Consider the following 288,358-nt stretch of genomic DNA (forward strand, 5'->3'; position numbering starts at 1 on the left):
GACGACTTATCAAGCCAGCTGAATAAGACAAATACAGGCTGTCTTGTTGGTGAATCTATTGTCAATCATCTGATGTACGCAGATTATCTGGTTCCACTCAGCCTGTTGCAACAGATGCTATGGGTGTGCTCTCAGTATGGCTTAGATCATGATATAAAATATAATGCAAAGAAAAGCCACATAATGATAGTCAGAAGTAATCAGGACAGGAAATTAACCTTCCCTACCTTTTATTTATCTGGCAGTCCCCTTGGTGTTTGTGAGGAAATAAAATATCTGCCATGTCATTTCTGATGATTGGACAGATGACAACGATATGTATCAACAGCGCTGTAAAATATATTCTCAGGCCAGTATGTTATTAAGGACGTTTTCTATGTGCTCAGATTCAGTTAAATGTTCCCTGTTTAGAACCTACATAACACCATTGTACACTGCTCATTTGTGGTCTATGTACAGGTAAAGGAGTATACAGATACTGAAAGTAGCCTACAATGATGCTTTTAGATTGCTACTTAATGTGCCAAGGTGGCATAGTGCTAGTCAGTTGTTTGTTTCTAAGCACGTACCAACCTGTAAGGCAATCCTGAGACAACTGATGTATGGTTTCAATGATGCTTTTAGATTGCTACTTAATGTGCCTAGGTGGCATAGTGCTGGTCAGTTGTTTCTGTCTAAGCACGTACCAACCTGTAAGGCACTCCTGAGACAACTGATGTATGGTTTCATGTGTCGACTGGACAAGTCTGAGAACTGAATAGTAGAGGCTCTGGTCAACCCTCTAAAGAGCTGCTATCGATTACTTGGAACTTAAGACTACATTGGCACAAAAGTCTTCATACTTTTTATGCACTGTATTATCTATGTTTTATGTTTTCGTTTTACTCTCTTTTTTAGAGCTCTATGTCTGTTATTTTATGTGGAACTTGGCGTCTGAAATAAAGATTTATATATATATAAATACATATATATATATATCAATGTTTCAGGATTTGTATAACTTTTTACCATTGGATACAAAATCGGAAATGCAATACTAAAAAGATCAGCTTTTGTTAAGAGATCCAAGATTACAAGATCCACAAGGCCTTTGCTAGAAACCAAGGAATGAGTGGGGGCTTGGTCAGCCCACACTCTCCTGAAATGTTGCGTGTGCGTCTTGCCAAGCCCGCGCGTGTGTAAGTTAAGGCTGAGTGTGTGAGGATGTGGAGCACGCGCGGGCAGGAGGAGGGGAGACATTCATTGGAAATTTGGCTTGAAATTAGCCAAGCAAGCATGTTTCAAATATTCACCAAAAATCAACCTTTGATCTTACAGTCAACTTTTTCACAGATTTGTGTTATAAACATTCTCAAGAGTCTTCATATGAACTTGTGATTGAATCAGAGTATCAGTTTTTGACTGGCTGATGTGTAAAGCATTATTTTAGCGTTAGCGATAAGTTCAATTTGCTTTATATCAATCATTTTTGGAGATATGAAGTTGCCTTTGCACACGGTAACATGTTGTAGTGTCTTCCATCGATATACCAAGTTTCGTGTTGATATCTCAAAGATTTGCTGAGACATGACTTCACATCCTGTTTGGCGGCTTTTCTGATGAATTTGATTGGCTGTACCGGACAAACGGTTGCGAGGATCAAAATTATTTTCGATAACTTTTGTGAGGCTTGGTCTGAAGATCATCTCTGGTAACTTTGAAGAAGATATGACAAAAATTGTAGGAGGAGTAGGCTTTCAAAGGTTTTTGATAAAACCGGAAATAGCGGAAAATCTATATAACCGGAAATTGACGCCATGGGGTGCGTTGAACTCGGCTTGATCCAGGGAATCCAATGGTACCTCATTTTTGAAAATGGGTCATACGGTTCAAAAGTTGCGTGTGTAAACACAAGTCCAACTTTGACCCGTTGGTGGCGCTGGAGTGGTCTAATGGGAGACATGAAACTTGGTGTAGGTATAGAATCAACTGTCTTTAATGAGTGTGCCAAATTTCACAAAAAGTTGTCGAAGGGTTCTAGGGGCTGCCATTGACTTCCATGGAACAAGAATAATAATAATAATAAAACTAACAATAACAATAGGTTTCCTCCTGACGGAGGAATCCTAATAATAATAAAACTAACAATAACAATAGGTTTCCTCCTGACGGAGGAATCCTAAATATAACTGCAAGCAGTAATGGCGGATTCCTCCAAACATTGCGAACCATTGAAAAATGTATATTCTTGACAAATTGGAACTGTATAGAAAAATCTATGCTGCAGAATTACCAATGGGATACCAAATCTGAAATATAATACCATCAAGATCCACAAGGGCCTATATTTTAACCCAAGGAGTGAAGGGAGGGGGCTTGGTTAGCCTATCCATTCCAGAAAGCCTTTGTGCTTTAGGGCGTGGAATGTAGCGCCACCTATGGGTAATGGTGGGACAGTTGTGGTGTGGTAATTACCCTTGGTCTATACTTTCAAAAAAGCTCGACCAGAGCATACCCCCCGTTTTCAGGGTACCGAGCTTCAGCTCAGTCATGATGCTGGGATGAATGTAGGCCTATATGTAGAGACCGGGGAGACAGACACACCGGCCAGCTGCCCTGATGGGTCCGTGGTAGATCATTAATGCGGGTTGTATCCTACAACGCTCGTGGCCTCCGAGTAGGACATACTGCTGCTGATAGATCAAGACGTTTGGTGGTGGACACATTATTGGACGAGAGTGACATTGTCTGCCTTCAAGAAACCTGGATGGCCAAGCAAGATCTGGACAAATTGAACTCCCTACACAATAACTTTCATGGTGCTGGAGAGTCCACTACCGATCTCAGCATGAGAATGGTTTGTGGGAGGATAGCTGGTGGTGTAGCTATACTGTGGAACATAAAATATGACCCAACGGTAAAGGTGGTTTGGCTTAACGTTGACTGGGCTATTGGGTTGGAGTTTAATCACAATGAAAATAAATGTACTATTGTAAATGTGTACACACCATATGAATCCTATCACCATGAGGATGAATTTCAGAACAGGTTAGCTTTTATTCAGTCCTTCATAGAGGACAATAGTTCATGTTGTGTCTATGTCATGGGTGATTTTAATGCTGACATGTCAGATAAGCGTTTATTCGCACAACATCTGCAGCAGTTCTGTAATGAAACTAAATTAATTATATCAAGCGTTATTGCCTGATACAAGTTTTACCTATATAAGTGAAACGTGGCACACAACTTCCTGGCTAGACCATATTGTAACCACAGCCGATGCTCATGACTCACTGGAAAGTATAGAGATGTGTTATGGGCTGGCCACCACTGATCACATACCAGTTGCTATGCTGCTAAATGTTGAGAGTGTACCCTTGTTGCTGGCCCCCCAAGAAAACTGGACTGGTCAAAATTGACCAAAGAGGTTATGCACAGATATTCTCTATTAACTGACAGCTTACATAGTGATGTTGCATTTTCTAGGGATGCCCTAATGTGCACGGATATGAACTGCAAGGATAAACATCATGCTGAAAAGCTCTGTGCCATGTATGATGATATTGTCAAATGTCTTTATGCTTCCAGTGAACCTTTTATTAATCACAAGAGTAAGGTCCCTAACGCACGGCCTGTCTGGAATGAGTTTGTGTCTGAGCAACATGCTGCTGCTAGAGAAGCCTTTAGAGTCTGGTCAGAGGCAGGCAGACCCAGACAGAGAGTGCTGCTTGATAACAAAAACCTCACAAATGCTAGATTTAAATATGCACTCGTTTCATTAAGAGAAATTAAAACACAATGAGAGCAGACTCGCTGGCCAGAAAGATGCAGAATAACAATCTTACTGACTTCTGGAAGGAGGTCAAGATCATAAATAATAACAGAACTCCCCTCCCTTCTGATATCAAAAGGGTTAGTTGTCCAGAGAAGATTGCTGATCTATGGCATGAGCACTACAGTAAACTATTTAATTGTGTTCAAAGTAACACAGTGAGAATTGATAATGAATATAAAGGTATCTCTGCAGACTTGATAGTTAGATCAGTGGATATTTATGATGCCATCCACATGCTAGACAACAACAAAGCTTGTGGTATGGATTGCATTTCTGCAGAGCATCTAAAAAATGCCAGTTATAGACTCAGTCCATTTCTAGCCATGTGTCTCACTGGAATTATGGTTCATGGTGTTCTACCGAACTCTATTATGTCAGTACTGTTAGTGCCTGTTGTTAAAGATAAGGCTGGTAAACTGAACAGCATAGACAACTATCAACCCATTGCATTGGCCAGTATCTTGTTTAAAGTGTTTGAGAGAATGATTTGATTGAAATTGGAAATGTATATTCTGACTGCAGAAAATCAGTTTGGTTTTAAAAGAAAACATGGTACTGATCTCTGTATCTATGCTCTGAAGGAGATTGTCTCAGGTACACAAGTCTTAATTTATCTGTATTTTTATGCTTTATTGATGCTTACGAAGCTTTCGATCGAATTTGTCATGAAAAACTGTTTATGAAGCTAATAGCGAGAGGTGTCCCTAAACCTAAACCTCTTGTGAGGATTTTGGTGTTCTGGTATGCCAATCAAACTTTTCATGTTAAATGGGACAATGTTGTATCAGCTCCTTTCCATGTTGGTAACGGAGTTCGACAAGGAGGAATTTGATTTCCCTTTTTGTTTAATATGGATATGGACGACTTATCAAGTCAGCTGAATAAGACAAATACAGGCTGTCTTGTTGGTGAATCTATTGTCAATCATCTGATGTACGCAGATGATCTGGTTCCACTCAGCCTGTTGCAACAGATGCTATGGGTGTGCTCTCAGTATGGCTTAGATCATGATATAAAATATAATGCAAAGAAAAGCCACATAATGATAGTCAGAAGTAATCAGGACAGGAAATTAACCTTCCCTACCTTTTATTTATCTGGCAGTCCCCTTGGTGTTTGTGAGGAAATAAAATATCTGCCATGTCATTTCTGATGATTGGACAGATGACAACGATATGTATCAACAGCGCTGTAAAATATATTCTCAGGCCAATATGTTATTAAGGACGTTTTCTATGTGCTCAGATTCAGTTTAATGTTCCCTGTTTAGAACCTACATAACACCATTGTACACTGCTCATTTGTGGTCTATGTACAGGTAAAGGAGTATACAGATACTGAAAGTAGCCTACAATGGTGCTTTTAGATTGCTACTTAATGTGCCAAGGTGGCATAGTGCTAGTCAGTTGTTTGTGTCTAAGCACGTACCAACCTGTAAGGCAATCCTGAGACAACTGATGTATGGTTTCAATGATGCTTTTAGATTGCTACTTAATGTGCCTAGGTGGCATAGTGCTGGTCAGTTGTTTCTGTCTAAGCACGTACCAACCTGTAAGGCACTCCTGAGACAACTGATGTATGGTTTCATGTGTCGACTGGACAAGTCTGAGAACTGAATAGTAGAGGCTCTGGTCAACCCTCTAAAGAGCTGCTATCGATTACTTGGAACTTAAGACTACATTGGCACAAAAGTCTTCATACTTTTTATGCACTGTATTATCTATGTTTTATGTTTTCGTTTTACTCTCTTTTTTACAGCTCTATGTCTGTTATTTTATGTGGAACTTGGCGTCTGAAATAAAGATTTATATATATATAAATACATATATATATATATCAATGTTTCAGGATTTGTATAACTTTTTACCATTGCATACAAAATCGGAAATGCAATACTAAAAAGATCAGCTTTTGTTAAGAGATCCAAGATTACAAGATCCACAAGGCCTTTGCTAGAAACCAAGGAATGAGTGGGGGCTTGGTCAGCCCACACTCTCCTGAAATGTTGCGTGTGCGTCTTGCCAAGCCCGCGCGTGTGTAAGTTAAGGCTGAGTGTGTGAGGATGTGGAGCACGCGCGGGCAGGAGGAGGGGAGACATTCATTGGAAATTTGGCTAGAAATTAGCCAAGCAAGCAGGTTTCAAATATTCACCAAAAATCGACCTTTGATCTTACAGTAACATTTTTCACAGATTTGTGTTATAAACATTCTCAAGAGTCTTCATATGAACTTGTGATTGAATCAGAGTATCAGTTTTTGACTGGCTGATGTGTAAAGCATTATTTTAGCGTTAGCGATAAGTTCAATTTGCTTTATATCAATCATTTTTGGAGATATGAAGTTGCCTTTGCACACGGTAACATGTTGTAGTGTCTTCCATCGATATACCAAGTTTCGTGTTGATATCTCAAAGATTTGCTGAGACATGACTTCACATCCTGTTTGGCGGCTTTTCTGATGAATTTGATTGGCTGTACCGGACAAACGGTTGCGAGGATCAAAATTCTTTTCGATAACTTTTGTGAGGCTTGGTCTGAAGATCATCTCTGGTAACTTTGAAGAAGATATGACAAAAATTGTAGGAGGAGTAGGCTTTCAAAGGTTTTAGATAAAACCGGAAATAGCGGAAAATCTATATAACCGGAAATTGACGCCATGGGGTGCGTTGAACTCGGCTTGATCAAGGGAATCCAATGGTACCTCCTTTTTGAAAATGGGTCATACGGTTCAAAAGTTGCGTGTGTAAACACAAGTCCAACTTTGACCCGTTGGTGGCGCTGGAGTGGTCTAATGGGAGACATGAAACTTGGTGTAGGTATAGAATCAACTGTCCTTAATGAGTGTGCCAAATTTCACAAAAAGTTGTCGAAGGGTTCTAGGGGCTGCCATTGACTCCCATGGAACAAGAATAATAATAAAACTAACAATAACAATAGGTTTCCTCCTGACGGAGGAATCCTAAATATAACTGCAAGCAGTAATGGCGGATTCCTCCAAACATTGCGAACCATTGAAAAATGTATATTCTTGACAAATTGGAACTGTATAGAAAAATCTATGCTGCAGAATTACCAATGGGATACCAAATCTGAAATATAATACCATCAAGATCCACAAGGGCCTATATTTTAACCAAAGGAGTGAAGGGAGGGGGCTTGGTTAGCCTATCCATTCCAGAAAGCCTTTGTGCTTTAGGGCGTGGAATGTAGCGCCACCTATGGGTAATGGTGGGACAGTTGTGGTGTGGTAATTACCCTTGGTCTATACTTTCAAAAAAGCTCGACCAGAGCATACCCCCCGTTCTCAGGGTACCGAGCTTCAGCTCAGTCATGATGCTGGGATGAATGTAGGCCTATATGTAGAGACCGGGGAGACAGACACACCGGCCAGCTGCCCTGATGGGTCCGTGGTAGATCATTAATGCGGGTTGTATCCTACAACGCTCGTGGCCTCCGAGTAGGACATACTGCTGCTGATAGATCAAGACGTTTGGTGGTGGACACATTATTGGACGAGAGTGACATTGTCTGCCTTCAAGAAACCTGGATGGCCAAGCAAGATCTGGACAAATTGAACTCCCTACACAAGAACTTTCATGGTGCTGGAGAGTCCACTACCGATCTCAGCATGAGAATGGTTTGTGGGAGGATAGCTGGTGGTGTAGCTATACTGTGGAACATAAAATATGACCCAACGGTAAAGGTGGTTTGGCTTAACGTTGACTGGGCTATTGGGTTGGAGTTTAATCACAATGAAAATAAATGTACTATTGTAAATGTGTACACACCATATGAATCCTATCACCATGAGGATGAATTTCAGAACAGGTTAGCTTTTATTCAGTCCTTCATAGAGGACAATAGTTCATGTTGTGTCTATGTCATGGGTGATTTTAATGCTGACATGTCAGATAAGCGTTTATTCGCACAACATCTGCAGCAGTTCTGTAATGAAACTAAATTAATTATATCAAGCGTTATTGCCTGATACAAGTTTTACCTATATAAGTGAAACGTGGCACACAACTTCCTGGCTAGACCATATTGTAACCACAGCCGATGCTCATGACTCACTGGAAAGTATAGAGATGTGTTATGGGCTGGCCACCACTGATCACATACCAGTTGCTATGCTGCTAAATGTTGAGAGTGTACCCTTGTTGCTGGCCCCCCAAGAAAACTGGACTGGTCAAAATTGACCAAAGAGGTTATGCACAGATATTCTCTATTAACTGACAGCTTACATAGTGATGTTGCATTTTCTAGGGATGCCCTAATGTGCACGGATATGAACTGCAAGGATAAACATCATGCTGAAAAGCTCTGTGCCATGTATGATGATATTGTCAAATGGCTTTATGCTTCCAGTGAACCTTTTATTAATCACAAGAGTAAGGTCCCTAACGCACGGCCTGTCTGGAATGAGTTTGTGTCTGAGCAACATGCTGCTGCTAGAGAAGCCTTTAGAGTCTGGTCAGAAGCAGGCAGACCCAGACAGGGAGTGCTGCTTGATAACAAAAACCTCACAAATGCTAGATTTGGTGTTTGGTGGTTAGGTGTTTGTGAGGAAATAAAATATCTGGGCAATGTCATTTCTGATGATTGGACAGATGACAACGATATGTATCAACAGCGCTGTAAAATATATTCTCAGGCCAGTATGTTATTAAGGACGTTTTCTATGTGCTCAGATTCAGTTAAATGTTCCCTGTTTAGAACCTACATAACACCATTGTACACTGCTCATTTGTGGTCTATGTACAGGAAAAGGAGTATACAGATACTGAAAGTAGCCTACAATGATGCTTTTAGATTGCTACTTAATGTGCCAAGGTGGCATAGTGCTAGTCAGTTGTTTGCGTCTAAGCACGTACCAACCTGTAAGGCAATCCTGAGACAACTGATGTATGGTTTCAATTATGCTTTTAGATTGCTACTTAATGTGCCTAGGTGGCATAGTGCTGGTCAGTTGTTTCTGTCTAAGCACGTACCAACCTGTAAGGCACTCCTGAGACAACTGATGTATGTTTTCATGTGTCGACTGGACAAGTCTGAGAACTGAATAGTAGAGGCTCTGGTCAACCCTCTAAAGAGCTGTTATCAACTACTTGGAACTTAAGACTACATTGGCACAAAAGTCTTCATACTTTTTATGCACTGTATTATCTATGTTTTATGTTTTTGTTTTACTCTCTTTTTTATAGCTCTATGTCTGTTATTTTATGTGGAACTTGGCGTCTGAAATAAAGATTTATATATATATATAAATACATATATATATATATATATCAATGTTTCAGGATTTGTATAACTTTTTACCATTGCATACAAAATCGGAAATGCAATACCAAAAAGATCAGCTTTTGTTAAGAGATCCAAGATTACAAGATCCACAAGGCCTTTGCTAGAGACTAAGGAATGAGTGGGGGCTTGGTCAGCCCACACTCTCCTGAAATGTTGCGTGTGCGTCTTGCCAAGCCCGCGCGTGTGTAAGTTAAGGCTGAGTGTGTGAGGATGTGGAGCACGCGCGGGCAGGAGGAGGGGAGACATTCATTGGAAATTTGGCTAGAAATTAGCCAAGCAAGCATGTTTCAAACATTCACCAAAAATTGACCTTTGATCTTACAGTCAACATTTTCACAGATTTGTGTTATAAACATTCTCAAGAGTCTTCATATGAACTTGTGATTGAATCAGAGTATCAGTTTTTGAGTGGCTGATGTGTAAAGCATTATTTTAGCGTTAGCGATAAGTTCAATTTGCTTTATATCAATCATTTTTGGAGATATGAAGTTACCTTTGCACATGGTAACATGTTGTAGTGTCTTCCATCGATATACCAAGTTTCGTGTTGATATCTCAAAGATTTGCTGAGACATGACTTCACATCCTGTTTGGCGGCTTTTCTGATGAATTTGATTGGCTGTACCGGACAAACGGTTGTGAGGATCAAAATTATTTTCAATAACTTTTGTGAGGCTTGGTCTGAAGATCATCTCTGGTAACTTTGAAGAAGATATGACAAAAATTGTAGGAGGAGTAGGCTTTCAAAGGTTTTTCATAAAACCGGAAATAGCGGAAAATCTACATAACCGGAAATTGACGCCATGGGGTGCGTTGAACTCGGCTTGATCCAGGGAATCCAATGGTACCTCATTTTTGAAAATGGGTCATACGGTTCAAAAGTTGCGTGTGTAAACACAAGTCCAACTTTGACCCGTTGGTGGCGCTGGAGTGGTCTAATTGGAGACATGAAACTTGGTGTAGGTATAGAATCAACTGTCCTTAATGAGTGTGCCAAATTTCACAAAAAGTTGTCGAAGGGTTCTAGGGGCTGCCATTGACTTCCATGGAACAAGAATAATAATAAATATAACTGCAAGCAGTAATGGCGGATTCCTCCAAACATTGCGAACCATTGAAAAATGTATATTCTTGACAAATTGGAACTGTATAGAAAAATCTATGCTGCAGAATTACCAATGGGATACCAAATCTGAAATATAATACCATCAAGATCCACAAGGGCCTTTATTTCAACCCAAGGAGTGAAGGGAGGGGGCTTGGTTAGCCTATCCATTCCAGAAAGCCTTTGTGCTTTAGGGCGTGGAATGTAGCGCCACCTATGGGTAATGGTGGGACAGTTGTGGTGTGGTAATTACCCTTGGTCTATACTTTCAAAAAAGCTCGACCAGAGCATACCCCCCGCTCTCAGGGTACCGAGCTTCAGCTCAGTCATGATGCTGGGATGAATGTAGGCCTTTATGTAGAGACCAGGGAGACAGACACACCGGCCAGCTGCCCTGATGGGTCCGTGGTAGATCATTAATGCGGGTTGTATCCTACAACGCTCGTGGCCTCCGAGTAGGACATACTGCTGCTGATAGATCAAGACGTTTGGTGGTGGACACATTGCTGGACGAGAGTGACATTGTCTGCCTTCAAGAAACCTGGATGGCCAAGCAAGATCTGGACAAATTGAACTCCCTACACAAGAACTTTCATGGTGCTGGAGAGTCCACTACCGATCTCAGCATGAGAATGGTTTGTGGGAGGATAGCTGGTGGTGTAGCTATACTGTGGAACATAAAATATGACCCAACGGTAAAGGTGGTGTGGCTTAATGTTGACTGGGCTATTGGGTTGGAGTTTAATCACAATGAAAATAAATGTACTATTGTAAATGTGTACACACCATATGAATCCTATGACCATGAGGATGAATTTCAGAACAGGTTAGCTTTTATTCAGTCCTTCATAGAGGACAATAGTTCATGTTGTGTCTATGTCATGGGTGATTTTAATGCTGACATGTCAGATAAGCGTTTATTCGCACAACATCTGCAGCAGTTCTGTAATGAAACTAAATTAATTATATCAAGCGTTATTGCCTGATACAAGTTTTACCTATATAAGTGAAACGTGGCACACAACTTCCTGGCTAGACCATATTGTAACCACAGCCGATGCTCATGACTCACTGGAAAGTATAGAGATGTGTTATGGGCTGGCCACCACTGATCACATACCAGTTGCTATGCTGCTAAATGTTGAGAGTGTACCCTTGTTGCTGGCCCCCCAAGAAAACTGGACTGGTCAAAATTGACCAAAGAGGTTATGCACAGATATTCTCTATTAACTGACAGCTTACATAGTGATGTTGCATTTTCTAGGGATGCCCTAATGTGCACGGATATGAACTGCAAGGATAAACATCATGCTGAAAAGCTCTGTGCCATGTATGATGATATTGTCAAATGTCTTTATGCTTTCAGTGAACCTTTTATTAATCACAAGAGTAAGGTCCCTAACGCACGGCCTGTCTGGAATGAGTTTGTGTCTGAGCAACATGCTGCTGCTAGAGAAGCCTTTAGAGTCTGGTCAGAGGCAGGCAGACCCAGACAGGGAGTGCTGCTTGATAACAAAAACCTCACAAATGCTAGATTTAAATATGCACTTGTTTCATTAAGAGAAATGAAAACACAATGAGAGCAGACTCGCTGGCCAGAAAGATGCAAAATAACAATCTGACTGACTTCTGGAAGGAGGTCAAGATCATAAGTAATAACAGAACTTCCCTCCCTTCTGATATCAAAGGGGTTAGTTGTCCAGAGAAGATTGCTGATCTATGGCATGAGCACTACAGTAAACTATTTAATTGTGTTCAAAGTAACACAGTGAGAATTGATAATGAATATAAAGGTATCTCTGCAGACTTGATAGTTAGATCAGTAGATATTTATGATGCCATCCACATGCTAGACAACAACAAAGCTTGTGGTATGGATTCCATTTCTGCAGAGCATCTAAAAAATGCCAGTTATAGACTCAGTCCATTTCTAGCCATGTGTCTCACTGGAATTATGGTTCATGGTGTTCTACCGAACTCTATTATGTCAGTACTGTTAGTGCCTGTTGTTAAAGATAAGGCTGGTAAACTGAACAGCATAGACAACTATCGACCCATTGCATTGGCCAGTATCTTGTCTAAAGTGTTTGAGAGAATTATTTGATTGAAATTGGAAATGTATATTCTGACTGCAGAAAATCAGTTTGGTTTTAAAAGAAAACATGGTACTGATCTCTGTATCTATGCTCTGAAGGAGATTGTCTCAGGTACACAAGTCTTAATTCATCTGTATTTTTATGCTTTATTGATGCTTACAAAGCTTTCGATCGAATTTGTCATGAAAAACTGTTTATGAAGCTAATAGCGAGAGGTGTCCCTAAACCTCTTGTGAGGATTTTGGTGTTCTGGTATGCCAATCAAACTTTTCATGTTAAATGGGACAATGTTGTATCAGCTCCTTTCCATGTTGGTAACGGAGTTCGACAAGGAGGAATTTGATTTCCCTTTTTGTTTAATATGGATTTGGACGACTTATCAAGCCAGCTGATTAACACAAATACAGGCTGTCTTGTTGGTGAATCTATTGTCAATCATCTGATGTACGCAAATGATCTGGTTCCACTCAGCCTGTTGCAACAGATGCTATGGGTGTGCTCTCAGTATGGCTTAGATCATGATATAAAATATAATGCAAAGAAAAGCCACATAATGATAGTCAGAAGTAATCAGGACAGGAAATTAACCTTCCCTACCTTTTATTTATCTGGCAGTCCCCTTGGTGTTTGTGAGGAAATAAAATATCTGGGCCATGTCATTTCTGATGATTGGACAGATGACAACGATATGTATCAACAGCGCTGTCAAATATATTCTCAGGCCAGTTTGTTATTAAGGACGTTTTCTATGTGCTCAGATTCAGTTAAATGTTCCCTGTTTAGAACCTACATAACACCATTGTACACTGCTCATTTGTGGTCTATGTACAGGAAAAGGAGTATACAGATACTGAAAGTAGCCTACAATGATGCTTTTAGATTGCTACTTAATGTGCCAAGGTGGCATAGTGCTAGTCAGTTGTTTGTGTCTAAGCACGTACCAACCTGTAAGGCAATCCTGAGACAACTGATGTATGGTTTCAATGATGCTTTTAGATTGCTACTTAATGTGCCTAGGTGGCATAGTGCTAGTCAGTTGTTTGTGTCTAAGCACAAACCAACCTGTAAGGCACTCCTGAGACAACTGATGTATGGTTTCATGTGTCGACTGGACAAGTCTGAGAACTGAATAGTAGAGGCTCTGGTCAACCCTCTAAAGAGCTGCTATCGATTACTTGGAACTTAAGACTACATTGGCACAAAAGTCTTCATACTTTTTATGCACTGTATTATCTACGTTTTACGTTTTTGTTTTACTCCCTTTTTCATAACTCTATGTCTGTTATTTTATGTGGAACTTGGCGTCTGAAATAAAGATTTATATATATATGAATACATATATATATATATATATATCAATGTTTCAGGATTTGTATAACTTTTTACCATTGCATACAAAATCGGAAATGCAAGGCCTTTGCTAGAGACTAAGGAATGAGTGGGGGCTTGGTCAGCCCACAATCTCCTGAAATGTTGCGTGTGCGTCTTGCCAAGCCCGCGCGTGTGTAAGTTAAGGCTGAGTGTGTGAGGATGTGGAGCACGCGCGGGCAGGAGGAGGGGAGACATTCATTGGAAATTTGGCTGGAAATTAGCCAAGCAAGCATGTTTCAAATATTCACCAAAAATCGACCTTTGATCTTACGGTCAACTTTTTCACAGATTTGTGTTATAAACATTCTCAAGAGTCGTCATATGAACTTGTGATTGAATCAGAGAATCAGTTTTTGACTGGCTGATGTGTAAAGCATTATTTTAGCGTTAGCGATAAGTTCAATTTGCTTTATATCAATCATTTTTGGAGATATGAAGTTGCCTTTGCACACGGTAACATGTTGTAGTGTCTTCCATCGATATACCAAGTTTCGTGTTGATATCTCAAAGATTTTCTGAGACATGACTTCACATCCTGTTTGGCGGCTTTTCTGATGAATTTGATTGGCTGTACCGGACAAACGGTTGTGAGGATCAAAATTATTTTCGATAACTTTTGTGATGCTTGGTCTGAAGATCATCTCTGGTAACTTTGAAGAAGATATGACAAAAATTGTAGGAGGAGTAGGCTTTCAAAGGTTTTTGATAAAACCGGAAATAGCGGAAAATCTATATAACCGGAAATTGACGCCATGGGGTGCGTTGAACTCGGCTTGATCCAGGGAATCCAATGGTACCTCATTTTTGAAAATGGGTCATACGGTTCAAAAGTTGCGTGTGTAAACACAAGTCCAACTTTGACCCGTTGGTGGCGCTGGAGTGGTCTAATGGGACACATGAAACTTGGTGTAGGTATAGAATCAACTGTCCTTAATGAGTGTGCCAAATTTCACAAAAAGTTGTCGAAGGGTTCTAGGGGCTGCCATTGACTTCCATGGAACAAGAATAATAATAAATATAACTGCAAGCAGTAATGGCGGATTCCTCCAAACATTGCGAACCATTGAAAAATGTATATTCTTGACAAATTGGAACTGTATAGAAAAATCTATGCTGCAGAATTACCAATGGGATACCAAATCTGAAATATAATACCACCAGGATCCACAAGGGCCTTTATTTCAACTCAAGGAGTGAAGGGAGGGGGCTTGGTTAGCCTATCCATTCCAGAAAGCCTTTGTGCTTTAGGGCGTGGAATGTAGCGCCACATATGTGTAATGGTGGGACAGTTGTGGTTTGGTAATTACCCTTGGTCTATACTTTCAAAAAAGCTCGACCAGAGAATACCCCCCGCTCTCAGGGTACCGAGCTTCAGCTCAGTCATGATGCTGGGATGAATGTAGGCCTATATGTAGAGACCAGGGAGACAGACACACCGGCCAGCTGCCCTGATGGGTCCGTGGTAGATCATTAATGCGGGTTGTATCCTACAACGCTCGTGGCCTCCGAGTAGGACATACTGCTGCTGATAGATCAAGACGTTTGGTGGTGGACACATTGCTGGACGAGAGTGACATTGTCTGCCTTCAAGAAACCTGGATGACCAAGCAAGATCTGGACAAATTGAACTCCCTACACAAGAACTTTCATGGTGCTGGAGAGTCCACTACCGATCTCAGCATGAGAATGGTTTGTGGGAGGATAGCTGGTGGTGTAGCTATACTGTGGAACATAAAATATGACCCAACGGTAAAGGTGGTGTGGCTTAACGTTGACTGGGCTATTGGGTTGGAGTTTAATCACAATGAAAATAAATGTACTATTGTAAATGTGTACACACCATATGAATCCTATGACCATGAGGATGAATTTCAGAACAGGTTAGCTTTTATTCAGTCCTTCATAGAGGACAATGGTTCATGTTGTGTCTATGTCATGGGTGATTTTAATGCTGACATGTCAGATAAGTGTTTATTCGCACAACATCTGCAGCAGTTCTGTAATGAAACTAAATTAATTATATCAAGCGTTATTGCCTGATACAAGTTTTACCTATATAAGTGAAACGTGGCACACAACTTCCTGGCTAGACCATATTGTAACCACAGCCGATGCTCATGACTCACTGGAAAGTATAGAGATGTGTTATGGGCTGGCCACCACTGATCACATACCAGTTGCTATGCTGCTAAATGTTGAGAGTGTACCCTTGTTGCTGGCCCCCCAAGAAAACTGGACTGGTCAAAATTGACCAAAGAGGTTATGCACAGATATTCTCTATTAACTGACAGCTTACATAGTGATGTTGCATTTTCTAGGGATGCCCTAATGTGCACGGATATGAACTGCAAGGATAAACATCATGCTGAAAAGCTCTGTGCCATGTATGATGATATTGTCAAATGTCTTTATGCTTTCAGTGAAGGTTTTATTAATCACAAGAGTAAGGTCCCTAACGCACGGCCTGTCTGGAATGAGTTTGTGTCTGAGCAACATGCTGCTGCTAGAGAAGCCTTTAGAGTCTGGTCAGAGGCAGGCAGACCCAGACAGAGAGTGCTGCTTGATAACAAAAACCTCACAAATGCTAGATTTAAATATGCACTCGTTTCATTAAGAGAAATGAAAACACAATGAGAGCAGACTCGCTGGCCAGAAAGATGCAGAATAACAATCTTACTGACTTCTGGAAGGAGGTCAAGATCATAAATAATAACAGAACTCCCCTCCCTTCTGATATCAAAGGGGTTAGTTGTCCAGAGAAGATTGCTGATCTATGGCATGAGCACTACAGTAAACTATTTAATTGTGTTCAAAGTAACACAGTGAGAATTGATAATCAATGTAAAGGTATCTCTGCAGACTTGATAGTTAGATCAGTAGATATTTATGATGCCATCCACATGCTAGACAACAACAAAGCTTGTGGTATGGATTCCATTTCTGCAGAGCATCTAAAAAATGCCAGTTATAGACTCAGTCCATTTCTAGCCATGTGTCTCACTGGAATTATGGTTCATGGTGTTCTACCGAACTCTATTATGTCAGTACTGTTAGTGCCTGTTGTTAAAGATAATGCTGGTAAACTGAACAGCATAGACAACTATCGACCCATTGCATTGGCCAGTATCTTGTCTAAAGTGTTTGAGAGAATTATTTGATTGAAATTGGAAATGTATATTCTGACTGCAGAAAATCAGTTTGGTTTTAAAAGAAAACATGGTACTGATCTCTGTATCTATGCTCTGAAGGAGATTGTCTCAGGTACACAAGTCTTAATTCATCTGTATTTTTATGCTTTATTGATGCTTACAAAGCTTTCGATCGAATTTGTCATGAAAAACTGTTTATGAAGCTAATAGCGAGAGGTGTCCCTAAACCTCTTGTGAGGATTTTGGTGTTCTGGTATGCCAATCAAACTTTTCATGTTAAATGGGACAATGTTGTATCAGCTGCTTTCCATGTTGGTAACGGAGTTCGACAAGGAGGAATTTGATTTCCCTTTTTGTTTAATATGGATATGGACGACTTATCAAGCCAGCTGAATAAGACAAATACAGGCTGTCTTGTTGGTGAATCTATTGTCAATCATCTGATGTACGCAGATTATCTGGTTCCACTCAGCCTGTTGCAACAGATGCTATGGGTGTGCTCTCAGTATGGCTTAGATCATGATATAAAATATAATGCAAAGAAAAGCCACATAATGATAGTCAGAAGTAATCAGGACAGGAAATTAACCTTCCCTACCTTTTATTTATCTGGCAGTCCCCTTGGTGTTTGTGAGGAAATAAAATATCTGCCATGTCATTTCTGATGATTGGACAGATGACAACGATATGTATCAACAGCGCTGTCAAATATATTCTCAGGCCAGTATGTTATTAAGGACGTTTTCTATGTGCTCAGATTCAGTTAAATGTTCCCTGTTTAGAACCTACATAACACCATTGTACACTGCTCATTTGTGGTCTATGTACAGGTAAAGGAGTATACAGATACTGAAAGTAGCCTACAATGATGCTTTTAGATTGCTACTTAATGTGCCAAGGTGGCATAGTGCTAGTCAGTTGTTTGTGTCTAAGCACGTACCAACCTGTAAGGCAATCCTGAGACAACTGATGTATGGTTTCAATGATGCTTTTAGATTGCTACTTAATGTGCCTAGGTGGCATAATGCTGGTCAGTTGTTTATGTCTAAGCACGTACCAACCTGTAACGCACTCCTGAGACAACTGATGTATGGTTTCATGTGTCGACTGGACAAGTCTGAGAACTGAATAGTAGAGGCCCTGGTCAACCCTCTAAAGAGCTGCTATTGATTACTTGGAACTTAAGACTACATTGGCACAAAAGTCTTCATACTTTTTATGCACTGTATTATCTATGTTTTATGTTTTCGTTTTACTCTCTTTTTTATAGCTCTATGTCTGTTATTTTATGTGGAACTTGGCGTCTGAAATAAAGATTTATATATATATAAATACATATATATATATCAATGTTTCAGGATTTGTATAACTTTTTACCATTGCATACAAAATCGGAAATGCAATACTAAAAAGATCAGCTTTTGTTAAGAGATCCAAGATTACAAGATCCACAAGGCCTTGGCTAGAAACCAAGGAATGAGTGGGGGCTTGGTCAGCCCACACTCTCCTGAAATGTTGCGTGTGCGTCTTGCCAAGCCCGCGCGTGTGTAAGTTAAGGCTGAGTGTGTGAGGATGTGGAGCACGCGCGGGCAGGAGGAGGGGAGACATTCATTGGAAATTTGGCTAGAAATTAGCCAAGCAAGCATGTTTCAAATATTCACCAAAAATCGACCTTTGATCTTACAGTCAACTTTTTCACAGATTTGTGTTATAAACATTCTCAAGAGTCTTCATATGAACTTGTGATTGAATCAGAGTATCAGTTTTTGACTGGCTGATGTGTAAAGCATTATTTTAGCGTTATCGATAAGTTCAATTTGCTTTATATCAATCATTTTTGGAGATATGAAGTTGCCTTTGCACACGGTAACATGTTGTAGTGTCTTCCATCGATATACCAAGTTTCGTGTTGATATCTCAAAGATTTGCTGAGACATGACTTCACATCCTGTTTGGCGGCTTTTCTGATGAATTTGATTGGTTGTAACGGACAAATGGTTGTGAGGATTAAAATTATTTTCGATAACTTTTGTGAGGCTTGGTCTGAAGATCATCTCTGGTAACTTTGAAGAAGATATGACAAAAATTGTAGGAGGAGTAGGCTTTCAAAGGTTTTTGATAAAACCGGAAGTAGCGGAAAATCCATATAACCGGAAATTGACGCCATGGGGTGCGTTGAACTCGGCTTGAACCAGGGAATCCAATGGTACCTCATTTTTGAAAATGGGTCATACGGTTCAAAAGTTGCGTGTGTAAACACAAGTCCAACTTTGACCCGTTGGTGGCGCTGGAGTGGTCTAATGGGAGACATGAAACTTGGTGTAGGTATAGAATCAACTGTCCTTAATGACTGTGCCAAATTTCACAAAAAGTTGTCGAAGGGTTCTAGGGGCTGCCATTGACTTCCATGGAACAAGAATAATAATAATAATAATAATAAAACTAACAATAACAATAGGTTTCCTCCTGACGGAGGAATCCTAAATATAACTGCAAGCAGTAATGGCGGATTCCTCCAAACATTGCGAACCATTGAAAAATGTATATTCTTGACAAATTGGAACTGTATAGAAAAATCTATGCTGCAGAATTACCAATGGGATACCAAATCTGAAATATAATACCACCAGGATCCACAAGGGCCTTTATTTCAACTCAAGGAGTGAAGGGAGGGGGCTTGGTTAGCCTATCCATTCCAGAAAGCCTTTGTGCTTTAGGGCGTGGAATGTAGCGCCACATATGGGTAATGGTGGGACAGTTGTGGTTTGGTAATTACCCTTGGTCTATACTTTCAAAAAAGCTCGACCAGAGAATACCCCCCGCTCTCAGGGTACCGAGCTTCAGCTCAGTCATGATGCTGGGATGAATGTAGGCCTATATGTAGAGACCAGGGAGACAGACACACCGGCCAGCTGCCCTGATGGGTCCGTGGTAGATCATTAATGCGGGTTGTATCCTACAACGCTCGTGGCCTCCGAGTAGGACATACTGCTGCTGATAGATCAAGACGTTTGGTGGTGGACACATTGCTGGACGAGAGTGACATTGTCTGCCTTCAAGAAACCTGGATGACCAAGCAAGATCTGGACAAATTGAACTCCCTACACAAGAACTTTCATGGTGCTGGAGAGTCCACTACCGATCTCAGCATGAGAATGGCTTACATAATGATGTTGCATTTTCTAGGGATGCCCTAATGTGCACGGATATGAACTGCAAGGATAAACATCATGCTGAAAAGCTCTGTGCCATGTATGATGATATTGTCAAATGTCTTTATGCTTTCAGTGAAGGTTTTATTAATCACAAGAGTAAGGTCCCTAACGCACGGCCTGTCTGGAATGAGTTTGTGTCTGAGCAACATGCTGCTGCTAGAGAAGCCTTTAGAGTCTGGTCAGAGGCAGGCAGACCCAGACAGAGAGTGCTGCTTGATAACAAAAACCTCACAAATGCTAGATTTAAATATGCACTCGTTTCATTAAGAGAAATGAAAACACAATGAGAGCAGACTCGCTGGCCAGAAAGATGCAGAATAACAATCTTACTGACTTCTGGAAGGAGGTCAAGATCATAAATAATAACAGAACTCCCCTCCCTTCTGATATCAAAGGGGTTAGTTGTCCAGAGAAGATTGCTGATCTATGGCATGAGCACTACAGTAAACTATTTAATTGTGTTCAAAGTAACACAGTGAGAATTGATAATGAATATAAAGGTATCTCTGCAGACTTGATAGTTAGATCAGTAGATATTTATGATGCCATCCACATGCTAGACAACAACAAAGCTTGTGGTATGGATTCCATTTCTGCAGAGCATCTAAAAAATGCCAGTTATAGACTCAGTCCATTTCTAGCCATGTGTCTCACTGGAATTATGGTTCATGGTGTTCTACCGAACTCTATTATGTCAGTACTGTTAGTGCCTGTTGTTAAAGATAAGGCTGGTAAACTGAACAGCATAGACAACTATCGACCCATTGCATTGGCCAGTATCTTGTCTAAAGTGTTTGAGAGAATTATTTGATTGAAATTGGAAATGTATATTCTGACTGCAGAAAATCAGTTTGGTTTTAAAAGAAAACATGGTACTGATCTCTGTATCTATGCTCTGAAGGAGATTGTCTCAGGTACACAAGTCTTAATTCATCTGTATTTTTATGCTTTATTGATGCTTACAAAGCTTTCGATCGAATTTGTCATGAAAAACTGTTTATGAAGCTAATAGCGAGAGGTGTCCCTAAACCTCTTGTGAGGATTTTGGTGTTCTGGTATGCCAATCAAACTTTTCATGTTAAATGGGACAATGTTGTATCAGCTCCTTTCCATGTTGGTAACGGAGTTCGACAAGGAGGAATTTGATTTCCCTTTTTGTTTAATATGGATATGGACGACTTATCAAGCCAGCTGAATAAGACAAATACAGGCTGTCTTGTTGGTGAATCTATTGTCAATCATCTGATGTACGCAGATGATCTGGTTCCTCTCAGCCTGTTGCAACAGATGCTATGGGTGTGCTCTCAGTATGGCTTAGATCATGATATAAAATATAATGCAAAGAAAAGCCACATAATGATAGTCAGAAGTAATCAGGACAGGAAATTAACCTTCCCTACCTTTTATTTATCTGGCAGTCCCCTTGGTGTTTGTGAGGAAATAAAATATCTGCCATGTCATTTCTGATGATTGGACAGATGACAACGATATGTATCAACAGCGCTGTCAAATATATTCTCAGGCCAGTATGTTATTAAGGACGTTTTCTATGTGCTCAGATTCAGTTAAATGTTCCCTGTTTAGAACCTACATAACACCATTGTACACTGCTCATTTGTGGTCTATGTACAGGAAAAGGAGTATACAGATACTGAAAGTAGCCTACAATGATGCTTTTAGATTGCTACTTAATGTGCCAAGGTGGCATAGTGCTAGTCAGTTGTTTGTGTCTAAGCACGTACCAACCTGTAAGGCAATCCTGAGACAACTGATGTAGGGTTTCAATGATGCTTTTAGATTGCTACTTAATGTGCCTAGGTGGCATAGTGCTGGTCAGTTGTTTCTGTCAAAGCACTTACCAACCTGTAAGGCACTCCTGACAAAACTGATGTACGGTTTCATGTGTCGACTGGACAAGTCTGAGAACTGAATAGTAGAGGCTCTGGTCAACCCTCTAAAGAGCTGCTATCGATTACTTGGAACTTAAGACTACATTGGCACAAAAGTCTTCATACTTTTTATGCACTGTATTATCTATGTTTTATGTTTTTGTTTTACTCTCTTTTTTATAGCTCTATGTCTGTTATTTTATGTGGAACTTGGCATCTGAAATAAAGATTTATATATATATATATAAATACATATATATATATATCAATGTTTCAGGATTTGTATAACTTTTTACCATTGCATACAAAATCGGAAATGCAATACCAAAAAGATCAGCTTTTGTTAAGAGATCCAAGATTACAAGATCCACAAGGCCTTTGCTAAAGACTAAGGAATGAGTGGGGGCTTGGTCAGCCCACACTCTCCTGAAATGTTGCGTGTGCGTCTTGCCAAGCCCGCGCGTGTGTAAGTTAAGGCTGAGTGTGTGAGGATGTGGAGCACGCGCGGGCAGGAGGAGGGGAGACATTCATTGGAAATTTGGCTAGAAATTAGCCAAGCAAGCATGTTTCAAATATTCACCAAAAATCGACCTTTGATCTTACAGTCAACTTTTTCACAGATTTGTGTTATAAACATTCTCAAGAGTCTTCATATGAACTTGTGATTGAATCAGAGTATCAGTTTTTGACTGGCTGATGTGTAAAGCATTATTTTAGCGTTAGCGATAAGTTCAATTTGCTTTATATCAATCATTTTTGGAGATATGAAGTTGCCTTTGCACACGGTAACATGTTGTAGTGTCTTCCATCGATATACCAAGTTTCGTGTTGATATCTCAAAGATTTGCTGAGACATGACTTCACATCCTGTTTGGCGGCTTTTCTGATGAATTTGATTGGCTGTAACGGACAAACGGTTGTGAGGATAAAAATTCTTTTCGATAACTTTTGTGAGGCTTGGTCTGAAGATCATCTCTGGTAACTTTGAAAAAGATATGACAAAAATTGTAGGAGGAGTAGGCTTTCAAAGGTTTTTGATAAAACCGGAAATAGCGGAAAATCTATATAACCGGAAATTGACGCCATGGTGTGCATTGAACTCGGCTTGATCCAGGGAATCCAAAGGTACCTCATTTTTGAAAATGGGTCATACGGTTCAAAAGTTGCGTGTGTAAACACAAGTCCAACTTTGACCCGTTGGTGGCGCTGGAGTGGTCTAATGGGAGACATGAAACTTGGTGTAGGTATAGAATCAACTGTCCTTAATGAGTGTGCCAAATTTCACAAAAAGTTGTCGAAGGGTTCTAGGGGCTGCCATTGACTTCCATGGAACAAGAATAATAATAATAAATATAACTGCAAGCAGTAATGGCGGATTCCTCCAAACATTGCGAACCATTGAAAAATGTAACAGTGATGTTAAGAATCCTCATTCAACCATTCACATTCATTTTTCTAACCTCGAAAGTGGACCCTTGGTCATCTGAACGAGCCCAGTTCTTCTTGGCCGCTGTAGAACGTTTGCTGGAACGTGGCATCTAAAAAATACAGAAAAAATCACAACTATAAAAAGCCACATACCACACTACTGAACAACTATTTCATAATCTTAAATAATTGTAACTTCATGCTCAACAGTTCTAGTATACAGACCTTTAAGAACATGATAAGATGGTTTGAATTCTCAAGACACCAACCTCTTTTTACTTTACACATCCAATATTTCCCTGTATTCTATTTCAACTGTGTACATTCGAATGTAAGTCTGTAGATATTAAGAAGCAGATAGATTGAAGACTATAAAAACAAATTTGTGTATATATAGATAAAATGTTACATTAGTACGAGCCCTTGACCTTTTAATAGCATTAAGGGGTATGTGTCTACATATTTGTTTAAAATTTCGCTATATAGTTTCGAGAACAAACAATGAAATAATTCCTGGAATTTCCGCTGATACTTCTTAACCACTTTCAGACCGACTTCAAACGTTCGCTTAAATGTTTTCTATTTTCCACAAAATCGAGAGTTATTTAACACTTTGTTAGCACTATCCTTGGTCACAATGTTTGAGTTAAATTATCCGGACACCTTCTAAAATGACTGTTTCTCAAACCAATTAGCACTAGGCTACGGCTAGCACTACAGCTATCTTACCAAACAAGTTACAAACGTACTGTAGAACGTAACCCGTTAATGAGCAGCGTCACAATATGTGATCGTTCGAATGTCGGTCCCACAGCGTAACATGACAATAATGTTAAAAGTTTTATAGCTTGCAAGCCTGCAATACATACTGTAAACAAAGAAATCCTTAGCTCACCTAGCCTAGCTCAAATTAGCTAATATCTTGTTAGCTAATAACACGCCTTAAAACTATATCAAATAGTCTTCCAATTATCATACATATAATAACGCTAAGATACATGTTTTGTAGGCTACTGTCGTTATATGTAATGATTACTCACGGTCAAATAGTGCAACAAGGAAAATGAAAAGGGCTGCAGTAGTAACGCTAGTTGTCTTCAGGTCTTCAGAGATGAAATAAGTCTTCTTGTTTGGGTCCTGAAGGTGGAGTGCTGAAGCTCAAAATCGTGCATTAGAACGATCCCTCGCGATAGAGGAGCAGGATTTTTCTGTGTCGCTTTAATACTTTCCTTCAACCCTTTTACAACGTGTTTGCATGTCCAGTTACTGCACATTTTTCAACGAACAAACATTTTGTTTCTTTATCGACACAGGCAAGTTTTCAGGACACCTATAGTCCGCATCCAATCAGAGCTCATATACGTGACACCTTCATAACATCCACCAATCGTGTACCCCAATATTCAACGTAGGACGTAAACATTCACATGCATTTTGGTGAGCCGGTAATACTGTCAGTGGGTGACAGACCTTCAAATGCATAAAAACAAGTCAAACAATTGTATTATTCAGGTATTCCGTAAAGAAGCATAGCAACATTACACTTGAACGAGCATATTTGTTAGGCTATATTATTAATTGGAAGTGCATTTTATGTGAATATTATTTATAATAACTAAATATATAGTTCAAGAAATGATCTGATTTAAAATAACTACTTTCTTTCCTTCACTTTTGTCTTGTAATACACAAAGATACAAGCCCTAAAGGGAACCTTTCCCTGAGGAAGCAACTACAATTCGAGCCCTATGCTCAAGCCTTACCAGAGTTGGTGTATCACAGTGAACTAGACATCCCATTCAACATTATATGCAAAAGGGAAAAATACACCAAACGAACATTTAGCAGAAAGAGACTAAGTAAAAATGTACATTTACATTACATTTATTCATTTAGCAGACGCTTTTATCCAAAGCGACTTCCAAGAGAGAGCTTTACAAAGTGCATAGGTCACTGATAATAACAAGATAGCCCCACAGCATTGCAAGTAGTCAAAAACAAGAAGTACATATTGTGAACAACCAAAAAATAGTGCTAAAGGGAAGAAACCATAAGAGCATGTAGTTAAACAAGTTAAAATTACATAACATTAATCTCTAAGTGCAAGTGTACCTGTAGGAAAGCATTACAAATAGGAATAACTCAAATAGAATACAACAGTTTAAATCAGCTACCACTAACCAACAAGAGCAACAGTCTAAGCAAGAGTCATTGTGATCCTTGAGGAAACTTGCGTTGGGTTCAGCAAACCATTCTTAAGTACCATTGTACTCCCGGAACAAGTTCGTCTTGAGCCTTCTCTTGAAGGTGGAGAGACAGTCCGTGTCTCAAATGTATAGTGTGTGATACACACATAGCTGGCAAGTTGCTAGTTTCTGCTGACAGGCAAATGGATGAAAACCTCTGACTGTATATCCGTGGTAGGGATTAGGTTGCTTCAGAGGCAAAGTACCATTTCAATAGCTTCAGGGACTAGTCAGCTAAATCTCCCATCCCAAATCAGTCTACCATCTCCAGTCAGATCGGGCTACCATCTCCAGCCAGCTCAGTCTCCCATCATCAGCCAGCTCATGGTCTCTTCACCAGCCAGTTCAGTCTACAGTACACTCAACAAGTATTAGAAACAACACAGCTTACACTCTCCAACTGCAACACATTATACAATCAGATGTTAAAAACAACCTCTCACTCAAATTTTATATGTTACTTTTGACAGGGTTTGACAATATTTATTTAAAGCTCAGCAGCCTTGTATTACTGTTATTTCGGAGCCGGAAGCTTGTAGTCTAGCTTCTTGACACATGATCCTGTTATGAACAATTTGATTTGCTAACAAGATGATATACCAGTTCTGGTTGCTTGGACAGTTTAGGTAGCTAAATTGGAAATGTATATTCTGACTGCAGACAATCAGTTTGGTTTTAAAAGAAAACATGGTACTGATCTCTGTATCTATGCTCTGAAGGAGATTGTCTCAGGTACACAAGTCTTAATTAATCTGTATTTTTATGCTTTATTGATGCTTACAAAGCTTTCGATCGAATTTGTCATGAAAAACTGTTTATGAAGCTAATAGCGAGAGGTGTCCCTAAACCTCTTGTGAGGATTTTGGTGTTCTGGTATGCCAATCAAACTTTTCATGTTAAATGGGACAATGTTGTATCAGCTCCTTAACGGAGTTCGACAAGGAGGAATTTGATTTCCCTTTTTGTTTAATATGGATATGGACGACTTATCAAGCCAGCTGAATAAGACAAATACAGGCTGTCTTGTTGGTGAATCTATTGTCAATCATCTGATGTACGCAGATGATCTGGTTCCACTCAGCCTGTTGCAACAGATGCTATGGGTGTGCTCTCAGTATGGCTTAGATCATGATATAAAATATAATGCAAAAAAAAGCCACATAATGATAGTCAGAAGTAATCAGGACAGGGAATTAACCTTCCCTACCTTTTATTTATCTGGCAGTCCCCTTGGTGTTTGTGAGGAAATAAAATATCTGCCATGTCATTTCTGATGATTGGACAGATGACAACGATATGCATCAACAGCGCTGTAAAATATATTCTCAGGCCAGTATGTTATTAAGGACGTTTTCTATGTGCTCAGATTCAGTTTAATGTTCCCTGTTTAGAACCTACATAACACCATTGTACACTGCTCATTTGTGGTCTATGTACAGGTAAAGGAGTATACAGATACTGAAAGTAGCCTACAATGGTGCTTTTAGATTGCTACTTAATGTGCCAAGGTGGCATAGTGCTAGTCAGTTGTTTGTGTCTAAGCACGTACCAACCTGTAAGGCAATCCTGAGACAACTGATGTATGGTTTCAATGATGCTTTTAGATTGCTACTTAATGTGCCTAGGTGGCATAGTGCTGGTCAGTTGTTTCTGTCTAAGCACGTACCAACCTGTAAGGCACTCCTGAGACAACTGATGTATGGTTTCATGTGTCGACTGGACAAGTCTGAGAACTGAATAGTAGAGGCTCTGGTCAACCCTCTAAAGAGCTGCCATCGATTACTTGGAACTACATTGGCACAAAAGTCTTCATACTTTTTATGCACTGTATTATCTATGTTTTATGTTTTCGTTTTACTCTCTTTTTTATAGCTCTGTCTGTTATTTTATGTGGAACTTGGCGTCTGAAATAAAGATTTATATATATATAAATACATATATATATATATCAATGTTTCAGGATTTGTATAACTTTTTACCATTGCATACAAAATCGGAAATGCAATACTAAAAAGATCAGCTTTTGTTAAGAGATCCAAGATTACAAGATCCACAAGGCCTTTGCTAGAAACCAAGGAATGAGTGGGGGCTTGGTCAGCCCACACTCTCCTGAAATGTTGCGTGTGCGTCTTGCCAAGCCCGCGCGTGTGTAAGTTAAGGCTGAGTGTGTGAGGATGTGGAGCACGCGCGGGCAGGAGGAGGGGAGACATTCATTGGAAATTTGGCTAGAAATTAGCCAAGCAAGCATGTTTCAAATATTCACCAAAAATCGACATTTGATCTTACAGTCAACTTTTTCACAGATTTGTGTTATAAACATTCTCAAGAGTCTTCATATGAACTTGTGATTGAATCAGAGTATCAGTTTTTGACTGGCTGATGTGTAAAGCATTATTTTAGCGTTAGCGATAAGTTCAATTTGCTTTATATCAATCATTTTTGGAGATATGAAGTTGCCTTTGCACACGGTAACATGTTGTAGTGTCTTCCATCGATATACCAAGTTTCGTGTTGATATCTCAAAGATTTGCTGAGACATGACTTCACATCCTGTTTGGCGGCTTTTCTGATGAATTTGATTGGCTGTACCGGACAAACGGTTGTGAGGATCAAAATTCTTTTCGATAACTTTTGTGAGGCTTGGTCTGAAGATCATCTCTGGTAACTTTGAAGAAGATATGACAAAAATTGTAGGAGGAGTAGGCTTTCAAAGGTTTTTGATAAAACCGGAAGTAGCGGAAAATCTATATAACCGGAAATTGACGCCATGGGGTGCGTTGAACTCGGCTTGAACCAGGGAATCCAATGGTACCTCATTTTTGAAAAGGGGTCATACGGTTCAAAAGTTGCGTGTGTAAACACAAGTCCAACTTTGACCCGTTGGTGGCGCTGGAGTGGTCTAATGGGAGACATGAAACTTGGTGTAGGTATAGAATCAACTGTCCTTAATGAGTGTGCCAAATTTCACAAAAAGTTGTCGAAGTGTTCTAGGTGCTGCCATTGACTTCCATGGAACAAGAATAATAATAATAATAATAATAAAACTAACAATAACAATAGGTTTCCTCCTGACGGAGGAATCCTAATAAATATAACTGCAAGCAGTAATGGCGGATTCCTCCAAACATTGCGAACCATTGAAAAATGTATATTCTTGACAAATTGGAACTGTATAGAAAAATCTATGCTGCAGAATTACCAATGGGATACCAAATCTGAAATATAATACCATCAAGATCCACAAGGGCCTTTATTTCAACCCAAGGAGTGAAGGGTGGGGGCTTGGTTAGCCTATCCATTCCAGAAAGCCTTTGTGCTTTAGGGCGTGGAATGTAGCGCCACCTATGGGTAATGGTGGGACAGTTGTGGTGTGGTAATTACCCTTGGTCTATACTTTCAAAAAAGCTCGACCAGAGCATACCCCCCGCTCTCAGGGTACCGAGCTTCAGCTCAGTCATGATGCTGGGATGAATGTAGGCCTATATGTAGAGACCAGGGGGACAGACACACCGGCCAGCTGCCCTGATGGGTCCGTGGTAGATCATTAATGCGGGTTGTATCCTACAACGCTCGTGGCCTCCGAGTAGGACATACTGCTGCTGATAGATCAAGACGTTTGGTGGTGGACACATTGCTGGACGAGAGTGACATTGTCTGCCTTCAAGAAACCTGGATGGCCAAGCAAGATCTGGACAAATTGAACTCCCTACACAAGATGTTTCATGGTGCTGGAGAGTCCACTACCGATCTCAGCATGAGAATGGTTTGTGGGAGGATAGCTGGTGGTGTAGCTATACTGTGGAACATAAAATATGACCCAACGGTAAAGGTGGTGTGGCTTAACGTTGACTGGGCTATTGGGTTGGAGTTTAATCACAATGAAAATAAATTTACTATTGCAAATGTGTACACACCATATGAATCCTATGACCATGAGGATGAATTTCAGAACAGGTTAGCTTTTATTCAGTCCTTCATAGAGGACAATAGTTCATGTTGTGTCTATGTCATGGGTGATTTTAATGCTGACATGTCAGATAAGTGTTTATTCGCACAACATCTGCAGCAGTTCTGTAATGAAACTAAATTAATTATATCAAGCGTTATTGCCTGATACAAGTTTTACCTATATAAGTGAAACGTGGCACACAACTTCCTGGATAGACCATATTGTAACCACAGCCGATGCTCATGACTCACTGGAAAGTATAGAGATGTGTTATGGGCTGGCCACCACTGATCACATACCAGTTGCTATGCTGCTAAATGTTGAGAGTGTACCCTTGTTGCTGGCCCCCCAAGAAAACTGGACTGGTCAAAATTGACCAAAGAGGTTATGCACAGATATTCTCTATTAACTGACAGCTTACATAGTGATGTTGCATTTTCTAGGGATGCCCTAATGTGCACGGATATGAACTGCAAGGATAAACATCATGCTGAAAACCTCTGTGCCATGTATGATGATATTGTCAAATGTCTTTATGCTTCCAGTGAACCTTTTATTAATCACAAGAGTAAGGTCCCTAACGCACGGCCTGTCTGGAATGAGTTTGTGTCTGAGCAACATGCTGCTGCTAGAGAAGCCTTTAGAGTCTGGTCAGAGGCAGGCAGACCCAGACAGGGAGTGCTGCTTGATAACAAAAACCTCACAAATGCTAGATTTAAATATGCACTTGTTTCATTAAGAGAAATGAAAACACAATGAGAGCAGACTCGCTGGCCAGAAAGATGCAGAATAACAATCTTACTGACTTCTGGAAGGAGGTCAAGATCATAAATAATAACAGAACTCCCCTCCCTTCTGATATCAAAGGGGTTAGTTGTCCAGAGAAGATTGCTGATCTATGGCATGAGCACTACAGTAAACTATTTAATTGTGTTAAAAGTAACACAGTGAGAATTGATAACAAATACAAAGGTATTTCTGCAGACTTGATAGTTAGATCAGTAGATATTTATGATGCCATCCACATGCTAGACAACAACAAAGCTTGTGGTATGGATTGCATTTCTGCAGAGCATCTAAAAAATGCCAGTTATAGACTCAGTCCATTTCTAGCCATGTGTCTCACTGGAATTATGGTTCATGGTGTTCTACCGAACTCTATGATGTCAGTACTGTTAGTGCCTGTTTTTAAAGATAAGGCTGGTAAACTGAACAGCATAGACAACTATCGACCCATTGCATTGGCCAGTATCTTGTCTAAAGTGTTTGAGAGAATTATTTGATTGAAATTGGAAATGTATATTCTGACTGCAGACAATCAGTTTGGTTTTAAAAGAAAACATGGTACTGATATCTGTATCTATGCTCTGAAGGAGATTGTTTCAGGTACACAAGTCTTAATTCATCTGTATTTTTATGCTTTATTGATGCTTACAAAGCTTTCGATTGAATTTGTCATGAAAAACTGTTTATGAAGCTAATAGCGAGAGGTGTCCCTAAACCTCTTGTGAGGATTTTGGTGTTCTGGTATGCCAATCAAACTCTTCATGTTAAATGGGACAATGTTGTATCAGCTCCTTTCCATGTTGGTAACGGAGTTCGACAAGGAGGAATTTGATTTCCCTTTTTGTTTAATATGGATATGGACGACTTATCAAGCCAGCTGAATAAGACAAATACAGGCTGTCTTGTTGGTGAATCTATTGTCAATCATCTGATGTACGCAGATGATCTGGTTCCACTCAGCCTGTTGCAACAGATGCTATGGGTGTGCTCTCAGTATGGCTTAAATCATGATATAAAATATAATGCAAAGAAAAGCCACATAATGATAGTCAGAAGTAATCAGGACAGGAAATTAACCTTCCCTACATTTTATTTATCTGGCAGTCCCCTTGGTGTTTGTGAGGAAATAAAATATCTGGGCCATGTAATTTCTGATGATTGGACAGATGACAACGATATGTATCAACAGCGCTGTAAAATATATTCTCAGGCCAGTATGTTATTAAGGACGTTTTCGTCCTTGTGCTCAGATTCAGTTAAATGTTCCCTGTTTAGAACCTACATAACACCATTGTACACTGCTCATTTGTGGTCTATGTACAGGAAAAGGAGTATACAGATACTGAAAGTAGCCTACAATGATGCTTTTAGATTGCTACTTAATGTGCCAAGGTGGCATAGTGCTAGTCAGTTGTTTGTGTCTAAGCACGTACCAACCTGTAAGGCAATCCTGAGACAACTGATGTATGGTTTCAATGATGCTTTTAGATTGCTACTTAATGTGCCTAGGTGGCATAGTGCTGGTCAGTTGTTTCTGTCTAAGCACGTACCAACCTGTAAGGCACTCCTGAGACAACTGATGTATGGTTTTGTAGCAGAGAGTCAACAGACAAAGCTTGGTACCATCCACACCTTTCCCCTACCCCCGAAAAGGGGGAAGGGTCCTTCCCCCTTTGTCCTTATCTCCCAGAAGATGCTTCAAAGCTCTGACCCAGCATGGGGTCAGGAACAGAGACCACATGGTCACACAGTATCAGACAATGGAGTATAAGGGAGAACTTTCTTTTGTGGATTTACGAACATATTTCTCAAGGACTACATGGCTCATGGACACTAATTCAATGACAGTAGTCGATGTGTTATAATGTGTGTTTTCTCATTTACCTAGAACGTGTTTAATTGATGTTTGATTATAACTCCCCTTCAGATATAGTTAAATCAGTCAATCTTGATATCAAAATAATTGTATCATACTAACAAAACCAGTTATGAACGTTGTATTGCTCTATTCTGAAGTTTAAGCATTTCATGGACATTTGAGATAATGGAATTTAAACTATCAGCCACTTCACACCTCTGGGCAGATCTCAAGACGACGCCCAGGTGGAAGTAACTGACCAATGAGAGAGGTCACCTTCACACGGATGACCCCCTGTTCTTTGGAGTATAAAATCGCCGAACTTACAATCACCCCCGCTTGTTCGTAGGATTAACTTGGGGTGAACGCGTCACTCCCTAACCTTTACCTCATAACCTGCATATTCACTTTGCGCCCGGAACTTTGACGAGAGATTCCGTTTCCTATTCGTTGGATATAACGAACCATTGACTCCGTTCTTCAAACCGACAAAAGTAACTGCGATTTGCAATATTTCTTACTTGTGACATATTGGCATGTTGTGATTGAATTGTCGATGTTTGATTGTATTTTACAAATGATTTAACTTGACCATCGTTAGGTCAGTTGCTATTGATCGTCCATTGTTACTATAGAAGCCTCTTCCTCTGTACCTCTTCCTCACTCTCTCTCTCCCCTCCCCCTCCACACGCGCTCTACGCAGCCATTGTGTAGTGCGCTCTCATTAGAATTTAGGCCTACTGTACTGCTTTAGCCCAACTAACCCATAACTTATCTGGTATGTGTTCACTATAATTTCATTATCTTAAATAAATCATTGTGTATAATACTCGCGTATCTCTCACGTTATATGATCTGCTCTACTTTCATAGAATTCCCTACTTAAGATTAGACTGATTATTACGAGTGCTATTATTCAATATTATTAAACAAGGTTTCCTCTGTCCCTTTCACGAATCAGAGGTGGTGCCCCCAAGAACGACTATACTTTATTATAAACTAAGTATTGCTAATCTTAACCGTGCAAACCACACTACATACTGGAGCCCCGTGCGAGGCTTTGAAACAGATTGAAATGAGCGATTTATAACTTGAGATACATCTTCCGTCTGAAACAGAACCCACCCTCCCACCCTTTTGGTTAAATTAACGTCCGTTGTATTTAACTATTCCCCAAATAGCTACAGTTTTAAACACTGTTTGAATACTGTGCTGTGTACTGATTGAATTGGTTTTTTTCGTAACAACTGAATGTTTGTGGTTGCTATCTAGCTTTGAGCTAAAAGTTGTGCGAAGGTACGCGCGTGCGCAGTGACACGGCGTCCCGTCTCATTTCATTTTGTAAATCTAAAGGCTGCGCTTCCAAGAGAAGGCATAAGAACCTTTTAACGGGTCATAACCACTACTTATATTGGTACCATACACGCTTCTAAAAGGTGTATCTTAGTAGTGTTTCCTATTTTGGGTTAAGCGAATTACCCTTGAAACTGATAAGTTGTTCCAGTAAACAAACATGCGGTTTTGTCCTACAGGACTTTTATTTTGAAAGAGACTTTGCAGTCCTTTACTAAGCTAAATGCTTCAATATTGTTAAGCAATTCGTCATTGATTAACCCAGCTTTTCGAAAAAGCTTCACTTTGTTTTGCATGTAATTCAACATTAATGTAAACACTCAACTTTTTAGAATCAATAAAGTACCAGTAAAATAATTATTGAGACAGTGGGTCGCTGTAATTTAAAGACTTTTATTGCTTGCTTAACCGGAAATAGTTACGCTTCGTCAGCAAGACTTGTAATTTGATTTCATTCCGCGCACTTAAAAGTGGATGTTGTCAGAATATCGGCGCTATTGACCATCTGAACTGTAATCCTATTTGCCCCTCATCAGTATCCAATTTTAACACAGTCACTAAACAATAATTTAACGTAAAGTGTATTATTTTTAGTTTGCCCACTTTATCTGCGATCAGTCCAAAAGGACTTTTGTTTGGAAGTAGCCGAACAACGCAGCTCTTACTGTCACAAATTGTTAAACTATTCTTAAATTGATAAACCTACGCCTTCGAAAAGAAGCTTCACTGTCTTACATTCAATTCGACATTAATGTAAAACCTTGCCCAATTTAAAGCTACATTATAGATGCAGCAGGAATTTGGTTTATTATCTGCAATTTGATCTGCGATTATAACCTTAATATTAATTTTTAATTTGAATATTAATTTCACTTTTGGATTGTTAATCTTTGAATATTAATTTCGGATTTAAAGTTAATATAAATCTAATTTCTATTAAAACCATTTTTTTTTTTTTTACAAAAAAAAACAACACTACAAAATGAGTGCCTAAGAACTTTACCACAATAGCATTGTGTTAATAACCTCCATTAGCCAAACCAATCCCTAGTTAACTAAACATGTCTCACCTCACGGAAGCTGAGAAATTGATGGTCTACCTGTCAGAAAAAGAAAACCCAAACTATGTAGAAACCCTAACCGATCTACCGTTTGAGGGGATCGCATTGAAAACCCTGGAAGTGGTCGCAGAAAATGTGGGCCAACCATTGAACAAGTCCCAAACCATCAAATGCATATCCAGCCTCGGTCTAAACTATGCTGCACAACTCAGGTTATCAATTGCGGATGTCAAAACACAATGGGCACAAGCTCTCCGAGATCAAGAAGAGGCTCTCAAAGTGACAGAAAGTGAACGACAGCGCCGGGAACAATTGGAACAAGAAGCAAGCGACCTGACTGGAGAACTGGAGAGGGCTAAAACAAACCTAATACAACAGGAAATATCCCTCAAACAGGCCCTCAAAGCAAAAGCGATGGAACAGGACCGACGAGAAGAAAGAGAACAGGAAGCCAGCAGTTTAGCCGAAGAACTAGAAGACGCTAAGACTCAGCTAACGCAACAAGAAAGATCCCTCAAAGATGCCCTCGAAGCAGAAGAAAGAGAACAGGAAGCCAGCAGTTTAGCCGAAGAACTAGAAGACGCTAAGACTCAGCTAACGCAACAAGAAAGATCCCTCAGAGATGCCCTCGAGGCGAAAGAAAGGGAACAAGACAGACGAAAACGACTGGAAGAGGACCAGGAAACCAGCGACCTAGTCGAAGAACTGGAAAAAGCTAAAACACAGCTAACGGAACAGGAAACACAGCTAATACGACAGGAATTGACCTTCAAAGATGCCCTCGAAGCGAAAGAAGGAGCTAACCGAAGCTATGCCTCCGTCACACTTGAAGATGAAGTGCCCGGTAAAGGATCGCTGGACACGGGTGCAGAACTCTGCCTAATTGCACCCACCTTGGCCGCCCAGCTAAAAGGAATAGCTAGCTCACACAGAAGATGGATTAACAGTGAAGATAGCGAATTCAACATCACAGGCTTCACCCAAAACAAAGCTCCATTCACAGAGACTCTGTACTTGAAGCAAACACTTGGGGAAATGCACCTAATCCACCCCATCCATGTCTCTTCGCTTGAGACCGAAAAACTGCTGATTGGACACAATCTACTCAACAGAAAGGAACCCCTCCTTGACTTCAACCAAAACCAGTTGTGGACCCACGTCAAGAAGCCTTATCCACTGCCTCACCCTGAAGTCCAGAACACAGTCTTCACAGTGGGAGGGGGGGGACATCCCACGTCTGATCCACATCTCTCAGAAGAGGACCCGATCCATGGGTTAGATGGCCACTCCAGACCGCCCCAGAGCTACGCCACTCAACCATCAAGAAAAAAGGGTCGAAAAGAATTAGCAAAACGCCATGACCGTCGGATGCCAGCAGAAACCCACCTGCGACGAGAAGCGTCACAGGTCTAAAAGAAGTCACATGATGCAAACTGGATGAGAGGGCAGAAAGTAGGAAGACCTACTTTGGTCGACAAGTATCCCAGAAGAAGCACCCCAGCTGTGACGAAGTGGCACAACCCCCGGAAGAGACCACCGCTACTCGCGGACAACAAGCCAGGCACAGAGCCCTACCCTGGCTTCGAAACAGAAGTGATACAACAGCTGGGAAAAGCTGATGCCTTGGAAGAGGACACACAGAGACAACAGCTGAGACAGCTGTTCTACAAGCACAGTGCAATCTTCTCCAAGGATTCCTTGAATTGTGGAGCAACAGACATCCACACTGTTCGCATCCCCACGGATCCAAACGCGGCCCCAACGTTTGTACGGCAGTACAAAATCCCACTGGCTGCTTACGACTCAGTACAAGAAATCATCGACTCACTGTTACAGAAACAGATCATTAGAGAATGCAATAGCACCTACAACGCCCCCCTGTGGCCGGTGCTCAAGCCTACTGGAAAATGGAGGCTCACCATTGACTATCGACAACTCAACAAGCAAGTCCCGTTGTCGCGATGGCCAATGATCCATCTTGACCAAGAATTGGCCAAGATCTCTCAAGCACAATACTTCTCAACAGTTGATGTTGCCAACGGGTTCTGGACAATGAAAGTGGACCCAGGAGACCAACACAAACTGGCCTTCTCGTTCGCAAACCGCCAATTCACTTTCAACAGATGCCCCTTCGGATACTCCAACTCACCCGCAGAGTTCAATATCTTCTTGCACAAGGCAATGCCTGACGCAGCCACCAGAGGCAACCTAATCTACGTGGATGACATTCTGATGCGAAGCCAGTCATGGTCAGACCACCTTCAGAAAATTGACCATGCCCTCTCACAACTCTCCCAAGCAGGAGCAAAGCTTGCCCTGTCGAAAGGACAATGGGGGAGGAAAAAGGTGAACTACGTTGGCCTCCTAGTAGGACCCAATGGGATTGAGCCCCAATCGACCAGAATTGAAGCGATACAGAACATAAAAACGCCGGCAGACATATTGGAACTACGAAGCTTCCTAGGAATCTGCAACTACTCAAGGCAATTCATTGAGAACTATGCAGACATCTCCAAACCCCTAAACTCACTCCTCCAAAAAGAAACAAACTTCCACTGGAGTGAACAACACAGCGCGGCGATGATTGAACTCAAACACCGGCTGTGCACTGCTCCATGTCTGGCCTACCCCAACAAAGACAAAGAGTACCACTTGGAGGCTGGATTTTCCAAACACTGCATGAGTGCAGGTTTATACCAAATCTATGATAAAGACAAACGTATTGTCGCCTACGCAAGAAAAAATCTCAGCATGGTGGAAGACAAGTTCTCAGACTGCGAGAAAGCGTTGCTGTCCACGGTGTGGGCAGTAGAACATTTCCGGAACTATGTCGGAGGGCAGAAGATTATCATCGAAACATGCCACCAACCGGTCACCTTCCTCAACAGCCAAAGACTACGTGAAGGAAGGGTTTCCAACAGCCGAATAGCCACCTGGATGATGGCCTTCCAAGGCTATGACGTCGAAGTCAAGTAGGGACAAAACAACAAAATGTCCCTAGGCCAAGGCCTGACTACGTGCCAACATTGTGTCAGGGAGGACACCTCCGTGGAATCGCCAACAATCACCGCTGCACCACCTCCACCACCGTCAAATCACCACTACTTCGATGAGAACACCTGCGATGGCTTACCAACAGCATTCGTTGATGGATGTTCCGTCCATCATGAAAAATATGTCCAAGCTGGAGTGGGAATAACCTGGGAAAACGATCCCAACCTCAAGACCCAACAGATCCAGCTTGGAACTAAAACCAGCCAATATGCAGAATTAGCTGGAATCCTCATCACGGTTCAGCAAGCCGCTGAAAATAACCTAAAAACCTTTGTGATCTGCAGTGACTACAACTTCACCAAACCGGTTGGGGTCTCAAAGAAGTTCCTCCCAAATTGTTCAGGCCCCTATGAGATAGTAGACAAACTCTCGCCAGTGGCCTACCGAATAAAAATTAAAAAGGGGCAACGCACCCCGCACCTCAAATGGGTCCACTGCAATCAAATAAAATTACACACCCCTCTAAAAAAAATAGCAGACCCAATTCTAATTACTAACTAATAAAATTGGATAAGCTAGAAGTTTCTAACGAGGAACGTCTTACAGCTAGACACCCCATAAACAAACTACCTAAGCCCTCACCCATGAAGTCCAAGACTCCAGGAAGTCACACACTTCCACTTCTTTTTTTTTTTGTTATTTCTTTTTTTAATTATTATTCTTTCCTCTATTAATTTTCTTCTTCCTTTCATTTTTAGCATAGAACCTTAACCTAGAGAAACTTATTAATAGGACCCAAGTTAGTCCCATTGATTCCTGCCTTGTTTAGAGTCCACTCATGCCAATGTGTCCAGTAGAAATGCTGTCGTACTGTCGTGTTTGTCTTTTCTCTGCTCTTCTTACGTGCCAACAGCCCAACGACGTCGAGTCATCGGACGTTGCCAGCAGGGGGATATGTAGCAGAGAGTCAACAGACAAAGCTTGGTACCATCCACACCTTTCCCCTACCCCCGAAAAGGGGGAAGGGTCCTTCCCCCTTTGTCCTTATCTCCCAGAAGATGCTTCAAAGCTCTGACCCAGCATGGGGTCAGGAACAGAGACCACATGGTCACACAGTATCAGACAATGGAGTATAAGGGAGAACTTTCTTTTGTGGATTTACGAACATATTTCTCAAGGACTACATGGCTCATGGACACTAATTCAATGACAGTAGTCGATGTGTTATAATGTGTGTTTTCTCATTTACCTAGACATGTTTAATTGATGTTTGATTATAACTCCCCTTCAGATATAGTTAAATCAGTCAATCTTGATATCAAAATAATTGTATCATACTAACAAAACCAGTTATGAACGTTGTATTGCTCTATTCTGAAGTTTAAGCATTTCATGGACATTTGAGATAATGGAATTTAAACTATCAGCCACTTCACACCTCTGGGCAGATCTCAAGACGATGCCCAGGTGGAAGTAACTGACCAATGAGAGAGGTCACCTTCACACGGATGACCCCCTGTTCTTTGGAGTATAAAATCGCCGAACTTACAATCACCCCCGCTTGTTCGTAGGATTAACTTGGGGTGAACGCGTCACTCCCTAACCTTTACCTCATAACATGCATATTCACTTTGCGCCCGGAACTTTGACGAGAGATTCCGTTTCCTATTCGTTGGATATAACGAACCATTGACTCCGTTCTTCAAACCGACAAAAGTAACTGCGATTTGCAATATTTCTTACTTGTGACATATTGGCATGTTGTGATTGAATTGTCGATGTTTGATTGTATTTTACAAATGATTTAACTTGACCATCGTTAGGTCAGTTGCTATTGATCGTCCATTGTTACTATAGAAGCCTCTTCCTCTGTACCTCTTCCTCACTCTCTCTCTCCCCTCCCCCTCCACACGCGCTCTACGCAGCCATTGTGTAGTGCGCTCTCATTAGAATTTAGGCCTACTGTACTGCTTTAGCCCAACTAACCCATAACTTATCTGGTATGTGTTCACTATAATTTCATTATCTTAAATAAATCATTGTGTATAATACTCGCGTATCTCTCACGTTATATGATCTGCTCTACTTTCATAGAATTCCCTACTTAAGATTAGACTGATTATTACGAGTGCTATTATTCAATATTATTAAACAAGGTTTCCTCTGTCCCTTTCACGAATCAGAGGTGGTGCCCCCAAGAACGACTATACTTTATTATAAACTAAGTATTGCTAATCTTAACCGTGCAAACCACACTACAGTTTCATGTGTTGACTGGACAAGTCTGAGAACTGAATAGTAGAGGCTCTGGTCAACCCTCTAAAGAGCTGCTATCGATTACTTGGAACTTAAGACTACATTGGCACAAAAGTCTTCATACTTTTTATGCACTGTATTATCTATGTTTTATGTTTTTGTTTTACTCTCTTTTTTATAGCTCTATGTCTGTTATTTTATGTGGAACTTGGCGTCTGAAATAAAGATTTATATATATATAAATACATATATATATATATCAATGTTTCAGGATTTGTATAACTTTTTACCATTGCATACAAAATCGGAAATGCAATACCAAAAAGATCAGCTTTTGTTAAGAGATCCAAGATTACAAGATCCACAAGGCCTTTGCTAGAGACTAAGGAATGAGTGGGGGCTTGGTCAGCCCACACTCTCCTGAAATGTTGCGTGTGCGTCTTGCCAAGCCCGCGCGTGTGTAAGTTAAGGCTGAGTGTGTGAGGATGTGGAGCACGCGCGGGCAGGAGGAGGGGAGACATTCATTGGAAATTTGGCTAGAAATTAGCCAAGCAAGCATGTTTCAAATATTCACCAAAAATCGACCTTTCCCGAACTGTTTCACAGATTTGTGTTATAAACATTCTCAAGAGTCTTCATATGAACTTGTGATTGAATCAGAGTATCAGTTTTTGACTGGCTGATGTGTAAAGCATTATTTTAGCGTTAGCGATAAGTTCAATTTGCTTTATATCAATCATTTTTGGAGATATGAAGTCGCCTTTGCACACGGTAACATGTTGTAGTGTCTTCCATCGATATACCAAGTTTCGTGTTGATATCTCAAAGATTTGCTGAGACATGACTTCACATCCTGTTTGGCGGCTTTTCTGATGAATTTCATTGGCTGTACTGGACAAACGGTTGTGAGGATCAAAATGCTCTACCATAACTTTTGTGCGGCTTGGTCTGAAGAGCATATCTGGTAATTTTGAAGAAGATTTGACAAAAATTGTAGGAGGAGTAGGCTTTCAGAGTTTTTTGATAAAACCGGAAATAGCGGAAAATCTATATAACCGGAAATTGACGCCATGGTGTGCAATGCACTCGGCTTGATCCAGGGAATCCAATGGTACCTCATTTTTGAAAATAGGACATACGGTTCAAAAGTTGCGTGTGTAAACACAACTCCAACTTTGACCCATTGGTGGCGCTAGAGTGCCATAGTATGGGACATGAAACTTTGTGAATTGGACCATGGGACTGTCCCCAATGAGTGTGCCAAATTTCACAACTTTCGACCAAGCGCTTATGGGGGCTGCCATAGACACCCAGTCCTAAGAAGAATAATAATAATAAATATAGCTGCAAGCAGCAATGGAGGGGCCAAGCAGTCCATAGCAGGACATGGCCTCCATAGCACTGGCGCAACAATTAAGTTACAACAACCTGTTGCACTCATGCGACACACCAAGTTTGGTTGAAATATCTGTTTGCGTTCCAAAGTAGTGAGTGTTCAAAGTGTTTTTTTTTCTGGTATAACACCACAGGCCTCTGCTCCTCGTGGGAACGATGAAACCCAAGTTTGGTGACAATCGCACAAATGGTTTGCTGAGTTACGCTCTCACGTGTCTTTTGCGGCTTCGTCGCCGCCTTTGATCGTCTCTACCGAACAAACGGTTTTGAAAATGGAAAATCCATCCCGACACCTTTGTGAAGCTTGGTCTGAAGATCATCTGTGCCAAATTTAGGAAACATTGGACACAATTTGGGGCGTGTAAAAAGTTTTTACACTTTTCCATTAAATCCAAAATGGCGGCCGCGTCAATTCGGTTGTTATGAAATATTATCAATGGTCAAGTTTGATATCTCACAAGACATCAACCGACAAAGAAATTACTTTATTATGGTAAACACTTCAACAGTTATTAGCCAAAACACGTTTATGCTTCCGGCCACGCCCCCTTTTAGTCACATGACACTATTTTTGGAGGACATACTCAGAATAAGGTTCCGAGTAGGCATATCAAATTTGGTGTCACTGCCTCAAAGAACTGCTGAGATAAGACTTCATTTCCTGTTTGGTGTCTATTCTGCTGATTTTGATTGGCTCTCACGGACAAACGGTTGTGGGGATCAAAATGCTCTACCATAACTTTTGTGCGGCTTGGTCTGAAGAGCATATCTGGTAATTTTGAAGAAGATTTGACAAAAGTTGTAGGAGGAGTATGCTTTCAGAGGTTTTTGATAAAACCGGAAATAGCGGAATATCTATATAACCGGAAATTGACGCCATGGTGTGCATTGCACTCGGCTTGATCCAGGGAATCCAATGGTACCTAATTTTTGAAAATAGGACATAAGCTTCGCTGCTTGGCCCCTAATAATACTAACATTAACAATAGGTGCCTCGCAGCTTCGCTGCTTGGCCCCTAATAATACTAACATTAACAATAGGTGCCTCGCAGCTTCGCTGCTTGGCCCCTAATAATACTAACAATAACAATAGGTGCCTCGCACCTTCGCTGCTTGGCCTCTAATAATAATAATAATAATAATACTAACAATAACAATAGGTGCCTCGCAGCTTCGCTGCTTGGCCCCTGATAACACCACCAATAACAATAGGGTTCCCTCCTACCGGAGGAACCCTAATAACAACACCGATAACAATAGGGTTCCCTCCCACCGGATGAACCCTAATAATAATACCACCAATAACAATAGGGTTCCCTCCTACCGGAGGAACCCTAATAATACCACCAATAACGATAGGGTTCCCTCCTACCGGAGGAACCCTAGATAAAACTAACAATAACTAGAGAGCATACAATTTCTGGGGAAATTGTGCTTGCGGCTGCCCCAGCTGCCCATAGTCTCCTGGTGTTTAAATATTTCAAAAAGCATTTAAATGTATGACTGCAGTTCTGACCATTGTGTTCCATTGATAATAATTTTGTAAAAATTACATGTATCACTCAGATGGAGGAGAGGTGATACTGGTAAGGAGGAGGCCAAATGTAGCTCATGAAGATGCAGCGCTAGGTAACTTATTAAATTGTAATCAGATATAAACAACTTGTTGGTTGCCCAACAAGAGGAAGGTTATGATGGTTATGATGTTGTAGGCTATGGGACATCTAATATTGCATTTGTCTAATTATGTGTAGGACCGTATTTCTCAAGTGGTAGGACGTTTTGATTCATAAGAGCATCTAAATGTAGCCTATCAATGTTAATGTTATTAATGTGTTCTGTTATTTTAAAGCAAGCTCAGAGACGTATGAATGTAGAGTTGCTCGCTATATGGAGTAGCCTACCGTATAGCCTACACCGTGAGCTGAGCTCGCAATGCCTAGCCTACGTGACGCCGCTTTTTATGACACACTTCAAAGATGTAAAGATGGTACCATTTAACCCTGTAAGACCCCTTGGTTGTAAAATTACAACGGCACTTTGAACGGTCTAATTGCTCTTTTTTTTACATTATGGGTGGCTCTTAAAAGAGCCGTTGTTGTGTGTGCTGTGGCTAGCACAGGAGTCGTCGGAGACCGTCTTGGATGTTTCCCAAGAACACATTGTTTCCAACGTGATCAAGGTGCACACCGTCGGGTCGGTACATCCCCACGAAACCGTGTCGTATTTGGGGGTGTTGAATGCTCTCCATCCCACGGTCGGCCAGGAAGCTAGACACCGCTGCGTTGACTCGACGTCTTGCCCTGTCGATACTAGAAGCGCTGGTGCTCCTCTGATACCTCCAGACGCAGCGTTCCAGGATATCCGAAAACACCAGCAGAGTGTTTGGGAACATCTCCATGATGGCGCCCAGGTCTCGCCTCATCCGCCTCGTCAGGTCCAGCCCGGTCACTTGGCTGAGGTCGTTTCCCCCGACGTGGAGCACCATTATGTCCGGGCTGGGAAGCATGCCACGCTTCTCACGGAGCTTAGGCACAAGGTCTGCCCACCTCATGCCCCTCACCCCTACCCATTCAATATGGCACTCCAGTGCAAGGTCGGGGTACAGTCCGACCTCCTCCGCGTGCCGCGCAAGCCAGTAGATCAACGAGCCGCCAACGATCCAGACATGGGGACGACTTTGGTTTTCCATGGTGTGATATGATCCAACATCCAACATCTGCCTATTATATACTAGCTGGCTTCCCGCTTCTTCTTTTTCAAACAATGCAAGGCATTGTTTAACATCTGTTTAACATAACATCTGCCTGTTTATTTGCTGCCTGTGTCTGTGTTGTTTTTATTCACAATATTCCCATTGGTTGGCCTTGAAGACAAATAGCTCTCTATTATTTCTGAGACACTTGCGTCCTATTTTGTAATTTACTGCCCTGAATGGCATCATTTGAATAATGATGGCAAGCGCAGGCTTATTGATTAGACTACTTAAAAACGTTATGTTTCATTATGCAAGATAGAGGAGTCTAGTTAGAAAAGGATTTAGGAGTTGTATTATTGCATTAGCCTAGCCTAGCTATTGTATTGATAATTTTCAGAGTAACCTCAAACCTTTCTTTTGTTTCTTTGACCTTACATTTTCTTAGAGGGCTTATGGTCTCGGTTTAACATCATTATTTATAGCGACATCATTATTTATAGCGAAGAAGCCTACCGGACACTGTTAGCTCGCAACGTAGACAAAGAATGCTCCTGCAACAAAGTTGTTACTTAACTTCATTGCCACAGCCTCAACTTTGTAAATGTCAAAACTTTGTCTGTTCATGAAAATACTTCATTTCAGCCTAAACCGCTAGCTAGGATATACATTTCACTGGGTCTTGCAGCGCTGCTTGATTTAATTAGCCGGTCTGTAGAGATCTTGAGACGAAGCCACTTTTTTGGTGTTTTACTGATGCAGAATTCGGTCAAATAAAATCGATAGACGTAGCCTAATGAGTGGCACACACAACGTGAAGTAGGCCTAACATTGCATTTCATTTTATTTGAGTTTTAATAACTTGTCCAGTGCAGTGGGGCAAGTAGCACTAGCCTAAATTTCTCTTCCAGACTTCGAAAAAATCCACTCTTCCCGGAGAAGGCTTAGCTAAATGGCTAGACTGTTGCTACAGATCAGAATCCTTCATATGTTGGACACCCAAAATCAGCGAATCTTGCAGCCAAATCAAGTAGCCTATATATATAGATAGGCCTTATATGGCTACAAACTGACGGAGGAATCCTAATAACTAGAAAAGTCTGTTCCTGCGAAACAGCAGTGAGAATGCTGAAAACCTGAATGGGGATAGCTGACCATGCTAAAAAAGCTGAACATTTTGTAGAAAGTTATAAGCTGAAGTTTCAAAGCGCCCAAAAGGTATTTTAAATAGGGGCTGGAGCTGGACGAAGGCTTAAAACTACAGAAAAGAGAAGAAAAATGCAAAACAAAAAGTGAAAAAAATCAGAAAGAAGAGGTACAATGCATAAAAATTTGAAAATTTTGCAGAAGATTTCAAAAGGCCTGAAATGTATGTTATAAAGGACCTGCAGCAAGATGAAGGCGGAAAAGTACAGAAAAGAGAAGAAAGATGCAAAAGTACTGGCAGTTGGAAGGTACTGTTGTGAAAGGTATTTTTGAAAGGACCTGGAGCAAGATGAAGGCAGAAAACAGAAGAAAAGAAGAAGAAAAATGCAAAACAAAAAGGGGAACATTTCAGAAAGATGAGCTGCAGGAAAATGTGAAAATTGGGCAGAAAACCTGAAGCCGAGTGCACCAGCTGGGCGTAAAAAAGTTGGTCTTAACTCTTACGTCGGTCTTAGCTACGTCCGATTTTGTGATTTGAATTTACACCAAGTGCACCAAGCTTGACAGACCAAGGTCATAGCTACGTCTGGTCTTAAGATGCGCGTCCTTGTGAAAATGCGAAAGCGTCGATCGTTGCCAAGCAACACATTTAAGAGCCTATCAGAGCCAGTCCACGGGCTTATTAGACATTCTCTGAGCCTATCCGAAGCGCACTTTATAGCTAGCCTATCTCCCTTCAAAACAAGCCATGGATAAAGAAAAACAAAAGAAAAGGAAAACACATTTTACTGATAGAGAAATTAGAAAACATATAGTTTGTATACTGAGAATAGAAGCGTGTTCACGGGGAAATGTATAATAATATCAACACAAACAAACAGAAACAATCAGCTGGAAATCGATCAACAACAAAATTAACAGTGGATTTCTGCTACCACGGACGACTTTCTCGCCTTAATGCCCTTTCCATGTTGCCTATTAACAAGAAGCGCTGCATGTGCGATCAAACTAGTGTTAGCCCTAATTAGGCTACCATGGATAGGATATTGGTCCGATTTTCCAACTTACGCCTGCTCCCCACTAGGCGTAAAATGTACACCAGGTGCAGCACATAAAGGGCTCAAGTCTAACTGGTGCACCTGTCGTAACTTTAAGTTAGTCGTAACTTTCAATTCTACGTCGGACGTAGCGTACGTACAGGCGTACGCCCAGCTGGTGCACTCGGCTCCAGTTGCTTAAGTCTGGGTTGAACGAATTTGAAAGTAAAAGGACAGCACTGGAATGACTTGAATTTGCTGGAAGAACGTAGCAACCGTTGGTCATTGGCAACTGACTGGCAACATTTCTAACCTAGAATCTAGGTTTCAGGTTCAAGACGGAGGAGAAACTAATCATGCGTGCCTGCACACCCAGTCCTGTTCAGACATTTAATTTAAGATGACATCAAAATAATAATTCATAGTGCAGGGTTGCCGATGTTGTCGTTGTCCCTGGTGAGTTTTTTTATACATAAATAACAAGATCATGCTACATCTAACCAGCGGATCATTTCTTGCAAGTGTGTCAAAGTGGTATGTATTAACACCGTAGGCTTGAATAAGAACCGAAGGCGTGAAGCTAGAGAGGATGCAATGGAAGATTTCCTACATAAGCTAGATGTACAACTTCAAATTGAAAACGGAGAAGATATTTAGAGTAAAGACAAGTTACTTTACATATGTGTTCAATATCGTCAATTAAAAGTAAAAGCTTTCCAGTTACGAAGCATTTGTTCATAGGATTAACGCCAGCTGCAGCAAACACTTAGCGTTACCCCAGCCCTGGTTTGGCTGTTTGTGACGGTCAGCTATGACAGTCGCGCCTCGATTTTTGCAGATTTCTGTAAAACTTGCTAAAATAAAAACGATCTAGCAAGATTATGTACACTTTAAGCTCAATGTACATATCTTGTTTGGTCGATTGTGGAAAAAAAGTCGAACCGTAGTTTTGGAGAGCCATCGCGCTAGCTCGATTATGAGAAATGTAGCTAGAATCCACACCTCAAACAAGTTAACCCAGACGCAAAACTGTACATCCAATCCCAAAAATAAGGATATTTTCCGAGACCCAAGACTCTGCCGAAACCATTGATATCCTTTATGTGTCTGTGCGGTCAGAAGTACAAGTCTTTTGGCAGTTTCCAAAACGTCACCCAATTCTGCTTTCATGGTGCATGTCTGTTTGGTTGCCACGGTGATGGCCCAGCTGTGATAGCTAACGAGCTGGGCAGAGAGAAAAAACACATTTAGCTGGAATCCACACCTCAAACAAGTTAACCTAGACGCAAAACTATACGTCCAATCCAAAAAATGAGGATATTTTCCGAGACCTAAGACTCTGCCGAAACCAGAGATGTCCTTTTATATGTCTGTGCGGTCAGAAATACGACTCTACCGGCAGTTTAAAAACACGTCTACTTTCGAAATTCTCTAACGAATTTTACCCACCTCTCCATTGAAGTTAGTGAGAGAATTTGAAAGGCTGCTCTCGCTTCAAGGCTCAAAACTGAAAATCTATTAATGTGAGCTCTTTAGTAGTTAAATTGGCTGAAAGAGGACGAAAGTTTTCCTACATTAAAGTAAAACTTGTTTCTGTATGTTAAACTATATGAACGTCAGAGGAATTTGTTTGACAATTTAGTTGAATATCAGAAAAAGAGCAGCCAGCAGAGTGTGCGCTCAATCATAAAAATCTAGAAGGAGCTACATTTTTCATGTATTTCAAACTGTCACAATTCAAAATTGGCTGAATATATTTGAAGGAGCTGAATCATTTGGGAATAGCTGAATGTCTTGTTAACATTTTAAAGGCTGAATGGTGTCTCTAGCTGAAAGTATGCTGAGGTAGTTAAGTTTGAAAGAGGAGGAAGCTTTTTATGATTTGAAAGGATTTACCATTACTTTCAATGGGAGAATAATTTGCACAAAAACCTTAATTCTTTAAAAAGTATAAAAGTGAGAAATACCAGAAGTAATAGCCATCATCTCCTGAAGGAGCTGAACGTTTTGATATAAAAAATTGTAGGAATCGGTGAAAGTATGCAGGACTAGTTAAAGGCCAAAAAACGGCGGAAGAACTGAGAAGTTGAAAAGCAATAGTGAGAATGCTTAACAGCATTCTCACAATAATATATATGTGAGATAACAATGGTTGTGCTTGCCAAAGGCAAAGCACACCTAATAATAATATATATGAGAGATAACAATGGTTGTTCTCTGCCGAAGACAAAGCACACCCAATGATGGTCTTGTGCGTAAAGTCAACATTCAAATAGGACAAAGTAATTTAGAAAAGAAAGGTGCGCGAAAGGTGAAAAAGATGGCGCCGGTGAGGGCTGCTGTGGTTGTGTAGCCGGTGTCTGGTGAAACTCACTCCTCAAGTATGTAATAGGCCACCCGCGTCGATGAATTGCTAGATTTTCGTTGGCGTAGTTGGTAGTGGTGGCGCTTGGGAAGTCAGAGGTGGTGAGTTCGACTCCCCATGGGAGCGGACGGAAGCCAGTATACCTCTGACGGAACTTGCAAGACCATGTTACACTGGTGCCGTGACCCGGATCACTAGGTTAGCATCAGCTAGCTGGCCGGAGTGAGTTTGAGGGGTGAATGTTGCGGGTGTGTGGTGAAATTCACTCCTCAAGTGTGTAATATGTTAGTATGTATAAGTAAGTAAGTATGTTATTGAGTGACTTGTTGCTTTTTTAGGTTAGATATAATTAAGTTAAGTCTTGTACTCGCTGTGAAATATTTTACTGTTGATTGTTCTTCTACAGGTACAGTCCTGCACTTTTTGTGGTTCATGTTGTTTTAATTTGTAACTTGTATAACTGCATGCTCTTATGGGTCCTCCCTTTGGCACTTGTCACAGCTTTTCACAATGTATGCTTCATGTTTTGGCTACTTGCAATGTTTGGAACTATCCCGTTGTTATGATCAGTGACCTATGCTCTTTTGTAAGCTCTCTCTTGGAAGTCGCTTTGGATAAAAGTGTCTGCTAAATGAATAACTGTAAATGTAATGTAATATGCCACCCGCATCAATGGATTGCTAGCTTTTCGTTGGCGTAGTTGGTAGTGGTGGCGCTTGGGAAGTCAGAGGTGGTGTGTTCAACTCCCCGTGGGAGTGGACAGATGCCCGTATATCTCTGACGGAACTTGCAATACCACGTCAGTTACAGTTGCTAGGTGCTCTGTTTTGTCTTGTTTTGTCTGTTAATTCAGAATCAGAATCAGAAGGGGATTTATTCGCCATGAAAGTTTGCACAGACAATGAATTTGCTTTGGCAGGAAGGTGCATACAATAAACATATAGGAATCTTAAATTTAGATATATGGTCTAACAATACTGAGGATACATAAACTAGCAATACTAAGTGGAATACAATTAGAATAAAATATAAAATAAAATATTAAGTATAAGTTGCCATAAAATAAAATATAAGTTGCCAATTTACAGTATAAAATACAAATAATACATGAATTGTGAAGTAGTGCAAATGCAATTGTTTTAAGACATGAAGTCTTTAAAGTCAGTGTGAACTGTTGGCTTTGTTGAGGAGGCCAACAGCGGAAGGGAAGAAACTGTTTGTGTGGCGTGAGGTTTTGGTCCTGATGGACCGCAGCTTTCTGCTGGAGGTGAGTGACTGAAACAGGGAGTGTCCAGGGTGGGAGGAGTCGGCCAAAATCTTCTTCGCTCGCCTCAGGGTCCTCGAGGTGTGCAGGTCCTCGAGGGAAGGCAGATTGCAGCCAATCACCTTCTCTGCAGAGCGGATGATACGCTGCAGCCTGCTCTTGTCCTTGGCAGTGGCAGCAGCGTACCATATGGTGATGGAGGAGGTGAGGATGGACTCAATGATGGCTGTGTAGAAGTGCACCATCATCAACTTTGGCAGGTTGAATTTCTTCAGCTGCCGCAGGAAGTACATCCTCTGTTGTGCTTTCTTGGTGAGGGAACTGATGTTCAGTTCCCACTTGAGGTCCTGGGAGAGGATAGTGCCCAGGAAGCGGAAGGACTCCACAGTGTTGACTGGGGAGTCACACAGGGTGATGGGGGTGAGTGTTCTTCCTGAAGTCCACAACCATCTCCACTGTCTTGAGAGCATTGAGCTCTAGGTTGTTCTGGCTGCACCAGGTCACCAGGTTGTCCGCTTCCCGCCTATAATCAGACTCGTCTCCACCAGAGATGAGCCCAATGAGGGTGGTGTCGTCCGCAAACTTCAGGAGTTTGACGGACGGATGGAGGTGCAGCTGTTGGTGTACAGGGAGAAGAGCAGAGGAGAAAGGACGCAGCCCTGGGCAGATCCAGTGCTGATGGACCAGGAATCAGAGACTTGTGTTCCCAGCTTAACGCACTGCTTCCTGTCAGACAGGAAGTCTGTGATTCACCTGCAGGTGGAGTCAGGCACGTTCAGCTGGGAGAGCTTGTCCTGAAGCAGAGCGGGGATGATGGTATTAAAGGCAGAGCTGAAGTCCACAAACAGGATCCTGGCGTAGGAGGAGTCCAGGTGCTGTAGGGTGAAGTGGAGGGCCATATTAACTGCATCGTCCACAGACCTGTTGGCTCTGTTCGCAAACTGCAGGGGGTCCAGTAGAGGGTCTGTGATGGATTTTAGGTGTGCCAGCACCAGGCGCTCAAAAGACTTCATTACCACAGAGGTCAGGGCGACGGGTCTGTAGTCATTATGTCCAGTTGGCCTGGGCTTTTTGGGCACAGGGATGATGGTGGAGGACTTGAGACAGGCTGGCACATGGCATGTCTCCAGGGAGGTGTTGAAGATGTAGGTAAACACCGGAGACAGCTGGTCAGCGCAGTTCTTGAGGGTGGCTGGAGAGACAGAGTCCGGCCCAGCTGCTTCGCGGGGGTTCTGTCTCTTGAACAGTTTGTTCACTTCTCTCTCCTGAATGGAGAGGGTCGTCACTGTACGGGGGGGGGGGGGGGGGGGCTCACAGGTGGAAAGGGGTTGTTCAGGACTGTCCAATTGTCTTTCAAATCTACTGTATAAAGGCTGATATATGCTTCTGCGTTTTTCGAAAAACTGACACATGGGAACGCCCTCGTCTCCGTGGAACGCCCTCTACAACCTCTCCGTCAGCCCTCGTAGAGCCTCGGACAGCTTGACGTGCACCTCCTTAATTTTGTAACTCTCCGTCGTAGCTACGGAGAGCTACGGAGACCCCCTTGGCTGTGATTGATCAGTATTAAGTACCGCTTGCGTCAGGGGTAGGGGCGGGGTTGCCGTGATAGCAGTACGAACAGAATCCTTTGACCGCCATTGCGTGTAAAGTTTTTACAATTCATATTTCAGCTAAACGGTACATGTAAATCAGAATCTTAATTAAAATGTGATGCGAAATGGGCAGTGTAGTTGCTGAAAATGTGCGTATTTTATTGATGGAACGGCTAATTTGTAAATTTGCTCCGACTTTTCGGTAACCTAGGTAAATAAACACTCAACGACGTCTAAACAAAAAACCGTTGCGCCACCTACACTTCTGGCAGTGAATTGTTTTCAGCACCCACAGCCTACGGAGAACCATTAACGCAGTCTATCCGTCCGTATCCGTGCGCCCGCCCATCCGTAAACGGAGACGCAGAAGCATATTTCGGCCTTAACTCATTCAGGTCGTTGGCCAGGCGGGAGTCGTTAGTGGAGTGGGGGGCTCTCGTTGGTGATCTGCCTGAGGCCTCTCCAGACAGAAGCAGAGTCGTTAGCAGAGAATTGATGTTCTAGTCCCTGCGAGTACAGTCGTTTAGCCTCTCTCACTGCTTTGCTAAACCTGTTCTTCGACTCCTTGAATCTGTCCCTGTCCCCACTCCTAAACGCGGCCTCTTTGTCCAGCCTCAGCCTTCTGAGTTTAGCTGTAAACCAGGGTTTGTCGTTGTTGTAGCTCACCCTGGTGCGTGTTGGTATACAGCAGTCCTCACAGAAGCTGATGTATGATGTCACAGCCTCCGTGAGCTCATCCAGACTATTGGTAGCAGTCATGAACATGTCCCAGTCAGTACAGTCCAAGCACGCCCGCAGTTCCTTCATAGCCTCACTAGTCCACTGTTTTGATGTCCTCACAGCAGGCTTACAGCGTTTAAGCTTCTGCCTGTATGCAGGAATCAGGTGGACCATGGCGTGGTCTGAGTGACCCAGTGCTGCTCGGGGAACCGTATGGTATGCTTTACTGATAGTAGAGTAGTAGTGATCCAAAGTGTTCTCTTCTCTGGTAGGGCATTTGATGAATTGTCTGTATTTGGGGAGTTCTTGAGTGAGATTGCCTTTGTTAAAGTCGCCTAGCACAATAACCAAGGAATCTGGATTTTCATGCTCCACGCACAATATCTGGTTGGCAAGTACACGTTGAGCCTCGTTGGCGCTAGCCTGAGGGGGCATGTAGACGCCGACCAGTATGAATGAAGCAAACTCACGTGGCGAGTAAAAAGGTTTACAGAATAAAAAAATTTTCCAGATCAGGAGAACAATGGTGCATAATCACTGTCACATCTTCACACCAGCCACTGTTAATAAAAAAACAAATACCACCGCCTTTCGTAAGCAGGGAGTCACGATCTGCTCTCAGCAGTTTGAAACCTGCTAGCTGTAGTGCAGAGTCTGGGATCACCCTGAGTGACTCCCCAGTCAGCACTGTGGAGTCCTTCCGCTTCCTGGGCACCATCCTCTCCCAGGACCTCAAGTGGGAACTGAACATCAGCTCCCTCACCAAAAAAGCACAACAGAGGATGTACTTCCTACGGCAGCTGAAGAAATTCAACCTGCCAAAGACAATGATGGTGCACTTCTACACAGCCATCATTGAGTCCATCCTCACTTCTTCTATCACCATCTGGTACGCTACTGCCAAGGACAAGAGCAGACTGCAGCGTATCATCCGCACTGCTAAGAAGGTGATCGGCTGCAATCTGCCTTCCCTTGAGGATCTGCACACCCCAAGGTCCCTGAGGCAAGCGAGGAAGATTGTGGCCGACCCCTCCCACCCTGGACACTCCCTGTTCCAGCTACTACCCTCTGGCAGAAGGCTGCGGTCCATCAAGACCAAAACCTCACGCCACAAGAACAGTTTCTTCCCATCTGCTGTTGGCCACTTTAACAAGGCCAAGGACTCACACTGACTTTAAATCACAATCTGCACAATGACACCCTGCACATTGCAATTTGCACTATTGTATCGTTCTCTTGCACTATCTGTATTTTTAGGTTAGATTGTAAATTATGGCTACTTATATTTTATATTTTATTCCCCTTTAGTATTCGCTAGACCCCCCTTAGTGTTAGCTATACTTTGCTCCTTTTGTATAGTTAGTCCACATATTTAAGTTTCAATATTCCTATATGTTTAATGTATGCACCTCCCTGCCAAAATCAATTCCTTGTTTGTGCAAACATTCATGCCGAATAAAATCCATTCTGTTTCTGTGTAGGTGTGGGTGTGTTTATGTTGGTGTGGAGCGGCTTGAGAGTCGCACAGTAGTCTACGAGACGAGCAAGGTGTTCTCCAGTCTGGACTCACGGACATGTTAGACGCCACGGATCTGCCCTGGTCCCCAGGAAGTTAGAACGGCAGGTTGGCGGTTCACGTTGACGACCATTTGGATCTCCGTGTGGGTGATCCGGCCTTTTCGATGCCGGGTGGTTCTCCGTGTCGCGTCTGGAGGACTTCACCGGACCACGGACTCCAGCACTTGGGGTCAGTAGGCAATCGTCGCTATGACTCGTGATTTAGTGATTAGCTGGTTAACTGGATAACTCCTTCAGGCTCCGTCTGTGTCTGTTTTTCCTCCCTTGCCATTCCTTCAGAGCACCCTAATATGCGCAGGGACACTCCCACATTGACGTGGGTGGAAGCTGCGTTCCTGACATGACCCGAAGAAAAACAGGGTAAAAACCCTCTGGTGTGCTGGATCCAGCCTTGAAAACACTCCACACCTATGTCACCACTGGCCAGTTCCCTTGACTGTAGGAGATTTACCCTGGGGGGTATTCCAAGTAGCGGGTTTAATGAAAACTTTTAGTTGTTTAACCCTGAAAAGAGGCATACTTCGAGTTCCGCGTTCCAGAAAGAGAGGTAACGAAACCTTTTGGTAAGTTTCCATGGTAACTTCTTGAACTCCTTGAAACTAACCTGCTCGATAGCAGGTTTTCCATGCCGAACTCTGCTTTCAACCGATCCGCCCCCACTTTCTTAGCCTGATAGCGTTGGCAGACACGGCATATCATTTCCTGGTTCAGCCGAGCAATCTCGAACAAAATTTAAGTCGCTTACTTATACGCCGGGAGACGATTTTAAGACTGCGGTTTGATGTACTTTAATTCCCTGATAAATACCTAAGTTAACGTCACCGTTTCCTGTCACAATCTGTAATTTATTTTAGCAACATTCTCAGCCCTTGGGTCTTCATCGATAGTGTTACTCGCCGTGGATTTGCACTCAGAATTGACCAAATACCTTTTGCCACTGAAATAAAGAAAAATAATTGAAATTATATTTGGTCTTCTTTATTGCCTACAAATGGAAATCCAACAATGAGTAGCCTATTTCTATCGGCTATTGTTCCTACAATTTACATGATTCATATGATTCCTACAATTTACATGATGTAGGCTACCGTCCTGTAACTGTTATTTCAGCAAATCTATTTCAACATTGTTGGGGGTCAATATATTGGCCAGACAACCAAAACTAATTCCCCTATGGTTTGAAGGAAGATGGGAAACTGAACAGTGTATTAACATTAACCAAATAATGCCAATACCAATGGAATTACAGTTATTTGACTCTTTGGGTTAAATCAGAGCAAGAATGGTCAAATTAAGGTTAAATAATATTATAATTTTATCATATTGCAAATGAATGCAATCAATTAAGTTAACTCTTATGCCTACTCTACCATGATTATTGTAAACCAGAGATAGAAAGCATGAGGTGAGGAAGAAGGAGTAGGCCTAGGCCAAGCCAGAGCTGAGGAGAAGGTCTCAGGAAATCACGAATCCACAGAACAATGCTTCACAATTCCTTTTATTCCCAAGAACAACTACAATCACACCAGAATCTTGACCCTTACTTATCAACATGTCTAGCAATGCTACAGTAAGTTACAAAGATGTGAGAGCCATCAAGTTGAGACTCCATCTAGTAACTCCATATTTTACCATATGAGAGGTGGGGGCAGGTGGATAGCCTTACAAGATCAGCCTTTATTCTTCTGCCCTATATACAACATTTCTTGGTCAAAATAGAAATTCAGCAAATTCAACAATTAATATGAATGTAGGTTATTGTTCCTACAATTAACATCACCTGTGACCATGCATCCTCCCGTAACTAGTGTTCCAGTAAATCTTTTTGGAGATTAGCCTTTATTCTTCTACTTTAAGTAGGCCTACACCATCTCTTGGTCAGTTTTTGGCACTTTCTTCACGAGGTGCAATTTGTACAACTCATTTACTTGTAACTGGGTAAACATGAGATTACATTAGCTACATTTCACAGTTCCACATGCAAAATTCACTTGCCATTAAATGAACATCTCACTGTATACAGCATCCATGCTCTGTTCAACAGGATCAGAATGTGCAAATCGCTTTTTAAATATTAATTATTCTCACAATGTCAGTGTAACTGACAATTCCGTACAAGCCTGTAAATAAAAGTAGATGTTGAGAGAACTACCAGTAGCTACATACATAATTCTTTTCATCCATTTCTGCGGCAGCAGTCAATGTCTCTTCGTCATTGTTATGATGATATTCTGTCGGAGGATGGGCCAAGGAACGCACCACAATGAAAAAGAGTTGACTTAGTTTATTAATCGAGCTGCTCGGATCACACCATCAGTCCACAACAGAGTGATAGGCATGAGTGAGAAACATGTCTCTCAGATAGACATTATATATGAGCTGGACCATACAAATATAGTAACCACCAAAACATGTCCTTAAATGGTAGACATTCCACAACTTAAGGCATAGGAAGAACAACGCACAGGTGGTGCAGCAATCACTCATCGTTTATACTATTTTCTGCATGTTGCTCTGTCCAAAGGTTAAAGTGCACATTCTCCTATCTATATGTGTATTGTCCGAGACCTGCTGCGTGACCTCTTGACCACAGCAAGAGACTCAAGCTTCTCTGTACACAGAAAATCTGCCTATCAGTCATCTTAATCATCATCATCATCAATCTTTTGATGAAAAACATTCTGTTGGGGGAAACTGCTACTACAAATTGAAATAGGCACAAATTGATATTTACTTAGTATCATGTCGAATATGATTAAAACTAAGGTGACGTCGAGGTTACAATCACAAGAGTATAGCCTAAGCAAAATATGCGTTACAGGTTCGTAGTGTCATCATGTTTTTACATTTAATAAAACATTGAACACTTTTTCTCCTGTAATATTAACAAACAGTGGGGTTAAATGTTCAATTTATGGACTGGCTATTGCCTTCAAATGTGTGCATTGACTCGGCAGCAATTGTCTCCCACGCCACTTGTATACGCTGCTACAGCCGTGTTGCTTTTTTACTGGAATATATGCTCGACCATAAACACGAAATAAAACTTGTATCTGAAGTTTGGTGGAGTATGCAACGTTTTTTCGCCGTGTGCCATGGTGGATCCTAGAATCGGAGCTCCATTGATGTTGGCTTTCAATAGTTTTCATGCCCGCGCTTAACTCTGAGTTGACGTACTCCGAGTTGAGTTAACAAATTCATATCAGCTTTTCTGGAACCGAATTTTCAGAGTTTCCCATGTTAGAGTAACTCAACTCAGAGTTCAGGGTTAATCTCAGAGTTTGTTAAACCCGCTACCTGGAATACCCCCCTGGTATATTGGTTTCGGTCATAGACCTTTCACCTCCACACAGAGAAAAACTCTTCAATTGGGTTGAGAAAAGGGCTGTATGGTGGAAAGTAAACATTTACAGTAAAAAATGCTGGTTGATGTTGAACTATTCTTGTATATAGAAAACACGGTGAAAGCTGACATTGTCCCAAACCACCATTAGTGTTTACTGTTTGCCCCCTGTGTTTACCATTTTGCAGCACAAGTGCATCACAGTGCAAAATGTGTTTAGTGAATGAGAATGTGTTTAGAGTTTTGCCAAAAGAGTGTTTGATTTGACAAATTGGTTTAGTTCACTGAACATTTGATTCAGAAAATGGGGTTTAGTGTTTTAGCAATTGTGAAAAAAGGTTAGGGTTAGAAAACTGTAAACTGCATGTTTAAATAAAAAAAATAGAGACGTTGCTTATTTTGGGACGGTGGAACGAAGACACGAAAGGTAGTGTGACAAAAGGTGTGGATGTGTGTGTGTGTGGATGTGCCTCAAGATAATTGTTCCTCTCCCAGTCAACATTTTGTTCACACACACACTACTCTGACCGGTGATGTCAGCTGCGGGGGAGGGGCTTGCTTTATGTGATTTGTTTGCACAATACCTCACTTCCTTAGTAGCTGCCATTGCTGCGAGAGAGGGAAATGCAGAGAAAATAAAATGGAGAGAGAGATTATGTCTGTAAAGACTGTGTGTGAGAAAGCTGGGAAGGAGGCAGGGAAATAAGAACATTTTGAGCAGCTAGGAGTGAAGTGAAGATATCTGTTATCGGGACTTCAACTAGAGAAGGCAGTGCCAATTCCAGCCATATGGCTCAGTCAGCTAACAGTGTGGACCAGGATACGGCCAGCAAGAGGCTCCACTCAAGGTAGGACCTGAGGGGGATGGTAGAGTGGGAGGCAGAGGCTTAGCCCAAATGGAAGTGGGGATAGGCATAGGGTTAGCAGAGGAGAGGGAGACAGGGAGTGGCTAAGGGAAATGTGGCTGCTGGCTACCTGCCTTAGTAGTCAGTTGGCTAAGGAAGCTAGCAAAGTCAGAACACACTGTCTGGGACATACAATATAACAGCCACAGCTTAAGACCCAGGTATTGCTCCAGCCATATTCCTGGTTTAAAGGCTCCTTTCTGGCCTTGGTCCCAGGGATTTCTGCCTTTCTGCCCGTGGCTGGGCTTCCCAAGTTAATGTGCAGACTGGTGGAAGCAACATAGAAGGTTAACATGGCTGGGATACTGAACAGAGTCTCTCAGCTGGCTGCAGTTTCATGAGAAGGCTTTTGAGATTTGATAAACATTCACATATTAACAGATGTACAAAGCATACATGGATACACACACTCATGGGTTCTTCACACATTGTTTGGAAACAGACACATAACCTCCCACTCCCCCACCCCCACACGCATATCCACACAGACTCAAAGTTCACAGAGTGAGAGGACCACAGCAACAGTGTGTGGATTGGAGGATTGTATAGGTTACACTCTGTGTCCTGCTTTTCGATCTGTCTTCAGACTTCTCAAATTTCTTATTGTGGACATTGCAAGTTAACACAAACCCAGAATACGCTAAAAGCTTTTGTTGTACTGCTGTAGTTAGGTTAATATCATATTGTCTAAATTGACATTTGACAAAACAATGTCCAGGTCCTAATGAATTACACTTTTATTGACATAATTAGACAAAGTCAGTGATGTTTATCTTTGGGTGCCATTTGAATACCAGTAATGACTTAAAAACAATCGTTATTTGACAAGTCACTCATACCATATTAACAATTCTCATGATTTAATAGCAGCAGCAGGAATGTTAATGACATTTTACAGTATATTTCAAGATTGTCAACATAAATGGTATAAGACATAGTTTACAGACTGACAATGATTACATCTTCAGCTATATCTCTTTTTGAGATGACACTAGGGGCCTGTTCCATAAAGCAAGTTTACCAAAAAAGCCAGGCTTATGTCAGTCAGTCTGACTCATTTCCAGTTGATTCTGTTCCATAAAGGCAGTTCAATTTAGTTCAAATTCAGTTACCATGGAAACTTATGCTGTGAAACTAGCCTGGTCCGGGGCAGGCTAACTGTCAGGCTTAGCCCGTGTTGGTGCTTAACCAGACCTTCCTGTAACACTGACCAAACGGGAAAACGATGATTCACTACAAACTTTCTGGATATTTTTCTTTTTTTTTTACCACTATCAATATAGAAAACCTACTTAAATAAATAAAACATTAAATACATTAAACAGTGATGAACAATAATTTCAAAATTATACAAACCTACATAGCCTACGTTAAACTTATGGCTGGTAGTTTGTGACAGTGTTGTAGTTATGACCACCTAAACTGAGACCAAGTGATGACCAAGACCAGAGTGTATCGAGACCGAGACAAGACCAAGACTTTGAGGGGTCGAGACCGAGTCAAGACCAAGGCAAGGTCTGGTCAAGACCAGACCACTCAAAATACACAAGCTGTAGGGTTTGTAGTGCCGTGTGCTTATGGCTAGGCTTATGCTTATGTTTTTTTTCTTATTTTTCTTAGAGGCGCATTAGTACTCGGTCTCTGCTTTCACATCTCTCTTTCACCCAGGTGAAGGAGCGCGGTACTGCGGCGTTTAACTTGGCATTATGAAATTGGGAGAGGTATGCAGCTGACATGAGTAAACGTTGATAACTTTATATTCATCAATAGCTACATTGCTTTATGTGGCCTGGCTCATTATGACAAACAAAGTCTGGCAAGCAAATGAAATTATCGCCCGTTGACCATGTGAAGTTGACGTCACACCCCGTTGATTTCTGGGTAAATGGCAAAACCATTTTGTTAGGGCGCCATCTTATGAGGTCAACGGACATACAACATATATCAGTGGGCATCTTGATCAGCACATTTAGAGGCATCAAACATTTCCACGGAGGGCCCCTCTGTACTGATCCGAATGAAGTCATCGTGGTGGATGGTTTCAAACCTTCTGTTTTTTTTACAGTCAATGGTTCAAACTAATCATTGACCAAGCATTGTTTAAGTTTCTATTGTTGAACTCTTGTATTTATTTTGATATGTGTAGTTTTGGATGTTGGTTTGCTTAGTTCGATTGTTCACAGTGAGGGTAAAGTTTAGCTAGCTAGATCGATAGCCAGGCTATTACAGCACAGGGCAGACACAGTAGGCCAGGGTTGTCCAAATCTGGTCCTCGAGGGCCTTAGTCCTGCATGTTTTAGATGTTTCCCTGATCCAGCTCATCTGATTCTAATGAATGGTCGTTATAACAACCCATTTAATTGAATCAGGTGTGTTAGAGCAGGGAAACATCTAAAACATGCAGGACAGCGGCCCTCAAGGACCGGATTTGGAGACCCCTGCAGTAGGCTATCGCTGGATGCAGCCTATGAGGTTTATTGCTAGTTGAAAGGAATAAAAGTTTCCCATTGCAAATAATGGTTCGAGTATTTTCAACTGACAGCTGCAATACGTAAAAAATAAATAAAACTTGCTTTATTTTACCGTGCTTGCACACATATTTTTGGGCGCACTGTAATAGAGCCAATATGTATGATTATTTAAGGGAAATCATAAGAAAAAATTTCACACACATTTCATGCATTAATGTTTACAATAATCTCTGTCCGTAGGCTACATCTTTATTTTCAACCACTTGTATTAGAAGATAGAGGACAACTTAGTGCATATGAAATATACATGATTGTGGGCAATGTAGAACAGCATCCAGATTATAAATATATTATTTGGTTAGAAAGATATGACCCTTCTAGTGATTAGTGGATAAACCGAAATTCTCCATAACTAAAAAGGTTTGACTTTCTTTGACAATCCAATTGTCCAACCAAGTTATAGATATTTAGCTTAATTGATAGCCTACATGTAGTGTAGCTAGCTAATATTTATTTAGCAAGTTTCACAGAAATCTGCAAACAACGAAGCATACAGGCTACTACGGTCAGTAGCTGCCTGGCACAAACGCAGAACCTGGATTGTGCAATTTTGTCCCGAAAAACTCATGTTACTCCAACAAATGCTTCGTAACAAAATAGTTTAGATTTTTAATTTAAGAAATTGACAACATATGTTAAGAAACGTGTCTTTACTCGAAATATTGCCTCAGTTTTCAATCTGAAGTAGTACATCTAACCCTGTTGGACATCTCCCATGCCATGGTATCCTCTATGACTCTGCTTAGGCAAAAGATGGATAACGATACATGTATTAACACCCATTAACACACCCATTAACCCCTTACCTAAACTAGATGTCCTTTTAGCTTATGTATCTGGCAGTTTTCAGAAATAAAAATTGGTGATTGGATGGTGAAGATATTGAGGCAGGAGCCATGGGAATGGGAGTTCCCATATTCGGACTGGCCGGCTGGAAGGGCGTGTAGCCTGCAAAGATGGCGGCGATCCCAAATATGCAACAAGGCGTGACGTACTGTTAACCTACAGTGACGTAATTTAGCATTTTCTATTGCCAGCCATCTCAGTGAGTGTCTCTTTGCAGAATTTACACCAACTGTGTGTTTTCTTTTGGACGTTATTGTAAACTCCTTGTGGTTCAGTAACCAAATCTAATTATAGCTAATTTGGCCAACATCTTCAGACAGCCACTGTTTTGCCAATCTTCCTCATTCACTTTTGGGGTGCGAGTAGAGGTGATGGGTAATTTCAAATTAGAAATGAGTTAAGTTATTGGTTGCATTTGAAGCGTGACGTTTTAGATCCATTAACAGTAATGTTATTAACAAATAAATTAAACATGGCACAGGCAATTTAGTGATATCCCTGCAGATGTGGTATTGACCGGTCTTGAAATAAATCCCGAGTCCTGTTTGTCCAAGACAACCCTTACAAAAAAGTATATTAAAGTATACTTTAAGTGTACTAAAATTGATAGTACACCTGTAGTTAACTTTTGATATACTTATAAGAAGTAGGTTATGCTTAGAAACAAAAAATGGTATTCATTTCTTCTTGAGTAGGATGTATGTTTTCTTTTATTATACAGTAAAAACAGTCAAAATAATTTTACTTTAAGTACATTACAAGTTAAGTTACAAGTCCATCTTGTAAATTCTAATTATTCATGTTTAGGAAAATCTATTATGCACTGCACATTGAATATTTTTTGTTACTGAAGCTGTAACCTTAATTACTGCCAAAACATTATGACAGTGGCAAAAATCTGCTGTACATTTTTGGGGGGGCAATTATATGACATTTTCTCAAGAGCAATTCCTGAGGGGGACACCAAAATTACTGCTGTGACACATAACCTAAATCGTAATAAGTTAAATGTATATTATTAATATTACTTAAATTTCCTTATGTTAACAGTGATATACTGGGGGGTGACAAGTCTTATTTTTCCCAGGATGGGGGGGGGGGGGTCCTGTCCCTCCGGGATTTCCGCCTATGCATTTTGAAGCCCTATACTCTTATATTATACTAATAATGATCAATTGGAGTATTAATAGAAAAAACGAAAAAGCTACTTGAGAAAGAAGCAGACAGAAGGGTTGCATTATGCATTTGAAGGTTATACTGATTGAAAGGAAAAAAATAACAACGTGAAAAAATGAAGATAGTCCGGGTCATTGGCTGGTCAATTCCCATGATTCAAGGCGGTAAATAGTGTTAAAATTTGCAGATAAGTTTGCCGTTTGTTCGAAATACAAATGAAACTTCATGAATTTCTTTTTTTTTATGTGTCTGCTCAGAATGTTTTGTTGCGTGGTAATTGTTGTGCTGGTTTACCATTGTAACCATGAGTTAAATTACTGTTATGTTTGATAAGAAGACCTGGATTATTTTAACGTGAGTGCGTACGTAGTAAATAGCTTCTTTCAGCTAATAACCTGCAGTGTCTCTTGGCGAGGGCCCCCGTTCTCATCAACTGACGTAAGATTGATGGTTGATTCCGAGACAATACCGAGACCTTCAAAATGTGGTCTCGAGACCAAGACCGGTCTTGAGTATCACAACATTGGTTTATGATATAAAATGTTTAAGCAGAAGCTACATATATCTAAATCTGAATGATCCTAGTGTAATTATCATAGCTACATAATAGTTAACAGTTGCCTACAATTGCAAAACAAACCTAAATCCATACATCTATCCTCCATTTTCCCCGACACTAAAACTATGTTCAAAAGTTAGACTACTGGATAATGTATTGGTTAATAGTAGGCTATTTATTTAAAACAAATGTTAAAAAAGTTAAAATGTATATGTGTTTAGAAGGTGTATGTTTTTTAATCAATGAATGAATCAATGGTTTGTAAAAAAGTAATCGGTAATGTCAATCATAGTGTGTCATTTTGTGGGTGGAGCTGTCATACTATGGGCTTAAAAAGAACATTCTTTTGGGAATGTGGCCGTGAACATTGCGTTTTGCCATGGTGGATCAATATGATCCATGTTCAACATCTCGGGTTGCAGATAGGGTGCACCGCAATTATCTTGACTTCTTGAATCTGACTTAAATTAGTTGCGGTGGCGACTGGTGAAAATTGTTCGAGGTGGGGCTGTGAAATATTCAGTCAATTCAGTAACCATCCTAATACAATTGAACACAAACTGCAGGATACACTGTGAAATAGTAATTATTTGATTAATGCACACAGCTATAGGCAAATGTCCACATTTGTGGACAAAGAATATTATCATTACACTCGGTTCAGAAATTTTAAAATCCACAGACATCTGGGCTAGGGTTGCCAACCGTCCCGAATTGTCCTGGACATCTCGAATTATGGGTGATTTTGATTTGTCCCGTCAGGGACAGCTCCAGTCCTGTATTCCAATCACAGCCTCGCCGGCCAAAAACAGGCTACTGTAAATGCGCCAAAACTCACGCAAATATTGCTATGGGATTTATACAGTTGTTGCTTATTGGTGACAGTGTGTGTGAACTGGCTGCTGGTGAGCATTGTCCATTTTTTTTATATATTAATGTTAATAATAATTAATGTTGTAATATTAGGAAACATAACACATTACTGTAAAACTAAATTTTAAGAATGTATACATTAATTTAACACAATCAATTATCTTCTATATAATTTTCGCTCGCCTGTTGAGTAATTTTGATGTCAGGTTGATCTGGGCCAAGATCTTTTAATTCAATTTTCTCCACTAAAGTTCTCCTCTCAAAAGGATTTCGGAGAAGATATCTGACAGAATTTGAGAATGGCTAACGTCCAGTGTCTTGAGTCATCATTTTCAATAACGTAACGTAGGCACTTGCACAATCACCGTAGACTCTACTTGGGGCGATTATTTCAGCGCCCTTTAGGCATCATTTTCGAGGACGCTGCTTGGCTAAATATGTGTTGCTATGGTATATCTTGTCAGCAACGGTCAGCAATTCACCTATCGCCAGCAGGTTGTTGGCGCTCGATAGGCGATTCTTCTATCGCCCAAGATGTTGAGCATAAAGAAAGTTTATCCCAGAACAGAATGTGTATATATATATATACAACACGTTATTGTGTATTTTTAACAGTCATGCTTAAAGATCCTGTAAAGTGGATTTGAAAATTAGTTCTAAGTTCATCACACCAAAGAAGAATGTGTTGTTACAGTTTTTCAATTGTTAACACACGTTTCTCAAAACAATAACGCCTTTCTCAAAACTGCACATACAAAAGCTGAAAACCTCACACACAAATGCTAAACCTGACACTCCCTTTGCAAGATGACTCTTTGCCAACAAATCTGTTCACAAAATGGAACTTGTGTTCTCATTTGGTACACACAGCCAAATTTTCAAATGACACACACATAGCATTCATAACAGTACACATAAGCATTTGCTGCACACTAACAAGCATTCACAGCACACAGTAGTACAAAATTTAAAACATAATTCTCGAAATGGAACACACCATATGAATTACAATGACTCTGGAGAATGAGCCATTTCAACTTGTAAAATGTGTAGGCCAAATTGTTTCATAGCCAAACACAAAACATATGGAGCAAAAAATGTTTTATTTTTTGAACAGTACAGTACTGTCAACGGGCCTGCTCAACCCATTAGAGCACACAAAGTGACGTTCCCACCACACTCGGCGGGGACCTCAACAATGGTGCGCTGGCCAATGATATTTCTGCCCTGGCGCCTCCTCTTCACCAGGTTGAATTCAACCTCATCAATGAATATGTATTCATATAGCTCATTAGCTGTGTCATGCTCCTGGATCTGCTGGAACAGACAGCATGATAATGCAAGTTACGTAGTGTATAGTATGGACACAGATGGGTCAACACAGTGGGGTACAGTGAGACACATTACAGGTGCAATACATGCATGTGTCAGTGCTGAATGTATGGGACTCACAAACTCTTGCCGTAATTCCTTGATGTGGTCTGTGTTCCGGTCGAATAGGACCCTGCACTTGTTTCATCCGCATGGCATTCCTGCGGACAACACGGTACAGTGTAGAGAGGCTGATGGTCTGGATGTTTCTGAATGTGGCATGGTCAGCCAGGATCCTGGTTTGTATCTGTCGGAGTGTGATGGTGTTGTTTTCACAAACCATTTTCATAATGTCAGTCTCCTGTTCGGCTGTGAAAGTGCATGTTCTTCCTACACGTCGTGGTTCTCTTTCAGTCCTGCAAAATACAAATACAGTGAGCACACTGTATTCTATTGATCACAGACGGATTATCATGACCATGGGCCCTGGACACAAACTCGCCACGGGCCCCTGTCTACACACGCAAACAGTGCGCGCGGAACGGCGGCTTCCCATTACGCACATATCACCGGGCAACACACAACCACACAAAAATAACTAATTTTAGGTCTGTTTTATTTGGCACGTGCCACGTACAGCACAATAAACATATTATGGGAGAGACTGCAAGCGCACAGCCAGTCCTCGCAGTATTATAGAGTAAAACACACCGTAATTGAAATATAGGCAACCATATGACACAAATCGTTAAAGTAATAAAGGCAACATGAAACAACATCAGTAAAGAGCCACAGCTAGGACCACACAAAACCACAGTGAGACTCACCTAAAACGTAGGCTTTTTCCGGGATTTCTTTGATGAGAAGTCCTTTATCAGATCATCAAAGTTAATGTCTCGAACGAGTTCGGACTCTATAGCCATGAGTGATAAACTGTTCAGGTGTCTCTGGGTCATTCTTGTCCTTAGTTCATTTTTTATTCTGGCCATTTGAGAGAATGACCGTTCTCCCTCGCAGTTTGTCACAGGAAGCGTCAGATACAGTCTTATGGCAATGTACACATTAGGAAATGTTGACTGTAATCTACAATCAAGTATTGTTTTCAGACATTTCGGTGGAGGCACATTCTGTCCGTCTGATCTGATGAAAGCTCTGAAGTGAATCAGTTCATTTCCAAGATTGCTGTCCAGGTGGCTCAAAAAACCAACCATGAAGAAATACAACAATGGTTCCCAGTTGCCCCTGCCCGGAAGCGGGTCACCGGGGCCCCCCCCTGGAGCCAGGCCCGGGGGTGGGGCTCGATGGCGAGCGCCTGGTGGCCGGGCCTTTTCCCATGGGGCCCGGTCGGGCACAGCCCGAAGAGACAACGTGGGACCCTCTTCCAGTGGGCTCACCATCCGCAGGAGGGGTCATGGGGGTCGGGTGCAGTGTGAGACGGGCGGCGGCCGAAGGCGGGGGCCTTGGCGGTCCGATCCTCGGCTGCAAAAGCTAGCTTTAGGGACGTGGAACGTCACCTCGCTGGCGGGAAAGGAGCCTGAGCTGGTGCGCGAGGTAGAGAGTTTCCGGCTAGATATAGTCGGCCTCGCCTCGACGCACAGCGTGGGCTCCGGAACCAGTCTCCTTGAGAGGGGCTGGACTCTCTTCCATTCTGGAGTTGCCCTTGGTGAGAGGCGTCGAGCTGGGGTGGGAATACTGGTTTCCCCTCGGTTCGGCGCCTGTACATTGGGGTTCACCCCGGTGGACGAGAGGGTAGCCTCCCTCCGCCTTCGGGTGGGGGGACGGGTCCTCACTGTCGTTTGTGCTTATGCACCAAACGGCAGCTCAGAGTACCCACCCTTTTTGGAGTCTCTGGGGGGGGTGCTGGAAAGCGCTCCTCCTGGGGATTCCCTCGTCCTCCTGGGGGACTTCAATGCTCATGTGGGCAATGACAGTGAGACCTGGAGGGGCGTGATTGGGAGGAACGGCCCCCCCGATCTGAACCCGAGTGGTGTTTTGTTGTTGGACTTCTGTGCTAGACACGGTTTGTCCATAACGAACACCATGTTCAAGCATAAGGGTGTCCATATGTGCACCTGGCACCAGGACACCCGAGGTCTCAGTTCGATGATCGACTTTGTAGTCGTGTCATCGGACTTGGGGCCGCATGTCTTGGACACTCGGGTGAGGAGAGGGGCGGAGCTGTCAACTGATCACCACCTGGTGGTGAGTTGGCTTCGATGGTGGGGGAGGACGCCGGTCAGGCCTGGCAGGCCCAAACGTAATGTGAGGGTCTGCTGGGAACGTCTGGCGGAACCCTCTGTCAGAAGGAGCTTCAACTCCCACCTCCGGGAGAGCTTCGATCATGTCTCGGGGGGGGCCGGGGACATTGAGTCCGAATGGGCCATGTTCCGGGCCTCCATTGTTGAAGCGGCTGACCGGAGCTGCGGCCGCAGGGCGGTCGGTGCATGTCGCGGCGGTAACCCTCGGACCCGGTGGTGGACTCCGGAGGTGAGGGATGCCGTCAAGCTGAAGAAGGAGGCCTATCGGACTTTATTGGCTGGTAGGACTCCAGAGGCAGCTGATGTGTACCGGCAGGCCAAGCGGAACGCGGCTTTGGCGGTCGCGGAGGCAAAAACCCGGGCATGGGAGGAGTTCGGCGAGGCCATGGAGAATGACTTCCGAACGGCTTCAAAAAGGTTCTGGACCACCATCCGGCGGCTCAGGAGGGGGAAGCAGTGCTCTGTCAACACTGTATACGGTGGGGATGGTGCGCTGCTGACCTCGACGGGGGACGTCCTGGATCGGTGGAAGGAATACTTCGAAGACCTCCTTAATTCCACCAACACGCTTTCCGACGTGGAGGCAGAGTCTGGGGACATCGGGGGGGGCCCTTCTATCTCTGGGGCTGAGGTCGCCGAGGTGGTTGAAAAGCTCCGCGGTGGCAGGGCCCCTGGGGTGGATGAGGTCCGCCCGGAGTTCCTTAAGGCTCTGGATGTTGTAGGGCTGTCTTGGTTGACACGACTCTGCAACATCGCGTGGACATCGGGGACAGTGCCTCTGGACTGGCAGACCGGGGTGGTGGTTCCCCTCTTTAAAAAGGGGGACCGGAGGGTGTGCTCCAACTTTAGGGGGATCACACTCCTCAGCCTCCCTGGGAAAGTCTATTCAGGGGTCCTGGAGAGGAGGGTCCGTCGGATTGTCGAACCTCGGATTCAGGAGGAGCAATGTGGTTTTCGTCCTGGCCGTGGAACAGTGGACCAGCTTTATACCCTCCGCGGAGTCCTGGAGGGTACATGGGAGTTCGCCCAACCAGTCTACACATGTTTTGTGGATTTGGAAAAGGCGTTCGACCGTGTCCCTCGGGGGCTCATGTGGGGGGTGCTCCGAGAGTACGGGGTACCGGATTTCCTGATCGGGGCTGTCCGGTCCCTGTACGACCGGTGCCAGAGTTTGGTCCGCATTGCCGGTAGTAAGTCGAACTTGTTTCCGGTGAGGGTTGGACTCCGCCAGGGCTGCCCTATGTCACCGATTCTGTTCATTACCTATATGGACAGAATTTCTAGGCGCAGCCAGGGTGTTGAGGGGGTCCGGTTTGGTGACCTCAGGATCGGGTCGCTGCTTTTTGCGGATGATGTGGTCCTGTTGGCTTCATCGGGCCGTGACCTTCAGCTCTCACTGGAGCGGTTCGCAACCGAATGTGAAGCGGCTGGGATGCGAATCAGCACCTCCAAATCTGAGGCCATGGTAATCGACCGGAAAAGGGTGGAGTGCCATCTCCGGGTCAGGGAGGAGATCCTGAACCAAGCGGAGGAGTTCAAGTATCTCGGGGTCTTGTTCACGAGTGAGGGAAGAATGGAGCGCGAGGTCGACAGGCGGATCGGTGCGGCGTCCGCAGTGATGCGGGCTCTGCATCGGTCCGTCGTGGTGAAGAAGGAGCTGAGTCGAAAGGCGAAGCTCTCTATTTACCAGTCGATCTACGTTCCTACCCTCACCTATGGTCACGAACTATGGGTAGTGACCGAAAGAACGAGATCGCGAATACAAGCGGCCGAAATGAGCTTTCTCCGTAGGGTGTCCGGGCTCTCCCTTAGAGATAGGGTGAGAAGCTCGGTCATCCGAGAGGGGCTCAGAGTAGAACCGCTGCTCCTCCGCGTCGAGAGGAGCCAGCTGAGGTGGCTCGGGCATCTGATTAGGATGCCTCCTGGACGCCTCCCTGGTGAGGTGTTCCGGGCACGTCCCACTGGGAAGAGGCCCCGGGGAAGACCCAGGACACGCTGGAGGGACTATGTCTCTCAGCTGGCCTGGGAACGCCTTGGGGTCCCCCAGGAAGAGCTGGCGGAAGTGGCCGGGGGGAGGGAAGTCTGGGCCTCCCTGCTTAGGTCGCTGCCCCCGCGACCCGATCCCCGGACAAGCGGCAGATGACGACGACGCTGTCCAGGTCAGCGGGATAGGCAGAGGCAAGTGAGTTCGCTTTGTTTATTAACTCACAGTCAGGTGTGTTTTCCAGCATGAAAAGAACACCAAACAGATCACACAGGTGCTTGTATGCATCAATTCTGTGACTGAGACAGCTGACTAACTTATCGATAGCCACATTGAATGTTTCTATTTGGAATTTGCTTTTCCCATCAAATACCGCATCTTTTTCTGCGCTGTCATCCTCAAACCGTTTGCGCTTTCTGGTGCGCTGGAGGTCATATTTGTACGTCTGGCACACGCCTGGCACAGCTAAGGCTTCCCTTTCAAAGTCTGTGAAAATACCTCTCTGTGCTAATACAAAATCACGCAGAGATTTAAGAAGGCGCACAGCTGTCATGAGGTCTATGTCGGCTTTTTGGAGCTGTAAACTTGTCAGTTGGAAACGAGCCAGAATTGTATTCCAGAAATTAGCCATGAACGCAGTTTCCAGTTTATTTAATTTTACAGCAAGTGTCCTGGCCTCACTTCGGGTGTCTCTTTTCTCAGTTTCATCTTCAGATATGCTCTTCAATGCCTCCCTTATTTTAACATAGTTTTGCCAAAGAGCTTTAGTCGAGTCAGCTCCGTAGCTCCACCGAGTGTTTGACAGTGATTTTAATGTTAAGTCTATGTGAATATCAGAGTTCCGAAAAACTCGCTCCCACCTGTGAGTGGATCCTGCGGAAAATGTGTACAAGGATTGTAATAAATCAAAATACTGTCCCACTTCTAGACTGCTTCCCTCTATGCTGTTCACACCCACTAAATTTAGAGAATGCGCAGCACAAGGCACATAGTGGATTAATGTTTTTTTTTGCTTCAAATGTGCCTGCAGTCCATTGTACCGGCCCGACATGTTGCTGGCATTATCGAATGATTGGCCTCTACAGTTAGATAAATCCAGCCCAAGATTCTCCACCATGGCAGTCACACAATCTGCTAGACTTTGGCCTGTATGGCTATGAATTGGCTCAAATGCCAGGAAACGCTCCACTATGTTACCTTGCTTGCTAACAAATCTGAAGATAAATGTTAACTGATCAACATGAGAGAGGTCGGGAGTGGAATCTACAATGACAGAGAAATACTTTGCATCACGTAGATCTTCTGCAATTACTTGCCTGGTTTTTTCTCCCATCATGTCAATAAACTCTTCACATATTGTTGACGACAAATATGAGACGCTCCCTCTGCCCTTCTGGCCATATGTTTTTATATGCTCTGCCAGAAATGGGTCAAATTGGGATATTAACTCTAATATTCCCAAATAGTTGCCGTTATTTGGCGATCCAATGAGCTCGTCATTCCCTCTGAATGCCAGTCCTCTTTCTCCTAAAAACTTGATCACTGCCACCACACGTCGGAGAACATCCTTTATCAGCGCTGAGTCGATTGCGCCAGATCCACTCATCCTCTGCATCAGTGTCAGCATGTTGGACATATGGACTGGGCTCCTCTCATGTTCTGAAATGCGATGTGGATGTTTCCAGTCGCAAAAACCGTCCACAAATGCATTTGTTGCCCCCAAAATTTTGCAGGCAAAGCAAAAGACATGTCCAGTTGATGGTGAATACACCAACCATTCACGTGGGGCTAGTTGACCATTTGGCAGGCGACTGCACATCATGTCATTAGTTAATGAACGAACTCGACCACCTAGTCCACAGTCTCTCGTCGATGCAGGATATTTCCTTTGTCTGTTGTGAAATGAAGAGGGCCCTCTTTCAATAAGAACACTCTTTACTTTGCCACTGAATATATTTCCCCACAGCGCAGGATCAGTAACAGTTTCACACCAGGAGTCTTCATCATCATCCCTCTGCTGCACCGCATTCTCAGGTTCGTTCCCGGCCGCCAATATCTCATCCACTGGCGATGTGACAGGACTTAGCTCGGTCTGACATGTCTCGGCCGCTACCGCCAGGCTGCAGCACGCCGTAGTAATGCTAGTGCTAGCATTGTTCGCTGCAGTTGTGGTACTGACACCGCTACTGACACCGTCAGTAGGCCTACCATCACCTTGCCTCACTTTTCTGGTGAAAAATGAGGAGATGGACGGAATTTGCTGCAACAAACAAACAATTGGCTCTGGGGCCCTGGGCACACGCCCATTTTGCCCATGCGGTAATCCGTCTATGCTATTGATATGCTATATTTCAGTACACAAGGCAAACATAATTCATACCTGTTCTCCATTCTAAAGTTTCTAATGATGGCAGCAACTGTGAAGTGGCTGAGATTCGGTTGGACCCTCTGGCCAGCATCCCTCATGCTCAAACCATGGTTGAGCACATGGTCAACCATGGTGGCCCGAATCTCATTAGAGATCACCATTCTCCTTCTTCTTTCTCCTCCACCTCCTTCTTCTTCTCCTCTTCCTCCTCCTCCTTGTCATCCTCTTCCTTTTCTTCTTCCTTGTCCTCTTCCTTTTCCTCTTCCCCCTCTCACTCTTACCCCTCTCCTTCTCTGGTTGTTGATATGTTCTAAGTTCTCCATTGTTCACCAAACAAAATAGAGGCTCAAGGTCCTTTTTATACTGCAGTCCTGATCGCAAATTGCTCCAGACCTGAGTGTTTAGAGATTTGAGTAGTTGTGTGTTGTAGGTTAATGCTTTGAGACTTTACTTGAGAAGTGTGTGTAACAACTGAACATTGTGTGTAGTGTTTTGACAACAAGGTGATGTGTAATTGACATCAATGTGTAAACGAGGAAAGTCAGAGTCTAATGCCGATAAGGGAGTGTAAAGTAGTGATAAATTGGGTCGAGCAATTGGTACATGACGTTAAGGTTGTGAAAATTGTGCCAAAGTTTTGCTTTTTGTGTGTTAACAATTGTGAAAAACTGTAACACCCATCCAAATAAAATAAAAACACAGACAAGTTTGTTAAATTAGGCTTTGTAATAGTGAGAAAATCAGCAGTCTTCCCTGCTTGAGTCAGGGGGGGCGTGTTGTCTGAAGGAGCTGAATCTCCCCCCTCTCGAATGTATTGAATTTAGCAAAAACAGCAACACTAGCTAAATAAATTGCAGATATCAGAACAGACCTACCTGCAGTCTCTGAGTGTTTTATGTATTACAGTTTTTGACAATTGTTATCACACGTTTCTCAAAACAATAACGTCTTTCTCAAAACTGCACACACAACTGAAAACCTCACACAACTTGACACTCCCTTCGCGAGATTCCTCTTTGCCATCAAATCTCTTACTTATTCACAAAATGCAACTCGTGTTCTGTAGGTTGATGCTTTGAGACTTTACTTGAGAAGTGTGTGTAACAACTGAACATTGTGTGTAGTGTTTTGAAAACAAGGTGATGTGTAATTGACATCAGTGTGTAAACAAGGAAAGTCAGAGTCTAAAGGCCGAAATATGCTTCTGCGTCTCCATTTACGGATGGGCGGGCGCACGGATACGGACGGATAGACTGCGTTTATGGTTCACCGTAGGCTGTGGGTGCTGAAAACAATTCACCGCCAGAAGAGTAGGTGGCGCAACTGTTTTTGTTTAGACGTCGTTGAGTGTTTATTTACCTTCAGAGGGCTGACGGAGAGCTTTTATAGGGCGTTCCACGGAGACGAGGGCGTTCCCATGTGTTCGTTTTTCGAAAAACGCAGAAGCAAATATCGGCCTTAATGCAGATAAGGGAGTGTGAAGTAGTGCCAAATTGGGTCGAGCAATTGGTACATGAAGTGAAGGTTGTGAAAACAGAATGCAACCGTCTGTGATCTGATGTAGAGAGGTCGCTGTGATGTAGATTGGTCAGGTTTTAGCTCCGCCTAGACAAAACCTGAGCTGAAAACGGAAGAGAAACTGTTCAATGGTCTCCACACTTGTGTGCGACAAAGTTTTCGTGCTTTGCACATGCTTTCAGGAACTCAATTCACACATGTATAATGTACTGAGAAGCCAATCATGGAATTTGCTTTACAGAATCTTTAAAATTAGTAGTTATTGTCTAGAAAAATATATTACATGAAAAACAAAAATGTAAAACACTTTTCACCAGGGAGGGCGGCGCCCTTGCGCCCTCTATTGACCAGCCGCACTGATTGGACTTTGTGAACTAAAATTTGCCTTTAAGGAACCCCTTTAGCCCCGACTGACTTATTAGGTTAATTCAAGTCAGCTTTGGGACTTTGTTCAGCTTTTTTTGAGCGGCCTTTATGGAACAGGCCTCAGGGATAACACCCCATTCCTTGAGCCTGTAAAATGATGACATAGAAGGGGCTTGCTGTTGTAAATTAACATTCACAGGGCCTACACGGTCATCAAGCTTTTGGGACTCACTCACCTTGAAGCAAACTAACTGAAGTTTGTTTCCAGCACATGGCCTTTTTGTGATATCCTTACTTACTGTGTGTTTGAGTGTGTTTGTGTGCAAGTGCAGGTCAGTCCTTCACAACATCAGCAAGATGAGTAAACATCAGGGTATTGTCTGAAGCAACTTTTTCGTGTCGATATTCAATCAATTCTGCATTTCTTTCATGTATGTTCTGTGAGACAAAACAATACCAGAGGACAGAGATACAACTCTAAAGAGCTGCTTCAACCATTTTCTGTCATTAAGACAATACTGCAGATCACTATGTATTAACCTAAGTAGTCTGGATGTATTTGTGATGGAGAATAACACATGATATCCATCTACAGTTAGTTATTCCATTTGAATACTGATGCAACTGAATTACAACATAAAATGTCCCATTGATGTTCAGTAATATTTACATTTATGCATTTAGCAGATGCTTTTATCCAAAGCGACTTCCAAGAGAGAGCTTTACAAATGAGCATAGGTCACTGATCATAACAACGAGGTAGTCCCAAACATTGCAAGAAGCCAAAACATGAAGCACACATTGTGGAAAACTAAACAAGTGCCAAAGGGAAGACCCATAAGAACATGCAGTTATATAAGTTACAAATTAAAACAACATAATTCCCCAAAAAGTGCAAGACTGTACCTGTAGAAGAACAATCAACATTAGAATATTTCACAGCGAGTACAAGAGTTAATTTTGTTATAACTAACCTACAAGAGCAACAAGTCTCTCAATAAGAGTCATTGTGATCCTGGAGGAAACTAACATCAGGTCCAATCAAGCATTCCTGAGTGCCGTTGTACTCCCGGAAGAAGTGCGTCTTGAGCCTTTTCTTGAAGGTGGGGAGACAGTCAGTGTCTTTGATGGAGGTGGGGAGTTGATTCCACCATTGGGGGGGCAGGCAGGAGAAGAGCTTGTGTTGGGACCGGGCGGTTTTGAGCGGTGGGACCACCAGGCGGTTGTCTGAAGAAGACCGTAGGTGATGGGTGGGGGTGTAAGGCTGCAGGAGAGACTTGATGTAGTCGGGTGCAGTCCCGTTCACTGCTCGGAAGGTCAGTACCAGGGTCTTGAATCTGATACGGGCTGTGATGGGTAGCCAGTGGAGAGAGATGAGAAGCAGGGTAACATGGGAGCGTCTGGGTAGATTGTAGACCAGGCGGGCCGCTGTGTTCTGAATCCTCTGAAGAGGGCGGGTTGCACATGCTGGGAGACCAGCGAGCAGCGAGTTGCAGTAGTCCAACTTGGAGAGGACCAGTGATTGGACTAGCAGCTAGGTGGAGTGCTCAGACAGGTATCTCCTGATCTTCCGGATGTTGTAGAGCAGTGGTCACCAACCTTTTTAGGCCAAAGATCACCGACCTTTGCCTTGGTGACCCGAAGATCTACCTATTGAGGCGTTGAGAGACAGAACAGACTCCAGACTGAACTTACAACTTAACTTTATATTTGGCCTTATTGTAATTGAATGAAATCAAACACTTTGTGAACAATATGAACAAGAAAAAACACTTTTGCAATGAGCAGGCTGGATATGAACGGTTTTATTTATAAACTGAAGTTACAACACAACACTGACAAATTTCTCATGTGACAAGTCAGTGTGATGGCTGTGAACACTGTCTGTGAGTGCCTTGTAGTTTGGCTCATAAGCAGAGACAGCCAGTCTGAGGCAGTCTGTGAGGTGTCTGTCAGTAAGCCGGCTCCTGTACTTGGATTTGGTGATTTTCATCTGTGAAAATGCCATTTCACAGAGGTAGGTCGATCCAAAGTAGGCACTCACTTTTAGTGCACATGCACTGAGGAGAGGAAACTTCTCTCGGCTGACAAGTCCCCAAAAGTCACTGTCCCTTGACCTGGCTTTCAGCTCAATGTCATTTTGCAAATCAAGCATCTCCATGTCCACTCCACTTGGCAAAGCAAATGCTTTCTCGAATTGGTCTGCAACCTCCTCTGTATTAATAGGCAGGAATGGGTTTGAAAGAAATGCAGCAATATCCTTCATGATTTCTAACTCACCAAAACGTCGACTGAACTCCGCTGCCAGTTTGTCCAGGTGCACACAGTACTGCTCAGGGTGAAAGTCAGAAGAGTCTTTGATGGACTGTGACATTTTTTCCAGGTTTGTAAAGTGTGTCAGCGTCCCTTTCCTCAGATTCGTGGTCCAGACACAGAGTTTGGCCTTGAACGCATTCACTGCGCTGATCATGTGGAGGAGGTGCCGGTCTTTTCCCTGGAGTTCGTGGTTGAGCGAGTTCAGTTTTCCGGTTAGGTCCGTCAGAAACCCCAGGTCCAGTAGCCACGCATCCGTTGAAAGTTCCTCGTGCTCCTCGTTCCTTTTCGACAGAAACGTCTTAATCTCAGGCAGCAAGTCAACAAATCGCTGCAGCACTTTTCCGCGACTCAACCACCTGACATCAGCATGCAGAAGCAGGTCTCCATACGCCGAATCGAGCTCATCCAATAACGCCTTGAATAAGCGATGCTGAAGCGCTTTTGCTCGAATCGAGTTTACCACTTTGACCACCAGTGACATGACATGAGAAAAGTCCACAACTTTCCCAGCCAAGGCTTGCTGATGAATCACACAGTGATACTTCATGAAGTCGGGGAAATCCGGATCATTACGGCACAGTGCTATAAAACCAGCGTGCACACCGCACATTGCCGGTGCCCCATCGGTAGTGATTGCCACCAGTTTCTGAATGGGGATGTTCTTTTCACGGACATAGCTTTTAAAAACGTTGTAAATATCCTCACCTCTCGTTCTCTCTTTTAATTGGAGAAGAGTGAGGAAGTCCTCCTTTGTTGTAAAGTCCTGGAAAGCCATTCTGACAAATACAACAAGCTGAGCCGTGTCCATTACATCCAGCGATTCATCAAACTGCAGTGAAAAATATTCACAGAGTGACAAGTCCTCCAACACCTGTTGACCAACGTTATCCGACAGTAACTCGATCCTTCGTGTCACTGTTGTAGGACCAAGAGGCACAGCACGGAATGCAGCTTTTATGTCCTCTTGTGTTTAGCCAAAATGTGGCTAATACGAAATGACGCCTCAGTTGCAGCCTTACTTTGAGACGTAGGTTGTGAGAAAAGCGACTGTTGAGCCTTCAACTCCACTTTCAGCTCCTGAACTTTTTTGGCGCGGATTGCGCTCTTTGGTGGATAGCAGTCTTTGAATTTCGGATGGTTAGTGTTGTGGTGCCGCTCCAAATTCCCTCGCTTAGACAGTGCCTGTGGCTGGTGGCACAACATACACACACTCTTGTCTTTTACCAAGGTAAAGATGAATTCCTCCTCCCATTCATGATGGAAACTGTAGTTTTTCGCCCTCTTTCGTGGTGCCTCTGCCATGCTTGCTAACACTATGTGGACAACACGGCCGGGTAAATAAACAAACCAACGGCAACCACGCCCACAGGTATCCTGGGATAGCAGGTCTCTCAAAGGTCGTCTTCGGGAAAAAACGCCCATTTATTCTGTCGGTGAATTGCTTTGCAACACGCACAGGCCAATATGCATATCCAGGTACAAGAGAACGCGCGTTCAGTTTAAGAATCCTCCGCGTTCATGAATTAGTCGGAGATCAGTATTTCTGAAATTATTTTGGAGATCGACAGGGAAAGTCTCCGAGATCGACACGTCGATCGCGATCGACAGGTTGGCGACCTCTGTTGTAGAGGGTGAATCTACAAGACCGGGAGACTGCGGCAATGTGGGCCGTGAGGGAGCGCTCGTCATCCATGGTAACCCCAAGGTTCCAAGCAGAGGATGAAGGGGTCACCTTTGCAGATCCCAGGGTGATTGAGAGATTGTGGGAGATGGAGGGTTTGGCCGGGATGATGAGAAGTTCTGTTTTGGCGAGGTTCAGCTGGAGGTGGTGCTCGGTCATCCAGGCGGAGATGTCTGTGAGGCAGGTCTCAATCCTAGCTGAGATCCCCGGATCAGTCGGGGGGAACGACAGGTACAGCTGCGTGTCGTCAGCGTAGCAGTGGTAGGAGAAGCCATGGGAGGTGATGATTAGTCCAAGTGAGGTGGTGTACAGAGAGAAGAGGAGGGGTCCAAGGACGGAGCCCTGTGGGACACCAGTGGAGAGCTGCCGAGGGCCTGACAGTTTGCCTCCCCAGGAGACCTGGTAGGATCTTCCCGACAGGTAGGATGAGATCCACTGGAGTGCAGTGCCAGTGATGCCCATCTCAGAAAGTCTGGAGAGCAGGATCTGGTGGTTAACCGTATCAAGACGCTGAAGAAAGGTCCAGCAGAATGATGACGGATGACCTGGAAGCCGCTCTGGCATACTGGAGGGCGGTGGTGAGTGAAAGGAGTGCAGTCTCTGTGGAGTGGCCAGTCTTGAAGCCCGATTGGTTGGGGTCAAGCAGGTTGTTCTGAGAGAGAAAGTTTGACAGTTCGTTAGATACAGTACGTTCAATTCTTTTTTAAATAAGGGTAACAATGATACCGGTCTGTAGTTCTGGAGGACGGCAGGGTTAAGGGAGGGTTTTTTGAGTAGAGGGGTAACTCTGGCCTGTTTGAAGGCAGAGGGAAAGGTGCCGGAGGTAAGAGAGGAGTTAAGGACATGGAGAAGAAAAGTTATGATGGAGGGGGAGATGGTTTGAAAGAGAGAGGAGGGGATAGGATCAAGGGGACAGGATGTGGGGCGATGAGAGAGAATGAGGTCAGAGATCTCTGCCTCGGAAAAGGTAGAGAGTCATGGAGGGTGAGAGGGTAGGAAAGGTGGGTTTAGGGAACCGACTGCTAATGTCAGCAACTTTTTTCTCAAAGAAGGAGGAGAATTCATCTGCTGTCAGGGTGGAGGGAGGGGGTGGGGGAGGTGGGTTAAGAAGGGTGGAGAAAATAGAGAAAAGTTTGTGGGGGTTTGAAGCAGAGTTAATTTTGTTCAGAAAGTAGAGGGTTTTAGCACCAGTTATGAGAGAAGAGAAGGATTTAAGGAGAGAGTGATACTTATCAAGGTCCAGACCGTCTTTGGACTTGCGCCATCTCCTCTCAGCTGCCCAAAAGGTGGACCTTTCTTCACAAATATCATCCGTAAGCCACGGGCAGGAGGGAGAAGATTGTGTAGGCCTGGTTGACAGGGGACAATATATTGAAATGGAATTGGCAGAAAATCATAAAATAATTAGATTGGGCTGGACTGGGACATGGCATTTTTGGCCCAGGCAGCCCACACCCACCATGATTGTTCAGACACATTCCCTGCAGACAGTCCTCTTAAAATATGCGTGCATTCTATGATACGAGTTGCCTAGTGTTCTGTGTTGATGTGATAGTTTTGGATCCTCCAAGAGGGGTCTCAAGACTTATCTGTCGATCTTACACTTAAATAATTTATTCCCTCATAACCTCCCAGCAGTGGTAATCTGTGTTTTTACTCAAGTGCGCTGTCTTTGTAAATACGGTGTTATGTCTTTACCCGCTATTTCACGCCTGAAATGGGCGCAATCCTGTTGGTAAATGAGGCCCTGAGAGCATTAGGCACGTGTGCACACGCACAGTGCAAGTGTGTATGTGGGCGTGTCCCATGTCCATGTGTGTTCGTGCTGATCTGGAGTCAGTTTGGTAGGATTTGGGTATAAATAAATTATTTCATTTAAAATATTGATTTTTATTTTAAAGATATTCATGTAATTTGCATGCAAAATAGGTCTACCCGAACCAGCGGACAAAAAATTCAACCCGCGGCAACGCTTCAAAAGTAGCCCAATTTCGTGGGAAAACCGCAGACCTGGCAACACTGCCAACAGCTTGTGTCTCAGGGCCAGCGGGAGGCGATATTATAAATCAGTGGAAGGGGGTTCCTGGATTTGATTGGGTCAGGCCTGTGCCAATAAAGAAAATAAAGCAATGGGCCGCTGTCAGTTCTCTATGGGCCGACCCGACCCCAAAAATATACCAATTGGCCGCTGTCAGTTCTTTATGGGCCGGCCCGACCAACAACAAAAAAATATTGGCGATTCGGCCCAAAAGTGCGTCGGCCCACCGGGCAAATGCCCTGTATGCCAGATGGCCAGTCCAGCCCTGCACATGTAACATGGCTGATCTTCTCCTTTTTCCCCTTGGAACAAAAGTTAGATAATGTTGTGCTGCAAGTAATCTGATAGAGATACAGAGCTGCCAACTCTCACGGTTTCGCCGTGTGACACACGCATTTCGCCCATTTCTCACGCTCTCACGCCACACCTTGTATATCTCACGCTGAAAAGGCAACGCCAAACAAGTAGCCAAGCTAACGTTGTAAACATTAACGGACGACGTGAAGCGCAGGTTAACCGAGTGAAGCAACATTGACGCGCAAACAGCCGTGCATGGCCGCGGGAACTAGGGGTGCTGAGGGTGCTGCAGCACCCCCTGACAGCACGAGAATTTAAAATGATATGACTTAAAAATCCACCACCGTGGCACAGCTCCGCAGTAGCGGACTGGCAATCGGGAGCACCGGGAGAAGAATAACTATGGAAAATCAGGATAAGAAACATAGGGTGGGGCTGAAAAATTAAGAGACAAAGAAATCACCTTCACTAGACAAGGTTTTACCAAATGAAAAACGGCTGTTTATTTTCCATGAAGCTCAACTATTTTGCGTTCAAATAAAGGCCAAAAAATTCTCAATCCCTAAAGTGCGCTCGCTTTAGGGATTGAACTCCCTAACTCGCATCACATTGAGCACAGACTATGCTTGCATTAGCAGGGCAGCTGTGGTGGCGTATATGGGGGCCAGTTCTGGTGGGCCGGTCTGGATCAAAGTCCAGGGCCAATTTTTACTACCAGTTCCTCCCTGCCGCCCCGCAACATTAAGCCCCCGCCAGCACCCCCCTGATAAAATATGTTCCCGCGGCTGTGCAGCCGTGTAAACTTGCCTTTGGGGGGAGTGAAGCTCGCAAAATCTTGCCCGGGGGGGGGCTACCAAATCTCACGCCAAGGTTTTTGGAAAAGTTGGCAGCCCTGGAGATATATTTTAAATCACTAAGAGATAATATAGAGTGAAGATCAAGAAGCAGACAGAAAAACAAAAATAAAAGGAGAGTAAAAGGGCGGGAGGGGTCAGGCCAAAGTGAAAGCAACAAAAGAAGAGAAAAACATTCCTGGAGAATCTGTCTTTTTTTGTCCTGACAACAGGCCTTTCCTCCCTGTAATTATGGCTAGATAAGTACCCTGGGCACAGAGCTGTCGAAAGCAAGAAAGCTCTCAGTCAGTAGAACCGTAGGCCAACAAATAACCACATTGAACTTACTGGCACTAGACAAATCTACACTTTGCTTTGTTGTACTGAGCTGTGGAGCGTTGCTTTAGCTCATCTAGGTGGTGAAGTTGTAACTTAATTTATGTTTACGTTTTGGGGTTGTTTTGGGGTTATGCTTCCTATATTGGTTTAGTAAAGTTAATCATTAAGGCTTCTGCTGTTGCATCAGTTTCTATGAGACTGTATTTTGTTTTGGTTCAGCTGTTGAAGTTATGTGACAGATAGATAGATGAGTAATCAGAGGGGAGAGTGGCAAACTATGCCACAGACAGACATCAGTCTATGGCTAATCACAGTGAACACTGTAAGAAGACAGGGTAGTACTGTAAAACTGTATGTATTGCTTTGTCCTTTGTTGTCCACTCATGTCTTATGTTGCACCATTTGAGTCTGCCTCTTGTCCATTTATCCCTGTCCTTTTCTTTCTTTTTCTCTATATTCCATGTTTAGTTTTTCTGACTTTCTCACTTGTCATTCCCATATTTCTTATGTTACTTTGACTCCCATCTTCAAAGAATCTAATTGATGCTTTCTTTCACAAATCTTCTACTCTTGTTCCCGAACTTATTCTGTCTTTTTCCACCAATTCCATTTTCTCTTCTCTTCCCAATTCAATTTTCTCTTCCCTTCTTGTCTGTCCAGGGGTCTCATTTATAAAGCTTGGGTACGCACAAAACGGGGCTGAAAATGTGCGTACCCCACTTTCCACGCAAAGGTTGTGATTTATAATTTAAAAAAACTTGACGGGAGAATGTGCGGTCCTCCACGCAAACTCTGCCCCTCCCGTAGGCCTACACACATTTTGAAAACAGTTGGAATTGGCGACGCAGATGACCGTATGTAGTCTCACCATCCATAGTCCACTACGTGAGTGGAGAAGGGGGAGATTCCCCGACTGCATGTAATACAGGATAACGTCACAAATCCTACCTTTAGATAACTGCAGGACACAGTGTAGGTATAACCAAATATATTTTTTTAAGACTGTGCATATATCATCATGTCAAAAACTGGAAATACAGTCGTTAGCTACTCCACGTCCTCGTTATCAGTCCAGACTTTAATAGAATGTTTATAAAACGCTTTTGTTTTCAAATTGTATCTTGACTTGCGGTATCTGGCACAGTTGACGCCACTCGCAGAGTTTTTTAAAATTGGTGATCTACCAGCCACCAAATTTTTGGGCTCCACCAATAGGCTAACAGTGTCTGAGAAGATTTCATGCCCTTCTGATTATTCGCCCGATCCCCTAACCGTTCAGCCATCTGACTACCCATTTCACCAACAGTTCACTAACAGTTAGCCTATTAGCAATGGTAACATCTCCTGTATCTAGCATAGGTGGAATGCTAAATACGTTTCTAAACACATCAACATAGCTTTACCTTGCTTAGCAAATGACTGTAGCTCAGTCATTCTCAAAGTGTGGTCCGCGGACCACTGGTGGTCCGCCACAGCCCCCGTAGTGGTCCGCGACGGCCACAAGTAAATTATTGCGACATTTCTAACATACAACTCAGAACGAAGAAAACAGTCAGTAGTAGCCTATTAAATTGGGCTACACACGTTCCGGATTCTGACATCGCAGCCTCTGTCTGGGTTGTACCTGAGCCTTTCTGGTTGTACCATGTGAGTTCTCCCCTCCAAAATAGAGTTGGTTGGGTCCATAGCCCGTCTTTTCTAAGTTTTCTCAGATAGGCTACCAATTGCTGGGCCAGGCGCCCCGACCGTAATGATACGCGTCAGGGAGGATGGATGGGAGCAGGCCCGGAGTGATGGCATTACTAGACAAGGTTTTACCAATTGAAAAACGGCTGTTTTTTTACATAAATCTCCAAAAACGATTTTTCGCTCATATAATGGCCAAACATTTTGTGTGGAAAACCCTATCTGCATCATATCAAACCCATATGTCCTAGGTTTGGGCTACAATATTTACAATGTCTGGCTCCGTGCCTGATTAACACTGGGATCGCTAAGCAGTCTCCTATAATTTTTTTCTTAGCGGAAATTATAATCAGCGGAATTGCCTACATTGTCCGTTAGTAAATCATTTAACACTAACATTTGTATGGAGGATTTATCAGGGGGCATAGAACAGCACCCGGGCCATTTTCAACCCAACCAATGTTACATACAGTATTCAGAGACCTTAAGGAACAGTGTGAAATACCCCCAAAAAACAGTTAATCGCCCCTTTAAACAGTCATGCGTTAACAGTAGACTAAAAAATAGAGACTAAATGTGTAACTGGATGTTGAAACTCAGTGCTCTGAGTTGGTGCATGTCAGTTCAGGAAAAGTTAGCCTTTTAAACCTCTAGGTTTGATTCTCTCTTTTATACATTTATAGTTGGATTTGACATTTAACAGACATTTGAACATTTAGCAAGTTGTTTGACTCAACAACCATAACAGAGTACATATGGCAAGGCCGTAGCCATGGAGTCAACATTGGGGGGGACTAATTATTTTTTTTTAATTATCATTTCGGACAGCGTGCGTGGTTGCCCACACATTAAACACACACGTAGCACATTTATATTTTTATATCAATATATTGGGGGGGACGTTTTGACCAGATTTGAATATTGGGGGGGGATGTGTCCCCTACCTATAGATGGGTTCTTGTGTTTACAAACAATTAGTATGCGCACTCAGCTTCAAGGCAGAACAATGCGTACCATTTCACCTTTACTGTATATGTTGCCACCACCCCCCCTTTCTGAATGAAGTTTGATTGATCTGATTTGTTGATATCTGTTGCTATGAAAACCATTTTTAGCCAAGCTAACTAACATTGGTTTTAGCTAGCTGACATTACCATTCAATCACTAACAAAACATGAATAGAAATACCTTGCTAACAGGGTTGTCACGTTTAATCAAAAGCTTGTAGTGAGATCACATGCATGACCCCCTGAGACAAGCTTTCATGTTAATAATACTGTTGGTCACCCTGATTGGGCATTTTGTGTAGTTTAATGGGATCAGAGAGTCTGACCATGATAATGTATTGTCAAGCTGCTGTACCATCACAAGGTACACTTGCAAACAGCTGGACATTAGCTCTATCTTGGTCCAGTTCCCTGCATGACTCTTGTCAGTTGTGTTTGACTGAGACTAGTCTAGAGAGAGGTCAATTCAGGGAGAGTTCCTATTGCCATGGTTTTCTAACCAGTTTCGGGGAAACACTGAAAACAGTGTCACTGTGTGTGGTATATTTTTTGCGCTACTTCTAAGCCTCCGCATTTATGCCTTGGTGTGACCTGCACTGGCAAAGAGGAAAACAGCATGGATGGGGAAAGTGTGTGGGCAGAGCAAGCAGTAGTAGTACATAACCTACACACACTTCCTTTAGTAAAGTGTATCCTCACTTTCATAAAGTTATTGTTATAATCAAAGCTTTTAAAGAATGGATCTCTGCATGATGGGCCTGACCAGAGCACAGGTGGCCTGACAGAACACGCTTCAAAGTTGTCACTTTCAAATGGGTGGCATTTTGACCCCATCAGGCCAAGATGTCTGAAAGTTGGTACGCATGCCTTATTGCCAATGGGGAGCAATGAGGTCATATCTTAGCAAATCTTTGACTCCAAACTTGGTGTATGGATTCATGACCCTGTTATTAAGAGGTCCAAAAAAGGTAGTGTCATTTGAGCTCTAGGGGGCGCTACAATAGGCAGAATTGTGTTTTGACCAATAACTGTTGATTTGTTTGTCGTATTTAAGTGATTCCTATGTCTCGTGATATCTTAGGAGATCCCGTGTCTGACGCATGTTAACTCTTGATACCAGACGAATTGATGAGGCCGCCATTTTGAATGAATGAATACAACTTTTTTTCCCTACTCCTACCAAATGGTATCAAATATTCAAAAGATTTGGGACAGATTATCTTCAGACCAAAATCAGCTTGCCATTTCAAAATAGGACTGAATTGCAGCTGTTTAAACTTGGGTCAAATCTGACAACCGCTTTCTACAGGAAAAACTTACATATTTTGCTTACTTATACTTGCTTATATTTTTAACCAGTTACTGGGCTCTGATTTCCAGGACTGAGAATAGCTCACTAGCAGAGCCGCCAAACAGAAAGTTGTGTCGTATCTCAGCAAATCTTTGATGGATTCACGCCAAACCTGCTGCGTGTACTCGGAACCCTCTTTTGAGGATGTTGAAAGTTTCTTCTGGGTCATTTGACCTGCTTGGCGACCCCATTGCTGCTTGCAGCTATATCCGAAAATTATTTCCTTCAAGATCTATAATATTCTTTGGCCTAGAACAGTTTTTGCAGTTTTTGGATTAAGTTACATTATAACTTTTTGTACAAAGTAATATTATTACTTATTATGTTACTTTTGTTATTACCTTTAGTAGCAAGTTGTGGAGATGGGTTGCCATCTCTCGTATGGTTTAAAGTGGATTTTTCGCTAGCTTCCAGCTTTGTTTCTCTGTGGACACTTGAGAAGTTTGAAGAGCTGTTTTTAGCACTAGATAGTATTTTGTTGGGGCCCAGTTTGCAGTTTACATTAATGTTTTTTCTTATCTCTTCAATGAAAGCGAAATAGTGTGAATATTTCCATCCCGAAACTGTTACACGCTCTGCTGCCAAAAACATTAGACGTTCCGCTGCTAACTGAATCTGCTGTTGTCTTTGTCTGCAGCGTGAATCAAACACTGCTCCCAGAAGGTGTCGTTTAGGCAACAATCTGTATTTATAAGGTTATTTCAGTCCTTTGTTGAATTTATGCAGTAACTTGGACAAGTAACGCAAGTTACGCAAGTAACTGTAATAACATTACTCAATGTCAAAAAGTAACGCGTTATATTACTTTGTTACTCACTTGAGTAATAATATTATGTAACGCGTTATATTACATAATGTGTTACCCCCAACACTGCTGTTAAGCTAGAATAAACTTTTGGCCTAAGACAGTATTATAAGTTTCCGCTTACTGACCAAGCAACAAATTTCACTGTTTGAACCTGATTGTTTTGCCCACACCCCAGGGATTCTTCAACACAAGTTCCTCTTTCTTGTCTTACGTTCTGCAGCCTGTTTCCTTTTTGCTTCCTTGCATATTGTGGAGTTCCTCTTTTGATAGACATGAACTATTGAACTGATCTGGAACTACTCTGGAACTACACTGGAGTGCTCAGATAATGTCATGTCAGAGATCCCTTCTATTGCAGACATCATTTTGGTACTGTTTTTGAACTGCTCCTTGCTGCAAGAATAAACAGATTAAGACAAATTATCCTGACCTCAGACTTTAAATGATGAAATTCCACCACAAGGGTCAAAATGCCATCCTTTTTAAAGTTACAACTTTGAGTTGTGGTCTGTAGGGCCACATATGCTCTGGTCAGGCCTATGCTTTCTCATAAGTGTAAGTCTTTAGTTTTATTGTGCCAAAAAAAATAACCAAGCTGTGTTTGGTTGATTCAACTTTATAGTTCTGGAGAGAAGACATTCTGTTTCTGTTAGCGGTAGCATTAGCTTTGGCCAAACTAGCCACAGAATGTATTTTTAACAGTCAGCCTACCCATCCCAGAAAGCCTTGGTTGAGTGTGCGTGTTCCCAAGCTTGCACGTGTGTAAAGACCCTCTGGAGTCCTTTGAAGCGGGCAAACTGTGAAGCAAGACAGTCATTGGAAGAGCCCCTAGCATTTATCCAAGCATGCATAGTTCAAATATTCAAAATAAATCTACTTTTCATCTTGCATTCAACTATTTCTCAGATTTGTGTACTAAACATTGTTAAAAGTCTTCATGTGACGTTGTGTTTTAATTGGAGTATCGCTTTATGACTAGAGGATGTGTAAAGCAATACCAAATATAGCTCCAGGCAGCAATGAGGGGACAAGCAGATCAAAATACCACAAAACTTTATTTTTAGAGTACATATAGCAAGTTGTGTGAATCCATCAAAGATTGCTGAGATATGACCCAACTTATTTTTTGGCGGCTCGCCAATTTCGATTGGCTGGACGTTTTTTCATTAATTCAAAATGGCGGCCGCATCAATTCGGATGATATCACAAGTTAACATGTCAAACATGGGATTTCCCAGGATATCAAGAGGCAAAGGAATCACTTTATTAAGGCAAACAAATCAACAGTTATTGGCCAGAAGGCATTTTTTCTTAGTGTAACCCCTCCCAGTGGTCACATGATACCACATTTTTGGGACATCCCTAGAAGAGGGTTCCGAGTCCAGGTTCCAAGTTTGGTGTTGATTTCTCATACTTTTGCTGAGACTTCCGGTTTAGTTGCTGATTTTGATTGATTTTAACGGTTTTGAAAATAAAAAATAATTTGATGATTTGTTTGAGGATTGCTCTGAAGATGATCTGTGCCGATTTTGGGGAATATTGGACAAAAATTGTAGGGGGAGTACTGAAAAATAGTTCAAAATGGAGGAAAATCTATACAACCGGAAATTGACACCACAGAAAGCGTTGAACTCATCTTGATCCAGGGACTCATCTTGATCCAGGGAATCCAACGGTAACTCCTGACGGAGGAATCCTAATAATACTAACAAAAAGGGTGTTAGACATAGACTGCGGCTGCATGAAACGACCGGCGAGAGTTGTCGCTTGCAGTCGGGGAGGAGTTAAAAACAGCTCCGTAAAGTCGGACATTCCAGCTTCTCGTGGTTTGCTACGTTGATGTCAGTCATGGCCGACCAAGCGCTGTTTGCTTACTTTATCATTGATGAACTGCATGGTTGCAATTGAATTGTTTTCACATTAGGACTTGCACAAACAGTGCACTGAAATGTGTCATTTTATGTATTGGGCTATGTTGAACTATTTCTCCAATCTGCAGATTGATAACACAACCAGAACCTAATTAAACTTCCGTTAGCGAAGAGGCTGACTAAAACCCTTTCTTTAACAATCGTAGGGTATTGCAGTCTGTCAATTAAGGTAAATGTTTAATTCAATTGTACCATTTGGTCTAGATTTGAGCATTGGCAAAACAAAGTGTTAGCAAGGTAAAAACTGATATATTAAGGTAGAGTAGACCCCGAAGCCATTTGTTTAGAGAATAATGGCTGGCTGATGAAGTTATTGGCTGGCTAGCCAGCTCAGCCAAAACCTTAATGGCTGCTGCAGCCGCCAAAATGTTAAAAGCTACAAATGGCTGAAGCTGCCACTTCCTGGTGGCAGAAAACCGGGAAAATATAGCCTTTATAACGGCTCGAGAATTACACAGATTATACAAATAGTTCGATTTAAAAAGACCAAAAAGGTCGAGGAGGACAGACTTTAAGAGAGAAAGCGATTCCCCATTGATCTGTCACATCAGAATTTTTTCTTGGGGCACGAAGGTCTTGAAATTTGAGTGAGAATGTCGCCCGGTAGACCGCATAGTATTAGGCGGCAGCAAATGTCTTCACGTCATGTCACAAAGTACATAATTTTAGAGTTTTACAGTTAAATCTACACCAAAAAAAGTCATGCAGTTAAGCTTTCGAGAGATATGGGAACCCTGCTTTTGTACCTAAAATACAAACGTGAGCAAAGGCACCAATCGCTATCGAATCAACAGACGTGCAATTTACTGTAGCTAGCAGGGGAAGAATACAAACATAAAAAATCACCAGTTAACTTAATTTTAATTAACAAGAACTATAGACTAATACAATAACAGGCTTAAATGAACTAACAACATAGGTTATACGATTTACAGTTCTCAAGGACGCACACACGCCCAAAATTTTGTACAGCCCTATTTCTGATACAGTGGCGGCAGAATTTAACAGTGGCGGGCCGCCACGGCAAAATCAACATAGAGAAAAGAGTACAAAAATATCGATAAAATACTACTAGTAGTCCTGACAAAACGGCATTCTTACTTCCATAAACCAAAGCTCTAACAAAAGTCTGAGTATCCAACGAAGAAATTTGGAAAGTAAGTGAAAACAACACAATTACCTTTTCTAGTTGTTTCCGCCATTTCAGCTCAGCGTGAGAGAAAAATGCATTGCTTCTTTTACTGTCAATGTCTATGATCATCACTATCAGAAAACGTGCAATTTTAATTGGTCATCAATTCACTGTAAGTCCTGTGTATCATGGTAACGAGCACGAGACTGTGGCGAATCCGATGTGGAAAATTGATTTAGTTTATCATTTATTTTTTGTGTGTGTGTATGTCTATGTGATAGATAGAATTATTGTTTGATGCAAATAATTTCAGCTGGCTCAGCCAAAAAATATCAGATGGCGGCTCAATTTGGCTGACAAAATTATTAGCTGGCTTTGGCTGAAACTCAAATGGCGCCGCTTGGCGGCGGCTTTGGGGTCTAAGGTAGAGCACCTCTCCCCTCATTACATTTTCTTATTTCAGTTATTAAAATGAATGTTCTCCCCCAAATCAACCTTTTCAGCTGTATGCTTCCTCTGGCACTAACCAGTGGATATTGGAATTAATTACATTTTGCGATCTCCAATTTTATGTGGGGGGAAAAGAAACACAGACTTAAACTTTCAACCATCCAGAGATCAAAATCTGATGTTGAACTGGGACTCCCCAACTTCCAATGGTACTATTAATAATTTGTGCTACGTCCTCTATCCAAATGGTTGGATCCCACTGCCTCTGCATGTTGGCACCCAATAGAGCAAAACATTGTTCTCCCTCATCAACTTACAAATACATTTGAACATAACTGTGGTCTCCAGTTAGGAGGACGTCTAATATCATTCCCCCAGTGGAGTAACAAGGGGTATACACTTTTTCTGAATTATTTGGGGCGGTGGGTCTCTGCTCATTCCAGGATATTCAAAAGCACTTTGAGGTACCCAGGGGTTGCAGACATCTGGAAGAACGTGTGTGGCATGTTGTCCACCATATTGTCAAAAACAATCCCATACTCACTTTCTGTCCTCTTACTTAATGACATCTCTAACCTAGATCTTTCTATCAGTCAGACACGCTTCGGGGTTGACCGGCCTCAAAGCTGCAAAAAGACTCAGTCTGCAAATGGAAGCCTCCCCACTCTCTGTCTGTACAGAAGTGGTTATTAGACTTTATTGATATAGCCAACATGGAACGCTGGGCGGCTGATATGCACTGTAGCTGGTCCTAAACTTTTCTCCTGGCTAAAGATGAACCACGCTCCAACTGATGGTTGATGAGTTATATTTGCCTTCATGCTCCAAACCACCGTGAAAAACTGAAATAAGATGTATCACATTCTAACATCAGCACATGTCACGTAAATGTGTATCTTGTGGCCAAACCAATTCTGGACAAATGATCTTTTAACACTATTAATCAAATACGACAAACAAAGACATACCGTGTGCGCCCTTCAACCAGAAAGTTATGGGTAGCTAAATTTTCTCGCAGCCTTCTTGCACATCGTAGCTACAAAAGAACGAAACTCACACTTTCCCTGTTGTTAATTAAGTGCATCACATGACTATGGTAGCCTAATTGGCTCAATTCACTTATTCACCAGTAGGTGTTCTTACCATTTAATACCAAAATTCCACATCAGCAAACAATAAATACAATTTGGTATGCACAAGCACAAAAACAAACAAACAAACATATTTAAATAAAGAACATTTGTATATTTCAGCAACAGCTACATGCACCATGCCAAAATCGACAATGTTATATGGGGCTGGGTGGGAGGGTGGGGGGCTGGGGGGTAGGTAAGAAGGAGAGGGATGGTGGGATTTAGGGAGATGTTATGTTATGGTTAGTAATTTTTTTTCCTATCTCTGTTGAAACTTCCCCCTCCCCCCCCCCCCCCCCCCCCATAATTTGTTCTTATTTATTTACTTTACTCTGTTTGTACTGACCCAGAGGCAGTCTATGTTTCTTTTTGTTGTTGTTGGTCTGTTATATCGCTTTGGACTACTGTAATGCAATATGAAAATGTACCCTTAGATTCTCTCCTGTGAAAATTGAGTTTATATCCACAACCATATATCATAACTCTAAATTCCAATAAAAGATTGATTAACATTTTTTTTTTTTTTTTAACTATTATCCAGGTAGTGTATAAACATGGGAGATCTCATAAAAATCCCACTTGGATTGCTCACAATGCTATTGAAGCAGTTCTTCACTGTAACCGTCAACAGAAACGGGGAAATCTGTTTCTCAATATATCTTATGTTTCACTTTTCTTTACTGTAATGCTGGTTTGTTTGGTTCACCTACCTACCTCTGCTGCACTCATGCATGATGTAAGAGCTAATTGAAGTTCTGCTGGTGTTAGCAGATAGATGAATTAGGCCAGGATGTGCCCTTCAGGTCATTGGATTAAGCAAGTCTTGGGAGATGCTGCTGTGAGATGATGATGCCAATCTGTCATCATCCGCATACCCGCTACTTCACCCAGCATCACATCCTTCATCCAGGATGTGATTTTCTCTCTCTCTCTCTCTCTCTCTCTCTCTCTCTCTCTCTCTCTCTCTCTCTCTCTCTTTCTCTGTCTCTCTGTGTCACTCTCTCTTTCTCTGTCTCTCTTTCTCTCTGTCTCTCTCTCTCTCTCTCTGCAAGCATGACTACATAGATGGCGAAAAGTAGATTTGTACCTGCTTAATCACAGCACTCAATGTAACTGTCTTCCAAGTTGTTAGGAGACTTGAAAAAATATTTTTTTTTGCCAGGACCAGAGGCCTTACTATATCAGATTCTTGGTGATTCCAGTCGTTGTTTCAGATCCTCAAGCGTTTCATCATTTAAATCTGGGGAGCTACTCTTGGCTTGAACAGATTGTACCCAAGTCAATTGCTGGATTGATGACTGCATATTTCGCAGTGTGTTTCGCAATCAGATGCATCTGACAATTGAGACTGCTGTGGATGCATTGACTTGGACACTGACAGATGTTCTACATCTTCTACAGACATTTGTAATAATGTTTAACATAAGCAAAGAGCTTATGGGACTTCAACATACTATTCCCACCACCATTGTCTGGAGTTGACATTGTTAAAATCAAGGGGTTTGTCCTTTGTTGAGCTTCGCTCAGATGGCATCTAAGTCATGTCCTCTTACGGGGGCTGAGCGAGCTGTTTGCAGGCTCGTCCACCACGGACCTCGACCCCAGGCTGCACTAAAACCCCTACAGTTGGAGCTTGGGGACTACGTGGAGAAAACTCTCACCAAGCAGAAACAAAGGTACTGTTAGGGGTTTGACAAGTGCAGTGCTGTTTTAGTTGTGAATAGGTCATGTATGAGCCCAAGCATATTCTTGATCAGCTTGTTCTTTCATTTGCGGAGTTTTTCTTACAAAAAATGTCATGTGCAAATTGTCAGTACTATGAAAATAGGACTATTTACACAATACTGCAATTCTTTCAATTAATGAAACAGAAGTATGCTGTTTATCAGTCATATTTGGTCATTTTAAGATTAGATAGCTAGTTTTAAGTCACGCATTATATAATTTATAAATTAAAGTCAGTAGTTTGATCCAAATTGGCCGGTTAAAAAATATCCAGTTTATTTTTCACGCCACGAATGTATGATTGTCTTAGGTTTTGGAAACCACTTAAGTATAGGGCTCACTGACTGTGTGATTATACCGGAAGCTGGTATAGGTAAAGCAAAAATCAGTTGGAACAAATACAATAAATCATACTGTGAGCCTAGCACACATTGTTTTTCTGCAAAGAAAGGCATTAAAATATGTAAGTTAAGACTTTGTCTGAAGTTGTGGGAGGGATTATTTTAAATGGCTCTGAATATATTCTGAGGTGAGATTTTGTTAACATGTTCTTTTTTTTAAATCATTTTTGTCAAGTAAATAACACAGCTGGGAAGGGCTATTAATGTATTATTGAGGCCTTTTATCATAAGAGTGTACAGGAGCTTGTGTTTTGTATGACAAATGTTTTGTGTAAAGATCATGTGCTTTGTTTAAAATGCTGTATGCTATCATCGTGATCCAAGCTATCCTATTTTGAAGAAGCTCCTACATACAGTACACACAAAAGGTTGATCTTTTGCTTTCCAGATAGACATATGGAAGTCATTTGAGGACATGGCAAACAACTTATCTAGTGACAAGGCAGTTGCCATGCAAGGCATTCCCCCCCCCCCCCAGACTGAGCACTTTGTATGTAAATCGGAGTTTATGCCACGCTATTACGTCAATAACGTCACCGTTGCGCCGGCTAACATTGAGCGGACCTACACTCACGATCAATTGCTTGACCAGACGCTCTGTCGTAGCGTACAGCATGGATACCGATCTAACTAGACAACATTACCAATTAAGGTGAACACTCAAACAACGCTTATTTATCTAAGGTAATGCCCTGACTTAGTAGCTTTTCAGCTTGCCACGGGGCATTCTGGGTACCAAGATTAATGCACATTGTGCAACACACTTCAGTTGTGGATAGCAACCCTTACGGAAAGAAAATATATTGCAGTATATTGGAAAATATCATGTGATATATTAGGCAATATATGTCCATATATGGGATGTAATATTTATATTGTACGGAAATACATGGGATAATATATTGATGATAAATATATAACTAATATATTATAAACTATAATATATATTCATGTAATACATTGCAATATATTGCAGAATACAGCAATGATTGCCGTTTTCCATATATTGCAACATATTCAACATGAATATATAATGTGTTTATATATCCCAAAATATATGCAATTTTATATCTATAAATACTACCATAATGTATTCCGATATATATGGGAAAATGTATTGGTAATATATGTAAAGATATAGTGTCACATGTATGTTTAATATATGGTAGAATATATTTGAATTATATGTAAAAAATATAGCTGCAAGCAGCAATGGCGAATTCCTCCTTCAAAATGGCAAAATATTAAAAATAAAATATAAAATTGACATAATAGATAGTTACACCGGGATTACCCAGAAAAACAAAAACTGTTCTGTAAAAAAAAAAAAAATGCCTTTGTCTGGAGTTGAACCTGGAACCCTTTGTTTACCAGCACAATCTCTCAGCCAATTGAGCCATTCCAAGATCTAGACTTTGCAGTGTTCAGTTACTGAATAATAAAATAAGACGTTTCTCCTACGGCAATCATAGTCACATTTGGTCCAAGCTCAAACAGCTCAAATTCAGTCATATTTTCACATATTAAGGTGAAACTTTGCAGGGTACTTCAGGCGGAAGTCACCTTAAAGCCTATTCCTGACGGGGGAATCCTAATTATATGGAAAGATATACATGAAATAAATGTACAGATATGTGTTCAATATATTGTGGAATATATTTTAAATATAGGTAAAATTATCGCTTCCAGCAAACCTCTTTTGAATTAGCCATATCCCCCTAAATAAATGTCAATCTTACGGTATTTACGTTTTTGGGGGCACATTTTCAGTTAGCAGGTGGTACTGTTTGAATCGGGATTCCATTAGCAATAATGCCGTTGACAACCTTCTTAGAATACCTTCTTAGATGGCCGAGCGGTTAGGGAATCAGGCAATTAATCAGAAGGTTGCCGGTTCGATTCCCGGAACCGCAAAAATGAAGCTGTTTCCTTGGGCAAGGCAATTCACCCTACTTGCCTCGGGGTATGTCCCTGTACTTACTATAACTTACCAGTAAGTCACTCTGGATAAGATCGTCTGCTAAAGGACTAAATGTAAATATCACCATATATGTCTGTACATTGTATGGGCATGTTCTCATTTATATACACATGCATTGTACAATATATCTTTCCATATAATTTTACATATATTTAAAATAAATTCTACCATATATGAAGCATACATGTGACACTATATCTTTACATATATTACCCATACATGTTCCCATATAAAGCAGGATATAAATTGCATATATTTTGGGATATATAACCATATATATTATATATTAATGTTCCATATATTGCAATATATGGAAAATGGCAATCATTGCTGTATTCTGCAATATATTGCAATATATAACATGAATATATATTATAGTTAATATAGTATAATATATTAGCAATATATTTATCATCAATATATTATCCCATGTATTTCCATTCATTATATATTGGTCAATGTAATGGAAAATAATATATTACAATATATTAAAATGCATTTCAAATCATATATTGGTATATATATTTTCTTTCCGTAAGGGAAGGCCGTAGCCATGGAGTCAACATTGGAGGGGACAAATTCATTTTTGTTATGATGATTTCGGACAGCGTGCGTGGTTGCCTGTTGAAGGGTAGCACATTTATATTTTTATATTAATATATTGGGGGGGACATTTTGACCAGATTTGAATATTGGGGGGATGTGTCCCCCCCACTATGTATTGTGATTACAGCCTTGGTCACATGGGTGTTGGACATGGGTGTTTTGTCCCTCACGAGTTGCCTCAGGCTTGATGCTGAAAGCATTACGTGAAACTAGTGAGGGCTGTTCGAATGGCGATGTCAACAAGAGCAGTGGTAAAATACAAGTTCTAAAACTGGTTGTTCCCATCTTTGATTGTGATTGGCTATATCGCGTTCCATGCCGTTGTAAAATCCAGCATAACCTTACAGGTTGTCCTCATAACATTCTTTAACATTCCATATGACAGCGCATCGAATATATTATTAAAAATCACGGCAAAAGTGTCCATCTGGCTGTTGCGTGGCAACGATTTATGTAGGAACTATACTTTGTATTGGCGGAAGAATGACGGTTTATTATTAAACAATTTTGTTTGTAATTGTTTTTATGTATGAAACCATATCAAATATTTGTAGTAACAGTTTTAGAAAAGCAATAAGCTCCGCTTCGTGTCGTGCCCAACAACTCCCCTTACCTGTTCTAAAATCAGCGCAAAACACGGCCTCTTGGGGCTTATTGCTTAATTCTAAACTGGTTGTTCCCATCCTTGATTGTGATTGGCTATATCGCGTTTCATGCCGTTGTAAAATCCAGCATAACCTTACAGGTTGTCCTCCTAACAATCTTAAAAATGTTACTGTCAGAAATCCCATTTCAATCCTAAACCATACAAATAGTACAAAGATGGAAATTCAACTCAAGAAATAGGAAACCTGAGGAAAGTGTAATTTAATATGTGGCGTAGCTGAGGAAGCTCGCGCAATACTGCAACTATGGGGACACGCTCACAGTGATGCTACGTGACAGATAAGTGTGTGGCAGAAATTACGACAGAATACAGCGGAAACTTTTGTCAGAGGATGTTCTGACACAGCGCTAAAGAAAGCGTAATTGACATAAGATAAGGCCTAAAGAAATGTTATGAGTTACCATACTTTTGATTTGGAAATCATGTACAGACACATTTTCTATCTTATGAGCGTCATTCGATATTAGATAGCAGGCTATTGCGCTGCTAAATTTTGGTTCTTGGGTCAGACAATTGGTAAAGGCCAGTTTTGGTCACAAAATCGATTTTCATTTTAAGAATTACAATCCAGGGTAATTTACATTTTTACAGAGTGAATCTGAGTTCAAATGGAAACGTCTGTTTATTTGGGATAATGACAATGTTTTTTATCATGTCTTTGACAAAAGAGGTGTGATTTGCAAAAATAGAGGAATCTGAAACAATATACTGCCATGCAAAGGCAAAAGACCGTAACTTCAATTTTGTCGATTTTTTTATTTTTTTATTTTCGGAACAGTTAAGGTCTGCTTAAATGCTATAAATGAAGTTGTCTGTTTTTCAGAGAAAATAAGGTTGTTGTCTTCACCGTAACTTCCAAAAGCCTGCTTTGGCTTTAGAAAGCCAATGCAGAATGCCGTAACATCAGTTACGGTTCTTTGCCTTTGTTTTGCGGCACTCAAAAACGTTCAAATTGAGTTACGGTTTCAATTTAACTAATATGTAACCTAGCAACAACAAACACATCTACCATTAGCCTAGCCTACTCGCTGGCATTCAACACCAAACATCCCAAACATGAGTCGTTTGTAAGTATCGTACCCTAGCAGTTAAATCAAAAACACTCTTGTCTTGTGAGTCTTGTGACAGGTATCCACGTGTATGTTACATTGGCTTATAAAATTTAGAGTTTATATAGTGATAAGCAACTAAGTGAGCGAAGAAACGGAAGTTACTGTATTTTGCCTTGGCATGACCACTTACGATAGACTATAGTATACTACTGTAACTTCAAAATAGGTGTCAAAAGTGCAATTTAAGATCAACAATTTCAAAGATTTCTAATTTAGATAATGTGTAATCACTAAAACATCAAACTGCTAGATTTCCAGTGTCCTACCTAAAATACATTTGGCAGGACAACTACTTTGAAAGTGCAAAAACTTTGAAGTCGTTTTTCTCCGTTCTACACTTCGGCGAGTTACGGTCTTTTGCCTTTGTAGGGCAGTATAGCCTAGGTCTTAAACTTTTAAAAGAAAGAAGTCAGAGGGACTGAAGTAAGGGAACTAGTTCGAGAGACTGAACTGCGATTGTTGTGAAGGGCAAAGGTACTGCATATATGCGTTTGATGCTGCTGAGGTTGTTTTGCTGAAATGTATGAGTTTAGTGGCATTAATTTTTACCGAATCAAATGGACTAGTTGAAGGCTTGTCCAACCAGAAACGTACACACAGTCCTACCATAAAGTCAAACTGCTTCAAGGGAAAAACTTACAATGACGTTCATAGAAATTAGGTCAATTTTTACACCGGTCTGCCAAATGTATTTGTTTTGATTCAACTATGAGGTTGCTGATCACCATTCCCTTTTGCAGGGGAAATGAGAAGACAACTATTTCATTCTACTCTTTACTTTTAGTATTTTGAGTTGTAAATGAGCAAAAGAAAAAATGCTTTTAAATACATGTTATCTTTATAGATAAATAGGCTATGCATTTTTATATAAAATATACAGAAATATCAGTTGTAAAATGTAATTTAAATACGGACCCCTGCAACCAATACAATTAAGCAAGCACACCCTACAATTTCCCCAGAAATTGTACCCTCTCTAGTTAAGTTTGTCATTTCAGCAGGGACAGCTGTTCATTGGCAGATTGAAAGTTCGATTCTGGGGCCCTAACCAATGACATGGATTCCTATAGTTCTTACGTCAACGCGATTGGACTGATTTGGTGTATCAGCGACCTTTAAAATTCCCTTAGTTACCAGAACAAGCATCTACGAGAGCAACATAGCTAGCAAAAACTTTGGTTTTGTGAATCAGTGGCGGTGCGTCAAAACAAATTGTCATTGATTTACAAAAAAACCTTTCACAAGACGTTTGCTGGAAGAAAAAAAGCAGATAAAGGATCTCGGACCAACACGATTTACAAGTCCAGCAGCAGGCTAGTGACCGAGGACGAGGCCACAACCAGTACTACTGTACAACCACCGGCTCTGTATGCGAAATGTAGTTAGCTGGCTGGATGTTAATGTAGCTAGCTAGGTACCATGCGATTTGGTAGTGCATGGGAGGATATAGTAAAAAAATAAAAGATATCCTCACTATCTTGTAATGTTTGTAACTTGTATTTTGTATCGTATTGTCTTGCTCTCTTAAATACATAGTTGTTTAAATAAAGTAGTGGTGGCAGGGTAGGACATTTTTTTTTGTTGGGGGGGGCAATTTTTGCCCCCACTGATGAAATCCAGGGGCATAAAAAAAAAATTGGGGGCACTTTTTGAAAATTGTGAAATAACATTTAACCTTCGTTCAAGATAATTAATATGCTTATTTAGGCTAACAGTATATGAGCAATTGTCACCAAATGGGAGAAATAAGACTATTAAGCAGTAGTCTACAGATTCAAAGTGTTTTCTTAGATTATTTTTACAAAGAAAAAATCTGTCAATCATATTTGTTTTGTTCTTCTTTTTTTTTTTTACAACTATTAAGTTATAATTATTTGTTATTTTTTTATAATTATAACTTATTATATTTATTATATTATATATGTATATTTTTTTTATGTATGTTTTTTAACTTTAATCATGTTGTTCCTACCTAGTACAGGAAATACAGATAGGACAGACTAAACAAAGAACAACAACAAAACACAATAAAAGGGCAATACATGGATTAATTAAATCTGAAAAACAAAACGCTCAGCAGTGCTGAGGGGAAAATGTCATTTCAGATCATTAAAAAGTACATATTAGGTTATATGTACAGGCGAGAAACATTATAAATATGTACTTATACATAAATGAGTGGCATATTTGTCAAATAGCACCAGTTCATCATCGTCGTCATCTGTGTCACTGTCAGCCATTGGAGAAGTTGCTGGTCTGACCTGCTGCCTTTTCCCATAGGGTTTTATATGGGGCCGCCTTGCTTTCTTCCCACTGCGGAACCATTTTTTCACAGCAGATTCGGCAGCAGCTGCATCTTCTTCTTCTGGTCCCTCCAGTGAGATCATCATTAGGTCTTCCACTGTGGCTGTGTTGAGATTGATCCGCCCATCAGTTTTGACTCGATTCAGAAGAGAAAACGCCCTCTCTCCCTTGGAGGTGGACATCGGCATGACTTGAATGATTTCAATTATGTGGAGTATGTTGGGGAACTCCTCAGACCACACCTTTAGAATCTGTGCCCATAGTTCCCCCCACTTTGGACCTCTGTAACTCCTGTTGATGACCTTCTTAAGATGGGTCCACTCTGCCATTATGTTTTCTACATCACAGCCGTTTTTTGTTAGTATTTCCTTGAAATGCTCTAGGAGCAGCAAGACCTCCTCATTACCATACTCAGTCAGATCTTCAGGCCAGTGCTTAGGGTCCAGTTTACACATGGCCATGAGGATTGTGTCTGTTTGATACCTTTCTTCCAGGCAGGCCACAATGTCATGGATGAGCGGCTCTCTGGAACTCTTCAATCTTTCCTCAGCATCTGCATAAGTGTCAGAAAGCGCTACACCTCTGTAACTACCACACCTACACTCCACCTTCACTGCTCTCAGCTTTGGGCATCATCTTTCGCCATGTCTTTCAGCACCTCTTTGGAAGTCTCAATAGCCTCCACAGCTGTGGGGAGAGAGATGCTGTCTTTCTGGAACTGGAGAGATAGATGGGACAACTCACCCAAAACATCCATGTAATGTCCTACATGGAAGAGGAATTCATTGGACTTGACCTTCTTGAGCCATCCTCTCACTCTTGCAGCATCTGCTTTCTTTATATCTTGCTGCTGATCACTTCCCACCTCAGTTAGATGAGCGATGACTGCAGGGATGTTCGTCTCGAGTGCTTTAAGGGCTCTTCTGCGGTGATCAACCCATCTGGTCCCATCTACCCTACTGGGTGTCAGGAGAGACTCGTCAAGCAGTTCAGCCAGCCAGTGCAGCTCCCGTCTTCTTTGCCCTGACCCTCGATAGAAGGATGTATAGAAAGATAGGAACTAGGGGTGGAACGGTACACTGAAGTCACGGTTCGGTTCGTACCGCGGTTCAGACATCACGGTTCGGTACGAGTTCGGTACAATGGGGGGAAAAGCAAAACAAAAATGCAGAAGCAGGGCTCCAGACTAACTACTGTACATGCAAGTCTTAGCTAAATGTATGATGCGCTTGTCGATCAGTCCTCCTACACCACGACAAGATAGGCTACTAGCTGAGAAACAGCGCAAACACAGGCAGGGATACAGTAGCAGCAACGCCGGCCCTGGTCCCTCACATATACAACAAAACACGGACGTTGATGGAGCGCGAGTTGTCAGCTGCACCCTCCGTTTCACTAACGACTGATGGTTGGACTTCTCGTGCTACCAAAATCTACCTCACGGTGACTGCTCATTTTATTGACTGAGTGGGAAATGAAAGCGTCAGTTCTACAGACACGGCCCCTGTATGAGCAGCACACAAGCACTCACCTAGCTGAGAAGCTATAGAAAGTCGTGGCAGAGTAGAAACTAGAGAGGCCTGGAAATTTGGAATTTATTGGGTGTGTACAACATCAGCACACATTAGCAACAACTCATAGATACTACGCTCTGGATAAAAGCGTCTGCTAGACTAAATGCACGTTCTAGTAAGACAGCAATATCAGCGAGCCCTCAGCATTAGTACCGCAGCTAAAAGTCTAGGAAAGTTTAGGCTATTTTTCGCTATACTAACACTACGAACATTCATATTTAGCACTAGCGTTGGTTGTATAGGCTACGTCTTTAGTGCTGCTGCTGCTAGCTATCTCTGACTCACTCAGGCACAGCTCGGCTACACAGGTGGCGGCGCCAATCAGTTTCAGAGCTAAGGCGGGGCTACAGATTGTCCCGAAACAACATGAATATCTTACAGTAGTTCCGCATTCCATTAATTAATTTGCACGCAAGTTTTATACATTTTTATACCGTGTATTCTCCGTGCAATTTCACGAGCCAAACCGTGACGCCCGTACCGTACGGTTCGGTACGAATACATGTACCGTTCCACCCCTAATAGGAACCCATCAATCTGAAAAAGGAAAAGAAAAACACAAACAAGGCATTGAGAATCAAAGTCCCACAATGTTTATACTGTTGGATTTAGAGTCCAGCAATGTTAATAAATACTAAGTTTTTTATAATGTGTTTTTTTATATAAAAAGTTAAAATATCACACAAACCTCTTGATTGAAATACGTTCCCTGGAAGGCACTCTTACAGGCTAGCTCTAAACGATGAGCTAAACAATGAATGCCTATCAGCCATGGCATGTCTGTTTTTAGCTTTGTGTAGATGCCCTGCCTGCATCCAAAGTTAATGCTGGCTCCATCTGCTCCGAAACCAACAAGATGATCGGTCCAGTTAGGGATGCCCTTGGAGATTAACAGTGACCGGATGCAATGCAGGATGCCGTCAGCTGTGGCACTCTCAGTGTCCTCAATTCTATTACAAGATAAAAACACACAATGTAATTTATTTTAACACACCAAACAGAAGTTAGCCACTTCAGAGAAATCATTGTACTGTATGTGTGTAAATAACCTTTAGATTAATTGATAAACAATACATTTGAGCAATAGATAATTGATACGAGATCATTGATCATAGTTATACCATGGTCTGGGTGAATACTCAATTCTGATTGGCTGCAGGGTGTACATTATAGGGTGATAACGGACACCTACTGCGTCATTGTAGAAAAACTGTCTTTTCACCGTTCTAAATTATTCCGCTGGCTACACAGGAGCCTGTACAAAATATCTTAAATAAGTAACCATAACAACAGTGACGTAGTCTAAGCATCCATTTACAATTGTGAAAGACTTTAACAAGCTAACTTGTATTACAACAATGAGTGACTTCAATATTTATTTTAACCTATTTGAAAAATGTTTCTTTTCTGAATGTAGTGTGTCAGTGTCACGTAACCGCTCATCTCACATCCCATTCGCTATTCACCTCGCTAGTCAATCTACTTCAGACAGGCTGCGGCCAACACGACAGTACAGTAGCAGCAACTCTACACATGGCCGATCATTTTTTTTCTTAAAAATATTGATTTTATTTGGGGACAATGACATGGCTCGATAGCTGGCTAGTCTTGTTGTTAAACATACTGTCAAATTATAATCACTGTTTGGAGAAAATGCCAACTTTGATGCGATCATCTCACATCCATTTGCTATTCAACTCGCTCCACAGGCTGCGGCCATACTTCAGCCTAGTACTTGTATATGGCCGATATTGTTCGTGAAAATCTTGATATTGATTTTGGGACAGTGACATGGCTGGTTAGCTAGCAAATCTTATTGTCAAACATACTGTAAAATTATATTTACTGTTTGTCAACCGTACACAATGTTATTGCCTTTGAATCCTGCTAGCATAACGTTAGCTTTTGGGCTAATAGCTCAGCCAAGGAAAAGCCGGTGTTGGTTCTATGAGCTGAGCGGACTAGAAATATCAGAGTTGGCTAAAGTTGAAAAACATTAGATTTCTATTGCAAAACGCCTTAAAACACATATTAATGTTTGTAAAACAAAAAATCGTTGGCAAGTGACCATGGTATAAGCGGGATAATGCCCTTCGAGGTGTCCAATATCATCTGATAATCGCCTCTGCATCGTCCATTATCAGATGATATTGGATGCCTCGTTGGGCATTATCCCTTACATAATTACCCTAGAAATGCCATGCGAGGGACACCATCTTTATGCAGGTATTTCACATAAAGGACCTCCTTCTCAGTTGTTGACCTGTCTGTGCTCCCATCAACAAGGACACTGATATAGCTGGAAGACAGTACTTGCTTGCTAACCTCAAGCTGTATTTGTTCTGCGAGGTACTGGGTAAAAACCCTTGCTTGTTTGGGGTTAATGTAGGCATCTTCCAAATCAACTCCATGCCGCTTCTCCAGTTTGACAAGAGATGGATAGTAAGCAAATGGTTTCTCGTGTTTAGCAATATGGTAAGCAATGTCAAACAACTTGACCATATTGCAGAACGCTGTCTCCTGCATCAGATTCACAGCTTCCACAATTGGCTCTCTGTCATTGAGCTGATTACTTCATGCTTCTGTAAAAACAAAAATAGTATGTTACATGTGATAAGGGACTTCATCTATACATTTAAACCTTGAAAATCCCTAGTCAACTGCAGTCTCAACTTTATCCAAATAGAGGATGTTATTCTGAAAATTGTTATATAAAACCCCCCACTATTAATTAAAAGTTTAAGTTGTTATCATTCACATTAATTCATTAAAATCAATAAATGCTAAATAAATTCTACAAATAAATCGTATTTTACAACTGTCCCCGCGTTTTCGGTCAGCCCTGTCACTTTCCATAAAAACGACATACAAAGAGTGCAATATGCCTTTAAGGTTATGACTCAGCGGATGTGACATCATGAGTTGATGCTGTCACTAATAAAGATTAGTTTTTCTCAATGATATATGATTTAAAGCTTGTTTTAGCATGTTTTTTGAGGAGGACAAGCTATGGGGTCAGTTGCTGTCACATTTAAATATCCTAGAAAATAATAAAAGTTTTGGAAAACCAAAGACTTTACTGAAATGCCTTGCTTACAAGCTATCAGTTTTGATGCTAGGAAGCTAGCATGCTGAGGCCGTGTTCACACTTGACTTCTTTTTTCAATTGCCAGCGCCTTTTTTTTACATGCAACCCTATGGGGAAAGGACGCCTTTTTAAAAACGTATAAAACAGCGCAGCACCCGACGCCTTTTTGAGTAAAATGTTCTCAACTTTTTAGAAAAGCTCTGGGTGACGTCAAGTGCCTTTCTGACGGCTGACCAATCAGGACGAGGAGAGTGGGTACGCTGTACCTTCCTTAGTAACCTTCTACCGTAGTTACCGGTACCCCCCAAAATAGACCAACATGAAAGTTGTAGACTGAGGTGAAAGCGCTGAAAGCGCTCTAAAGGCTCTGAAGGCAGCGCTTAAAAATAAAAAGTAAAGTGTGAAACACGGCCTAATGGCAGTTAAATTCATATATCTATTGTTAAACTGTCCGACTGTCCGGCCCTGTCACCTCAGGCCCTGTCACGGCTGGTCACAGTCCTGTGTGACAGGGCCTGACAGCCCTAGGCTATGACAGGGCCCGACAAATGAATGATGAAATGAATGATGAAAGTTATCACTCACCGTAGGCGATTGTGTTACTTGGTCGCCTGGTGACGAAAGGCCACGTATTTCTTGATATTTTCACTCCCCTTGATGAAATCAGCGGAAGAATTTGCCTGTGCTGGATTGATGACTTTGGCAGCAACTCGTTGAGCACAAGATCGACAGGCTTTACAAAAAATGTGTGTCTTCCTGTCATTTACCTCCACCCCGAGCCAATCTAGCTTCCATTTTTCTATGGTCGCTGGGTGAGTTAATTTAGTCTTTGGAACCAGAGATGGTAACGGAGACTGTGTTTGATTAACCTCAGGTGTCCTCACACTCGCAGGATTGATCAAGAAGCGCTCCATTTTTTCTTTCTTTTTTTAGAACGTTCGATAATATACGCACATGCAACATAGGTCAAGGCAGGAATCCAAAACATTCTATGGCAGGGGTGTCAAATTTATTTTAGGTAAGGGGCCACATACAGCGCACTTTGATCTCAAGTAGGCCAGAGCAGTAAAATCATAGCAAAATAACGCATACATAACGACAATATTTTACATTTAGTCATTTTTAGTAGACGCTCTTATCCAGACCGCCTTGATGTTTAAATAATTGGTGAAGGTTTTTGATGATAAACCCTATTTTAAGGTCTTTGTACAACTTTCCCCGTGAGCACACTTCTGAGTAAACAACTCTAGAAGTTTTCTAATTTCTCCATCAGAAATGTATTTTCTTCTTTTCTTTTTCTTTTTTTAATCTTGTTTTGAAGGGAGATAGGCCAGCTATAGAGTGCGCTTTGAATAGGCTCCTAAATGGGTTGCTTGGCAACGATCGACACTTTCGCATTTTCAACAAGGAAGTGCATCTTAAAACCAGGCGTAGCTATGACCGTGGTCTGTCAAGCTTGGTGCACTTGGTGTAATTTCAAATCACAAAGTCGGACGTAGCTAAGACCGATGTAGGAGTTAAGACCAACTTTTTTACGCCCAGCTGGTGCACTCGGCTTATCTGCCTGGGCTCTCCTCTGTTGAGTCCCTTGCTTTGTGACGCGTTTGACGTCAAATGCGTCACAAAGCGAGCAGTGAGTGCTGCTGCCTGTGGCAATGAGCGCTTCTGCCACCGGAGCAAACATCGCATTTAAGTTAGTTTTGAAGCAAATGCTGGATCATAAAAAAGATTAGGGGCAATTTTTGCCCCTCTCCTAGTGATATCAGGGGCAAAATGATATTTCTTAGGGGCATTTTTGCCCTTTGCCCTCGTGTAATTCCGACGCTGAGTGGTGGTTGTTTTGCCCAATTTCGAAGTGCTGTTTTTTGCCCCCCCCCCCCCCAAAATAAAATCACCAGCCGCTACTGCACTCAACGCTTCTAATGATTAAAACCTCTTAAGAATCCTGGCAAATTCGGCTAAAACGCCTAAACAAGGCATACCCAAATAAAATTGAAAGCTGTTCTTGAACTATTTGGAGTACAAGCATGGTTGAGGTCTCTTTTGAAAGGTGACACTGAAGTTCCTTCCCCTGTAGCCAGGATCCATGTGTTAGGATCCCTGTAAATCCTACTGGTTTTGAGTAATAGAAATTTGAACACAATGAGTGGGGGGTAGATTTTGGGAGCCACCTGGTTGGCTTTAGAAGGCTTTAGACATGGCATGGAAGCTGTTATTGGGTAAGACTGCAGTGGCCATTTTGACATCAAGATATTGTAAATATTCCGAAGCGAACCTGAGTTATGACCAATTTTACGTGAACCAATTGTTTCTTCAGTCGGCAAAGTTTGAATGAAGCAACAAGAGTTCATGGCTATTTATGGATGTAATACATGTTTTTTGACATAACACTTACATTTAGTAATTTAGCAGACGCCCTTATCCAGAGCGACTTACAGTAAGTACAGGGACATGAGGCAAGTAGGGTGAAGTGCCTTGTCCAAGGACACAACGTCATTTTGGCACGGCCGGGGAATCGATCCGGCAACCTTCTGATTACTAGCCCGACTCCCTCACCGCTCCCATTTTTACTTGGTTAGATAGTTTGGGCCTTTGGGACTGTAACCAGACCATTTCTGTTGGGATTTTTTGCATAACTGGACAACTCTGAGCCTTAACGTTGAGTGAACGTTAAGTGAATAGTCTGTGTTTACTTTCACGTTGTTGACAAGTTTGTGGTTGGACAAAGACGTTTATTGTACCTGCTGTTGCAAATCAATCTTGAAATGGCTTATGTCAATAGAATCACAAGACTCGTAGTTTTCCAATGATATATGGCATGTGTAGCAGTCTACAATCATTTTGTGTGTGTGTGTGTGTGTGTGGGGGGAGGGGGGGGCGGGGAGGCGTGATAAGGTCTAAAATCTTTGAAGCCGAATATCTGGGTTAGAAATTTCCTGGTTTATCAACATTCAGATACGTATATCTTGGTGTAAAGGAAGAATAGTTAGCCGACAACTGCCTCTTTTCAACAGAGTGTGTCTCAAATGTATGTTGTTTGCTTTTTAATCTATGCAAACTTCATAAATAATAAGTAACATAGGCCTACTTATTTAAAATAAACAAAAATATCAACTGTAAAATTCAAGTACACCTATGATATTTCTTTAAATGTTTGGATGTTTGATATTAGTTTAAACAATAGGTAATGCAGGTGATATAGTAACAAAAAATACATATTTATATATAAAACGGCCCCAGCTGAAACTGACGCAAACACAACTCACAATTTCCCCAGAAATGGTACCCTCTCTAGTTATGCATGGACTTTCTCTCTTTTATGTATGTACCTTCATACATTTGACCCCTGGTTTACTGTAGTTTGGCTATTAGTATTTCAACGGATAAGTAGTGAGTTTTTTTATTATTGTAAGATAAGATCATCCTTTATTTGTTTTATCTTATCTCACTATAATAAAAACAAATTATAGTGTGAGAGTGAAGACAGATATGACAGAAAAACCCCAAAGCTGAATATGGACATGATCAAATTGAGCTGTAGTAGAGGAACATTCTGTGCTAAAATAAGTAGGAACTCACAGTCACATCCTGGAGATGTTACCAGTGTTAGTGTTATGGTTTTCCTTACTCTGTTGCCAAAGTAAGAGCGCATTGTCTTCGTGACATTATTTCTGATATTGATACTACTGATATGTCACAGGGATGTTGTTGACATTATGCTTTGCATGTTGGTGTAATGTGTATCCATTTGTTCTCTCCCTTGTGTGTGTGTTTGTATATTTGTGTGTATGTGTGTGTTTAGGATGGAAGCGTCATGTCTGGAGTTGGCTTTGGAAGGCGAAAGGCTGTGTAAGACCGGGGACTTTAAAGGTGGGACAGCGTTCTTCGAGGCGGCCGTGCAGGTTGGCACGGAGGACCTGAAGACACTCAGTGCCATCTACAGCCAGCTGGGCAATGCCTATTTCTACCTCAAGGAGTATGGCAAAGCCTTAGAGTATCATAAGCACGACCTGACACTGGCAATGTGAGGACATGGGAATACCATTAACTATGCTAGTTTATACAGTTGGATAAAAATACATTTTTCAAATTTTACATGAAAGTATTTCGTTGTATATTAAATTTAACATGATGCATACATGTTATTCATTGAATAAAACTTGCCTTAAATGTACCATCAACTGTTTTGGGTTAATAACATTTAAAAAGTTAGATCTTCTTAGTTTACTTTGATGAACCAATAACTAGGCTTGCTAATCTAGTCTCCTGTTGTGAGGTGTGCAGTTGTCAAGCTGGCAGGGGAGCGTTTAAATCTCTGGCAAGGATATGGAGGGGCACTGTTACATTACAGAACCAGCAGGAACTCTGTTCAGACTTGTGTTTTGGCGTGGGGACAGGTCAAATCAAATAAAAAATATTTATATAGCCCTTTTTACAAGCAATGTCACAGAGGGTTTCACATCCACTCATAGAACTGCCCCTCAACCAACCTAAACCCTCAAGGAAGACAAGGAAAAACTCAGAGAAAAACTCACTAGTGGAGAAAAAATGGAAGAAACCTTGGGAGGAGCAATTCAGTGAGAGATCCCCCTCCAGAGACGGTTGGTGAAGGAGAGGCGCAGAACACAGGCTTAACATAGTCATACAGCAGGGAAGTGTCAATGGGTGTTGAAACACCAAAATCCAGTATTCAACTTGGATCAGTTGGTAAATGTCAGTATAAGCAGAGGTAGTCACAGGGTTGGGGACTGTGGTCAGTGCAGCATCACAGGCCGGGGGCTGAGGAAAGGGACCAGGAACTCGCTGTCGTCCGTCTCGGAGACTGGTTTCCGGTTGGCGACTATATCCAGGTGGAGCCAGATATGCAGCTACAGTGAGGGAAAAAATGTTTGATCCCTTGCTGATTTTGTGCATTTGCCCACTGACAAAGAAATCAGCAGTCTATAATTTTGGGGGTTTATTTGACAGAACAAAACAATCCAGAGAAACGCATGTCAAAATTGTTAAAATATGCATTTTAATTAGTGAAATTACTATTTGACCTCTACAAAACATTACGTAATACTTGGTGGCAAAACCCTTGTTGGCAATCACAGATGTCAGACGTTTCTTGTAGTTGGCCACCAGGTTTCCACACATCTCAGGAGGGATTTTGTCCCACTCCTCTTTGCAGATATTCAATTTATTAAGGTTTGAGGCTGACGTTTGGCAACTCGAACCTTCAGCTCCCTCCACAGATGTTCTATGGGATTAAGGTCTGGAGACTGGCTAGGCCACTCCAGGACCTTAATGTGCTTCTTCAACTCCTTTGTTGCCTTGGCCATGTGTTTCGGGTCATTGTCATGCTGGAATACCCACCCACGACCCATTTTCAATGCCCTGGTTGAGGGAAGGAATTTCTCACCCAAGATTTGACGGTACATGGCCCTGTCCATCGTCCCTTTGATGATGAACTTGTCCTGTCCCCTTAGCAGAAAAACACCCCAAAGCATAATGTTTCCGCCTTTGTGTTTGACGGTGGGTATGGTGTTCTTGGGGTCATAGGCAGCATTCCTCCCCCTCCAAACAAGGCGAGTTGAGTGGATGCCAAAGAGCTTGATTTAGGTCACATCTGACCACAGCACTTTCACCCAGTTCTCAGATGATCATTTACAAACTTAAGACTGGCCTGTACATGTGTTTTCTTGAGCAGGGGGACCTTGCGGGCCCTGCAGGATTTTAGTCCTTCGCGGCATATTGTGTTACCAATTGTTTTCTTGGTCCTAGCTGCCTTGAGATCATTGACAAGATCTTCCTGTGTAGTTCTGGGCTGATTCCTCACTGTTCTCATTATCATTGCAACTCCACGAGGTGAGATCTTGCATGGAGCCCCAGACCGAGGGAGATTGACAGTTCTTTTGTGTTTCTTCCATTTGCTAATAATCGCACCAACTGTTGTCAACTTCTCACCAAGCTGCTTGGCGATGGTCTTGTAGCCCATTCCAGCCTTGTGTAGGTCTACAATCTTCTCCCTGACATCCTTGGACAGCTCTTTGGTCTTGGCCATGGTGCAGAGTTTGGAATCTGATTGATCGATTGCTTCTGTGGACAGGTGCTTTTAAACTGGTAACAAACTGAGATTAAGAGCACTCCCTTTAAGACTGTACCTGTATAAAAGACACCTGGGAGCCAGAATTTTTTTTGATTGAGAAAGGGTCAAATACTTATTTCACTCATTAAAATGCAAAACAATTTATTACAATTTTGATCTTTTTGTTTTTCATTCTGTTTCTCACTGTTCAAATAAACCTACCATCAAAATTATAGACTGATAATTTCTTTGTCAGTGGGCAAACGTACAAAATCAGCAGGGAATAAAAAATGTTTTCCCTCACTATACATTGGCTGGTATATAAATTAATAAGTATGCTTTTCTTACTGTACCTTAAAGAATGCATGACTCAATATTTGACCTTGACCATATAAGTTAGTCCATTTAACCATCAGTGGCATATTATCAAACTGGGATAAATACAGCCCACCCGCACCATTAAAATGCACGTTTTGGTGGTGTAGGTTGCTGAAGTGGATTTCATGGGCATGGCCGTAGGTGTTTGTTATTGCTCACCCAGTTCCAGCTCAGGAAGGTGTAATAGTCACTGGATGAGGTCCACAAGGTTTTAGTAATTTTCCATAAAGTAGACATTTTTGGCATCAGTTTGGCCTTGAGTTTTTCTAGGTAAGATAACACAACAAATAGCATGGCAGCATTATTGCTACCTATTTATATAATTAAAGATAATCTAATATAAAATGAGCTCAATGATTTGTTATTTTACATTTTCAGGACAATAGGAGACCGAATAGGAGAGGGAAAAGCCAGCGGTAACCTTGGAAACACCCTAAAGGTGTTAGGCCGTTTCGATGAAGCAGCAGTGTGCTGTAAAAGACACCTGGACATCTCTCAAGAGCAAGGGGACAAGGTAACACACTCATCCACTTTCATTTTCCACCTCTTCTCTGGCATTTTGTTGCATTTGTCATTATGTGGTTTCTCTCTCCCTTCTCTTGTTCTCTTTCTTTTTGAACAGGTTGGGGAGACGAGGGCCCTGTATAACATAGGTAATGTGTTTCATGCGAAGGGGAAGCAGGAGCTCTGGGGCTGCACCCAGGAGCCTGGGGATCTGCTTCCAGATGTCAGAGACACACTACAGAAGGCTACTGGGTTCTATGAGTAGGTGTCATAGCTAACACTGTTAACTGCACATGCCCATGTACACATACAGTACACTACCGCACACAAACACACTGTACACTCAGACACCATACACACACTGAATAATTTGCACATTTTGTCTCCTCCTTTGTGAAGAGGGATAGTGTGACAGAGGGTTCGGAACAGATGTCATATGAAAGAGTGATTGCCTTTATAGTTAAAGCAATTACTGCAATATGCATACCCAGGGGACATTAAGAGCCTCTGTTTGAAATGACAACATTGTGACAGGCCATTCACAAAATCTGTTTAATAAATAAAGTAGTAAATGCAGTTTAAATACAAATTCAGCTCAAATAACCTGTGGTGTTCAACTGTATGGGCAGAGAAGAATAAAAAATGAAATAAGAGATTCCACGGTCGCATCTCTTAAACAAACTTTGAAGCTTTCCTACCATTTTAGGACATTTTTACTGGAGGTGGGAAATAGTTTGAATTTAATTTAAAAAAATGAATAACAGTCCTTCCATTCACAATACTCACTAAACCGTTAAAATTTACGTTTCGGGTCCTGTGTGATTTCAAAATCTATTCAAGCTAAAATATAGGGTACTGTGTTTTCGAGTAAGTATGGTGGTGAGGGTGTTCTTTCTTGCTTCCTTTCTTTCAAGGATGAACTTGTGTCTGGTCAAAGAACTGGGTGATCGAGCTGCCCAGGGAAGGGCCTTTGGTAACCTAGGCAACACTCACTATCTGCTGGGAAACTTTGTGGAGGCCATCAAGTTCCACAGACAGGTAAATAATCCAGTCAGTCAAGAGACAAAGTTTAGCATCAAAAGGACATCATAGGAGACATAGGATTCTGGACCTAGTAAATCATTTATCCAGAGTCTGTGTGATGTAGAGAAACAGCCATGGAAGCGTATGATACATTTGCCAGTTCTTATGTAAAGTAATTTAGCTTCAAAACAATGAACACAGACTGAAAGTAGTACCTGTGATATTCTCATGCAGAAAGAGGAAACAGGAACAGGTAGGTAAACACATCTTCAGAGTGCCAAAGTTTTTTTCTGTCATTCACAGCGTCTCTCCATCGCCAAAGAGTTTGGTGACAAAGCAGCTGAGAGAAGAGCTTATAGTAACCTTGGCAATGCTTTAATTTTCCTGGGCCAATTCAACACTGCTACAGATCACTACAGGTGGGAAGAGATCATATACTGCTATCTAGTAGTCAAGATAGGCATTGACCTATGTGTTTCAGTATGACAAAAGATGTTATCCATTGTACATTTTAGTCAGGTACCTCTGTTGTTAGTTTTTTTACCTATATCTGTCCGCTTATCTAACCCACTATTTGTCTTCATCTCTTCCGCTTTCACTTTCTTGACTCTATTTCGGTCCATGTAATCACCATCAGAAAAACTTTGCAGCTGTCTCATCAACTGAAGGACCAGGTGATGGAGGCCCAGGCTTGCTACAGTCTGGGAAACACCTACACTCTTCTACAGCAGTATGAAAGAGCCATTGACTACCACTTAAAACACCTTCTTATAGCCCAGGAGCTCACAGACAGGTGCAGGCACACCTACATACTTGTGAAACGCACACACTCACAAGTTAATTTACATACACTCATCATACTGTACACTCATGCATACACAGACACATAATATGCACTTAAATGAAATACATGTTCCTGTCTGTGTAATAGAGTGGGTGAGGGCCGTGCCTGCTGGAGCCTGGGGAATGCGTATGTGTCTTTAGGGAACCATCGTCAGGCACTGCATTATGCCCATAAACACCTGGACATCTCCAGCGAGGTAAACAAGTTAGTCTTTTTTTTACCATAAGGTAAATAAAGATTAAAACCCATAAAAATCAAATCAAGAAAAGTATTATGGTCCAGCGTTCACTCTACACAAAGAACATCTTGTTATAAGTCCAGACCCTTTTCTATTCAGCAATCTAATTGTCGAGGGGGATAAATTACTTTCTAGCTCTCTTACGTTTGAGCTTTGGTGTTCAGAAATGGTGCTTAGACGTCATCTGTTCACAGTAGCAAATGAGGGGGTGACCTGGACAGACATCAATGTCATCTGCCTTTCTCTGCGTGTGCAACACTGCAGCTGGTACTGCACTATACTGTACATGTAGTACTCTAACTCACATCAACTGCAGCTGGCCATAGTTTAGAATAGAGTAATATATATCAACTGTATTAGGGATAATGTGAATCCCTTGTTGACAGATATTTTAAAAAGGTACAGTACATCCCTCTCAAGGTCTGTCTTTCTTTATTCTATCACCTCCTATTCTCTCTGTCTCTCAGATTGGAGACAGGAATGGGGAGCTGACTGCCAGGATGAATGTGGAGCAGTTGATGGAGGCTCTGGGGGTCAGCGAGAGTGACCTTACATCCTGCGGGTCAGAGTTTGAGAAGCAAGGTGAAAGGGGAAGCAGTGTGTGTGTGTGTGGGGGGGGGGGTTAGTTTGTGTCTCTCCAACACTCTTGGTCTTTTACAGTTGCTTGTACTGCCCAGTACTCTCTCGTTCTCCCCATCCCGCCATCACACTCCTTAGAAAAACCCATACAAAGAAGGAAAACACCTCTCCTCCACAGTGAGCCAGCTAGACTGAGCATGTAATGGCATCTAATGAAACAACTACCAGTTATGTCTTATGTCTATGGGAGCAAAAATACTCCAATCCTCATTTTTAATAAAGACATATTTCTAACTTGCCAAGAATCACCATATCTATCTAATAATATTAGGAATCTCTTTTTGTTTGTGTGTGTTTGTGTGTCCCACTTTAGTTTCCCACGATTATCTGGAAAACCAAGCACTCTTCAAAGTTTGAAATGTCGCAGGTTTCCTCTTTATAATTCAACAGAATGCAGTGCCAGCACCCAGTGGCGGTCCTAGCACATTTGGCCCTCCGGGCAAAGTTTTCCCCTGGCAGCAGATGCGCCAAACACCCAAATTCCGGATAATGCTGCCCCGCTTTGCCTGTGCCTAGAACCGCTACTGTCAGCACCTTCACTCTAATTGGTCCTCTGGTCATCCCTTGCATCATATGCTTCTCTAGCAGGTGAACTAGGAGGCTGTATAATAACTTCAGTAAATTTAGTTTTGTTAATGAACCAATAGGATTAACAAAGACTTCCTCAATTAAATGAAAGCGGTTAATGCACCAGAGTTCGTAGAAAGGAATATAGGAAAATTCTGTTTTGTTATTTAGAAGCAAATTAGCTTTTAAAACCAGTATGGCCAGGTTATTGCTGACTGCTGGCATAGCGCTTAAAGGGGTTATTGACTGGGCTTTTGGGGTATTTCACACTGTTCCTTAAGGTCTCCGAATAGGGTATATGACATTGGTTGGGCTGAAAATGGCTCGGGTGCTGTTCTATGAGCCCTGATGCATCCTGTGAAATAGCCCCAGAATGAAATGCTACGTTTTACATTTACATTTATGCATTTAGCAGACGCTTTTATCCAAAGCGACTTCCAAGAGACAGCTTTACAAAAGAGCATAGGTCACTGATCATAACAACGAGGTAGTCCCAAACATTGCAAGCAGCCAAAACATGAAGCATACATTGTGGAAAACTAAACAAGTGCCAAAAGGGAAGACCCATGAGAGCATGCAGTTATACAAGTTTTCAAATTAAAACAACATGAACCACAAAAAGTGCAAATTAAAACAACATGAACCACAAAAAGTGCAGGACTGTACCTGTGGAAGAACAATCAATAGTAAAATATTTCACAGCGAGTACAAGACTTAACTTCGTTATAACTAACCTACAAGAGCAACAAGTCACTCAATAAGAGTCATTGTGATCCTGGAGGAAACTAGCAACAGGTCTAGCCAAGCATTCCTAAGTGCCGTTGTACTACCGGAACAAGTGTGTCTTGAGCCGTTTTCTCCTTTTATGGTATGCTCATGAATATATAGATGAGCTGTGCGCTTATTGGTTGGTTTACAACGAGTGAAGCTGCGGAGAAAAGACGCAACACGGCCAACAGCACTCACTGAAACATCAAAGGTGGAGACTTGAAAAAAAAATGTACAAATAAATCTATTGTATCACACAACACTGTTTTCAACAGATTGACTACATATCATTTGAAAGGATTACGTTAGTTATTTCCACTTCTGTTGTCGAAGCAAACAGGATCGACTTAGGTGGGTAACGTTGGCACTACAGCTTAGCAAACAGACTATCGTGATTCAACTCAGCTTCAGTTAGCTCTAGCTATCTTGCAAAAAAAATAGATCTGACAAACATGCATCTTGAATTGTAGATTTACACGACAACACAGGTTATTTATTTGAATGAAAGACAGTCAGGAACATGAAATAACGTTAGCCCCATTGCCAATAAACTAAATCATCACACATTCTACCGATGCTAGATACAGGCAGGATACTTTAGCATTGCAAATAACTGTAGTGACAACATCATACTACAGGTTGCGGTAGTGATGAACATAAGTTAGGAACAGCACCTCTTTTCAGCAACAGCTTCATAGCAAATCCTGCTTTACATTGTCCCAGGTTTTCAAAGATTTTCTTTGGTCGACCAAGACTCAACTAAAACGTCTGAAAATAGACCAATCAAACTTTGAAACGCTTAAAAAAAAAGCCATTGAGTCGCGATCTGACTTAATGGCTGCTGGACATTGCAGATTACGCCGCTAATCCCTTACGGAAGGAAAATATATTGCAGTATATTGGAAAATATCATGTGATATATTAGGTAATATATGTCCATGTATGGGATGTAATATTTATATTGTACGGAAATACATGGGATAATGTATTGATGATAAATATATTACTAATATATTAAAAACTATAAAATATATTCATGTAATACAGCAATGATTACCGTTTTCCATATATTGCAACATATTCAACATGAATATATAATATATGTTTATGTATTCCAAAATATATGCAATTATATATCTATAAAAACCAACATAATGTATTCCGATTTATATGGGAAAATGTATTGGTAATATATGTAAAGATATAGTGTCACATGTATGTTTAATATATGGTAGAATATATTTGAAGTATATGTAAAAAATATAGCTGCAAGCAGCAATGGCGAATTCCTCCTTCAAAATGGCAAAATATTGTAAAATTGACATAATAGATAGTTACACCGGGATTACCCAGAAAACCAAAAAAAGAATAGCCTGTGTCTGGAGTTGAACCTGGAACCCTTTGTTTACCAGCACAACCTCTCATCCAATTGAGCCATTCCAAGATCTAGACTTTGCAGTGTTCAGTTACTGAATAATAAAATAAGACGTTTCTCCTATGGCAATCATAGTCACATTTGGTCCAAGCTCAAACAGCTCAAATTCAGTCATATTTTCACATATTAAGGTGAAACTTTGCAGGGTACTTCAGGCGGAAGTCACCTTAAAGCCTATTCCTGACGGGGAAAACCTAATTATATGGAGAGATATACATGAAATAAATGTACAGATATGTGGTCAATATATTGTGGAATATATTTTAAATATTGGTAAAATTATATGGAAAAATATTTGAAATATATAATGACAATGATCGCTTCCAGCAAACTTCTTTTGAATTAGCCATATCCCCTAAATAAATGTCAATCTTACGGTATTTACGTTTTTGGGGGCACATTTTCAGTTAGCAGGTGGTACGTTTTGAATCGGGATTCCATTCGCAATAATGCCGTCGACAACCTTCTTAGAATACCTTCTTAGATGGCCGAGCGGTTAGGGAATCAGGCTTTTAATCAGAAGGTTGCCGGTTCGATTCCCGGAACCGCAAAAATGAAGCTGTTTCCTTGGGCAAGGCAATTCACCCTACTTGCCTCGGGGTATGTCCCTGTACTTACTGTAACTTACCTGTAAGTCACTCTGGATAAGATCGTCTGCTAAAGGTAAATATCACCATATCTGTCTGTACATTGTATGGGCATGTTCTCATTTATATACACATGCATTGTACAATATATCTTTCCATATAATTTTACATATATTTAAAATAGATTCTACCATATATGAAGCATACGTGTGACACTATATCTTTAGATATATTACCCATACATGTTCCCATATAAAGCGGGATATAAATTGCATATATTTTGGGATATATAACCACATATATTATATATTAATGTTCCATATATTGCAATATATGGAAAATGGCAATCATTGCTGTATTCTGCAATATATTGCAATATATTACATGAATATATATTATAGTTTATAATATATTTGTAATATATTTATCATCAATATATTATCCCATGTATTTACATTTATTATATATTGGTCAATGTAATGGAAAATAATATATTACTATATATTAAAATGTATTTCAAATCATGTATTGGTAAATATATTTTCTTTCCGTATGGGATAACCTACTAAAAATAAGACACCTGTGATACACCTGTCCTGTTGTAACCGAATGCCGATGTTATTTAGTATCTCTTACAATGTGCTACAAATAAAAAATATTGTTTGTTTAACATGCAAATCATCAGAGCGCGCTTATCACTGCCTGAAAACTTGCAGCATGCGAACTTACGTCGAAGCTGAGTGGGGAACGGTGCAACAGAGAAAGATTTTGTTGTCTTGGCCAGAGAAGATAATGTCATTCGATTTGGATGTGATTCTTATAAAGGCATATTTATTTTTCAACCCAGCGCGTTAGCATGAGCGAAGTAGGGCTAGACCAACTTACGTTTTTCAGGTGGTAGGCTACATCATATTCGACGTTGAACTATGAAAAATAAACCGTTGTTGGCATAGTTTGCGTTCAATGTTTTCACGTGGTACTTTGTAAATGTAAATGTACTTTAATGAAATGCTGCCACACCACAGATTTCTTTGCCATTTTGACTAATAACACCGTCAAAGTAGGCTATGCCAGAGTTTGTAGTTCTGCAGCCAATTGTGCTTGTGCCGTGTCCAAAATACCAAAACAAAGTGCAGATTAACAAAAGGGAAAACAGTAACACCTTTCGTTTTAAATTATATTACATTTACATTTATGCATTTAGCAGACGCTTTTATCCAAAGCGACTTCCAAGAGAGAGCGTTACAAAAGAGCATAGGTCACTGATCATAACAACGAGGTAGTCCCAAACATTGCAAGCAGCCAAAACATGAAGCATACATTGTGAGAAAACTAAACAAGTGCCAAAAGGGAAGACCCATAAGAGCATTCAGTTATACAAGTTACAAATTAAAAACAACATGAACCACAAAAAGTGCAGGACTTTACCTGTAGAAGAACAATCAGCAGTAAAATATTTCACAGCGAGTACAAGACTTAACTTCCTTATAACTAACCTACAAGAGCAACAAGTCACTCAATAAGAGTCATTGTGATCCTGGAGGAAACTAATATATATCAGAACATATATATTTTTTGAGTTGGTTTATTTGTGTTAAATAATGTAATCTGCTAATTCTGTTGAACATTTCTTTAATCCAGCAATGATGACACAAGAGGGAATCAGATCTCACACTGCCATATGGCAGCTTGACTAAAAAAATCGTAGTCGACCAAGAGCAAATCGACCAGAAAATTGACTAGTCAACTAAGTGGGGACAGCCCTACAAAACTGTCCTCTGTGAAATGGTTCGAGCAAATGTGTAATTGAGGGTCGAACAGGAATCTTCTCATAGACAAACATCACAGCCCGTCGAGTGTTTGGTTCCTTAGGAAGACTCTGAAAAGTTGCAGCATTGCCTGTGCAGCTGGAACACTGCATTTACGACGGTCCATATTCAATATCCTTTAAAACTTCCAAACTTTCTCCTTTGTAATTATCGTGGAAGTACACAGGGCTGGGCGCAGCTAAACTAGTGTCTGAGATCCTGGGCCAGAACACCAGAAGACTGGTCTGTATGTAAATGTTGGGCGAGACAAAAGGTGATGCTACATTTGTGACGTCACAAATTCAACTTTTTCGAAACCAATCTTTTTACAGCTGCAGTTTCAAGTTGTGAGATTTAGATAGGAAAGAGGTGTCAATGGACTTTCAGGTTCACTATGTCCATTTTACCCACCGAACTGTAGTTATTCAACTATGACAAGGTAAATTCGTTTCTGCAATCAATGACCCCTTTAACGTTCGTTTTGAGTTCGTAGTAAGGGAAATAGGAAAATTCATTATTTGTGACACGCTCTGATGAAAAGGGGCGGTTGTCGGCAGAGATCATTTCTAAATGTTAAAGCTTTCAAATGATGCGTTGAAATCTGAAAATAGTTGAAGAAAATATGCGTATCTGAATGTTGGTAAATCTGGAATGCTCTAGCAGAGAAATCCCCCTTGAAAGATTCAAGATTCTTTAAGCGCCGAGCGTCCTTCATTTTACCACAGTGAAGAGAAAAATATATCAAATTCCATGATCCTGCTATCTTGACTTATCTTAGATATGGGTCTATGAGTGTTTTCTCATCCAGTATATATATGTATATATATACTTTTTTATCACACAGGGAAAAGCTAGTTTAAAGCTCTTTTCCTCCTGTTTCTGTTCAATTGCTGCCGGCTGTGCATTCAACCATTTTTCCCTGCCTTAAAAAGGCTGTGGTTCACTTTTCTATCAGCAGATGTTGCAAGATTTCCTTGCACAAATATGTAGTTTAGACCTAATATGTAATTATAACCTAAATAAGATTCATATGAATAGCAAAATATGTAGGCCTATAACCTATGCAAAATTATGACAATTAAATTAAATTATATGAAATAGATTTGCTTCACTACATACTAGCCATTTGTGTGAAGTCAGGTAAGGGCAATTATAGTGTTATAACATTACCGGCAACAATAAATGTAATGGTAAAAGAAATCGCCCATAATTTGTAAAGCGGATACACGTAACAAATAAATGTATTTCTGAAATATTAAGAAGTATATGTGAGTCAAGCGAGTTACAGAGTAAATTTGTATTCTACAACATAAAAAGCTAAAAGAAATGTAGGCCTATTTTTGACGTGGTGAAAAGGCTGTGTAGGCATTGGAATGCTTGGAATGTTGACTGTGATTTACATTTAGTCATTTAGCTGTTACAGTAAGTACAGGGACACTCCCCCCGAGGCAAGTAGGGTGAAGTGCCTTGCCCAAGGACACAACATCATTTGACACTGCGGGGAATCAATCCAGCAACCTTCTGATTACTAGCCCAACTCCCTCACCGCTCAGCCATCTGACTCCCTACAGGAAAATGGACCTTCCAAACAGCCTGAAAGACGTTATTCACAGTTTACCAGGTCAAACAAAGATAAATTAATCCTGTGCACAATGCAATGCCCAAGATTAGCCTTTTCATTAGATTTAGCCCGTGGATGTAGCCAAAAACGAACGTATAACAACAATGTAAGCAGAATGCATGCATGAAAGTTGACAAAACTACTTGTGAAACATTATAGGAATGGGATATCGCACGTTGTACAGACTAGGGTTGCCAACTTCCTCAACCCCAAATGAGGGACACTTTCTATGCGCCTGCGCCAACAGCTGACCAACAATAAAGGAAATCACAATGTTTCATTAGCCATACCATAAACCTACTCATTTCAGTGTACATTTGGCAAACCACTACTGTACTTGCTTGGATGTATTGTTCATAGCAATAGTAAAGACAATTATTACAGGTTTCTTTCAAAATTCATGTTGTTTTCTTGAAATAGCATTAGAGTCTAACCATATGCCACAGACACTGAAAAGGTTTATGCCTAAACCAACTATTGTCACCAACAAGTAACGTGTCCTATAGCAACGTTTGCGTGAGTTTTGACGCATTTACAGTAGCCTATTATTGGCTGGCGAGGCTGTGATTGGAATACGGGACTGGAGCTGTCCCTGACCGGACAAATCAAAATTACCCATAATTCGGGATGTCCCGGACAATTCGGGACAGTTGGCAACCATAGTACAGACCAACACAGCCTACATATGAAACATTACAGCATTATAGGCTGATTGACTTCAATGGAAACTGTGCTAGAAAGATAGCCTATTGAATGGAGTTGGGAAATAGGGGTAGAGTTTGGCTGTTTATCAATTTGAAGAACGCTATGAACGCAAGTACATTCTTTTGAATAATGTTCTTCCAAGCATCTTTGCGAGAATGGTCTTGCAAGAGGACAGAATTGAGATGCAGGTTTTCTTGGCTATTGTGCAATACCCTGAACTCGCTAGCTAGGTTATCAAAAAGTCGGAGCAAATTTACAAATGAGCCGTTTCATCAATAAAATAAGCAAACTTTCTGCGACTACACTGCGCATTTTTCGTCACATTTGAAAACAGATGCCGATTTACACGTACCGTTTAGCTGAAATATGAATAGTAAAAACCAGAGGCGTTGTTAGACATAAAACTCTACTGGGGTACAGGCCCCTAAAAATGTTTTTCTTCCAAGCGTGCTCTGCACAATACACTACTCGGATTAAAACTCCACTTGCTTAACCCACTATACAACAGTTAAGGGACGCAGGTTTGATATCAGCTTTGGTGGCAGGGAGAGGTATAGACATTGTTGGAATATTCTGCTGTGCGTTTGAGTTTTTATATTCGTAAGGGATAATGTATAGAACGCCGGTCATTATCGTGAAAATAAGCCCCGACAGGGCGAACAGCACCCCGACGCAAAGCGGATAAATATTTAAGTTATTTTTTCGGCAATTAGCCGTGTAATAAGCGGGATAATGTATAGAACGCCGGTCATTATCGGGAAAATAAGCCCTGACAGGGTGAACAGCACCCCGACGCGAAGCGGAGGGGTGTAGCTTCGTTCTGAAGGGGCTTATTTTCACGACAATGACCGGCGTTCTATACATTATCCCTTACGTATCTTTCTACAATTTATTTGTTACCATTCGTAGTGTTGATCAGCAGATAAATAGTTAGTCAAAATGAACTTCATAGACGTTGAACATTCTTTAAACTTCAAATCAGCTGATGTCGCTAAGCAACGCAATGCTGGGGTTGAAAAGTTAGCGGACTACTTGCGGAGCAAATATGCATAGCAACGGTCAAATATCATCAAGATGCATCAAGATGGCGCCGACAAAGGCAGCCACGGTAGCTAGGTGCGCTCTGTTTTGTCTTGTTTTGTCTTTTAATCCAGTGTTCTGCCAAGATTTCCGGGGTTCTCTAACAAGAGAAGAACTTCTAAACATCAGGACTACAACTCCTGTGGATTTATTTCCCACTTTTCTGCTTCCAGCGGCAGAATTAGTGGGAATTATAGTCAAAGCCGCCCTCGGCTTTGTCCTAGCAGTGAAGCGCCGTAGAAGAGGCAAACGTGCCGGTGCACTGGTGCGACTCCGTCGGCGTGGGGCACGCACAGCGTTACCGGGGATATTTCTCTCCAACGTGCGTTCACTGAGCAACAAACTGGATGAACTTCAGCTACTGGTGTGGAAAAACAGAGACTTTCATTCATCTTCCGTTTTGTGCTTTACGGAGACATGGCTGAGTGAACTGATCCCAGACTCTACAGCTAGCGGGTTTCAAACTGCTGAGAGCGGATCGTGACCCTGTGCTCTCTGGCAAAACGAAAGGTGGTGGTATTTGTTTTTACATTAACAGTGGCTGGTGTGAAGATGTGACAGTGATCCTGCAGCACTGTTCTCCTGATCTGGAATCATTTTTTATTAACTGTAAACCTTTCTACTCGCCACGTGAGTTTGCTTCATTCATACTGGTCGGCGTCTACATGCCCCCTCAGGCTAGCGCCAACGAGGCTCAACGTGTGCTCGCTAACCAGATATTGTGCGTGGAGCATGAAAATCCGGATTCCTTGGTTATTGTGCTAGGCGACTTTAACAAAGGCAATCTCACTCAAGAACTCCCCAAATACAGACAACTCATCAAATGCCCTACCAGAGAAGGGAACACTTTGGATCACTGCTACTCCACAATCAGTAAAGCATACCATGCGGTTCCCCGAGCAGCACTGGGTCACTCAGACCACGCCATGGTTCACCTGATTCCTGCATACAGGCAGAAGCTTAAGCGCTGCAAGCCTGCTGTGAGGACATCGAAACAGTGGACCAGTGAGGCTATGGAGGAACTGCGGGCGTGCTTGGACTCTACTGACTGGGACATGTTCATGACTGCCTCCAATAGTCTGGATGAGCTCACAGAGGCTGTGACATCATACATCAGCTTCTGTGAGGACTGCTGTATACCAACACGCACCAGGGTGAGCTACAACAACGACAAACCCTGGTTTACAGCTAAACTCAGAAAGCTGGACAAAGAGGCCGCGTTTAGGAGTGGGGACAGGGACAGTTTCAAGGAGTCGAAGAACAGGTTTAGAAACGACTGTACTCAGAGAGGCTGAAGCGCCAGTTCTCTGCTAACGACTCTGCTTCTGTCTGGAGTGGGCTCAGGCAGCCCACTCCAAGCCCAGAGCCCCCCACTCCATTAACGACTCTCGTCTGGCCAACGACCTGAACGAGTTCTACTGTCGTTTTGAAAGACAATTGGACAGTCCTGTACAACTCCTTTTCCACCCGTGAGGCCTCCCCCCTCTACAGTGACGACCCTCTCCATTCAGGAGAGAGAAGTGAACAAACTGTTCAAGAGACAGAACCCCCGCAAAGCAGCTGGGCCGGACTCTGTCTCTCCAGCCACCCTCAAGAACTGCGCTGACCAGCTGTCTCTGGTGTTTACCTACATCTTCAACACCTCCCTGGAGACATGCCATGTGCCAGCCTGTCTCAAGTCCTCCACCATCATCCCTGTGCCCAAAAAGCCCAGGCCAACTGGACATAATGACTACAGACCCGTCGCCCTGACCTCTGTGGTAATGAAGTCTTTTGAGCGCCTGGTGCTGGCACACCTTAAATCCACCACTGACCCTCTACTGGACCCCCTGCAGTTTGCCTACAGAGCCAACAGGTCTGTGGACGATGCAGTTAATATGGCCCTCCACTTCACCCTACAGCACCTGGACTCCCCAGCATCCTACGCCAGGATCCTGTTTGTGGACTTCAGCTCTGCCTTTAATACCATCATCCCCGCTCTGCTTCAGGACAAGCTCTCCCAGCTGAACGTGCCTGATTCCACCTGCAGGTGGATCACAGACTTCCTGTCTGACAGGAAGCAGTGCGTTAAGCTGGGAACACAAGTCTCTGATTCCCGGTCCATCAGCACTGGATCTCCCCAGGGCTGCGTCCTTTCTCCTCTACTCTTCTCCCTGTACACCAACAGCTGCACCTCCAGTCATCCGTCCGTGAAACTCCTGAAGTTTGCAGACGACACCACCCTCATTGGGCTCATCTCTGGTGGAGACGAGTCTGATTATAGGTGGGAAGCAGACAACCTGGTGACCTGGTGCAGCCAGAACAACCTAGAGCTCAATGCTCTCAAAACAGTGGAGATGGTTGTGGACTTCAGGAAGAACACAGCCCCACTCACCCCCATCACCCTGTGTGACTCCCCAGTCAACACTGTGGAGTCCTTCCGCTTCCTGGGCACTATCCTCTCCCAGGACCTCAAGTGGGAACTGAACATTAGCTCCCTCACCAAGAAAGCACAACAGAGGATGTACTTCCTGCGGCAGCTGAAGAAATTCAACCTGCCAAAGACAATGATGGTGCACTTTTACACAGCCATCATTGAGTCCATCCTCACCTCCTCCATCACCACCTGGTACGCTGCTGCCACTGCCAAGGACAAGAGCAGGCTGCAGCGTATCATCCGCACTGCAGAGAAGGTGATTGGCTGCAATCTGCCTTCCCTCGAGGACCTGCACACCTCGAGGACCCTGAGACGGGCGAAGAAGATTGTGGCTGACTCCTCCCACCCTGGACATTCCCTGTTCCAGTCACTCCCCTCTGGCAGAAGGCTGCGGTCCATCAGGACCAAAACCTCACGCCATACAAACAGTTTCTTCCCTTCCGCTGTTGGCCTCCTCAACAAGGCCAAAGCTCACACTGACTGAATGTCTTTAAAAACTATTTACATTTTGCACTACACTCAATTCCTGTAATATTTGTATTTTATATTGTATTTTATATTGTAAATTGGCAACTTATATTTTACTTATTGTATATTTTATTTTAATTGTATTCCACTTAGTAAATTTAAGATTCCTATATGTTTACTGTATGCACCTTCCTGCCAAAGCAAATTCCTTGTCTGTGCAAACTTTCATGGCAAATAAATCCCATTCTGATTCTGATTCTGATATTAAACAATTGTTCACCGTAGAACGTTGGGAAGCCCCATTCAAGTGAATGGATCATTCTACAGCGTTAAGAACAGCCGTGTAATAAATAAAAATACTATAAAAGTCATCATTTTTCAAAATGGTATAGTTTTCACCCAGTCCCTAACACGACACTGCAAAGTAGCGTCTTCCGAATGTGAGACGAATGTCGAATATGAAACTAACTTCACTCGGTCTTTGGCAGGGACATCAATAGTTAATGCCAGCGAGCATTCATTTTCGTATTTATTTGAACTTAACTACTTTTTTATGAGCTTCATGTAATATTGTTTTTATGTTTTACTCAAAATAAGATGATCGGAAGGCATAGCCGCGGGAACATATTTTATCAGGGGGGTGCTGACGGGGGCTTAATGTTGCGGGGCGGCAGGGAGGAACTGGGAGTAAGATTTTTCCCTGGACTTTGTCCCAGACCGGCCCAGCAGAACTGGCCCCCATATACGCCACCAATATATATATATATATATCTATGACCTCAGCTGCCCTGCTAATGCAAGCATATTCTGTGTTCAATGTTGTGCGAGTTTGGGAGTTCTATCCTTAATGCGCGTAGGGCTTTTATTCAAGCGCTAAATAGTTCAGCTTCATGTAAAATAAACAGCCGTTTTTCAATTGGTAAAACCTTGTCTAGTGAAGGTGATTGTTTTGTCTCTTAATTTTTCAGCCCCACCCTACGTTTCTTAGCCTGGTTTTCCATCGTTATTCTTCTCCCGGTGCTCCCGATTGCCAGTCCGCTACTGCGGAGCTGTGCCACGGTGGTGGATTTTTAAGTCATATCATTTTAAATTCTCGAGCTGTCAGGGGGTGCTGCAGCCCCTCAGCACCCCTAGTTCCCGCGGCCATGTCGAAAGGCCTAACATTTTGAAACTTTCTTTAGTTTTGTAATGTTTACTTAGCCTACCTCAATTCTTGTGTCTGAGTCCGACATCTTGCCTTCTGTGTGAGTGCTGCAGTGGCTATTTGGCAAGCGCAGAAGAACGGGGTGACATGGAATTCTGCAGGCATCGGTTTGTGTTTTTGGTTAAACTGCTTTGATTTTACAAGCGTTGAGCAGTATCCTACTGCGTTTATTTTTTCCGGGATTATCAATCTAAATGAATGCACTGACTAATAAAGTAAATTGTTAAAACTCAAACTTGATTTTACTGGGGCACAGCAGATTTATACTGGGGCACGTGCCACAGTAAAAAGGGTTTAACAACGCCCCTGGTAAAAACTTACAGTTATGAAGTTTGTCTGCCTTTCCTGACATTTTGCAATGACTTCTGGGAAATCAGATGCGTTCTCGCTGGCCCAGTCACGATCCAATGCATCCCATAGACACAATAAAGAGTAGACGCAGCATTGGCTGCTGGGCACGAGAAATGCAGCCGCCATCTTGGAAAGGGCAAGTTCCTAGTTGCTTAGGGTGACTTCGTCGGGGGGGGGGGGGGTTATTGCATGCCGCACTATCTCACCAAAATGACAGTTCTCTCTACAATCACAGTTCGCGCAAGAAGGTGGAACGTAAGGGATATACCCTTTCCGAAACCTTTTGGAACGATTTTGGAATCTCTGCCGGACGCATTTTCTGGGTCTCGCAAAGAGGACATGTCCGGGTTAAAGAGGACGTCTGGTCACCCTATAAACAAGATGCCAGCACTGTGCAGCATATTCCTGCTCATATCGGCAGACAATCGCAAACAGGGCTTGGGGGATTACTTTTCACAAGATTTAACATTACCATACTATTGGCTGTATTTTGTGAAAATAATAACCATGTCCTGTATCATAGCTACATGTATGACCTTTGCAGCAAAGCAAACCGCGTTAAAATCAGTTCAGTATGATTAATTAAATGCGCTGATAGCTCATTGCCCTAGCCAAACAGATTACACTGAGTGGAGCGGTTGCCCCTTCCAAGATGGTGGTCCCATGGCTCGTCAGCGCCAGTACGCAGTAGCGGTCGATGCGGCGTCTACTCTTTATTATGTTTATGATGCATCCTCAACAGGGGTGAAAGTAAGCCGGTACTGTCCGGTACGCCGTACCGGTAAGAAATTACGAGACATGCACAGGCCCGTCACGCGAGGCAAGCAAAACAAGCAATTGCTTGGGGCGCCGAGCTGGCTTGGGGCCCCAAGACAACTAACCTACTGGTTAAGAATAAAATGCAACGACAAACTATGTGAGCGCCCCTTTGATAGTCAATGCAGTAAAGTGCAATGACACTGTTATCGGGATCCCCCTCAAGGGGCCCCTCTCATGATCTGTGCTGCTGGCAAAATACAAAACCTCGTCGGTCGGCCGTCATCATGAAGCAGAATTATCAAAAACAGGTGGGTTGAAGAGTGATACTAGAGTGATAAGAAGTCCTAGTGAATGCTTGATAAGTAAACTATAATACTGTAAATGAACAAATAAATAAACAAAAAAAAAATTAGGCTAAGTGAAATTTTCGGGGCGCACTATGCGTTGGGCGTTCTTGGTGACTTGTGTCCTTTGGATTGGAACCGTACTTGGGCAATGAAATTTGACGTCAAACGAGTTCGAAAGAACACAAGAACGGAGAAAAACGTGGATTGATAAACAGCCAATGTCTAATATGGGGAGAACAGCCACTCTCGGGAAACTTCCGGCTTCGGAACTGGTTGCAGTTCCACTCTGGTTCCATATGAGGGCGCTCACCAGTGAGTGCAGAATGAATGGAGGTCTATGGAGCCATACCCATCAAAATCCACTTTTCCCAGGATATAATTTTTTGTCCAGTAATTTGAATGTTGCATTCGAAAGAGGAGGCAAAGAAAATACACACTGCTGGGTGTTAGTGCTGGGTAAAAGTCGCTTTTTTGTTCTAGAAAGCCTTTTCACTAGCAGAATGCTAGCATATTATGGGCAACAACGACTCACCCTGTAAGAAATTGAAAGGACATGTTTTCGTTCATTCAACTTTAAGATATAATCCATGTTGAACTTGCAAAAACTACAATCAAATCTGCAATTGAATTTTTTGTTTAAAAGGGGTGTGTGTTCGTATATGTTGGGATATGTTATGTACCTTATCTAAATATTTTAAATAACGTTGGAGTTGATAGGTTAAACCTACAGTTTTGCACTTTAACTTGTAAGCCTTTGTTTGTTTATCAATGACATATACAGATTGTTGTTTTCAAAATAAAATTAACTGAAATGGTAAAAAAAAAAAAAAAAAAAATTGTTAACATAAAATTGAGGAAAATTAATCGTTTCGATTAATCGACTAATTGAAAAATAGTCTACAGATTAATCGATAGAAAAATAGTCGTTAGTGGCAGCCCTATATACAAGTAATCAATTAAAACATCATGAACCTCAAAAAGTGCAAGACTGTACCTGTAGAAGAACAATCAACAGTAAAATATTTCACAGTGAATACAAGAGTTAACCTCATTCTAACTAACCTACAAGAGCAACAAGTCTCTCAATAAGAGTCATCGTGACCCTGGAGGAAACTAACATCAGGTCCTGCCAAGCATTCCTAAGTGCCGTTGTACTCCCGGAACAAGTGCGTCTTGAGACTTTTCTTGAAGGTGGGGAGACAGTCAGTGTCCCTGATGGAGGTGGGGAGCTGGTTCCACCATTGGGGGGCCAGGCAGGAGAAGAGCTTGTGTTGGGATCGGGCGGTCTTGAGCGGTGGGACCACCAGGCGGTTGTCTGAAGAAGACCATAGGTGGCGGGTGGGGGTGTAAGGCTGTAGGAGAGACTTGATGTAGTCGGGTGCAGTCCCGTTGACTGCTCGGAAGGTCAGTACCAGGGTCTTGAATCTGATATGGGCTGTGATGGGTAGCCAGTGGAGAGAGATGAAGAGCGGGGTAACTTGGGAGTGTCTGGGAAGATTGTAGACCAGGCGGGCCGCTGCGTTCTGAATCCTCTGAAGAGGATGGGTTGCACATGCTGGGAGACCAGCGAGCAGCGAGTTGCAGTAGTCCAACTTGGAGAGGACAAGTGCTTGGACTAGCAGCTTGGTGGAGTACTCGGACAGGTATATCCTGATCTTCCGGATGTTGTAGCGGGTGAATCTACATGACCGGGAGACTGCAGCAATGTGGGCCGTGAAGGAGAGCTTGTCATCCATGGTAACCCCAAGGTTCTGACAGTTTGCCCCCCCAGGAGACCTGGTAGGATCTTCCCGACAGGTAGGATGAGAACCACTAGAGTGCAGTGCCAGTAATGCCCATCTCAGAAAGTCTGGAGAGCAGGATCTGGTGGTTAACCATATCAAACGCTGCAGAAAGGTCCAGCAGAATGATGACGGATGACCTGGAAGCCGCTCTGGCAGACTGGAGGGCAGTGGTGACTGACAGGAGGGCAGTTTATGTGGAGTGGCCGGTCTTGAAGCCGGATTGGTTGGGGTCAAGCAGGTTGTTCTGAGAGAGTAAGTTTGACAGTTGGTTAGATACAGCACGTTCTATTGTTTTTGAAAAGAATAGTAACAATGATACCGGTCTGTAGTTCTGGAGGACGGCATGGGTTAAGGGAGGGTTTTTTGAGTAGAGGGGTAACTCTGGCCTGTTTGAAGGCAGAGGGAAAGGTGCCGGAGGCAAGGGAGGAGTTTAGGACATGGAGAAGAAAAGTTATGATGGAGGGGGAGATGGTTTGAAAGAGAGGGGAGGGGACAGGATCAAGGGGACAGGAGGTGGGGCGATGAGAGAGAATGAGGTCAGAGATCTCTGCCTCGAACAGGGAAGAGAAAGAGTTTAGACATTTAGTTAGGTCAGCCATGTGCGGTGAGAGGGTAGGAAAGGGTTTAGGAAACCGACTGCTAATGTCAGCGATTTTTTCTCAAAGAAGTCGTCTGCTGTCAGGGTGGAGGGAGGGGGTGGGGGAGGTGGGTTAAGGAGGATGGAGAAGGTAGAAAAAAGTTTGTGGGGGTTTGAAGCGGAGTTAATTTTGTTCAGAAAGTATAGGGTTTTAGCACCAGTTATGTGAGAAGAGAAGGATTTAAGGAGGGAGTGATACTTATCAAGGTCCAGACCGTCTTTTGACTTGTCCAGACATTTTTGATAGGGGTGGCACAAGGGGTAGCCCGCCTCTGACTGGGCATATAGCCAATCATATTTTAAGATATTGGGGTGGCCAATCAGATTTCAGGGGTGGCCCGTGCCACCCTAGGCCACTCCCTGAACACGCCACTGCTTTGTAACGGCCTGGATAGCTGCTGTCTCTCAGCTCTACTCAGACACAAGATTTAGCAAAAACACAACACAAGCTACAAATGTAAAGTCACTTACTTACTCAGGAGACAGTCACGATGCACACTCAGTGAAACACTATTCGCTTTGAATCAGATTACAGAAGTCAGGGCTATATAGCTACTTTCTACAATGACCCTAACTATGTAAACAAAGGCCAGGGTCTCACGCAGCTGCGTTAATTCAAAGTTAAATGATACATATACAAACACACACCTCACTCAGCTTCGTGAATATATTTTAGGAGGAAATTCTTAGTTAAGAACTTCAACTGCTATTTAGCAGAACTCTAAATATGAGATGTTTTGTGAATACGGCCCTAGATCAATATTACAGTTCATTCCAAACCACCAACTTGGCAGTGATGAGAGGTGGAAAGGGTTGAGTCTGGTGGGAAAAGCCTAGTTGTGTGTTTGTGTGAGGAAGAGAGAGAGTATGTGTTTTGGAAGGAAGGAGAAAAGGATATTGAGAGGAAGTGAAAAGTGTCCACTCTTGTGTGCATTTAGTTGAAACAGGGAGCATCTGTTTGAAAAACATCCACTCGTACAACATGTGGTTAAGATGGAAAGACTTTAAAGGGTGTAACCTTTTTTAAGTGAAAAATGTCACCCTATAAATAAAATTCAACATTTAAAAGTTAAACTAGAAGGGGTACAATTTCTGGGGGAATTGTGAGGTGTGCTTGAGTCGGTTGCAGATAGGTCTGAAATGTTTTCACTGATATTTCAAGTATGCATACTTATTATTTAAAAAGATGGCATATATTAAAAAGCATACATTTTGTGCTGCTCATTTACACTTCAAAATACTAAGTGTGGAATGAAACAGGGTTCTGTTGCCATTTCCCTTAGTGCAAGGGAATGGTGATAGGCTATGTTGCAGCCTCACATAGTTAAAACAGTTGTGACATACGCAGGGCTCTCAGTCATTTCGGTCTTTAGTCACGCCCTCCCGCCCGCCACACATTGTATTTCTCACGCCGAAAACAAATATTTATAGTATATTTAATATGCCGCAGCACCCAACCAAAATTCCTTGGCCCGCCCCACTCTCACTATGGAACCGCCTGTCAGTCACCACTGCCCTCCAGTCTGTCAGAGCGGCTTCAAGGTCATCAGTCATCATTCTGCTGGACCTTTCTGCAGTGTTTGATACGGTTAACCATCAGATCCTGCTCTCCAGACTTTATGAGATGGGCATCACTGGCACTGCACTCCAGTGGATCTCATCCTACCTGTTGGAAAGATCTTACCAGGTCTCCTGGGGAGGCAAACTGTCAGTCCTTGGACCCCTCCTCTTCTCTCTGTACACCACCTCACTTGGACCAATCATCACCTCCCATGGCTTCTCCTACCACTGCTACGCTGACGACACGCAGCTGTACCTGTCGTTCCCCCCGACTGATCCAGCTAGGATTGAGGCCTGCCTCACAGACATCTCCGCCTGGATGACCAAGCACTACTTCCAACTGAACCTCGGCAATACAGAACTTCTCATCATCCCGGCCAAACCCTCCATCTCCCACGACCTCTAAATCACCCTGGGATCTGCGACGGTGACCCCTTCATCCTCTGCCAGGAACCTTGGGGTTACCATGGATGATGAGCTCTCCCTCACGGCCCACATTGCTGCGGTCTCCCGGTCGTGTAGATTCACCCTCTACAACATCCGGAAGATCAGGAGATACCTGTTTTAGCACTGCACTCCAATCGCTGTGAAATATTTTTTACTGTTGCTTGCTTTTCTACAGGTACACTTGCACTTATAGCGATTCATGTTGTTTAATTGTAACTTGTTTAACTACATGCTCTTATGGTTCTTCCCTTTGGCACTTATTTTGGTTGTTCAAAATATGTGCTTCATGTTTTGGCTACCCGCAATGTTTTTGGGGCATCTTATCAGTGACCTATGCACTTTGTAAAGCTCTCTCTTGGAAGTCGCTTTGGATAAAAGCGTCTGCTAAATGAATACGTTTAAATGTATTACTATTCGTAGTTAGCTGACTCTCTATCTACCTCTGACATAGAGCGGAGCACTATGATTCCATTCAGCCTCGTCCAAATTGAGGGAATTATACCTGCTAGGTTGTAGCATATAATCCAGTTCCCTAAAGCACAGGATGCTGTTGTGTTAGCCAGCGACAGTCCTAGCTTCCAAACACTTCTAAGCACTTAGTTAGCTTTGTTTTCCCTGTTTTTGCGCTGTTGAGCTAGTATTGTGGTGGGACTGATAGATTATTAAAGCAATTAAACACAACAGGGGGATCAAACGATGATCATAAGTCCTGTGGTGCAATCGATGCCATTCAAAATCCGATTGGAGTGGATAACCGCAAGGCGGTTTTCCCTAGTTACAGCGCGGACAGTCGGTCACATGACCCTTCTAGTCGTCAGACAAGAAAGTTGTTACATAAGGGATAGTGCCCGACGAGGTGTACAATCTCACACAATAATGGATGATGTGGGGGCTGGTGCAAGGCCATAATCATAATACATATTGGCGGGGACACATCCCCCCCCAATATTCAAATCTGGTCAAAATGTCCCCCCAATATGTTGATATAATAATATAAATGTGCTGCTACGCTACGACGCACACTATCCGAAATTATCATTTAAAAAAAAGTATTCGTCCCCCCCAATGTTGACTCCATGGCTACGGCCTTGGGCTGGTGTATTGACCAATAACCCATGGGTTGTGCTGATCAATGGCACTTCCCTTACGGAAAGAAAATATATATACCAATATATGATTTGAAATACATTTTAATATATTGTAATATATTATTTTCCATTACATTGACCAATATATAATGTATGGAAATACATGGGATAATATATTGATGATATATTGCTAATATATTATAAACTATAATATATATTCATGTAATATATTGCAATATATTGCAGAATACAGCAATGATTGCCATTTTCCATATATTGCAATATATGGAACATTAATATATAATATATGTGGTTATATATCCCAAAATATATGCAATTTATATCCCGCTTTATATGGGAACATGTATGGGTAATATATCTAAAGATATAGTGTCACACGTATGCTTCATATATGGTAGAATTTATTTTAAATATATGTAAAATTATATGGAAAGATATATTGTACAATGCATGTGTATATAAATGAGAACATGCCCATACAATGTACAGACAGATATGGTGATATTTACATTTAGTCCTTTAGCAGACGATCTTATCCAGAGTGACTTACAGGTAAGTTACAGTAAGTACAGGGACATACCCCAAGGCAAGTAGGGTGAATTGCCTTGCCCAAGGAAACAGCTTCATTTTTGCGGTTCCGGGAATCGAACCGGCAACCTTCTGATTAATAGCCTGATTCCCTAACCGCTCGGCCATCTAAGAAGGTATTCTAAGAAGGTTGTCGACGGCATTATTGCGAATGGAATCCCGATTCAAACAGTACCACCTGCTAACTGAAAATGTGCCCCCAAAAACGTAAATACCGTAAGATTGACATTTATTTAGGGGATATGGCTGAATTAGAAGTTTGCTGGAAGCGATCATTGTCATTATATATTTCAAATATTTTTCCATATAATTTTACCTATATTTAAAATATATTCCACAATATATTGAACACATATCTGTACATTTATTTCATGTATATCTTTCCATATAATTAGGATTCCCCCGTCAGGAATAGGCTTTAAGGTGACTTCCGCCTGAAGTACCCTGCAAAGTTTCACCTTAATATGTGAAAATATGACTGAATTTGAGCTGTTTGAGCTTGGACCAAATGTGACTTTGATTGCCATAGGAGAAACGTCTTATTTTATTATTCAGTAACTGAACACTGCAAAGTCTAGATCTTGGAATGGCTCAATTAGATGAGAGGTTGTGCTGGTAAACGAAGGGTTCCAGGTTAAACTCCAGACATAGGCATCTTTTTTTTTTTTAAACAGTTTTTGGTTTTCTGGGTAATCCCGGTGTAACTATCTATTATGTCAATTTTACAATATTTTGCCATTTTGAAGGAGGAATTCGCCATTGCTGTTTGCAGCTATATTTTTTACATATAATTCAAATATATTCTACCATATATTAAACATACATGTGACACTATATCTTTACATATATTACCAATGCATTATCCAATATAAATCGGAATACATTATGGTAGTATATATAGATATAAACTGCATATATTTTGGGATATATAAACACATATATTATATATTCATGTTGAATATGTTGCAATATATGGAAAACGGCAATCATTGCTGTATTCTGCAATATATTGCAATATATTACATGAATATATATATATATTATAGTTTATAATATATTAGTTATATATTTATCATCAATATATTATGCCATGTATTTCCGTACAATATAAATATTACATCCCATATATGGACATATATTACCTAATATATCACATGATATTTTCCAATATACTGCAATATATTTTCCTTCCGTAAGGGTTGGCATGACTGCAGCACACCCATGGGGGAATTGGGTGATGTACCACACCCTCTCATGCTTTAAAGCTTCAACAATAAACTCTTATGAGTGGAGTACTTCTCAACAAGTTTTTTTTGTCTTTTCCACCAGGAGCAAGACCTAAATTTGCCAAGAGAAACAGCATGGACAGTGTAGAGCTGTGGAAGTATTCCTCAGATAAGGTAATCATACAAAACACAACATACTAATTGTTAAAAATGTTATATCTATTTACCCTACAATAACATTCTACTGTTTTCGACTTTTTTATGTTCATAATGGACTTTCTTTTGTTGTACTTTTTAATCCTCCCATAAATGTATTTTGTGCAGCAATGAGGTTCACATTTTACGCGGGTCAGATACTTTAATGGGAATTATATAACATAATGTCACATCATATTTCACATGTAGTATCTGGATGCTGCTTTGTATTATCAATGATATGTACAACAATTCTACAAGTGTCATTAGTTAACAAAGCCATTACATTTACATTTATTCATATAGCTGACGCTTTTATCCAAAGCGACTTCCAAGAAAGAGCTTTAAAAGTGCATAGGTCACTGATAATAACAACAAGATATCCCCACATTCAATTTAACCATAAATATTGGAACAAAATATGTATTAATTACAAAAAGATTACAAATTATACAAAACATGTTGGACCATTTCAACATTGCTAATGGGATAGGTAGGCCTGTCTGCGTTTTTGTAGCGCGTTCCAGTCCGGGGTGCAGGAGGAAAGCGCAACACGCATATCAGGCGCAGCATTCAGTCTGTTTTTGTGCTTGGTCTTCATTTTGTGAGCACAGAAAATCCCAATTCGCACATGTACGTGGTAGTGAAAGGAATAAGCATTGAAATACTGGCCCTACTGAGGACAGGATATTTTGACGAATTTGACCATTAGTTTGTTTAAGAAATCGCCACTGGCAGAGATGCAGATCGTGACAAGGCGACCCCAAAAAAATCTCTTGCGACCCACCTGAGGGTCGCGACCCAGTCTTTGGGAAACACTGTTCTACTTGATTGAACATCAAGATGGTGCCGATCATGGCTGCCTCGGTTGCTGGGTGCGCCCTGTTTTGTACTGTTTTGTCTTTTAATTCAGTGTTCTGCCAAGATATCCGGGGTTCTCTAACAAGAGAAGCACTTGTAAACATCAGGACTACAACTCCTGTGGATCTATTTCCCACTTTTCTGCTTCCAGCGGCAGATTTAGTGGGAATTATAGTCAAAGCCACCCTCGGCTTTGTCCTAGCAGCGAAGCGTCGTAGGGGAGGTAAACGGGCCGGTGCGACTTGGTCGACGCGGAGTGTGCACAGCGTTACCGGGGATATTTCTCTCCAACAGGCGTTCGCTGAGCAACAAACTGGATGCTACTAGTGTGGAAAAACAGAGACTTTCGTTCATCTTAAATTTAAACATATTCATTTAGCAAACGCTTTTATCCAAAGCGACTTCCAAGAGAGAGCTTTACAAAGTGCACAGGTCACTGATAATAACAACAAGATAGCCCCAAAGCATTGCGGGTAGCCAAAAACAAGAAGCACACATTGTGAACAACCAAAAAATAAGTGCCAAAGGGAAGAACCATAAGAGCATGTATTTAAACAAGTTACAATTAAACAACATGAATCTCTAAGTGCAAGTGTACCTGTAGAAAAAGCAAGCAACAGAAAAAATTAAAATAAGATGAACTAAAATAGAATATTTCGCAGAGAATACAACAGTTTAAATCAGTTACCACTAACCAACAAGTCTCTAAGCAAGAGTCATTGTGATCCTTGAGGAAACTAGCATTGGGTTCAGCAAACCATTCCTACATTTACATTTAGTCATTTAGCAGACGCTCTTATCCAGAGCGACTTACAGTAAGTACAGGGACATTTCCCCGAGGCAAGTAGGGTGAAGTGCCTTGCCCAAGGACACAACATTTTGTGTGGCCGGGAATCGAACTGGCGACCTTCAGATTACTAGCCCGATTCCCTAACCGCTCAGCCACCTGACGTCCCTAAGTCCCGTTGTACTCCCGGAACAAGTGTTGGGCCTTCTCTTGAAGGTGGAGAGACAGTCTGTGTCTCTGATGGAGGTGGGGAGTTGATTCCACCACTGGGGGGCCAGGCAGGAGAAGAAGTTGTGTTGGGACCGGGCGGTCTTGAGCGGTGGGACCACCAGGCGGTTGTCTGAAGAAGACCGTAGGTGATGGGTGGGGGTGTAAGGCTGCAGGAGAGTTGATGTAGTCGGGTGCAGTCCCGTTCACTGCTCGGAAGGTCAGTACTAGGGTCTGGAATCTGATGCGGGCCGTGATGGGTAGCCAGTGGATGGAAATGAGGAGCGGAGTAACGTGGGAGCGTCTGGGTAGATTGTAGACCAGGCGTGCAGCTGCGTTCTGAATCCTCTGAAGAGGGCGGGTTGCGCATGCTGGGAGACCGGCGAGCAGCGAGTTGCAGTAGTCCAACTTGGAGAGGACAAGTGCTTGGACAAGCAGCTGGGTGGAGTGCTCAGACAAGTATCTCCTGATCTTCCGGATGTTGTAGAGGGTGAATCTACATGACCGGGAGACCGCAGCAATGTGGGCCGTGAGGGAGAGCTCATCATCCATGGTAACCCCAAGGTTCCTGGCAGAGGATGAAGGGGTCACCGTCGCAGATCCCAGGGTGATTGAGAGGTCGTGGGAGATGGAGGGTTTGGCCGGGATGATGAGAAGTTCTGTTTTGGCGAGGTTCAGCTGGAGGTGGTGCTCGGTCATCCAGGCGGAGATGTCTGCGAGGCAGGCCTCAATCCTAGCTGAGATCCCCGGATCGGTCGGGGGGAACGACAGGTACAGCTGCGTGTCGTCAGCGTAGCAGTGGTAAGAGAAGCCATGGGAGGTGATAATTGGTCCAAGTGAGGTGGTGTGCAGAGAAAAGAGGAGGGGTCCAAGGACGGAGCCCTGTGGGACCCCATTGGAGAGCTGGCGGGGGTCTGACAGTTTGCCTCCCCAGGAAACCTGGTAGGATCTTCCCGACAGGTAGGATGAGATCCACTCGAGTGCAGTGCCAGTGATGCCCACCTCAGAAAGTCTGGAGAGCAGGATCTGGTGGTTAATTTAATTGTATCAAACGCTGCAAAAAGGTCCAGCAGAATGATAAGAAGGGTGGAGAAGGTGGAGAAAAGTTTGTGGGGGTTTGAAGCTGAGTTAATTTTGTTCAGAAAGTAGAGGGTTTTAGCACCAGTTATGTGAGAAGAGAAGGATTTAAGGAGGGAGTGATACTTATCAAGGTCCAGACCGTCTTTGGACTTGTGCCATCTCCTCTCAGCTGCTCGAAGGGTGGACCGCTCTTCACGAATAACATCCATAAGCCACGGGCAGGAGGGAGAAGATCGTGCAGGCCTGGTTGACAGGGGACAGAGAGAGTCAAGTGATGCAGTTAAAGTGGTGTCGTGGCAGTGTTAGTGGGGTGGAACGAGAACTCGTCAATAGGAGGGAGGAAGGATGTTACAACAGAGGAGAAATGGGGTGGGGATAGGGAGCGGAGGTTGCGCCGGAAAGTTACGAGGGGAGGGGAGGTAGGAGGAGTTGGAGGGGAGGAGAGACAGAGAATTGGATAAAGTAGTGATCAGAAATGTGCAGTGGGGTTATAGAGGTTAAGTCAGTGATACAGTTACGTGTCAGGATGAGATCTAGCTGTTTGCCTGCCTTGTGGGTCGCCGGTGTGCTCAGCAGCGTCAGGTCAAAGGAGGTCAGGAGAGACAAGAAGTCGACAGCCTGCGTTCCTTTGAGGTGGATGTTGAAGTCCCCAAGGACTATCAGGGGGGTTCCATCATCTGGGAGGACGCTGAGGAGCATGTCCAGCTCCTCCACAAAGTCAGCTAGCGGTCCTGGTGGGCGATAAAGAACAATTAAGCATGCTTTGATAGGATCGGTTAGTATCACATAATGGTGTTCAAATGATTTGGCAGTAAAAGAGAGTGGTGTGGATGTGTATCTAATATGTGGGGAAAGAAGCAAACCTGTCCCGCAACTCGAGTGGTTGACGGAGAGAGCAGCTGGAGTTGCAGTGTTCTCTGGACGGATCCACGTCTCTGTCAGCGCAAAGGCATTTAGAGAAGCATGGAATGCAAACGCCGAGATGAAGTCTGCCTTGTTCACAGCGGACTGGCAGTTCCAGAGCCCTAAAGGAAGAGAGAGGGCAGGTGGAGAAGATCTGGATAGGTAGTGAAGGTTAGAAGTTGACCGTAGTAGTGTAATGAACAGGAATGCTAAGGAAACACATGCTAGCTATGAATACATTCTAGGTAGAATACAATTTAAATATGAATAGGTTGATACTTATCGGAAAAGGTGGTCCGGCCCCGTCGGCCTTCCTTGGTGGACTACCGCAAGTAGACTCCCTGTCTTTGTTTGACTGAGTCCCGCAAGTAGACTCCCTGTCTTTGTTCGACTGAGTCTTCGTGCGCCGAGGCTGCCAGACGAGGCTGTCTCTGTAGTGCTAGCTGCTTTAAATATGCTAATGCACAGATACGACGCCCCCAATTACTGTCAAACAAAAGAATACCCTGAAACCGAAAATGACTCACTGGCTAGCTACTCTTTGACCAGTTTAAACTGGTTATCTAACTGCTGACCCTCCAACTCTACCCAAGAGACTAAGTTTTAGCTAAACTCAATATAATACTACAGCCTTGATCACTCGCTGTCAATGCGGCAGTCTCGAAGTTCACTTCAGTAGGACGCTATACGCTCTCAGCTGATTCCAGGTGACTGCTGCTTTTAAACCTAGACCCTAGAATCTACAATGCCCCCAATTACTGTCAAACAAAAGAATACCCTGAGTACCCTGAAACCAAAAATGACTCACTGGCTAGCTACTCTTTGACCAGTTTAAACTGGTTATCTAACTGCTGACCCTCCAGCTCTACCCAAGAGACTAAGTTTTAGCTAAACTCAATATTAAACTACAGCCTTGATCACTTGCAGTCAATGCGGCGGTCTCGAAGTTCACTTCAGTTCGCTCTCGTATAGCCCCGTTTTGTGCTTTACGGAGACATGGCTGAGTGAACTGATCCCGGAGTCTGCGCTACAGCTAGCAGGTTTCAAACTGCTGAGAGCGGATCGTGACTCCCAGCTTTCTGGCAAAACGAAAGGCGGTGGTATTTGTTTTTTCATTTACAGTTAGCGCTAAGCTACAAGGCAAACTAGCTCATATCAGAGCCAGTCGAAGCCAGTTTGAGAGATTTGCTTAAAATGAGTGTGTGTGTGTGGGGGGAGGGGGGGGGCAGGGGGGGCATGGGGCACAGACCTAGTTGGCTTTAGAAGGCTGTCAACGGGGCATGGAAGCTCATATTGGGTCAATCTTGGTGTCATTCAAAAGGGGAGGGTTCAACTGACATTTTGATGCCTTTATATTGTGAATACTCAGTTGCTAACCGGAGACAAGACCACTTTTATGTAAACAAGTTGTTTCTTCCGTCGGCAAACTTGCATAATGAAACGAAGGTGTTCTTTGTGCGCCAATCCTGGGAATCAGATAAAGCACTCCAATGTGTTCATGCTTCAGTTTTTGTGTTTCAGTAATACTAATGAGGGATTTAGCTATTATATATGATAGGTCTAAGTACCACCTTTCATTAGAGATTACAATTATGAAAAATAATACCTTTTTACCCTAAGAATTTGACCTTGGTTACAAAGGGTCATTCTGGAGTCTCCAAAAGGCCCTTTTAGAAAATGCCTGGATGTACTCTTATAAAAACATGTGGCAAATATGAATATATTGCTGTATTATGTTTGACTTTTGATTTGAATTGGGTAAGGCTTCAAGTTGTGGTCCAATTCTGTCTTCCAGCTAATACCTACCACCTCTAGGCCTCTTCACGCCTCTGTTTTCAAAACAAAAATAGGCGGAAATAGAAACTCTCACCTTCTGTTCAAGCTTCTATTACTCAACACCAGTAGGACTGACAGGGGTCCTGACAACATGGGAAATAACTTCAGTGTCAGCTTTCAAAAAAGACAATTTTCATGCTTGTACTCCAAATGGTTCAAGAACAACTGTCAAGAGCTTAAAGACGGTTAACCACCAGATCCTGCTCTCCAGACTTTCTGAGATGGTCATCACTGGCACTGCACTCCAGTGGATTGCTCATCCTACCTGTCGGGAAGATCCTACCAGGTCTCCTGGGGAGGCAAACTGTCAGACCCTCGCCAGCTCTTCACCCTCTACAACAGGGGTCGGCAAGTAACTTGGGCCACGGGCCAGTATTTTTCCTCGCCACTAGACGGCGGGCCAGAGTCTGGGTTACTGCCTATTTAGACGCTGCGATAGGTGCCCTTGCGATACGTGCACTCGCAACAACTAGGCCTATATGGAGAATGGGTAGGTCTACTACAAATAGCTAACGATAATAAACCATGTGCATGAGCCCATTGGTGGTCTGTTAACGAACTGTATCAACATGGTCGTCACTGTCATCCCAACGTGGTGGGTCGTCATCGTTGGTGCACATAAATACTGTCATCAAGTGAGAATAGGATTACTAGGACCTAGTCAAGGTTTTAATGTGAGGTGAAATCGGAACTTCACATTAATGCGAGCAAAAATTTAATTTTTTACCTGGCTTTTTCAGTTCCTCCTGGGATCTTATCCCTTCCATTTTATTTTTTTCGCTTCAGCTTAATCTAGCTAACTCCCTCCACAACAATAAATTATGGTTTGTGTTTGAGAAACATGCGCGACAACTGAACTGCACTTTTTAATGCACGGTCTGATCATGCGCTTAATTAGATTAAAACATAATGTAGCCTATTAGCTTACTTTTCAGTCACACAGTAACTTAACAAACTTAAGGCATATCCTGTTATTCGGTGTGTGAAAAAAACAAAGAGAAAGCAGGCGATCTTCTGGCCCAATTTATAAGCGGGCAAAGCGGCCCACCGTGAATTCTCCCTATTCTCCCGATGGCCATTCCGGGCCTGAAACTATAAATTAATAAGCAATGTCGTGGGGGGTGCTATCGGGGTGCTTTGGTCTTTCTTGGGGGTGCTGAAGCACCTGCTAGCCCCTTCCTAGCGCTGCCATAGAGAGCGCTGCCCATGATTACTAACCATAACTGTGCTTTCACCTCAGGCGATCTGTCAGCCGTGAGGTGTAGCGATCATATGGTAGCGATGACATGGCGAAAAAATACTTCAGAAAAGTCAATAAGTGTATTCGACTTCATGCAGCGACGGCAGCGCCGACAGCCGGCTGCCTTGAAGCTGAGAATGCCATTGGTTACTTCAAGTCAACCGGGCTGCAGGCGACGCCGGCGCTGCATGAAGTCGACAACATCTAATGACACCATACCCAGTTTCCGGTTTCAAAATAAAAGTCGACGGGGAAAAAAACGTTATAAAAAATATATCATTGGAAATATTTTGACGGGCCAAATAAAATCGCTGGCGGGCCACAATTGGCCCGCGGGCCGCCTGTTGCCGACCCCTGCTCTACAACATCCGGAAGATCAGGAGATACTTGTCTGAGCACTCCACCCAGCTGCTTGTCCAAGCACTTGTCCTCTCCAAGTTGGACTACTGCAACTCGCTGCTCGCCGGTCTCCCAGCATGCGCAACCCGCCCTCTTCAGAGGATTCAGAACGCAGCGGCCCGCCTGGTCTACAATCTACCCAGATGCTCCCACGTTACCCCGCTCCTCATCTCCCTCCACTGGCTACCCATCAACGCCCGTATCAGATTCAAGACCCTGGTACTGACCTTCCGAGCAGTGAACGGGACTGCACCCGACTACATCAAGTCTTTCCTGCAGCCTTACACCCCCACCCGCCACCTACGGTCTTCTTCAGACAACCGCCTGGTGGTCCCACCGCTCAAGACTGCCCGGTCCCAACACAAGCTCTTCTCCTGCCTGGCCCCCCAGTGGTGGAATCAACTCCCCACCTCCATCAGAGACACAGACTGTCTCTCCACCTTCAAGAGAAGGCTCAAGACGCACTTGTTCAGGGAGTACAACGGTACTTAGGAATGGTTTGCTGAACCCAATGCTAGTTTCCTCGAGGATCACAATGACTTACTTAGAGACGTGTTGCTCTTGTTGCTTAGTGGTAGCTGATTTAAATTGTTGTATTCTATTTTTTGGTTAATCTTATATTTTTATTTTACTGTTGCTTGTTTTTTCTACAGGTACACTTGCACTTACAGATTCATGTTGTTCAAATTGTAACTTGCTAACTACATGCTCCTATGGTTTTTCCCTTTGGCACTTATTTTTTGGTTGTTCACAATGTGTGCTTGTTTTGGCTACATGCGAATGCTCTGGGGCTATCATGTTGTTATTATCAGTGACCTATGCACTTTGTAAAGCTCTCTCCTGGAAGTCGCTTTGGATAAAAGCGTCTGCTAAATGAATAAATGTAAATGTTATAGTAGGCTATTCATTTAACAATGTCAAAAAAGTCAATTTACATGTGTTTAGAGGGTGTCTGTTTTTTAATCAACGAAGTAAAGGTCTAAAAAGGACCTTGACCTACGTAGCCTATTGTTCACATCAATCATGGCGTGTCGTTTCATTTTGATGAAGCGCAGGATGTGGGACCTGTCATAGTACAAAGCTTAAAGGGAACATTCTTTCTGGAAGAAGTCACGTGGCCGTGTGCATTGCTTTTGCCGTTGTGGATTGTATGATCCATGTTTTACCTCTCGGCCTGCTTAAGAATAGGGTGCATGCGCGAAATTCGCTTGACTGCTTTAATCTGAAGTGAATTAGTAGGATTGCGTGAGCTGAAATTGGCCTTTATGGAACCGCTTTAGCCCCGCTTGACTTGCTAATTCAAGTCTGGTTTGGGACTTTAAGTCCAACTTATTTGAGCGGCCTTTATGGAACAGGCCCCTGATCTCTCACTTAAGAACCAACTGTAGTTAGTCTCTACTGAACTGAACAGTGCACAGCAATGGATGCACAAATGGAGATGGAGGGTAGGAGGACAGAGCTGGTCCTGACAAGAGAAAACAGGAAGTTATCGTTATAAACTAAAGTCTGAAACTAAACTTGCTAAAAGGTTTATAATTCACAATAATGAAATACCTTATTTTCTGCTGCAGGGCAGATCAACATGTATGTCCAGTACAACTGAATACGGCTGCATGATGTTCTGCTTCTTTTATGTGTTTAGCCCTCTGCAGTCCTGAGTGTCTTCACTGTGAAGTGGAGGGATCACAGAGGAGGAAGACCTGAAGGAACAAGTTAATATTACAATGTTATATTAGATGTACAATTAGTGTTATTAAAACAATTGCATTGATACAACATGAATACATGAATGAAAACAGAATTAAAACAAAACATTGGGAATCACATATGAAATTAAATAAGAAAACAATACCTTATTATCTGTTGTGAAGAAACCTCAACACTGGCAGGGAGAACATGTGTCTCTGTGGTCCTGCAGTGATGTGTCCACTGTTGATGAACAGTTAAGATGGTGCTCCAGGCCAAGACCGGCATGGGTCGTTACATATTACTCACAGGAGGACTGTGTCTTCTGTCCATCCGAAAGGAAATTTAACATTACAGAGGACACACAAGATCTGTCTCCTGTCCGTTACAAAGGAAACTTAACATTACAGAGGAGACAGGAAAATTCAAATGAAAATATAGCTGCAAGCAGCGATGCGGGTTCCTCCGCAAAATGGCAAAATATTATAAACATGTACACAGTAGAAGATCGAGACTTGGACAACAAGAGAGCAAAACGACTTAATGTTTGGCCAAAAACAATTCCAAACTCTCAGTCAATGCACAACTAACTAAAGTCATGTGGGCAACTGAGCTAGAACAGCGTTAATATTCAGCTCCTTGCAAGAATAGCCTGTAATAGTTTAGCAGCCGACTCTCTTGTCCGATTAAACAAAACAACATACACAATCAGGGTGACCAACAAGATTATATTAACTAACCAAAAATAACATTACAAACATTTAACTGAACGAACACAACAACTTAAATCCCTCCCAAGGCTGTTGTAACCAAACTATTTTCCACAAGTCTTTGCGTTTTTGGACGTGCCGCACTGCATGCTGGGTACCCAAGGGTGCTGACGCTGATTATCTAGCTGTGCTCCGACTGTGTGATATGAGTATTCGTTTTTTGTCAGCTTTGGGACAAAAGCTAAGAAACGGTTGACATTTCAAAGTATAATTGCATGACATTGCTTATGGTATTTCAGAATGATGTCTGCCTGTTTAACTAAACAAGTAATCCAAATTATGACAGGCCAAAAGACTGTGCCTGGATTCAAACCTGTGACCTTGCACTTTGCAGGACAATGTTTCAACCGATGGAGCTACCCGCAAGGCTGAGAAGTGCTGATCAGTTTCTGTCACAACAAAAAAAGCTGAATCCCCTGTAGCATGGCTTGTTCGATTCGGCCAAAGTTTAAACAGTTGTAATTCAATGATCTTTTGACATATCAAGGTGAAATTACGCATGGTACTTCAGAACGATGTCATCCCGTTTAACTAAACATATATTCAAATTTAAGACAGACTCAGTGTGGCTGGATTCAAACTTACAACCTTATACTTTGCAGGTCACCGTTCCAGCTCAATGAGCCATTCACAGTGTTGAGTATTGGCATGTTCAGTTACTGTACAAAAAAGTAAGCTGTTTCTCCTATGGTAAGCGTTGTTAGATTCAGCCAAGGTTGAAACAGCTCTAATTCAATCATATTAACATACCAATGTGAAATTGTTTATGGTACTTCAGAAGGATGTCATCTTGAACCCTATTAGGTTTGAAAAACCATCAGTCAAAATTATATTTGATTTATTGACACAAAGAAATTGAGGCAATGTGTACATTTACATAAATACACCTCTTTCAGCCATTTTGTATTTGATTCAATTGCCAATTGAGCCATTCCCAGGCATGGAATACACAAAGCTCAGTAACTGGATAAGAAAAAAAGCTGTTTCTCCAATGGTGAGCATTGTCAGATTTGGTCCAAGTTCAAACAGCTGTAATTCAGTCATATTTTGACATATCAAGGTGAAATTGTTTATGGTACTTCAGGGGCGTGTAACCTTAAAGCCTATTAGGTTTGAAAACCCATCATTCAAAATGAAATTTGATTTAGTGACACAAACATATTGAGGCAATGTGGACATTTACATAAATACACCCCTTTCAGCCATTTTGTATTTTATTCAATTGCTATAAGTAACATTTTTAAATACGTCAATGATACATATCTGTACAAAATGTCAAGTTAAATAGACCTTTGGTTCAAGAGAAGAGGAATTTTGAAGGTTTTCACAAATTATCACTGTACAGGAAAATCCATCAGGCGGACCTTATGGGTCCTTGAAGCTTTTTTGTTCGCCATGAGAAATAAGGCATGCACACCAAGTTTCTGAAGAATTTGAGCAATATGGTGGAAATGCAATCACTCTGAAAAGTGGACATTTGGGCGTGGCCTGTGGCGCCCCCTATGGTCTGATGTGGGCCAGTCTGCGTTTGGGCAGTTGTTGTGGCATATTGTATCAATATGCCAAATTTCAAAACTTTTTTACCAACGTGTTAATGAGATAAATTACAATAATAATAATAAATATAGCTGCAAGCAGCGATAGGGGTTCCTCCGCAAAATATTATAAACATGTACACTGTAGAAGATCGAGAGTTGGACAACAAGAGAGCAAAACTACTTCATGTTTGGCCAACAACAATAGGCTTAATGGGGATTTGAACTCATGAGCATAAGGTTACAAGTCAGTCTCTATCCTCTCTGCTACACACCAACTGTTGAGATTGTATGAATAGAAAGGGCAGAGTATTAGCTTTGGTCAGCTTTGCGACAAAGATTAGGAATTTCAAGGTGAAATTGCATGAATTTGTGTAGGGCATTTCAGAATGATGTCGTCCTGTTTAACTAAACAGATAATCAAAATTATGAAAGGCCATTAGATTATGGCTGGATTCCAACCTACAACCTTATACTTTACAGGTCACCATCCAAGCTCATTGAGCTATTCTCAGTGTTGAATATTGTCATGTTCAGTTACTGTATTAAAAAGTAAGTTGTTTCTCCTGTGGTGAGCGTTGTTAGATTCAGCCAACGTTGAAACTGATCCAATTCAATCATATTTTGACATACCAAGGTGAAATTGTTTGTGGGACTTCAGAATGATGTCATTCTATTGAATTAAACAGATAATCAAAATGATGACAGGCCAAAAGATAATGGCTGGATTCCAACCTACTACCTTATACTTTACAGGTCACCATCCCAGCCAAATGAGCTATTCTCAGTGTTGAATAGTGTCAAGTTCAGTAACTGTATTCAAAAGTAAGCTGTTTCTCCTGTGGTAAGCGTTGTTAGATTCAGCCAAAGTTGAAACTGCTTGTACATTTCCTATGAAAATGGGACAACGGGATGACTGGGTTGCTGCTGTAAAGAATAACTTACTTATATTTTTTTAAAAAGGTTGTTTGGAGTGCCATAACTTGTCATGGAAGGGAATTTCAAACCATGCCTAGAATCAGTGGGGATGTGTCCTGGCTTAGGTCACTGAAATGAATTTGTGCAACAGACAAGGAATCCACCTGAACAATCAATTTACTTCATTAGAGATAACCATTAGCGTTATCTCTACCATGCGTAGACTACAAGTAGCTAGCTACTGTGGTGAACCTGACTTGTTTTGCAGTGGTTTACACAGTCTCGCTAAACAGATGATTGGAGTGTTGTGATGGGCTCAAATAAACACGCATTGCTATGTTTTACAACCGGAGGATTTATCTGAAGACTAGAAACTGTTTTGTCAGAATAAAAAATTAAAAACCATGGAATACACAAAATTCAATAAAGATAATCAAAAAAGCTGTTTCTCCAATGGCGAGCATTGTCAGATTTGGTCCAATTTCAAACAGCTATGACAATATGACATTCAGTCATATTTTGACATATCAAGGTGAAACTTTGCATGGTACTTCAAAGGCATGTCACCTTAAAGCCTATTAGGTTTGAACCATCCTTCAAAAATACATTTGATTTAGTGACACAAACATATTGAGGCAATGTGGACATATACATAAATACACCCATTTCAGCCATTTTGTACTTGATTCAATTACCTTAAGTAACATTTTTAAACACGTCAATGATACATATATGTACCAAATATCAAGTCAATTAGATCTTTGGTTCAAGAGAAGAGGAATTTTGAATGTTTTCCCAAATTATCACCGTCCGTCCGTCCGTCATCTGCCGCTTGTCCGGGGATCGGGTCGCGGGGGCAGCGACCTAAGCAGGGAAGCCCAGACTTCCCTCCCCCCGGCCACTTCCGCCAGCTCCTCCTGGGGGACCCCGAGGCGTTCCCAGGCCAGCCGAGAGACATAGTCCCTCCAGCGTGTCCTGGGTCTTCCCCGGGGCCTCTTCCCAGTTATCACTGTACAGGAAAATCCATCATGGCGGACCTTATGGGTCCTGACGCTTTTTTGTTCCTCATGAAAAATGAGGCATGCACACCAAGTTTCAGAAGAATTGGAGCAATAAGGTGGAAATGCCATCACTTTGAAAATCGGACTTTTGGGCGTGGCCTGTGGCGCCCCCTATGGTCCGATGTGGCCCATATTTGGTGTGGGGGTACCCACTTGGATGTAGTATCAATGTGCCAAATTAGAAAATGTATGACAAGGGACCTTTTGAGATATTGGGGCGCAAGGAGAAGAAAAATTATAATAATAAGAATACCAACAATAACAATAGGTTCCCTCCTACCGCAGGAACCTAATAATACCAACAATTACAATAGGGTCCTCCTGACGGAGGAACCCTAATAATACCAACAATTACAATAGGGTCCTCCTGACGGAGGAACCCTAATGAAAGGGGATGGAGTGGGGTTTCAGCTGGTAGTAATATCCGTACATCAGAAAGTATGTCATCAAGAACACATACTTTCTGATGTATGTCTGCTACACTAAACGTTAGCAGCTGTGTACAGCAGCTGTGTACAATGCTGTTGACAGAGTTTTGGCCTGTGTATTTATCAACCCTGACCCAAACCCACCCTAATAAATGCACAGGCCAAAATATGTTAAAATATTGCTTAACAGAACATGGTTACCTTTACATTACATTTATGCATTTAGCAGACGCTTTTATCCAAAGCGACTTCCAAGAGAGAGCTTTACAAAAGAGCAAAGTTCACTGATCATAACAACGAGGTAGCCCCAAACATTGCAAGCAGCCAAAACATGAATTATACATTGTGAAAATCCAAATAAGTGCCAAAGGGAAGAACCATAAGAGCATGCAGTTAAACAAGTTACAATTAAACCACATGAAACTCAAGAAGTGCAAGTACAATTAAACAACGTGAAACCCAAAAGGTGCAAGAGTGTACCTGTAGAAGAACAATCAACAGTAAAATATTTCACAGCGAGTACAAAGTTTAAATCCGTTATAACTAACCAACAAGAGCAACAAGTCTCTCAATAAGAGTCGTTGTGAACCTGGAGGAAAATAACATCAGGTCCAGCCAAGCATTCCTAAGTGTCGTTGTACTCCCGTTACCGGTTACCTGGAAAACTATATTACCCATATTTTTATCCAATACTGTGAACACTTAAAATGCCCCTAAAAATGGATTGAAAATTAATATTGTGCAACAATATATAAATTGAATAATGGATACAGTGCAACAATATATTTTAACCAGATGATTAGGTTTTCTTTACATCAACAGTTACATGATCTCAGATTAACAACAATGTGGTATTGTTCAAAAATACATGATTCTCTGTGGATGTTGGTCTTACCTGACAATTCTAAGACCTGTTGGAGGAATGTAGACAGAAAACTTGATTGTGGCAAGTGATATTTTTTTTGTGTACCAGAATGAGACACATTGTAATTTGCACTACTTTACACAAGTGCAAGCAGTTGTGCAGTGTTTTCAAAGGATTGGTTAGGGTCTGTCAGCAAATCCCACACTGGTTTTACGTAACTTCATTTTGGCATTGACTGGGGTCATGACCGATTCAGCACTTGATTCAGCCTAGCCACTTGCTTCTCTAACATCCGCTGACAACGGTCGGGTGATCATGGTTTTCTTCACAGGAGGTTTAGGAAATCCGAACCTAGAGTGTTTATTACCTTTTTTAACAAGACTTTGAGTGATTTTTGCTGTGAGTCTGTACTTCCGTTACAATTTTGTAAAGATCAGGGTTGGGGTTTGGCAGCTGACATGTTATGTGCCTATTGACAAAATCACACACCTCCTGAACAGAGTTCTCCTCGAATACCGGTGCATTTTGAATCCATACCAACATATGAATATGAGGGCTCCGTCTTGCTTGGTACTCATTCCCACACTTTTTCTTTTTGTACAATCAATGTCAACCAACAGTATAAACCATAACCCAAAAAGAAACCATTAAGAAAAATAAGAAACAAACATCAGTACAAGCAAATCAGAAAACAATATAAACCATTACAAAACATCCACACTGAACACAGATGATGCAGATGAAAAATAAAGTCAACCCCTTTAATCAAAACAACCACCAAAAAATGTTAGACGTATAAATCGTCTACATCAACCTCTTCTCCCTGAAATGGCGGAACCCAGTAAAAATCGTCTAAAGGACTATAGTCCACCATCTGGACTGAAAAAGATTGAGCCATCATTCTTTCTACAATCTTCCTTACACAGGGGAATAGACAACAACCCAAAATTAACAATATCAATAAAACAACGCCTACCCCACACAGCACAGACAAAAGGACTGCCTTCCATTTACCAACCGTTTCCCAAGATCCGTCAATCCATGACCAGACTCCTTTTGAATCATCAAAGCCAGAATGTTCAGCCAATTCCAATGCCAAAGTACGCATACTTGATAATGCTTTGGTAACAGACCCAGCACTCGCTGTATTATTGGGAATGTACGTACAACATGTATCCTTGAAAAGTATACAAACACCTCCCTTTTCAGCCAACAACATGTCCAAAGCAATCCTGTTTTGCCATGCCATCTCTGAAGTCCTAGTCAACTGTTCTGATAACCCAGAAATCGCATCAACAGTGTAATTGATAAAACGTTGCTGATTATAATAGATATAATTAATCCAATCCACATTCTTGTTAACAGTACATTGTACACAAAAGATTGATTCTATTCCCGCAGCTATCTGATTTCTAGCTTTAAACTCAGTATGCACACCTCTCGGGACTCCAATATCATCTAAGTAAATTCCACTATCAAAAGATCCAACAGGAGCAGTACGTCTCCGTCTATCTGATCCAACCGTCACATTATCTAAAGGCCTAATCAATGTCTTACTAACTAACATCACCTTAGCACAAACTCCCACCCATCCTTTTGGTAACTGTGATCTAACTCTATCCCCACAATACCAAAATATATCTGCTATATCTCGTCCTGGATATACCAATGGGCTAGAAGGTGGTGGAGTATGATGTTTTCCCTCACTATCTTCAATAGCAGAGGCCCAAAAACTGTGACAAGGATGTAGAGTACCATTAATATCTCTAAACTGCATTGCCGCACAATCTGTGTTCACCACCCAAATATGTCCACAAATACCAGCCTTTACTTTCCCTTCACTAAAGTTCCCCACAAATACTGTTTTAATAATATCGGAACTTTTCTCAAAACATTCAAACTTCTGTCCAGGAACTGTAACAAAATCAATCAGAACATCTTCCGTCCTCTTGTTCTTAATTGGTCCAGTAAGCATAGGGCGCACCACTGCACACCCATATTTGGAAGCAAATGAATACCACTGACTAGAACTCTGGTAATGATAGCAGTTAGTAGGACAGATTGGACAATTCTTGTACAAGACAAATATGACCATTATCAACACACCTTGTTGGTATATCAATAATTCCTGAAATAAATCGATCGTAATTAAAATCATAACAACTAGTTGAATTAAATGGTGCTGGCATAATCAATGGAACATCCTTAAGTGGCTGGCAATACAAACGCTCTGGATGTTCTTTGCCTAAAATTTGTTTCACAGAATATGTTGCTAACTCATACCAAGAATTAAACTTCATCTCCGATGCCATTTCACCTGCAACTTCTCCCTCATCACCTTTCAACATCTGGAACGCAGCAGGTGAAACAGTTGAATTGATGGCATCTATTGTCATAGTATCATTGGAATTATTCATACTTTTTTCAAAATACAAAAGTGGAAACACAATAAGAAATGCCATTCCCAAGACAAAACCCAATGTACCCCGTATACCACAAAGTCCAGGTTGTCAGAACGGGTGCCATGGTCGTGCATTCGTAGTGACCATCTTCAGGTGGCTGCAGGCAAACTTCTTTCAGGCAGTGCAGTCCAATTGAACCAATTGCAAACGACGATCAATATTGCCAAAAGCAACTTTCAAAGAGCTGCACTATGCGCACAGACTCTGAGCTTCTCCTCGGTACTACACAGAACGCGTATCCTCTGCTTCCGCCTCCAGACAAGGTGCACGCTTACAATGGCTAGCGTGTATCCACGTTGCTCTTCCCTCGATCTTGACCGTTGAATTAGTCGTCAGAAGAATCTGGAATGGCCCCGTCCACCTTGGAGTTTTCCAGGACTTGCGTCTCAAATCCTTCACCACGATCCAGTCCCCTGGTTTCAGATTATGCAGCGGACCAGTCACTGGAGGAGGAATGGCCTCTTTCACCTGTCTGTGGATATCACATAAAGCAGACGACAAGGTTGCACAGTAATTAAGAATTACATCCTCACATTGGTCAGTTGTAGGTAACTGACCTCGTGTCGGCCCAATCCCTGTGTTCGGTGGCCTGCCGAACAGGATTTCAAAAGGGTTCAATCCAAACTTAGGTCTAACTCTAGCCCTCATCTGTAACAAGACGATCGGGAGAGCCTTTGTCCATGCCAATCCCGTGTGCTTACAACATTTCATCAACTTATTCTTCAAAGTTCTGTTTTCTCGCTCAACTGCACCCCCGCTTGCTGGGTGATAAGCACAATGTTGTCTCAAATCAATACAAAAATAACTTCCTAGCTTACGGATAGCATCATTAACAAAGTGTGAACCATTATCACTACTTATTCTCAAAGGATTACCCCATCTAGGTATTATCTCAGTTATCAAGGCCTTCACAACAGTACCTGAATCAGCCTTTGAACTTGGAAAAACTTCAACCCACTTGGAAAACATATCAACAATCACTAAGCAATATTTCTTCCCCTCACTAGGATTCAATTCAATAAAATCCATCTGCAAGTAATCAAATGGCTTGTCTGGACTTGGCTGTGAAGACTGTTGTGTTTGGATTCCTTTGCCTATGTTACTTGTAACACAAATGAGACACTTCTGACAAAATGACTGTGCATACATAGCAAATCCTTTTGTATGCCAAAATTGACGCAAGCTGGAAATCATACCACCTTTAGAGGCATGATCTTTCCCATGTGTCAACTGAGCAAAATATCGAAACAGATGTTTAGGTAAACATGGTTTGAGTATGCGACCCTCATCTGGACCATACCAAACTCCATCTCTATTCACACATCCTTCCTTTTTCCAAAGGGCTTTTTCCTGTGATTTGGCCCAAGTTTGAATTTCCTGCAAACTTAAAGTTGTCAAGTTAGGGTTATCTGGACATGGCAACACCATCTCCCCATCTCTCACATCCTGTAAACACAAACCAACATCAAAACGAATACAAGTCATCACATCGTGGCATACAGGTAATCTAGAAGCTGCTTTGGCCGCAGCATCCGCTCTAGCATTTCCCTGTGAAACGTAATCTGTATTGTTAGTGTGAGCTTCACATTTGCATACAGCAATCTGTTCTGGTAACTGCAAAGCATCTAACAAATCTGACACATATTGATAATGTGCCACTGGCTTTCCAGAGGAAGTGAGAAACTTCCTATGCTTCCATATCATGCCAAAGTCATGTGTAACTCCAAATGCATATCGACTGTCGGTAAATATGTTAACTACATTTCCCTTAGCTGACCGACAGGCTGCCGTGAGCGCAATTAATTCGGCTGCTTGAGCAGATAAATTCGCTGGCAATGAATTTGATTCCACAATGGCATGCGAAGTGACAACTGCATATCCAACTTGATTCTGTCCTGTATTCACGTTTCTGGACGCTGAACCATCAACAAAATATTCGCATTCAGCGTTTGGAATAGGTGTGTCCCGTAAATCCACTCTTGGTGAACAAACCTCATTAACTGTAGCCACACAGTCATGTGGTTCACCATCACTCTCAATCGGCAAGAGAGTAGCTGGATTAAGCACATTACAACGTTTAATCGTAATGTTCGGCATATCCAACAAACACTTATTATACCTCAGCCATCTTGCAGCTGACAAGTGGCAGGTCCTTTGTTCCAACAACAACATTGCCACCGCATGTGGAACCATCAAAGTCAAATCAGCATATCCAACATACTCGCGTGAGGCGTGCACATCTTTTCCCGCTGCTGCCACGGCCCTCAGACAAATAGGCAGTCCAGCCGCCACAGGATCTAACTTTGCTGAAAAGTATGCAACAGGCCTCAGCTTTCCACCATGGTTTTGCAACAAAACTGAAACCATAAAGCCATTCTTCACATCAACCATCTGTGTGAAAGGTTTCTCTTGATCAGGTAAACCCAAAGTAGGGCTTGTTTGGAATACTAATTTTAACTCCCTGAAGGCATTCTCCGCCTCAGGAGTCCACGTGATTTTGTCATGCGCGCTCAAACCCACAGCATGAGCCAAAGCACTCAAAGGGGCCTCAAGCACAGAATAGTTTATTATAAACGTTCTACAATAAGACGTCATTCCCAAAAAACTCTTCATCTGCTTAACAGTAACTGGTTTAGGAATTGATTGCACAGCAGTAATTCTATTTTGAGAGAGTCTTTCCCTCTTTTGTCAGCTTGTGACCCAAGAAAACCACTTTTTCTCGTACAAACTGCAATTTTGAAGCGCTCGCTTTATGGCCACATTTTGCCAAATGGCACAACAGTCGTACAGTGTCCTTTTCACATTGCTCTTTAGTTGGGCTCGTCAACAATATATCATCAACATATTGTAGTTTAACTGTACCTTCTGTAAGTATCAACAAATCAAGATAATTTTTCAACGCCTCGTGAAAATACGTAGGACTGTCCACAAAGCCTTGTGGCATTCGAGTCCACGTATAAGTTTTACCATTAAATGAAAACGCAAACCAAAATTGACTATCAGTATGAACAGGCACACTGAAAAATGCATCGCTTAAATCTACAACACTGAACCAACCACAATTATCTGGAACTTGATTTAAAATCGTATAAGGGTTCGCAACATTTGATGCTCTTGGAAAAACCGCGTTATTTACTGCTTTTAAATCTTGAACAAATCTCCATTCAATAGGCTGCCCCTCATCTCGAATTTTCTTTACAGGAAATATTGGCGTTTGAACTGGAGAACCTTTGCAAGGTACAATCACCCCTGCTTTCAAAAACGACTCAAAAACTGGTGTTATGCCATGGATTGCTTCCTGTTTCAACGGATATTGGTGTACTCGAGGCCTAAAATCTGCTTTAGGCATAATCACAATAGGTTCCATGCTTTTAATTAATCCAACATCATATTTACCCTGAGCCCAGAGCGTTTTTGGTATCCCCTGCAATGCAGGCATTGAAGTAACATCACATTCAGGTGTTTTCTCTTCTAACAAGACAGACCTCTCTGTCTGTACCACTGAACACAAAACCTTTTTGAACACATTTAACTCTGGGTTGTAGGTCACGCAAGAATCCTGTGTTTGTTGCCAAAATTGCTGTCCCTCACATTGCTTTACCCATAAACCCAAATTTGACCATGTCTCATGTATATCCTTGACAAGAGCTACATGAGGAAACGAATCAATCTGGCAATATGAGGAACCTGTCTGGTTATCTTTTCCAAAACGAGAGTAAGCCAACTTACAATCTTTTCTTACATTTGACAAAGAAACAGAAACAGCACATCTGTTTTTAGACCAAAACATATTTTTCAACGTCAATTTTTCGTTCAAATGATCTTGTCTAAACCATTTTTCCTCAAAAACATCATCTTTGCCCTCACTGGTATGAGCTACCACGTGCAAGTCTGTCACATCATAACAATCCACATCTGTCAAACTGACACGCATGCGCGCTTCATCAACCAGTTGAGAATTCATTGAACACACAGCCAACGAATTCAATCTCCAGTTATATACATACATCGGCATACCAATGCCGTATTTCACAAATGAATGGTTTAACGTAATCAATTCAACCCCATTTTTCCTCAACAACGTAATCCCTTCCGGTGTAGAAATCAAACAAATACCAAGTTTACACATTAAATCTCGACCCAACAAATTAATCGGACAGCAAGTTGAAAACAAAAAAGAATGTTTCACAATCCCTTCCACAGAATCTTTACAAGTCAACGGTACTGTATACCACTCTTTAGTTAAAGTACCAGAAGCTGCTATTGACTCAGTACTCCTTCCACTGAACTTAGGAGGAACTGGGAAACTATCCTCTGTAATAACGGACACAGTAGCTCCTGAATCAACTAAAAATTCAACAATTTTTCCTTGTATCAATAATGTCATAGTCGGCAAACATCTAAAAGGTTCTGAAGAAAATTTAACATAGGTTCCCTCCAATGGAATCTCACTCTCTTCAATTCGCCTAATAGTGTTTACAATTTGTGTGTGTAAATCAGGGTCTACGTCACCGGTTTGAAGTTCACCATCTCTCTCCGTCCGCGATTCGCTCTCCTCCTGGCGGCCCACACCTAGTCAATTCCCAACCTCCACATTCTCTCGACAATCTCGACTCCAGTGTCCCATCTGTCCACAAACAAAGCAGGCATCCCATCCTGCCATTGGTCAGCTTGTGGGGCTGGTCCTGCAGCTTGTGGGGCTGGTCCTGCAGCTTGTGGGGCTGGAGGTGGTGCGCGTAGTGGGCCAACCAGGAGATCTGAATCGCGAACTTTGAAACATTGAGAAATGGGTGAATCTGTCCCTACTCTACTCTGCTCTGCTCTCAATAAACTCTCTTCTTTCCATTCCCCGAAAGCTTTCCAGTCTGGCTGAAATCTATTTCGTTTCAACAAACAATCTTTGGTTTCTTGCTCTTTCAAAGTCAGATTGAATTTCAATCTCAAATTGTTTAATGGAAAACGACCCTTCTTCTGGAAAACCACATTCATCAATCCAAACAGAAATGTGCGCAATACTACTGTTGCCATTGTTACAAGTACAAGTAGAAGGACCAGGTCTCTAGGTTCCTGAGAGAACAGATATGATACGGTGGATGATTACAAAGATTTATTTTCTGTAGCAAACCAGATACTCTGAAAATTACCACAACTTAAACTTTACAGAATGTATGAAAAATAATAAATCCAATGGAATTTGCTTGAAATGTGGTTATTATTTTATATCCTGCTATATCTCTGTTTAGTTATGAATGTAAGTTGACTTGGAATTACTTTATTTGGATATCTATTTATTTACCATGGTTTTCCTAATTTAGAATTATATTTAACTGTATACTTTTAGTTCACTTATCAGTTTTTAATTAAAGAAATTAATTTTAAATGTAGATCTCCTATTTATCTTTTAAATCTTACTTCAGTTAAGATTGTTTGGTTTAACTTTGTTATACAGTAAACCCTTGAATATGTTTAAACCACACTACTGCCTTAAAAGCACACAATAGAATATATGCAATATTCAAAAAGAAAATAAGAAAAGATCAACTAACTGGTCCTCAAAACATTCAATGTCCATTCAATTACAAAAATTCGAATTGTAAACAAAATAAATGATAAATGACTTATTTCTGTATGATTTGTTCTGTTCAAGTTCACTTATCGTCGTCAAAAGAGTTTGCACTCCCGCTCCAGAAGATTTTACTCGCGTGGGTGGCTCGCCATCTCGGTTCATAGAAACCGTTGGTTTCCAGCAAGGTCTTGATTCGACGTTTTCACAAGGGTTTTCTTCTCTTTCGATCCCAGATCAAAAACCTGGCCTGTTATTTATTTAAACAACAGGATCATACAAATGTATTAAACTTTCCAATCGAAATAAGTTTCTGGTTACAGACATTCAGGTGCTAGCTTAGAACACATTGAATTAGCTGTGTAGCTAAACTCCACATGTTCACAGGTTTACATTTCACTAAACAATTGAAATGTTATTTCTAACGCTAATTACAATATTTTCAACCAAAACAAAGTACATTAATTTGACAAATAAAATACAAATGTATGTTGACTCACCAAGTTGGATAATTTAGGCTACAACACTAAAGTCCGCATGGCAACAATTTCTGTAATCCGCTTCCATCCACATCAATAAAAGTAACCAACATGGATTGTTACTCTACGATTGATATTCATTTAAAACTGAATAATTTTTTAATGTTCTTAAACAATTTAATAAGTATTTTTGTTAAGTTTTTCAGATGTTTCAGAGATCACCGTCTTGCGTGCTTCTCTTTGGTTCTCTCAATCAATCTCTGACAGATGTCCGCACGTCAATTCCGACACGCCACTAATCAGTCACATGACTTCCGGTGAACCTGTCAGTTTTCTATATTTTATTCAAATTTAATATTATTATTAATTTATCAGTTTTGGACAACTTATAATAGTTTTTTCCCCATTATATACCTATTTACTTTTATATAGTTTTGCTTTTAATTGGTCCATTATTTTACCTGGGTTACACCCTCCCCTATTCAATCTATGCAAGTCCTCTTGCATGCGGATTATTCATTTTTTAGTTATCTTGTGTACCTTAGCTGACTTGGCTTGTTCCACTAATGTATCAACAAAAGCAGTGTTCAAACCCTGCAGAAGAGACTGCATATAGTTATCATTGGGTTTCCCAGATCAGGATAAGTCAACCTTTTGGGTTTTTGTCTAACCCTTTTGGACTGTCTCAATCTGCTTTCTGTGTCACTTTCCTCTGATTCCGTTTCTTCATCAGAAACAGTACAGTCCACTGGATCCACCCGGGCCTTCCTCACTGGAACATCAGGTGAGTTTAAACTTTGCTGATCTCTCTGTTCCAGCACGTCCCTTTCAGATACCTCATCACTTCCCACTATATCTGATCCAGCAGAAGACTGGACTTCAGGTAAGTATCCTGGTTTGGGTAGGTTTCCCTCATAAGTACCTTCAATAACATTGCCACTAGCAGAAACTGAATCAGGTGAAGTCGGATTTCCAGCACATCTATGGGAGGCCTCTCTGGTTGTTGTTACAACTTCAAACTCCTTAACAAGACTAAATGGTGTAGTCTTAACAATAGGCTCACTAAGCTGCAACAAGTAATCATCGTCATCTTCATCATGATCCTGACATTGCTCGGGACTGTCTTGTTCTACCTCTGATACTTTTCTCCTAACTGTTTGTTCTCCTCGTGGTTTGTGTGTCGTTTGCTTCTCTATCACCCCTGGTGACAAAAAGCCACAAGGTAAAAGTAGATCTCTGTGAAGTGTTCTTAACGGTCCATCTCTACCTTCGGGTTTTACTGTATACACCGGTAGTTCACCAGCACGGTTTACTACAATATATACAACACTATCCCACTTATCAGCTAATTTGTGCTTTCCTCTCAGACGCACATTTCTGACAAGAACTCTATCACCTAGGTCAATGGGAGATTCAGTAACTCTTTTGTCATACCGTGTCTTGTTTCGTTCTGCAACCTTTGCTGCATTCTTCCTAGCAAGGTCATAATTCTCTTGCAGATTCGTTTTTAAAGTCTGCACATATTGTGAATGTGACTTCTTGTTACTGTTATTTACAGGGATTTTGAACACCAGGTCAATTGGCAATCTGGGCTGCCTACCGAACATCAACTCGTAAGGCGTAAATCCGGTGGTGTCATGCTTGGTGCAATTGTAAGCATGTACAATTGGCTTCACAAAGTCTTTCCAGTGAGTCTTGTCTTTATTATCTAGGGTTCCCAGCATGCCCAATAATGTACGATTAAAACGCTTGACTGGGTTTCCCCTGGGATGATACGGTGTAGTTCTGACTTTACGAATGCCTGCAATCTCACAAAGCTCTTTGATAGTTTTACTCTCAAAATCAGGTCCTTGATCACTATGGAGCTTTTCTGGAACACCATAATGTACAAAAAAGTTCTCCCAAAGGCATTTGCAACTGTTCTGGCTTTTTGGTTTGGAGTTGGGATTGCAACGGCATATTTTGTGAAATGATCCGTTATTACCAAGATATCTTTTACATTGCTACGATCTGGCTATGTTTGTCACTGATGGCTTGGACTACGTCAGTAGGGACCAAGATGGACTCAGCATTCTCAGGTAAGTGATGCAAAGTAAACTGATTTATGCGTTCCTGTTCCTTCTGCGACACTAAATCATTAGTAAGTGCTCCATGAGGACGTCTTGATAAACCATCTGCATCTAAGTTGCTCTTTCCTGGACGATACTGCAGAGTAAAAGAAAAAGTAGACAAAGCAGATAGCCATCTGTAACTTGTTGCGTCCAATTTTGCAGAGGTTAGCACATAAGTTAACGGATTGCTATCGGTAACTACTTTAAAGTTACTTCCGTAGAGATAATCAGAAAACTTTTCTGTGACTGCCCATTTTAAAGCTAAAAACTCGAGCTTATGAGCAGGGTACCGAGCCTCACTCTTTGAAAGGCCACGGCTAGCAAAAGCAATTGCACGTAGTTCTCCTCCCTGCTCTTGGTAAAGTGCAGCACCTAGCCCGGTGGTACTGGCATCGGTGTGCAGCACGTATGGCAGTTTAGGGTCAGCGAACCCTAACACAGGTGCTGATGTTAGTTTTTCTATTAGCATGTCAAAAGCCTGTTGACAACTCTCTTTCCATCTACCTCCAAAAGGCACTTTGGGACTTAGATATGACTCATTTTTAGTCTTTCCCTTACAAGACTTACGAAGAGGTGGATACCCTACAGTCAAATCGTTAAGTGGCCTTGCGATCTTTGCGTAATTTTTTATAAATCGGCGGTAGTAGCCTGAAAACCCTAAGAAAGAACGTAGTTCCTTGAGAGTCTTAGGACTTGGCCAGGTTTTGATAGTTTCTATTTTCTGTGGATCAGTTTCTACGCCATTCTGAGACACAATATGTCCCAAATATCTAACGGATGTCTGAAAAAATTTACATTTCTCTACTGAAAGCTTTAGTCCATACTCACTCAGGCGGTTTAGAACATGCATAAGACGAGTTTCATGCTCCTCCAGCGTGTCCGAAAAAACTATCAGATCGTCCAAAAAGACCAAAACTTCAGTAAGATTAATGTCGCCCATACACTTCTCCATTAAACGCTGGAATGTACTAGGAGCGTTCGTTATCCCCTGGGGCATCCGATTAAACTCCCAAAATCCCATAGGACATACAAACGCAGTTTTGGGCTTATCTCTTTCCTCAACTTCTATCTGGTAATATCCAGATTTTAGATCGAGCACCGAGAACCACTTAGAGCCACGGAGTGCTGAAAATGTTTCTTCTAGATTTGGTAGCGCGTACGCATCTTTTATGGTTTGTGTGTTTAATTTGCGGTAATCAATACACAAGCTCACGTCGCCGTTTTTCTTTTTAACAACCACAATGGGTGACGAAAAAGAAGACTCAGACTCTCGGATAATACCGGCCTCAAGCAATTCTTCTAGGTGTCGTCGGACCGCTTCAAAATCATCAGGGTGAATGGGTCTAGCCCTGTGCTTGAAAGGTGTTTCGTCATGTAGTTTGATATTATGCTTTACCTTGTCGGTTCGTCCAACATCAAAGTCATGGAAAGCAAAAACCTCTGGCATGTCACGTAGTTTGTTAGAAATTCTCTCCCTCCACTCTTCAGGTAATGGAGAATCACCAAACTCAAAGGAGAGTTCTTTGGTAGGATTCTCTTTTGTATTTGATAACCTTTCACTTTCAACTTCCTTCTGAGCACTTCTACATGAAAGTACCTTCCCTATAGCATGAAGATCTGCGATCACACTTTTACCAGGAATGGTGATATCGTGCTCTGTCTCATTTTTTAGCACGATTGGTACTTTTTGGAAAGGATGCTTAGGTAAGTTTAGTAAGCAGCTGGATACCAGCAGTCCCCCAGGGACAGAAGTATGCAAAGGGGCTTCCATTACTGCCCACTTGTCTGTCACTTGGCCATTAACACTCACAATCCCTTCAAGTACAAGATTATGCCCTGCAGGTACAACAGTAGCTGAAGCACTAGGAAGCCTGACAACCCCTATGTTACTGTTTACTCTCTGTTTCCGTCTGTACTCAATTGTTCTTATTACTGCTTTATAACCGAAGGGAACGGATTTGCAGCTCGAGTCATTGTCTTCTAGATGTTTTTCATATGCCAAGTCTAAAGTATTTGTTCCTATGAGCACTTTTGGTTGGATACTGCCTCTGGCATCTGGAATAACCAAAGCAAGGGTTGACACCTCCACAGTAGACCCTAAGAACTCTTTAGGAAACACGACCTTTGCTTCTACATAGCCCACATATGGTACAGCCTGACCATTTGCTGCTTCTATTTCCAGTAGATTCTCCAAGGGGATTATCTTAAGCTGAGGTAGATTTTGCTCATGATATGATTGGGAGATTGTTGTCACTTGCGACCCCGTGTCTAGCAGGCAGGAACAACGCTTGCCTTCTATGTACACCAGAGCTGTACACTTGGCCCCGATCAACCCTTTTGGAAGACCTTCGAAGCTACCTCTGCTATGGGTTAACTCTGAGCCATCACTTTTTCCCCATTGGCTGTTTGAGACTATTTCTACATATCCTAGCCCTTGTACGCCTCACTACAGGGGCCGGTTCTAGTTTAAAGACTCTGAAGACCCTGAACACTGCTGGCTATCCCAGAGAGACTGTCGTTCTTTTAACTGCTTCCGTTTTTTGTTCACTAAAGACGGATTTGGATCATTTTCGCAACCAGATGCGATATGTCCATCCTCACCACAACGGAAACAGTATCCTGGTTTTGGTCTAGTCTGACGCTGTTTGTCAACAGCTACAACATTTGGCTGAGTGGACTTCTGCTTTGTGTCAAGTGTATTACCCTTTGGTTTAGGATGCTTTTGAGATCCTAGCTTAGCAAACTGGCTCTGCAGCTGTACCAAATGTTCCTTTAATGCCAGCACATCTCCACTCTGTGGATGCACTGTTTTTTCAGATTGCTTGCTTTTTTGTTTACTAAGCTTTCTTTTAAGTTCTGTGACTTGGTTCTTTAAGTCCTCAACCTCATTACTTTCTACTGTCATATCTTGATCTGACTCAGAGATGTTTGCGGCCACGACATGGGAACTAACCCTCTGACGATGGACATTCAAATGCTGCCACTTACGACTCTCTTTAGCAAAGTGTTTATCTTCTTCACTACGCAACTTCAAAAGTAGTTCAGCAAACGAAGGCGGATTTTCTTTCTTTCCTTCTAAATGGAGATTAGCTATCAACACATCGTTCCAACAGCCTCGGCAGAACTGTTTCAACAGCTGCCTGTTAGCTTCTTGGGTAGCAACAGCACCCTTTTTAATTGCTTTCGTAAGAGCTGCCTGTACACGCTGTAAATACAAAGAGGGTTTCTCTTCTGCATTTTGCAATGTGTTAAGAAACTTTGCAAAGAGATCATCCCCATCTTCAACCATGTCAAAAGCAGAGTCTAAGATTTCAAGATATGCATTAGGTAAAGCCTTTGAACCCAATTGCCGCACTAGCTCCGAAGCAGGCGGTAACAAACTGTCTACTATCTTCCTAGACCGATGCATGTCAGAAACGGTAGGATCCTGAAGAACTAATTCAACACTACTTTTCCAGGTGTCATAATCAACTTCCGCGCTCGGGCGTGGACTTTTTCCTGAGAACATTCTAAGTCGGAAAGGCGCTTGCATATGGGAAACTCCCTCATTCCTCATAAAATGTTCAACTACTACTCGTTGGACTTCAGGGGGATTTGTATCAGAGGTGTTTAAACTGAAAGTTCTGCTTTCAGAAGGCACTGTGCGTACAACCTCTGGGCCCTGACAACCTTCCATATTTTTTGTTCCTTTCGGAGTGCTGAGGTTATCATGCACAAACAAGTCAGACTCGATAGAGGTTTGTGGTTCACTCTCAGCAGTTGATATGGCAACATCTGATGCACTGACTTGTGATAGCTGTTCCTTTAGAAGCTCCCCTAAGGTCTTTCCACTAAGCTGTGCTAATTTTTGCAGCTCTGCAAAATGACTAGCAGTGGCAGTCTCAGTTGTTACTGGTGAGTAGACACTTGACAAGAGTCTTATGACATAAGGAATATCATGGGCACCTTTAAAAGTCTACGGCAACAAAGATTTAAAAGCCGCTATTGCCTCTGAGTTTTCATATTCAACAATAACATCCCTATGAAAAGGTGAATTTGGGTCATCTATCCGTAAATTTCTCAAAAGACGACCGTGTTGATTTAAAAATTCTACTAGATCTTCGTCTAATTCAGTATCAGTCAGACCACGAACGATTACTGCATTTGAAAGTTTAACATTTTCAATTTCGATGATATCCATGTTTTTGTTTTTCTTAGTTCTTTTTTCTGTAATTGTTAATATTGTTTTACGACGGATTTACAAATCTTTACCACCACTGTTCTCCTGGCTGGCTCGCCAAAATTAGTTCTGTAACAAATACAAGTAGAAGGACCAGGTCTCTAGGTTCCTGAGAGAACAGATATGATACGGTGGATGATTACAAAGATTTATTTTCTGTAGCAAACCAGATACTCTGAAAATTACCACAACTTAAACTTTACAGAATGTATGAAAAATAATAAATCCAATGAAATTTGCTTGAAATGTGGTTATTCTTTTATATCCTGCTATATCTCTGTTTAGTTATGAATGTAAGTTGACTTGGAATTACTTTATTTGGATATTTATTTATTTACCATGGTTTTCCTAATTTAGAATTATATTTAACTGTATACTTTTAGTTCACTTATCAGTTTTTAATTAAAGAAATTAATTTTAAATGTAGATCTCCTATTTATCTTTTAAATCTTACTTCAGTTAAGATTGTTTGGTTTAACTTTGTTATACAGTAAACCCTTGAATATGTTTAAACCACACTACTGCCTTAAAAGCACACAATAGAATATATGCAATATTCAAAAAGAAAATAAGAAAAGATCAACTAACTGGTCCTCAAAACATTCAATGTCCATTCAATTACAAAAATTCGAATTGTAAACAAAATAAATGATAAATGACTTATTTCTGTATGATTTGTTCTGTTCAAGTTCACTTATCGTCGTCAAAAGAGTTTGCACTCTCGCTCCAGAAGATTTTACTCGCGTGGGTGGCTCGCCATCTCGGTTCATAGAAACCGTTGGTTTCCAGCAAGGTCTTGATTCGACGTTTTCACAAGGGTTTTCTTCTCTTTCGATCCCAGATCAAAAACCTGGCCTGTTATTTATTTAAACAACAGGATCATACAAATGTATGAAACTTTCCAATCGAAATAAGTTTCTGGTTACAGACATTCAGGTGCTAGCTTAGAACACATTGAATTAGCTGTGTAGCTAAACTCCACATGTTCACAGGTTTACATTTCACTAAACAATTGAAATGTTATTTCTAACGCTAATTACAATATTTTCAACCAAAACAAAGTACATTAATTTGACAAATAAAATACAAATGTATGTTGACTCACCAAGTTGGATAATTTAGGCTACAACACTAAAGTCCGCATGGCAACAATTTCTGTAATCCGCTTCCATCCACATCAATAAAAGTAACCAACATGGATTGTTACTCTACGATTGATATTCATTTAAAACTGAATAGTTTTTTAATGTTCTTAAACAATTTAATAAGTATTTTTGTTAAGTTTTCCAGATGTTTCAGAGATCACCGTCTTGCGTGCTTCTCTTTGGTTCTCTCAAGCAATCTCTGACAGATGTCCGCACGTCAATTCTGACACGCCACTAATCAGTCACATGACTTCCGGTGAACCTGTCAGTTTTCTATATTTTATTCAAATTTAATATTATTATTAATTTATCAGTTTTGGACAACTTATAATAGTTTTTTCCCCATTATATACCTATTTACTTTTATATAGTTTTGCTTTTAATTGGTCCATTATTTTACCTGGGTTACACCATAATTTCGTTTTATGTAACTGATATTTGGACTGGTTAAATCTGTCCCCAGACCATCATAATTCTTGCTTGAACTACAACCCATGTTTTCGTAATAAGAAAAAACAAGCACAAAAATAAAATCAAATAATTGTCCTTTCCTCTCTTTTTTCCTTTTTTTTTCTTCTTCTTCTCAACTCTTATATTTGGCAATATCACAACCTTTCAATTGCTCAATACAATCGTAAATCACAAATAATCAACCAGAAATAAAAAATAATGAAAATTTTGATTTTTTGTAATTTATATATATAGCTTTTAATCTGACACCATTAGTTACCCATACTGCTTTTAACCTCAAAAAACATATCTCGCAAATAAAACAAAACCATTGACACGCGCGTTTACAAATTCACTTTCATAGGACAATTCCTAAATTTTTATTTTTTTTTTTAACTCAGCTGGTTACCAATTCTTCAGGGACTCTAACCCACTACCGGAAAAGGACTTAAACCTTTTCTAGGGACTCAGAACTCAATACAATTCCTGACCCAGGGACTTTAAGACACATAACACGATATCACATGTGAATTATGACCCTTTGTGCGTTTGTCAACGCAATCCTGCATGCTTTCGTACGACTTTAACGCAACAGGACAAACGTTCCAAACGTTTCCTAATTTGTACGGACTTCAACAGTACAGGACAAAGTTTTCCTCCGGCCTCTGCCCTCCCAATTAACTTTTAACCGAATTATTGACAATAGAACCATATTTAGACAATTCAATATCACACAGTGACCAAAAAGAATATCTCACCAGTTCTTTTGAATCCCGCGTCAGCCACGACGCAATCAGCCAAGCACCCTCAAAACGGCCCCGCTGTCTCCTGTCAATTTGAGGACGGAGGTTTAGGCGGTTTTTATACCGGACTGATCAGATCACCGTCGGAGGGAGACTGTCCGAAGTACGCCGAGGATACCCGTACTGGCCACCAATTGCTAAGGAAGAATTCGAATGGCACTGTGTAGATCTGAATAGTCAAGAGATATGGTTTCAAATACAATTTATTTAGATTATACAATTACATATGATTTAAACAAAGTACTTTGTGATCAGTCTCAACGAAGGGTGTGCTAGCCACAAATCGTTCGCAAGAGTGATCCCGAATATCCAAAGATCACAACCTCATATACACTTCAGATCAAATGGCATTCTAAAAGGTCAATCAATCAATGAAGCAAACTCTGTGATTGGCCAACTCAACTTGGTGACAGTTTGAAACAATACATCTCCCTAGCAATTGTTTCACTGTTCTTTGATGGGGCATATCTCCCCAAACCAATAGATAGTAAAGCAGCAGAAGTTGACCAGCCAAATGGTCAACTGTCCTTTGTGTCACCATCTTCAAACAAGAATTTAATTAACACCCCATGAAGCAGGAAGGGTCAGAGCAGCTTGATCTATTTATCTACCTTTCCCCAGGTCACAAGAACAATACAGCTGAACCCTCATTGTCCTTAGACCAACTGTCTCTTTCCCCAGGTGTAAAAACTCTTTCAGGTCACCCAGACTTCATGTCTCCAAATGGTATCACTACCAAATGGAGTTAAATCAACAGTCATTGTACAAAGCTTCTTAAATCTATCTTAACACTTCTCTTACAGCACATTTATTGCACATATGACTACAATTTCCTCTACACACCCAAATGCTTACAGTTGGACACAGTGAATTGTTTCTTCAACCAACAATGATAATTCAGATGCTTCAAGTTCGGTAGTAATTCAGACCTTTCAAGTTGTTGTTATAATTCTGGTATTTCAAGTTGATTTATAATTCTCGTATTTCAAGAAAGGATTTTTCTGGCAAGGTGAGGTTTAAAGAAAACCCAAACCAAGAGAGATTTATTTCAGTTCAAGGTGAGGTTTTTTCAAACCAACACCGAGAATTTGGTGGGGGTGAGACCTACACACCCAAGGCACACAGCTTCCTCTCTCCCAGTACAGACCTACCAAAGAAATGAATTAATTTAGTTGACAGAACCATAAACAAAATAGTTGAACATCTAGTTCGTAAAAATGTACACAAATGAAATATTACAGCCCATTTAAAGTAATGTGTGTGCAACATTTTCAACACAATTTCAGAGCTGTATGTGTCTGCAAAATGTTTGTACATTAATCATAATAGGTCATTGTACATGATGTTAAGGAAAAAATAAATAAACCCCCAAAAAACTAACTTACCTGTTCTTGAGAAGAAATATCTGCCTGGAGAGCGAATGTCTACTGTTAAGAAAAGGAAATGTATTTCAATGTCATCGCCGTTAAAAGAAGGGAATTTATATAAAAGTAATTGTCTATTGTGAAAGTGTATGGATGTGACCCATTATCGATTATTCAAACTCTGACGTTGACGAGTCCGACATGTTAGGATTGGATTTACAAGCAGGGATGTTTAGATATGCTGTAGCTGTCTATTTACATATTAAAGTACAATGCTGTGATATAACGTTTTATATTTGGACCAGTGTTCATTTTGGCAGCTATTTTTGATTTAGTCTTAGTCTTAGCCTTTAGACGAAGATGCTTATTAGTTTTAGTCACATTTAGTCATTTTAATCATTCTTAGTTTTAGTGTAGTTTTCGTCGATGAAAACTCAAAACATTTTGGTCTAGTTTCAGTCGACGAAAACTAATTAAATTTTTAGTCTAGTTTTAGTCTAGTTTTAGTCACATTTAATAGCAATATTAGACTCCTTTTTTTCCCTTCTCAGTAGAGATGTGCATCTCCATCACTGAGGACGATGAAATACACATCTCGATGCACTGCCAACGATCCGATACATTAAAGATACATAAAAGCAACTACTAATGCGATACGATTCACTCTAATGCGATGCAGTGCGATTTGACAAGATGTGATTCAATCAGATGCGATGCAAAAGAATATGATGATGCTATGCAATTTAATATGGTAGCCTATATAATGATGTATTTCTCTGTCACACAGCAAATAATTAATTAACAAGTGAAAGTTTTACTTCACATATTAAACAAAGTCTCTGAAGACATAACATCAGGCCTGGACCTTGCCTTAAACTAGTCCTTTTTTCCTGTTGTAGGCTATGTGTTCTCTGAAAGTAAAAAATTGTAAACTATATTAGGCTACTGGCAGTCACAAGTTGTTGTAAACACTCATTTAACACCACACACTAAATTGAACTCATGTCCTACTTTAAAGTTTTTCTCAATGACTCAGCTAACTCTCGTCTTACTTTGTCGTACACAACAGGGATTTGTTTCTCGGAGAATATAGAATTCCTATTCTTGCTAGAGGTACCGGTGGAGCTAGCCACCGACTGTAGCCATAGCTGAATCCGAGGGGGAGGCAGACGTCTCCACACAAATACCATAGCCTCTTCAGATGACAACCTAAATTAGCCGTGCTGCCTGTGTACGTTATAGCAGCACCAGCACGACATATCTTGCCAATTGCATGGGTTGATAACACTTACCCGAACACGCCTCTAACTCGTGCGCAACTTGGCCTAGAGACTTGACGAGAATCGGCCACTTACAGCAGTAGAGATGAGAGCGCGCTTAGTAAACAGAGAGGAGGAATCTATCTAAATATAAAATTCTTGGGGAAAAAAAGTATTATGACTTCGTCAACCAACAACATTTTCGTGTTGTCTCATCTCGTTAACGAAAGTTATAATATATTTAGTCATAGTTTTTATTTTCAAAGTTTTCGTCACGTCTTAGTCTCGTTTTAGTCATGGGAAAAAGGTCGTTAACGAACATTTTTCGTCATAGTTTTCGTCGACAAAATTAACACTGATTTGGACTATAGGATAACTCCATTTACATTTTTGTAAAATTCCGAGTGTCGAGAGCTAACCGACCTATAATGGGCTCCCCGGCTTACTGTACAGTACACTAATGCCAATTTGGTTTATTTTATTGTTAAGTCAGACCATAAGAAAACTCACCACAAGTCAGTGAGGCGTACAGCAGTCACTTGGACAAGCACTGTAAGAGTGAAGATTGTTTTCAGAAATTATTTCCACCCATTGACTCCGAGTCATAATTTTTCAGCTAGAACAGCAGACCATGGTTAGCTAGCTAGCTAACAAAAACGCGAATTAATGTTGCGCTCGAGCGCAACTGTAAACAGCTGGTCAAACGAACACATTGATGTTTGAATGGAGTAGGTAGCTTAAACATGTAGTGAGCAGCAAGGAAATACATTTGTGACATTTAAACCCATACATTTTTTAAGTGCTTTGTGCTGCCATATTGCATAAATAAATAACAACAGTTAGCTGTATCAATATCATAGCAGACAGCAGTATGAAGTATGTCAGCAGTATGAAGGTGAAAAAAGTGTTGCTTTGAAACTAGAATGGTGAGACAGTGTTAAGGTATATCTGTCATTGTTAGCATTGCAATATTTTCTCACGGTTGACAGAGAAAAAAGAGTGAAATGAAAAGGGGTATCTTATTTAATTTCATAAATGTTAAAGCGTTATGTTAGAGCTCAATGCTCTTAAGACTGTCACCCCCATCACCCTGTGCAACCCCAGTCAACACTGTGGAGTCCTTCCGCGATGAACATCAGCTCCCTTATGGAGCAAAATCAGGGCCAAATGTTTTGTTAATAAAAAAAATAAAATAAAAGCTTGATATTGAAAATTTAATTTTGGTCAAAAACTATAAACTAAAAATAAAACAATGTATTCAAAGAAAAAATAAGTGTACCAATTTTTTTTCAGGTTGAATAAAAGTTAGATTTGTTTTTTGAATAATTTGGAATAAGTTATTATATTATTATGGCTTATTCCATTTTTCACTTTCATTTTTTCACATAATTTCACATTTCATGTTTTCAGATTCGAAACTTTTTTACGGCTTCAAATTATTATTATTACTATTTATTTATTTATTTTCAGTTTCAGACTTTTGGCCCAAATTTTGCGTAGGGGGCGTGGTTTCAACTCAGAGGCGGGAATTATGAGTGACAGTCTAACAAAGAGGCAGAAGACTCGGCAGTCGGCATGGCGTCCGCTCCGCCAACCCAGTCCCATACTTCTGTGACCCCTATCTATGACCCGGATTTACACATCTATTTTGCGTGCCATATATACGCCAAATCGGAAATCACTAATTAGACGTGTGGTATATATTGAGATGATAGTTGTCTCGAGTTAGAAAGAGTTGTGTACACTTTTTTCTCTGGCATTGTTGAAGGAAATGTTACCGGACAAAGACGTTGACAGTACTTACTGTTGCGAGTTGAGCTTGAATTGGTTTATTTCAATGGAAGCACAAGAATCGTAACTTTCCAATGGTGTATCATTTGTCTAGTGTTAGGATCATTTCTTAGAATAAAGTAATGCACAGAGTCGTCGGATTCAAAGAAAGTACAATAGTTTAATTCTTGCCAGCAAGGAGACAAAGTCTGATCGCAATACAAAGTTTGTCTGCTAGCATATTGTGCTAGCTAACTATTTAAGCAGCCCCACTCTTTAGTCATTGGTTAAAACAAAGGCATGCAAATGTTCCATGGTTCTTCTTCATTGGCTCCTTGCATAGACCTGGCGCGCGCGTGTGTTTGAGTGTGTGCGTGTGTGTGTCTTTTGACCCCTGTAAGCTTGACCACATGATTCACCCAACACAGATAAGGCCAGACATCTTTTATGGCCTCTCCAGTAAGAGAGAGTGGTCAGCCCAGGTCACCTTGTTTACATATGCCTCATGTTACCCAAAGTTCAGATTTGGGGGGTAGGCTTCTCTCCACACACAAGGAATGCTGAACACAGAATCATTCTTATACAGGATAAATGTGTTACATCTTCAATTTCTCCAACAAATCCCTCCTGTTTATCCTGAATAAAATGTGTTATTCCAAAGCCACGTCTACACACAGTCAATAAAATCAAAAATACATAAATCAAAATAATTCATAAAAATCCAAAATGTGTAATATTCAATAAGACTACACAGCATTATAGTCTAGTAGTGTGAATGCTTGGACATGACGGAAGCCCATGGTATTGGGTAAAACCCGTCATCATGCAGCAGAATGGTCATTTGACGTCTGTTGCATTCACCGGCAGACCTGGACTTCATCTCAGATCTCCTTAACCACACAAAATCAAATAGAAACAAAGATTGCAACAAAGACATCAATACAGAAATTATCAGGATATAAGAACATGCCTACTTGTTGTCTACATGGTCATCTCTAAAACCATCAAACATTCAGTAGACTGTCAGTCAGGCCTTGATTGTGCTCTTCCTCTCCAGTTTAGGTGATAAGCATTTCTCTCCAGGTCAGGGAGTCATAAACCTCAGTTATCCAAACAAAAACCTCTTTAACCCTTAAGTCACCCCAGATTCCGTCTCCAGATGTACTCTTCCAGTCAAACTTATCTCCATTTTATAGATGGCAAAAGAAGCTCACCCTCCCCCGAAGGTGATCTCCTAAAGAGCAGTCAGGACTTTAGTTCAACAGACATTTTTCTCCAGCCTACTGCTAACTCTTTTACAACCTCTTCATGATAAAAGATCACTTTGGCACATCTCCTGAAATCTCTTTACATGTTCTCAATTTCTGTTTTCAAATTAATATCAACTTTCTGTGGTGCAACCAAGTTCCTAAAAAGCAAAACATTAAGCTTTAATTCAACTCCCAAATAATACTTAATCAAGTCACATAAATGAAGTATTGTAGTATCACGGTCACAGTATTGTTATCTCCTCTTCCGACAGTCAATAACTGTTCTCAAAACGTTCAAACTTCTGCCCTGGAACATAACAAATCAACTGGAACATCTTTATGTAACTGGTAGAACGTATCATGATAGGAGTGTTTGTACCTAGATTTTATTCCACAGAAAAGTTTCTCACTTATCTCAAGATTAAAACTTCACTTCTGAATCTGTTTAACATTTGCATTGTTATCAATTAAACAGTTAAATCATATCTGTAGTCATAGCACCATGTAGTTCCTACATATTTCAACATACAAAACGGAACGTCATTCTCAAAACAATTCCCCTTGTTTCTCAAAGTCCAATTTGCTGAAACTGATGCCATGATTGTGTGCATGGTGATTGTGTAATCTTCTCATAGAAAATTTAATCTAGTTAACAAAACGGCAACCTCAACGCACTGTACTATAGGCACAGCACGGAGTTTTCCTTAATTTGACGTCAAACAAAATGCACGCTTGACTCACGTGTACCATGCCATTTCCTCTCTGAAACTAGCCAGGAATGACCCTGTTCACCTCGGGTCCTTTTCCAGGACTTAACGTGTCAAATCCGTCACCACAATCCAGTCTCCTTAGGTCAGGGACCTCTCACTGGATTGAGACAGCATCTCTCTCCTGTCTGCGAATTTCAGAACAAAGTAGACTACACAGTAATTAAAATTACATTCTCACAGAGGTCAGTTGAAGGCAACTGACTCGTCGTTGGTCCATTCCTGAATCTTTACATTACGTTGGCTCAATAAAGTTCATGCATATCTTGTTCTCTCTCAAAGTATGCTAAAAAAGTTTTTTTCTTAAAGTTTTCTTGAATAGTTTGCAAATCCATATACTGTGAACACTCTTTCGTTATCACTCCCTCCTGTTGAGACATGATTAATCTCATGGCTCAATATTATAGCATAACAAAATAGATTCTTTAGTAACATAAGTTCCTCCTGTGAATTTACAAAACCCATCATTTTAGTGACACTTCTTGCATTTCTCTCAAGACAGTCTCATCCACATTATACCTTTCCTAATGTTAAGACCTCCTGTATGGCTGCATCTTTTGCTGTCACATCTGCTTTAGCATTTCCAGAAAAATAAAATCAATGTCATCAGGATGAACTTTTAGTAGACCAAACAAATTCTTCATAATCGCCATCTTTCCTTGTAGATAGTCACTGAGGTTAAAACATTGCATCTTTTAACCATAGGGAACAGCAAAGTAAACGTTATCCATTCCAACTACTAATTTTCAGTCATTAAATCCAGTTCTTAATACTAGTTCGTTTTGCTTGTCTCAGCGATGTTGTCTTTATCTGTCCTATTGTTTACACTAGTGGCATCATACAGGAGCAATCACCTTTTCAAACCATAGTATAGGGAAGACTATTATGAATATTAGCAACAGTAAGCTACATATGGTACCACAAAGGTCACAATACTACGGATGAGGAAATAGGTCACCCATCCTTTCTACCTTTCCCTGCTTACTGTCTCCTATCTTTTTAGCCTATTTAGTCTACACCCTATGTCTCTGTTGGCCGTTGATTTCTTGCTATCTTGATATTCAACTCCTATTACTTATGTCTAGAAATCTGTTTCTTTGTTCCCTTTTAAACAAAATCAACTGTTAGTCTAATTTCTTTCACTCAAAAAACCTTTTCCTTCTCTCAAAACAGTTAAGTTTAGGACCTATATCATTTTAGATTCTCTGTTTAACCAAATCACACCTCTTTTTGTCAAAGATATGATAAAAACCATTGTCATTATCCCAAACCAGAATTCAATTTTTATGTTTCTCAAAGGAAAATATAGACCACATAATGTTCCCAATGTAGCGTTTAACAAAACATTTTTTCAACTATATTTTCCATAAAGGTCAGATAGGTAGAACTTCATAACTTGCTTTGGCTGCAGTCCAAAACAAGCTAATTAGCACAAACCATCATAACCACAATTAGACTTAATAGGTCCTCCCAAATTATTTCAGAACAAAGGTTATAATAACCCTCCTTATGCACTAATACCATTTATTAATACAACCTTATCACAGCCTAACTGTTTATCCAAAACATTGTGTCAGGCTCCTGATAAAACATCCAGTAAAACTTAAAATCAAATTTCAATCAAACTCCAAATAAAAGTATATTTTAGTTATTTTCTCTTTCTCATTTGTAACCATATTGCATCCAATACCTTTATCAAAACTCTTAAAAATCCTACATTTTACTATTTTGACTTAAAATGTTTTCCCATATACCTAAAGTATATGTATAGTTCCCTTTTCAGAACATCAAAGTGTTTTAACCAATCATCTCTTCACAACCACAAAACGTTCCCTTGTTTCATTTTATAACCTTCCATGATCCTCTTAAACCAATCTTTTATGTAACTTTCCTCATAATGTTTTACATACATTTCTTCAAACCAAAATAAAACATTTGTGAAAACACAGCTTCAAAATAACCCAACTAGAAAAGTGCCATCAATTGATTCCATGTCAATGGATATTTGATGTGCATGTGTGTTTTTTTTTTTAAGATAGTTATATTTCAAATCAAACTCCTAAACAAAACACATTCCTTCGCCAAATAGAATCAACCTTCCTGTCTAAACACAAACTTCCCATAAGTTCCCATAACACACAAAGTTGCCATTATTGACTGAATCTCGCCGTTTGATTTCAAAATTTGATTTCAAATCTTCTACTAATTCTCTGACCCACATTTTAATTTGCTTTAAACCATCGTTATCATAATTTTGTTTCATTAAATCCATGTTCGGACAGTTAAAACTGCTTCTAGACAAGTCACTCATGCCAGTGTTACGCTCCGTAATCACGTCAACCAAACAATGCCCTTTTTCTTTTAAACCTTTAAATTCACAATTTAACAAGAGTATCATAAGCACGTAAAACAAAACCTTATTCTTTAACTTCTCAAAAGTCGTATCAAAGCATGTAATACAAAATACGCCTTTGAATATTCCTGTATTCATCAGTCATTACGCCTTCAGCATAGGCTAATGCACGGACAATTCTTAAATTTCAAATTTGCGGACCAAAACCCCAAAATGAAAATATTTAATTTGACTATTTTGTAGTTTGTATATGATTTAATGTAACACTCTTCTTACTTTCTCAATTACTAGTTTTTTACTGAAAGAACTCAAATCTATCACAATTGTTTCTATCAGCGCCCGCTTCAAACTCGAATCAACAACAGCGCCGGGACCAACTTTTAAATTCAAACTTTTTTTAGGTTTTTCTTCTCTTTGAACAACACATATGGGTGGCGTTTACCTTGTATTCACTTAATTTTGCTCTATTAAAACTCTTCCGATTGTATTGGAACCAATTTATAAACCAGGGGTTCAATTTCTGCATTCTTATTGAATACCTTCACACAGATATGCCGCTTATAAATACAAGTTCTGGTCGGAAAGGCTTCAAAAACCTCCCTGTTTGAATAGGAATTACAACAAATGTTGATCACGCATTTGTTAACCACCAAACTTTGAATTCATCCAAACGGACACATTTCTCAGCATTAATACTCACATAATTATGCAGAATTACCCTCTGCGATAAACTTTGTAAAACTTCAACGTGACGGGACTTGTAGCCCCCCTTTCCTCTGAATTTCTGAAACTCATGTTGGCCTAAAATGTACTCAAACAACCAAAAACCTTGTTAGCAAATATTTCAAAATACTCATCACGTAACATATTTTAAAAAGAAACCAAATTAATATCAAATTCGCCTATTTCTCTAAATTTGTCTTTTTAAATCACTCCTTTTTAAATCACTCCTGTTAGTCTGCGCATGCGTCCTGCGGTCCCCCCTTTCGCTTTCTATGTCTACACTCTTTTGCCCAGTGTCCCATTTTTCCACATACAAAGCAACCGTTTGCTCTATTTCCCATTTTTCTTCCCCCTCTGCCTCTGCCTTTTCCTCGGCCCCTATTACTGCCAAACACAGACATGCCTGACCCGTTTTCATCCAATGAAAACACTGCTATTCTGTTTTTGTTTTTTTTCTTTTCTTTAAAAAGTTTTTCAGCATGACGAGCATATTTCTGGGTAGCATTTAAACAAGAAATGCAATGATCTACCATATGTTTAGTAACGAACCTTGAGATTTGAGGCAGACATCCCTTTAGGAACGCAGTTTTTAACAGTTGTTCATAAGCCGAGTCATTCTGCATATTTGGAGGGGGTGGTACTCCACTATGATTATCAAAGACCACTTTTAATCGATGATAGTATTGATCTACATCCTCGTCGTCTTTCTGAACACACCTATTAACTTCCGTCCAATCGAGCCTAGGCCTATAACGTCCTTGTATTCGGTCTAAGAGCGTTTGCGTTCGGACAAATAAAGTTGGATCGGCTGGGGCAAGAACCTGTCCATTATCAGCAGTGCACCTCCAATCTCCACAAATCATACACCAATCTGTTCCGAGTATCCGATAACTGCTCTTTCTACTTCCAATCCATTAAGTCGATAGCTTTCAATTAAACTATTGATCCCGGCAACTAATTCAGGTGCTTTGACTTTTGGATGGGGAATTCCTTCTACTGTTCTCCGTACATCATCGGCTCTCCATGGTCTAAAAACATACATAGTTGGGTCACCTCCATATGGGTTTGGCTTTGGGACTTGGATCATAGGGAAGGTATCTAAATTCTCCCCTGCTTCTTGTTCTAATGGCAACATTTTAGGCGGTAGCCCATGTTGTTTATCAGTCTTCTGATTTCCTCTTCCTTTCGCTCGGATATCTTTACCTAATGCGGAACAGCTATCCACCCTCAGTTTACCATTAAATCCGAATTTAGTTCTCCATACTTCCAAATATTTCACATCTTTCTGTCCTCGAAATTGCATAAATTCAGCGTCTTCAGTAGTCACAACAGACTCTCTTTTACAACAAGTTAAACAATTACCCATGATTAATTCACAACAAAACCGCGGTTTATACAATCATACACTTAGTCCTCATAGACTATTTAGTACTATTTTATCTTCAACATAAAATTGGGATCCAAAGTCTACATATGCACCTAAGATTACTCGTCAGAGATATTTACACATATCAGAGTTCTGGTTGGGCAAATCTTCAACTTGTCCATTTGATTAGGTAAATATTAATACCACCAAACTCATACATTTCAGCAAAACAACCTCAGCAGCATCAAACACATAGCACCTTTGCCCTTTACAGCAATTGCATTTCAGTCTGTCAGACTGGTTCAACTAATTGTAATTCAGTCTCCCAGACTGGTTCACATTGTATACACTTCAGTACCTCGGACTGACTAAATCTTTTACGTGCTGCACGGAGTATATTCTTTACATAGCCTCCCTCAATATTGGCTATGAACTTTCATAGGGTATATATACTACAATGGCATTCTCACAGAAATTAGCAAAAATCTTTCCATTTGGTTAGGTATTTGACTACCACCAAACTCAAATATATTTCAAATATCTCAGTTCTGGTCGGTCAGATTATAACTAATACTGTTACCCGGATCTCCCGTCACCACGCTCTTAGTAATTATAACCCCTCCCCCGCCTATTTACGTCACCAGTATTTCTCCTGTATCAGTTTTCAAAACATTTTGCTTCACCAATATTATCACACACACTTTCACTTCAAATATTAGTTTTTAGCAAAACGACTTAGTTCACCGATACGCCACCAATACCAATCTCAGTAAAATATGACGCCCTATACTAGCTGCACTGTCTTATCATCAGATTTCAGCAGATATAGGACCAGAGTGCATCTTTAACGATTATACTGTGGAATTTTCCTCAATTTAAAACATATAAACACTAATCTTGTTCTTACCTTGAAATCCAACGAGACTGTGCCTCAGGCTATTCTTTTAATCTCGTCACCCTTTCCATCGTTCAGTGGGACCGGCCTTTAATAAACAGCAATCGGCTGCAAGGACTTTTATTAGGAGTTTACAAACCCCTGCCGTGCACGGTTTCGGTCCCGACCCTGTACGGCGGAAAAAGTTATTGAGACCCAGCTCGCAAGGACCAATTTGTTAGGATAATTTCTAAAGTAATGCACAGAGTCGTCGGATTCAAAGAAAGTACAATAGTTTAATTCTTGCCAGCAAGGACACAAAGTCTGATCGCAATACAAAGTTTGTCTGCTAGCATATTGTGCTAGCTAACTATTTAAGCAGCCCCACTCTTTACAGTCATTGGTTAAAACAAAGGCATGCAAATGTTCCATGGTTCTTCTTCATTGGCTCCTTGCATAGACCTGGCACGCGCGTGTTTGAGTGTGTGCGTGTGTGTGTCTTTTGACCCCTGTAAGCTTGACCACATGATTCATCCAACACAGATAAGGCCAGACATCTTTTATGGCCTCTCCAGTAAGAGAGAGTGGTCAGCCCAGGTCACCTTGTTTACATATGCCCCATGTTACCCAAAGTTCAGATTTGGGGGGTAGGCTTCTCTCTACACACAAGGAATGCTGAACACAGAATCATTCTTATACAGGATAAATGTGTTACATCTTCAATTTCTCCAACAGTAGCCGTCTAAAAAATATATTAGTTACGATTGAGTGCGTTTTAACTGAAGGAGGGAGGGGCAGCGTTTCTGGCTCGTGGGCGCTCCAGGGGTTTCATGTATAAAGCTTGCGTACGCACAAAACGGAGCTGAAAATGTGCGTACGCCACTTTCCACGCAAAGGTAATTGCGCTTGTACTGAGTGATAATTGTTCCATAAAAACCTTGTACAATCCAACTCAAATTTTAAATCAAAATTAAGCGCTTCCTCACCATCAGATTGTCCACTACGGGGGTGCAGGAGGGGAAGATTCCGCAACGGCATGGAATACAGGATAACATCACATATGCTACCTTTAGATAACTGCAGAACACAGTGTATAACTAATTATATGTATTTAATACTGTCCAAATATCGTCATGTGTCAAAAACTGGAAATACTGTCGTTAAGCTCCCGTGAATCGCTACACTCTACGTCCTCGTTATCAGTCCAGACTTCTGTTCATAACAAAGCGCTTTTGTTTTCAAATTGTATCTCGACTCGCGGTATCACTGGCACAGTTGACGCCACAGCACAGTTTTGGGCTCCACCAATAGGCTAACAGTGTCTGAGAAGTTGTCATGCGCTATGATTCACCGTAAAGAACAATCGCATGCCAGGGTCATGATGAGATACTAGATTAGCATTCATGAGGTGCTTTGTATTGACTATTTATGGTAAAAATTGGGTGTGTTCAGGGCGGGGTACAAAGCTGATTCACGTACACACACTTCTGGGTAATCTGTGATTTATAAAGGGAACATTGCGTACAGGTGTGGGTACGCACGGTTTTATAAATCAGAATGTTTGTGTAAGAATCTTTTAAAATAATTTCTTTTAGTAAGAATCCTACGCACAGTTTTATAAATGAGACCCCAGGAACGTGAACAGGTTGTCAATATCGCAGACAAAAAGTAAATACTGTTACGAAGCATTTGTTTGTAGGTAACGAACGATATACGTAGCTAGTTTTGCCGTTCTATGGCAGCTAGCTACAGTACTGTATGATGACAGTCGTAGCTAGCGTTGTAAGCACTCGTCACTAGAATGGCCTTAACTTAAAAGAAAAAGATAATATTTCAAATCTGTTTGCTGTTGTACATTGCCCACACAATTATGTATATATATCAACTCAAACAAGGCCTGTATCTTGTATTGAAAGTGCTCGAAAATTAGCTTGTCTAATGTATGGTGGACTGAGAAAACACATTTGTTAGTCAAAGCGGAACGAGCGGATGTCAGGGGAGAACTCCTACTGTGTTAACGTCACTGTGTCCAATCCCGACCGGTTTTTAACTAACATTCTGATAAAATGCCACTTCAAATATTGATAAACTTTTCAGTTACGAAGCCTTTGTTCGTAGGATTAACGCCAGCTGTAGTGGAACACATTCTGGAACAACATGGCTGTCCGTGACGGTCAGCTATGACAGTGTTGAGCCTCGATTTCTTTTAGATTTCTGTGAAACTTGCTTAAAGAGAAATGATCTAGCTAGATTTTGTACACTTAACACTCAATGTACATACCTTGTTTGGCCAATTTGGTCGATTGTGGAAAAAAGCAGAAACCGTTTTTAGTTATGGAGAGCCATCTCGCTAGCTTGGAATTGCGTTATCCCACTCGTCACTTCAGTGGTCATAACTTTTAAACAAAATAGTCTATCTTAAATCTGTCTGCTGTTCTGAATTCACAACCAAATTATGCACATTTCTAACCTGTTCTCTATCTTGTATTGAAAGTGGACCACAGCCAATCAGAGGCAAAGACCCACCCCATCTCTGTCTCTGATTAGTTTAGACCACGATATAATCTAACCATGAGTGCAAGTTTCGTCAAAGAAGAAACAAACGCTTCGTTCCTGGAGAGGCAGCGGATGCGAGTAGGTTAGGTGCACCGGTGCGACCTAGGAAAATGTTTTGTCGCACCCGTCGCACTCTAGAGCCCTGTATGTTTTACAACTGTAGGATTGATCGGAAGACTAGAAACCGTTTTGTCAGAATAAAAAAATAGTAAACTATGCCTCTGACTGGTTTTGAACCCACAACCCTTTGCTTACCAGCACAACATCTCAGCCAATAGACCAATCATTTGTTTGTAAACATTCGGGATGCGCGCGCAGCGTGGTTGCAGAAAACCGGGAAAGGATAGCATTTTAAATGGAAAAAGGACCACACGGATAATACAAATAGTTCGATTTAAAAAGACCAAAAAGGTCGAGGAGGACAGCCTTTAAGAGAGAAAGCGATTACCCATTGATCTGTCGCATCAGAATTTTGATTTGGGTCACGAAAGGCCAATAGCCAGGGTTCCCGCAGGGTCTTAAAAAGTCTTAAATTCAGAACTTTAAATTTAAGGCCTTAAAACGTCCATATTTTCATCCGAGGTCTTAAATTTCATTTATTCAGGTCTTAAAAAGGTTTTACCCTCGTTAATTTCCAGAAACGCAGGCTGCAGAAAGTTATTACAAGGTAGCAAAAAAGTATTGAGTCTAGCCTACAAAGCGAGTCTTTGCTACAAACAAAACCAGCAGTACGCTGCCCTCAGAATGTTGGTTTGGTGTGTTGTATTTCTTTCTCGAGGATAGCCGGTCGCGGTGATAAAACTACAAATCACGTGATAACTGCAATACCTGCATGCGAAATACGTCTGCGCTTCCTCAGAGTTTGTTAAAATTTGGCTACGTGTGGAAAATGGGAAAGTGTACTTTCAACGACACATGAGTTGCGTTCGACATGGACTGAATTCATGCAGCGCCACAGCCGGCTGCAGAGGACGCCGGCGCTGCATGAAGTCGAACGCACCTATGGCTAGATCACAGCGATTTCCGCTGTTGGTTACAAGCACTACCCAGCTCCAGGCTCGCTGCAAACTTTGCCCCAAAAATATTAAATCCGGTTACTAATGTGATTGCTTTATCTGTAAATTAAATGTATGTTTTTTTTTTTTTTTATTCCATTCATAGAAATTACATGTTTTTTTCAGAATGTCTTTTGATTTAAATATTTTTGGGGTAATGCGTTGTGTAGGTCTTAAATTTCAATCTTTATGGTCTTAAAATGTCTTAAAAAGGTCTTAAATTTGACCAACTGAAACCTGCAAGACCCTGAATAGCCTCAAAAAGTTAATATCAAGCCCTGCAATCCAGTGGCCAGAGATATATGATGACCTGATCGACACTCCAAGTGTAATAGACCGGGGAGAAGTTAGTCTTTTGCAACTGACATGCGCAGTTGAGCCTACTTGACAGTTGTGTAACGTAGGGTGATAATTGGTCTATAGAGCCATTCCCAGGCATGGAATACACAAAGTTCAATAACTGGATAATAAAAAAAGCAGTTTCTCCAATGGCGAGTATTGTCCAATGGTCAAATAGCTGTAATTCAGTCATATTTTGACATATCAAGGTGAAACTGTGCATGGTACTTCAGAGGCATATCATCTTAAAGCCTATAAGGTTTGAACCATCCTTCAAAAATACATTTGATTTAGTGACACAAACATATTGAGGCAATGTGGACATTTACATAACTACACCCCTTTCAGCCATTTTGTACTTGATTCAATTGCCTCAAGTAACATTTTTAAATACGTCAATGATACATGTCTGTACAAAATGTCAAGCCAGTTAGACCTTTGGTTCAAGAGAAGAGGAATTTTGAATGTTTTCCAAAATTATCACTATACAGGAAAGTCCATCATGGCAAACCTTATGGGTCCTTGAGGCTTTTTTGTTCCTCATGAGTAATGAGGCATGCACACCAAGTTTCAGAAGAATTGGAGCAATGGGGTGGAAATGCCATCACTTTGAAAATTGGACTTTCGGGCGTGGCCGTGCCACCCCCTATGGTCCGATGTGGCCCATATTTGGTGTGGGGGTACCCACTTGGCTGTAGTATCAATATGCCAAATTACAACATTTATGACCAGGGACCTTTTGAGATATTGGGGCGCAAGGAAAAGATAAATAAGAATAAGAATACCAACAAATATAGCTGCAAGCAGCGATGCGGGTTCCTCCGCAAAATGGCAAAATATTATAAACATGTACACAGTAGAAGATCGAGACTTGGACAGCGAGAGAGCAAAACTACCTCATGTTTAGCCAAAAACGATTCCAGACTCTCGGTCAATGCACAACTAACTAAAGTCATGTGGGCATATGGGTTAGGGCAGCGTTCATATTCAGCTCCTTACAAGAATAGCCTGTGACAGTTTAGCAGCCGACTCTCTGGTCCCATTAAACAAAAAAACATACACAATCAGGGTGACCAACAAGATTATATTAACTAACCAACAATGACATTACAAACATCTAACTGAACGAACACAACAACTGAAATCCCTCCCAAGGCTGTTGTAACCAAACTATTTTCCACAAGTCTTTGCGTTTTGGACATGCCGCACTGCATGCTGGGTACCCAAGGGGGCTGACGCTGATTATCTAGCTGTGCTCCAACTGCGTGATATGAGTATTCGTTTTTTGTCAGCTTTGGAACAAAGGTTAAGAAACGGTTGACATTTCAAAGTGAAATTGCATGAAATTGCGCATGGTATTTCAGAATGATATCTGCCTGTTTAACTAAACAAGTAATCAAAATTATGACAGGCCAAAGGACTGCCTGGATTCAAACCTGTGACCTTGTGCTTTGCAGGACAATGTTTCAACCCATTGAGCTACCCGCAAGGCTGAGTAATTCTGGTCAGTTTCTGTAAAAAAAAAAGAAGCTGTATCTCCTGTAGCATGGCTTGTACGATTCGGCCAAAGTTTAAACAGCTGTAATTCAATGATCTTTTGACATATCAAGGTGAAATTACGCATGGTACTTCAGAACGATGTCATCCCGTTTAACTAAACATATATTCAAATTTAAGACAGACTCAGTGTGGCTGGATTCAAACCTACGACCTTATACTTTGCAGGTCACCGTTCCAGCTCGTTGACCTATTCTCAGTGTTGAGTATTGGCATGTTCAGTTACTGTACAAAAAAGTAAGCTGTTTCTCCTGTGGTAAGCGTTGTTAGATTCAGCCAAGGTTGAAACAGCTCTAATTCAATCATGTTAACATACCAAGGTGAAATTGTTTATGGTACTTCAGAGAGATGTCATCTTGAACCCTATTAGGTTTGAAAAACCATCAGTCAAAATTATATTTGATTCATTAACACAAAGAAATTGAGTTTGTTGAATGTGTACATTTACATAAATACACCTCTTTCAGCCATTTTGTATTTGATTCAAATGCCAATTGAGCCATTCCCAGGCATGGAACACACCAAGTTCAGTAACTGGATAAGAAAAAAAGCTGTTTCTCCAATGCCGAGCATTGTCAGATTTGGTCCAAGTTCAAACAGCTGTAATTCAGTCATATTTTGACATATCAAGGTGAAATTGTTTATGGTACTTCAGGGGCGTGTCACCTTAAAGCCTATTAGGTTTGAAAACCCATCATTCAAAATGAAATTTGATTTAGTGACACAAACATATTGAGGCAATGTGGACATTTACATAAATACACCCCTTTCAGACATTTTGTATTTTATTCAATTGCTATAAGTAACATTTTTAAATACGTCAATGATACATATCTGTACAAAATGTCAAGTTAATTAGACCTTTGGTTCAAGAGAAAAGGAATTTTGAAGGTTTTCACAAATTATCACTGTACAGGAAAATCCATCAGACGGACCTTGATGGGTCCTAGATGGGTCCTTGAGGCTTTTTTGTTTGCCATGAGAAATAAGGCATGCACACCAAGTTCCAGAAGAATTTGAGCAATGGGGTGGAAATGCTATGACTTTGAAAATTGGAAGTCATTGCAAGAATTCGGCCTTTTAAGCCATTAGTTTTAAGCCATTTGTAATTTTTAAGCCAATATGGGTAAACCTCACACAAATTGCAACAAAAACAAACTCAACTGATTGTGTGTCCTCAATATGTTCTGAATTACATAAAAAAAGTGTTGATGTATGAAGGAAAGGTTTTGAAATCCCCTAAATGTGATCCTACCTAAAATGCCTTTTGCTATGAGGACAAACCCGTTTAAGTGATTTATCTGGAATATGGGTTAATAGTTATTCCTGTTTATAATGATTTATGCATTTTAAAAGCTTTTCAATTTGACACCAACGCTAATTCCGGTATTTCAACCCCCTACGCAGACGTCTAGCGTCACTCCAATGACATTTCATGGTCATCTACTGACAAATATTTGTGGCAAAGCGGGTCCTAGTCAAAAAAACTCTGTTAAATCAACAAACTTTATTCCTTGTTGAAAGTTGATGCTAAAATGGTTAACACATTTTTAAATAAGCAGTCGCAAAATGTGAAATGCTTTAAATGTAGGTTTTTGTTGAGCATCCCTGAAGCTGAGAATTCTAAGACCTTATCCTATGGCAGTCAATGACTCGGAAAGTTAAAGTCTGTCTAAAGTAGCTAGCTACTTGGTTTAAGTAGCTGTGTCTGTGTGTGTATTTGCATATAAAGGGATCCTACATCTGTGTTGTGTATCCTCAAATATGCCTTATAAGTTATCTTAGGAAAGACATACGACTGTCTTATTTACATTTTACGCACAATACCAGAAGCCTGTATTTGTAGCAATGGTAAGTGACAGCTAAAGTACACATTTCTATGGTGTAAAAGTAATACCTTTTAAGACATAAGATGTGTATGTTACATGTGTTTTCAACATCTGTAACATACAGTATTGGTAGCAATATTTTGAGAAAGATTGACTAAGTCAAAGACATGATGAGTGACTAGGATAGATCGAGGGAGCAGGTTGGTTGATATTTGGGCTCAGTATAGATCAATTTTATGGATAGTCGCCTCCTTGTGCTTTCCAATCAGTGTCTGGTTCTGATAACCATACCAAGCCTGGTCCTGCTTTAAATACATCAAACCCTCCAGTCTGCAATTTGTTTTATACCATAGTTCTGTGAGAAGGCCTTATAAAATAAAAGCAGTCACTGTTGAATTTTCATTCTTGCGTTATTAATATTAACACAGCACAGTATGATAGCTGGGGCCAAAGGTTGTGGGGGGGGGGGGGGGGGGGGGAGGGGGATCTGCAGGGAAACAAAGGGGGATAGAGAGAGAGATTGTATGTGTGTTGGAAAGACAGAGGGGTAGAATATAGTGGAGCTGAAGTGGATGGGAGGATATAGAGAGGGAGGGGGAGCCACTAGGAGGAGCAGAGTAAAAGTGCAGGGTGGAAAAGCGGAGAGTGGTAAATGGAGAGGGAGAAAGGGATGTGCAAGTAATACTTTTGGACCGAGAAAGAAAGGTTCTGTGAGAATGAAAGAAAGGGTGAAAAGAGGGAGAGGCTTTTGTGGTAAGAATAATAATCCTTTATATGTCTAATTAAGAATGAAAATGCTTGATATTTTTACCTGTGCTTTCACGTAGTTTTCATGATTTGTCTTTAATTAATTGTTGCTGTTTTTTTTGTTTTGTTTTTTTTGCTGCTAGGATGAGACACATTTATCTGCAATTAAGTGCTTATAGGACATCAGCATCAGTAAAATGGTAAAGTTTGATGTGCTCAAAACTAAATTGCAATTTTAGGTTCCCCTGCCAGTGAAACAGCAAATAATTATTACTCGTTCCAAATCGCTTTTTAATTTGTCTAGACAAATCCCATCAATGAAAAGAATGTTCAAAAAAATACACATTTAATGTGTACCTATTGGCTTATGGTGATATGTCTACCATCTTACATAAGGGCACTTTTCTCTTTCTGGAGCACTAATGCAAGGTGTTCATTAGTTAGTGGTGCAAAAAATTGCAAAACTGTCAATCCGAACCACAGTTTTGAGTCACGGATCATAGATCGGATAATTTAGTAAAACAGTTTCACACTATTAAACTATTAAACTTTGCAACTGATCCACGATTCACATGCGTGCCGAACCGTGGAGGTTGATCCATATGGATCATGGATCAACTACGGTCCGTTACACCACTATCAGTAGTCCATTATCACTTCAGCAAATGGCTGACATTGGAAGGAGGGAATTGTTGGACACTACCCAATGCTATTGATGGGTAATGTGTCCTGTGTTTTATGTACTTTGATGTCTCCAGCCAACCTGCCCTGGTCCATAGGTCTTGACATGAAGAGCTCACACAGACTTTAATATTGTGTAGCTGATTACACCAGGGTTATGGATGTGTGTAGAATCCTGAGGATTTGAGATTCTATGTAAGATGAATATCCGTAGTTCGGGGTTACTTTTTAGTGTGTGAAACACAGTTGTATGCAGAATGTGTAAATATATAAAACACAAATGTGTATGTATATATATTAAAGCATCCTTTATGTAGGTTTGTGAGCTTTAGGGTAGGTTTTGATCTCCCTTGTCCTCGTTTCAGGGTTATTAGCTTATTTTTACTCTGTATCCATGAGAGAGACAAAACCACCTTGGAAATCTAGGCCAAGGTGCAAGCTGTTGGCAGCCTGTTCCAAGTAGTGGCCAAAGTGTATATTCTGTTATTAGTGTGTTTGCTGCAAGCAAAAACACTATTGTTATTCTCAGTACTGTAACGGAAACACATGAGCCCCCCCCCCCCCCCCTCGCAGATTTAACCCTGAGAGCCCCCCCCCCCCCCCCTCAAACAGAGAACAAATGTATTCCAACAGAAACAACATAGGCTAGGGCCTATCAAACAGCTGAAACAGAACATAGCAGAAAACTGTCAGAATGTGGTACAAGTCCAATCAAGAAGCAGATACATGTGAACTTTATGAAAATCAATACTATTGGTACTGTAGTATTATACATGCAGGGCCTATACGTTGTTCTTTTTGCTTTGTGTTTTTAGTTTCACTGCTTAAGTATTGTGTCGGATTAAAGAAGCTGTAAACTTAAATATCTGGCTCCGTCGTTGTTCTAGCTCAGCAAAGCAAGCTAAATTAAGCCTATACCTATGTTACTATTATAATGATCATGAGTGTTGCTTCCTATTACTAGCTTATTGTTAAAGCTATCATTGTGGTGTTAACTGACATAAAGTTCTAAGAACATAACGACCATAACAATATTGTAGTTATCAGACATGATTTATACATCTTCGTCTTTGCTCCAGAATAACATGTCAACAATCTATAATGATGCCGTAAAATGCCACAATATTATAACTAATTATATTAGGCTATACGTTTGTCATGCCATGAGCATAACAGCGTTCATTAGCCTACAAAATGGTTAAATCTGCTGAATGGTTATCTAACATTACTTCGGAATGTTCCAGGTATGCACACAACCCATCAAAACCTCTTCTGCGTAATTCCCAAAGGTCCAAAGTATCTAACCATGTCGAGTAATTGTCCAAACAGTGAATTATATCCACACATCTTGTTGCTTCATTCTTCCTTTGCCAATTATTATTTTTTCAGTCTTCCACAAACAATTGATCATAGGACATAAAGTGGGTCGAGTAGAAACCCGTGGATAATCTTAAAATGGCTGCTACACTCAGAGCTTTTGATCGACACCTTGTATGAACCAATAGGAGCTTCCATGCCCCGCTGACAGCCCTCTAAAGCCAACCAGGTCTGTGCGTCCCGCCCCCTCCTGCCCCTACCCCCCCACCCCCCGCCCCCTCTACACGATTTTTTCTAACTGGCTTCGACTGGCTCTGAAATGAGCTAGTTATCCTTGTAACTTAGCGCTAGCTGTAAATAGCGATACCCCATATAACAGGTTTTGTGGAGCCTTCAAAATAAAAGTCGATTGCGCAATATGTCAGTGTTCTTTGTGTGCCAATCCTGGGAATCAGATAAAGCACTCCAATGTGTTCATGCTTCAGTTTTTGTGTTTCAGTAATACTAATGAAGGATTTAGCTGTTATATATGATAGTTCTAAGTACCACCTTTCATTAGAGATAACAATGATACCTTTTTTATCCTAAGAATTTGACCTTGGTGAGAAGGGCCATTCTGGAGTCTCCAAAAGGCCCTTTTAGAAAACGCCTGGATGTACTCTTATAAAAACGTGTCAAATATGAATATATTGTGGTATCATGTTTGACTTTTGATCTGAATTGGGTAAGGCTTCAACCTGTGGTCCAATTCTGTCTTCCAGCTAATACCTACCACCTCTAGGCCTCTTCAGGCCTGTGTTTTCAAAACAAAATCTAGGCGGAAATAGAAACTTTCACTTTCCTTGTGTTCAAGCTTCTGTGTCTCAACACCAGTAGGACTGACAGGGGTCCTGACAACAAGGAACATAACTTCAGAGTGTCAGCTTTCAAAAGAATCAATTTACATGCATCTACTCCAAATAGTTCAAGAAAAGCTGTCAATTTATTTTGGGTATGCTGTTTAGGCGTTTTTAGGCACATTTAACAGGTTTCAGAAGAGTTTAATAGAATAAAAACGACCGGACTAGTCGGGTAGCAAATCGGAAATGCAATACCACCTACATCTACCGGGGCCGTTGCTTCAAGCCGAGGGGTGGGGGTCTAGCTTTACCGCGTGAATTGACCATAAACTACATCTCTCACAATGCATTTTTATGTTACGGCAAAGTGAAGACATCCTGCCTCTAGAAAGCAAAGTGTTTTTAACGCAAAGTTTAACTAGGTGAAGGTGAGCATGGTTTGACAGCACTCCAATGCAGCCGGTTCTGCAAAGGTATTTTCAGCCAAGGTCCCTGGGCATTCAACCAAAGACCAAGATGAAGTTAGTTTCATATTCGACATTCGTCTCACATTCGGCAGACGCTACTTTGCAGCGTCGAGTTAGGAACCGGGTGAACGCTATACCATACAATTTAGAAAATGTATGTGTTTCATTATATTTCTATGGATATAAAACCTAAAACTGTCACCATATTATTTAAAAAAATGTCTGGCCTACTTCCACACCCTTTACTTTTTCAATAAAAATTTTAACAACATTCGAATCAATCGCTAATCCCTGAAAATGGCATGAAATCCTTGCTAATCTCAATAACTTTTTCAAACTTTAATATCTCAAATATGCACCGGATTATTAGAATAATGTCTGGCCTACTTCCACACCCTTTACTTTTTCAATAATGTTTTAAAAAGAATGATAGAAAATCGCTAATCTCTGAAAATAGCATGAAATCCTTGCTAATTTTAATAATCTTTTCAGAATTGTACTGAAAAATCTCAAAAATAGACCAGATTATTAATGGTTCACCTACTTCCACATCCTTTACTTACCAGTATCTTTACCAGGTGCCCAAACCACCTCAACTGGCTCCTTTTAACGCAAATGAGCAGCGGCTCTACTTCGAGCTCCTCAAGGATGAATGAGCACCTCACCCTATCTCTAAGGGAGACACCAGTCACCCTCCTGAGGAAACCCATTTCAGTCACTTGTACTCTCGACCTAGTTCTTTTGGTTATGACCCAACTTTCATGACCATAGGTGAGGGTAGGAACTAAACTTGACCTGTAGATTGAGAGCTTTGCCTTCCGGCTCAATGGTGCGATAGTGCGAAACCTTTGGGTAATGTGACCCGAAGGCAGCACAAGGGTTAAAGAGTACAATCTCTGTTTGCATTTTGCGCCAAACACGGAGATAAATATGCCAAATTCATCCTCCAAAAAAACTAGATTGTCCAAGAATTAAAAGGCGGACTGCAATTGCAGCAGAATAGGCCCTATGTCAGGGGTGTCAAACATACGGCCCGCGGGCCGGAACCGGCCCCCAAGGAGGTTCGATCAGGCCCGCAGGATAATTTGAAAGTGGAAAAAATGCATAAAAGACATGGAATTAATATTTTTAATTCACTCTTGCAGTATACCGCCATTCGAATACTTGGGGGCGCACTCTTTCCATCAGAGTAGAAGACAAGCCGCATCACTGAGACAGACTGAAAACAGCAGACGGTATCAATTAATACCTTGGTCTCTACTAGGGATGGGCGAACGATGCCTTGTGAAGCTTTGATGGTTTCTTCCGGATTGTGCCGGCCCAAAGAGCCGAACTATCGGCGCTTTGAAAATGAACAGCGTCATCTAGCAGCCGTTTAAACTGGCTGAATGAGGCGTAGTGGTTGTCTCCGACGGTAGACTACCCTACGTTATTCAATATTTAATTAAGGCTACATGTGTTCATTTTGATCTGATATTAGTGCTCACACATTAAAATGTTGTGATACATCCGTAGGCCTTTAGAATTATGTCATTTTCTCACAGTAAAAGTTAAAGAATATCGTACGAGATTCACTGGACTGGGGCGCGAACTTGGGATCCCAGATTCGCATTAACAATATGTAATCGTACAACGCTTTAACCAACTACACCACCGAAGAGATCATTACTTGTTAAAGCGGTTGGACGGACTTTATACGATATGGTCTTTGTATCAATTAAACTAGATAACACAGAAGAAAGACATGATATTTTGGTTATTTATAGCAGAGTATGGTATAATTTTAATGGTCCGGCCCACTTGACATCTCCCTAGGCCGTATGTGGCCCACGATGCGAAATGAGTTTGACACCCCTGCCCTATGTTCACAAAAGCTAAAACACTATGTTTTTACATCGTTACATCTTAGTTACAACTGGCCCTTTGAGGGCAACCATAATGCTGATGTGGCCCTCGGTAAAAATGAGTTTGACACCCCTGCCTTAGATCATTGTGAGAATAGTGTAGGAAACTCATTTTTACAGATGTTAAATATAACAAATTTAGCATGCAATGTTAAGTCCCCTTTACTTCCCTTCAGTGCACTAACTCACAAAAAAGGCTGAAGCAAGCTGAACAAAGTCCAATATAAAAGGATGTAGCTCTCTTCATGACAATACAGACACAGGTTGGTTCTTTTGAATGGGCGTTTATTGCTTTGCTCTTCTGTCCTTAATGCATCCACGTCATGCCAGGAGAACTATATGTGAAAAACATAGTAAGCACATCAAATATATTATACATTACTGAAGAAGCTAAAAATACAAATTTTACTTAAAGCCAAATATAAATAAAGCTTCACATGTAATATAACATACTTCGTTGGCTGCTTGTCCTGAAAAGAGGTTCTTAAAACTGTTGAAAACCCTTATTGTTCGCCTTGGCCTTTACAAAAGTGTAACTCCAGCTTAATTAGCAGAGCGCTGAAACGTGCTAGATTTCTCTTGGTCCATTAAAAAATTCCACAGCAGTGGAAACCACAACAGAGAACTTAAGTTCCAAGAGGAACAAAAAACACAATAGACTCAAATCTAACTATTACATCACATTCATTTTAACCTTTACATTACTGTATGAGATTAACTATAAATTTACTATGAATTTGCGTTAATTATGCATCCTAAACACAGCACCTATTTAAACAGCACTTACAAAGGATACGGTATCAGACACAAGTAGGTCAGTATGTAAGTAGCTGATGATAGGAGCCCACAGGGGGATTCGCTTTTCTGACCTAACAGTCCTTTTCCTTCTCTTTCAGAAACTAGGTTGTGACCCTTCTGATGAGGACTGCTTCTTTGATCTCCTGAGCAAGTTTCAGAGCAGCCGCATGGATGACCAGCGCTGCAACTTAGATGAGACACAGAATGGGGAGAACGGCAAAAATGGAGGCGGTGCAGCAGACATCCTATCCTTCAATGAAATGCTAGGTACAGGGAGATAGCATAATAACTGTCCTCCATAGTTGTGCAAAGCTCCTGTCAGTTTGACTGAATGTTTTTTATCTATTATGGATTTTAAACATTCAACTCAAAACATTAGTAACTTAACTTATTAAGATTTGTGGATGGTATTGTCTTATTTACTGAAACAAAATTATATTTTACCTTCTGGTTTATGTACTAGTCAATTAAACTTTTAAATATAAAAATGTATATTCTTGAAATCGTCAACTCTTTCTGTTCCCCAGATACTGCAATCCTCACTTCCCCTCAGACTGAGGAGCTGTTTGACTTGATTGCCAGTTCTCAGAGTCGTCGCCTGGATGACCAGCGGGTCAACATTAGCAACTTGCCAGGTCTCAGAATTACCCACAACAACATGAGCCATCTGTGTGGTGAGGCAGATCCCCAGGAGCCCAGCGATGACTTCTTCAACATGCTCATCAAGTGCCAGGTACTAGGATGACATGGAGATGACATGGTCAAACTATGATATCAATGGAACAGATCCTCAAGTAATTAAAAACCGCAATATAAAATGTTACTATACAGTAGGTAGCCTGTATCTATACTATAATAAAAGGAATCTCTGTGTGTGTATGTGAGCGCAAGTGTTAGACTGGGATGTTAGTGGAATGATTAGCTTGAGGACCCTGCACTGTGCAAAGTTGTAATTTTGCAGGTGTCCTCTGGATCAAAGGACGTGCGGTGCCGCGGTTGAAATGCCAGATCTACCAAATGGGCAATCTGGGCATATGCCCGGGGGCCCCGAGCACCAAAGGGCCCTCGGTGAAAGGAGAAAATAATAAGACCACACATGGAATGTTCCAAGTTCAGTGAACGTGAACTAGATAATGTCTGTACGTCCTTACTCCATGCCTCCTCCCCCCTAGAAGTTAGGGTTAGGGGTCAAATGACCCCATAGTCTTCAGACAGGGTCGTTGTTATTGACATGTAATGGTCTGTAGATGGCACTTCGTGGACAAAGCAAACGCACGGTCGGAAAATGAACGTGCCTTTGTCAATCTGTCATTTATTTCCGTGTTATTAGTCAGTGATTATTTCATTAGAGCGTTTGTTTAGCCCTTCAATCATTCAGCAAAATGTATTTTATTGGATAAAGGTCAAACACGTTGCGGGTTAGACTGCAGTTGTTCCATAGTACCTCGACATTATCAACATTTTATAGTCGGCTGATAAGATCGCATTGTTGTCCCCTGTCAAAATTATAAACACACAGGGACATTATAAACATTTAATGGTCTAGAGTTATGACAATAAAGTGTGGCCGGTACATGTGTAGTACATGTACTCCTAAATGAAAAAAGATTGGAGCACACAAAGAAATGCTGGAGCGCAGTGATTTTTTTTTTTACAGTTTTACAAACAATTCATTACATATATATTTATACTGCATGTATGAGTGTGTATGCGTGTACTAAAAGACATATCTGTGGAATATGGAAAGATGCCAACCAATTGGAAGCATAGATGGTCAAAACGTCTTTAGTTTACGTGTTTAGAGGGCAATTTCATCCTATGTCATCCTAAGACGACCAAATGAGTCGTCTCAACGCAAACGCTAAATTACAGATTTTGGCATATGGCTTTGTGGAACAGCACATAATGTACCACCAAAATCACACATTGACCCATGCCTACTTTAGAATTTTGTTTGGCATTAATTTGAGCGCTACATAGTTTTTTTCTATATGTAACATAAACATTACATTGGAGTCATATTGTTACTCTGTGCAGTCACACATTAATGTGTACGTTTGTTACATGTCTGGTCTTGTTTACTATGCAATTCAGTGGGAGGCTGTATGATAACTTCAGTGAATTTTGTTTAGTGAATGAACTAATGTGATTATCAGGCATTCGTAATGAAATGAAACTAAGCGCTTAATGCTACTGATGGGGGAAACAAAGCTTTCCAAAGTAAATAATTGTGTCAAAAAAGTCTTGCTCGTTCAAAGCATTTGATACATCCTCTCCATAGGGACATCTGTTGGTCAGTTCATGGTATGGCGACTGTATCAAGCGATTGAAGTAATCGAGTGACGTCAAGTCCTTGAGACGTTAGTCTCACAATCGTCATTGTAAATTTGATAAATTTTCATGTGTCAATTGTTTCCATGTCAAAAATGTTATCATAAATCTTGTTGTATTACAAACAACGTAACGTCTTTAATATTTTACAGTCATTACGTTTGTTTTAGGTTCTGATAGCATCATTCAGATTTCAACAAGGTTGACTATGGCTGAGTGGTAAGAGCACTGTCCTACGGTTAAAGAATTAGTTTGCTCGAATCCTCCCTCTTACCTCACTTTAGAGGAAGTATATGCTAATTGAATAAATTATTGTTATTGTAGACTAGGGGCTGAAGTTTTGGGACATGCTTGTACAACGGGTAAAGGGATGGCCACATACAGGGCCGGCCCAAGCCTTTACGGGGCCTTAAGCAGAATTGATTTGGGGCCCCTTGGCATGTAAATATATATATATATATAAAAACATTAAACTGTAATTTCATGTGCTCTTGGGGGCCCTGTGGTGGCCACGGGGGCCCTATGCAGTCGCTTAGTTCGCCTATGCCTTGGGCCGGCCCTGGCCACATATGGCTGGCTAATGTTTTAAACTAGAGACAGATTTACATGCTTGCGTAATAGTCTTTTTAAGCGTCTGAAAAATGCTGTTTGACTCAATAGTATGAACCTGCAGAGGTTTGAGACCCTGGAGACCCCGGAAAACCGTAGAGTTGCAGTTTCAGGACGCAGTTCGAGGACCAGTGGCGTAACTATAGGGAGTGCAGGGAGAGCAGCTGCACTAGGGCCCGTGGCGAAAGGGGGCCCGTCCTCGATCTAAAGTGAGAACTTCACCTGAAGAACTGACCGGGCCCCTCGCTCCGCGTAAATCACAGAAAGGTTAACATATGATCCAGTCCGATCAATTTGCAAACATTTCTCAATTATGGTGTCAGTTATTCTAACCTGCCCAATAAACATTTTAACAATAGTCAGTCTTAACAACAGCAAATAATTCATTCAGCCTCATTTGCCTTTTGCTGAATGAAACGAGGCTCGTTTTTATAAAGTAATATTGTCTGGGTAATATGTTGTTTCAAGATTCTATAGACCACCCACACGTTGTGATCGTTTGCCATCCTGTTGTGTTGCATTGCGTTGCGTGTTGAGTAGGCTAATTGCGGTAAGTAGGCTACCCCATGCCCTTCATTCAAACACAAAAGTGGCTGCAGGAAGCAGCAGGAACGCAAAGAGCAGGATGAAAGGGTGGCAAAGCTGGCAAAATTATCTTCATTTGGATTTGTGGCGAGGTGTTTAAGAGGACGCTACGTCTGACCCCCAGCCCAACAGCAATGAGTGAAACTCAGCCACCAGGGTAGGCTTTAACGTTTACTGTCTGGTATAGCCTATTGAATGCATTTAGACATGGCTATAAAACGTCATTAAATGCACGTATAGGCATAAGGCAGCAGCCAGGTTAGATATTGAAAACAATGTGCAGGATGTTGTTGGAAAATAGCTGACGCTAGATAGGCTAAACATTAAGCTAGCATATAGCTAACAAAAATGTAATCAAACATTCACCAATCAATTCACAATGTGTATTGTAATAAGCAGTGTTGGGAAAGTTCACTTTCTACAACTATGAACTAGTTCAGTTCATAATTCAACATTTTGAACTAAGTTCAAAGCTCCAAATAATGAACTACGTTAGTTCAGTTCTTTTTTTCAATGTGGCTGCCGTCTGCAATACCGCTCTCCGCCTCTACGCAATTTGGCGTTCTCACATTGCTCACACTTGCCAGGCATAGACCCACAAAAAAATTTGGTCGGGAAGTTGGGTCTGGAGGGTCTCGTATTGGGGACAACTACAGAAAAACAGAATCGGGACGGACCAATGAAATTGTTTTTAGCCTGGAAGTCTCTAGAAATCTGGCATCTTATTAAACGAAATTAAAAAGAGTAAACTTGCCATTCACAGACACCAGAATGACTGCGTCCACTGCACAGTATATCGTTCATCAGGCAGTAATACAATAGGCTACGTTCAGTTCACGTTCACCAAAATTATGAACGAGTTCATGAACGTGTTCAGACGCAACACTGATAATAAGTAGGCATTTCCATGCGCCTCGCTAAGCTCAACACTCAATAATTTCGCCTGACGATAGGTCGGTAAAGGGGCCCGTTGGTGAGATCTGCACTCGGGCCCGCCAAGTCATTGTTACGCCGCTGTGTAGGACCCTGACATCGCCACCTAACGATGTCACTAGATCGCAACAATATATTTGAATGGTTTGCGAGAGGCACGAAACAAGGAAAACTCTGGCATATGTGATGATGTTTAATGAGACAATTATATAGAGAGGTATAATATTTGAAAATATGTTCGAATAATAAACATAGGATAGGCTAATTAAAGAAATTATAATGACATAAAATTAGAAACAAATGTACATATTCCATAGGTGTCAAGATCCAGTGTAATTTGATAAAATGAAGTAAGCAAATTAAAGAAGATAAAATAGCCTAAAGAAAAGGTGGAAAATATATCAATGTGGACAGGTGTGATGCCTGGAGTGACTTTAAAACGTTTTCTGGGACTACAGAGAACAAATGTACACCCTGCAACATGGGCCTTAAGGATTGGGGCACATTTGCAGATACTCTGAACTTGTTCTAGAGTTGCTTTGATGGGCTTAACTTCAAAGTCAACAAAGCATTATGTAATGCTTGAGAATGTAACCACATCTGTTGGGAATACAACTACTAAACATGAGTAAATCCTTTATTCATACTGCAGATAATTAAATTCCATTATCCTACGATAGCCTAGTTGACAAGATCATGCAACATCTAGTCAGCGTATCTGATTCTTGCCGTGTAAAAGCTGTATTTTGATCGAGACAGGAGCAGCTATATTTATATGAATAATGATCGATATTGTAAGTACATGAACCCAAGTCTGCACCCTTGTCCATGACACCGTTTTACACAAACGTGACAGTGACCTTAGAGAACTACAACTCTGTATTAACTTTTTTAACACGCCCCGGAGCGTGGTGCTATGTGGGAAAGCCAGCGGTGCAGAGCGTTAAACGCAGTGTGATTGCACCGTAAAGGCCGAATTATACTTCTCCGACTCCGTTACGGACAGACGCGCGCACGGAGTCGGACGGATTGGTTGAATTTATACTACTCCGATGGCTCTGCATGCTAAAAGTAATTCACCGCCAGAACAGTAGATGGCTCTGCACTGGGATGCTAGCTAGGTTATCAAAAAGTCGGAGCAAATTTACAAATGAGCCGTTTCATCAATAAAATAAGCACATTTTCAGCAACTACACTGCCCATTTCTCTTTACATTTTAATTCAGATGCTGATTTACATGTACTGTTTAGCTGAAATATGAATTGTAAAAACTTACAACAATGGCGGTCAAAAGATACTGTTCTCTTGTTGGTCACGGCAACCCCGCTCCTGACGCAAGCGGTTCTTAATACGGACCAATCACAGCCAAGGGGTGTCCGTAAAATGACGGACTGACGGACGGATAGTCAGGAAAATCAGGTGGTGCACGCAGGGCTCTCCGAGGGGTTCGGAGAGGGCACAGAGAGGGAGTTCCTTGACGGAGAGGGCGTTCCCTGTGTGTGTTTCCATAAAAACGCAGAAGTATAACTTGGCCTTAAGCGTGACCACTAACGTTAGCTAGCACATAGACTGCAGATCACTGAGGTTTACATTAGTTACACTTTATGCCTATTGTCTAAGTCAAACCCCACAACTAAATGAATCTTGCCACACCCTTGCACCTATCATTGTTGTATATAAACTAATTATTATTAATATTAGCAGACTAGGCTCACAGACGATGACTGTCCCACTTCACCAGAAAAGCTGTCCCACATTACCTGACAATGCTGCCAGAGTGAAAGACGGTGTCATGTTATGTTTGAAAGTGTGTAGCTTCTAAAATATTGTGTATTCCCATTTCATTCCAACATGAAAATGTTCCTAAGCCCTAAAACGATTTACAGAAACACCACTGAGGCGAGTTAACAGTTATTTACTACTAGAGCCTTCTACCAAAAAGGGTCCCACATTACCTGGAATCACCCTACTTCTTATTACGCGGGGGGGTGTCTGGAGCTGCCTCCGGCGTTCTTTTAAATCGACTCTCCGCCAAGAGACCCGCCCTCCTCTGACTCTGATTGGCCATGAACCTGAAACAAACCAGAGCCATAGAAAAAGAGTTGCGACACTTCCATAGACTCCCATTGTTATCGAGGAATGCGGAAGTAAAGCGTGTCTCACGCGACCTATAGTTCCAAATATTGTATTTTCCACCGTTGAACCCCATTCATTTTCAGTGTCTCCGAAGTAAGTTAGCTGGTAAAATGATAAAAATCATGCATTTTTTCATATTTCAACCACCACATATCAATTGTTATAAGTAGTATTTCATATGGCCAACTTTAGATAAACATTTTCGTAAGATTACAGCTTGTTAGATTCTAAATGCAGTTAGAGCTAGACTGTAAGTCTAGTATCTTACGTACAGCTAAGCATGTTCCGGGAGTACAACGGCACTTAACAAATGCTTGGCTGGACTTGTTAGTTAGTTTCCTCCAGGATCACAATGACTCTTATTGAGTGACTTGTTGCTCTTTTAGGTTAGATATAACGAAGTTAAGTCTTGTACTCGCTGTGAAATATTTTACTGTTGATTGTTCTTCTACAGGTACAGTCCTGCACTTTTGTGGTTCATGTTGTTTAATTTGTAACTTGTATAACTGCATGCTCTTATGGGTCTTCCCTTTGGCACTTGTTTAGCTTTTCACAATGTATGCTTCATGTTTTGGCTACTTGCAATGTTTGGGACTATCTCGTTGTTATGATCAGTGACCTATGCTCTTTTTTAAGCTCTCTCTTGGAAGTCGCTTTGGATAAAAGCGTCTGCTAAATGAATAAATGTAAATGTAAGCAACACTTTTACTGTAGCTAGCTAAAGAGCATTTGTATCAGAACCAGAAGTCCATTGGTTTATAGTCTGTCAAATTAGTTCTAGTTATTGGCGTTCGTTGGCATACAAAGTTTGTCTTCTCTTATTTGCCTAGTTAGTAGAGCTAGCAACAATGAATGGCAGATTATGGGGTCCGAAGCAAGTGAGCTTAGCCTGGCTGCCAGCCCAACTTCTCCCCGCCCCCCAAAAAATTTGGTCGGGAAGTTGGGTCTGGAGGGTCTCGTATTGGGGACCAACTACAGAAAACCAGAATCTGGGCGGACCAATGAAATTGCCAGGGCGGGCTTTATACGATGATGGACAGATGATCAACAGTAACATAATCAACAACGTCACGAAAGAGCGCTTGGGTTGAATTCGTTTTCAACAAACAACATATTACGTTGCTCTGATTGGTTGTAGGTCTATCCAATTGAGCAAAGAGGCATTTGTTTTCCAGGCTGGTTTGAAACACGCCCCGTAGTCAAAGCCCAACGGAGAGTTCTCAGACTCATATTCTGACTAGAATTATGAGTATGACAACGTCAGGCTAAAGTGAGCTGGTAAATTGATGAAAATCCTGCATTTTTTCATATTTCAACCACCACATATCAATTGTTATTAGTAGTATTTCATATAGCCAGATGTAGAGAAAATGTATCGTAAGATTATAGTTTATTAGATTCTAAATGCAGTTTGCGCTAGACTATGGGTCTAATATCTAGAGCTAAGCAACACTTTTACTGTAGCTAGCTAGAGAGCACGTGCATCATAACCAGAAGTTTGTTGGTTTATAGTCTGTAAAATTAGTTCTAGTTATTGGTGTTCTTTGGCATACACAGTTTACAGAATCTGCTCTTATTAGCCTTTAGTACATCTGATGAGAGCTAGCAACAATGAATTGCAGATTAAAGCCTTGGGTCCCCTATCGTCCAGCAACGTTCGTCAGGAATTTCAGGTCCACTCAATAGCTAGCTAGTTAGCTCAACTAGATGCATCTACTTCTGCGGTCTAAGGTTTGTGAAAAGCAGACATTTAGATCACCTGCTCACTACAAACAAAAGGAGTAGAAGAACACTGGACATATTGTACAATAAAATGTTTTATTGAATTGCAGTTGGTTGTCTTGTATTATTCTGTTCTATTTTTTTCTATTGAACAGTTGCTGGTGATCATGGTTATATTCAACTTGCATCAAGTACTACAAACACAAGTGTTGTTAATGTGGTAAATTGTAAGTGGGCTGATGAAGAAAAAAAAGCGACTTCCGTTTGCCAGCTCCATTGAAAACCATTCAAAAAGGTTGACAGCAGTGGGGTTTTTTGGAACTACAGCGAGCTACATGAACCACGTTATCACGTGTCGGTGAGATCAAAGCGTGTCGCAACTCTCTTTTTCTATGGCTCTGAAACAAACCGATCAAACCAATGATGGCAGCGAGAATTACCCAATCAGGGGCAGAATAGGACTAGTCTTCACAGAATGCAGGTGGGGTGATTTGCATGGGATGCTGCATTGAAGACAACTTTGAAAATACGGGACAAACCCCGTCCCATATTGATTTAAAACGGGACGCGCTATTTCATTCCCAAATACTGGACGATTCCGTATTTTAAGGGACGGATGGCAACCCTAGTTTGGGTACCTTATAGCCTAATGTTATTTAGAAGCTAATTTGCTTTTACAACCGATATGGCCAGATAAGCAGTGCAAACTGCTGGAATAAAATTTAATCAGCTGCTTCCTAAGGGTTTTCTTTATGGATGAAATGCTTGGCTAGCTAACAGAATGACAATATAAAGTGAATACTTTCAGTATAGATCAGTTAATTTTGTTACATAAATGTGTTTACTGATGTCAGAAATCCCGGCACATTCCTCCCATTCATTTTTATTTACAGAAAATGCGTCACTATCACGCAGAACGTCATCAACTCTTTATCGATTATACGTCATCATCCGGACTCTGATTTTACGGAGATTCACAATCTCAAAGCTTACAAATGTATACATTTTAATACTTTTTTGTGGGGGAATATAGGCTGTATACAGGCCCGGTTCTTGCCAGCTCTGGAAGAGCGGGCTGGCAGATATCTTGAGCGGGCAATTGTGGTGATAAATTATCCTTTTTATTTATTTTTATTCTGATTTAACTCTGTATAACTCGAGACAACTATCATCTCAATATTTACCACACACGTTAATATCGATTAGTAACCTTCATAAAATCCAAGTCTGGATGATGACGTAAAAAGATAAGCATTGACAAAGTTCTGCATGTAATATATATATATTTTCTGTTGATAGAAATGAATGGGAGGATTTGGCATAGTATAAACTGCATGCAAAATAGGGATTTGGCTAAAATATGGCACCCTGTTTTGCCTGCAGTTTATATGCAAATTCCTCCCACCCTGATTGAGCTGAAAGCTAATGATAGCCAATGTGGATAGCTATCATTAGCTATCATTAGCTCCAGGAGACTCAGTCATCGTAGCTAGGGGCTTGACTTTGCTGGAATCCAAAACTGGTTGACATAGAGCCAGGTCTGTCCAAACTTGATGATGATGTCACTGCTGCTTTTTTGTTAAAGTAACATGAATCCCAGCATCTTCTTACCTTCTTTTAACTCAGACAGTGAAAGAGTTGCAAAACGAACAGGGTGACATCACAGATGTAGCTAGGTGGCCGATACTTTCCATTACAAGTTAGAAACTCTTTAACTACTGGATGGCCTCGATGGCATCACTTCAGGACATGTTTCTCTAAAAACCAGTTCCAGTGATGAAGCAATAAACCAAAAGAGAGTGTGGTATTTGTCTTTGACACAACACCCCCCAAGCCATGTCACGGTTCCATGGAAAGGGGAAGTTCTCATGTGAAGCCCTTTTCTGTGGTATCAATGTGTCTTTAACTACTGGATGGCCTCAATTGCTGAATGAATTTATGATGTGCATGAGTGACTAGAATAGATTATGTGAAGAAGAACTTCAGCAATGACTGATCATTTCAATTGTGATCTGAGAAATATAGGTACTAAAGCCACTGAGAAGAACTGTCATCACCAGCTGCAGCACAGCACTATCTATAATTCCAGGAATCTCTGTGTGTGTGTATGTCGCCAACTTTATCACGGGCACTGTGCACTATCTATCTATAGTTACAGGAATCTATAAGTGTGTGTTATGATCACATAAACAGATTCATTTTCTTCACTTTTCTTGGACCCTGGACATCCAGCTTTATCTTCAGCTTTCTATCTTTTCCATAACTAATACATTTACGCTTTACTTATTAGACAACTTGTCCTTTAGCCCACTTGTAACATTCTAGTACATTTTTTGATACTTTAGGGAGAAAATGTATTAATAAATGATGCAATAGACAGAATTGAGTATCTCAATGAAGAGACCTTTCTCTCGATCTCACTCTATATTTCTCCTGTATTTCCTTGTCCTGTCCTCCAGTCCTCCAGGATAAATGACCAACGGTGCTCCCCTCCAGATGCAGGCCCTAGGGCCCCCACAGTGCCTGACGAGGACTTCTTCAGCCTCATCCAGAGGGTGCAGGCCAAGCGCATGGATGAGCAACGTGTCCAGCTCCCCTCAGATGAACAAGATGGGCCCTGCTCCCATGAGGCCCAACCGTCCTCCAGTGACAACAACTAGGGGTCAAAGAACACATCCATTGGGAACTCTTTAAAAAAGAAATGTACACAATTTTATCAAGAAAATTGACAACCATTCAAGGAGGGGTGTTACGAGAAGTGAATTAGGTTGAATGTGCAATAGGTGATGCTTTTCCAGTGGTCAATACATGTTTTAGCTTACATTTAGATGTGTTTAAATCCAATTGGAAGTTTGACTTGAGGGAAACATTTTGACAGGGATGAGACATGTAATAACTCATAAGACACATATATTTACCCTGTCAACTGCCTTAATCAATTTGTCTCAGGCTCACATTATATTCCCAAGTGTCTGACATTCTGTGGTCTTGAGTTGCATGATAAGTATTTTAATATTTGTAAATGAGTGTTTGAAGGTTTGCGTGTTTGTGTAAATGAATGATTATTGTTGAAATCATTGTATTGTATGTTATAATAGTATTAGGTACAGTATGGTTATTGGTGACAAACTGGAACTCAATGTTAAAGCATCTGTTTCCATTACTTTAATGAATCTAAAAACTGCAGTGGATCATCTTTTTTCTCAAACACTAGGCTAGATTTGACATTTAAACCAATAAAGCTATTCATCAGAATGTATCCAGACAAATACAGTGATTATTGGTAAAGTACATTGTGCACAATATGTACCATATATATTAAACAGCAATTTGGTCTTGATCTGAGAATTTCAAACAACCTAAAATAACTACATATACACTATAAATACCTTTTGATAGTGAAGCTTATCAAACTCAAATATGAGTGCATCATCACATCATCTAGGCCATGTTACTGTAGTGCCAACCACATACAACATCATCCAAGAAAATACTGTATTCAGCCATTGTATATGATATTGCCATTTCAATGTTTAAGGTTGTTTCTGAATTGTATGTGGCCTGCTACAATATTTGAGTAAGACTGTCAGCTTTGAAGTTTCATTTCTACTAGAAAATGGTAAATTTTCCACTGACGCACTGCCTCTATGATCACAGCTGTGTATTACAGCTGTCCTATGTATAGCCCGTCAAATTTTTTGATGTGAAAAATTGTATTCATTACTAAGTAGAATGTGCTAATAAGTAATGTGCTCAGAGTAAAAGGATTTAAGCACTTTTTGTTAAACAAGTTACAAGCTGTATTTAAGTTGTGACGCCACAAGAGGCTACACAGCCCTCAGCGGGACAGCTCAAAGTAGTGCGAGGACACTGAGGTCGAACAAAAACAAGGAGTTTATTAAAGATCTTCAGATCTAACAAAAAAACTTCCAAACTCACAAAGGTTTTCAAAAAACGCACACGGCGCCTCTTCTTGGCACAGGAATCCTCCTCTCCAAACTCCACACACCATCTAACTGTGGCTCTCCCTCTTAAAACAAAACCCCTCAGGTCATCAGGGTCTGATCAGTCCCAGGTGCGCGGGAACGCCCCGCTTTGAGGGAGGGATGGAGCTCCCAACTCCCCCAGCAGAGGAAGCCACAGCTGCTCAGGGCTGCAGCCACCTCCGGGGAATGTAGCACCCCTCCAGGACCCAGCCTCTCGTGACGTCACAAAGTGTACAGTAATTACTTTGCATATTTTTACTGATTATTTTGTCAAATCTAGAGTGTCGGTTTTTTTGTGCTTGTTGTGTATTTATGTGGTTATTAGACAGTCGCCTGTAACATAACCAGAGGACCAAAGAAAGGTATTGTTGAACATAAACAAAAGTTGTTGAAAGAGTGATTGTAACTTTAAGACAGTTTGTCTAATTGATAATACATCATGGTTTTAGCTTATGGGCTCCTTTAGTACTTTATCTTGATACAGTGCTCAGCATAAATGAGTACACTCCCTTTGAAAAGCAACATTTTAAACAATATCTCAATGACCACAAAATCAATTGTCCAAATTGTCTCCATGATTGTTAATGACAGAACCAAGTCTTCTGCGCATGGAATGAACAAGCTGGTGACATTTTGCAACATCCATCCTTTTTCCATTCTTCAAGAATAACCTCTTTAAGAGATTAGAGATCATGCAGACCCGCATAAGGATACTGCCACCACCATGTTTCACTGTAGGCCCCATGCATTTTTATATGTATTCCCACCTTTGCGATGCAATACAGTTTTGAAGCCATCAGTTACAAAAACATTTATCTTTGTCTCATCACTCCAGAGTATAAAGTCCCAGTTGTCTTCATCTTTGTCAGCATGGGCCCTGGCAAACTCTAGGCGGGCTTTTTTGTGCCTGGCCTTTAGGAGAGGCTTCTTTTGTGGACGGCACCCATGCATGCCATTCCTCTGCAGTGTACGCCGTATTGTGTCACAGGAAATAGTCACCCCAGTTTGGCTCTCTACTTCTTTAGATAACTGCAGTGAATACTTTTGCTATAGTATTCTGACTGATAAGTAAAGTTTTGCTGATCTCCTTGTAGCCTTCACCTTTCTGGTGTACGATGTGATAGTAAGACAGACAGCGATATCAGCAAGCCCTCAGCATCAGTACCGCAGCTACAAATCTAGGAAAGTTGAGGCTACTTTTTGCTAGGTACCTACGAACATGTCTTAATCTGCAAGACAAATGGGCTCCCCTTCGTTTTTTTGGTGAGCAATCTCACAAGCCCTACTTACCCAGCATCATGGAGCCAAGCAGTTATTTAGAACTAGCGTTGTTAGCTATAGCTGTATCCCTGTGTTTGCGTTGTTGCTCAGCAAGTATCGTGCCGTGGTGTAGGAGGACTGATTGAGAAGCACATCATACATTTAAGCAATTCTAGACTTGCATGTACAGTAAGTAATGTCACATTAAATAATGTATTTAAACTCAAGCTTGTGTGGTGCGTCCTTGTAACACTGCTCACTGATTCTTGAGACATGGGACAAAACAGGTCCCACACTTTTAACTGCATTTGTGATTGAAAATGAAAATATTTTCAATTGAAAATGTTATCATGGATTAATATTAAAAGGTATTTAACACAATTATCCTCTTCAATCAAACTTAGTCATTATTATATCAAATTTATAACACCTATTATACCAATAACATTTCTCATTACATGTAAAACAGTGTGTCCACAGAAAAGGTTACTTACAGTATTTGAAACCTTAATGTTAATCTTTCCTTTGTCACAACCATGATATGTCAACACCCTCTTCCGTTTTTTGAGCAAATTATTTGAAATGTTTAGATCATTTCAGTGTCTTGTAGGAGGTTCTATTCTATCTAGCATCAACAGAAAAATAAATGGCTACTACATGAACTCCATGTGTTTTTTGAAAGAAATGACTAATGTGTCAATACCGTCAGATGTCACCACCGTCAGAATTTCTGTCTGATGGTGGTGATGACCCAGCATTACATTGACATTCAATGTAAAGTCATTGTGTTTGTGTTTTTTTTTGTTATTTTTAATGATATTAAATAAAAGATTTGATTGTATTGCAATTATAATAATGTATACATATCAAATATGTGACATGACAGCATCTATTGCTTTTACGGGTTGTCATGGAAGTTTTTGCAGACAATCGATCATTCAAGCTGAAGTCGGGTGAAGTATAGAGTTAATGTTTATTTGACGTAGGTTTAAGCATAATAACGTTACCAACATAACATCATCAGCACACAAACATAAGACAATAACACAAAGACAATTCCATACAGCTCCATCTAGCATTCTAGAATGGAACCGGGAGAATCCAGCCCACCAGCACTACTCAGCTGATGGCCCTGAACCCCCCAGAACATTCTTCAACAGACCATTTTATAGATACGACAGTTCTCAAAAGTAATTGGTCCATCGTACAGACCTGAAGCTATACCAATTCTCTTCTGTCATTGGTTAAATCCTTAGAACAATACAGTTGAATCCACATTTTCTTCAGACCAACTGTCTCTTCCCCCCAGGTGACAAGAACCCTTTCAGGTCACCCAGACTTCACGTCTCTTAGACTTCATGTCTCCTAGTTAGGTGTTATAAAACTACAGGTGGTATCTCTACCAAATGGAGTTGAATTAACATACATTGTATCAAGCTTCTTCCTGAAACACATTCATTGTACATATAGGCCCAAAACTTCTTTCACAGGGTTGTCATCAACCCTAGTAGAGGTCAGGTTTGGTGAACATAAGATTTAGGGAACCTACGAATGTAAGAAGTAGGAACTTAGACATGTTCCATGATAGACATGTTAAACATGATTTAAAATATTATTGTGCTCATGTGTTTTAGGCCAGGATGGCTACAAAACTCTCATTGGAGCAGCGTAGAAAGAGGAACAGAGAGTATCAAAAAAAGCAAAGAGAGAAAATCAGAATTCCAGAATTAAAAGAGGATTATCTAAGAAATCAGAGAAAAAAATGGAAACAGAGCGTTGAAGAAGGAAAAATAAAGCAAATCAAAGATTTAAGTGAAAGGGAACTGAGGATTAATAGAAAGAAATGGAGGCATAGTCAGAGAGAATCCAGAAAGAAAAGGCTGATAGACACTGAACCATTGGAAACACCTCCAGATAGTCCAGTTAATGTTTTGAATGAGATACCACAGACAAGCAGGGAGGCTGCTGCAGGGAAAAGAGAAAGGGACAAAAGAAAGCAGAGACGTTCTAGAGAAATGAAAATACTCAAAACCAATCTCAGCAAGGCCCAAAAAGAGAACAACAAATTAAGAAAGAAGATATGGCGCATGAAACAGAAAACCACAATGGGTGAATCGCCAAAAACCACCACAAAAAGAATGATGGGTAGCAGTAATACCAGCTTCCCTTTAGTAAAGAAAGCACTCCTGTTCCACAATGTTCTTTTGAAAGAATTCGGTGAAGGGAAACTGGGTGGAGAACCACGTCAGAAATGCCATGCAAAATCAAAAAAACTTCTCTTGTCAGGGAGGATTCTTAAAAAATACCGGCTGCCATACAAAATGAGACAATTTGGTCTGACATACAAAATGCTAAGGCCAAAGGAATCCAAAGTCAGAAGGCCCACTTACATTAAAACAATCAAACAATTAGGTCAAAACTTATTTTTTAATTCTGCACATATGACCACTGACAAACAAGAAAAAAGAACACAAAAGAAGGAAAAGCATCAAAGAATGATCCTCTTAGACACAATGATTAACCTCCACAAAGAGTTTACTAAGCAACACCCAAACATAACTCTGAGTTATTCATCTTTCTGCACTCTTCGTCCCTTTTATGTCACAGCCCCCATGCCATCTGATCGAAAGACCTGTCAGTGCCAATACCACAAAAACGCAGAGATGATGCTGAAAGTTTTGAGAGAGCACGGGATTGTTCAGGGTAGAAAGCTCAACGATAGTTTTTGTGCTTGTTTGTTGCTCTCCTCCAAGTGAAGCATGTCTCCTGCGTGTTTGTACATGCTGTCTTCACAAAAGCACAGCTATAACAGCACAGCAAGAGCTGATCAATGCTGAGTGGCTGCAATGGGAATGGGTAAAGGACCAAGCAACAGGTGAATCTTACTTCAACACTAAAATTGTGAAGCATACTGGCACCTTAGCAGAACTCATACAGCTGTATGAACACCTGTTGCGGAATGAGACAACAGCACATGTGTGTTTGGTTGAAAACCAGTCCAGAGAGTTTCGGAAGATGATAAACAACTGTAATGAAAAGAGTGTCATTGTGCATGTTGACTTCGCAGAAGCATGGAAATGCAAATATAGCTCAGAGGTACAATCATGCCATTTTGCCAGAACCTCCCTCAAGTCTGCACACTGGCATGTACTATGCAAAAGGTGAAAAGGCTGGCTTTTGCACTGTGTCTGAGTCCAAGCGTCAGGATGCTGCCTCCATTTGGGCCAATGTTCCCTCTAAGCTGCGCACCTGCGCGGCCGCGCAGACCAGTTGAAGTACCCACGCACTAGATTTTCCAGACCGCGCACAAAGTAAAATTTGTATTTTTTAAAATAATATTATTTTATAAAACCAATAAATGTTCAGTTGATCGGCGAAATGCGGCGAAGCCCAATTCATAAATGTCAATGTCACTCTAGACGCAAGCTTTTAACAAAACAACGACCCTGGCGCTCTGCTCAAGCTTTGACTGGCAACGAAAATCAGAAACGTTACCTTTACAGGCGAAGAGCGTAGGTTTGCGCAGGGTCCATAGGGACTAGTCACAACCAAAGTTTGGGAAAGATACAATTGTCCCCACCAATATTTTGTGAATTTTTGAAAAAAAAAAATTGCACAATATATTTGCAAAACTCATTCGTATTATTATCTTTACTATATTCGTTGCCCAGAAAAGTGAAAAATACAATTCCAAGTTAACCAATGCACCCTCGAGCCTGCGAGACAAGACAACGTAATTTAATTGGCTGAAGTGGCAGGCATAGTCAGAAACATTTTGTGAATCGTGACTTTCAGAAAGAGAGCTGGCAGTACGCTAGGAAATAATAAAGACTCATATTAGTATTTCGTTTGGTCTCAGCATTGATATTTTTGACCCTTGTGTGCTTTATAGATAGGAAGATGTCACCCAAAAAGAAAAGAGATATCAGAAGTGTTTTCACCACCCAGAGAGTAAGTAGCTATCAAGAAGGTCTTTGTTAGTTAGCTAATAGGAAAACTACACACACAGTGCAAACCTGCTGGCCTTACATCGACACCCATTCTACAATGGAAACATGTTTTAAAGGTTGTTAGTGTAGTGGAGCATGTAACTTTTGCTTGTATTCAATCTATCCCTAGCGTCTGTAATCGTTCGACCAGTGTGTTTGCAGCAGCTGGTCTTGTTGAAGCCAGAAGGACAAAGCCAATCTACCCACATAATAATGGGACCGTGCTAGTTTAGCCTAGTACAAGCAGGCTAGCAACTCAAAAGTGATATTAACTGGTAATAAGTAGGCCTATAGGATCCCTTGGATAGTAATATGCCTATCCCTGTAATCTCGACCAATGTCAGCAGTCAACTAAGCATGGTTAGCGTCCGTATTAAAATGATGTATTACTGAGCAGGAAAAAACAACACCCTGAAGATACAGACGTAGAGCAGGTTGGTGATGAATCAGCATCAGGGGTTCAAGTGAGAAGTTGAATTGTCTATTTTGGTAAATACTGCATTACATTGCAGTTTTATAAGGGATGTTTAGACAATGTTACCCATGAATGTTATCATTCACACTAATACTTGTAGATGGTAAAAAGGTGCTATAAATTGGGATGCCCAAATGTATACATCATATAAGTTTTCATTGCTCAGAAGTCCAGTACAGATTATGTAGGCCTAGTACAGCTCTATAAAACCTGAACCAATTACCAATGTATAAAAAAACTGTCCCTACCAAAGCTGAGACCAAACCTACTCCCTTGTTACAGGCGCCCCAAAAAAGGGGCAATTTTACATTTAAACACAAATGGCTTGATTAAATTGTTCAAACGGCCACAAGCGATGGTCCAGGTAGGCTGGTGAAGCTTTCTGATATATATTTAGCTACAAAGAAGCTAGCGGAGTTCTTTGCAAACTTTGCTCAGAGTCCTGAGGTTTGCGCTCAGACAGATTTCAATTTGCTCAGTGCGGATTAAAATTAGAGGGAACATTGATTTGGGCATACATGAATCCCGTACTCAAAACAATAAGAGAAAAGTTTCCTGGTGCTCACACCATCCACTTCTGGTCTGATGGTCCTAGCAAACAATATAAAAACAAGAAGAATTTCTCTCTTCTATGTGATGTCCCTAAGAGATTTGGTTTCCAGAGAGCAACTTGGAACTTCTTTGCAGATTGCATCGGAGCGACAGTCAAAAGAACTGCAGACAGTCTCCTTCTGCAAGGGAATGATGTTGCAAGTGGAAAAACATTCTATGACATGGTGAAGAAAAGTGTTACCAACATCCAACTCTTCTATGTCAAAGATGAAGAAATGGCGTGCTATGATGAACTCATTCAACCCTTAAAACCTGTGCCTGGAACACGAAAAGTTATTCAGGTTATTCCTGAGGGGAAGAAGATCACTTGCAGATCATTGTCCTGCTTTTGCTGTGATCCAAAGATTTGCCAGTGTTTCACTCCAGCCATGTTTGATCTCCACGAGCATGTAAAGGTGACAAATTGAAAAAGCACACTGAGACCACAAGTGGTCGCAGTGCTTCTGCTCAAAACAAGGAAATAGGACCTGTTGCGATGCTAATGGAAGAAATGGAGCAGGACAGCCATGAAGTTTCTGAAGGAATTCACACAAAAATAGCTGCGGATCACATTAACTGTGGAGACTGGCTTGCTGTGATCTATGACAAGAACTGGTGGTTGGCAAAAGTAATCACTATGGATACACATCACCAAGATGTAAAGGTCAAATTCTTCCATCCTAATGGGCCAAGCACTCAGTTTTATCCAAAACGAGGGGCAATGGATGTGGGCTTCATTCCAGTCCAAAATATCCTGGTCAAGCTGACTGAGCCGTCATCTCCAGCTCGTGCGAGCAGTACAAGAGAAATACTTCACCTCTCACCTGAGGTGATGGACTACATTGAAAGGGAGCACATTCAGTTTCTGATGTTTCAGTAGTCAATGGATACAGATGAAAGCAGCATGATATCAAAGCAGATGCAAATAGTTACATCAAAATGTATGTTGTGATGCATGAAAAACAAAGAATTGTAATAATTTGTTAAAATTTTTGTTTCAATGAAATTAATTTAAATGCTTAAACTTGAATTTTTTTTATAAATGGTTTGTAAACGATAACATACTCACCGTTTATGTTTGAATTTATTCAGTGATGATTAATTCAATGTATTTTATAGTTAAACTGACTACAAGTTCAGTTTTATTTCACCACCATCAGATATCAGTCAACTCTGTCAGGTCTATGTCACCTCCGTAATATGAATATTTTGGTAATATTCCATTATAATATTTTATATTTGTTGAGGAATTGTTGGTCATGTGTGAAAATGTAATCTGTCTCCAACATGAAAATGAGTTTTGAAATCTTAAAAACATCTTGATTGCTTTTAAAGCTACATTTTAAATTAGATTAAACAGTACAATGACCAAAACACAGATGGACATGTTAATTATATTTATATAAATCGTTTTTGAATGTAATTTTATCATGAAATTTGTCAGCCTTGGTTGAAATGTGTGTTTACTATACTTTTGATAGTTCTAGCATAATGTAAGCGGAAATTAAATTGGATTTTAGGTGTCTGATGGTGTTGACACAAAAGAAACACTGGCAAGGTAAAGTGCCCATTTTGATTAAAAAAGAGAAAGGTTGGGAGCAATGTTCCCTCTAATTTTTTTCCGCACTGAGCAAATTGAAATCTGTCTGAGCGCAAACCTCAGGACTCTGAGCAAAGTTTGCAGAGAACTCCGCTAGCTTCTTTGTAGCTAAATATATATCAGAAAGCTTCACCAGCCTACCTGGACCATCTCTTGTGGCCGTTTGAACAATTTAATCAAGCCATTTGTGTTTAAATGTAAAATTGCCCCTTTTTTGGAACGCCTGTAACAAGGGAGTAGGTTTGGTCTCAGCTTTGGTAGGGACAGTTTTTTTATACATTGGTAATTGGTTCAGGTTTTATAGAGCTGTACTAGGCCTACATAATCTGTACTGGACTTCTGAGCAATGAAAACTTATATGATGTATACATTTGGGCATCCCAATTTATAGCACCTTTTTACCATCTACAAGTATTAGTGTGAATGATAACATTCATGGGTAACATTGTCTAAACATCCCTTATAAAACTGCAATGTAATGCAGTATTTACCAAAATAGACAATTCAACTTCTCACTTGAACCCCTGATGCTGATTCATCACCAACCTGCTCTACGTCTGTATCTTCAGGGTGTTGTTTTTTCCTGCTCAGTAATACATCATTTTAATACGGACGCTAACCATGCTTAGTTGACTGCTGACATTGGTCGAGATTACAGGGATAGGCATATTACTATCCAAGGGATCCTATAGGCCTACTTATTACCAGTTAATATCACTTTTGAGTTGCTAGCCTGCTTGTACTAGGCTAAACTAGCACGGTCCCATTATTATGTGGGTAGATTGGCTTTGTCCTTCTGGCTTCAACAAGACCAGCTGCTGCAAACACACTGGTCGAACGATTACAGACGCTAGGGATAGATTGAATACAAGCAAAAGTTACATGCTCCACTACACTAACAACCTTTAAAACATGTTTCCATTGTAGAATGGGTGTCGATGTAAGGCCAGCAGGTTTGCACTGTGTGTGTAGTTTTCCTATTAGCTAACTAACAAAGACCTTCTTGATAGCTACTTACTCTCTGGGTGGTGAAAACACTTCTGATATCTCTTTTCTTTTTGGGTGACATCTTCCTATCTATAAAGCACACAAGGGTCAAAAATATCAATGCTGAGACCAAACGAAATACTAATATGAGTCTTTATTATTTCCTAGCGTACTGCCAGCTCTCTTTCTGAAAGTCACGATTCACAAAATGTTTCTGACTATGCCTGCCACTTCAGCCAATTAAATTACGTTGTCTTGTCTCGCAGGCTCGAGGGTGCATTGGTTAACTTGGAATTGTATTTTTCACTTTTCTGGGCAACGAATATAGTAAAGATAATAATACGAATGAGTTTTGCAAATATATTGTGCAATTTTTTTTTTTCAAAAATTCACAAAATATTGGTGGGGACAATTGTATCTTTCCCAAACTTTGGTTGTGACTAGTCCCTATGGACCCTGCGCAAACCTACGCTCTTCGCCTGTAAAGGTAACGTTTCTGATTTTCGTTGCCAGTCAAAGCTTGAGCAGAGCGCCAGGGTCGTTGTTTTGTTAAAAGCTTGCGTCTAGAGTGACATTGGCATTTATGAATTGGGCTTCGCCGCATTAGCTAACTAACAAAGACCTTCTTGATAGCTACTTACTCTCTGGGTGGTGAAAACACTTCTGATATTTCTTTTTCTTTTTGGGTGACATTTTCCTATCTATAAAGCACACAAGGGTCAAAAATATCAATGCTGAGACCAAACGAAATACTAATATGAGTCTTTATTATTTCCTAGCATACTGCCAGCTCTCTTTCTGCAAGTCACGATTCACAAAATGTTTCTGACTATGCCTGCCACTTAAGCCAATTAAATTACGTTGTCTTGTCTCGCAGGCTCGAGAGATTTATTGGTTTTATGAAATAATTTTATTTAAAAAAATACAAATTTTACTTTGTGCGCGGTCTGGAAAATCTAGTGCGTGGGTCCTTCAACTGGTCTGCGCGGCCGCGCAGGCGCGCAGCTTAGAGGGAACATTGGTTGGGAGGTTGGATCAAAGCATTGTTCATTAACTTAGCACTTGTTAGATATGTAGACATACAGTTTAATGTCTGAGCGTAAGGTTGAATTTTTTACATTCTGAACTCTGTTTTGTCCCACTTCTCAGGAATCACTGTGCTGTAGCATCAAGAATCATTGCATGGTTTAGGATTATATTACAGTAAGTAACAAAATACAAGTCTGGTTCCGTACATAAGCTATACCTACAGCTGACAAAAATACAGCCCAGGGTGATGTTAGTGCAGGTGTAATGGAAGAATTAGAGTGGCACTGTGTAGATCTGAATAGTCAAGAGATGTGGTTTCAATACAATTTATTTAGATTATACAATTACATAAGATTAAACAAAGCTTTGCTGATCAGTCATTAACAAAGGAGGTGCCATCCACACAGATCGTTCGTAAGAGTGATAAAGGACAATAAGTGAAGGTCTCCCTTATATGAACAGATACCAGATGTTAATATTCAATCAATACAGCCGTCACCATGATTGGTTAGCACTAGTCAGTGACAGTTTAAGACAATAAACCCCTAGGCCAGGTCCCACAGTTCTGGAGTTGGTTAATGATACACAAACAGGATGTCTTCTTCTTCTTAACTTTGTTCGAGAATGAGGCCCATTCTCTTTATAACATTGCTACGACGTTGCCACGACGTTGCCAGGAGGTAACGTCGCAGGTTACCAACTGAGCACTTACTGGCAACGTTTGCCGCAACGTCATGTGTTAGCTGGGCTGCTGATTTTTTTTTTCTCTAGTTAACAATACATTCTTCTGTGGTGTGATGAACTTAAAACTCATTTTCAATTCCACTTTACAACATTTTTAAGTTCCTTCTGGAGCAGGTCTCTCTTCTGGGATTTGAAAAATCCTGATATTATTTCTTCTCAGCCTGTTTTGGAGGTCATCACACTTTGTCGAGAGCTCAATATCATGGTGCAGCAGATACCTCAATGCCCTACAATGGTGCATCTCCGTATCCTCAGCTGTGCTGATTCTCTCCTCCATTCTTCCCATCCTTTCTTCGTGTTCTACCAGCTGGTCTTTTCTGTCTGTCATGGAAAGATCACATTAAGAATATGTTGATACGTCATCACAGGATACTTTGGGTTGTTGTATGAACTAGGAGTGGAGTAAAGCAACGTGAAGATAACGCTCAGTGTGGACATTCGTCATTCCATTAATACGAGTTATTAAATGATAAAACGGCTTGCCATAACAGACATCCTCGGATTTAAATAACTATAATAATTAACCTTGCTTAGTGTGCACACTGTTAGATCCAGTGGAGAACAATTCCACTGCTCATCTTACTGGTATGATGTTGCACCGATGCACCGGTTGCTTTTCGCTTGGACATAACTTGCGTTCCTGTTGCTTTCCTAATTGTGTCGATTCTGACTGCACACGCCACTGCTGTTGCGTGCCCTTATAAGGAGCTGTCGGGGCGCGTATGTATGCAAATTCAAGAGCACGAGGACGCGCTTTCAACTTAAGAAAACTTTTCCCGGGGAACACAGCTCAGAAAACTTCTGCTGCTTAGGAATACATGTTCAAGCGTTGATGAATTTGGCGGATGTCTTTTTCTTGCGTTGTTTTTCCGAAGCCGGTGAGAAACAATTCAGAAGAAACTTAAAACAATGTTCGAGAATGAGGCCCAATGTTGCCAGTTGGTCCCATGGACAACGTTGCCGCGACGTCGTACCTTGGTCGGCTGGTTACGTTATATTTAGACCCGTGGTCTTCTCTGCTTGAGACTGCACTGTAAAATAAAATTTTGGAAGGTGGTAATTATAATCCATGCAAATTGTTTACATTTTACTAGAAGTGTATTAGTCAGCAAGCAAATACATAATTATGGGTAACTAACAAGTACACATTTTTTAACAGTAACAATTGCAGCCTAAAAAAACACAATAAAAAAATGATTAGTCTGTAGTACACCGTGCGCTTGCGTCAAGGCTGGTTCTTAGCGCCAAGGTCGATCCTTTTGTTCTTTCGGCGGGATCCTGTCTGGTGTTTGGTTGTTCAGTTTAAGGTAATTAAAGCTAACTGCTAGCTAGCTAGCTAGCTAACGTTACAGGTAATGTAAGCTTCCTAACGTTATCGCTATCAAACCTAGCCAGATGGTCACTTTACATTTACATTTAGACATACATTTAGTCATTTAGCAGACGCTCTTATCCAGAGCGACTTACAGTAAGTACAGGGACATTCCCCCCGAGGCAAGTAGGGTGAAGTGCCTTGCCCAAGGACACAACGTCATTTGGCTTGGCGGGAAATCGATCCGGCAACCTTCTGATTACTAGTCCGACTCCCTCACCGCTCAGCCATCTGACTCCTACTTTGCTGACTCCCACTTTGCCTACATAAAAAAAGTAGCTAGCTTTTTTTTTTTACGAACAATCCAAGATGATGACAAATCGTCAACAATCAAATCCAGCTAACTGAGTCAGCGACGTACGGAGAACGGGCCCCAGTAGTTAAAGCTATGTCTAGACATGACAATAATTTGGGTTACAGTTAACAGTAATAGTACAAAATGATTCTGCTTATTTCTCCTCTGCTCCAAGTGGGGCTCCTGTGCGCATTCACCTTCACTCTCTCTTTTCAGGAACCTTGGGGTTACCATGGATGACAAGCTCTCCCTCACGGCCCACATTGCTGCGGTCTCCCAGTCGTGTAGATTCACCCTCTCCAACATCCGGATGATCAGGAGATACCTGTCTGAGCACTCCACCCAGCTGCTTGTCCAAGCACTTGTCCTCTCCAAGTTGGACTACTGCAACTCGCTGCACGTCGGTCTCCCAGCATGCGCAACCCGCCCTCTTCAGAGGATTTCAGAACGCAGCGGCCCGCCTGGTCTACAATCTACCCAGACGCTCCCACGTTACCCCGCTCCTCATCTCCCTCCACTTTGGATAAAAGCGTCTGCTAAATGAATAAATGTAAATGTAGAGCATTTCATGACAGGCTTTGTTTTCTATTTGATGCAAGTGCAATGCACCCCATGCTAACACCGACTAGGAAAGTGTTACATGCCTGAAACGTGCTGTGGTTACTCATACTAGTGCCCTCAGTGTACAGTAAGAATCATTTGATGCTGGGATATACGTATCAGACAATAGAGGGGGGTACATTTCATGACAGGCTTACTGCATCCCCTGCTAACCCTGACTAAGAAAGTGTTACATGCCTGAAACTTACTGTGGTTACACGTACTAGCCCCATCTTGTGCAATGCACACACTCACCAAACTCACTCATGTAGGTAATCCCCAAATATAAAGGAAGCCTTTGTTCCAAAAAAGTATTATTTTTACACAAAAGTCATAGGAATTGACTTGAAAATAGATAAATAATAATTAAACTTTGTTTAACACATGAGCTTATATAGAACAATACAGACAAATTAACAAATAAGAACAAATGACTTATTTTTGGGGATTATTTGCAAGCAAGGCACGAGTAGTCCTTATAGTTTAGGCCTCTGCATGCACACATGGTGTTACCATCTCCCACAGATTTTACAGCAGATCTTAAAAAGAATTGATTCCTTTAATTTGGGCACCATCACTTCTATTGAACTGAGTGTTTAGTAAGAATCGAACTGTTTCTTATTAAGTCATGCTTGTAATAATGAAATACAACTTTATAATGATCACAGCAATCAAAATAATCTTGAAGTCTAAAAACTGAAAAATATGTCATGATTTTTTGAAATACATTACCCATAGTGGCTCATCAAGCCTGTCGTGAGATGCACCCCCCTCTATTGTCTGTTCTGTATATCCCAGCATCATATATCATGTATATCCAAGTATTCTTACTGTACACTGAGGGCACTAGTATGAGTAACCACAGTAAGTTTCAGGCATGTGACACTTTCCTAGTCAGAGTTAGCAGGGGGTGCATTTCATGACAGTAAGGAATACAACAAGCCTGTCATGAAATGTACCCCCCTCTATTGTCTGATGTGTATATCCCAGCATCAAATGATTCTTACTGTACACTGAGGGCACTAGTATGAGTAACCACAGTAAGTTTCAGGCATGTGACACGTTCCTAGTCAGAGTTAGCGGGGGGTGTATTACATGACAATAAGGAATACAACAAGCTTGTCGTGAGATGCACCCCCCTCTATTGTCTGATATGTATATCCCAGCATCAAATGATTCTTACTGTACACTGAGGGCACTAGTATGAGTAACCACAGTAAGTTTCAGGCATGTGACACTTTCCTAGTCAGAGTTAGTGGGGGGTGCATTTCATGACAAGAAGGAATACAACAAGCCTGTCGTGAGATGCACCCCCCTCTATTGTCTGTTCTGTATATCCCAGCATCAAATGATTCTTACTGTACACTGAGGGCACTAGTATGATAACTTTCTGAAATTAAATGAAGACAAAACCGAAGTCCTACTATGTGGCCCCAAATCCAAAAGAGAGATGCTTACTAAGAATCTAGGAGGCTTAAGGCTGAATCCCAATACTCCCCCTTACCCCTTCCCCTTAACTTACCCCTTCCCCTTGGCCCTCGAAAGTAAGGGGTAAGGGCTACATAGCCCTAGGAAATGGGACGCCACTTGGTTACAGGTACGTCATCTAGCACGTATCAATATCTCCAAAGCAAGTAGCGTTATGCACTGATATTAAACGAAATTCGCTGCTAATGGAGTTTACTTAGAACTGTAGACATGCTAGTCAAATATATGCGGGACTGTTGTGTAATTTAGAACTGTAACATTAACGTACCAAACTAGCGATTTTTTTAAACGTTTCAATTAGGAAAATGGTTGCAAATGTATATGTTCATGACTGTATATAACACAAAACAACACTGTCATAATTTATATTATCAATTAATTAAGACCATAATATAACATTTATCGGACTCTCTGGATGATTTGGTCGCCATTGTTGCCGGTCGCGCAGTTTTCACATAGCCCTAGGTTTCAAGTAAGCTCCCGATCTTACTTGGTTTTAAGGGGTGTATACTCCTTAGTCTTAGCCCTTCCCCTAGCTCCAAAAGAGTATCGGAACACCACTAGCTCTCACGGGAACACGCAAAACTAAGGCGAAGGGGTAAGGGGGAGTATTGGGATTCGGCCTAACCCCCTGTCTTAAACCAGAGGTGACGAGTCTCGGTGTAATCCTGGACTCAGATTTGAATTTCAACTCTCACTAAATAAAGTGACCAAAACAGCTTTCTTTCACCTGAGGAATATAGCAAAGGTACGACCATTCATGAACATTTTGATGCAGAGAAGTTAATTCATGCTTTTATATCCAGCCGGCTGGACTATTGTAACGCACTTTTCACTGGTCTTCCCAAGAAAACCACTGAAAGATGAAAGCTCATTCAAAATTCTGCAGCTAGATTATTAACCAAAGGCCTATTAGAGGTCACCAGAAGCAGTCATAAGACGATTGGTGATTCGGCCTTTGCTAATTATGCCCCAAAACTATGGAACAAATTACCCATGAATATTAGGGAAGCAAACACGCTAGACATTTTTAAAAGACAGCTTAAAACCTACCTTTTTACCGAAGCATTTAAGTAATTTTATCTCAGAAGGGTTTTACTACATTTATTAGTTATGTAGTGTGGTGTGCACGGTTAAGATTAGCAATACTTAGTTTATAATAAAGTATAGTCGTTCTTGGGGGCACCACCTCTGATTCGTGAAAGGGACAGAGGAAACCTTGTTTAATAATATTGAATAATAGCACTCGTAATAATCAGTCTAATCTTAAGTAGGGAATTCTATGAAAGTAGAGCAGATCATATAACGTGAGAGATACGCGAGTATTATACACAATGATTTATTTAAGAGAATGTAATTATAGTGAACACATACCAGATAAGTTATGGGTTAGTTGGGCTAAAGCAGTACAGTAGGCCTAAATTCTAATGAGAGCGCGCTGGCACAATGGCTGCGTAGAGCGCGTGTGGAGGGGGAGGGGAGAGAGAGAGTGAGGAAGAGGTACAGAGGAAGAGGCTTCTATAGTAACAATGGACGATCAATAGCAACTGATCTAACGATGGTCAAGTTAAATCATTTGTAAAATACAATCAAACATCGACAATTCAATCACAACATGCCAATATGTCACAAGTAAGAAATATTGCAAATCGCAGTTACTTTTGTCGGTTTGAAGAACGGAGTCAATGGTTCGTTATATCCAACGAATAGGAAACGGAATCTCTCGTCAAAGTTCCGGGCGCCAAGTGAATGTGCAGGTTATGAGGTAAAGGTTAGGGAGTGACGCGTTCACCCCAAGTTAATCCTACGAACAAGCGGGGGTGATTGTAAGTTCGGCGATTTTATACTCCAAAGAACAGGGGGTCATCCGTGTGAAGGTGACCTCTCTCATTGGTCAGTTACTTCCACCTGGGCGTCGTCTTGAGATCTGCCCAGAGGTGTGAAGTGGCTGATAGTTTAAATTCCATTATCTCAAATGTCCATGAAATGCTTAAACTTCAGAATAGAGCAATACAACGTTCATAACTGGTTTTGTTAGTATGATACAATTATTTTGATATCAAGATTGACTGATTTAACTATATCTGAAGGGGAGTTATAATCAAACATTAATTAAACACGTTCTAGGTAAATGAGACACATTATAACACATCGACTACTGTCATTGAATTAGTGTCCATGAGCCATGTAGTCCTTGAGAAATATGTTTGTAACTCCACGAAAGAAAGTTCTCCCTTATACTCCATTGTCTGATACTGTGTGACCATGTGGTCTCTGTTCCTGACCCCATGCTGGGTCAGGCTTTGAAGCATCTTCTGGGAGATAAGGACAAAAGGGAAGGAACCCTTCCCCCTTTTCGGGGGTAGGGGAAAGGTGTGGATGGTACCAAGCTTTGTCTGTTGACTCTCTGCTACAGTTATTATTGTTGCTATTTTAATTACTACTTTTATCACTTGTATTATTGTTCTTATTGATTTTATGTAAAGCACCTTGAGCTACAATTCTTGTATAAAATGTGCTATATAAATAAAGTCTTACTTACTTACTAGTATAAGTAACCACAGTAAGTTTCAGGCATGTAACACTTTCCTAGTCAGTGTTAGCAGGGGGTGCATTAAGCCTGTCGTGAGATGCAACCCCCTCTATTGTCTGTTCTGTATATCCCAGCATCAAATGATTCTTACTGTACACTGAGGGCACTAGTATGAGGCATGTAACACTTTCCTAGTCGGTGTTAGCATGGGGTGCATTGCACTTGCATCAAATGGAAAACAAGGCCTGCCATGAAATGCTCTCCCCCCGCATACGTTTCTTCCCTTCTACTCCAGCATTATGTACATTTAATAGCATCAATTTAATACCAATACATGTGTATAGGTTGGTCAGGTCTGAAAACAGAATAGTCCATGGTAGGTGGGGGATAATTATGTTTTATTTGTTCATTTATTGAATTGACTTAAACAATAAGAGTAATATATCATATCTTAAAACATGATTTCATGGTGAGAACATTTATTTTGATGTTGATTTATCGTTTTTAGTACTTGTCTTTTGTAGGCTATAGACATGTGAACCTTTGGTCCCTTCTCAGGACAGCTGATAGCCTATTCTGGATCAGAAGGTTGTTGTTTTCGACCTGTCTGAGTAACCCACCCTATGCGCAGGCTAACTGCATTAAAATTGTATGCCTTTGAACCTATACATTAGTATGAAGAGCCATATGAAATACTTTGAACCTGCTACACAAAGTACATTTCCTTTGGTAATCACACTGTGGTATATTTCCTCAGAATGCGATGTCGTGGAGTAAGAATGCTAGTTCGCGTTCGTTACTATATGGTTTGAATGACAAATTTTTATGATTTTGTGGTGAAAATAGCATCTGATATTTACACAGATAACCGACATTCTTCTCTTGAATTCTATAACAAAGAAGGTAGCCTATAATGTGAGACTTCAGTTTCCCCTTCGTTTGGTTGCGATTTCAAGACGAAATCCTTCACTCTTTGATTCGCGCGTTCCCGCGAGGGGGTGCCAATCCAGAGAGACTTGCATCGGGTGATACAACACCGGCCCATAAAGAACTGACAGCGGCCAATTGGTTAATTGTTTTGGTCGGGTCGGCCCATAGAGAACTGACAGCGGCCCATTGGTGAATTTTCTTTATTTGCACTGGCCTGACCCAATCAAATCCAGGAACCCCCTTCCACTGATTTATAATATTGCCTGCCGCTGGCCCTGAGATACGAGTTGTTGTTGGCTAATGCGTATGATGGTTTAGAATCGTTAAAGTTTAGCATTGCTAAAATGGAGAAACGACCACCAAAGCGCAAGGAGGTGCAGAAAAGTTATGGGAGGAAAATATTAAATCTACAGGCGAATGCCACAAAATGTGCAAACATTTCACCATGTTTGGGGGGGGGGGGCTTTAGCTGCTTCAACTTCAGCATTACCTGTAGAGGAAGAAGGAGAAGTGGCTGGCTCAGAGATGCATAAATATAGAGGGCTTTCACCAACGTCACGTTCTGGGTGGTAACCCGGATGCGCGGCCATATTGGAGGCACTCGGTGTAAACAACTGAACGAAGTCCAACCAAAGAACGTATATTCTATACTCTTTGATACAACTATAGCCATGTCTAAACGACCGAAATGGTCATCAAAACGCGTCCAAGATCCAAAGGCATATAGGGAAGGACTTGGACCACAAGAAAAGGGTCGATATTTTGAGAAATTAGGATTTATTGGCGGTGCAGATCCCTACCAGTTAGCTCCCTCTACTTGGATCCGTGACGACCCGGTGATTCTGCCTTCAGTTGGATATCCCGATATTGTTAACTACCTGGTTTTCTCGCCGAACCCGTACACATGCAGTAGTTTGATATTAATTATATTATGTCAATGTCAGCTTTACAGTAAAATAAGCGCACAGTAAAAACAATAAAAGCAGTAATTGTTTTTACTATTTACTATTAAAAATATTATCATTACAATAGAAAATTTGTTATGAGCCGCTGAAATAAACATTTCACAATACCTGACAAGAAATGTGCCGAACAAATCCGTGTTTTGTCCAGATTTTTCCCTCGTAGATCTTGGTTGAGCTTTGCCAGCCACAAGCGCCTCCTTTCCTCTGACAATCTCTGGCATTCCTTTCCCTGGTTTTTAATAACTTTTGGAAGTCAATAATATACCAAATGTTTTTCACGATCTGTCCTATTTGTACAACCAGAAACACAGCAATAATTCACAATTTTCCTTGACGACGTTCGGGATATACTTCAGTGCCAGTGCTTTGTTGTGATGCGGAGTGCCTCCAAGATGGCGACTTCCAGTCTGATGACGCGTCGGTGAAAACCCTCTATACAGACAGGGTCAGGGAAGAAACCGAGGAAGAGAGTGACCATGACAGGGCCATGGGAGCGAGTGAGGAAAAGATGGAAGAAAGAGTAGTTGACGATGTGGTAAGGAGTAGGTAAATTAACAGGGACTCTCAGCAAGGGAGGGAGGCTGTGTGTTTTATCTGCGCCCCATATGAATCTTGAAATAGTTAAAATAACAGTTTTTATAAGTTGCTAAGCCAATATTCAGCAAAATAGTAATAATAACAATAAGGGCAATATTATATCGATAATAAAATTACCATAAAATACCATAAATATAGAAATCATAACTCTACGAATTAATGAATTATTTAAGTGTAAGATCGACAGATAAGTCTTGACAACTCTTTTGGAGGATCCAAAACTATTACATCAACACAGAACACTAGGAAACTCATATCATAGAATGCACACATATTTTAAGAGGACTGTCTGCAGGGAATGTGTCTGACCAATCACGGTGGGTGTGGGCCGCCTGGGCCAAAAATGCCAGGGCCGATTTTTTGTCATAGCCCTGGATCGGGGGAATAGTCCTGATAAAAATAGATCCGCTTGTCTTGATAGAGAACTGGCCCTTGGCTCCATGCTTGCCTGATTGAGTCATTTACCGCTGCGTCTAGAAATCTCACTTGTATTCATCTTGGAGGAGCTGTTGGATCTTTAGGCTTAGCCGCCAGTGAGCGATGTGCTCTTTCAATCTTAATGTCCAAGTCTGGTGATAGTTTAAAGATGCTGTAAAGAAAATTCCTTGATTTGCTTCTCAGTACATTATGTAGCCTGTACGTGTGAAATGAGTTCCTGAAAGCATGTGCAAAGCGCAAAAACTTTGTCGCACTGAAATGTAGAGTTAGACCGTTGAATAGTTTCTCACCTGTTTTCAGCTCAGGTTTTGTATAGGTGGGGCAAAAACCCAACCTATCTACGTCAGGATAGCTTTTGCCTCTTCATCATTTCGTTCTTCAAAATTCTTGAACACACACTCTAACCAAACGCCTCACTCTGCTAGCATGTTCTGATAACACCAAGCTTCCTTTTTTAAGGGGACGTATACCTGGCTCATTTTACCCTAATGTTAGATAAATCTTTTGAATGTCAAAATATTGGTTGGAGATAAAGAAGGGGGCGCAAAAAAAAACTGGCCAGCAACAAAAAAAATTAAACGTGTATTTTTATTTTTTGCTGGGCGCATTTTTTTGCCATAACCAGAGCCTGTTTAAGGAGAGCCTGCCCACTCCCTATTACAGTTTTTCTCAATTGGTTTGGCTCATTTCACGAAACAGAAATGACATTCTCAAAACAACACGTGCAAACCTCCAAACCGCTTGGCACTTGTTCACAACAGATTGGAATTGTTCATTCCTTTAATCAAATTGCAATTGTATTAGCACATCCTTGTAAATGACAAATGCAATTGCCTACAGTTTGCACACATTTCAAATGATTTTGCACATCTTTGAAATGGTTAGGTATAATTGCCTTCAATTAGGCCAACTATCAATTGAAAATATCTTGCTGGTCTAAACTGAATGTTGTTTCTCAGTCAAGTGGTTGTTCTCTGCAAAACCTATTGGCATAATTTCCTTGTGTACATCATCACCTGCACAATAGTTCACTCCACTGTCAAAAACCTTTCAGGCACATAATACCATGAAAAACATCATGGTATATACTGTAATATGGATCTCTTGGATCATCTGCTTACAGTCATTGTCAGGTGCAACTAGAACTTTACCAAACAAGGGGACACATCCGATCACCAATCACACAGTAAGTTTAGTTAGCTGACAGGAGCTATCCAGGAGTATAAATCCTTCCATCAAATATTTAGAGCCTGTCCCAGGCCAACTCGGGGGAAACATCACTGTTTGTGCTGCCATTTCAGAGAATGGTGTAGTCACCCACATTCCCAGTCTTGGCCCATACAATACTCAGACACTCCTGGTGTCCTTGGACCGCCTGCACTCCGATCTTATCCCTCTACATGAGACCACTTTCTTACATTTGTCATTGTGTGGGACAGTGTAAGCTTCTACCGTCACCCGCTCATCAGGATTCACTGCCCATCAAAGAATGCTAATGGTGCTCATATCACCTAACTCCCCGTTCCTTAAACCTATCCAGGAGGTTTTTTCTGCATGGAGGTGGAGGGTTTATGAGCATTGGGCTCAAAACCAGAGGTCCCTGCTCCAGGCAATGGATGCTGCTTGTGATGATGTCACAGCAGATAAGTGTAGGGGATTGTTGCGGCATGAACAACAATTCTTCCCCTGTTGCATCGTAAGGGAGAACATCAGATGTGATGTCAATGAAATCTGTGGCCAGACAGACAGTGAGGACGACAACTAGTGAAACTCCAGCTTTGCTTTACTTTCTTACTGTATGTGTTTCCTTCTTGCCGTGAAATGCACCCTCTGCAACTCTGACTAGGAGGGGGTCACTTGCCTGAAACTTACTGTGGTTACTCATACTACTAGTGTAGGTTATACATAATGTTAGTTTTGATGTGCTTATTGTATGAAAGTATATTGTGCTGTACACATTTCCTGTAACAGTAACCATGATGTATGGCAATTACAGTAACAATTTCCATGGCAGTGTAAGTGCAATATGTGATGTGAAACCTTGTAGGTTACTCTTGAATTACTGTAATCTTTTTTCTGTTTGATGCACATTTACATTTTACATGTATTCATTTAGCAGACGCTTTTATCCAAAGCGACTTCCAAGCTGTCTGCTTTACAAAAGACCATAGGTCAATGATCCTAAACAACGAGATAGCCACAAAAACATTGTGGTTAGCCAAAACATGAAGCATACATTACAGTATTGTTGCTTGCTTTTCTACAGGTGCACTCTTGCACTTTTGAGGTTCATGTTGTTTAGTTGTAACTTGTTTGGCTACATGCTCTTATGGTTCTTCTCTTTGGCACTTACTGTATTTGGGTTTTTCACAATGTATGCTTCATGTTTTGGCTACCCGAAATGTTTGGGGCTATCGCGTTGTTACTGTATGATCAGTGACCTATGCACTCTTGTAAAGCTCTCTTGGAAGTCGCTTTGGATGAAAGCATCTGCTAAATGAATAAATTTACACTGTAAATGCAGATTGAGACACATTGTATTCTGGAAAGAAAACATCTACTACAGTAACTGTAGCACAGTGCACATGAGGGATATTTCTAAGGTTCACTGCCATACTGACAAAACATCTAAACATTTTGACCTGCAGTGTTTACACAATGCCAAAGGGACTTTTCATTTTCGGGGCACTGACTATTTGTATGAGAGAAGGATTTAGTTTTGACTGATAAGTTGTCTGTTTTAGGAAAGAGATGACCCTTTGCCGGTGTTCCATGGTGTTTTGCTGAACCATCTGGGTTATTTTGGCAAATGTTTTAAAGGTTTGAGAATGTTCAATTTTTTTTCGAGCGATGAGCCAAAGCAATCGAGAAGGAACTTTTCATTTTGAGGGCACTGACTATTTATATGAGAAAATGATTTGGTTTTGAAGCATGAGTTAACTGTTTTGGGTGAGATATGACCTTTTGAAGGTGATCTATGTAGTTGTGCTGAACCATATAGGCTATTTTGCTAAATGCACGTGGAGCTTTGAGAATGTCATTTCTGTTTCAAGAATTGAGCCAAAGCAATCGAGAAAAACTGTAAGCCCCATTGTACTGAATTTTGTTGCAGTTCCACCAGAGTTCCACTGGGAGTGATCGTGGTCGAGTGCAAAATGAATGGGAGTCTATGGAGCTAAACGGCTAAATTTGTCTTTTTCGCCTGATTGTTGTTGATAAATCTCAGATTTGATTGTAGTTTTTGCATGTTCAACATAGATTACAAGTCAAAAGTTGAATGAACGAGAACTTATATCCTTTCGATTTCTTACATGGTAAGTTGTTGTGGCCCATAACACGCTAGCATTCTGCTAACGAATGCTGATTGGTTAGTGAAGGACTGACTACGACCAGAGATCCCGCTTGATGGCATCCGAAGCAGAACCAGAATGTCAGAGCATTAGCAACATTAGCAACAACATCGGCAAGCCAAAACTATTTCTAGCATGTGTATTGACAGGGAGAGCCTAACCTGTCAGCTGTGTTGTCGATGCCTCGAGAGAAAAGTGGAAGTAACCAGAGCTTGCCGTCAAGCAGTAGCTCTGGTTGTACGTTGTGTATGACGTCAATGCCATTTTCAAAGGTTTTTTTTAGAACAGAACGGCGACTTTAAAAAATCCAACACCCCGTGGTGTGTATTTTTTTTGCCTCCCCTTTCGATTTCAGAATTCAAATTACTAGAAAAAAAATTATATCCTGAGAAAAGTGGATTTTGAGGGGTATAGCTCCATAGACCTCCATTCATTCTGCACTCGACCGTTAGCGCCCTCATATGGAACTTGAGTGGAACTGCAACCAGTTCAGAACCCGGAAGTTTCCCGAGATTGGGAGTTCTCTCTTTATTAGACATTCTCTGCCATAACTCTACAAATATGCAATTCATTTCCGCCGGAAGTGGTTTGCATAGCATCTGCCGGTGTAAACACAGCGATTTGTCTATGATAGCTTGGGATCATGGTTCTACTACTTTGACATACTTGTCGTTTGACATTTACTACTGGATAAGTTGCCAACGTTGTGGCATGTACTTGTGGATAACGTTGTCGCCATACTTTTAAGTACATTTAGAGTAGATTTATAGTTATAAAGCTTTTGCCAGTCCATCATTTTGGAGCTTTTAACATGGAGCAAAGGCAATGTCAGAAGATGACTAGTAGTTGGTGATTCATTAGAACATTTGTTGTCTAGCTCTTCAATCTCTCAACAAAATGTAGGCTAAAGGATGCCACACATATCAGACCGAAGTTGTTCAATCAATTTGTAGCCCGACATTAAAAACATTTATAGTCGGTTGACTGATCGCGTTGTTGTACCCAGTCAAAGGAATAAACACACAGGAACATCATGAACATTCAATGGTCTTGCCAGTTATCCTGGCAAAACATGTAGTTTAATGTTCTTTATTTATTGCCTGGACACGGTACAAGTAGCCTAGGCATATGCAAAATTGAAAGCTAACGCTAATTAGTTTGGAATTTCTAGGCTATACTTGATGTTACATGTTGATGTTCAGGCCTATTCAATTTAACAACTTCAGAAGGACAAGACAGGCAGTACACTGTTATCCTTATTTATGTGGCTTGTCACTGCGTGAAGTGCCTACGTATCTATTCTTCCTATGAACCCGGTTATGACTGCTTTAAACAAGCACCGGTTGGCTACACACCTCATGGCGGGCTTATATAGATGTGTGTATTGGCACTTTGAAAGGTTTGAATTATTATATCCACATATCAATGTATAATTATTAAATCCACTGCAACAATAGGACGAGGAACAACAAAAAAATGTGAATAGCCTTCAAACAATACTGTAGTATAGCCTAACAGTAAGAGGCTAGAGGCAATTCTAGAGGCGATTCTAGGTTTTAAAACTGGTCGTAGCACTCTATCTAACCACTCGTTCAGGTGCTTTCTCGAGTGTTAGCAACCAACTACCGCACACGTCGTTCCCGAACCACTTTTCTTCATGTTGTAAATTGTATATCCTCTTTGTCACTGCGATATCAGTGCTTTGTCGGCACAACGGATCTAGCTAGCAAAACAAACCCAGCCCGCCAGAACGGAAGTGGATTGCATATAGGGGAGCAGTTCAGGAAGTAGAGCGGAAACGGCTCATGAACTTGTCAATACCGCCTGTAGGAAAGACCGCCCCTGGGCGGCACACATAGTAATAGGTTCTGGGTATGTGTGTTCACAGTGCATACTGTACAATATGTTGTCCAAAATGCATTGTTACACAGAAAAAGTTGTTATAGTTTTTCTCACTTCCTCATCTGTAATAAAGCATGTACTGGACCTGGAGGCCAGGGAACCGCTGCACACATTCATATACCTTGATGAGGCGGGTTTCAATCTGGCAAAAGGTAGAAGACGTGGAAGGAATCGCTTTGGATTCATTTATGGCTATTAACCATTAGACTGAGAATCAACAATCAGTTTAGATCAACAAGATCTATTCACTTGGAAATTGTGCTAAATGTAGGCTACCTGTACTTAATAATTTGCAATGATGTACTGAGACATTGAGATGTGCTTAATTATTTGCAATTTTGATGAAATTAATGAGAAATTAAATTCTGTTGTGAGCAATTGCCAAGTGGTTTGGAGTTTTGTCCATGGTGTTTTGAGAATGTAATTTCTGTTTCAAGAAATGAGCCAAACCAATGGAGATAAACTGTAATAACATACCTGGCAGTCTTGGAAGAGCTCCTCTTGACGTTCCCCAAGATACTTAATTAGGCAACAGACAACTGCATCCTTCTTTTGCTTGACACATTGGGACTGTAAATAGATGCATTTTAGTGACTAAACTTATTTTGCAAAATCTTTACACCTTTTGTGAAAAAACAACTACCTAATTTACAATGCTCAAGAGTTAAGCATCGTAGTACCAGCAGCTCCTCCTTTGGCCCGCATCAACTGCAGAAGACGTGGTGTGTACCCATCGAGTTTCAGCATGAACGTCTGTTCCAGGGACATTTTTGTTATACAACAACAGAACTTCTCTTTGATCTAGGAAATGAGTAAAGGAACATTCTCAATTCACACAACTTTCTCAATGATAGTCACCAATTCTAAAAGACCTAAAACTAAGTTTAAGTAGACAAATGAGATGAACTGAAAAATATTAACAAAACATTCTTACTTCAGCCTCACTGAATAATCCAGGCCACCTCTCTTTGAAGACACTGACAGCTGGGCTGAGGGTCACCGCCTCCACTCTTCACATTGAAAAGGTTTTGGACATTTTGTCTCCGATTATCTTTTCGTTGTTCTTCTTTTATTTATTTTTTGCTGGGGCTGCATCGCTCATTTGCTTCCTCTTTAATATGTTTTTGTAATAAGTCTTGTACTCGCTGTGAAATATTCTACTATTGATTGTTCTTCTACAGGTACAGTCCTGCACTTTTTTGTGGTTCATGTTGTTTTTAAATTTGTAACTTGCATAACTGCATGCTCTTATGGGTCTTCCCTTTTGGCACTTGTTTAGTTTTTCACAATGTATGCTTCACGGTTTGGCTGCTTGCAATGTTTGGGACTACCTCGTTGTTATGATCAGTGACCTATGCTCTTTTGTAAAGCTCTCTCTTGGAAGTCGCTTTGGATAAAAGCATCTGCTAAATGCATAAATGTAAATGTTTACTTTTATTTCAGGATAGGCATATTTTCATGATTTCAGCTTGGCATGGTAGTTGTGCATCTTATACTTGAGGCGTTGCTGCCAACCATACATCCCTGCGAAGGACCCAAGCTCCTTAAGTCATGGAAACTTCTCCACAAGGTCTTCAGCCACTGAGCAAATTTGCTGACCTGAAGGGTAGGCTGAGTAAGTGAATATGGCTTTGGTAAGGTCTTGCATTATTGACAATTTAACACAGGAAGTGTGTTCCATTGGCATGACATGTCTTGTTTGCCTCTGCGAGGATAAGTTCAACATCGCGGGAAAACTTTGGGACTTGAAACGGCACTGGCCATGGAGCAGAGCGGTATGACGCAGGGAGAAGAATGGTGTCTTGTGAGCTGGATGATGCAGAGTCATCCACAGCGTTGGTGTCTAATTCACTATTATCTGCAGGGTAGCTGTCTGCTGAACTCAGGGTAGAGGACAGACAAGATTCACCTAGTGGACACAGGTCAAGGGTGACCAGAGGCTCTTCTTACAATTTTCACAGTGGCCTTGTCGTACAGGTCGGCTGTTTAGGTGACACTGAAAAATTGGTTCCCAAAATCTTGGTCCTCGTACAATAATCCAAACTCCCCATGTAATTGGAATGTTTCAACGATGATTGAAACAAGATCTTCCACCGTATTCGGAATTCCGGATGGAAGCTTCATTTTTCGTATATCATGTTCTTCAAGAATGACTCGCAACACGACTGACATGTTTGGAGCATGTGGTGTCATCACCTTTAGTGAAAAAGAAAGAGAAGAGATTGTAGTATGTTCAAATTTAAAATGTTCAAAATGTTAGACACACATGATTGTTATGGCATGATAACAGAATAATTCATTGACTACGATCTTGGCTGTGGGCTCTACTTTGAAGCTTCTCAAGTGCTCATGGTCCCACCCACTCAACAACTTCAGAACAAAGACAGGGCTTTCATGCACAATGATTATTTGGAGTATTTCTCCAAAGTCCGACAATCCTCCTGTTGATCCAAAAGGTAAAAACATTCCAACACAATAGTCGGTGCCGAATATCGTAACCTTGTTTGTCATTTTAACGACCAATGCACTGGGAAACTTCCTTGCAATTGACTCTTTAATACTGTCTGTTAGAACCTCCATGGACACCTGGGTCATTCTAGAAACCAATAATGTTGGCTTTTGAATGTTAGCATCATGAGTGTGGTATGCAATCATTAATTGGTGTTTTCTTGCCTTGGTCATTAGAACCATGTTAGAATGTTTCTGAAACACCTGGTCTGCTTCACAATCCTTTTAAAGAATCTGTATTTGGCTTCAAAACGCATGGTCCAGAGAGCCACAAGCTGCCCAAAAGCAGTTGTAAGCCGTGGATAATGTTCAAGGAAGTGATGTTTTGGTTTTAATTTCTCCTCTGGGAACACATCCAAATACCTGTAACGGTGTTCACTGATTTTGCTTTCCAGGTATTATAGTGGAAAAAACATCATGCTGCTGTAATTATGAAGTTGAAATTATTATGGATTATATGATTGAAAATGAACCTCTTAATCACCTTTATTACTTTTATATGCTATATTACTGAAAACCAGATGCAAAGCTGTTGACTGATTAGTATTACCACTAAAACGTAGAAGATATAAAGGCCAAAATGTGGAAGTCCAGTTGAGTTCAAGAGAAAGAAGTATGTGTGTAGGTTTCTTCCCGGAAGGACTACAAGACCCAGATAGGGAACTACAAGGCCCAGATATCAGAGGACAGATTTATGTCCTTCAACTCCGTATATCCTGTGCAGCTGGGCTGCAAGGCCTCACGTGTGCACTGGATGGGAGAAAGTTAGGGAAAGTCCAGGGTATGCAAATTCTGTGACAATGGACCAACCGAGTGTGAAATGCATATATTAATCTGTAACTACATATAATGTACCAATGGTAAAATATAAAAAATAATGGAGAACAAATATATAAGCAAATGTCACTTTTTTTTTGCTGAGCAGTTTTTTCTGGGCCCTTCTATATCTCCAACCAATATTTTTACATAAAAAAAATGAATCTAACAATATAACTGCAAGCAGTAATGGCGGATTCCTCCAAACACTGCGAACCATTGAAAAAGGTATATTCTTGACAAATTGTAACTGTATAGAAAAATCTATGCTGCAGATTTACCAATGGGATACCAAATCTGAAATGCAATACCATCAAGATCCACAAGGGCCTTTATTTCAAGCCAAGACGTGAAAGGAGGGGGCTTGGTGAGCCTATCCATTCCAGAAAGCCTTGTATCTTTGTGCTTTAGGTTGTGGCCTGTAGCGCCACCTATGGGTAATGGTGGACCATTTGTGGTGTGGTAATTACTCTTGGCCTACACTAACAATGTTTCAGGATTTTAAAAACTTTTTACTATAGCATACAAAATCGGAAATGCAATACCAACAAGATCCACATGGGCTTTTGTTAAAGTGTGGTAGTTACTCTTGGCCTATACAATCAATGTTTCAGGATTTGGAGAACTTTTTACTATTGCATACAAAATCGGAAAAGCAATACCATCAAGATCCACAAGGGCCTTTATTTCAAGCCAAGAAGTGAAGGGAGCGGGCTTGATTAGCCTATCCATTCCAGAAAGCCTTGTATCTTTGTGCTTTAGGGCGTGGCCTGTAGCGCCACCTATGGGTAATGGTGGGCCATTTGTGGTGTGGTAATTACTCTTGGCCTATACTATCAATGTTTCAGAATTTTTTGAACATTTGAACATTTTACCATTGCATACAAAATCGGAAATGCAATACCAACAAGATCCACATGGGCTTTGGTTAAAGTGTGGTTGTTACTCTTGGCCTTTACTATCAATGTTTCAGGATTTGGAGACCTTTTTACCATTATATACCAAATCTCAACTGCAATGACACCAAGGTCCTCAAGGGCCTATGCAGACATTCAAGGAATGAGTGGGGGCTTGGTCAGCCCACACTCTCCTGATTGAGTGTGTGTCTTGCCAAGCCCGCGCGTGTGTCAAGGGAAGAATGAGTTTGTGAGAATTTGGAGCACGCACAGGGAGGAGCAGGGGACACATTTCATTGGAAATTTGCCTAGAAATTAGCCAAGCATGCATGTTTCAAATATTCACCAAAAATCGACCTTTCATCTTACTGTCAACTGTTTCTCAGATCTGTGCACTAAACATTCTCAAGAGTCTTCATATGAACTTGTTTGACTGGCTGATGTGTAAAGCATTGCGAACCATTGAAAAATGTATATTCTTGACAAATTGTAACTGTTTAGAAAAATCAATGCTGCAGAATTACCAATAGGACACCAAATCTGAAATGCAATACCATCAAGATCCACAAGGCTCTTTATTTCAAGCCAAGAAGTGAAGGGAGCAAGCTTGCTGGGCCTATCCATTCCCGAAAGCCTTGTATCTTTGTGCTTGTAATGGTTGGCCAGTTGTGGTGTGGTAATTACTCTTGGCCTATACTATCAATGTTTCAGGATTTTTAGAACTTTCTACCATTGCATACTAAATCGGAAATGCAATACCAACAAGATCCACATGGGCTTTTGTTTAAGTGTGGTTGTAACTCTTGGTCTTTACTATCAATGTTTCAGGATTTTGAGAACTTTTTACCATCGCATACAAAATCGGAAATGCAATACCATCAAGATCCACAAGGCCTTTGCTAGAGACTAAGGAATGAGTGGGTGATGAATGAGTGATGAATCTGGACAAATTGAACTCCCTACACAAGAACTTTCATGGTGCTGGAGAGTCCACTACCGATCTCAGCATGAGAATGGTTCGTGGGAGGATAGCTGGTGGTGTAGCTATACTGTGGAACATAAAATATGACCCAACGGTAAAGGTGGTGTGGCTTAACGTTGACTGGGCTATTGGGTTGGAGTTTGGACAAGTGTTTATTCGCACAACATCTGCAGCAGTTCTGTAATGAAACTAAATTAATTATATCAAGCGTTATTGCATGATACAAGTTTTACCTATGTAAGTGAAGCGTGGCACACAACTTCCTGGCTAGACCATATTGTGACCACAGTCGATGCTCATGACTCACTGTAAAGTATAGAGATGTGTTATGGGCTGGCCACCACTGATCACATACCAGTTGCTATGCTGCTAAATGTTGAGAGTGTACTCTTGTTGCTGGCCCCCCAAGAAAACTAGACTGGTCAAAATTGACCAAAGAGGTTATGCACAGATATTCTCTATTAACTAACAGCTTACATAGTGATGTTGCATAGCCTAGGAATGCCCTAATGTGCACGGATATGAACTGCAAGGATAAACATCATGCTGAAAAGCTCTGTGCCATGTATGATGATATTGTCAAATATCTTAATGCTTCCAGTGAACCTTTTATTAATCACAAGAGTAAGGTCCCTAACACACGGCCTGGCTGGAATGAGTTTGTGTCTGAGCAACATGCTGCTGCTAGAGAAGCCTTTAGAGTCTGGTCAGAGGCAGGCAGACCCAGACAGGGAGTGCTGCTTGATAACAAAAACCTCACAAATGCCATTTTTAAATATGCACTCGTTTTATTAAGAGAAATGAAAACACAATGAGAGCAGACTCGCTGGCCAGAAAGATGCAGAATAACAATCTTACTGACTTTTGGAAGGAGGTCAAGATCATAAATAATAACAGAACTCCCCTCCCTTCTGATATCCAAGGGGTTAGTTGTCCAGAGAAGATTGCTGATCTATGGCGTGAGCACTACAGTAAACTATTTAATTGTGTTAAAAGTAACACAGTGAGAATTGATAATGAATATAAAGGTATCTCTGCAGACTTGATAGTTAGATCAGTAGATATTTATGATGCCATCCACATGCTAGACAACAACAAAGCTTGTGGTATGGATTGCATTTCTGCAGAGCATCTAAAAAATGCCAGTTATAGACTCAGTCCATTACTAGCCATGTGTCTCACTAGAATTATGGTTCATGGTGTTCTACCGAACTCTATTATGTCAGTACTGTTAGTGCCTGTTGTTAAAGATAAGGCTGGTAAACTGAACAGCATAGACAACTATCGACCCATTGTATTGGCCAGTATCTTGTCTAAAGTGTTTGAGAGAATTATTTGATTGAAATTGGAAATGTATATTCTGACTGCAGAAAATCAGTTTGGTTTTAAAAGAAAACATGGTACTGATCTCTGTATCTATGCTCTGAAGGAGATTGTCTCAGGTACACAAGTCTTAATTCATCTGTATTTTTATGCTTTATTGATGCTTACAAAGCTTTCGATCAAATTTGTCATGAAAAACTGTTTATGAAGCTAATAGCGAGAGGTGTCCCTAAACCTCTTGTGAGGATTTTGGTGTTCTGGTATGCCAATCAAACTTTTCATGTTAAATGGGACCATGTTGTATCAGCTCCTTTCCATGTTGGTAACGGAGTTCGACAAGGAGGAATTTGATTTCCCTTTTTGTTTAATATGGATATGGACGACTTATCAAGCCTGCTGAATAAGACAAATACAGGCTGTCTTGTTGGTGAATCTATTGTCAATCATCTGATGTACGCAGATGATCTGGTTCCACTCAGCCTGTTGCAACAGATGCTATGGGTGTGCTCTCAGTATGGCTTAGATCATGATATCAAATATAATGCAAAGAAAAGCCACATAATGATAGTCAGAAGTAATCAGGACAGGAAATTAACCTTCCCTACCTTTTATTTATCTGGCAGTCCCCTTGGTGTTTGTGAGGAAATAAAATATCTGGGCCATGTCATTTCTGATGATTGGACAGATGACAACGGTATGTATCAACAGCGCTGTAAAATATATTCTCAGGCCAGTATGTTATTAAGGACGTTTTCTATGTGCTCAGATTCAGTTAAATGTTCCCTGTTTAGAACCTACATAACACCATTGTACACTGCTCATTTGTGGTCTATGTACAGGAAAAGGAGTATATAGATGCTGAAAGTAGCCTACAATGATGCTTTTAGATTGCTACTTAATGTGCCAAGGTGGCATAGTGCTAGTCAGTTGTTTGTGTCTAAGCACGTACCAACCTGTAAGGCAATCCTGAGACAACTGATGTATGGTTTCAATGATGCTTTTAGATTGCTACTTAATGTGCCTAGGTGGCATAGTGCTGGTCAGTTGTTTCTGTCTAAGCACGTACCAACCTGTAAGGCACTCCTGAGACAACTGATGTATGGTTTCATGTGTCGACTGGACAAGTCTGAGAACTGAATAGTAGAGGCTCTGGTCAACCCTCTAAAGAGCTGCTATCGATTACTTGGAACTTAAGACTACATTGGCACAAAAGTCTTCATACTTTTTATGCACTGTATTATCTATGTTTTATATTTTTGTTTTACTCCCTTTTTTATAGCTCTATGTCTGTTATTTTATGTGGAACTTGGCGTCTGAAATAAAGATTTATATATATAAATACATATATATATATATATATATATATATATATCAATGTTTCAGGATTTGTATAACTTTTTACCATTGCATACAAAATTGGAAATGCAATACCAAAAAGATCAGCTTTTGTTAAGAGATCCAAGATTACAAGATCCACAAGGCCTTTGCTAGAGACTAAGGAATGAGTGGGGGCTTGGTCAGCCCACACTCTCCTGAAATGTTGCGTGTGCGTCTTGCCAAGCCCGCGCGTGTGTAAGTTAAGGCTGAGTGTGTGAGGATGTGGAGCACGCGCGGGCAGGAGGAGGGGAGACATTCATTGGAAATTTGGCTAGAAATTAGCCAAGCAAGCATGTTTCAAATATTCACCAAAAATCGACCTTTGATCTTACAGTCAACTTTTTCACAGATTTGTGTTATAAACATTCTCAAGAGTCTTCATATGAACTTGTGATTGAATCAGAGTATCAGTTTTTGACTGGCTGATGTGTAAAGCATTATTTTAGCGTTAGCGATAAGTTCAATATGCTTTATATCAATCATTTTTGGAGATATGAAGTTGCCTTTGCACACGGTAACATGTTGTAGTGTCTTCCATCGATATACCAAGTTTTGTGTTGATATCTCAAAGATTTGCTGAGACATGACTTCACATCCTGTTTGGCGGCTTTTCTGATGAATTTGATTGGCTGTACCGGACAAACGGTTGTGAGGATCAAAATTCTTTTTGATAACTTTTGTTGAGGCTTGGTCTGAAGATCATCTCTGGTAACTTTGAAGAAGATATGACAAAAATTGTAGGAGGAGTAGGCTTTCAAAGGTTTTTGATAAAACCGGAAATAGCGGAAAATCTATATAAAAAATTGGAAATTGACGCCATGGGGTGCGTTGAACTCGGCTTGATCCAGGGAATCCAATGGTACCTCATTTTTGAAAATCGGTCATACGGTTCAAAAGTTGTGTGTGTGAACACAAGTCCAACTTTGACCCGTTGGTGGCGCTGGAGTGGTCTAATGGGAGACATGAAACTTGGTGTAGGTATAGAATCAACTGTCCTTAATGAGTGTGCAAAATTTCACAAAAGGTTGTCGAAGGGTTCTAGGGGCTGCCATTGATTTCCATGGAACAAGAATAATAATAATAAATATAACTGCAAGCAGTAATGGCGGATTCCTCCAAACATTGCGAACCATTGAAAAATGTATATTCTTGACTAATTGGAATTGTTTAGAAAAATCTATGCTGCAGAATTACCAATGGGATACCAAATCTGAAATATAATACCATCAAGATCCACAAGGGCCTTTATTTCAACCCAAGGAGTGAAGGGAGGGGGCTTGGTTAGCCTATCCATTCCAGAAAGCCTTTGTGCTTTAGGGCGTGGAATGTAGCGCCACCTATGGGTAATGGTTGGACAGTTGTGGTGTGGTAATTACCCTTGGTCTATACTTTCAAAAAAGCTCGACCAGAGCATAACCCCCGCTCTCAGGGTACCGAGCTTCAGCTCAGTCATGATGCTGGGATGAATGTAGGCCTATATGTAGAGACCAGGGAGACAGACACACCGGCCAGCTGCCCTGATGGGTCCGTGGTAGATCATTAATGCGGGTTGTATCCTACAACGCTCGTGGCCTCCGAGTAGGACATACTGCTGCTGATAGATCAAGACGTTTGGTGGTGGACACATTGCTGGACGAGAGTGACATTGTCTGCCTTCAAGAAACCTGGATGGCCAAGCAAGATCTGGACAAATTGAACTCCCTACACAAGAACTTTCATGGTGCTGGAGAGTCCACTACCGATCTCAGCATGAGAATGGTTTGTGGGAGGATAGCTGGTGGTGTAGCTATACTGTGGAACATAAAATATGACCCAACGGTAAAGGTGGTGTGGCTTAACGTTGACTGGGCTATTGGGTTGGAGTTTAATCACAATGAAAATTAATTTACTATTGTAAATGTGTACACACCATATGAATCCTATGACCATGAGGATGAATTTCAGAACAGGTTAGCTTTTATTCAGTCCTTCATAGAGGACAATAGTTCATGTTGTGTCTATGTCATGGGTGATTTTAATGCTGACATGTCAGATAAGTGTTTATTCGCACAACATCTGCAGCAGTTCTGTAATGAAACTAAATTAATATATCAAGCGTTATTGCCTGATACAAGTTTTACCTATATAAGTGAAACGTGGCACACAACTAACGCACGGCCTGTCTGGAATGAGTTTGTGTCTGAGCAACATGCTGCTGCTAGAGAAGCCTTTAGAGTCTGGTCAGAGGCAGGCAGACCCAGACAGGGAGTGCTGCTTGATAACAAAAACCTCACAAATGCTAGATTTAAATATGCACTCGTTTCATTAAGAGAAATGAAAACACAATGAGAGCAGACTCGCTGGCCAGAAAGATGCAGAATAACAATCTTACTGACTTCTGAAAGGAGGTCAAGATCATAAATAATAACAGAACTCCCCTCCCTTCTGATATCAAAGGGGTTAGTTGTCCAGAGAAGATTGCTGATCTATGGCATGAGCACTACAGTAAACTATTTAATTGTGTTAAAAGTAACACAGTGAGAATTGATAATGAATATAAAGTAGTGCTGTCAGTTTAACGCGTTATTAACGGCGTTAACGCAAACCCAAATTAACGGCGTCAATTTTTTTATCGCGTGATTAACGCTCTTTTTGGCCTAGCAAACTTTGTAGTTTTTTTTCACATGCTGTTGCAACAACTACCGAAGTTAGAAAAACTACAACACCACACCGGATCTAGCTAGACCGGACACAAAACAACAGGCACGCCACACACTTGTTTGGCTTGCGATCCGGCTAAAGCGTAGTAGCAGAGCCCGTTTACGGATATGAGACATTCTCTGGTAGTAGGTTAACTTTACGTTTTGAGTGGATGGCGAGCGCGAGACGCCGAAATGGATGCCAATAAGATTCTGAATGGAAAGTTTACTTTTAAAAAGTTGCCAAATGGTTCCATTGACAAGACCAAAGTGATCTGTGTGTTTTGTCGTTGTAAAATGAGCTATCATTGCAGCACGTCCAGTCTGAAATACCACTTGATGGCCAAGCACACAGATGATGCAAATTCTCCGCCCCCTCGTCAAAGCCAGGCGATTGCAATGTTGTTTTCAATAACAAAAAATATTTGCACGAAGCAATCCGAACCACTTTTCCATGTTGATAAGAGCATTAAAATTTGAAAAAAGAATGGGACAAAAAGAAATCAAGGGACATTTAGAATAGATAGAAATAGAAATGTGCGATTAATTGTGATTAATCGCGAGTTAACTATGACATTAATGCGATTAATCGCGATTAAATATTTTAATCGTTTGACAGCACTAATATAAAGGTATCTCTGCAGACTTAATAGTTAGATCAGTAGATATTTATGATGCCATCCACATGCTAGACAACAACAAAGCTTGTGGTATGGATTGCATTTCTGCAGAGCATCTAAAAAATGCCAGTTATAGACTCAGTCCATTACTAGCCATGTGTCTCACTGGAATTATGGTTCATGGTGTTCTACCGAACTCAATCATGTCAGTAATGTTAGTGCCTGTTGTTAAAGATAAGGCTGGTAAACTGAACAGCATAGACAACTATTGACCCATTGCATTGGCCAGTATCTTGTCTAAAGTGTTTGAGAGAATTATTTGATTGAAATTGGAAATGTATATTCTGACTGCAGAAAATCAGTTTGGTTTTTTAAAAGAAAACATGGTACTGATCTCTGTATCTATGCTCTGAAGGAGATTGTCTCAGGTACACAAGTCTTAATTCATCTGTATTTTTATGCTTTATTGATGCTTACAAAGCTTTCGATCGAATTTGTCATGAAAAACTGTTTATGAGGCTAATAGCGAGAGGTGTCCCTAAACCTCTTGTGAGGATTTTGGTGTTCTGGTGTGCCAATCAAACTTTTCATGTTAAATGGGACAATGTTGTATCAGCTCCATTCCATGTTGGTAACGGAGTTCGACAAGGAGGAATTTGATTTCCCTTTTTGTTTAATATGGATATGGACGACTTATCAAGCCAGCTGAAAAAGACAAATACAGGCTGTCTTGTTGGTGAATCTATTGTCAATCATCTGATGTACGCAGATGATCTGGTTCCACTCAGCCTGTTGCAACAGATGCTATGGGTGTGCTCTCAGTATGGCTTAGATCATGATATCAAATATAATGCAAAGAAAAGCCACATAATGATAGTCAGAAGTAATCAGGACAGGAAATTAACCTTCCCTACCTTTTATTTATCTGGCAGTCCCCTTGGTGTTTGTGAGGAAATAAAATATCTGGGCCATGTCATTTCTGATGATTGGACAGATGACAACGATATGTATCAACAGCGCTGTCAAATATATTCTCAGGCCAGTATGTTATTAAGGACGTTTTCTATGTGCTCAGATTCAGTTAAATGTTCCCTGTTTAGAACCTACATAACACCATTGTACACTGCTCATTTGTGGTCTATGTACAGGAAAAGGAGTATACAGATACTGAAAGTAGCCTACAATGATGCTTTTAGATTGCTACTTAATGTGCCAAGGTGGCATAGTGCTAGTCAGTTGTTTGCGTCTAAGCACGTACCAACCTGTAAGGCAATCCTGAGACAACTGATGTATGGTTTCAATGATGCTTTTAGATTGCTACTTAATGTGCCTAGGTGGCATAGTGCTGGTCAGTTGTTTCTGTCTAAGCACGTACCAACCTGTAAGGCACTCCTGAGACAACTGATGTATGGTTTCATGTGTCGACTGGACAAGTCTGAGAACTGAATAGTAGAGGCTCTGGTCAACCCTCTAAAGAGCTGCTATCGATTACTTGGAACTTAAGACTACATTGGCACAAAAGTCTTCATACTTTTTATGCACTGTATTATCTATGTTTTATGTTTTTGTTTTACTCCCTTTTTTATAGCTCTATGTCTGTTGTTTTATGTGGAACTTGGCGTCTGAAATAAAGATTTATATATATTTAAATACATATATATATATATATATATCAATGTTTCAGGATTTGTATAACTTTTTACCATTGCATACAAAATCGGAAATGCAATACCAAAAAGATCAGCTTTTGTTAAGAGATCCAAGATTACAAGATCCACAAGGCCTTTGCCAGAGACTAAGGAATGAGTGGGGGCTTGGTCAGCCCACACTCTCCTGAAATGTTGCGTGTGCGTCTTGCCAAGCCCGCGCGTGTGTAAGTTAAGGCTGAGTGTGTGAGGATGTGGAGCACGCTCGGGCAGGAGGAGGGGAGACATTCATTGGAAATTTGGCTAGAAATTAGCCAAGCAAGCATGTTTCAAATATTCACCAAAAATCGACCTTTGATCTTACAGTCAACTTTTTCAAAGATTTTCTGTTATAAACATTCTCAAGAGTCTTCATATGAACTTGTGATTGAATCAGAGTATCAGTTTTTGACTGGCTGATGTGTAAAGCATTATTTTAGCGTTAGCGATAAGTTCAATATGCTTTATATCAATCATTTTTGGAGATATGAAGTTGCCTTTGCACACGGTAACATGTTGTAGTGTCTTCCATCGATATACCAAGTTTTGTGTTGATATCTCAAAGATTTGCTGAGACATGACTTCACATCCTGTTTGGCGGCTTTTCTGATGAATTTGATTGGCTGTACCGGACAAACGGTTGTGAGGATCAAAATTCTTTTTGATAACTTTTGTTGAGGCTTGGTCTGAAGATCATCTCTGGTAACTTTGAAGAAGATATGACAAAAATTGTAGGAGGAGTAGGCTTTCAAAGGTTTTTGATAAAACCGGAAATAGCGGAAAATCTATATAACCGGAAATTGACGCCATGGGGTGCGTTGAACTCGGCTTGATCCAGGGAATACAATGGTACCTCATTTTTGAAAATGGGTCATACGGTTCAAAAGTTGCGTGTGTAAACACAAGTCCAACTTTGACCCGTTGGTGGCGCTGGAGTGGTCTAATGGGAGACATGAAACTTGGTGTAGGTATAGAATCAACTGTCCTTAATGAGTGTGCCAAATTTCACAAAAAGTTGTCGAAGGGTTCTAGGGACTGCCATTGACTTCCATGGAACAAGAATAATAATAAAACTAACAATAACAATAGGTTTCCTCCTGACGGAGGAATCCTAATAAAACTAACAATAACAATAGGTTTCCTCCTGACGGAGGAATCCTAATAAATATAACTGCAAGCAGTAATGGCGGATTCCTCCAAACATTGCGAACCATTGAAAAATGTATATTCTTGACAAATTGGAACTGTATAGAAAAATCTATGCTGCAGAATTACCAATGGGATACCAAATCTGAAATATAATACCATCAAGATCCACAAGGGCCTTTATTTCAACCCAAGGAGTGAAGGGAGGGGGCTTGGTTAGCCTATCCATTCAAGAAAGCCTTTGTGCTTTAGGGCGTGGAATGTAGCGCCACCTATGGGTAATGGTGGGACAGTTGTGGTGTGGTAATTACCCTTGGTCTATACTTTCAAAAAAGCTCGACCAGAGCATACCCCCCGCTCTCAGGGTACCGAGCTTCAGCTCAGTCATGATGCTGGGATGAATGTAGGCCTTTATGTAGAGACCAGGGAGACAGACACACCGGCCAGCTGCCCTGATGGGTCCGTGGTAGATCATTAATGCGGGTTGTATCCTACAACGCTCGTGGCCTCCGAGTAGGACATACTGCTGCTGATAGATCAAGACGTTTGGTGGTGGACACATTGCTGGACGAGAGTGACATTGTCTGCCTTCAAGAAACCTGGATGGCCAAGCAAGATCTGGACAAATTGAACTCCCTACACAAGAACTTTCATGGTGCTGGAGAGTCCACTACCGATCTCAGCATGAGAATGGTTTGTGGGAGGATAGCTGGTGGTGTAGCTATACTGTGGAACATAAAATATGACCCAACGGTAAAGGTGGTGTGGCTTAACGTTGACTGGGCTATTGGGGTTGGAGTTTAATCACAATGAAAATAAATGTACTATTGTAAATGTGTACACACCATATGAATCCTATGACCATGAGGATGAATTTCAGAACAGGTTAGCTTTTATTCAGTCCTTCATAGAGGACAATAGTTCATGTTGTGTCTATGTCATGGGTGATTTTAATGCTGACATGTCAGATAAGTGTTTATTTGCACAACATCTGCAGCAGTTCTGTAATGAAACTAAATTAATTATATCAAGCGTTATTGCCTGATACAAGTTTTACCTATATAAGTGAAACGTGGCACACAACTTCCTGGCTAGACCATATTGTAACCACAGCCGATGCTCATGACTCACTGGAAAGTATAGAGATGTGTTATGGGCTGGCCACCACTGATCACATACCAGTTGCTATGCTGCTAAATGTTGAGTGTACCCTTGTTGCTGGCCCCCCAAGAAAACTGGACTGGTCAAAATTGACCAAAGAGGTTATGCACAGATATTCCTCTATTAACTGACAGCTTACATAGTGATGTTGCATTTTCTAGGGATGCCCTAATGTGCACGGATATGAACTGCAAGGATAAACATCATGCTGAAAAGCTCTGTGCCATGTATGATGATATTGTCAAATGTCTTTATGCTTCCAGTGAACCTTTTATTAATCACAAGAGTAAGGTCCCTAACGCACGGCCTGTCTGGAATGAGTTTGTGTCTGAGCAACATGCTGCTGCTAGAGAAGCCTTTAGAGTCTGGTCAGAGGCAGGCAGACCCAGACAGGGAGTGCTGCTTGATAACAAAAACCTCACAAATGCTAGATTTAAATATGCACTCGTTTCATTTAGAGAAATGAAAACACAATGAGAGCAGACTCGCTGGCCAGAAAGATGCAGAATAACAATCTTACTGACTTCTGGAAGGAGGTCAAGATCATAAATAATAACAGAACTCCCCTCCCTTCTGTTATCAAAGGGGTTAGTTGTCCAGAGAAGATTGCTGATATATGGCATGAGCACTACAGTAAACTATATAATTGTGTTCAAAGTAACACAGTGAGAATTGATAATCAATATAAAGGTATCTCTGCAGACTTGATAGTTAGACCAGTAGATATTTATGATGCCATCCACATGCTAGACAACAACAAAGCTTGTGGTATGGATTATATTTCTGCAGAGCATCTAAAAAATGCCAGTTATAGACTCAGTCCATTTCTAGCCATGTGTCTCACTGGAATTATGGTTCATGGTGTTCTACCGAACTCTATTATGTCAGTACTGTTAGTGCCTGTTGTTAAAGATAAGGCTGGTAAACTGAAAAGCATAGACAGCTATCGACCCATTGCATTGGCCAGTATCTTGTCTAAAGTGTTTGAGAGAATTATTTGATTGAAATTGGAAATGTATATTCTGACTGCAGACAATCAGTTTGGTTTTAAAAGAAAACATGGTACTGATCTCTGTATCTATGCTCTGAAGGAGATTGTCTCAGGTACACAAGTCTTAATTCATCTGTATTTTTATGCTTTATTGATGCTTACAAAGCTTTCGATCGAATTTGTCATGAAAAACTGTTTATGAAGCTAATAGCGAGAGGTGTCCCTAAACCTCTTGTGAGGATTTTGGTGTTCTGGTATGCCAATCAAACTTTTCATGTTAAATGGGACAATGTTGTATCAGCTCCTTTCCATGTTGGTAACGGAGTTCGACAAGGAGGAATTGGATTTCCCTTTTTGTTTAATATGGATATGGACGACTTGTCAAGCCAGCTGAATAAGACAAATACAGGCTGTCTTGTTGGTGAATCTATTGTCAATCATCTGATGTACGCAAATGATCTGGTTCCACTCAGCCTGTTGCAACAGATGCTATGGGTGTGCTCTCAGTATGGCTTAGATCATGATATAAAATATAATGCAAAGAAAAGCCACATAATGATAGTCAGAAGTAATCAGGACAGGAAATTAACCTTCCCTACCTTTTATTTATCTGGCAGTCCCCTTGGTGTTTGTGAGGAAATAAAATATCTGGGCCATGTCATTTCTGATGATTGGACAGATGACAACGGTATGTATCAACAGCGCTGTCAAATATATTCTCAGGCCAGTATGTTATTAAGGACGTTTTCTATGTGCTCAGATTCAGTTAAATGTTCCCTGTTTAGAACCTACATAACACCATTGTACACTGCTCATTTGTGGTCTATGTACAGGAAAAGGAGTATACAGATACTGAAAGTAGCCTACAATGATGCTTTTAGATTGCTACTTAATGTGCCAAGGTGGCATAGTGCTAGTCAGTTGTTTGTGTCTAAGCACGTACCAACCTGTAAGGCAATCCTGAGACAACTGATGTATGGTTTCAATGATGCTTTTAGATTGCTACTTAATGTGCCTAGGTGGCATAGTGCTGGTCAGTTGTTTCTGTCTAAGCACAAACCAACCTGTAAGGCACTCCTGAGACAACTGATGTATGGTTTCATGTGTCGACTGGACAAGTCTGAGAACTGAATAGTAGAGGCTCTGGTCAACCCTCTAAAGAGCTGCTATCGATTACTTGGAACTTAAGACTACATTGGCACAAAAGTCTTCATACTTTTTATGCACTGTATTATCTACGTTTTATGTTTTTGTTTTACTCCCTTCTTCATAGCTCTATGTCTGTTATTTTATGTGGAACTTGGCGTCTGAAATAAAGATTTATATATATATGAATACATATATATATATATATCTCAATGTTTCAGGATTTGTATAACTTTTTATCATTGCATACAAAATCGGAAATGCAAGGCCTTTGCTAGAGACTAAGGAATGAGTGGGGGCTTGGTCAGCCCACACTCTCCTGAAATGTTGCGTGTGCGTCTTGCCAAGCCCGCGCGTGTGTAAGTTAAGGCTGAGTGTGTGAGGATGTGGAGCACGCGCGGGCAGGAGGAGGGGAGACATTCATTGGAAATTTGGCTAGAAATTAGCCAAGCAAGCATGTTTCAAATATTCACCAAAAATCGACCTTTGATCTTACAGTCAACTTTTTCACAGATTTGTGTTATAAACATTCTCAAGAGTCTTCATATGAACTTGTGATTGAATCAGAGTATCAGTTTTTGACTGGCTGATGTGTAAAGCATTATTTTAGCGTTAGCGATAAGTTCAATTTGCTTTATATCAATCATTTTTGGAGATATGAAGTTGCCTTTGCACACGGTAACATGTTGTAGTGTCTTCCATCGATATACCAAGTTTCGTGTTGATATCTCAAAGATTTGCTGAGACATGACTTCACATCCTGTTTGGCGGCTTTTCTGATGAATTTGATTGGCTGTAACGGACAAACGGTTGTGAGGATCAAAATTCTTTTCGATAACTTTTGTGAGGCTTGGTCTGAAGATCATCTCTGGTAACTTTGAAAAAGATATGACAAAAATTGTAGGAGGAGTAGGCTTTCAAAGGTTTTTGATAAAACCGGAAATAGCGGAAAATCTATATAACCGGAAATTGACGCCATGGTGTGCATTGAACTCGGCTTGATCCAGGGAATCCAAAGGTACCTCATTTTTGAAAATCGGTCATACGGTTCAAAAGTTGCGTGTGTAAACACAAGTCCAACTTTGACCCGTTGGTGGCGCTGGAGTGGTCTAATGGGAGACATGAAACTTGGTGTAGGTATAGAATCAACTGTCCTTAATGAGTGTGCAAAATTTCACAAAAAGTTGTCGAAGGGTTCTAGGGGCTGCCATTGACTTCCATGGAACAAGGCTTGGCCACCAAATATAGCTGCAAGCAGCGATGTGGTGGCCAAGCAGTCAAATGACCCATAAAACACTTTAGAAATCCTCAGAACAGGGTTCCGAGTGCATGCAGCAAGTTTGGTGTGAATCCATCAAAGATTGGCTGAGATACGACCCAACTTCCTGTTTGATGGCTTAATTGCACATTTTGATTGCCTGTACCGGGTAAACGGTTGTGAAAATCAAACAATCATGTGATGGCCTTTGTGAGGCTTGGTCTGAAGATAATCTCTGCGAAATTTGGTGAAGATTGGACAACATGTGTAGGAGGAGTAGAGAAAAAACATTTTTCAATGAATTCAAAATGGCGGCCGGATCAATTCTGCTATTATCACAAGTTATCATGTATCACACACGGGATGTCCCAGCATATCATGAGACAAAGGAACCACTTAATAAAAGCAAAAAAATCAACAGTTATTGGCCAAAACACATTTTTGCTTCCTGCGGCCACGCCCAGTAATGACATGACACCAAATTCATTGGACAGCCTCAGAAGAGGGTTCCGAGTCATCACACAAGGTTTGGGGTTGATTTCTTAAAGATTAGCTGAGATATGATCCAACTTCAAGTTGGGTTGCTTTGTTGCCGATTTTGATTGGCTGTACCGGACAATCGGTTTTTAAAATCAAATATCTTTTGATAACTTCTGTGAGGGTTGGTCTGATGATGATGTGTGCCAATTCTAGGGAAGATTTGACCAAAATTGAGGGAGGAGAAGCAAAAAAACTTTTTTTCACAAAATTCAAAATGGCAGAAAATCTATATAACCGGAAATTGACGCCATGGTGTGCGTTGAACTCGTCTCGATCCAGGGAATCCAACGGTACCTCATTTTTGAAAATCGGTCATACGGTTCAAAAGTTACGTATGTAAACACAAGTCCAACTTTGACCAGTTGGTGGCGCTAGAGTGCTCCAATGGAAGACATGAAACTAGGTGAATATAAAGAAGGGATTGTGCTTAATGAGTGTGCCAAATTTCACAACTTTTTACCATACGGTTCTAGGGGCTGCCATAGACTCCAATGACAGAAGAAGTGTAATAATAATAATAATAAGAAAAGGTAGAATCACTTATGTGGCTTCGCCGCTTCGCGGCTTGGCCACCAAATATAGCTGCAAGCAGCAATGGAGGGGCCAAGCAGTCCAGAGCAGGACAAGGCCTCCATAGCACTTGCGCAACAATTAAGTCACAACAACCTGTTGCACTCATGCAACACGCCAAGTTTGGTTGAAATATCTGTTTGCGTTCCAAAGTAGTGATTGTTTACAGTGTTTTTTTCTGGTATAACACCGCAGGCCTCCTCTGCTCCTCGTGGGAACGATGGAACCCAAGTTTGGTGACAATCGCACAAATGGTTGCTGAGTTACGCTCTCACGTGTCTTTTGCGGCTTCGCCGCCGCCTTTGATCGTCTCTACCGAACAAACGGTTTTGAAAATGTAAAATACATCCCGACACCTTTGTGAAGCTTGGTCTGAAGATCATCTGTGCCAAATTTTGTAAACATTGGACAACATTTGGGGCGTGTAAAAGGTTTTTACACTTTTCCATGAAATCCAAAATGGCGGCCGCATCAATTCGGTTATTATGAAAAGTTATCAATGGCCAGGCTTGATATCTCACAAGACATCAACAGACAAAGAAATTACTTTATTAAGTTAAACACTTCAACGGTTATTAGCCAAAACACGTTTATGCTTCCGGCCACGCCCCCTTTTAGTCACATGACACCATTTTTGGAGGACATCCTTAGAATAAGGTTCCGAGTAGGCGTACCAACTTTGGTGTCACTGCTTCAAAGAACTGCTGAGATATGGCTTCACTTCCTGTTTGGCGGCTTTTCTGCAGAATTTGATTGGCTGTACCGGACAAACGGTATTGAAAATCAAATATCCTTCGATGACTTTTGTGAGGCTTGGTCTGAAGATCATCTCTGGTAATTGTGAAGAACATTTGACAAAATTTGTAGGAGGAGTAGGCTTTTAAAGGTTTTTAATAAAACCGGAAATAGCGGAAAATCTATATAACCGGAAATTGACGCAATGGTGTGCATTGCACTCGGCTTGATCCAGGGAGTCCAATGGTACCTCACTTTTGAAAATGGGACATACGGTTCAAAAGTTGCGTGTGTAAACACAACTCCAACGTTGACCCGTTGGTGGCGCTAGAGTGCCAAAGTATGGGACATGAAACTTTGTGACTTGAACCAGGGGACTGTCCCTAATGAGTGTACCAAATTTCACAACTTTCGACCAAGCGCTTCTAGGGGCTGCCATAGACACCCAGTCTTAAGAATAATAATAATAATAATAATAATACTACCAATTACAATAGGTGCCTCGCAGCTTCGCTGCTTGGCCCCTAAATATAGCTGCAAGCAGCAATGTGGTGGCCAAGCAGTCAAATGACCCATAAAACACTTTAGAAATCCTCAGAACAGGGTTCCGAGTGCATGCAGCAAGTTTGGTGTGAATCCATCAAAGATTTGCTGAGATAGGACCCAACTTCCTGTTTGCTGGCTTAATGGCACATTTTGACTGCCTGTACCGGGCAAACGGTTCTGAAAATCTAAAAATCATGTGAAGGCCTTTGTGAGGCTTGGTCTGAAGATAATCTCTGCGAAATTTGGTGAAGATTGGACAACATGTGTAGGAGGAGTAGAGAAAAAACATTTTTCAATGAATTCAAAATGGCGGCCGCATCAATTCGGCTATTATCACAAATGATGATGGGTCACACACGGGACGTCCCAAGATATCATGAAACAAAGGAATCACTTAATAAAGGCAAACAAATCAACAGTTATTGGCCAAAACACATTTTTGCTTCCTGCAGCCACGCCCAGTAATGACATGACACCAAATTCATTGGACAGCCTCAGAAGAGGGTTCCGAGTCATCACACCAGGTTTGGGGTTGATTTCTTAAAGATTAGCTGAGATATGATCCAACTTCCTGTTTGGTTGCTTTGTTGCCGATTTTGATTGGCTGTACCGGACAAACGGTTTTGAAAATCAAATATCCTTTGATAACTTCTGTGAGGGTTGGTCTGATGATGATGTGTGCCAATTCTGGGGAAGATTTGACAAAAATTGAGGGAGGAGAAGCAAAAAAACGTTTTTTCACAAAATTCAAAATGGCAGAAAATTTATATAACAGGAAATTGACGCCATGGTGTGCGTTGAACTCGTCTCGATCCAGGGAATCCAACGGTACCTCATTTTTGAAAATCGGTCATACGGTTCAAAAGTTAAGTGTGTAAACACAAGTCCAACTTTAAACAGTTGGTGGCGCTAGATTACTCCAATGGGAGACATGAAACTTGGTGAATATAAAGAAGGGACTGTGCTTAATGAGTGTGCCAAATTTCACAACTTTTTACCATACGGTTCTAGGGGCTGCCATAGACTCCAATGACAGAAGAAGCGTAATAATAATAATAATAAGAAAAGGTAGAATCACTTATGTGGCTTCGCCGCTTCGCGGCTTGGCCACCAAATATAGCTGCAAGCAGCAATGAGGTGGCCAAGCAGTCAAATGACCCATAAAACACTTTAGAAATCCTCAGAACAGGGTTCCGAGTGCATGCAGCAAGTTTGGTGTGAATCCATCAAAGATTTGCTGAGATACGACCCAACATCCTGTTTGATGGCTTTATGGCACATTTTGATTGTCTGTATCGGGCAAACGGTTCTGAAAATCTAAAAATCATGTGAAGGCCTTTGTGAGGCTTGGTCTGAAGATAATATCTGCCAAATTTGGTGAAGATTGGACAACATGTGTAGGAGGAGTAAAGAAAAAACGTTTTTCAATTAATTCAAAATGGCGGCCGCATTAATTCGGCTATTATCACAAATGATGATGGGTCACACACGGGACTTCCCAAGATACCATGAGACAAAGGAATCACTTAATAAAGGCAAACAAATCAACAGTTATTGGCCTAAACACATTTCTGCTTCCTGCGGCCACCCCCAGTAATGAAATGACACCAAATTCATTGGACAGCATCAGAAGAGGGTTCCGAGTCATCATACCAAGTTTGGTGTTGATTTCTCAAAGATTAGCTGAGATATAATTCAACTTCCTGTTTGGTTGCTTTGTTGCCGATTTTGATTGGCTGTACCGGACAAACGGTTTTGAAAATCGAATATCCTTTGATAACTTATGTGAGGGTTGGTCTGATGATGATGTTCGCCAATTTTGGGGAAGATTTGACAAAAATTGAGGGAAGAGAAGCAAAAAAACGTTTTTTCACAAAATTCAAAATGGCAGAAAATCTATATAACCGGAAATTGACGCCATGGTGTGCGTTGAACTCGTCTTGATCCAGGGAATCCATGAGTACCTCATTTTTGAAAATCGGTCATACGGTTCAAAAGTTACGTGTGTAAACACAAGTCCAACTTTGACCAGTTGGTGGCGCTAGATTACTCCAATGGAAGACATGAAACTTGGTGAATATAAAGAAGGGACTGTGCTTAATGAGTGTGCCAAATTTCACAACTTTTTACCATACGGTTCTAGGGGCTGCCATAGACTCCAATGACAGAAGAAGCGTAATAATAATAAATATAGCTGCAAGCAGCAATCAGGTGGCCAAGCAGTCAAATGACCCATAAAACACTTTAGAAATCCTCAGAACAGGGTTCCGAGTGCATGCAGCAAGTTTGGTGTGAATCCATCAAAGATTTGCTGAGATACGACCCAACTTCCTGTTTGCTGGCTTTATGGCACATTTTGATTGTCTGTACCGGGCAAACGGTTCTGAAAATCTAAAAATCATGTGAAGGCCTTTGTGAGGCTTGGTCTGAAGATAATATCTGCCAAATTTGGTGAAGATTGGACAACATGTGTAGGAGGAGTAAAGAAAAAACGTTTTTCAATTAATTCAAAATGGCGGCCGCATTAATTCGGCTATTATCACAAATGATGATGGGTCACACACGGGACGTCCCAAGATACCATGAGACAAAGGAATCACTTAATAAAGGCAAACAAATCAACAGTTACTGGCCTAAACACATTTCTGCTTCCTGCGGCCACGCCCAGTAATGAAATGACACCAAATTCATTGGACAGCATCAAAAGAGGCTTCCGAGTCATCATACCAAGTTTGGTGTTGATTTCTCAAAGATTAGCTGAGATATAATTCAACTTCCTGTTTAGTTGCTTTGTTGCCGAATTTGATTGGCTGTACCGGACAAACGGTTTTGAAAATCAAATATCCTTTGATAACTTCTGTGAGGGTTGGTCTGATGATGATGTTTGCCAATTTTGGGGAAGATTTGACAAAAATTGAGGGAAGAGAAGCAAAAATACGTTTTTTCACAAAATTCAAAATGGCAGAAAATTTGTATAACCGGAAATTGACGCCATGGTGTGCGTTGAACTCGTCTCGATCCAGGGAATCCAACGGTACCTCATTTTTGAAAATCGGTCATACGGTTCAAAAGTTACGTATGTAAACACAAGTCCAACTTTGACCAGGTAGTGGTGCTAGAGTGCTCCAATGGAAGACATGAAACTTGGTGAATATAAAGAAGGGATTGTGCTTAATGAGTGTGCCAAATTTCACAACTTTTTACCATACGGTTCTAGGGGCTGCCATAGACTCCAATGACAGAAGAAGTGTAATAATAATAATAATAAGAAAAGGTAGAATCACTTATGTGGCTTCGCCGCTTCGCGGCTTGGCCACCAATAAGAAAAGGTAGAATCACTTATGTGGCTTCGCCGCTTCGCGGCTTGGCCACCAATAATAAGAAAAGGTAGAATCACTTATGTGGCTTCGCCGCTTCGCGGCTTGGCCACCAAATATAGCTGCAAGCAGCAATGAGGTGGCCAAGCAGTCAAATGACCCATAAAACACTTTAGAAATCCTCAGAACAGGGTTCCGAGTGCATGCAGCAAGTTTGGTGTGAATCCATCAAAGATTTGCTGAGATACGACCCAACTTCCTGTTTGCTGGCTTTATGGCACATTTTGATTGTCTGTACCGGGCAAACGGTTCTGAAAATCTAAAAATCATGTGAAGGCCTTTGTGAGGCTTGGTCTGAAGATAATATCTGCCAAATTTGGTGAAGATTGGACAACATGTGTAGGAGGAGTAAAGAAAAAACGTTTTTCAATTAATTCAAAATGGCGGCCGCATTAATTCGGCTATTATCACAAATGATGATGGGTCACACACGGGACGTCCCAAGATACCATGAGACAAAGGAATCACTTAATAAAGGCAAACAAATCAACAGTTACTGGCCTAAACACATTTCTGCTTCCTGCGGCCACGCCCAGTAATGAAATGACACCAAATTCATTGGACAGCATCAAAAGAGGCTTCCGAGTCATCATACCAAGTTTGGTGTTGATTTCTCAAAGATTAGCTGAGATATAATTCAACTTCCTGTTTAGTTGCTTTGTTGCCGAATTTGATTGGCTGTACCGGACAAACGGTTTTGAAAATCAAATATCCTTTGATAACTTCTGTGAGGGTTGGTCTGATGATGATGTTTGCCAATTTTGGGGAAGATTTGACAAAAATTGAGGGAAGAGAAGCAAAAATACGTTTTTTCACAAAATTCAAAATGGCAGAAAATTTGTATAACCGGAAATTGACGCCATGGTGTGCGTTGAACTCGTCTCGATCCAGGGAATCCAACGGTACCTCATTTTTGAAAATCGGTCATACGGTTCAAAAGTTACGTATGTAAACACAAGTCCAACTTTGACCAGGTAGTGGTGCTAGAGTGCTCCAATGGAAGACATGAAACTTGGTGAATATAAAGAAGGGATTGTGCTTAATGAGTGTGCCAAATTTCACAACTTTTTACCATACGGTTCTAGGGGCTGCCATAGACTCCAATGACAGAAGAAGTGTAATAATAATAATAATAAGAAAAGGTAGAATCACTTATGTGGCTTCGCCGCTTTGCGGCTTGGCCACCAATAAGAAAAGGTAGAATCACTTATGTGGCTTCGCCGCTTCGCGGCTTGGCCACCAATAATAAGAAAAGGTAGAATCACTTATGTGGCTTCGCCGCTTCGCGGCTTGGCCACCAAATATAGCTGCAAGCAGCAATGAGGTGGCCAAGCAGTCAAATGACCCATAAAACACTTTAGAAATCCTCAGAACAGGGTTCCGAGTGCATGCAGCAAGTTTGGTGTGAATCCATCAAAGATTTGCTGAGATACGACCCAACTTCCTGTTTGCTGGCTTTATGGCACATTTTGATTGTCTGTACCGGGCAAACGGTTCTGAAAATCTAAAAATCATGTGAAGGCCTTTGTGAGGCTTGGTCTGAAGATAATATCTGCCAAATTTGGTGAAGATTGGACAACATGTGTAGGAGGAGTAAAGAAAAAACGTTTTTCAATTAATTCAAAATGGCGGCCGCATTAATTCGGCTATTATCACAAATGATGATGGGTCACACACGGGACGTCCCAAGATACCATGAGACAAAGGAATCACTTAATAAAGGCAAACAAATCAACAGTTATTGGCCTAAACACATTTCTGCTTCCTGCGGCCACGCCCAGTAATGAAATGACACCAAATTCATTGGACAGCATCAAAAGAGGCTTCCGAGTCATCATACCAAGTTTGGTGTTGATTTCTCAAAGATTAGCTGAGATATAATTCAACTTCCTGTTTAGTTGCTTTGTTGCCGAATTTGATTGGCTGTACCGGACAAACGGTTTTAAAAATCAAATATCCTTTGATAACTTCTGTGAGGGTTGGTCTGATGATGATGTTTGCCAATTTTGGGGAAGATTTGACAAAAATTGAGGGAAGAGAAGCAAAAATACGTTTTTTCACAAAATTCAAAATGGCAGAAAATTTGTATAACCGGAAATTGACGCCATGGTGTGCGTTGAATTCGTCTCGATCCAGGGAATCCAACGGTACCTCATTTTTGAAAATCGGTCATACGGTTCAAAAGTTACGTATGTAAACACAAGTCCAACTTTGACCAGTTGGTGGTGCTAGAGTGCTCCAATGGAAGACATGAAACTTGGTGAATATAAAGAAGGGATTGTGCTTAATGAGTGTGCCAAATTTCACAACTTTTTACCATACGGTTCTAGGGGCTGCCATAGACTCCAATGACAGAAGAAGTGTAATAATAATAATAATAAGAAAAGGTAGAATCACTTATGTGGCTTCGCCGCTTCGCGGCTTGGCCACCAATAATAAGAAAAGGTAGAATCACTTATGTGGCTTCGCCGCTTCGCGGCTTGGCCACCAAATATAGCTGCAAGCAGCAATGAGGTGGCCAAGCAGTCAAATGACCCATAAAACACTTTAGAAATCCTCAGAACAGGGTTCCGAGTGCATGCAGCAAGTTTGGTGTGAATCCATCAAAGATTTGCTGAGATACGACCCAACTTCCTGTTTGATGGCTTAATTGCATATTTTGATTGCCTGTACCGGGCAAACGGTTGTGAAAATCAAACAATCATGTGATGGCCTTTGTGAGGCTTGGTCTGAAGATAATCTCTGCCAAATTTGGTGAAGATTGGACAACATGTGTAGGAGGAGTAAAGAAAAAACTTTTTCAATGAATTCAAAATGGCGGCCGGATCAATTCTGCTATTATCACAAGTTATCATGTATCACACACGGGATGTCCCAGCATATCATGAGACAAAGGAACCACTTAATAAAAGCAAAAAAATCAACAGTTATTGGCCAAAACACATTTTTGCTTCCTGCGGCCACGCCCAGTAATGACATGACACCAAATTCATTGGACAGCCTCAGAAGAGGGTTCCGAGTCATCACACAAGGTTTGGGGTTGATTTCTTAAAGATTAGCTGAGATATGATCCAACTTCCTTTTGGGTTGCTTTGTTGCCGATTTTGATTGGCTGTACCGGACAATCGGTTTTTAAAATCAAATATCTTTTGATAACTTCTGTGAGGGTTGGTCTGATGATGATGTGTGCCAATTCTGGGGAAGATTTGACAAAAATTGAGGGAGGAGAAGCAAAAAAACGTTTTTTCACAAAATTCAAAATGACAGAAAATCTATATAACCGGAAATTGACGCCATGGTGTGCGTTGAACTCGTCTCGATCCAGGGAATCCAACGGTACCTCATTTTTGAAAATCGGTCATACGGTTCAAAAGTTACGTATGTAAACACAAGTCCAACTTTGACCAGTTGGTGGCGCTAGAGTGCTCCAATGGAAGACATGAAACTTGGTGAATATAAAGAAGGGATTGCGCTTAATGAGTGTGCCAAATTTCACAACTTTTTACCATACGGTTCTAGGGGCTGCCATAGACTCCAATGACAGAAGAAGTGTAATAATAATAATAATAAGAAAAGGTAGAATCACTTATGTGGCTTCGCCGCTTCGCGGCTTGGCCACCAATAATAAGAAAAGGTAGAATCACTTATGTGGCTTCGCCGCTTCGCGGCTTGGCCACCAATAATAAGAAAAGGTAGAATCACTTATGTGGCTTCGCCGCTTTGCGGCTTGGCCACCAAATATAGCTGCAAGCAGCAATGAGGTGGCCAAGCAGTCAAATGACCCATAAAACACTTTAGAAATCCTCAGAACAGGGTTCCGAGTGCATGCAGCAAGTTTGGTGTGAATCCATCAAAGATTTGCTGAGATACGACCCAACTTCCTGTTTGCTGGCTTTATGGCACATTTTGATTGTCTGTACCGGGCAAACGGTTCTGAAAATCTAAAAATCATGTGAAGGCCTTTGTGAGGCTTGGTCTGAAGATAATATCTGCCAAATTTGGTGAAGATTGGACAACATGTGTAGGAGGAGTAAAGAAAAAACGTTTTTCAATTAATTCAAAATGGCGGCCGCATTAATTCGGCTATTATCACAAATGATGATGGGTCACACACGGGACGTCCCAAGATACCATGAGACAAAGGAATCACTTAATAAAGGCAAACAAATCAACAGTTATTGGCCTAAACACATTTCTGCTTCCTGCGGCCACGCCCAGTAATGAAATGACAACAAATTCATTGGACAGCATCAGAAGAGGGTTCCGAGTCATCATACCAAGTTTGGTGTTGATTTCTCAAAGATTAGCTGAGATATAATTCAACTTCCTGTTTGGTTGCTTTGTTGCCGATTTTGATTGGCTGTACCGGATAAACGGTTTTGAAAATCAAATATCCTTTGATAAATTCTGTGAGGGTTGGTCTGATGATGATGTTTGCCAATTTTGGGGAAGATTTGACAAAAATTGAGGGAAGAGAAGCAAAAAAACGTTTTTTCACAAAATTCAAAATGGCAGAAAATCTATATAACCGGAAATTGACGCCATGGTGTGCGTTGAACTCGTCTTGATCCAGGGAATCCATGAGTACCTCATTTTTGAAAATCGGTCATACGGTTCAAAAGTTACGTGTGTAAACACAAGTCCAACTTTGACCAGTTGGTGGCGCTAGATTACTCCAATGGAAGACATGAAACTTGGTGAATATAAAGAAGGGACTGTGCTTAATGAGTGTGCCAAATTTCACAACTTTTTACCATACGGTTCTAGGGGCTGCCATAGACTCCAATGACAGAAGAAGCGTAATAATAATAAATATAGCTGCAAGCAGCAATCAGGTGGCCAAGCAGTCAAATGACCCATAAAACACTTTAGAAATCCTCAGAACAGGGTTCCGAGTGCATGCAGCAAGTTTGGTGTGAATCCATCAAAGATTTGCTGAGATACGACCCAACTTCCTGTTTGCTGGCTTTATGGCACATTTTGATTGTCTGTACCGGGCAAACGGTTCTGAAAATCTAAAAATCATGTGAAGGCCTTTGTGAGGCTTGGTCTGAAGATAATATCTGCCAAATTTGGTGAAGATTGGACAACATGTGTAGGAGGAGTAAAGAAAAAACGTTTTTCAATTAATTCAAAATGGCGGCCGCATTAATTCGGCTATTATCACAAATGATGATGGGTCACACACGGGACGTCCCAAGATACCATGAGACAAAGGAATCACTTAATAAAGGCAAACAAATCAACAGTTATTGGCCTAAACACATTTCTGCTTCCTGCGGCCACGCCCAGTAATGAAATGACAACAAATTCATTGGACAGCATCAGAAGAGGGTTCCGAGTCATCATACCAAGTTTGGTGTTGATTTCTCAAAGATTAGCTGAGATATAATTCAACTTCCTGTTTGGTTGCTTTGTTGCCGATTTTGATTGGCTGTACCGGATAAACGGTTTTGAAAATCAAATATCCTTTGATAAATTCTGTGAGGGTTGGTCTGATGATGATGTTTGCCAATTTTGGGGAAGATTTGACAAAAATTGAGGGAAGAGAAGCAAAAAAACGTTTTTTCACAAAATTCAAAATGGCAGAAAATCTATATAACCAGAAATTGACGCCATGGTGTGCGTTGAACTCGTCTTGATCCAGGGAATCCATGAGTACCTCATTTTTGAAAATCGGTCATACGGTTCAAAAGTTACGTGTGTAAACACAAGTCCAACTTTGACCAGTTGGTGGCGCTAGATTACTCCAATGGAAGACATGAAACTTGGTGAATATAAAGAAGGGACTGTGCTTAATGAGTGTGCCAAATTTCACAACTTTTTACCATACGGTTCTAGGGGCTGCCATAGACTCCAATGACAGAAGAAGCGTAATAATAATAAATATAGCTGCAAGCAGCAATCAGGTGGCCAAGCAGTCAAATGACCCATAAAACACTTTAGAAATCCTCAGAACAGGGTTCCGAGTGCATGCAGCAAGTTTGGTGTGAATCCATCAAAGATTTGCTGAGATACGACCCAACTTCCTGTTTGCTGGCTTTATGGCACATTTTGATTGTCTGTACCGGGCAAACGGTTCTGAAAATCTAAAAATCATGTGAAGGCCTTTGTGAGGCTTGGTCTGAAGATAATATCTGCCAAATTTGGTGAAGATTGGACAACATGTGTAGGAGGAGTAAAGAAAAAACGTTTTTCAATTAATTCAAAATGGCGGCCGCATTAATTCGGCTATTATCACAAATGATGATGGGTCACACACGGGACGTCCCAAGATACCATGAGACAAAGGAATCACTTAATAAAGGCAAACAAATCAACAGTTATTGGCCTAAACACATTTCTGCTTCCTGCGGCCACGCCCAGTAATGAAATGACACCAAATTCATTGGACAGCATCAAAAGAGGCTTCCGAGTCATCATACCAAGTTTGGTGTTGATTTCTCAAAGATTAGCTGAGATATAATTCAACTTCCTGTTTAGTTGCTTTGTTGCCGAATTTGATTGGCTGTACCGGACAAACGGTTTTGAAAATCAAATATCCTTTGATAACTGCTGTGAGGGTTGGTCTGATGATGATGTTTGCCAATTTTGGGGAAGATTTGACAAAAATTGAGGGAAGAGAAGCAAAAATACGTTTTTTCACAAAATTCAAAATGGCAGAAAATTTGTATAACCGGAAATTGACGCCATGGTGTGCGTTGAATTCGTCTCGATCCAGGGAATCCAACGGTACCTCATTTTTGAAAATCGGTCATACGGTTCAAAAGTTACGTATGTAAACACAAGTCCAACTTTGACCAGTTGGTGGTGCTAGAGTGCTCCAATGGAAGACATGAAACTTGGTGAATATAAAGAAGGGATTGTGCTTAATGAGTGTGCCAAATTTCACAACTTTTTACCATACGGTTCTAGGGGCTGCCATAGACTCCAATGACAGAAGAAGTGTAATAATAATAAGAAAAGGTAGAATCACTTATGTGGCTTCGCCGCTTCGCGGCTTGGCCACCAATAATAAGAAAAGGTAGAATCACTTATGTGGCTTCGCCGCTTCGCGGCTTGGCCACCAAATATAGCTGCAAGCAGCAATGAGGTGGCCAAGCAGTCAAATGACCCATAAAACACTTTAGAAATCCTCAGAACAGGGTTCCGAGTGCATGCAGCAAGTTTGGTGTGAATCCATCAAAGATTTGCTGAGATACGACCCAACTTCCTGTTTGATGGCTTAATTGCATATTTTGATTGCCTGTACCGGGCAAACGGTTGTGAAAATCAAACAATCATGTGATGGCCTTTGTGAGGCTTGGTCTGAAGATAATCTCTGCCAAATTTGGTGAAGATTGGACAACATGTGTAGGAGGAGTAAAGAAAAAACTTTTTCAATGAATTCAAAATGGCGGCCGGATCAATTCTGCTATTATCACAAGTTATCATGTATCACACACGGGATGTCCCAGCATATCATGAGACAAAGGAACCACTTAATAAAAGCAAAAAAATCAACAGTTATTGGCCAAAACACATTTTTGCTTCCTGCGGCCACGCCCAGTAATGACATGACACCAAATTCATTGGACAGCCTCAGAAGAGGGTTCCGAGTCATCACACAAGGTTTGGGGTTGATTTCTTAAAGATTAGCTGAGATATGATCCAACTTCCTTTTGGGTTGCTTTGTTGCCGATTTTGATTGGCTGTACCGGACAATCGGTTTTTAAAATCAAATATCTTTTGATAACTTCTGTGAGGGTTGGTCTGATGATGATGTGTGCCAATTCTGGGGAAGATTTGACAAAAATTGAGGGAGGAGAAGCAAAAAAAACGTTTTTTCACAAAATTCAAAATGACAGAAAATCTATATAACCGGAAATTGACGCCATGGTGTGCGTTGAACTCGTCTCGATCCAGGGAATCCAACGGTACCTCATTTTTGAAAATCGGTCATACGGTTCAAAAGTTACGTATGTAAACACAAGTCCAACTTTGACCAGTTGGTGGCGCTAGAGTGCTCCAATGGAAGACATGAAACTTGGTGAATATAAAGAAGGGATTGCGCTTAATGAGTGTGCCAAATTTCACAACTTTTTACCATACGGTTCTAGGGGCTGCCATAGACTCCAATGACAGAAGAAGTGTAATAATAATAATAATAAGAAAAGGTAGAATCACTTATGTGGCTTCGCCGCTTCGCGGCTTGGCCACCAATAATAAGAAAAGGTAGAATCACTTATGTGGCTTCGCCGCTTCGCGGCTTGGCCACCAATAATAAGAAAAGGTAGAATCACTTATGTGGCTTCGCCGCTTTGCGGCTTGGCCACCAAATATAGCTGCAAGCAGCAATGAGGTGGCCAAGCAGTCAAATGACCCATAAAACACTTTAGAAATCCTCAGAACAGGGTTCCGAGTGCATGCAGCAAGTTTGGTGTGAATCCATCAAAGATTTGCTGAGATACGACCCAACTTCCTGTTTGCTGGCTTTATGGCACATTTTGATTGTCTGTACCGGGCAAACGGTTCTGAAAATCTAAAAATCATGTGAAGGCCTTTGTGAGGCTTGGTCTGAAGATAATATCTGCCAAATTTGGTGAAGATTGGACAACATGTGTAGGAGGAGTAAAGAAAAAACGTTTTTCAATTAATTCAAAATGGCGGCCGCATTAATTCGGCTATTATCACAAATGATGATGGGTCACACACGGGACGTCCCAAGATACCATGAGACAAAGGAATCACTTAATAAAGGCAAACAAATCAACAGTTATTGGCCTAAACACATTTCTGCTTCCTGCGGCCACGCCCAGTAATGAAATGACAACAAATTCATTGGACAGCATCAGAAGAGGGTTCCGAGTCATCATACCAAGTTTGGTGTTGATTTCTCAAAGATTAGCTGAGATATAATTCAACTTCCTGTTTGGTTGCTTTGTTGCCGATTTTGATTGGCTGTACCGGATAAACGGTTTTGAAAATCAAATATCCTTTGATAACTTCTGTGAGGGTTGGTCTGATGATGATGTTTGCCAATTTTGGGGAAGATTTGACAAAAATTGAGGGAAGAGAAGCAAAAAAACGTTTTTTCACAAAATTCAAAATGGCAGAAAATCTATATAACCGGAAATTGACGCCATGGTGTGCGTTGAACTCGTCTTGATCCAGGGAATCCATGAGTACCTCATTTTTGAAAATCGGTCATACGGTTCAAAAGTTACGTGTGTAAACACAAGTCCAACTTTGACCAGTTGGTGGCGCTAGATTACTCCAATGGAAGACATGAAACTTGGTGAATATAAAGAAGGGACTGTGCTTAATGAGTGTGCCAAATTTCACAACTTTTTACCATACGGTTCTAGGGGCTGCCATAGACTCCAATGACAGAAGAAGCGTAATAATAATAAATATAGCTGCAAGCAGCAATCAGGTGGCCAAGCAGTCAAATGACCCATAAAACACTTTAGAAATCCTCAGAACAGGGTTCCGAGTGCATGCAGCAAGTTTGGTGTGAATCCATCAAAGATTTGCTGAGATACGACCCAACTTCCTGTTTGCTGGCTTTATGGCACATTTTGATTGTCTGTACCGGGCAAACGGTTCTGAAAATCTAAAAATCATGTGAAGGCCTTTGTGAGGCTTGGTCTGAAGATAATATCTGCCAAATTTGGTGAAGATTGGACAACATGTGTAGGAGGAGTAAAGAAAAAACGTTTTTCAATTAATTCAAAATGGCGGCCGCATTAATTCGGCTATTATCACAAATGATGATGGGTCACACACGGGACGTCCCAAGATACCATGAGACAAAGGAATCACTTAATAAAGGCAAACAAATCAACAGTTATTGGCCTAAACACATTTCTGCTTCCTGCGGCCACGCCCAGTAATGAAATGACAACAAATTCATTGGACAGCATCAGAAGAGGGTTCCGAGTCATCATACCAAGTTTGGTGTTGATTTCTCAAAGATTAGCTGAGATATAATTCAACTTCCTGTTTGGTTGCTTTGTTGCCGATTTTGATTGGCTGTACCGGATAAACGGTTTTGAAAATCAAATATCCTTTGATAAATTCTGTGAGGGTTGGTCTGATGATGATGTTTGCCAATTTTGGGGAAGATTTGACAAAAATTGAGGGAAGAGAAGCAAAAAAACGTTTTTTCACAAAATTCAAAATGGCAGAAAATCTATATAACCGGAAATTGACGCCATGGTGTGCGTTGAACTCGTCTTGATCCAGGGAATCCATGAGTACCTCATTTTTGAAAATCGGTCATACGGTTCAAAAGTTACGTGTGTAAACACAAGTCCAACTTTGACCAGTTGGTGGCGCTAGATTACTCCAATGGAAGACATGAAACTTGGTGAATATAAAGAAGGGACTGTGCTTAATGAGTGTGCCAAATTTCACAACTTTTTACCATACGGTTCTAGGGGCTGCCATAGACTCCAATGACAGAAGAAGCGTAATAATAATAAATATAGCTGCAAGCAGCAATCAGGTGGCCAAGCAGTCAAATGACCCATAAAACACTTTAGAAATCCTCAGAACAGGGTTCCGAGTGCATGCAGCAAGTTTGGTGTGAATCCATCAAAGATTTGCTGAGATACGACCCAACTTCCTGTTTGCTGGCTTTATGGCACATTTTGATTGTCTGTACCGGGCAAACGGTTCTGAAAATCTAAAAATCATGTGAAGGCCTTTGTGAGGCTTGGTCTGAAGATAATATCTGCCAAATTTGGTGAAGATTGGACAACATGTGTAGGAGGAGTAAAGAAAAAACGTTTTTCAATTAATTCAAAATGGCGGCCGCATTAATTCGGCTATTATCACAAATGATGATGGGTCACACACGGGACGTCCCAAGATACCATGAGACAAAGGAATCACTTAATAAAGGCAAACAAATCAACAGTTATTGGCCTAAACACATTTCTGCTTCCTGCGGCCACGCCCAGTAATGAAATGACAACAAATTCATTGGACAGCATCAGAAGAGGGTTCCGAGTCATCATACCAAGTTTGGTGTTGATTTCTCAAAGATTAGCTGAGATATAATTCAACTTCCTGTTTGGTTGCTTTGTTGCCGATTTTGATTGGCTGTACCGGATAAACGGTTTTGAAAATCAAATATCCTTTGATAAATTCTGTGAGGGTTGGTCTGATGATGATGTTTGCCAATTTTGGGGAAGATTTGACAAAAATTGAGGGAAGAGAAGCAAAAAAACGTTTTTTCACAAAATTCAAAATGGCAGAAAATCTATATAACCGGAAATTGACGCCATGGTGTGCGTTGAACTCGTCTTGATCCAGGGAATCCATGAGTACCTCATTTTTGAAAATCGGTCATACGGTTCAAAAGTTACGTGTGTAAACACAAGTCCAACTTTGACCAGTTGGTGGCGCTAGATTACTCCAATGGAAGACATGAAACTTGGTGAATATAAAGAAGGGACTGTGCTTAATGAGTGTGCCAAATTTCACAACTTTTTACCATACGGTTCTAGGGGCTGCCATAGACTCCAATGACAGAAGAAGCGTAATAATAATAAATATAGCTGCAAGCAGCAATCAGGTGGCCAAGCAGTCAAATGACCCATAAAACACTTTAGAAATCCTCAGAACAGGGTTCCGAGTGCATGCAGCAAGTTTGGTGTGAATCCATCAAAGATTTGCTGAGATACGACCCAACTTCCTGTTTGCTGGCTTTATGGCACATTTTGATTGTCTGTACCGGGCAAACGGTTCTGAAAATCTAAAAATCATGTGAAGGCCTTTGTGAGGCTTGGTCTGAAGATAATATCTGCCAAATTTGGTGAAGATTGGACAACATGTGTAGGAGGAGTAAAGAAAAAACGTTTTTCAATTAATTCAAAATGGCGGCCGCATTAATTCGGCTATTATCACAAATGATGATGGGTCACACACGGGACGTCCCAAGATACCATGAGACAAAGGAATCACTTAATAAAGGCAAACAAATCAACAGTTATTGGCCTAAACACATTTCTGCTTCCTGCGGCCACGCCCAGTAATGAAATGACAACAAATTCATTGGACAGCATCAGAAGAGGGTTCCGAGTCATCATACCAAGTTTGGTGTTGATTTCTCAAAGATTAGCTGAGATATAATTCAACTTCCTGTTTGGTTGCTTTGTTGCCGATTTTGATTGGCTGTACCGGATAAACGGTTTTGAAAATCAAATATCCTTTGATAAATTCTGTGAGGGTTGGTCTGATGATGATGTTTGCCAATTTTGGGGAAGATTTGACAAAAATTGAGGGAAGAGAAGCAAAAAAACGTTTTTTCACAAAATTCAAAATGGCAGAAAATCTGTATAACCGGAAATTGACGCCATGGTGTGCGTTGAACTCGTCTTGATCCAGGGAATCCATGAGTACCTCATTTTTGAAAATCGGTCATACGGTTCAAAAGTCACGTGTGTAAACACAAGTCCAACTTTGACCAGTTGGTGGCGCTAGATTACTCCAATGGAAGACATGAAACTTGGTGAATATAAAGAAGGGACTGTGCTTAATGAGTGTGCCAAATTTCACAACTTTTTACCATACGGTTCTAGGGGCTGCCATAGACTCCAATGACAGAAGAAGCGTAATAATAATAAATATAGCTGCAAGCAGCAATCAGGTGGCCAAGCAGTCAAATGACCCATAAAACACTTTAGAAATCCTCAGAACAGGGTTCCGAGTGCATGCAGCAAGTTTGGTGTGAATCCATCAAAGATTTGCTGAGATACGACCCAACATCCTGTTTGATGGCTTTATGGCACATTTTGATTGTCTGTACCGGGCAAACGGTTCTGAAAATCTAAAAATCATGTGAAGGCCTTTGTGAGGCTTGGTCTGAAGATAATATCTGCCAAATTTGGTGAAGATTGGACAACATGTGTAGGAGGAGTAAAGAAAAAGCGTTTTTCAATTAATTCAAAATGGCGGCCGCATTAATTCGGCTATTATCACAAATGATGATGGGTCACACACGGGACTTCCCAAGATACCATGAGACAAAGGAATCACTTAATAAAGGCAAACAAATCAACAGTTATTGGCCTAAACACATTTCTGCTTCCTGCGGCCACCCCCAGTAATGAAATGACACCAAATTCATTGGACAGCATCAGAAGAGGGTTCCGAGTCATCATACCAAGTTTGGTGTTGATTTCTCAAAGATTAGCTGAGATATAATTCAACTTCCTGTTTGGTTGCTTTGTTGCCGATTTTGATTGGCTGTACCGGACAAACGGTTTTGAAAATCGAATATCCTTTGATAACTTATGTGAGGGTTGGTCTGATGATGATGTTCGCCAATTTTGGGGAAGATTTGACAAAAATTGAGGGAAGAGAAGCAAAAAAACGTTTTTTCACAAAATTCAAAATGGCAGAAAATCTGTATAACCGGAAATTGACGCCATGGTGTGCGTTGAACTCGTCTTGATCCAGGGAATCCATGAGTACCTCATTTTTGAAAATCGGTCATACGGTTCAAAAGTTACGTGTGTAAACACAAGTCCAACTTTGACCAGTTGGTGGCGCTAGATTACTCCAATGGAAGACATGAAACTTGGTGAATATAAAGAAGGGACTGTGCTTAATGAGTGTGCCAAATTTCACAACTTTTTACCATACGGTTCTAGGGGCTGCCATAGACTCCAATGACAGAAGAAGCGTAATAATAATAAATATAGCTGCAAGCAGCAATCAGGTGGCCAAGCAGTCAAATGACCCATAAAACACTTTAGAAATCCTCAGAACAGGGTTCCGAGTGCATGCAGCAAGTTTGGTGTGAATCCATCAAAGATTTGCTGAGATACGACCCAACATCCTGTTTGATGGCTTTATGGCACATTTTGATTGTCTGTATCGGGCAAACGGTTCTGAAAATCTAAAAATCATGTGAAGGCCTTTGTGAGGCTTGGTCTGAAGATAATATCTGCCAATTTTGGTGAAGATTGGACAACATGTGTAGGAGGAGTAAAGAAAAAGCGTTTTTCAATTAATTCAAAATGGCGGCCGCATTAATTCGGCTATTATCACAAATGATGATGGGTCACACACGGGACTTCCCAAGATACCATGAGACAAAGGAATCACTTAATAAAGGCAAACAAATCAACAGTTATTGGCCTAAACACATTTCTGCTTCCTGCGGCCACCCCCAGTAATGAAATGACACCAAATTCATTGGACAGCATCAGAAGAGGGTTCCGAGTCATCATACCAAGTTTGGTGTTGATTTCTCAAAGATTAGCTGAGATATAATTCAACTTCCTGTTTGGTTGCTTTGTTGCCGATTTTGATTGGCTGTACCGGACAAACGGTTTTGAAAATCGAATATCCTTTGATAACTTATGTGAGGGTTGGTCTGATGATGATGTTCGCCAATTTTGGGGAAGATTTGACAAAAATTGAGGGAAGAGAAGCAAAAAAACGTTTTTTCACAAAATTCAAAATGGCAGAAAATCTGTATAACCGGAAATTGACGCCATGGTGTGCGTTGAACTCGTCTTGATCCAGGGAATCCATGAGTACCTCATTTTTGAAAATCGGTCATACGGTTCAAAAGTTACGTGTGTAAACACAAGTCCAACTTTGACCAGTTGGTGGCGCTAGATTACTCCAATGGAAGACATGAAACTTGGTGAATATAAAGAAGGGACTGTGCTTAATGAGTGTGCCAAATTTCACAACTTTTTACCATACGGTTCTAGGGGCTGCCATAGACTCCAATGACAGAAGAAGCGTAATAATAATAAATATAGCTGCAAGCAGCAATCAGGTGGCCAAGCAGTCAAATGACCCATAAAACACTTTAGAAATCCTCAGAACAGGGTTCCGAGTGCATGCAGCAAGTTTGGTGTGAATCCATCAAAGATTTGCTGAGATACGACCCAACTTCCTGTTTGCTGGCTTTATGGCAAATTTTGATTGTCTGTACCGGGCAAACGGTTCTGAAAATCTAAAAATCATGTGAAGGCCTTTGTGAGGCTTGGTCTGAAGATAATATCTGCCAAATTTGGTGAAGATTGGACAACATGTGTAGGAGGAGTAAAGAAAAAACGTTTTTCAATTAATTCAAAATGGCGGCCGCATTAATTCGGCTATTATCACAAATGATGATGGGTCACACACGGGACGTCCCAAGATACCATGAGACAAAGGAATCACTTAATAAAGGCAAACAAATCAACAGTTATTGGCCTAAACACATTTCTGCTTCCTGCGGCCACGCCCAGTAATGAAATGACACCAAATTCATTGGACAGCATCAGAAGAGGCTTCCGAGTCATCATACCAAGTTTGGTGTTGATTTTTCAAAGATTAGCTGAGATATAATTCAACTTCCTGTTTAGTTGCTTTGTTGCCGAATTTGATTGGCTGTACCGGACAAACGGTTTTGAAAATCAAATATCCTTTGATAACTTCTGTGAGGGTTGGTCTGATGATGATGTTTGCCAATTTTGGGGAAGATTTGACAAAAATTGAGGGAAGAGAAGCAAAAATACGTTTTTTCACAAAATTCAAAATGGCAGAAAATTTGTATAACCGGAAATTGACGCCATGGTGTGCGTTGAACTCGTCTCGATCCAGGGAATCCAACGGTACCTCATTTTTGAAAATCGGTCATACGGTTCAAAAGTTACGTATGTAAACACAAGTCCAACTTTGACCAGTTGGTGGTGCTAGAGTGCTCCAATGGAAGACATGAAACATGGTGAATATAAAGAAGGGATTGTGCTTAATGAGTGTGCCAAATTTCACAACTTTTTACCATACGGTTCTAGGGGCTGCCATAGACTCCAATGACAGAAGAAGTGTAATAATAATAATAATAAGAAAAGGTAGAATCACTTATGTGGCTTCGCCGCTTCGCGGCTTGGCCACCAATAATAAGAAAAGGTAGAATCACTTATGTGGCTTCGCCGCTTCGCGGCTTGGCCACCAAATATAGCTGCAAGCAGCAATGAGGTGGCCAAGCAGTCAGATGACCCATAAAACACTTTAGAAATCCTCAGAACAGGGTTCCGAGTGCATGCAGCAAGTTTGGTGTGAATCCATCAAAGATTTGCTGAGATACGACCCAACTTCCTGTTTGATGGCTTAATTGCATATTTTGATTTCCTGTACCGGGCAAACGGTTGTGAAAATCAAACAATCATGTGATGGCCTTTGTGAGGCTTGGTCTGAAGATAATCTCTGCCAAATTTGGTGAAGATTGGACAACATGTGTAGGAGGAGTAAAGAAAAAACGTTTTTCAATGAATTCAAAATGGCGGCCGGATCAATTCTGCTATTATCACAAGTTATCATGTATCACACACGGGATGTCCCAGCATATCATGAGACAAAGGAACCACTTAATAAAAGCAAAAAAATCAACAGTTATTGGCCAAAACACATTTTTGCTTCCTGCCGCCACGCCCAGTAATGACATGACACCAAATTCATTGGACAGCCTCAGAAGAGGGTTCCGAGTCATCACACAAGGTTTGGGGTTGATTTCTTAAAGATTAGCTGAGATATGATCCAACTTCCTGTTGGGTTGCTTTGTTGCCGATTTTGATTGGCTGTACCGGACAATCGGTTTTTAAAATCAAATATCTTTTGATAACTTCTGTGAGGGTTGGTCTGTTGATGATGTGTGCCAATTCTGGGGAAGATTTGACAAAAATTGAGGGAGGAGAAGCAAAAAAACGTTTTTTCACAAAATTCAAAATGACAGAAAATCTATATAACCGGAAATTGACGCCATGGTGTGCGTTGAACTCGTCTCGATCCAGGGAATCCAACGGTACCTCATTTTTGAAAATCGGTCATACGGTTCAAAAGTTACGTATGTAAACACAAGTCCAACTTTGACCAGTTGGTGGCGCTAGAGTGCTCCAATGGAAGACATGAAACTTGGTGAATATAAAGAAGGGATTGCGCTTAATGAGTGTGCCAAATTTCACAACTTTTTACCATACGGTTCTAGGGGCTGCCATAGACTCCAATGACAGAAGAAGTGTAATAATAATAATAAATATAACTGCAAGCAGTAATGGCGGATTCCTCCAAACATTGCAAACCATTGAAAAATGTATATTCTTGACAAATTGGAATTGTATAGAAAAATCTATGCTGCAGAATTACCAATGGGATACCAAATCTGAAATATAATACCATCAAGATCCACAAGGGCCTTTATTTCAACCCAAGGAGTGAAGGGAGGGGGCTTGGTTAGCCTATCCATTCCAGAAAGCCTTTGTGCTTTAGGGCGTGGAATGTAGCGCCACCTATGGATAATGGTGGGATAGTTGTGGTGTGGTAATTACCCTTGGTCTATACTTTCAAAAAAGCTCGACCAGAGCACACCCCCCGCTCTCAGGGTACCGAGCTTCAGCTCAGTCATGATGCTGGGATGAATGTAGGCCTATATGTAGAGACCAGGGAGACAGACACACTGGCCAGCTGCCCTGATGGGTCCGTGGTAGATCATTAATGCGGGTTGTATCCTACAACGCTCGTGGCCTCCGAGTAGGACATACTGCTGCTGATAGATCAAGACGTTTGGTGGTGGACACATTGCTGGACGAGAGTGACATTGTCTGCTTTCAAGAAACCTGGATGGCCAAGCAAGATCTGGACAAATTGAACTCCCTACACAAGATGTTTCATGGTGCTGGAGAGTCCACTACCGATCTCAGCATGAGAATGGTTTGTGGGAGGATAGCTGGTGGTGTAGCTATACTGTGGAACATAAAATATGACCCAACGGTAAAGGTGGTTTGGCTTAACGTTGACTGGGCTATTGGGTTGGAGTTTAATCACAATGAAAATAAATGTACTATTGTAAATGTGTACACACAATATGAATCCTATGACCATGAGGATGAATTTCAGAACAGGTTAGCTTTTATTCAGTCCTTCATAGAGGACAATAGTTCATGTAGTGTCTATGTCATTGGTGATTTTAATGCTGACATGTCAGATAAGCGTTTATTCTTACAACATCTGCAGCAGTTCTGTAATGAAACTAAATGAATTATATCAAGCGTTATTGCCTGATACAAATTTTACCTATATAAGTGAAACGTGGCACACAACTTCCTGGCTAGACCATATTGTAACCACAGCCGATGCTCATGACTCACTGGAAAGTATAGAGATGTGTTATGGGCTGGCCACCACTGATCACATACCAGTTGCTATGCTGCTAAATGTTGAGAGTGTACCCTTGTTGCTGGCCCCCCAAGAAAACTGGACTGGTCAAAATTGACCAAAGAGGTTATGCACAGATATTCTCTATTAACTGACAGCTTACATAGTGATGTTGCATTTTCTAGGGATGCCCTAATGTGCACGGATATGAACTGCAAGGATAAACATCATGCTGAAAAGCTCTGTGCCATGTATGATGATATTGTCAAATGTCTTTATGCTTCCAGTGAACCTTTTATTAATCACAAGAGTAAGGTCCCTAACGCACGGCCTGTCTGGAATGAGTTTGTGTCTGAGCAACATGCTGCTGCTAGAGAAGCCTTTAGAGTCTGGTCAGAGGCAGGCAGACCCAGACAGGGATTGCTGCTTGATAACAAAAACCTCACAAATGCTAGATTTAAATATGCACTCGTTTCATTAAGAGAAATGAAAACACAATGAGAGCAGACTCGCTGGCCAGAAAGATGCAGAATAACAATCTCACTGACTTCTGGAAGGAGGTCAAGATCATAAATAATAACAGAACTCCCCTCCCTTCTGATATCAAAGGGGTTAGTTGTCCAGAGAAGATTGCTGATCTATGGCATGAGCACTACAGTAAACTATTTAATTGTGTTCAAAGTAACACAGTGAGAATTGATAATGAATATAAAGGTATCTCTGCAGACTTGATAGTTAGATCAGTAGATATTTATGATGCCATCCACATGCTAGACAACAACAAAGCTTGTGGTATGGATTGCATTTCTGCAGAGCATCTAAAAAATGCCAGTTATAGACTCAGTCCATTTCTAGCCATGTGTCTCACTGGAATTATGGTTCATGGTGTTCTACCGAACTCTATTATGTCAGTACTGTTAGTGCCTGTTGTTAAAGATAAGGCTGGTAAACTGAACATCTAAGACAACTATCGACCCATTGCATTGGCAGTATCTTGTCTAAAGTGTTTGAGAGAATTATTTGATTGAAATTGGAAATGTATATTCTGACTGCCGAAAATCAGTTTGGTTTTACTGAAAGTAGCCTACAATGATGCTTTTAGATTGCTACTTAATGTGCCAAGGTGGCATAGTGCTAGTCAGTTGTTTGTGTCTAAGCACGTACCAACCTGTAAGGCAATCCTGAGACAACTGATGTATGGTTTCAATGATGCTTTTAGATTGCTACTTAATGTGCCTAGATGGCGTAGTGCTGGTCAGTTGTTTCTGTCTAAGCACGTACCAACCTGTAAGGCACTCCTGAGACAACTGATGTATGGTTTCATGTGTCGACTGGACAAGTCTGAGAACTGAATAGTAGAGGCTCTGGTCAACCCTCTAAAGAGCTGCTATCGATTACTTGGAACTTAAGACTACATTGGCACAAAAGTCTTCATACTTTTTATGCACTGTATTATCTATGTTTTATGTTTTACTCTCTTTTTTATAGCTCTATGTCTGTTATTTTATGTGGAACTTGGCGTCTGAAATAAAGGCTTATATATATATATAAATACATATATATATATATCAATGTTTCAGGATTTGTATAACTTTTTACCATTGCATACAAAATCGGAAATGCAATACCAAAAAGATCAGCTTTTGTTAAGAGATCCAAGATTACAAGATCCACAAGGCCTTTGCTAGAGACTAAGGAATGAGTGGGGGCTTGGTCAGCCCACACTCTCCTGAAATGTTGCGTGTGCGTCTTGCCAAGCCCGTGCGTGTGTAAGTTAAGGCTGAGTGTGTGAGGATGTGGAGCACGCGCGGGCAGGAAGAGGGGAGACATTCATTGGAAATTTGGCTAGAAATTAGCCAAGCAAGCATGTTTCAAATGTTCACCAAAAATCGACCTTTGATCTTACAGTCAACTTTTTCACAGATTTGTGTTATAAACATTCTCAAGAGTCTTCATATGAACTTGTGATTGAATCAGAGTATCAGTTTTTGACTGGCTGATGTGTGAAGCATTATTTTAGCGTTAGCGATAAGTTCAATTTGCTTTATATCAATCATTTTTGGAGATATGAAGTTGCCTTTGCACACGGTAACATGTTGTAGTGTCTTCCATCGATATACCAAGTTTCGTGTTGATATCTCAAAGATTTGCTGAGACATGACTTCACATCCTGTTTGGCGGCTTTTCTGATGAATTTGATTGGCTGTAACGGACAAACGGTTGTGAGGATCAAAATTCTTTTCGATAACTTTTGTGAGGCTTGGTCTGAAGATCATCTCTGGTAACTTTGAAGAAGATATGACAAAAATTGTAGGAGGAGTAGGCTTTCAAAGGTTTTTGATAAAACCGGAAGTAGCGGAAAATCTATATAACCGGAAATTGACGCCATGGGGTGCGTTGAACTCGGCTTGAACCAGGGAATCCAATGGTACCTCATTTTTGAAAATGGGTCATACGGTTCAAAAGTTGCGTGTGTAAACACAAGTCCAACTTTGACCCGTTGGTGGCGCTGGAGTGGTCTAATGGGAGACATGAAACTTGGTGTAGGTATAGAATCAACTGTCCTTAATGAGTGTGCCAAATTTCACAAAAAGTTGTCGAAGTGTTCTAGGGGCTGCCATTGACTTCCATGGAACAAGAATAATAATAATAATAATAATAAAACTAACAATAACAATAGGTTTCCTCCTGACGGAGGAATCCTAATAAGAAAAGGTAGAATCACTTATGTGGCTTCGCCGCTTTGCGGCTTGGCCACCAATAAGAAAAGGTAGAATCACTTATGTGGCTTCGCCGCTTCGCGGCTTGGCCACCAATAATAAGAAAAGGTAGAATCACTTATGTGGCTTCGCCGCTTCGCGGCTTGGCCACCAAATATAGCTGCAAGCAGCAATGAGGTGGCCAAGCAGTCAAATGACCCATAAAACACTTTAGAAATCCTCAGAACAGGGTTCCGAGTGCATGCAGCAAGTTTGGTGTGAATCCATCAAAGATTTGCTGAGATACGACCCAACTTCCTGTTTGCTGGCTTTATGGCACATTTTGATTGTCTGTACCGGGCAAACGGTTCTGAAAATCTAAAAATCATGTGAAGGCCTTTGTGAGGCTTGGTCTGAAGATAATATCTGCCAAATTTGGTGAAGATTGGACAACATGTGTAGGAGGAGTAAAGAAAAAACGTTTTTCAATTAATTCAAAATGGCGGCCGCATTAATTCGGCTATTATCACAAATGATGATGGGTCACACACGGGACGTCCCAAGATACCATGAGACAAAGGAATCACTTAATAAAGGCAAACAAATCAACAGTTATTGGCCTAAACACATTTCTGCTTCCTGCGGCCACGCCCAGTAATGAAATGACAACAAATTCATTGGACAGCATCAGAAGAGGGTTCCGAGTCATCATACCAAGTTTGGTGTTGATTTCTCAAAGATTAGCTGAGATATAATTCAACTTCCTGTTTGGTTGCTTTGTTGCCGATTTTGATTGGCTGTACCGGATAAACGGTTTTGAAAATCAAATATCCTTTGATAACTTCTGTGAGGGTTGGTCTGATGATGATGTTTGCCAATTTTGGGGAAGATTTGACAAAAATTGAGGGAAGAGAAGCAAAAAAACGTTTTTTCACAAAATTCAAAATGGCAGAAAATCTATATAACCGGAAATTGACGCCATGGTGTGCGTTGAACTCGTCTTGATCCAGGGAATCCATGAGTACCTCATTTTTGAAAATCGGTCATACGGTTCAAAAGTTACGTGTGTAAACACAAGTCCAACTTTGACCAGTTGGTGGCGCTAGATTACTCCAATGGAAGACATGAAACTTGGTGAATATAAAGAAGGGACTGTGCTTAATGAGTGTGCCAAATTTCACAACTTTTTACCATACGGTTCTAGGGGCTGCCATAGACTCCAATGACAGAAGAAGCGTAATAATAATAAATATAGCTGCAAGCAGCAATCAGGTGGCCAAGCAGTCAAATGACCCATAAAACACTTTAGAAATCCTCAGAACAGGGTTCCGAGTGCATGCAGCAAGTTTGGTGTGAATCCATCAAAGATTTGCTGAGATACGACCCAACTTCCTGTTTGCTGGCTTTATGGCAAATTTTGATTGTCTGTACCGGGCAAACGGTTCTGAAAATCTAAAAATCATGTGAAGGCCTTTGTGAGGCTTGGTCTGAAGATAATATCTGCCAAATTTGGTGAAGATTGGACAACATGTGTAGGAGGAGTAAAGAAAAAACGTTTTTCAATTAATTCAAAATGGCGGCCGCATTAATTCGGCTATTATCACAAATGATGATGGGTCACACACGGGACGTCCCAAGATACCATGAGACAAAGGAATCACTTAATAAAGGCAAACAAATCAACAGTTATTGGCCTAAACACATTTCTGCTTCCTGCGGCCACGCCCAGTAATGAAATGACACCAAATTCATTGGACAGCATCAGAAGAGGCTTCCGAGTCATCATACCAAGTTTGGTGTTGATTTTTCAAAGATTAGCTGAGATATAAATCAACTTCCTGTTTAGTTGCTTTGTTGCCGAATTTGATTGGCTGTACCGGACAAACGGTTTTGAAAATCAAATATCCTTTGATAACTTCTGTGAGGGTTGGTCTGATGATGATGTTTGCCAATTTTGGGGAAGATTTGACAAAAATTGAGGGAAGAGAAGCAAAAATACGTTTTTTCACAAAATTCAAAATGGCAGAAAATTTGTATAACCGGAAATTGACGCCATGGTGTGCGTTGAACTCGTCTCGATCCAGGGAATCCAACGGTACCTCATTTTTGAAAATCGGTCATACGGTTCAAAAGTTACGTATGTAAACACAAGTCCAACTTTGACCAGTTGGTGGTGCTAGAGTGCTCCAATGGAAGACATGAAACTTGGTGAATATAAAGAAGGGATTGTGCTTAATGAGTGTGCCAAATTTCACAACTTTTTACCATACGGTTCTAGGGGCTGCCATAGACTCCAATGACAGAAGAAGTGTAATAATAATAATAATAAGAAAAGGTAGAATCACTTATGTGGCTTCGCCGCTTCGCGGCTTGGCCACCAAATATAGCTGCAAGCAGCAATGAGGTGGCCAAGCAGTCAAATGACCCATAAAACACTTTAGAAATCCTCAGAACAGGGTTCCGAGTGCATGCAGCAAGTTTGGTGTGAATCCATCAAAGATTTGCTGAGATACGACCCAACTTCCTGTTTGATGGCTTAATTGCATATTTTGATTTCCTGTACCGGGCAAACGGTTGTGAAAATCAAACAATCATGTGATGGCCTTTGTGAGGCTTGGTCTGAAGATATTCTCTGCCAAATTTGGTGAAGATTGGACAACATGTGTAGGAGGAGTAAAGAAAAAACGTTTTTCAATGAATTCAAAATGGCGGCCGGATCAATTCTGCTATTATCACAAGTTATCATGTATCACACACGGGATGTCCCAGCATATCATGAGACAAAGGAACCACTTAATAAAAGCAAAAAAATCAACAGTTATTGGCCAAAACACATTTTTGCTTCCTGCGGCCACGCCCAGTAATGACATGACACCAAATTCATTGGACAGCCTCAGAAGAGGGTTCCGAGTCATCACACAAGGTTTGGGGTTGATTTCTTAAAGATTAGCTGAGATATGATCCAACTTCCTGTTGGGTTGCTTTGTTGCCGATTTTGATTGGCTGTACCGGACAATCGGTTTTTAAAATCAAATATCTTTTGATAACTTCTGTGAGGGTTGGTCTGATGATGATGTGTGCCAATTCTGGGGAAGATTTGACAAAAATTGAGGGAGGAGAAGCAAAAAAACGTTTTTTCACAAAATTCAAAATGACAGAAAATCTATATAACCGGAAATTGACGCCATGGTGTGCGTTGAACTCGTCTCGATCCAGGGAATCCAACGGTACCTCATTTTTGAAAATCGGTCATACGGTTCAAAAGTTACGTATGTAAACACAAGTCCAACTTTGACCAGTTGGTGGCGCTAGAGTGCTCCAATGGAAGACATGAAACTTGGTGAATATAAAGAAGGGATTGCGCTTAATGAGTGTGCCAAATTTCACAACTTTTTACCATACGGTTCTAGGGGCTGCCATAGACTCCAATGACAGAAGAAGTGTAATAATAATAATAATAAGAAAAGGTAGAATCACTTATGTGGCTTCGCCGCTTCGCGGCTTGGCCACCAATAAGAAAAGGTAGAATCACTTATGTGGCTTCGCCGCTTCGCGGCTTGGCCACCAATAATAAGAAAAGGTAGAATCACTTATGTGGCTTCGCCGCTTTGCGGCTTGGCCACCAAATATAGCTGCAAGCAGCAATGAGGTGGCCAAGCAGTCAAATGACCCATAAAACACTTTAGAAATCCTCAGAACAGGGTTCCGAGTGCATGCAGCAAGTTTGGTGTGAATCCATCAAAGATTTGCTGAGATACGACCCAACTTCCTGTTTGCTGGCTTTATGGCACATTTTGATTGTCTGTACCGGGCAAACGGTTCTGAAAATCTAAAAATCATGTGAAGGCCTTTGTGAGGCTTGGTCTGAAGATAATATCTGCCAAATTTGGTGAAGATTGGACAACATGTGTAGGAGGAGTAAAGAAAAAACGTTTTTCAATTAATTCAAAATGGCGGCCGCATTAATTCGGCTATTATCACAAATGATGATGGGTCACACACGGGACGTCCCAAGATACCATGAGACAAAGGAATCACTTAATAAAGGCAAACAAATCAACAGTTATTGGCCTAAACACATTTCTGCTTCCTGCGGCCACGCCCAGTAATGAAATGACAACAAATTCATTGGACAGCATCAGAAGAGGGTTCCGAGTCATCATACCAAGTTTGGTGTTGATTTCTCAAAGATTAGCTGAGATATAATTCAACTTCCTGTTTGGTTGCTTTGTTGCCGATTTTGATTGGCTGTACCGGATAAACGGTTTTGAAAATCAAATATCCTTTGATAACTTCTGTGAGGGTTGGTCTGATGATGATGTTTGCCAATTTTGGGGAAGATTTGACAAAAATTGAGGGAAGAGAAGCAAAAAAACGTTTTTTCACAAAATTCAAAATGGCAGAAAATCTGTATAACCGGAAATTGACGCCATGGTGTGCGTTGAACTCGTCTTGATCCAGGGAATCCATGAGTACCTCATTTTTGAAAATCGGTCATACGGTTCAAAAGTTACGTGTGTAAACACAAGTCCAACTTTGACCAGTTGGTGGCGCTAGATTACTCCAATGGAAGACATGAAACTTGGTGAATATAAAGAAGGGACTGTGCTTAATGAGTGTGCCAAATTTCACAACTTTTTACCATACGGTTCTAGGGGCTGCCATAGACTCCAATGACAGAAGAAGCGTAATAATAATAAATATAGCTGCAAGCAGCAATCAGGTGGCCAAGCAGTCAAATGACCCATAAAACACTTTAGAAATCCTCAGAACAGGGTTCCGAGTGCATGCAGCAAGTTTGGTGTGAATCCATCAAAGATTTGCTGAGATACGACCCAACTTCCTGTTTGATGGCTTAATTGCATATTTTGATTTCCTGTACCGGGCAAACGGTTGTGAAAATCAAACAATCATGTGATGGCCTTTGTGAGGCTTGGTCTGAAGATATTCTCTGCCAAATTTGGTGAAGATTGGACAACATGTGTAGGAGGAGTAAAGAAAAAACGTTTTTCAATGAATTCAAAATGGCGGCCGGATCAATTCTGCTATTATCACAAGTTATCATGTATCACACACGGGATGTCCCAGCATATCATGAGACAAAGGAACCACTTAATAAAAGCAAAAAAATCAACAGTTATTGGCCAAAACACATTTTTGCTTCCTGCGGCCACGCCCAGTAATGACATGACACCAAATTCATTGGACAGCCTCAGAAGAGGGTTCCGAGTCATCACACAAGGTTTGGGGTTGATTTCTTAAAGATTAGCTGAGATATGATCCAACTTCCTGTTGGGTTGCTTTGTTGCCGATTTTGATTGGCTGTACCGGACAATCGGTTTTTAAAATCAAATATCTTTTGATAACTTCTGTGAGGGTTGGTCTGATGATGATGTGTGCCAATTCTGGGGAAGATTTGACAAAAATTGAGGGAGGAGAAGCAAAAAAACGTTTTTTCACAAAATTCAAAATGACAGAAAATCTATATAACCGGAAATTGACGCCATGGTGTGCGTTGAACTCGTCTCGATCCAGGGAATCCAACGGTACCTCATTTTTGAAAATCGGTCATACGGTTCAAAAGTTACGTATGTAAACACAAGTCCAACTTTGACCAGTTGGTGGCGCTAGAGTGCTCCAATGGAAGACATGAAACTTGGTGAATATAAAGAAGGGATTGCGCTTAATGAGTGTGCCAAATTTCACAACTTTTTACCATACGGTTCTAGGGGCTGCCATAGACTCCAATGACAGAAGAAGTGTAATAATAATAATAATAAGAAAAGGTAGAATCACTTATGTGGCTTCGCCGCTTCGCGGCTTGGCCACCAATAAGAAAAGGTAGAATCACTTATGTGGCTTCGCCGCTTCGCGGCTTGGCCACCAATAATAAGAAAAGGTAGAATCACTTATGTGGCTTCGCCGCTTTGCGGCTTGGCCACCAAATATAGCTGCAAGCAGCAATGAGGTGGCCAAGCAGTCAAATGACCCATAAAACACTTTAGAAATCCTCAGAACAGGGTTCCGAGTGCATGCAGCAAGTTTGGTGTGAATCCATCAAAGATTTGCTGAGATACGACCCAACTTCCTGTTTGCTGGCTTTATGGCACATTTTGATTGTCTGTACCGGGCAAACGGTTCTGAAAATCTAAAAATCATGTGAAGGCCTTTGTGAGGCTTGGTCTGAAGATAATATCTGCCAAATTTGGTGAAGATTGGACAACATGTGTAGGAGGAGTAAAGAAAAAACGTTTTTCAATTAATTCAAAATGGCGGCCGCATTAATTCGGCTATTATCACAAATGATGATGGGTCACACACGGGACGTCCCAAGATACCATGAGACAAAGGAATCACTTAATAAAGGCAAACAAATCAACAGTTATTGGCCTAAACACATTTCTGCTTCCTGCGGCCACGCCCAGTAATGAAATGACAACAAATTCATTGGACAGCATCAGAAGAGGGTTCCGAGTCATCATACCAAGTTTGGTGTTGATTTCTCAAAGATTAGCTGAGATATAATTCAACTTCCTGTTTGGTTGCTTTGTTGCCGATTTTGATTGGCTGTACCGGATAAACGGTTTTGAAAATCAAATATCCTTTGATAACTTCTGTGAGGGTTGGTCTGATGATGATGTTTGCCAATTTTGGGGAAGATTTGACAAAAATTGAGGGAAGAGAAGCAAAAAAAACGTTTTTTCACAAAATTCAAAATGGCAGAAAATCTATATAACCGGAAATTGACGCCATGGTGTGCGTTGAACTCGTCTTGATCCAGGGAATCCATGAGTACCTCATTTTTGAAAATCGGTCATACGGTTCAAAAGTTACGTGTGTAAACACAAGTCCAACTTTGACCAGTTGGTGGCGCTAGATTACTCCAATGGAAGACATGAAACTTGGTGAATATAAAGAAGGGACTGTGCTTAATGAGTGTGCCAAATTTCACAACTTTTTACCATACGGTTCTAGGGGCTGCCATAGACTCCAATGACAGAAGAAGCGTAATAATAATAAATATAGCTGCAAGCAGCAATCAGGTGGCCAAGCAGTCAAATGACCCATAAAACACTTTAGAAATCCTCAGAACAGGGTTCCGAGTGCATGCAGCAAGTTTGGTGTGAATCCATCAAAGATTTGCTGAGATACGACCCAACTTCCTGTTTGCTGGCTTTATGGCAAATTTTGATTGTCTGTACCGGGCAAACGGTTCTGAAAATCTAAAAATCATGTGAAGGCCTTTGTGAGGCTTGGTCTGAAGATAATATCTGCCAAATTTGGTGAAGATTGGACAACATGTGTAGGAGGAGTAAAGAAAAAACGTTTTTCAATTAATTCAAAATGGCGGCCGCATTAATTCGGCTATTATCACAAATGATGATGGGTCACACACGGGACGTCCCAAGATACCATGAGACAAAGGAATCACTTAATAAAGGCAAACAAATCAACAGTTATTGGCCTAAACACATTTCTGCTTCCTGCGGCCACGCCGAGTAATGAAATGACACCAAATTCATTGGACAGCATCAGAAGAGGCTTCCGAGTCATCATACCAAGTTTGGTGTTGATTCTTCAAAGATTAGCTGAGATATAATTCAACTTCCTGTTTAGTTGCTTTGTTGCCGAATTTGATTGGCTGTACCGGACAAACGGTTTTGAAAATCAAATATCCTTTGATAACTTCTGTGAGGGTTGGTCTGATGATGATGTTTGCCAATTTTGGGGAAGATTTGACAAAAATTGAGGGAAGAGAAGCAAAAATACGTTTTTTCACAAAATTCAAAATGGCAGAAAATTTGTATAACCGGAAATTGACGCCATGGTGTGCGTTGAACTCGTCTCGATCCAGGGAATCCAACGGTACCTCATTTTTGAAAATCGGTCATACGGTTCAAAAGTTACGTATGTAAACACAAGTCCAACTTTGACCAGTTGGTGGTGCTAGAGTGCTCCAATGGAAGACATGAAACTTGGTGAATATAAAGAAGGGATTGTGCTTAATGAGTGTGCCAAATTTCACAACTTTTTACCATACGGTTCTAGGGGCTGCCATAGACTCCAATGACAGAAGAAGTGTAATAATAATAATAATAAGAAAAGGTAGAATCACTTATGTGGCTTCGCCGCTTCGCGGCTTGGCCACCAATAATAAGAAAAGGTAGAATCACTTATGTGGCTTCGCCGCTTTGCGGCTTGGCCACCAAATATAGCTGCAAGCAGCAATGAGGTGGCCAAGCAGTCAAATGACCCATAAAACACTTTAGAAATCCTCAGAACAGGGTTCCGAGTGCATGCAGCAAGTTTGGTGTGAATCCATCAAAGATTTGCTGAGATACGACCCAACTTCCTGTTTGATGGCTTAATTGCATATTTTGATTTCCTGTACCGGGCAAACGGTTGTGAAAATCAAACAATCATGTGATGGCCTTTGTGAGGCTTGGTCTGAAGATAATCTCTGCCAAATTTGGTGAAGATTGGACAACATGTGTAGGAGGAGTAAAGAAAAAACGTTTTTCAATGAATTCAAAATGGCGGCCGGATCAATTCTGCTATTATCACAAGTTATCATGTATCACACACGGGATGTCCCAGCATATCATGAGACAAAGGAACCACTTAATAAAAGCAAAAAAATCAACAGTTATTGGCCAAAACACATTTTTGCTTCCTGCGGCCACGCCCAGTAATGACATGACACCAAATTCATTGGACAGCCTCAGAAGAGGGTTCCGAGTCATCACACAAGGTTTGGGGTTGATTTCTTAAAGATTAGCTGAGATATGATCCAACTTCCTGTTGGGTTGCTTTGTTGCTGATTTTGATTGGCTGTACCGGACAATCGGTTTTTAAAATCAAATATCTTTTGATAACTTCTGTGAGGGTTGGTCTGATGATGATGTGTGCCAATTCTGGGGAAGATTTGACAAAAATTGAGGGAGGAGAAGCAAAAAAACGTTTTTTCACAAAATTCAAAATGACAGAAAATCTATATAAACGGAAATTGACGCCATGGTGTGCGTTGAACTCGTCTCGATCCAGGGAATCCAACGGTACCTCATTTTTGAAAATCGGTCATACGGTTCAAAAGTTACGTATGTAAACACAAGTCCAACTTTGACCAGTTGGTGGCGCTAGAGTGCTCCAATGGAAGACATGAAACTTGGTGAATATAAAGAAGGGATTGCGCTTAATGAGTGTGCCAAATTTCACAACTTTTTACCATACGGTTCTAGGGGCTGCCATAGACTCCAATGACAGAAGAAGTGTAATAATAATAATAATAAGAAAAGGTAGAATCACTTATGTGGCTTCGCCGCTTCGCGGCTTGGCCACCAATAAGAAAAGGTAGAATCACTTATGTGGCTTCGCCGCTTCGCGGCTTGGCCACCAATAATAAGAAAAGGTAGAATCACTTACGTGGCTTCGCCGCTTTGCGGCTTGGCCACCAAATATAGCTGCAAGCAGCAATGAGGTGGCCAAGCAGTCAAATGACCCATAAAACACTTTAGAAATCCTCAGAACAGGGTTCCGAGTGCATGCAGCAAGTTTGGTGTGAATCCATCAAAGATTTGCTGAGATACGACCCAACTTCCTGTTTGCTGGCTTTATGGCACATTTTGATTGTCTGTACCGGGCAAACGGTTCTGAAAATCTAAAAATCATGTGAAGGCCTTTGTGAGGCTTGGTCTGAAGATAATATCTGCCAAATTTGGTGAAGATTGGACAACATGTGTAGGAGGAGTAAAGAAAAAACGTTTTTCAATTAATTCAAAATGGCGGCCGCATTAATTCGGCTATTATCACAAATGATGATGGGTCACACACGGGACGTCCCAAGATACCATGAGACAAAGGAATCACTTAATAAAGGCAAACAAATCAACAGTTATTGGCCTAAACACATTTCTGCTTCCTGCGGCCACGCCCAGTAATGAAATGACAACAAATTCATTGGACAGCATCAGAAGAGGGTTCCGAGTCATCATACCAAGTTTGGTGTTGATTTCTCAAAGATTAGCTGAGATATAATTCAACTTCCTGTTTGGTTGCTTTGTTGCCGATTTTGATTGGCTGTACCGGATAAACGGTTTTGAAAATCAAATATCCTTTGATAACTTCTGTGAGGGTTGGTCTGATGATGATGTTTGCCAATTTTGGGGAAGATTTGACAAAAATTGAGGGAAGAGAAGCAAAAAAACGTTTTTTCACAAAATTCAAAATGGCAGAAAATCTATATAACCGGAAATTGACGCCATGGTGTGCGTTGAACTCGTCTTGATCCAGGGAATCCATGAGTACCTCATTTTTGAAAATCGGTCATACGGTTCAAAAGTTACGTGTGTAAACACAAGTCCAACTTTGACCAGTTGGTGGCGCTAGATTACTCCAATGGAAGACATGAAACTTGGTGAATATAAAGAAGGGACTGTGCTTAATGAGTGTGCCAAATTTCACAACTTTTTACCATACGGTTCTAGGGGCTGCCATAGACTCCAATGACAGAAGAAGCGTAATAATAATAAATATAGCTGCAAGCAGCAATCAGGTGGCCAAGCAGTCAAATGACCCATAAAACACTTTAGAAATCCTCAGAACAGGGTTCCGAGTGCATGCAGCAAGTTTGGTGTGAATCCATCAAAGATTTGCTGAGATACGACCCAACTTCCTGTTTGCTGGCTTTATGGCAAATTTTGATTGTCTGTACCGGGCAAACGGTTCTGAAAATCTAAAAATCATGTGAAGGCCTTTGTGAGGCTTGGTCTGAAGATAATATCTGCCAAATTTGGTGAAGATTGGACAACATGTGTAGGAGGAGTAAAGAAAAAACGTTTTTCAATTAATTCAAAATGGCGGCCGCATTAATTCGGCTATTATCACAAATGATGATGGGTCACACACGGGACGTCCCAAGATACCATGAGACAAAGGAATCACTTAATAAAGGCAAACAAATCAACAGTTATTGGCCTAAACACATTTCTGCTTCCTGCGGCCACGCCCAGTAATGAAATGACACCAAATTCATTGGACAGCATCAGAAGAGGCTTCCGAGTCATCATACCAAGTTTGGTGTTGATTTTTCAAAGATTAGCTGAGATATAAATCAACTTCCTGTTTAGTTGCTTTGTTGCCGAATTTGATTGGCTGTACCGGACAAACGGTTTTGAAAATCAAATATCCTTTGATAACTTCTGTGAGGGTTGGTCTGATGATGATGTTTGCCAATTTTGGGGAAGATTTGACAAAAATTGAGGGAAGAGAAGCAAAAATACGTTTTTTCACAAAATTCAAAATGGCAGAAAATTTGTATAACCGGAAATTGACGCCATGGTGTGCGTTGAACTCGTCTCGATCCAGGGAATCCAACGGTACCTCATTTTTGAAAATCGGTCATACGGTTCAAAAGTTACGTATGTAAACACAAGTCCAACTTTGACCAGTTGGTGGTGCTAGAGTGCTCCAATGGAAGACATGAAACTTGGTGAATATAAAGAAGGGATTGTGCTTAATGAGTGTGCCAAATTTCACAACTTTTTACCATACGGTTCTAGGGGCTGCCATAGACTCCAATGACAGAAGAAGTGTAATAATAATAATAATAAGAAAAGGTAGAATCACTTATGTGGCTTCGCCGCTTCGCGGCTTGGCCACCAAATATAGCTGCAAGCAGCAATGAGGTGGCCAAGCAGTCAAATGACCCATAAAACACTTTAGAAATCCTCAGAACAGGGTTCCGAGTGCATGCAGCAAGTTTGGTGTGAATCCATCAAAGATTTGCTGAGATACGACCCAACTTCCTGTTTGATGGCTTAATTGCATATTTTGATTTCCTGTACCGGGCAAACGGTTGTGAAAATCAAACAATCATGTGATGGCCTTTGTGAGGCTTGGTCTGAAGATATTCTCTGCCAAATTTGGTGAAGATTGGACAACATGTGTAGGAGGAGTAAAGAAAAAACGTTTTTCAATGAATTCAAAATGGCGGCCGGATCAATTCTGCTATTATCACAAGTTATCATGTATCACACACGGGATGTCCCAGCATATCATGAGACAAAGGAACCACTTAATAAAAGCAAAAAAATCAACAGTTATTGGCCAAAACACATTTTTGCTTCCTGCGGCCACGCCCAGTAATGACATGACACCAAATTCATTGGACAGCCTCAGAAGAGGGTTCCGAGTCATCACACAAGGTTTGGGGTTGATTTCTTAAAGATTAGCTGAGATATGATCCAACTTCCTGTTGGGTTGCTTTGTTGCCGATTTTGATTGGCTGTACCGGACAATCGGTTTTTAAAATCAAATATCTTTTGATAACTTCTGTGAGGGTTGGTCTGATGATGATGTGTGCCAATTCTGGGGAAGATTTGACAAAAATTGAGGGAGGAGAAGCAAAAAAACGTTTTTTCACAAAATTCAAAATGACAGAAAATCTATATAACCGGAAATTGACGCCATGGTGTGCGTTGAACTCGTCTCGATCCAGGGAATCCAACGGTACCTCATTTTTGAAAATCGGTCATACGGTTCAAAAGTTACGTATGTAAACACAA

At 41.1% G+C, this 288,358-nt stretch overlaps 1 protein-coding gene across 2 annotated transcripts; it reads left to right on the top strand.

The window, feature by feature from the left end:
* The first annotated feature begins 57,585 nt into the window (after positions 1-57,585).
* On the top strand, positions 57,586-204,722 carry gpsm1b (G protein signaling modulator 1b). Of its 2 annotated transcripts, XM_047051065.1 has the most exons (14): positions 57,586-57,859; positions 107,969-108,190; positions 110,993-111,128; positions 111,237-111,379; positions 112,033-112,156; positions 112,445-112,560; positions 112,779-112,934; positions 113,073-113,181; positions 113,691-113,805; positions 135,433-135,503; positions 159,338-159,388; positions 193,246-193,414; positions 193,675-193,880; positions 203,923-204,722. In XM_047051065.1, the coding sequence occupies exons 1-14, from the start codon at positions 57,801-57,803 to the stop codon at positions 204,121-204,123; spliced, it is 1,878 nt and encodes a 625-aa protein (XP_046907021.1). In that variant the 5' UTR covers positions 57,586-57,800; the 3' UTR covers positions 204,124-204,722. The 2 variants fall into 2 exon arrangements, with proteins under 2 accessions (XP_046907021.1, XP_046907022.1); XM_047051066.1 differs by lacking the exon at positions 159,338-159,388.
* Positions 204,723-288,358: the final 83,636 nt, after the last annotated feature.

Source organism: Hypomesus transpacificus, unplaced genomic scaffold, assembly GCF_021917145.1.
Source record: "Hypomesus transpacificus isolate Combined female unplaced genomic scaffold, fHypTra1 scaffold_137, whole genome shotgun sequence".
Lineage (NCBI taxonomy): Eukaryota > Metazoa > Chordata > Actinopteri > Osmeriformes > Osmeridae > Hypomesus > Hypomesus transpacificus.

What these genes read in the sequence shown, in the direction of transcription:
- gpsm1b (XM_047051065.1), top strand. Translation starts at nt 57,801, where the DNA reads ATGGCTCAGTCAGCTAACAGTGTGGACCAGGATACGGCCAGCAAGAGG. An exon ending in CTTCCTCACTGGAACATCAG is followed by an intron (nt 159,389 to 193,245) that starts GTGAGTTTAAAC and finishes CTTCTCTTTCAG; the next exon opens with AAACTAGGTTGTGACCCTTC. An exon ending in ATCCTTCAATGAAATGCTAG is followed by an intron (nt 193,415 to 193,674) that starts GTACAGGGAGAT and finishes TCTGTTCCCCAG; the next exon opens with ATACTGCAATCCTCACTTCC.